Source organism: Protomyctophum parallelum (genome assembly GCF_964188405.1).
Source record: "Protomyctophum parallelum genome assembly, chromosome: 1".
Taxonomy (NCBI): Eukaryota; Metazoa; Chordata; class Actinopteri; order Myctophiformes; family Myctophidae; genus Protomyctophum; species Protomyctophum parallelum.
This window is the reverse complement of record NC_139697.1, coordinates 86,958,992-87,247,349: the sequence shown is the minus strand read 5'-3', so window position 1 is coordinate 87,247,349 and position 288,358 is coordinate 86,958,992. Positions and strand designations below refer to the sequence as shown.

The 288,358-nt window shown below is 42.8% G+C and overlaps 10 protein-coding genes across 19 annotated transcripts; 7 read left to right on the top strand and 3 right to left on the bottom strand.

Annotated features, from left to right (window-relative positions):
• Positions 1–12,391: 12,391 nt before the first annotated feature.
• nyap1 (neuronal tyrosine phosphorylated phosphoinositide-3-kinase adaptor 1) lies at positions 12,392–33,561 on the top strand (the record flags this gene model as incomplete). Its single annotated transcript, XM_083769645.1, has 7 exons — positions 12,392–12,600; positions 20,346–20,740; positions 23,169–24,381; positions 24,673–25,289; positions 25,515–25,751; positions 31,473–31,579; positions 33,127–33,561. Exons 1-7 carry the CDS (start codon positions 12,407–12,409, stop codon positions 33,559–33,561), a joined length of 3,198 nt encoding a protein of 1,065 aa, XP_083625771.1. The 5' UTR covers positions 12,392–12,406.
• A 33,614-nt stretch (positions 33,562–67,175) lies between these two features.
• On the top strand, positions 67,176–81,292 carry atp1b2b (ATPase Na+/K+ transporting subunit beta 2b; the record flags this gene model as incomplete). Its single annotated transcript, XM_083760283.1, has 8 exons — positions 67,176–67,415; positions 77,270–77,398; positions 78,609–78,713; positions 78,881–79,086; positions 79,732–79,791; positions 79,951–79,980; positions 80,892–80,987; positions 81,122–81,292. Exons 1-8 carry the CDS (start codon positions 67,322–67,324, stop codon positions 81,290–81,292), a joined length of 891 nt encoding a protein of 296 aa, XP_083616409.1. The 5' UTR covers positions 67,176–67,321.
• A 7,102-nt stretch (positions 81,293–88,394) lies between these two features.
• Positions 88,395–113,411, bottom strand: gltpd2b (glycolipid transfer protein domain containing 2b; the record flags this gene model as incomplete). 2 transcript variants are annotated; one of them, XM_083781295.1, is made up of 4 exons in its annotated part: positions 88,395–89,828; positions 91,659–91,849; positions 92,034–92,092; positions 113,345–113,411. In XM_083781295.1, the coding sequence occupies 3 exons, from the start codon at positions 92,058–92,060 to the stop codon at positions 89,243–89,245; spliced, it is 804 nt and encodes a 267-aa protein (XP_083637421.1). In that variant the 3' UTR covers positions 88,395–89,242. The 2 variants fall into 2 exon arrangements, with proteins under 2 accessions (XP_083637421.1, XP_083637420.1); XM_083781294.1 differs by lacking the exon at positions 113,345–113,411 and adding an exon at positions 95,731–95,800.
• Positions 102,943–115,080, top strand: chrne (cholinergic receptor, nicotinic, epsilon). Its single transcript, XM_083781284.1, has 12 exons — positions 102,943–103,112; positions 103,487–103,620; positions 103,894–103,938; positions 104,290–104,399; positions 104,787–104,942; positions 108,054–108,154; positions 110,587–110,787; positions 111,248–111,362; positions 111,928–112,042; positions 113,363–113,579; positions 114,054–114,187; positions 114,378–115,080. The coding sequence occupies exons 1-12, from the start codon at positions 103,049–103,051 to the stop codon at positions 114,546–114,548; spliced, it is 1,563 nt and encodes a 520-aa protein (XP_083637410.1). The 5' UTR covers positions 102,943–103,048; the 3' UTR covers positions 114,549–115,080.
• A 5,996-nt stretch (positions 115,081–121,076) lies between these two features.
• Positions 121,077–148,231, top strand: pld2 (phospholipase D2). 2 transcript variants are annotated; one of them, XM_083763499.1, is made up of 25 exons: positions 121,077–121,139; positions 121,631–121,696; positions 123,321–123,481; positions 124,107–124,234; positions 124,800–124,942; positions 125,121–125,214; positions 129,072–129,137; positions 130,343–130,401; positions 130,577–130,822; positions 132,953–133,096; positions 133,192–133,275; positions 133,447–133,525; positions 133,626–133,736; positions 134,501–134,716; positions 134,823–134,997; positions 135,197–135,315; positions 135,423–135,536; positions 139,336–139,440; positions 139,853–139,941; positions 140,972–141,085; positions 141,779–141,825; positions 142,107–142,241; positions 144,646–144,799; positions 145,930–146,047; positions 146,207–148,231. In XM_083763499.1, exons 3-25 carry the CDS (start codon positions 123,352–123,354, stop codon positions 146,429–146,431), a joined length of 2,895 nt encoding a protein of 964 aa, XP_083619625.1. In that variant the 5' UTR covers positions 121,077–121,139; positions 121,631–121,696; positions 123,321–123,351; the 3' UTR covers positions 146,432–148,231. The 2 variants fall into 2 exon arrangements, with proteins under 2 accessions (XP_083619625.1, XP_083619624.1); XM_083763498.1 differs by lacking the exon at positions 121,077–121,139 and having other exon boundaries at positions 121,542–121,696.
• Positions 148,232–150,416: 2,185 nt separating this feature from the next.
• On the top strand, positions 150,417–188,526 carry mink1 (misshapen-like kinase 1). 7 transcript variants are annotated; one of them, XM_083763441.1, is made up of 32 exons: positions 150,417–150,585; positions 157,564–157,629; positions 158,379–158,561; positions 159,137–159,247; positions 160,541–160,631; positions 161,134–161,264; positions 161,402–161,456; positions 162,631–162,709; positions 164,162–164,337; positions 164,453–164,522; positions 164,617–164,827; positions 166,017–166,124; positions 168,962–169,048; positions 169,720–169,896; positions 170,102–170,278; positions 172,272–172,538; positions 172,686–172,765; positions 172,852–172,955; positions 173,053–173,147; positions 173,454–173,477; positions 176,253–176,404; positions 177,257–177,374; positions 179,575–179,691; positions 180,539–180,653; positions 182,234–182,389; positions 182,970–183,113; positions 184,044–184,178; positions 185,049–185,149; positions 185,269–185,418; positions 185,703–185,862; positions 186,569–186,708; positions 186,900–188,526. In XM_083763441.1, exons 3-32 carry the CDS (start codon positions 158,421–158,423, stop codon positions 186,981–186,983), a joined length of 3,756 nt encoding a protein of 1,251 aa, XP_083619567.1. In that variant the 5' UTR covers positions 150,417–150,585; positions 157,564–157,629; positions 158,379–158,420; the 3' UTR covers positions 186,984–188,526. The 7 variants fall into 7 exon arrangements, with proteins under 7 accessions (XP_083619567.1, XP_083619566.1, XP_083619563.1 ...); XM_083763440.1 differs by having other exon boundaries at positions 150,417–151,750; positions 172,380–172,538; XM_083763437.1 differs by having other exon boundaries at positions 150,417–151,750.
• A 5,960-nt stretch (positions 188,527–194,486) lies between these two features.
• Positions 194,487–221,223, bottom strand: gnb2 (guanine nucleotide binding protein (G protein), beta polypeptide 2). 2 transcript variants are annotated; one of them, XM_083763539.1, is made up of 10 exons: positions 220,439–221,223; positions 215,726–215,829; positions 213,298–213,336; positions 211,524–211,630; positions 207,682–207,745; positions 207,321–207,483; positions 204,739–204,805; positions 203,722–203,923; positions 197,036–197,252; positions 194,487–196,539 (listed from the first exon to the last, which is right to left on the bottom strand). In XM_083763539.1, the coding sequence occupies exons 2-10, from the start codon at positions 215,780–215,782 to the stop codon at positions 196,433–196,435; spliced, it is 1,023 nt and encodes a 340-aa protein (XP_083619665.1). In that variant the 5' UTR covers positions 215,783–215,829; positions 220,439–221,223; the 3' UTR covers positions 194,487–196,432. The 2 variants fall into 2 exon arrangements, with proteins under 2 accessions (XP_083619665.1, XP_083619666.1); XM_083763540.1 differs by lacking the exons at positions 211,524–211,630; positions 213,298–213,336; positions 215,726–215,829; positions 220,439–221,223 and adding an exon at positions 211,302–211,331.
• Positions 221,224–229,755: 8,532 nt separating this feature from the next.
• On the top strand, positions 229,756–244,866 carry slc12a9 (solute carrier family 12 member 9). Its single transcript, XM_083783412.1, has 14 exons — positions 229,756–230,076; positions 230,866–231,115; positions 231,548–231,682; positions 231,814–231,951; positions 232,575–232,877; positions 233,358–233,465; positions 234,150–234,261; positions 235,062–235,219; positions 235,311–235,393; positions 235,499–235,623; positions 237,277–237,469; positions 237,735–237,909; positions 241,103–241,249; positions 242,330–244,866. Exons 2-14 carry the CDS (start codon positions 230,905–230,907, stop codon positions 243,193–243,195), a joined length of 2,754 nt encoding a protein of 917 aa, XP_083639538.1. The 5' UTR covers positions 229,756–230,076; positions 230,866–230,904; the 3' UTR covers positions 243,196–244,866.
• Positions 244,867–245,729: 863 nt separating this feature from the next.
• On the bottom strand, positions 245,730–252,672 carry hsd20b2 (hydroxysteroid (20-beta) dehydrogenase 2; the record flags this gene model as incomplete). Its single annotated transcript, XM_083760272.1, has 11 exons — positions 245,730–245,906; positions 246,983–247,132; positions 247,614–247,679; positions 247,798–247,879; positions 248,523–248,557; positions 249,529–249,573; positions 249,727–249,794; positions 249,901–250,011; positions 250,144–250,219; positions 250,496–250,542; positions 252,522–252,672. 11 exons carry the CDS (start codon positions 252,670–252,672, stop codon positions 245,730–245,732), a joined length of 1,008 nt encoding a protein of 335 aa, XP_083616398.1.
• A 6,843-nt stretch (positions 252,673–259,515) lies between these two features.
• Positions 259,516–283,064, top strand: gucy2d (guanylate cyclase 2D, retinal; the record flags this gene model as incomplete). The annotated part of the gene is made up of 18 exons (XM_083768609.1): positions 259,516–260,395; positions 260,892–261,193; positions 262,376–262,748; positions 263,172–263,256; positions 263,358–263,469; positions 264,976–265,104; positions 266,375–266,461; positions 267,062–267,238; positions 267,824–267,980; positions 268,203–268,352; positions 270,147–270,295; positions 273,303–273,466; positions 274,369–274,561; positions 276,114–276,288; positions 277,215–277,313; positions 278,260–278,354; positions 278,442–278,527; positions 282,882–283,064. The coding sequence occupies 18 exons, from the start codon at positions 259,516–259,518 to the stop codon at positions 282,961–282,963; spliced, it is 3,495 nt and encodes a 1,164-aa protein (XP_083624735.1). The 3' UTR covers positions 282,964–283,064.
• Positions 283,065–288,358: the final 5,294 nt, after the last annotated feature.

The following is a 288,358-nucleotide window of genomic DNA, read 5'->3' as shown; positions in this document are numbered from 1 at the left end:
CATTAAGCAGTTCCATACATTGTTTATACAATTCAAGTCTTCACCTCAGCAGAGCAGAGAGCGGCTAACCAGGGAGGTTTATTTGAAGTGTATTTTTGGTTCTAGTCTATGAAAGATTTATCTTCCATAGGAAGGGAAGCTGAAGAATGTGCGAGCGTGCTCGATCTGTGTATGTATACACACATAATATAATACTGGTATGTGTGTTTAGTTGACCTATTTTTTCCTTTATTGTTTGTCAATTTTGTTAATGGTGAGTGACAGTTAGAACTAAAATACATCGCATGGATGCACCTGGGACATATCCTCAGTGATGTATCCCAAGGTCATCGGGGTTTCGGGTCTGTCGAACATCATACCCCTCACTCAGCCAGGCGACCCAGTCGGGGTTGATCAAGTCCCGACTTACGTCCCAGTAGCTACCCTCGATCAGTCCCATTAGGGCAAGACCAGGGCCACACAATCCTTTGGAACTATTCCAAAACTACTCTGCCGGGACTGGGAGGTACGATTCTGGTGCGTGGAAGGACTATAGGCTCTGTGGGTTGACTCCTGTCCGGGCCCCTCCTGCGTCTCACCAGGTCCAATTCGTGCTCTCACCAGCTCCAGGACCTGTGCGTTGCACCAGAGTCCCAGCACCATGAGACACTTCATTCAGGAGTGGTGGATTCCGAGCCGCAATGGTTCCGCAGGCTCCACCTGAGCAACGGTGGTGCTGCAGGCTCCTCTTGTGGCTTGAATGGCCCTCCTAAAGGCCTCACAGAGGGTTTTGTTTTGTTTCCTCCTCACGCCAACCCATACTGCCGTCCCTACATTCCGGCTGTCACGCGTCTCTCCGGTGGTCACCAGACTATTCCTGGTTGTCACGTAGTCTATTAGTAGTATAATATCTCTTTGATTTGAGAAAAATATCGAATACTATATTTACCCCTCTACCGATCATCACATTGTGTTATTTATAGAGTTCAGATTTATTGCTCCTGTTGGATGCTACTGTACTGTACTGTACAACGGATTGTGACATATTGTTTTCTTGACACATTCCTTTAGTTATGGGTTTCAGTTATGTCTGCTGGAGAAGGGAAAACAATAGATTGTGTCTTTAACGTAATCACATGCCTGCCTGCTATAGTAGGAGAGCTATCAGTCATAACTCCATGCGTAAAGTACACCACACCACACACAGTGTGACCACAGTGTAAACATTATGACGTTGGTTATAATCTGAGCGGCTTCTGTAGAGAGACTGAGTTTAGATCTGGATCTTGTTGAATATGTCACGCTCTGTACCCAGAGTGTACCACGCCTGGGTCGCCTCCCTCATGTTTCCCCCCTTGTTCCCCTGTGATGTTTTCCCCTTTTCGCCGATTACATGATTGACAGTCTGGGCTCCACCCGGGTTCACAGGTGCGAATTGTTGGCCTAATACTTGTTGGCCAGATACTATTTTAGACTGTTGAGGTGGTTGAACACTGGACGTGTTTTTCGGAAAACCGACGCAGCTAAAAATCCCAAAACGCGTCCGGTGTGCAGGGACCTTTAGTTTTTGATCTCTGTGCTGGATCATTGTATGTTTCCGGGTCCTGTTTATTCGCCTAGTGAGGAGAGTGTACCTTGTTTTGTATTATGTTAAGTAAAGAAATTATTCTGTCCTCCTGGGTCTCCCGACTTTACTTCGATATGAGTTACTGCATTTTGGGTCCAAAACACATTCCGGGGTTCCTGACAGAATAATTGTTATTCTTCATGCATTTGACAGAGACATGATGCATTTAAGATATACCTGACATCAGGATAGGGGATTCCTTCTGCAACAACGGCTAGGCATGTGAGATTCAAGTGCAAAGCATGAAATCAATTTGAGAAAGGTGCAGGAAGCCCACTGAAAGAGACATTTGAGTGGGTATAATATTGTACCAGTTGAAAAGGAATTGTTATGCACATTCATATAGGTCGCTGGTGCAGCACGAGTAAAGACATAAAATAATTGTCCGCTCAGGCAGCTGCTGCTTCGAGAAGTCCTTAATGGTGCAAACAAGATAACGTTTTGGGGACCATTGTACTGGCACATATACACAAACACCACGTTGCTGTCGAAAACCTTTTGAGTTGTTTTGACAGTACTTTTGATTACCAATAAGCTGGCTGCCAGACTGGGGTTTTTTCTAGCTGTATTATAATGTGAGAATGCCCCGCCCCGCATTGTGCCCTATTACTTCCTACTAGTGGAAGGGGGGGGGGGGGGGGGGGCAATCAAGAGGTACAAGCGGGGGTGTGCCTTTGCGTAAGATAGTTACTGTGTGTAAACATGCGTGAAGGGGACAGGTACAAAAGAAAAGAAAGTAACAAACAGGAAGCTGCGTGTTGCTTTGAGGTTAAAGACATAGGGAAATTAAAAATAAGTTTTTCACACTTTTAGAGCATGCATATCTGTTTTCCGAAGTCTGACGTCACTTTCAGTAGAGGGCGTCAGTCCCCAGGTTCATGTATTTTTTTAGTTGCATTGAAATCGCCATAGGAGGATTTTTAGATTGCTTCATATAAGAACTGTGTTTGAAAAATAAACATGTCATCCCGGCTGCTTCACTCATATGGATATGAAGAATCAACTGACTCAGAGAAAACGCTAATGTTACCGCTACTGAATTAGTTACATTTTCGCTAGAAGCAGACTGTATCATATATGAGTGACTGACTGTTGCAAACGATACAGACACCTCCCTGACAATAACGCCGAGACAGCTTGTTTATTTTTGGACCACAACGCTTATAGTAGACGATATTAAGATCACCCCATGTTATTCTCCATAGAGAAATTACTTCCGCGAACCAGGGGAATCGAAGGGATGAGCGAGTTACGTCAGGACTTCGGTGCTCTATATGGGCATATACCTAACAATCTATGCCAAAACAATGGGTAAATTTCCATCTTTGTGTATTTTTATAGCAAAAGTCCCTAAAAATCTAAATTTATAATTTATTTGAACGGAAACGTGATGCACGATGACGTGTCGAGTCCTGCATGAATAAAAATGAATCTTGATTTCATTGATTTTATTCCCATCCCTGCTCGTTCCTCCAACACATTTTGATTACAGAACTACTCATCTCATTTAATCTCATCCAAGATGACGTCCAAACAGTATTACTTGTTTTAAACTTAATCATCACGCTAAAATATGTATCTGAAAACATTATAGGTTAGATTTCATGTCTCTGTGACATGAAAACAAAGAAACTCAACAAGCGGAGCTACGTCCAAGACATTCTGATTGGTTCATAAACACACAGCTTTCCGTTTCAGAGTGAAACTACTAAATAAAATGCTCCAAATAGCCATTGCACCCCGTCTTTAAAGGTGGGGTGAAATTATTAATTTCACCCCGAACGCGCCCAAAGTGACAGAGAGACATGCAGCTAAAAAAGAAAATTGCTTCGAATTTGGTCAGAATGCATTGAGAGGATAGCCCTTTGATGCAGCATCTTATTTTAGAGGGGGTCCCTATACACAGATACGATATACAGTACCAATACACAAACACTTTGCCCCCCCCCCCCCAGCCCTCAACTCATTTTAGACAAAGAAATGGAGAATAACAGTACAATAACTTGTATAAAAGTCAGAAATAAACAGTAGTATGATCAATATGAATACAATACAATACAAGGAAGTCCTGAAGCGGTCAAGTGAGGTTACAGATTTGAGAGAAAGAGGAAGATTGTTCAGTCATCTGTGGTGGAATATTCTTTTGGGAACAGTGAAGTAGGGATGTTGTGTATGTCTTAAGTGGATATGGGGATGTATGATTCCAGAGTCTGTTCAAATATGGAGGGCAGTTAAAGTTAAACACATTTATAAAGGAATAGGTACCAGTGAAGTTGCTTTCTTGCCAATGAAGTGAACTCGAGAACAGTGGTGTGTTAGCAATTTGCGAAACTAGCACTTCCTAATAGGGTGCTGTTGTTCCTAAAAAACAGTTGTTATAGTTTTTATGGTCAGTGCCAGGATGCAACAACTGCTGAATGTTTGATTTACAGTAAACTGTTTATTTTGATTTGTTTTTAGTGAATATTTTGTTATTCAAAGCGGTATTTTGTTTTTGGTTTAATTAAATTCAGCTAAACTGAGTCACTGCTTCTAGTAATTTATTCAGAACTGACCCGCCACCACCTCCCTCACTTTTGAGTGGTGCAGCCACTCCAAGGAACAGCAATGTCCGTCCCTCCCTATGTCCCTATATGTCTGTATGTCCCTATGTTTAGGGTACCAATAGGGGCAAAAGTGGCACTGTTGTGCTAAAAACAGAGAGAGAGATAGTGTTGCACTGTTGCCTGCTAATTACAATGTGGGGAGAGAGAGAGAGAGATTTTTTATTGATTGATTGATTGAAATGTTTATTTGAATAAAGAAAAAAAAGAATATAACAGAAACGTCAGAATAACAAGCAGTACAAAATCATTTAAAAAAGCTAATTCAAAAGGAGTGAGAAGACGCATATAGCTTATTGCTCCCACCCCCTTTCCATCAATACTAAATATCATTCAATAATCTATTCAATGCTTGTATAACTAAATCTGTGATATCTATGCATGCATGCAGAAAGAGAGAGAGAGTGTTGTCTGCTAATTCCACCACACAGTAACGTGGGGCGGCTCGCCGGAACCGGGCCGGCACTGGAAGCTGACCCCCACACGGAGTTGCACCACTCAGTTCACACGGGTGTGATTTTGCTATAATTGAATCAATTATTAGCCTTGCTACCGTCATAGCATAGCGGCCTGAACCTCTATCTTGACACTCCTTTCATATTCTGCAGCTTTATGCCTGTAACTTTAATAAAAATCACACTTTTGTGAAGTGAGGGGCGCTCTTATTATCATACATCATCATACATCAGCCAATCAAATCATCACATTCTGTGCTACAAACACATACACACACAAAGCTGTTTAAAACATTATGTAGCCTGTCCTGTCATTGCAGTATCAAATGCCTGTCCCTCAACAATTAAACCTAAAATTGGTGCTGCGTTCAAGCGGCACTATGTAACTTGTATGTATGAATTAATTGTAATTGTGTCCAATCTGGTAGAGTATGTTAATACAATATAACTTTTTTAAATTGGTGTGGTTGTACTTCATTCATCAGAGGGCTTTCGTGGGCCCCTCCTTTTTCCCCTCTAGACTTAATGAATATTGGCACACAACAACACATTGCATTGTGATCTTGTAAATCTGCGGTTTTCTCCAAATTCGGACTATGTCTGCCAAATGTTCCACTATTGTATGTCCAGAATAGGTCTCATGTGGTTAAAAATGTTATAGCCTACTTCTGAAATACTCATTCTCCGGAGACCAATCGTCGCAGTGCTGTTTTTATTTTATTTTTAATTGCCACATAATACAATTACTTGCATAGCGACTACATTATTGTTTCATTGTTGTTAATTTAATTTGGAATAGATGTATGGAATGGGAAGGTGACGTGTCATGAGGAAAGTGTGCATTGTAGCTCAGTATGCCGTGGATGCTATGGCTATGGCGTTTGTGGCTATAGCACTGTTTAGCGATGCCAATAGTAATTAAGATATAACGGCATGGTGAGTTCAAACACATGCTTAGAAGTGTTAAATCAGATCTGCAGCATGTTAACTTTTACACGGACGGAGATGATCATGAACGACAAGGCTAACATCTTGCTTTGTGCATATACTCAGTGGCTAGGAAGAGATGCATTGCTGACAGTGTTGCTAGGAGACCACACACAGTGACTAGTAGTGTGAGAGTCTTGGTTTCACATCCCTCCCCCATTCGCCTCGTCTAGCTCCCTCTCACCATTTCTCTATCTCGCTCTTCCTCTGCCTTGACTCCTTGCTTAATCTGCACACTCAAAATTTCTGTCTTAAGTATTGGCTTCTGCCTGTCTGTCTTGTCTGTCTTGTCTCGTCTGTCTGTCTTGTCTCGTCTGTCTGTCTGTCTGTCTGTCTGTCTGTCTGTCTGTCTGTCTGTCTGTCTGTCTGTCTGTCTGTCTGTCTGTCTGTCTGTCTGTCTGTCTGTCTGTCTGTCTGTCTGTCTGTCTGTCTGTCTGTCTGTCTGTCTGTCTGTCTGTCTGTCTGTCTGTCTGTCTGTCTGTCTGTCTGTCTGTCTGTCTGTCTGTCTGTCTGTCTCGGCTATGTTTTCAGACTAATCACATTTATCTCCTGCAGCCTGCATGGTTGCTCCCTCGATCGCCTATTTGCTGGCCTCCCCCATCTTCTCTTCTCCACTGCCCCCTTCCATCTCCCCCCTCTCCCCTCCTCTCCATCTATGTGTCTCCAGCTGCTCGTTCTTCTCTTCGATGTGCACCGCTCTGTTTTTGAACCTATAGCTCTCCTCTCTCTCTCCTGGTCCATTACTGTGGCTGAGTCTGAGTCGCAGGACCGTCGGGCTGTCTGACATCAGAGGTCCGTTTACAGAGTGGCCATGAGGTCATGTTATTATTATAATAGCACGCAGTGGTGTAAACACAAATACAATCAAATGGTATTGCACAATAGTATACTACTTCAACACATTTATACTGATAATAACTCTAACTAGTGACAGGGAGAGATGCTTATACAGTATATTGAATTTGAGCAAATGTAATATTTGTAAATGGCCCTATATGGCATGATATGGAAATATATATCCAGACAAAAAAAAAAGTATAGCCGTACAGGCGTACACTCGCAGCTGCCAATGCCAAATGTTTTATTGTGGACACAGAGACAAGACCAACGTTTCGGAGAGACAAGCTGCCTTCTTTTTAGTGTTTATATCTCGTTGGCTGGCACTCACCGGTGTGCTATGTTCTTGTATTAGTTTCACTGAGGTTAAGGTTAGGAATACGTTTAGGTCTAGGCATAGTTTTATTGAGGTTAAGCGAGGCGTTGTGAGCGTGTAGATTTGCTATTGTCACTATTTTCTCTGTGGAACAGACTCAAACCAAATTGAATGCCTCGACTCCTACAATTCCAAGTAATTGTCGGGGTGGGGGTCCATGGTTCAAATAATTATGATTATTTTGGGGGTCACAGAAAAGCTGCAACCTGAAAAGGTTGAGAGCCACTGCTGTACAGAGTATAGAGTACACTATACAGTCCTGAGTGTACTCTGAGAGCTCACGTGGAACCAAAATGTATAGGTTGCACTCAGAGTTAAATTTACGCTGATTAAATGTCTGTGTAGTAATACTGTAGATATCTTACAAACCAGATGCTGGTGAATGTGAAAGACAATCATTCATATTAATTATATTATTATAACCTTTTCACATGTAGTTAATGGTAATTAATTTCAATTAATATGATGTTATTACAATCAGTTATTTGCATTCAAGTCAACTACAGAGCATTTGTGATTATTCAGCTTGACTGTGTGTGTGTGTGTGTGTGTGTGTGTGTGTGTGTGTGTGTGTGTGTGTGTGCGTGTGCGTGTGTGTGCGTGTGCGTGTGCGTGCGAGATTTGTGTACTTACGTGCATGAATGGGTACTCTGCAGCCTTGCATTCAGATCCAGCGACATGAATCATGCCTCCATCTGCCCCATGATTCTAATGAGGGGGGTTTGAATGATTTCTGACCCTGAAAATGTCTCATGAGCTGTTTGTATTCACAATTTGTATTTTAAAGTAAAGGTTGGACACATACAGTACATACTGTACATGGTGTGTGTGTGTGTGTGTGTGTGTGTGTGTGTGTGTGTGTGTGTGTGTGTGTGTGTGTGTGTGTGTGTGTGTGTGTGTGTGTGTGTGTGTGTGTGTGTGTGTGTGTGTGTGTGTGTGTGTGTGTGTGTGTGTGTGTGTGTGTGTGTGTGTGTGTGTGTGTGTGTGTGTGCGCACGCCATGCGTGAAACACTACCCAAAGAAACCACTTTTACACTATATTATACTAACCTATACCACATGTTCTTGTAAGAGAAGCACTTTTACATGTTTGATGAGAAGAGCCTGTCTGCAGATGACAGCTCAAGATGAAGTGAAGATCTCTTCACTTCTTTTCAGCTACAACAACTTGGCTATAACATACATACACAGCAACATTCTCATGGTTAATTCAACTCTGAGAAATGGACCCAAATGGATTTACAATGTCAGAGTTTTAAAAAATGAACACTAAGGCCTTTACTGTGTATATACATTGTGACTGTGGCCCACTCAGCTGCTACTGTAGATTCTGGAAACCCAAATCAAAGCCCGATGTCTAACAAAAGCCCAACTTACAGTCCCGGCTCCCTAACCTAATTAACATTGAGTTAGCCAGCATGGAAGCCACAGCGGTGGGGGGTTGTAATGTGGTCAGGCCTGTGGAATACAGGAATAGCGGTAGTGGTCCAATCTGACATAGTAGATTACACACACGTTCATGTTGGAATCACACCGTTACACTTACACCTCCACATAATGCATATGGCCCAGTTCATGTGGTTGATTTAGCTCTTATCTAGTACTATGGCAAGAAGGCATGCATATAACAGACAATTTGAATTGGTGGCACCGCACAAGCATTAATATTGCATGCATGTTTTAAGAGTTATGTAATGGAATGTGTGTGTGTGGCAGAAAACTCTTTAACTCTAGAGTCATGTCTGACTCTGCTGTTATACTGTAAATTGTAATTACATTACATTGCCATATAATATAAAATCATTTGTGTTCATTCATTATAAAAAGTAATAATATTAATAATGTTTATGTTTTAAAGTTTTTCTGTTCTCTGATTCTGTAAAATCAGAGTGATACGTCATACGGCCAATTGTGTGAAACAAACACTATCAGCCATTTTTATTTTAAACCCATAAAGTTGTAAGTGCCTTAGTAGTGAAGCGTAGTCAGTTACAGTGCCAGGATACCCCGCAGAACACATTCAAAGTACTTGATCCAGTTTTGACAATGCAGTTCAACTCAAAACAAACTAATGCCAGGAGCACTAATTTTAGATATCCCAGCAAGTGCCCACCTCCGAAAAACACTTCAAACTCTCTGTTCCCATTTTAACATGGATGGAAAAATACTGGGAAACATGCATCAGCTGACAGCTGCTCTTTTCTTAGCCAATTGCATTGCACACTCACAATCTCCTGTCTCCAATACGAACACAACACAGTTGGGCCTTCAAATATCTGCCCCACAACAAGCCTGACTTCTCATGGGGTGAGTGTGTGTAGGAAGCTGTGCATGCACTACATATGACAAACCGCATTACTGTCTGGATGGCGGACAACCTTAGCTAGGCCACCCCAAGGCCTGCAGTCAGAGCTGCGCTGCAGCTGAGTTACTGTGCTTACTCAAATATTCATAAGTGGATAATGAAAATATAAATAGTTTGCATGTGATACACTGGAGGTTGGGATAAAATAAAAAATGCAACCTCTGTCAACTTGCATCACTGTAACTGTGCTTAGAAGCCGGCCTATATGAGTAATGGGCAGGCTTGTCTGCGATAACTGACACTAATGAGCTATGATTCTCCCACTGCTGTTAATAGTTTTGATGTCATGTTAAAATCAATTAGTCTCAGTCATGTCACCTGAACGCAGGTGATCTGGGATATGATGCAGACTCGCAGCGCCTGCCTGTACAGGACGTAGTGAAATGAAAATGTGTTTTTCACACTTTTACAGCATCATCATTCATCAGTCATCATATTGGCATACCTAACAATAGATAACAATGGGATTGGGCATTTTTGTCCATAAAAAGCCAATCTTAATTACTTCCTTTGAACGAAATGATGCGTGATGACGTGTCGAGGCCTGCATGAATACAAATGTACCTTGATTTCATTCACCTGTTTGATTCATTGCTGCACATTCATCCAAAGTCCAAACACAGCTGATTTTGATTACAGAACTACTCCGTTTTTAATCTCGGTCATTCAAGATGACAAGATGACAGTGTATTACTTATTTTAAACATAATCAGCAAGCTAAAATATGTATCTGAAAACATTATAGGTTAGAAATATAAGCCACGTAGTAGCAGACATGCTGAGCTTGCAGTCTGTCTCTCACTTGTAAAGTTTTTAAACAAATAGACGCCACGCGCGGATGTACCGTAGACCCTAACGTCCCATAGCCTGAACTTCCCTGAAAGCCCTGAAGGGATGCGACGCTCGGATTGGTTCAGAAATGTACAGTCTTCCGTTTCAGACTGAAACTTCAAAATAAAATGACCTAAAAAGCCAGTGCACCCCCACTTTAATCGTGCACTGAGAGGCAGGTTGGACAGTTGGATATGACATGGTTGAGATACTTGAGGTATATGCTGAAGAACATATTTTAAATGTTCCTGTGCCCCTTCCTGGGCACAGGTCTCCACCAGGATAGGAGCGTTTTTGGAAAAATGTCAAGTGGCATATACTGTACTTACTCAGCCTAGTGGGAATATGCGTGCACAGTTCCACTGCAATCGGACGCTGTGTTAATGATTTGCGGCATTTTGTACAAAACAGGCCACTCCTGAAAACTTTAGATGTCAATCGTAGCCAATCAGGATGGTATATGAAAAATCTAACAGATGCATGCCTTTAATGGGTTTTGGTAGGTCTTTCCACTTTTTTTTAACACTTAAAAAAAAAGAAAAATCTTAATAAACATTATGTAGGCTACATTTAGCTCCATCCGGCATGTTCTTTCTTGTGGCACCATAGAATGCATTTTTCCCCCATGTGTGAGCCGAGTTTTTGGGAAACGGCGCCAGATGTGCTCCTTCTGGTGTCATGCCCACGGGCATTGCACACTGTACCCTGTTAATGTTATATTAAAGCAACAAATCTGTGTTCAAATCATAGGAAAAAAACAACTGTTCAATGTTTACAATGACACTTCTTTATTGGAGCAAACAACGTGCATTGAACGCTCTTTGATACTACACTTTGTAGCAAGTGTCAGTGGTTTCCAAACCTTTTCACGTCAAGGTCCCCCAAATTGTCCCTGGCACAAGATATGCCAGGGACCCCCATAAGAGAAAAGTTTACTGCTCTAGCAGTGATTCTCAACCCGTTTAAGGACCCCCAGTTTGACATGCATTAGTCTATGGACCCCCATTGGCATTTCTATCTCTGAGACCCCAATTTATATTGTAAAATCAATGTTAATTTTAACTCTGAGAGTGTAACAAATGGAACCAAATGGTTCCATTTGTACACTCTCAGAGACAGTTACAGACCCACAAGGGTCCATTTGGTTCCAAACTATCATTTAGCTGGCGACCCCCTGGAACTCCCTCAAGGACCTCTGGGGTCCCCGGACCCCACTTTGGGATCAGACAGATTGATTCTGTCTGGTGTGACAACACCAACAACAAAGCATGATGGATTTGGACGGTACATTATTGCAAATTAACAGACATTTATTTGGCTGGTGGACAACAGAGTGATGCATTATTTTATCTGCATTATGTGCATCTCTTTCTATGCAAAGTATAAACAATAAACAAATATAGTCAGCAAATTGAAATATAATTTGGAGCTATATAGCTTAGTTTTCCTTTAACAAAAATGGCTGAGAATTGCGAAGGCAAATGTTTTGAACAACTATTTATATTTGTTTTATTCTATTCAATGCACTCACCACAAACAATATGCACAGTTAATAATTAATGCATTAAAGTACACACTACGCAGACTACTACAGTAACATGCATGCGTAAGCATGACATCAAATTGTCTGGTAGTGGTTAGAAATTGAGTTTTATTCCCACTAGACCAGGAAGAAAGGCCTCCGTGAAATAATATAATATTCATTGATTTAACCATGCAATGGTCTCAGAGAGCCTGTAAAACAACACAGGCTATTGTTTCAAAATCAATGTATTAATCAGAACACTTGAATGGTCAATATAAGCAGGGGGATGTAGAAACAGCTGCTTGCGTCTGTCTTCTTGCCCACATGATTTTAAAGAACATATCTCTGCTGTCATGAAGAAACCACCTAACTAAAATGTTTTTTTTTTTTAGGAAATTCTTTCGGGAAATTATGAAAACCTTTTATTTTGAAAACATAGCAATACTGCCTCATCAAAGTTGGTGTTGTGACTTTATATATTGTCAATTACTTCCATGAAAGCAGAAGTGGTGGTGATGTTAGCTGCTTTAGCAGACAACTTGAGGACCGATGGAGTTAAGAGGTTTTCTCCGAAGAGTTTCTTTTACTACTTTTCATTGGTTAAATATTTTCGAAACAACACACAGATGTAAAGGGTGTCCAATAGCACTGATTTATGAAGAAAAAAAAATGAAAACCTCAAAAATGGAGTTAGGTGGTTTCCTCCCGACAGCAACGATATATAACCATTTCTAACTAACGTTTCCTCTTATCTTCTCTAGGTGATTCGGAGGAGGCCGGCTGTGACATACATCCCCTTCTACCGACTGGTCTTCCATACCATGAACTCTGGCTCCTCCCAGGATGTGGCAGTCGAGCATTTCCTGCGTGACATAGAGAGGCGGAGCAAGCGGCTGCATTGTGCTGTGATAGGCTGCGAGGAAGAGCGCTCCTGTAGCGACATGAACCTGCTGTATCGTAAGAGTCGTTTGGACTGGAGGCACCAGGGAAGGGACCAAGAGGGCAGTAAAAAGAGGTGAGAAGCTCAGCCTGGAGTGGAATGACCATAGCCTGGTGTCCACCTATGCTTTCTATGGCATAGGCAGCTCAGGCTCGGCTCCAGGATGAAATGACTGAGGGGGCATTTGAAAATGGCGAGGGTGCACATCTAATTTTTATATAGTAAACCTATGCTGTATGTACATAAAAGTGAGGGTGCAGAATTTGGATAGGAGGGTGCTGGGCACCCTCTGGCACCCCCGTGGCACCGGGCCTGAGGCAGCTACCGGCAGGATCCGCCGGGAGAATCTAGACACAGCTGCGCGACATGAGACTGATTAATTAGAGTGACAGAGAGAGAGAGGAGTGTGTGTGTGTGTGTGTGTGTACATGTGTGCGTGTGTGCGTCAATTTAACAATGGTGCAGACGATCAGAAATCAGCAGAGAGTGGTCGACGTTTGCACTACTCTATGCCGAATTGAAGTGGAACCAGACTTTTTTTTCCTTCCCTGGAAATAAAAACGTCTGGGTTTCCGAGGCTAGAATGACCATGTCGTGACATAACGTACATATAAACCTAGTAATTCAATTCATTCTTTAAAAAACCTGGGGAGGGGCAGCGGACTGACTTCATGCTTCCTTCTACAGTATATGCATGAGGAGTCCAAGCTGCTTCTTTTCACCTGACAGGGGAGAGTTTCCCCGGGCCGAACGTAGCGTGTGCCAGAACACGTTATTCCGAGTCCGACCAGTTCCTTTCCCCATATAAAGTAAATTCAATTTCCCCTAATAAAGTAATTCAATTCCAGAAGCTCAAAGCCACGTTATATATATAACTTCTTTGGTGTGTGAATAAAATGTTATTTTGACCAATCTGTATGGTAGAATTTGTTAATGCAATATGCAATACAATATTTCTCCAATTGTAAAGTATGATTTTAAATGTATGTCTTTATCATTTGCTTATAGGCTGTATTTGTTAACACTTTTATTGGGTTGAAAAGGCCCCTTGATTCATAGGATCATCTAATCCCCATCAGGTGTGTCATTGTTGATGTGGCCTATATAAGAAGAGACCAGTGTGTGTCACACTGCCATTGGTTGATTCTGAGGAAGGCCAACAGGCGGAAACATCAATCAAATTAATCACTGCATGCATAAGTGCATATGGAGCCTTTTTTTCCTTCTTTTCAGACTGTGAGGCCGATTCTAAAAACGCCTTCTAAATCCTGACCTAAGTTTTTTTTAAACCCTTCATTTAAAACCCTTTACTGTAGAGTATGTACAGTATTCTGGACGGGGTTCCCGTCCAGAACGGTTAGAACACCTAAGGGTGTTCCTGCCCAGAATGGGTTAAGACCTGAAACCGATTCTACATATGCCTTCTCAACCAGTAGTTAAAAATAGCAGATGTTCAAGCTTGCAGTGCAGCACCGAAGTGACGCGCTGGGAGCTTGTATATCTGCTACTTTTGAGTAGCCAATGCAAAACTCTAAAATGACACAGATGCTTTCCCGTTTCTTTTTTATTTTATTTTATTTTTTCAGTCTCCCTGCTCTTCTATTGGTCTAAAATGTAGATCATGTGGTAGGGTGACCACTACTGAATGACAGGTGGTAATGTCTGAAGGTCCAAGTTGAATTCAATCCCGTTGAATTAGTCGTTTTATATACTCAGCACCTAAATAAAAGGCTCTAAATGTCCGTGCTGCTCCAGTCTCTTCTCCTTATGCAACTTTGAATTCAATCCCCTGACCAATCAGCTGTCCTGCTCTGACCTCATGAAGCACGGATCATGAAGACAAGAGAACCAATGCCCATGAACAACAGTCATTGGACAAATCATTACGCACAGACATACACAGAAATGAACAAAAAAAGAAGGAAAGAAAACCATATCCTTTCATCAGATCTCTGCTGAGCAGGTCATGCAGGTTTGTCTGTATAGCAATATTTCAACAAAAGGAAAATGTAGATAGCTTAAACTTAACACCTTTAAGTTAGGCTTTTCCAAATAAATGAAAAGATGGTATAATGAAAGATAAGCAGGACATGTCAGTGTGGTTGTTGTATCAATAGAGGATGAGAATTTGAGATGAAGCCATATCAGCATCATCCTGTTTCCGTTGGAAGCGAGTTATTCTTAAACATGCCGCATTGCTCCAAATCAGCCTAGCTTCACAACTACAGCTAATTGTTCTTCGCATTTTATATCATTAAAGGTATATTCAGTGGCCCAGGCCGTAGCGTAACGGTCTGGGCACCGGACTGGTAATCCAGTCGCAGTGTGCCGCGGGTTCGACTCCCGGACCCGACACGGCCTTTACTGCATGTCATCCCCCCATCTCTCTCCCGTTTCCTGTCAGCCTACTGTCTGTCCCTTCAAAAATCAATAAAAGGCGTAAGCCGCAAATCTTTAAAGGTATATTCAGTGATTTCACTTAATTCAAATATCACTTATTTTTTTGTTTTGTTGTGATAATCCTCCCTACTATAGAGTGTGCTGGCCATATAAGGAGTTCCTCCCTGTCCCCAGTTAACCCCTGGGGGTCAAAAAACCTTAGGTTTCGTTTTTGACTCTCTATCCTGATTGGACGAAAGGCTGGGTCCCACAGCCAAAAACGAAACCTAAGGTTTTTGAGTGAAATCACTGAATATACCTTTAAAAAGGACCTAAAGACGATACACGTGGTTTTAATTGAGAGGACGTGTATACACGTTATTAGCATCATGGGTGTAAAACATCAGAAATGCATTTATAGTATGTGCTGCTAATACATTCGTAGATTCATAGACAGTAGAAATTATCAAATTCTAGCCTCTACAGAAAGAGATGGAAACACTCGGTATGTTTGATTGATCGACTACTTTATTAGTCAGAAATATAAACAGCACAAGGTACAGTACAGTCAGACATTTAGGCTAAAAGGATAACACAAGAACTTTCTCATTTTGGAATCAAATGAGATTTGAAGACATTTGTCATAATAGCAACCTTTCTTCACGCAGTATAATTTTACACAGTGAATGAAATCCACAAAGGAAGAAAGCAAAGTGGTTATTGATGCAGCTGCAGGTTAGTAGGATGAATTGGGGGGTTTATATGGCTTGTTAAAAAGAGAAGGCCATGCAGTGCTGACAGATTCACTCAAACTGTAAAGTGTTATAGCACTTATGTTGGCAGTATAGTCAAACTTCAGGATGGCACTGAAGTGGATTGCAGAGCAGGGGTGTAGCAAGGCAGCACAGCATGAAGGACCAACCTATAAGCATGGACACATGGCGTTGGGGATGAGCCACGCAGGACAGGATAAGTGGTGGTCAGGAACAGTGCCGGGTCACCAAGGAAATTGCAGAATGCCTGGGAAACGGGCATTAGTCTTGGAACAGACGGGGAGGAGCAGCAATAGCTGCAGGGCCAGTGTACGTTTGGAGGAGGATGTATTATTGCACAGCAAGCGTTGTTTTTGGCAGCAATCTTTTATTTTATTTTTAGTCGTAGTCTCGTGAATATAGTTTTCATTTCGTTTTAGTCACATTTTAGTCACCTGGAATGTCTTAGTGTTAGTTTAGTTATGTTTTGGCGGTTCTTGGTGTCGTCGTAATGACTGTTTTTTACACTTGCTGAAAATAGCCGATCTACAAGCTCACAACGCGTTGCAGCGCGACACGTGAAGATTGAAGACCAGCTATTTTCCGCATGCAACCAATTGTAAAATGACTTGTATACTGGATCTCTTGTCCACTAGTCCCTTCCTAACATTTAATCTAGTTTTTATTTGTTGACAAAATTGTCAGTATATTTTAGTCTTAGTTTTAGTCACCATAGCTTAGTTTTCATTTACGTAGTTTCCATTTAGTTTTCGCCAGTGAAAAAAGTCGACGAGCAATTTTCGTTTTCGACGAAATCAACACTGGTGCACAGGCGGTTCGCTGAGATGTTTGGATGGCTTTTAGAAAGAGTTTCTGATGCACTAATAATATGAGCATCCAGTATGCCACAAGTTCCACAACATAGCGACGTTTCCCGGGAAAAGTTAGAACTTGTCTGCACTCAAGACATACCGGGATACTCTAAAATACTTTGCAGGCTTTAGGTTTGCACTCAAAAACATTACTAAAAGAAAGTCAAAAGACATTTAAATAGTTTTTATAAGGCCTTGATAAGAGCACAGACATTTTACACGGATGAGCCACGGGGCGTAAACATCTGTACTCTTGTCAGCCCCTCATAAAAACTGTTTTAAAGCCTTTTGTCATCTTCCTGAGTGCAAAGTGTTTGTGAGGTTGCCCTGGTGCATGTTGAGATGCTGCTGAATGCTGGACTGCACAGACGAGACTAATGATCTTATAGAGTTTAGTGTGTATGTACAGTATGTAGCATAATTTATATATATATACGTTCATGGCCGCGCTGTGATTCATAGGTTTGTGTGAGTTTGGTTAGTATTGGAGCGTTGTCATTTTCTGACAGCTACAGTAATGCTCTAAAGCCTTTTAAAGCTACCATCCATAACGTATGTCTTTCCTGACAGAGAGAGGTGATTATTTCCAGCTATGTTCACCCTATACATTACAGATGACAGCGCATGCAGTGTGCTGTCTGCTTCAAATACTTCTACTGGCATTGTCAACCAGTAGGTACTGTATAGTGTATACTACAGTACCCGACTCCTCCAGGGTCTACGTTTCTCAACGGAAGAGTAGGGAGATCACCTGCAACCACTGCAAACGTACTACAGAAGTTACTGTACAGTATGTTGTATTAACATACTATATCGTACAGATTGGTTAAAATTAGGTTTTATTCATTACAAATAAATCCTGGATTGTAGCTGAGGCTGTGTGAGGCATCAGTTCCAGATTTTACCATTACATTAATAAAGTCTTTGATGTAGTCAAATTGATCAGTTTCCCAGCAAAATGTGAAGGGCAGAGATTGAGTTTGATATGAAATGTACACCTGATTTATGCCTGTAAATGTAAGGTCTTTATTATAATCACTTGGGACAAAGCTGCATTCAACTGGATTAGGATATTGCGGTATTCACTACTCGTAAAACAAAATGTCAGCGTGTATATAAATTCAAGCTATTATTACTATGTGGGCCAGGAGGACTACTACAAAATAGAGTTTTCTGATTCATAGCATTAGCATCACAACCAAGTCGTCAGAGATTTGTAAAAATCTTATCACCACCTTTCCTTGAAATGCTGAGTTATAATGGATGAGCAGGCTGACTATTCATGTGACACTCATGCCTTTAATGTGGCCCACGGCACTTAACCATAATGTGGTTAACCAGTAGATTATCTATTAAATATGCAAAAGTCTGCATAAGAATTTCATTTGCCGTAATCTGCACTACTGGCCAGAATATTGCAATGGTAGCGTCACAAAAGTCACCACTGGTGGTGACTTTGCGCTACCACTCACAATTAATTTAAGTCACACACAAGCAAAGGCACTTTTAGATGTGGTTAAAACCTTTTCAACGGCTTTGAAAGATTTCTTTCACCTTCTGTCTCAGCACATGACAATAATCAGAGCAGCTGGAGGCAAAGGAATGCCTGGTTCAGCATACCTGATGTTTTGCCTCTGAAACCCTATAATAATGAATTCACCTCAATACACTAAACCTCTTGCACTTTATGAACTGGTATGTAGATCTGCTATTTCCACTGAACGTTCACCTGCTAAGACATGGCCAGCATAGGGATGCTAGGGTTTCATGTGGTTAATTGATTCTAAGTGCTACGTAAGAGCTTGGTTGGTGGGAGAGAATATGATAATATCATATTGCATATGCATCTGTATATTATACAGATGCAAAAAAGTAGAAACTAGAACCATACTGTAAGCTACAGTATAGCTACTGAGTGCCACGGCCTCTTTTGCTAAATATGGCCTTGTTGTATTTATGATGATTCATACTGTACACTCCATTCACATACATACACATGCTGTACACAAACCTTCTCCCATAATGTGTCCATGATGAGCAGCAGTGTCAGAGAGTGAATCTGAGTGAGTAGGCATATTGAAAGAACAGCACTGTTTGCCCTGAAATGTCCAATTGATCGCCATCCTTGCAGATAAGAACTGCTCTTCAACCTAACAGTGCCGTGGTAAATTGAGCTGAAGTGTTCATGTTGCATATTGTTGCATTCCCCTGGCACCAACCAAGCTACACACATCCAGCCCTAAAGTGTGTTTGCATGTAATAATAACCACATAAATGAAGGATTTGATTAGATGTCAAGAAAGGAAATATCGTATTTCACCCACACATGTACACACTGAAATAGAAATCTAGATTTCCCCCATCTCTCTGCTGAGGCAATAGATAATAATAGATCAATACATACCTTGAAATAATATCTGAGACACTGAGACAGCAGCGATTTCTTCCTGGATGGCAGCAGAAACCAGCAATAATGCTTTCAGTTTAGTGGAATGTGTTTGAGATGAGAGAAGATCAGAAAGGATATTACCAGTATTTGCTGGTTTTATGAATCTTTGTGTTTCCTTGAACCTTACACTGTGGATTAAGCCCTGGCTTCCCCAAATCCCAAATGCCAGAAGAAGTCTTAATTGACCTGGCTCATTTTGTTCTGCTACTGGAGGTTGTTGGTGTTATTGCTTATTCAGGAATGTGGCATTCTCATAAACAATAAATGTGTCTTATAAATGTTGAAAATAGGTGTTTGAACAGCTAATATTGCCCTGCCATAAACACTGAGTTGAGCATTTTTGTGATGAGTGGAGAAAGTCGAACCTGATAAACTCACCTGAACCCTCAGAGAGAGAGAGAGAGAGAGAGAGAGAGAGAGAGTGTATGTATGTGCGTGTGTGTGTGTGTGTGTGTGTGTGTGTGTGTGTGTGTGTGTGTGTGTGTGTGTGTGTGTGTGTGTGTGTGTGTGTGTGTGTGTGTGTGTGTGTGTGTGTGTGTGTGTGTGTGTTTTCTGCAGAACAGAGAGAGGCAGGAGGCAAGACACCCAATTAAATTACTCAAATATATATGTCTTAGCAGGGGAGAGGAGGGGACGAGGTCAACTAGGGTTTGTCTTAGCAGGGGAGAGGAGGGGACGAGGTCAACTAGGGTTTGTCTTAGCAGGGGAGAGGAGGGGACGAGGTCAACTAGGGTTTGTCTTAGCAGGGGAGAGGAAGTGACGAGGTCAACTAGGGTTTGTCTTAGCAGGGGAGAGGAGGGGACGAGGTCAACTAGGGTTTGTCTTAGCAGGGGAGAGGAGGGGACGAGGTCAACTAGGGTTTGTCTTAGCAGGGGAGAGGAGGGGACGAGGTCAACTAGGGTTTGTCTTAGCAGGGGAGAGGAGGGGACGAGGTCAACTAGGGTTTGTCTTAGCAGGGGAGAGGAAGGGACGAGGTCAACTAGGTTTTGTCTTAGCAGGGGAGAGGAAGGGACGAGGTCAACTAGGGTTTGTCTTAGCAGGGGAGAGGAAGGGACGAGGTCAACTAGGGTTTGTCTTAGCAGGGGAGAGGAGGGGACGAGGTCAACTAGGGTTTGTCTTAGCAGGGGAGAGGAGGGGACGAGGTCAACTAGGGTTTGTCTTAGCAGGGGAGAGGAGGGGACGAGGTCAACTAGGGTTTGTCTTAGCAGGGGAGAGGAAGGGACGAGGTCAACTAGGGTTTGAAAATGTGTTTTAGTTACTACTGTCACACTCGTCGTTTATAGTTTACTTTCAACCGCAACTGCTAAACGCTGGAATGCCTTTCTCTCCCCCCCCTGTGTGCCCCGAATTCCATCCCACTCTCTGCAGCTCCGCTCAGAATGACCCCTCGGCCACCGTGGGCAAAGCCCGCGACCTGGCCTCCTTCCGCCGGCACTTCCGCATGGGCTTCATGACCATGCCGGCCTCCCAGGACCTGTCCCCGCACTCCTGCGCCTCGGCCATGGCGCCGCGCTCGCAGTCCTGCCACGCCGTGGGCGCCGGAGGCGGGGACGCCGCCGCCGGCCTGGAGAACGGGGACGACGACGACTACTCCGACACGCAGTCGCAGCACGGAGGCCGCTGCCCCCCGGCCAAGCCCAAACGCCACCCCACCACCCGCCTCACCGCCTCCTCCTCGGACCACAGAGGAGACCGCCTGGAGACGGCCTCGTCGTCTGGCCCGCCCGCTCACTCGCAAGCCAAACATTCAGATAAGAAGAACGGTAAGTAAAGGCTTTTGGGTTTGGTGTTTATGATAATAATATCTCTGGATTTTATATGTTCTCTGTTCTCTGTTACAGATTTACAGACCTTTTTGTTAAATTAAATTGTTAAATTCCCTCTCAAAGTCCTACTACCTTGAAATAATATCCGAGACTGTTGCTAAATAAAATCACACTGTATTATGAGACAGCAGTGATTTCTTCCTGGATGGCAGCAGAAAACCGCAATAATGCTTTCAGTTTAGTGGAATGTGTTTGAGATGAGAGAAGATGAGAAAGGAAATGGGCAGATATTACCAGTATCTGCTCTTTGTGATTCCTTGAACCTTACACTGTGGATTAACTTCCCCAAATCCCAAATGCCAGAAGAAGTCTTAATTGACCTGGCTCTTTTTGTTCTGCTACTGGAGGTTGTTGGTGTTTATTGCTTATTCAGGAATGTGGCATTCTCATAAACAATAAATGTGTCTTATAAATGTTGAAAATAGGTGTTTGAATAGCTAATATTGCCCTGCCATAAACACTGAGTTGAGCATTTTTGTGATGAGTGGAGACAGTCCAACCTGGTAAACTCACCTGAACTCTCTGAGAGAGAGAGAGAGAGAGAGAGAGGGAGAGGGAGGGAGGGAGGGAGGGAGAGAGGGAGAGGGGGAGGGGGGGGGGGTGTCAGTTTTGACAGTTGGATTGGGTTAGAGGTGTAATCCCATATCTAAATGTTGACAGAACTGCCTAAATATTTCCTCCATGACAGAAGAGCGCCCTTATTGTGTGTGCGTGTGTGCGTGCGTGTGTGCGTGTGTGCGTGTGTGTGTGTGTGTGAGCGTGTGTGTGTGTGTGTGTGTGTGTGTGTGTGAGTGTGAGTGTGAGTGTGAGTGTGAGTGTGAGTGTGAGTGATTCTATGAGAATCCAGCCACCCAGGATCCTGGTGAATCATGACCATAACCTTTGATTCTGTGAAGAAAATGTTTGAATAATTCATTATATGATAATATATTACATTTAATAAATAGCCTTTGATTAGCAGTTTTCATCTTTCTTTCTTCACAGAATCAAGGGTTTTATGGTCATCATTCACCAGGATCCTGGATGGCTGGATTCTAGGTTTAAAATAATTGATATTGAATTGAATATTTGAATATTTTTGTAAATCTGTGAATGAAAATGAATGGCAGATAGCAGTAGAAAACCACTGCTATGCTCTTTAGACAAAGCACTGAGGGCAGAGATGGGGAAGCACCCATATATATATATATATATATATATATATATTTTTTTTAATGTTACATAGACTTTTGTTTCCATTTGGACTATTGCACAGTTTCTAAACCACTTTGTAACTTTGTGTTTTAAAAGTGCTTTTCATCATTATGACGATGAAGATTATTATATCTTTTGTTATCGTAAAAATTCCGCCGTTTTTGCAGTTTTGGCAGTTCTGAGATATCGTTTTTCCCTCAGGAATTGAATGAAGCTCACACTCATTTGTCCCCATTAGACCTCTGACCTTTAGATCTCGAGATGATTTATTTTTTAATGATTTGCTCGATCCATCTTTCGGCCTTTTTTTGACCAGGTCACAGCAATTGCATTTCCATACAGTATACATGCCAATGGAGTCTGACTCTGGTTATAGTCCACCTGACAGAATGTGAACCCAGGCATGTTGAGTACACCAAAGGATTATGTTAGAAATGTTGAGTATGTGGGTCCCCAGCATGTAGAAAGTGCCGGATGCTAAATTGCATATGTTGAGCAATTTTCACAATTGGCATACGCATAATATGTGACCATAAGAACAACCTATAATGAAAAGAATATATATCTAAATTTCATCATGCTTTAAGTAGCATGTGACGTGTCAAACTATAGGGGGTTTTCATGATGCTGAATCCATTCCAAGCATTAGTTTTCCACAAAACACACTCCTTGGGCTAAAAACGGTGTGATGATGTCAGCACATTTGGTTAAGTGGCTATGGCTGTTTTTAGCCCAACGAGTGTTTGTTTTTTACACACGGATGTGATTTTTATTTATTATAAGTCAAATAATTTCAGTTATCAATGTTTATATATAGCTCATTGTGTAATATGTTATGCGTTAGCTTTTATCTTTTTGGGCTTGACCCCCGTCTCATAGCTGCTTAGCTGCTTGCAGCTATATTTATTATTATTATCCCATTTGGGCGGGAACCCCTTTCTGGTGTTAGCATGTTATGCTTTAGCTATTGAAAAATAGCAGATCTACAAGCTCATAGCGCGCCACCGAGTGGCGCACTACAAGCTTGTAGGTCTGCTATTTTTGACAAATCTAAGGAACCACTGACACAGAAACATAGCTTTTTCAGAAAACTGTCAGGATGTAGAAGACATTTTTTTAATCTGATCTCAGGTCAGAATGGGTTATTAACCCATTGCTTCTCCCTGCACAGCCATGAAGAAATCCGAATCGGGAGACGTGGGAGGGAAGAAGGTACCTCCGCTGAAGCCCAAGAGGAGCCCCAGCACTCAGCTGTCGTTTGACGCGCCTCCTTCGCGGCCGACTCCCGCCTCCGCCACCACGTCGCTGCCTTTCCAGGCGGCGGACGGCGCGAAGCCTCAGCGGGGGGACGGCGGCGGCGGCGGCGGCGACGAGCCCGTCTACATAGAGATGGTGGGACAGGTGTTCACCAGAGAGAGCCAGACCGCCACGCCTCACCCCGTCACGCCCGTGGCCGCCGCCACCACGCCGGACTCGGACTCGGACCAGAGCGAGGCCATCTACGAGGAGATGAAGTACACGCAGTCACAGCACGACGACAGGGAGGCCCTGCACCGACGGCCCGCCGTCAAACACGACAAGCTGAAGTCCTCCAAACACTTCCATTCCGCGGCGGCGGCGTCTGGCAGCTCCTCCTCCCCGCTCCCGCGACCGTCCTCCTCCTCTCCCTCTTGCTCCAAGTCTAAGTCTGCGGCGTCCGCGTCCCACTCCTCCCCCCTGCCCTCCTCCGTGTCCTCCACCCCGGTGCCCCAGGCCCTGTCGTCGAGTCCGCACACTCCCCGGGCGCCCACTCCCTACCTGCTGCCTGGGACTAAGTCAGAGACGGAGCCCAGCAGCACTAAGATCCCCGCCCCCTTCCCCAACCTCCTGCAGCACCGCCCTCCGCTGCTGGCCTTCCCCCAGCCGGCAGCAGCCTCCAGCGGGGTCGGGGTCCAACACAAGGCCTCTGCCAAGCCAGGAACTCAAACCTCCGGTGTCACGACTCAAGCCAGCACCTCCTCCTCCTCCACCTCTGCTCTTTCCTCTCTCCCGGCGCTGCTGTCGGGCTCCAAGGAGTCCAAGGAGTCGTCTGGGGACAAACACAACAGAGAGAGCCAGTTGGGGCCCGCGCCGGGACTGAGGGCCCGGAGCCACTCTACGCCGCTGCCTCCCTCCTCCAAGTCCACCTCCCCGTTCTCCCATCACCACCACCACCACCCGCACCATCGGCCCTCGCACTACCATCACTACCGGAAGCCAGAGAGGGGTGACTCACCGGCCCCCACCAAGAGCAGCTCACAGGCAGCCATTCAGGCCACCACGCAGACGCAGACACAGGCCCCCGGGAAGTCGGTCAGCTTTCTTCTGAAGACAGATAAAGCGGAGAGGGAAAGAGACAGAGACAGAGACAGAGACAAAGATAGAGACCGCGATAGAGAGAGAGACAGGGACAGAGGGGACAGAGACCGCGATAGAGAGAGAGACAGGGACAGAGGGGACAGAGACCGCGATAGAGAGAGAGACAGGGACAGAGGGGACAGAGACCGCGATAGAGAGAGAGACAGGGACAGAGACCGTGATAGAGAGAGAGACAGGGACAGAGACCGTGATAGAGAGAGAGACAGGGACAGAGACCGTGATAGAGAGAGAGACAGGGACAGAGATAGAGACGGAGACCGGGACCGCGACCGCGACAGGGACAGAGACAGAGACAGAGATAGAGGTCGAAACAGGGACAAGGAGAGAGATAAAGACCGGGACAAGGACAGGGACAGAGAGAGGGACAAGGACAGAGACAGAGAGAGGGACAAGGACAGAGACAGAGAGAGGGAACGTGACAGGGACGGAGGAGGCCACTCCTCCCAGATGGACCACAGCGCCGCCGCCACCACCAGCAGCCAAACGTCTCAAAGCAGCGCCAGCTCCACCCCGACGCCGCTGTCCTCGTCGCAGCGGCCTCACTCCCGGCCACACCTCCGCTCTCACACCCCACACGGGCTGCCCGCCTACAAGCCCCCCTCCTCCGACAGCCCCCTGCTGTGGACCTACCCCTCGGGCGGCTTCCGGAGACCGCCGGCCTACGAGAGCCTGCGGGCGATCTCTCAGACGCCCTCTGCCCTGCACCAAGCCTCGGGTCTCTCCGGAGGTGGGGACGGTGGGGCGACTAAAAATAATGCAGGATCTAGTTCCATCCAGGCAAAGGCTGGCTTCATGCCATGGGACAGCAGCGCTGGTCTGGCCTTTGCGGATGATGGATCTTATTGGCCCATGCAGAGGAAACTGTCCTTTAGCCACGGGAGCAGAGAGAGAGAGAGTAAGTTGTTTCTGTTCAAACACGGGGTCTTTACGAGAGAACGCTACTATACTTCACTCTGTTACTCTAGTTCAACTTTTCAGAATGAAGAAAAGGGGAGAGTATGTGAGAGAGAATGAGTGAACATATTTTTGCACATAAAGGGGGGAAAATTAAGGCTTTATATGACATTGAGGAATAAAATATTCCCAGTTATTATTTGTAACTTTTTTTTGTCTCTCTCAGAAAATGATGGTCGGGCATGGAACGGCAGCGCTGATGCCCTGCTAAGGATGGATAAAGAAGAGCTTGGTATGGGGTCTGGAGGAGGCCACTCTGGCATCCCAGTGCATTTCGGTAGGGCCGGCGGCAGGGGCCACAGTGAGTCTCTTGCTGGCATGGACAGTATCCCGGGATTCAGAGCACTACCCAGAGCAGGGCTTCCTCTGCCATGTCAGACCTTCCCTGCCTGTCGCAATGGAGGTAGGCAAACACTGGTAGCCCTACAGTTAACCACTTAATCCCTCTATACTCAGTACTCACCCACTTTGAATGTGATCAACCGATAATCACCAGTAGGTTACTTATCAAGTCGATCTTATCGACCTACTGCATTTATATAGCGCCTTTATCCAAGGTGCTTTACGTAGATTGTGCATTACATTCACCCATTCACTCATTCACACACCGATGATGGAGGAAACCATGCAAGTCACCAACCTGCTCATCGGGAGCAATTAGGGGTTCAGCGTCTTGCTCAAGGACACTTCGACACTAAGTCTGGGGGAGCCCGGGTTCGAACTGGGAACCTAGCGGTTGCCATCCAGCCACTCTACCCTGCCCTGAGCCACTGCCGCCCCCTAGATAAAATAATCTATAATTAATTTATACAATTATGATAATGATATTCCGATATGTAATATAGAGGGACAAGTACAACAATAGTATTATGCCCTGGTATTGAGCTGTCTGAAATTTCCAGTACAATTTTATTAAAGTTAAACCATACTAACTAAACTAAAGCTAAATTACATTTTGAGAAATTGCAAGTGTAGTTTCCGTGACGCAAGTCAGTACCCAAGGAATCCACTAGGGAAAGAAATGTGTTAGAGGCTCCACAACATGCAATCCAAATTTGGGGCTGATTGGATGTTCATGATACAGTAATTTAGCAAAAGAATTACACTGACAGATATGACTCCAGATTGAGTCCTGAAATTATGTGTTACAATTTTGGATTGGTCCCGAAAATAAAACACCCTTAACAGTTAACACTCGTGAGTTTATTTGGAAAAAACTATGTGTGAACTTTTATTTGGAAAAAAATAAAGGGGCGCTCTAATCAACGTATCATCATCGTACATCATCATCAAGAATGGTGGTCCCTTATTGGCCAAGGGTTCCCGCCGACATACATATGCCGATTTGCGTTGTGTGTTTCTGGGACAGAGAAAGGTTGATAATAAAGCACATTTTCTTCTGTTTTGTCGAAAAAAAGCCATTTTAGTACGGAAATCTTGGGAATATTGTGCGGCTTGTGACGATCAGGTCCAATAGTTAGCTCAGTGACCAATGGGGATAAAGAATGGTTCAGAAGCTGTGTTCACATTCACTCTCTTGGAATGAATAGACTCCAACCTGCTTCCGGTGTCCATCTACTTTGCACAGATACGGGTAGTAAATCGGAGATGGCATGTCTTGCTATTTTTGTCTTGGATAGAAGTAAAAAAATATATTTAAAAAAAAGGAAACAAAAAACAAATACACAGACAGTCATACAGATACATGTGTGTTCACATACATGTGCATGTCGTGCGTGTGTGTGTGTGTGTGTGTGTGTGTGTGTGTGTGTGTGTTTGTTAGGCCCTATACATGTGTTGCGTATGTGTGTGTGTGGTGTGTGCATCTGTGTTTCTGTGTGAGTGGCTGTACAATGAAAGTAATGTGGGGAAAAAACACTGTTAGGCTCAATGTGTGTGTTTGTATTGTGATTTGTGAGAATGTATTTTGGGATTATTTTTTATTTTTTTTACAAAAAGACTGCGTAACTAACATTAGCATGTGCCCCTAATTAGACAGATTGCATAAAATTACATCAGCCAAAATGAGTCATCATATTTCTAACTATTAATATGGAAGTCAGTGCAAGGCGGTCGGTGCCTGTCTTGGAACAAAACCCTAGGCCTACAGTAGGCTATATCTCTGTATTGTTAGCTTCCCGTGGGATCGTGTGATTGTGCTGTTCCTACTATCAACTATGTGGTCAATAGAGTCACTTAAACATAACTATCTATCTGAGCAGTTGTTTTATTATCTTAAAGACTTTTTGGGGGCAATATACATAGAAGTGCATTCATCAAACTCCTGTCAGTCACAGGGTGATCTCATCATAGTTCTGTATGGCACTGTGTGCTTAGTTTGGTAGTCACATTGTGCAAAGAAATATATATATACGCCGCTGCCTATTGGGTAAGCATGCCCCTCTGGTTATAGAGCTTCACAGTGAGTTTATGGAAGTAAAAATCCCATTCCATTCCTCCGTTGAGGATTTTTGTTAATGTAATAACAATCCCTATTTACCACTATAGGCTCCTGGATGTAAAATGTCCAGGAAGAACCATTGCCACAAAATCTTCACATATATGGTGGCCGAGTTTTGCAAAAATTACTCCTACAGATTCTGTCATAAATTATATTTATGGTCACGTGATCAAGACATGGGCCTATCTGTCCGAATTCTCATATTTCATCCTGATTGGCTAAGATTGGCTTCCAAAGTTTGCCCATTTTGAACAAAATGCAAATCATGATCAGCGATTAGCAATCAGATGCCGGTTTGTGGTTTCCAATGTGTCAAATAATTAAAAAAAGACTTGTGTGCATGCAAATAACTCCATGCTCAAACAAAACAAAACCGGACTAGGAATATAGTCTATAGTATTGTAGGAGACTAAAAGTGAATGTGCAACTGCAAAGTGTTCCCTTTTGGTGTTAGCATTATGTTATGCTTTAGCTATTGAAAAATAGCAGATCTACAAGCTCATAGCGCGCCACCGAGTGGCGCGCTACGAGCTTGTAGGTCTGCTATTTTTGAAAAATCTAAAAACGACTGACATAGAAACTTTTTCAGAAAACTGTCAGGATGTAGAAGACATTTTTAGAATCTGATCTCAGGTCAAAATGGGTTTGCACAATTTAAGCCAGGGAACAGAGCGGCAGTGGTTCTGGAGGTAGAGCGGCCGCTTGGGAACCCGGAAGGTTCTGGGTTTGATACCAAGCTACTAACGTCTGCGTATATGAGTCGCATCAATACGATTCTGCACAAGCTCCAGTCCTATGCCACTAATAACTATCTAACTAACTAAGACATATTGTGGAATAAGAGACTTAATGAGTTTAAGGTTTTTATCAACCCTCTTCCTCCACTTCCTCCTTTTCCCACTTCCACTTACAATCGGCCCGGCCCTGACTGGACCATCGCTCTGCAGCAGCTATAATGTATCCATCTGTAACTCAGAGTGTACAAATCTAGCCGAATTTACCCGTACTGCGGGTTTTACTGCGCATGTCCTCGCACGCAATTTCTTTTTCGTTTTGACGATGCAGTAGATAATTTCCAACTCATGCCTCGAGTCAATCTTCCAGAGAGATGCTGCTCTTTCTTAGAAGAGCTTTGAAGCTCTGCATGTCTTATCAATCTTTAGGCTGAGATGGATCTGCATTCAACTCCTTCCTCCCTTGATATTGAAGTCTATACCCCCTTCACTCATGAATACATACAGGCCATATACAGTACTTGTTGAAGCATAGCCAAGATGTGAAGTTTTTCCATAAACGGTTTGACTAGTGTATCTGTATGCTCCTCACATGATGTGACATCCTTTGCAACAGTATTGGTTTTGGCTGTAGGTCATGGTTAGCTAGCTCCTAGTCCTTGTAGGGATCTGTCTGCCTCTGGAGGAACAGAAATAAAGTCCACTTCTCCACATGAAGGCTGACATTTTATGAAGCAGAGTCTTTGCATTGGTTCTGCTATGCAGTTAGTCTTTTAAAACACTGAATTGATGAGTCTGTGTCATTCTGTCAGACTCCCCCCAGCACAAAGAGATCTGAACTGTCCTTTGTTCCAGTTGTTATTAGGCTCCACACACACTGGAACCCTATATAGCCCAGCGAGTACCAAACCTTTTTGGCCGTGCACCCCCTGTTACCTCCCCCCCCCCCCCACATGGAAATATAAATTGCACAAGCTATATAGAGACATATATTTCCTTTTTATCCACATATATGCACATTATATGAACCTCAATGTGGCATAATATATGCAGCATCATAGGCTATATTCTGCATTACTTGCCATATATTGGCATAATATGTTAATATATTTAAAATAAAATCATAGCACCACCATTAGACTTTTCATGTCACACGCCCCTAGAAGGCGCTCGCGCACCACAAGGGGTGCACACACCACAGTTTGGGAACCACTGCTAGTATAGCCTGTGCTCTTTTCTGTTACTGATTACTGACTCCTTTGCACATGGATGCACATTACAGAACCATGATAGATTCCTGTTATGGATAATAGCTGTTGTACTGTAACTGTTTCATTGTCGAGAGATTGTATATACTCATCATCACTGTTGATAGACATACATCATATATTATCTGGATATCTACTATTGAAGGCTCAACAACACAGTATATCACTCTCATACTGTATATCCACTGTTGATAATCAATATGATAATATCCATTCATAGGTGATAGATTTATATTCATGTATACCGTATATTATTCACTGGTGAAGGTGATAGATTTGACATTAGGCTATAGCCTACTTGTACTTGTTGCGACCGCGTGAAGCATTTACTATGAAAACGTGCATTTCCCGCCCGTCCGTCCGTCCGTTAGTCACCCGCCACACGCCTCCATATATGGTCATGCCTCGTGACATCACGTGACATCGTCAGTGATCTCCATATATGGGAATATATGCAGTCCCGACGTAGACTGCATCGCCAGGTGCCCTTCCCCCATATATGGGAATGTCAATATATATCAAGCCATATCAAGCCTCCATATATGGTCACGCCTCGTAACATGCCTCCATATGTGGTCACGCCTCGTAACATCACGCCTCCATATATGGTCACGCCTCGTAACATCACGCCTCCATATGTGGTCACGCCTCGTAACATCATGCCTCCATATGTGGTCACGCCTCGTAACATCACGCCTCCATATGTGGTCACGCCTCGTAACATCACGCCTCCATATGTGGTCACGCCTCGTAACATCACGCCTCCATATGTGGTCACGCCTCGTGACATCACGCCTCCATATGTGGTCACGCCTCGTAACATCACGCCTCCATATGTGGTCACGCCTCGTAACATCACGCCTCCATATGTGGTCACGCCTCGTGACATCACGTGACATCACGTGAGTCCCTTAGATCTTATGCATTTTTTGGTCAAAGACACTGACCTCATCTAACCCTGGTTATCCATACATGGAGAAGACTGGATCATCTGCATACTGTATATGGAGCCGGCCAGCAACTCTACATCTGACCTCAAACCTAAAACCCTTATATCTCCATACCGGTATATGGAGCTAACCTGTTCTAAAATTCCATATGTTGATCTGACCTCATCAAACCCTGTACACTCAAGACACCCTCCATATATGGCCAGTACAGAATTCATTCCATATGTTGATCTGACCCCCCCCCCCCCCCCCCCATGCCAAAGCGCCAGCACTCACCCAGCAGTCTGCCGTCACCCAGGCAGATGCATGCACTTTATGGCAAGGTCGCTTCAAGCCCTCAGGGCGTCTTACTGGTTGATAGAATATACATTATGTTAACTCAGTCAGACCAAGTGCAGATGGCAAGGGTCACTACAACACCTTTATCTATCTATCTATCTATCTATCTATCTATCTATTGTATCTGTCTGTCTGTCTTGACGTGACATTTCTGCCAAAGATTAATTTATATCACAGATGAGCCTTGTCAGGTAAAATAGTAGCACAACAGCAGAGCATATAGAGCAGCAGTGTATTTGTAGCCTATAGTTAGACATACATACATTCAAAACTATGCCTACAGTAGTACACATATACGTATGCATTATGGTGCCACCCATGATGAATAAACGAGAACACAGGCTAACACTTGTTTCTCTCTCTCTCTCTCAGAAGTGGGGCGGCTGGGCCGTTCCTCTTCTACCTCTGGCGTGAGGCAGGCGGGGTCAGGGGACGTCCAGAGGCAGAACAGTCTACCGGCGTGGGAGGCCTTGACTCAGGTGAATATGCAGGGGTCATCTGGCCAGCATGGAGCAGCGGTTCCCAAACTGTGTCATGTCACGGACTCCCAAAATGACACTATTTTAGCCTGCGGACCCCCCGTTTAAAAACATATGCCAGGGACCCCATTTTTACGGCTCTAGCAGAGATTCTTAACCCGTTTAATTTCAAGGACCCCCCAGTTTGACATCCATTAGTCTATACGGAACCCCCAATTTAATGGCATTTATATCTCTGGGACCCCCAATTTATTTTGTGAAATCAATGTTACGGGTCCATTTGGTTCCATTTGTCCACTCTCAGAGTGACAGACACATAAGGGTCCATTTGGTTCCAAATTATCATTTAGCTGGGGACCCCCTGGAACTCCTGGGGGTCCTCGGACCCCACTTTGGGAACCACTGACCTACAGCATAAACACAATCATTATGATCACTGATGCTACATACAATTGAGAGCAGTAACACACACACTCACACACACACACACACACACACACACACACACACACACACACACACACACACACACACACACACCCGGGAGACAATGCTCCTGCAGATCTATTTATAGCTGGTTGATATGTCCACTGAGCAGAATAAGGTTGTGGCCATGCAGCCTTAAAAGAATATGGGAAGAAGATGCTATAATGTGACGTAAGCAGAGATAGGAACAGCAGATGTGAGTGAGGCTGAAGGAGTATATATGCCTGCCGTACTGTATTTTGGAGTGGCGAGCTGCAGTCCAATGGCAGCACATTTTTACCCAGAGTCCTGGCGGCGTAACAAATGCTGACGCAGTTTGCGTGTGCTGCAGAAGCTGTCTGCGTGTGCTTGGCCGACCCTCCCTCACATACCGTAGCACAGCCAGACAGTGCAGCACTGCCTCCTGGTGGCTGAGGCGGAGAACCACAGCTTATTATAACAGGTAGAGGTTCCACCTTTCAGGCCAGCTGGAGTGCATAATGGTTCATTCAGTCTGAAGTATTTTTTTGGTTTTGTTATTCATTTTCATATTCATAATATAATACCGTAGGCCACTGGTTCCCGAACTTTTTCATGTCAAGTACCCCCAAAATAATACTCACTATCCCGTGGACCCTCATTTGAAAATATATTCCAAGGACCCCCATAAGAGAAGATCTTTACGGTTGATTCTCAACCATTTTCATTTCAAGGACCCCCAGTTTGACATGCATTAGGCTACGGTCCCCCATTTAATGGCATTTCTATCTTCGGGACCCCAATCTATATTTATAGTTATAGTCAAATCAAAGTTAAGAGTGTACAATTGGAACCAAATGAACCAATGTGGTTCCATTTGTACACTCTCTGAGTTACAGACCCATAAGGGTCCATTTGGTCCCTAACTATCATTTATCTGGGGACCCCCTGGAACTCCCTCAAGGACCCCTGGGGGTCCCCGGACCCCACTTTGGGAACCACTGCCGTAGGCTATATTTATGTCATTTTGATTTTTTTTTAAAAATACCATAAAACTCAATGCTTCTTCCCACCCTGCTTGTCTTGTTGTATTGCCCACTCAGCTGCACGGTGGGCTGCAGCCACAGTCTCGAGCTCCCTGCAGTCCCAGCGTGTCTCGACAGCAGCAACAGCTACAGCTCCACCAGCAGCAGCTGCAGCTGAAGCAGCAGCTCCAGCAGCTGCAGCAACAGCACCACCTGCAGCTGCAGTTCCAGCACCTCGCCCAGTTGGCGTCGCAGGGACAGCCTCCCGTCGCCGGGGGCAACACCCCTTCGTCTGCAGCGCAGAGCCAGAGGGACGGCAAGCTGCTGGAGGTGATCGAGCGCAAGCGCTGCCTGTGCAAGGAGATCAAGGCCCACCGGCGACCCGACAGGAGTCTGTGCAAGCAGGACAGCATGCCAATCCTCCCTAGCTGGAGACGGACACCTGAGCCCGGAAAGACTGGCACGCCACCCTGCCAGAGGCCTCAGGCCGTGGTGTGGGACACCGCTATCTGAGGCGTATTAATGGCAGGCCAGATACTGTGAAGCATCAGTGTGGGGACACACAAGGACCAGAGAACGGTATAGTCGGTGAAGATGGTGGAACCAAAAACAAACCAGTGGAAAATGGCCGGAGAGATGGAGATATTGAGATTATATCTCAAGCGGAAGTCCCAGTGGTAACCATCACAGAGGAAGCACATCTATGATGAGGATGAGAAACACTCTATCTTATGCTATGGTAAACTCAGACCAGAGAACTATCATCAATGAAAGTTCCTAAAGACTTTCATGTTGTTTAGGCAAAAAATGCAGTGATTGATCAACGTTTTCTTGAGGAAAAAAAGGAATGAAGTAAAAAATAAGCATTACAATCAGACTAAGTCCATTTCTTATCCAGATGGGTTGACTTTGTATTTGCTATGTATGTCCTTCGTGACGTGTTCTAATTGCCAATGATTTCAATATTTATTGCCACAATATAAATCGACGGAATACAGATTTATTAACACAGATAATACAGATGTATTCTTTGATTGGTGTGTTGCCAAAATTCCCTCCTGATGACTTCAGGCATAAACGGAATCCTGTTTTCTCTCTCTGTATGAGGAGAGTATCTTGAAAGAATGCACACAATAATATTATGGCACACTTAAACCGCTGTCTGACAGAAAATACACGTATGTATTGTTCCCAGAAAAACGTGAAGGTCCCTGATGTGTCTTGGTACCATATAGGTTGTCGTTGTGGATGCCAATAATCATGACGGAGGAGTAAATGCTACCTAACTGTTTGCATATTTGTAATGTAAATATATTTACTTTCTCAATGTTTCTGCAATTTTATAGCAATATTACTCCCAATGTTGGAGCAACATAATTAAAACTTGTGTCAACTAGCCTAACATATCTAAGACTTGAAACAAGTCATATTTACTGTGTCATTCTCTGCATGTCACAATAGACATACAGTATTGTAAAAAAAAAAAAAAAAAAAAAAAAAAGTTTAGAGGATCATGTCAGAATTTTACATACACATCAGATTGTTAATATGATAATGAAATCATGTGGTTGTATTTAAAAAAAACTAAAAAAAACTATTGAGTTGGGTATAATTAGAGACGGTTTTATGACAGATAGCACATACTGTGCAGTCCAGCCAAATACAGACATAGCTTAATTGTACAAAAAACTTTCATAATATTGTCATGCTTATTTACAGTTGCACACACAGGTGATTGTTCCACCCCATGAGAAGTTAGCACTGAAACACCACAATCACCACAGACTGTAGAATAACTGGTGCAACTGATAGGACTGTGAATAATGATCACCTCAAAATGCTGGAACAATCTGCACAAAAACATGGCATAAATATACTTAGGAAAAACAGACACCCTAACGTACTTGTAAATAGATATGTAAAACTGTATTGAAAATGTAGCAATTATTTCCATTTTCATACTCGTAATCGATACATATTATGTAGCATTATATTGTTAACTTTTTTTCTTTTCTTTCTTTTCTAAAATGATTAGGTACTTTTTCTGCTGCAGGCAGTCCATTCGTCACTTAAAGATCTACCGATACACAGTAAGCCCTCTGAACAAAAGGTACAGTCCAACAGTTGTCCGATCATATTTATGCAAGACTCCCTTTAAGCGGTATACACTTGTTTTATCCTTTCCTTTTCTACATTCGATTTTTATTTGTGTACAGATTTCAACAACTGAGATTCGCTCATTGTCTGGACATTTTGCATACTTTGCTGCTATCTTGAACTACCGGTGTTCATTCAACTATACATGGAGTCACCATGATTAACATTATCCGTATAGTGAGTATTGTTACATATTTATATATTTGTTTTATTTCTGAAAGCCACGTGAGATGAGGTTTGTACCTTGAAGGGTGAAAGCCTCTGTACTAGTATTAAGGCACTTGAATGTCTCTTGGTCGTCGTCGTTTTGATATTTAGCACCAAGCTGTACAGTGAACACAGTGGAAAAGAGGTCAATGTTCGGATTAGTATAAAAACACACTGCTTCGCCTTTTTTTTCTTTTCTCCTTTTTTTCAATTTTCTTTTTAATACCACCTGTTTTTGTTGGGAGTCCAGGTTGATAAACGTATCAAGTCTTTTTTTTTCTTCTTCAAACAAACAAGGCTGGGGAAATGGGCAAGTGCAATGCATGCAAGAGATTCCTTCAACTGAAGCTGTTCTAACGATACTGACTATTGAGCCCACTCTATGGTAACCGATAAACAACTGATTATGATTTGTTTTTCAAACAACTGATATTGAACTATAGGCATCATTTCCAAAATAGTTTACAGAAGCTGTTGGTTTTGTGTGTCTACTAAAAACAGTGGCCATTATATGAGTGCCATACTATATTGATATGGTAAGATACGGTGTACCTTGGAAATCACTGTAGTGCTATATTTGCATTGATATTGTCATTAAATAAATTTTATATAATGAACTTTATACAACGAATAGAATTTCTACATGTACCTCTCTTTCATGTCATTTCACAGCATCTTTGGTTGAACTGCAACAATGCCTATCAGTCTGCCTTGGTGTTTCTCAACGGGGGCTGTACTATACCCCCAGGGGGTGTATAGAGAAGTTGGGGGGTCACTGGAAGCGATATTTTTTATTTAAAGGGAAAGGGTGCTGAGGGTCCTCTTAGGTGGGCACTAATTACTTGCGCAAGCAGAGCGCGCAAGTACTAGTTTCACCCAGGACGATATTCGATGCGTATGCACCGTCCCAGCAAATGACTACTTAATTGTGCCTGATACGGCAGTGGTGCCAGATTACATACATGTATACATAGGAGCATTACCTTTAATCCTCCCATCGTCATTACGTCACCATCGAAAACCAATTACACTCTGGCATTGGGTCCTTTAATACACATCTTTATTACGTCATCATTGAGAGCTAGTTATACCAGTTATACCCTGACGTCATATGCTGGGACGGTGCATACGCATCAAAAGTGGCGCAAAGTAACCACAGTATACCGCTAATCTTACAAATTTACATATACACAGAGGCATTTAGTATTAATATCACTATCGTCCAAGATTAAGTAAATTTAAAGCAATTGACAATTTAAAATAAATAATTAAATAAGTATACTGTATACGTGATAACATATTTTATTTCAGTTTATATACCTTTTTTTTCATCGGATATCGATGATTTATTTTTCTTTGAGAAACTAAAAAGGGATCCAGAATAATTCTAAATCGATAAAACTGTATTTCTTTTAGAAACTTGTACCATACTTCATAATGCTACTTTTTTACATGCATAAAGTAGGTAGGTAGCAAATGGCTAAACCTAATAATTCAACATTTCAAACGTTCCTTCACAGAGAAGCTGAGATTTGACAGTTTGTGCTCTGCTAAATGGCCTACTAGTGCGAGTAGGCACTCGACAGAGTGCAGTTCTACTTTAATATTATTATTCAAGTGCACATTTTCAAATGAGGCGTGGTTTCTGAATTGTGTGTGGTGTTTATTGGGATGATGATTGTCTAGATCTGTACAGTAAGTGTTGAATGGGGTTTGTACAGGTGGTGGAAGCATATCTGGACAGGCTGCTGAAGACACTGTTGCCATGGTAACATGATACTGACGTGATAATGGCCATGATTATATCATGATACTGACATGCTTATGACCATGATACTGACATATACTTATGACCATGATACTGACCATAATTCTGACCATGATACTGCCTGGCCATGATTCTGACCATAACTGACATCATACATGACATGACATGACATTGACCAATATATTGACATGATAGAGTCCTCTGACATGGCCTGTGACAGGGCCTGACATCCCTGTGACAGGGTTGTGACATGGACTGATATCCATAGGGCTGTGACAGGGCTGTGTCAGGGCCATGAGAGCCCTGTCATTCAGCGCTGTGAGAGGGGCCTGATCCATATACAATTATACTTATAATCTCATGCTTAAAAAAAAAAAAAAAAAACGTAGTATAATAGTGAATTACATAATAACAACATACTGTAACAGTCCAGTTTAATGTAAAATATGATATTGAAATCAATTAGATCAAGTATATAAGCAACACAATACGGAATAAAAGTAAAGCTTATGGCTATAGGTGTGGGGGTGTTAAGGGACCTGGGTATCGGATGGGGGCCGCTGGCCCAACAATGGTTGAGAGTCAGACATACAGACATAGGCCTTTCTGGGTTGAGACTGAGAGTCACATTGGTGATTAATACTGATTATGGATGGGCAGAGATACAATATAACACAGATTGCAATCTCGCCACATTCCACCTGGCGGCACTATCTCCACTCTTCAGTGCTAGGGTAACGCAGTCAACCTGCATGCACACACCCCATTTGCTGCTGGTGTAGCTATTTATGGTATATGCTATTATTAGGTGGTTGCTGCAGGTTAGTGCGTTAAAGGAGTGGTGGTGTGATGTGACTGACTTGTTAACTAGTTAAACCCTCTTGTTTTGGTCAAACGGCCTACAACTCACATTCCTGATCTATGGCTGGATGAAATGTATAGCCACCACCTCGTCCTATAGCCTCCCCATTGGCGTGGCACAATGTGGAACCTTTAGGGCCTACCAGGCACTTACCACACTAGAGCAATTCATTTAGACCGTGTGTTTGGATTTTTGGATTTTAATTTCCTTCGCAAGACTTGACTCAGTTCTAGGAGAATGTGCTTCTTTGGTGACTGTAAACATATATATAGGCTATACTCTTTCAAATCGATGGATTTAATAATGTCACTCATTTTATTAAAAAACCATGCACTACATGGATTACCCGTACCATGAGTGCAGGAACAAAATAAAATAAATATATATGAAAGTATCACTGCATAGCCTACTGTAGCCTATAATCCCTGAACTGTCAAGACACTGGCTGGCTGAAGAGGAGACCAGTGGTCTGAGTCACGCAATGCAGAGATAAACTTAGCCAAGCCATCGATTATTTTAAAAAGTAAAAAGCTTTGCAATCATCTGTTCTAGTTCACCTTAATGATTCTTCTATTCTATTCAGGACATTGGAAGTATATGATGCCTGGAATACAACAAATCTGCATAATTAGATTGCTATGTAATTCTGGAGACATGTGATCTTCTGATACTTTTTTATTTTCACTGAAATCACTGTATAGTGCTATATTTGCATTGATATTGTCATTAAATACATTTTATATAATGAACTTTATACAACGAATAGAATTACATGTACCTCTCTTTCATGTCATTTCACAGCATCTTTGGTTGAACTGCAACAATGCCTATCAGTCTGCCTTGGTGTTTCTCAACGGGGGCTGTACTATACCCCCAGGCTCCGTCTTTGGCAGCGTCTAGTGAACAGATCTAATGAACAGATTTAAGGCTTCCGGTGGACGATCTCTTCAAAATAAGAGTACCCTCTAGAGTATTGAAAAAAAGTTTAATTTGCACATTAAAACTACAAATTAAGCATTTAAATGATGCTATATGATGCTATAAGACACACATTATGTTTCTGTGTAAAAATAAGTAATTAAATCATTATAATAATAATAATAAAGTTATCTAAATGGATAAATGCTATTCACTGGAGTGCATGGACTTTATAAAGTGGACACTGGACAAAAGACGGCTCCGCGAGGCAACTATCTGGACATACCCACGCGTTCGGGGAGATGTCCTCTACCACACCCCACTCTCCGCTAAGCGGGAGAGGTGTAAAATTCACAGCAGCAGACCTTCTACTGTGGTCAATGCTGAAAAAAGTACCGTTTCCGGACCCAGAATGGACACTGGACAAAAGACGGCTCAGCGAGGCAACTATCTGGACATACCCACATGTTCGGGGAGATGTCCTCTACCACACCCCACTCTCCGCTAAGCGGGAGAGGTGTAAAATTCACAGCAGCAGACCTTCTACTGTGGTCAATGCTGAAAAAAGTACCGTTTCCGGACCCAGAATGGACACTGGACAAAAGACGGCTCCGCGAGGCAACTATCTGGACATACCCACACGTTCGGGGAGATGTCCTCTACCACACCCCACTCTCCGCTAAGCGGGAGAGGTGTAAAATTCACAGCAGCAGACCTTCTACTGTGGTCAATGCAGAAAAAAGTACCGTTTCCGGACCCAGAATGGACACTGGACAAAGAGGCCTCCGCGAGGCAACTATCTGGACATACCCACGCGTTCGGGGAGATGTCCTCTACCACACCCCACTCTCCGCTAAGCGGGAGAGGTGTAAAATTCACAGCAGCAGACCTTCTACTGTGGTCAATGCTGAAAAAAGTACCGTTTCCGGACCCAGAATGGACACTGGACAAAAGACGGCTCCGCGAGGCAACTATCTGGACATACCCACACGTTCGGGGAGATGTCCTCTACCACACCCCACTCTCCGCTAAGCGGGAGAGGTGTAAAATTCACAGCAGCAGACCTTCTACTGTGGTCAATGCTGAAAAAAGTACCGTTTCCGGACCCAGAATGGACACTGGACAAAAGACGGCTCAGCGAGGCAACTATCTGGACATACCCACATGTTCGGGGAGATGTCCTCTACCACACCCCACTCTCCGCTAAGCGGGAGAGGTGTAAAATTCACAGCAGCAGACCTTCTACTGTGGTCAATGCTGAAAAAAGTACCGTTTCCGGACCCAGAATGGACACTGGACAAAAGACGGCTCCGCGAGGCAACTATCTGGACATACCCACACGTTCGGGGAGATGTCCTCTACCACACCCCACTCTCCGCTAAGCGGGAGAGGTGTAAAATTCACAGCAGCAGACCTTCTACTGTGGTCAATGCTGAAAAAAGTACCGTTTCCGGACCCAGAATGGACACTGGACAAAGAGGCCTCCGCGAGGCAACTATCTGGACATACCCACGCGTTCGGGGAGATGTCCTCTACCACACCCCACTCTCCGCTAAGCGGGAGAGGTGTAAAATTCACAGCAGCAGACCTTCTACTGTGGTCAATGCTGAAAAAAGTACCGTTTCCGGACCCAGAATGGACACTGGACAAAAGACGGCTCCGCGAGGCAACTATCTGGACATACCCACACGTTCGGGGAGATGTCCTCTACCACACCCCACTCTCCGCTAAGCGGGAGAGGTGTAAAATTCACAGCAGCAGACCTTCTACTGTGGTCAATGCTGAAAAAAGTACCGTTTCCGGACCCAGAATGGACACTGGACAAAAGACGGCTCCGCGAGGCAACTATCTGGACATACCCACACGTTCGGGGAGATGTCCTCTACCACACCCCACTCTCCGCTAAGCGGGAGAGGTGTAAAATTCACAGCAGCAGACCTTCTACTGTGGTCAATGCTGAAAAAAGTACCGTTTCCGGACCCAGAATGGACACTGGACAAAAGACGGCTCCGCGAGGCAACTATCTGGACATACCCACACGTTCGGGGAGATGTCCTCTACCACACCCCACTCTCCGCTAAGCGGGAGAGGTGTAAAATTCACAGCAGCAGACCTTCTACTGAGGTCAATGCTCAAAAAAGTGCTGTGCCTTGGGGCATTGACATGAAATCACTGGCCTATAACATGCATTGCAAAGTAATACTAATTATTTTGGTAATTACTGGTGTTTGAACACTAATGTCTGCATCAATGACAATGGTAATGTCATTCACTATGTAGATGGGCCATTAACAGTAATAGTTTATTTTTACAGTGCTGTGTTTATACATTCCTCCAAACCCTCTTTCTGGCTGGGTTTATATATATAACGATCGTTATATATATAGTGGCCCTCTCCATAGCATTACATTTATAAAAGAATAAAAGAATACAGACAAGGCTTTGAAAGTTAGAAAGAAAATACCTTTTAATTAATCATGAATCATTTCTCATTCACTGTTACACAGAAGAAGAAGAAATCATATCAATAATGATCATCACAATCAGAAATAAAACGCTCATTTAAAAGTTTCCAAATCCCTACAATATTTGTACATCTGGTAGTATGCTGATGTCACCACAATAAAGACTCATTAACTGTTGGCTTACAAAAATGCTGGGACAAATATATGCCCTTTTGTCAACAACAACAGATAGTTGGACATACCTGCTGTAGAAGCTACTGTATGTCTCTGGTTGTCAGTGGTGGAATAATTACTCAAATGTAAGTACAAGTATGAATACTGCAGTGCAATGTCAATTTTATGGTGAATTCCTGTTCTGTTCTTTGGCTATATAGAAGTGTCTCTAAATGTTTTGATGAACTGAACAAGGTGGACCCTCTTGTAAACAAGTGTAATGCTTTATTGAGTCGTCCACTCACAGTAAACAGTCTTTGTATTGAGTTGTGCTTGAAATGTACTGTAATTATGCAAACTGTTAATACATATTTCAATCAAATCAATCAAAACATTTGGAAATATTTTGTTTAATACAAGTAAAAGTCCGGTATTAAATCATATCCGGTATCAAATTGACTAGAGTAATCCATACTGTATAATCAGTTTTGTTAATCACCACTTTTCTACCGCTGTCGTTAGAAAATCAATGGCGCCTGCCGGCATACTTCATGTGAGATGACCTTTAAAATTCATCTCCATTCATTCGAAGACGGCATATTTCATATAGCTTACACTGGCAACATATATCACACAAAGGACAAATTGAGAGGTAGATACATTAGAAGCACAGAGCGTGCAAACTTGGGTAGATCAATGATGAACCGATTTGCACATAATGCCTACATTGAGGCAGTGAACATTGCAGACCCAAGGTCTTTAATAGCTGGAAATCGTAGCGGAGTTGGCAAAGACACTTCTTTGTACAGGCAGGTCAAATATGAACAGCGGAAACAAGGATGGAAGGATAACAGTGAGATCAAAGCTTTGATGGACCTTAAAAAAGAATGGGAGGATAAAGACACAGACAGTGTTGTTGTAAAAGGATTCATTCAAGTTATTAAAGTTAGTCCCCTTAAGGTTATATGTTTTAGTGAAGCAGGAGTGAAACTGTGGCACAATGCGACAGCACAATGTGCGGCATCATGGGATGCCACAGGGGGGATCATTAAGACTAAACTAACAGAGAAAAGGATTTTGTATTATGAAATTATAGTAAGTTCATTTAATTAATCAACTCCTGTTGCATTCATGATCTCTGAAGAACATACTCAATCAGCTATAGAGGAACTACTCACACAATTGAGATGCAAAGAGAAGGAGATATTTGGTACAAACACAACACCGATTCAGATTAATAGTGACAGGTCCATAGTGCTTTTAAAAGCCAGTATGCATATCTTCAATCAAGATAGCATGAGTATGTACTTGTTACGCTGCTGGAGAATAGTGGTAGGAAAGGCAGATAACAAAGATTTAGATTTCTGTACCATAAGGGCATGTAAGAGTCATTTGATGAAACAGGCAAGTCACATTTGCAAACAACAGTACATACACAGAGATAAGAGGTATACTTTGGCTATGTACATCTTCAGCACTTTAGTTAATGCCAAAACACTACAACAAACAAGTACAATAGTACAAGCTGCTTGTATTGTACTTGGTAGTAAAAGGAACTCCAGCGTGGTGCAAGCCAGTCTTGACACCATCATGTCTGAGACACAGAATCTAGCGCCACAGAAAGAAAATGTTGATAAAAAGCATGATCAACAAGACACTGTGATTGATCATGACTTCTTTGGTGATTTTGAGGATGTCAGTGAAAGTACATCTCCTTTCAAAGAACATTTTGACACAGTAAGGACTGAAGCCAATAAAGCAATGAAAACCACCAATGACACAGGTGAAAATACCTACCATGGGGAACTGATTTTAAACAAGCTGTTCAAGATGTTCAATTCTTCTATTACTAATATTTTTGCATTACCGCTGCCACAGAAAAGAGAGTCCCTCAATTCTCTTTTCGAACACTCAATCATGGAAGGTGTAAGTCCAGACAAGTGTACAGCATGTGGTTGTGATATGAAGCGACAAATATGTTGGAATGACTCTCCTGATTTCATTACTCTTTCTCTGTCGCGTGTTACTGATCGTGGGTCGGTGAGCCGCAGGCATGTAGAACCATCTGGTGTAATCGAAATTCCTATTTGTGACGGCGGTAAAATTAAGTATAAGTTGGCCTCAATCATTTGTCATATAGGCGCTATGGCCAAAACTGGACACTTTTGGGCAGACTTGCTTTATGACAATGTTGTAATTAAAGCAAATGACACAATGATAGAAATATTACCAGCAGCAAATGCTGTGCGAGAGTCAAAAGTAAATGGGTGCTTATATTTCTATGTGAAATGTGGTGATGCTGGCATCACAATAGACAAGGATAATAATAGAACAATAACGGAGGACAATTTGGAAAAAGATGATGATGATGTGGTTTTATGCAATGAAAGTCTAAATGACAATATGTGTGAAGCCATACCATTACCAATTCTAACATTTCTACAACAGACATCTGCTTTCAAAAAATGTCACACACGGCTTGAAGAAGCAGCAGCGCAGGACTCAACATTTAGACGGAAACTTGAGAAATTCAATCTAGCCAACACATCAGTGTCATTAGTGTCTCAGACATTTTCTAGGACAGACGTATACACCATATTAAACAGCTTTGTAGAATACACACTTCAGTCTCCTTTCCTTGGAGATGACCTGCTTTGCCTGAAAAGTCTTAGTCTGTATAGTTGTACTCAATGTGGTGACAAGGCCTTACCATCTACAAAGAACATGTCACAATTTATAGTGCAGCCACTGGACGTGTCACAAAAAGGCATCTTAGACACAATTGCACAAGTATATAGATGTACCAAGAACATCACAGAATTGGTGGAGCTATGAGTTGGTAATATTGCCAGTCAACCTCCAAAAGACTCATTGGGGAGCAATTGTCGTAGATTTCTCTAAAAAGACAGTGGAGGGTGATAGCATAATCTTAGATGTTGTTCTAATGGATTCAGTCCATAGCTATGAACAAGACCTGGTTAATGTATTTGGTCCACTGCAAAAATACTTAGCCTTACAGTACTTTGCAATTCATGGTAGAGGTATGGCTATCACATTTAGATATGAGTGTTATGACAGTTGCCCTCATTTCATAACACAAACTGATACCAGTAGCTGTGGTCTCTACACTTGTTTGTTTTCCAAAGCTGTTCTGTTTGACGTGAGTCTCAACACTTACCAAACAGAGACTGAAAAGCGAGATTGTGTATTGTATGAGCTGACAGGAAAAAATGTATTGCTCTGAGTACATAGTTTAAGTACTGCACTGCACTAAAAGGCTCTGTTTTATCAGAAAGAGGGTTTGGAGGAATGTATAAACACAGCACTGTAAAAATAAACTATTACTGTTAATGGCCCATCTACATAGTGAATGACATTACCATTGTCATTGATGCAGACATTAGTGTTCAAACACCAGTAATTACCAAAATAATTAGTATTACTTTGCAATGCATGTTATAGGCCAGTGATTTTTTTACACCTCTCCCGCTTAGCGGAGAGTGGAGTGTGGTAGAGGACATCTCCCCGAACGTGTGGGTATGTCCAGATAGTTGCCTCGCGGAGCCGTCTTTTGTCCAGTGTCCATTCTGGGTCCGGAAACGGTACTTTTTTCAGCATTGACCACAGTAGAAGGTCTGCTGCTGTGAATTTTACACCTCTCCCGCTTAGCGGAGAGTGGGGTGTGGTAGAGGACATCTCCCCGAACGCGTGGGTATGTCCAGATAGTTGCCTCGCGGAGGCCTCTTTGTCCAGTGTCCATTCTGGGTCCGGAAACGGTACTTTTTTCAGCATTGACCACAGTAGAAGGTCTGCTGCTGTGAATTTTACACCTCTCCCGCTTAGCGGAGAGTGGGGTGTGGTAGAGGACATCTCCCCGAACATGTGGGTATGTCCAGATAGTTGCCTCGCGGAGCCGTCTTTTGTCCAGTGTCCATTCTGGGTCCGGAAACGGTACTTTTTTCAGCATTGACCACAGTAGAAGGTCTGCTGCTGTGAATTTTACACCTCTCCCGCTTAGCGGAGAGTGGGGTGTGGTAGAGGACATCTCCCCGAACGCGTGGGTATGTCCAGATAGTTGCCTCGCGGAGCCGTCTTTGTCCAGTGTCCATTCTGGGTCCGGAAATGGTACTTTTTTCAGCATTGACCCCAGTAGAAGGTCTGCTGCTGTGAATTTTACACCTCTCCCGCTTAGCGGAGAGTGGGGTGTGGTAGAGGACATCTCCCCGAACGCGTGGGTATGTCCAGATAGTTGCCTCGCGGAGGCCTCTTTGTCCAGTGTCCATTCTGGGTCCGGAAACGGTACTTTTTTCAGCATTGACCACAGTAGAAGGTCTGCTGCTGTGAATTTTACACCTCTCCCGCTTAGCGGAGAGTGGGGTGTGGTAGAGGACATCTCCCCGAACGCGTGGGTATGTCCAGATAGTTGCCTCGCGGAGGCCTCTTTTGTCCAGTGTCCACTTTATAAAGTCCATGCACTCCAGTGAATAGCATTTATCCATTTAGATAACTTTTATTATTATTTAATTACTTATTAGTAATTTAATTACTTATTTTTACACAGAAACATAATGTGTGTCTTTACAATAACTGTAATGTAATAATAATACTAATTGTTATAATAGGTGTATTATTGCTTGATGAAATAGGAACCTTTATTGCTTAGATAGGAACCTAGGAACCTTGCTTATACAGGTGCGTGACGCACGGTACGCACGGTACCTGTTGTTGGTTGCACTAGACTGAGCTGACAGGTTGTTTATTACTACTCTTAGCACGGGACTTTATAATAAACTATTGCCCGGCTGGGCTAAACTACAATCCTTTTTGGGTGATTCTTAACGAAAAGAACACACTTTTACACTAATAATGTAACGTAATAGTTATTTAATTAACGAATTAAAAATATTATTTTATTCTGAAGGCAACCGGATGTCTTAAATCTGCTAGCTCTCAGAGCGGAAGTCTTAAATTTGCTCATAAGACGGAGCCTCCGTCTTTTGAGCTAATTTAGAACTTCCTGTCTGAGAGCTAGCTAATTTAATTGCCTTCAGAATAAAATAAGGCTATTTAATTAATAATTAATTTAATTTATTTATTTATTTATTTATTTATTTATTTATTTATTTATTTATTTATTTATTTATTTATTTATTTATTTATTTATTTATTTATTTATTTATTTATTTATTTATTTATTTTATTTAATTAATAATTATTACATTACATTATTAGTATTATTATTACATTACAGTTATTGTAAAGACACACATTATGTTTCTGTGTAAAAATAAGTAATTAAATAACATCAAAAAGTTATCTAAATGGATAAATGCTATTCACTGGAGTGAATATTCTATTATATTCTAAAAACGACTTATAAATCCTAAAGCCTTGTTTATACTTCACTGTGCAACGGTCCTATGCTGGACAATAGCAGATATGCAAACTCACAGCACATCTCATTCAAGACACTGAACTTGCAGATCTGCCATTTTTGAACACACTATAAAGTTAACCATTTATCATGCTGCTCTACGTGGCACTGCATTCTGTGACATTAAACCAAATGGCATTTTCCACTCTATGACACTACTGTTCTACATTTTTGTCTAATAAAATAGGCTATTAATTTAATCAATCAAACTGCATTAACTAACAGAGATACTACTAACCAAGCTATCCATGTCAACATGCTCTATAGGAGTCTCAATAACAGGTATAAGTAACGTTTAATGTTTAGTAATTTTTAATGTAGCAGAAGAGGCCATTCATTGAACAGAGTTTTGCACAATTTTAACATCCCAGATCGATTGAAATATGAATCTACTGTGCTGTGCTACACCATGATATATTAAGAGTACAATAACATTCCATTGTGAATAAAAACGTATTAACCACAGTGTAATGCTAAAGGTTTCATCACAGGGCTGTCTGCTTCATGTAATATCATTAAAAGTGTTGTTGGTGACAGTTATATGAGTTGGAAGCATTAAGACCCATTTTAACCCTCAATGGCTTCCTTTCTGACAAATAACGTTATTGTAAAAAAAAAAAAAAAGATTCACGCGTTCATATGTAGCTATTTTGCATTAGAAGCGGATGGGACCAAGGGACCCGGATGTAACGTAGGAGGACTACAAATTATGACTACAATAGATTCCCGGTTAAATCTCGCGGGCGTGGCCTCACACCGGAAGGAAGTGCCGCCGTCCTCAAATACGGAAGAGACGCGTGGAGGTCGGCTTGGTCAGTGTTTGTTTGGAAGTGCCACGTCACCATCTTCCGGGTCCGTCTTCGGAGCAAGTAAGTGATTAAATGTTATTTAATACTTAACGCTGTTGTTGTTTTTGTGTTCAAACGTCTATCACTTGAAGTTACTTGTTATGATGTTTATATATGATGTTTGTACGAAACCGTAAAACAGTGTTTCAGTAGCCTTACTGTTGAAGGTTTATAAACAACGGCCCGTCGATGACCGAGTGTTTTTCCTTCTTACCAAACAAACACAATTGTTTTTCCATCTAGTCGAGGTCCATTATTCATTAAGTATTTGAGCCACGGACCACCATGTTACATTTATAGACTCACATTAGAAATGAGCGAGTTATGATTAAAAGAACGTATAAGACGTATGATCTTGGCTCTTTGCTCTTTAACACACGACACAGACGGCTAACTAGGCTAGCTAGCTTCTAGCCTGTTGTTTGTTGGTGAAAGACTCCAAGCTGGGAAGTGTATTTCAGCGAGTAGCTATACGTGGTTTTGTTTATTTTCTGTAAAGTATAACCCTCGCTGCTACTCGCTGAAATACACTTCCCAGCTTGGAGTAAATAAACAAAACCACGTATAGCTACTCGCTGAAATACACTTCCCAACTTGGAGTCTTTCACCAACAAACAACAGGGAACAGGCTAGAAGCTAGCTAGCCTAGTTAGCTAGCCGTCTGTGTCGCTCATTTCTTGCTCATTTAAAAAAAGGTTATATACTATGTAAACTATGAAATGCAGGCTTTCATTTGGTATATAGAACGTTTGTGTAGGCCGTCTCTATGAAACGGTATCAATTGAAAAGGAAATGTCGGGAAATCGCTTTATTTTTTCCCTCGCGCACCCAGCGCCAAGATCACGCGTCGTGTAGGCCGTCTCTACGAAACGGTATCAATTGACTAATGATCATTATGACTTGCTGTTTGCTGTATCTGTTTTTTTTAAATAGCAAAATACTGGGTCAATTGTCTGACTTTGATTGCTTAAAGTAGACCTGCATAAAATTCTGTACTGCAGCTATTTACAACCAGGTAGTGTATAAGTTAAATTGAATTGTTGTACTTTCAAAAGGGTTTATTGGGGCACCTAAGGTGTTAGATCTCATTCTTCTGCCCTTTGTTTCATTGCACACATGTTAAAGCATTGGTCTAAAACTACATAGCCTATATCCATTGAAAACTCTGTTAGCCTACTAGTTACTTTTTAGATTGTATTATTACAAAATATACACTAAACAACTTCAGTCCTATATTTCTTTACTTTTACTTACTTTTACTTTAACCTAGTGGGGGAGTGGTTAGTGGGTGGGGGAGTGATTATGCAAGAAATTAGGGTTGTGGACAAGTATCTATTGTCACACCCATTCAAGTGGTGCTAAAATTTCAGGATTCTTTGCATGGCTTATTCTCTGCTTTGGGGTTTCTGTTTCAACAAGTTTTAGATGGTCATATCTCCTTCAATTATTGTCCAATTTCATTGAATGATACATCATATGAAAGCTTACATTCTGTACTTTAATAATTTACTGTAATCTGTAAAAATCGAGTTGAGGCATATTCTGCTGGCACTGGTCACAGATTCTAAACACAACAAGTAACTTAAAAAGTGATAACATGTTTGAGCCACGGACCACCATTTCACATTAATAGACTCTCACAATGGTGGTCAGTGGCTCAAATGGGTCTGAGAGACTAGATGGCGTCAAATGTTGGTCCGTGGTTCAAACGCTGAATAAATAATCGACTAGAGGTGAGAAGAGTATTGTTTGGTAGGTAAAGGACACACATTCTGTGAAAATTGGCGCGAAGCAACAAACATTCTTTGAAATTGGTGGGAAACGATCCCGGGCACTCATGTTAACAAAGCTCAGTCACTAACCACTATGCTACAATCAGCATTATATAATTAAAGGATCAAAAGTAGCAATCTTCTACATTCTCTAATTGTGTAGTTTTTTGGAAATTAAGCAGATGCTTAACAACAATTGAACTATTGAGAGTGTAAAGATCTACTATTGGGGTCAATTTGGTTACCTAAATTAAATTGCTCTGTATTGTGACAGTAATCATTGCTATAGAGTGTGTGTTCAGTAACAGTGTTAAATAGCTCTATAGTGTGACAGAAATCATTGCTATAGTGTGTGTTCAGTAACAGTGTTAAATAGATATTGTGACAGTAATCATTGCTATAGTGTGTGTTCAGTAACAGTGTTAAATAGCTCTATATTGTGACAGTAATCATTGCTATAGTGTTTGTTCAGTAACAGAGGTCTCCCGGTCTCTCCAGCTTTTTGTTAAACACAGTCCCATAGTCACAGTACCTCCCATTCACTCCCACTCAGTCCCATTCACTCCCATTCACTTTTATTCACTCCCATTCAGTCACATAGTAACAGTACATCCCATTCAGTCCCATTCACTCCCATAGTATCAGTCACATAGTAACAATACCTCCCATTCACTCCCATCCACTCCCATGCACTCCCATAGTATCAGTCCCATAGTAACAGTACCTCCCTTTCACTCCCATTCAGTCCCATAGTATCAGTAACTCCCATTATCTTGCAACACAGCAGCCAAGTATATGCAGAACACGTATACACGCATTTGACATAACACAAACAACAAGACAATTTACATACATAAAGACATGAAGACAAGAGCAATATCCACCGCTTTGATTATCCTGTGGCTACTACAACTCCTGATTAAACCCTTTTCTATTTATTAAAGAGCTGGAGAGACAGGAATATTCCTGTTACTGAACACACACTATAGCAATTATTACTGTCACAATAACTTTGTACTTTTGCTACTGATGTTTGTGTGCAACATTTGAGCTGGTGTCAAGTCACCTTAATTCAAGTGATAGATTATATACAGGGGCATGCCATATGGTCTACCTGCACAGCCTTTGTGATTACTGGTAGATCACGATGTACCTTTTGGGCACCCCTGCAATACAGGATTCCTGTCCAGAATTGTTTTTTATTAAATATAGAGGGTTTAAGTGTAGGGTTTGTCATGTTGGTGTTCTCTATAACTTTTCGTCCTGGGCATGACGTTAAACTGTCCAGTGTAACTCCAAGTTACATGGGGTGGGTATGGTTTGAGAGTTTGTGATGCTCAGTTCTTTTTTTGCGTCTCGGTTCCTCAGGTGGAAGCTGCATAGTTGGGTTTTTGATGGGTTGGGTTTCAAGTGGCTGGTCGTTTGTTTAGATATTGAAAAGGAGGGGGGCGAGCGCGCTACCTTGTGGGAGGCCGTTCTTTTCGGCTTTCCATTTACTCCTCTGGTCATTTAACTGAACATAGAAGCGCCTGTTGTTGAGGAGGCTTTTCCTGACCATTGTGCGGTGTTGGACAGTGTCGTAGGCAGCAGAGAGATCTCTGAATGCTGCTCCAGTTATTTGTTTCCCCTCAAACCCATCCTCAATGTGTTGGGTGAGGTTGAGCTCTGTCCAGCACAGGAGCGGCTGGGACGGAAACCAGCTTGGTCTTTAGTCAGCTTGGTATCTATGAGTGGCAACAAGGCGTTGGAGTAGCAGCTTCTCATATAGCCTTGTAGGTGATGCAGAGGGAAATGGGTCGGTAGCTCTTTGTGGATAATGGGTCTATGCCAGGTTTAGGGATTGCAACCACGTTGGCCTTTTCCCAGACAGAAGGGATGGTTTTCTGTGCTATGCATGTGTTCAGCATCCCCACAAGCCAGGTCTTTGCGTTGGGTCCCAGGTGCTGTAACATTTCTGCCAGTAGGTCATCAATCCCTGCTGCTTTTCCGGGTTTCAACTTTCCCATTGCAGTTTCAAGTTCTTCTAGGTCGAAGGGTTTGGTTTGAGGGCTGGCTGATTGTGGTTGGTCTGATACCACTGTGCGATGGTATTCTCCTGTGGGTCGGTGGCGGTCTTGGTCACAACTGGTGGCCAACAGTTGTAACCAACACCGCCACCGACCCACATAGAATACCATCGCACAGTGGTATCAGACCAACCACAATCAGCCAGCCCTCAAACCAAACCCTTCGACTTAGAAGAACGTGAAACTGCAATGGGAAAGTTGAAACCCGGAAAAGCAGCAGGGATTGATGGCATACTGGCAGAAATGATACAGCACCTGGGACCTATCGCAAGGACCTGGCTTGTGGGGATGCTGAACACATGCATAGCACAGAAAACCATCCCTTCTGTTTGGAAAAAGGCTGGAGTAGTTGCAATCCCTAAACCTGGCAAAGACCCATTATCCCCGAAGAGCTACCGACCCATTTCCCTCCTCTGCATCACCTACAAGCTCTATGAGAGGCACTACAATTTCTGAACAGACTATATTTACATCAATATGTCTGGGTCCCCACCTACTCACTCAGGGTTGACGTGTCACACCTGCAGTGATGGGAGGGGCACCAAAATGTGGTATTTTGATTGTTTAATGGGGGCACTCCCTTAGTATAAAAGTGTATGTTTTGTGTACACATGACCTGATGAAGATCAAATGGATCGAAACGCTGTCAGTATTTCAACAAAGAACGTCTTTCTTATACCTGTGGTGTGCGGGCTCCATCCAATACCTACACCAGTTGTGATGCAACAGAGTTTGCTGTGACCGTTGTGAATTATGGGTGGTGTGGTTTTTGCCAAGACGGTGGATTGTGGCCCATGCCATCCTGCTGTTATTTGACATGTTGGTGTTCTCTATATCTTTTCGTCCTGGGCATGACGTTAAACTGTTCCGTTCGAGAGGACCAGCGACCCTCGAATGTAAACGGCCACGAAAGGAAATTATGTGTGTGTGAGGTGTTCTCTATAGGTTGGGTTTCAGGTGGTTGTATTGTAGTAGCTTGACATTTCTTGGAGGGCACTTTCAAGGACAGACTCAATCTTCTGGAAGTCTGCTTGTTGGGTCGTAATGCAGAGGTCGTCGGCATGGATGAAACGCTGGCATTGGGTAGTGGCTGGTCGTTTGTGTAGATATTGAAAAGGAGGGGGGCGAGCACGCTACCTTGTTGGAGGCCGTTCTTTTGGGCTTTCCATTTACTCCTCTGGTCATTTAACTGGACATAGAAGCGCCTGTTGTTGAGGAGGCTTTTCCTGACCATTGTGCGGTGTTGGACAGTGTCGTAGGCAGCAGAGAGATCTCTGAATGCTGCTCCAGTTATTTGTTTCCCCTCAAACCCATCCTCAATGTGTTGGGTGAGGTTGAGCTCTGTCCAGCACAGGAGCGGCTGGGACGGAAACCAGCTTGGTCTTTAGTCAGCTTGGTATCTATGAGTGGCAACAAGGCGTTGGAGTAGCAGCTTCTCATATAGCCTTGTAGGTGATGCAGAGGGAAATGGGTCGGTATCTCTTTGTGGATAATGGGTCTATGCCAGGTTTAGGGATTGCAACCACGTTGGCCTTTTCCCAGACAGAAGGGATGGTTTTCTGTGCTATGCATGTGTTCAGCATCCCCACAAGCCAGGTCTTTGCGTTGGGTCCCAGGTGCTGTAACATTTCTGCCAGTAGGTCATCAATCCCTGCTGCTTTTCCGGGTTTCAACTTTCCCATTGCAGTTTCAAGTTCTTCTAGGTCGAAGGGTTTGGTTTGAGGGCTGGCTGATTGTGGTTGGTCTGATACCACTGTGCGATGGTATTCTCCTGTGGGTCGGTGGCGGTCTTGGTCACAACTGGTGGCCAACAGTTGTAACCAACACCGCCACCGACCCACATAGAATACCATCGCACAGTGGTATCAGACCAACCACAATCAGCCAGCCCTCAAACCAAACCCTTCGACTTAGAAGAACGTGAAACTGCAATGGGAAAGTTGAAACCCGGAAAAGCAGCAGGGATTGATGGCATACTGGCAGAAATGATACAGCACCTGGGACCTATCGCAAGGACCTGGCTTGTGGGGATGCTGAACACATGCATAGCACAGAAAACCATCCCTTCTGTTTGGAAAAAGGCTGGAGTAGTTGCAATCCCTAAACCTGGCAAAGACCCATTATCCCCGAAGAGCTACCGACCCATTTCCCTCCTCTGCATCACGTCTTTCTTATACCTGTGGTGTGCGGGCTCCATCCAATACCTACACCAGTTGTGATGCAACAGAGTTTGCTGTGACCGTTGTGAATTATGGGTGGTGTGGTCTTTGCCAAGACGGTGGATTGTGGCCCATGCCTTCCTGCTGTTATTTGTCATTATGGTGTTCTCTATATCTTTTCGTCCTGGGCATGACGTTAAACTGTTCCGTTCGAGAGGACCGGCGACCCTCGAATGTAAACGGCCACGAAAGGAAACTGTGTGTGTGAGGTGTTCTCTATCATTTCATTCCAGACTTCACTGTCTATCTCCTGTGTTTTCCATTCATCTTGAGCGTTACACAGTCGTCTGATGTGCGGGGGGAGGTGCCGGCTAGCGCATAAAGGCACGGACGGGACAGGTGTTGTCTTGACCCATCCCGTGATGATGCGACAGGTGTCATTTAGGGCTGTGTCGACCAATTTGGTGTGACGTGATCGGCTCCAGCTTGAGCAGGCATACTCTGCTGTAGCGAAAGACAGGGCCATGGCAGTTGCACGGATTGTTTGTGGGTCTGCGCCCCACTTGGGAGTTCACTAGTTTTCACAGGATGTTATTGTGGGTGTTGACCGTGGCTTTTGTGTTCTCCAGGTGTTTTTTTGAAGAAGAGTGTCCTGTCCAGTGAGTGTAACTCCAAGATACATGGGGTGGGTATGGTTGGAGAGTTTGTGACCATCCCAAGTGACGCTCAGTTCTTTTCTCGCGTCTCGGTTCCTCAGGTGGAAGCTGCATAGTTGGGTTTGTGTGTCTTTCTTTTTCTGTCTTTCTTTCTTAGGACGGAGATCAAGGTAGACGCCATAGGAAGGCTCAACACTAGCCGATGCCCCTAGAGATCCATCCCAAAGCTTCCCTCAGGGAGCACAGCAAGCCAGCTAGCCAGCAAGCCTGCCCAGTCAGCCAACGCAGCCAGTCAGCTCCGCCAGTCAGCCAGTGTAGAAAGTCAGGCTGCCAAGCCAGAGCATATCAGCCCTTGCAGTCAGCCATTGCAGCCATACCAGCCTTGCTCAGTCAACTCAGCCAGGCCTCTCTTGAGGCCTGGCTCTCTGTCTGCCTGGCCCGGTCTGCCCTGCCCTGCCTTGCAGCAACAGAACCAGCCTTTCTGGAAAGCCAGCCAGCTCAGAATGCGAGCTGAGCAAGCCAGTGCAGCAGCAAGCCCAGACTAGGTTACCGCAGCCTTACTGTGCAGCCACAGCCACTCAGTCTAGACCAGCAGGAGCTGGCCAGGCTCCAACCCTTGCAGCGCAGCCTTAGGCCGGACAGTCCCCCTGCCTGCACTTTGTTGCCTTCCTGGCCTGTCTGCCTGCCTAGGCGCCTCGGTCTTCCTGTCTGTCTGCCTTGGCCTGCCAGTCTGAAACTGGTTTAGACTAACTGCGTGCTTGCCAGCTGCGCTGGCTTGCTGAGCTCGTATTCTGAGCTGGCTGGCTTGCCAGCAAGGCTGGTTCTGTTGCTGCAAGGCAGGGCGGGGCAGACCGGGCCAGGCAGACAGAGAGCCAGGCCTCGAGAGAGGCCTGGCTGAGCTGACTGAGCAAGGCTGGTATGGCTACAATGGTTGACTGCAAGGGCTGATGTGCGCTGGCTTGGCAGCCTGACTTTCTACACTGGCTGACTGGCGGAGCTGGCTGGCTGCGTTGGCTGACTGGGCGGGCTTGCTGGCTAGCTGGCTTGCTGGACTCCCTGAGGGAAGCTTTGGGATGGATCTCTAGGGGCATCGGCTTGTGTTGAGCTTTCCAACGGCGTCTACCTTGATCTTCGTCCTAAGAAAGAAAGACAGAAAAAGAAACACACACACAAACTCAACTATGCAGCTTCCACATGAGGAAGGCACGCAGGCAGGCACAAGCTGCCTGCGTGCTTGCTTCGCCCTCCAGTTGCTGCTCCAGTTATTTGTTTTCCCTCAAACCCATCCTCAATGTGTTGGGTGAGGTTGAGCTCTGTCCAGCACAGGACGGGACGGAAACCAGCTTGGTCTTTAGTCAGCTTGGTGTCTATGAGTGGTATGAGGCGTTGGAGTAGCAGCCTCTCTTGTAGGTGATGCAGAGGAGGGAAATGGGTCGGTAGCTCTTTGAGGATGATGGGTCTTTGCCAGGTTTGGGGATTGCAACCACTTTGGCTTTTCTCCAGACAGAAGGGATGGTTTTCTGTGCCATGCATGTGTTCAGCATCCCCACGAGCCAGGTCTTTGCGTTAGGTTCCAGGTGCTGTATAATTTCTGCCAGTATGTCATCAATCCCTGCTGCTTTTCCGGGTTTCAACTTTCCCATTGCAGTTTTGAGTTCTTCTAGGTCGAAGGGTTTGGTTTGAGGGCTGGCTGATTGTGGTTGGTCTGATACCACTGTGCGATGGTATTCTCCTGTGGGTCGTGGCGGTGTTGGTTACGACTGTTGGCCACCAGTTGTGATGCAACAGAGTTCGCTGTGACCGTTGTGAATTATGGGTGGCTCCCTGAGGTCCTTGATCGCCATTGGGTCCAACAGTGGTCATTGAAGCGTGCACACACATGCACACATGCACCTACACACACAGGGGCACATGCGTATGCACACCTGGACCTTTAAATGAACAACAACACAAAAACTACGGCACTGGTGTCGGACTTCTGGTTTACCGGAACGGGGTTCAACTCCCTGCAGTGCCCTGCTCAATGTGTTGTATTTCATTCATTGGTCCATGGTCTCAGGTCATTGAGCGGCGCGCTATAGTGTGCGATTCTTCATCATTGTTGAGGATTTTTTAAAGGTGAAAATCAAGGAAAAGCAAAAGGCTATAGTCCATGGTCACGGACCGCATACTGGTCAAGGTCATTTATACTGGTGAAGATCATTTACTAGTCTTCTAAAGGTCATTTATACTGGTGAAGATCATTTACTAGTCTTCTAAAGGTCATTTATACTGGTCAAGGTCAATTACTAGTCTCATGAAGGTAATTTATACTGGTCACAGTCATATACTGGTCACGGTCATTTCTACTGGTGAAGGTCATTTATACTGGTCAAGGTCATTTGTACTTGTCAAGGTCATTTATACTGGTCAAGGTCATTTACTAGTCTTATTGAAGGTAATTTATACTGCTCAAGGTCATTGATATTGGTCAAGGTCATTAAGTGGCACGCTATAGTGCGCGATTCTTCATCATTGTTGAGGATTTGAAAAAAGGTTAAATTGCAGAAAAGCGAAAGGCTAAAGTCCATGGTCACGGAGGGCATACTATAGTATGTTGTTTTTCTTTTTTTTGGTGGTGTGCGGGCTCCATCCAATAACTACACCAGTTGTGATGCAATAGAGTTTGCTGTGACCGTTGTGAATTATGGGTGGTGTGGTCTTTGCCAAGACGGTGGATTGTGTCCCATGCCTTCCTGCTGTTATTTGTCATGTTGGTGTTCTCTATATCTTTTCGTCCTGGGCATGACGTTAAACTGTTCCGTTCGAGAGGACCGGCGACCCTCGAATGTAAACAGGTGTTGGGACAGGGTCAGGTGTTGTCTTGATGCATCCTATGATGATGCCACAGGTGTCATTTAGGGCTGTGTCGACCAATTTGGTGTGACGGGATAGGCTTGTAGGTGATGCAGAGGAGGGAAATGGGTCGGTAGCTCTTTGGGGATAATGGGTCTTTGCCAGGTTTAGGGATTGCAACCACTTTGGCCTTTTTCCAGACAGAAGGGATGGTTTTCTGTGCTATGCATGTGTTCAGCATCCCCACAAGCCAGGTCTTTCCGTTAGGTCCCAGGTGCTGTATCATTTCTGCTAGTAGGTCATCAATCCCTGCTGCTTTTCCGGGTTTCAACTTTCCCATTGCAGTTTCACGTTCTTCTAGGTCGAAGGGTTTGGTTTGAAGGCTGGCTGATTGTGGTTGGTCTGATACCACTGTGCGATGGTATTCTCCTGTGGGTTGGTGGCGGTCTTGGTCACAACTGGTGGCCAACAGTTGTAACCAACACCGCCACCGACCCACATAGAATACCATCGCACAGTGGTATCAGACCAACCATAATCAGCCATCACTCAAACCAAACCCTTCGACCTAGAAGAACTTGAAACTGCAATGGGAAAGTTGAAACCCGGAAAAGCAGCAGGGATTGATGACCTACTGGCAGAAATGATACAGCACCTGGGACCTAACTCAAGGCCCTGGCTTGTGGGGATGCTGAACACATGCACAGCACAGAAAACCACCCCTTCTGTCTGGAAAAAGGCCAAAGTGGTTGCATTCCCTAAACCTGGCAAAGACCCATTATCCCCGAAGAGCTACCGACCCATTTCCCTCCTCTGCATCACGTCTTTCTTATACCTGTGGTGTGCGGGCTCCATCCAATACCTACACTAGTTGTGATGCAACAGAATTTGCTGTGACCGTTGTGAATTATGGGTGGTGTGGTCTTTGCCAAGACGGTGGATTGTGGCCCATGCCTTCCTGCTGTTATTTGTCATTTGTCATTATGGTGTTCTCTATATCTTTTCGTCCTGGGCATGACGTTAAACTGTTCCGTTTGAGAGGACCGGCGACCCTCGAATGTAAACAGCCACGAAAGGAAACTGTGTGTGTGAGGTGTTCTCTATCATTTCATTCCAGACTTCACTGTCTATCTCCTGTGTTTTCCATTCATCTTGAGCGTTACACAGTCGTCTGATGTGCGGGGGGAGGTGCCGGCTAGCGCATAAAGGCACGGACGGGACAGGTGTTTTCTTGACCAATCCCGTGATGATGCGACAGGTGTCATTTAGGGCTGTGTCGACCAATTTGGTGTGACGTGATCGGCTCCAGCTTGAGCAGGAATACTCTGCTGTAGAGAAAGACAGGGCCATGGCAGTTGCACAGATTGTTTGTGGGTCTGCGCCCCACTTGGGAGTTCACTAGTTTTCACAGGATGTTATTGTGGGTGTTGACCGTGGCTTTTGTGTTCTCCAGGTGTTTTTTTGAAGAAGAGTGTCCTGTCCAGTGTAACTCCAAGATACATGGGGTGGGTATGGTTGGAGAGTTTGTGACCATCCCAAGTGACGCTCAGTTCTTTTCTCGCGTCTCGGTTCCTCAGGTGGAAGCTGCATAGTTGGGTTTGTGTGTGTCTTTCTTTTTCTGTCTTTCTTTCTTAGGACGGAGATCAAGGTAGACGCCATAGGAAGGCTCAACACTAGCCGATGCCCCTAGAGATCCATCCCAAAGCTTCCCTCAGGGAGCACAGCAAGCCAGCTAGCCAGCAAGCCTGCCCAGTCAGCCAACGCAGCCAGTCAGCTCCGCCAGTCAGCCAGTGTAGAAAGTCAGGCTGCCAAGCCAGAGCATATCAGCCCTTGCAGTCAGCCATTGCAGCCATACCAGCCTTGCTCAGTCAGCTCAGCCAGGCCTCTCTTGAGGCCTGGCTCTCTGTCTGCCTGGCCCGGTCTGCCCTGCCCTGCCTTGCAGCAACAGAACCAGCCTTTCTGGAAAGCCAGCCAGCTCAGAATGCGAGCTGAGCAAGCCAGTGCAGCAGCAAGCCCAGACTAGGTTACCGCAGCCTTACTGTGCAGCCACAGCCACTCAGTCTAGACCAGCAGGAGCTGGCCAGGCTCCAACCCTTGCAGCGCAGCCGTAGGCCGGATAGTCCCCCTGCCTGCACTTTGTTGCCTTCCTGGCCTGTCTGCCTGCCTAGGCGCCTCGGTCTTCCTGTCTGTCTGCCTTGGCCTGCCAGTCTGAAACTGGTTTAGACTAACTGCGTGCTTGCCAGCTGCGCTGGCTTGCTGAGCTCGTATTCTGAGCTGGCTGGCTTGCCAGCAAGGCTGGTTCTGTTGCTGCAAGGCAGGGCGGGGCAGACCGGGCCAGGCAGACAGAGAGCCAGGCCTCGAGAGAGGCCTGGCTGAGCTGACTGAGCAAGGCTGGTATGGCTACAATGGTTGACTGCAAGGGCTGATGTGCGCTGGCTTGGCAGCCTGACTTTCTACACTGGCTGACTGGCGGAGCTGGCTGGCTGCGTTGGCTGACTGGGCGGGCTTGCTGGCTAGCTGGCTTGCTGGACTCCCTGAGGGAAGCTTTGGGATGGATCTCTAGGGGCATCGGCTTGTGTTGAGCCTTCCAACGGCGTCTACCTTGATCTTCGTCCTAAGAAAGAAAGACAGAAAAAGAAACACACACACAAACTCAACTATGCAGCTTCCACATGAGGAAGGCAGGCAGGCACACAGGCAGGCACAAGCTGCCTGCGTGCTTGCTTCGCCCTCCAGTTGCTGCTCCAGTTATTTGTTTTCCCTCAAACCCATCCTCAATGTGTTGGGTGAGGTTGAGCTCTGTCCAGCACAGGACAGGACGGAAACCAGCTTGGTCTTTAGTCAGCTTGGTGTCTATGAGTGGTATGAGGCGTTGGAGTAGCAGCCTATCTTGTAGGTGATGCAGAGGAGGGAAATGGGTCGGTAGCTCTTTGAGGATGATGGGTCTTTGCCAGGTTTGGGGATTGCAACCACTTTGGCCTTTCTCCAGACAGAAGGGATGGTTTTCTGTGCCATGCATGTGTTCAGCATCCCCACGAGCCAGGTCTTTGCGTTAGGTTCCAGGTGCTGTATAATTTCTGCCAGTATGTCATCAATCCCTGCTGCTTTTCCGGGTTTCAACTTTCCCATTGCAGTTTTGAGTTCTTCTAGGTCGAAGGGTTTGGTTTGAGGGCTGGCTGATTGTGGTTGGTCTGATACCACTGTGCGATGGTATTCTCCTGTGGGTCGTGGCGGTGTTGGTTACGACTGTTGGCCACCAGTTGTGATGCAACAGAGTTCGCTGTGACCGTTGTGAATTATGGGTGGCTCCCTGAGGTCCTTGATCCCCATGGGGTCCAACAGTGGTCATTGAAGCGTGCACACACATGCACAAATGCACCTACACACACACAGGCGCACATGTGTATGCACACCTGGACCTGTAAATGAACAACAACACAAAAACTACGGCACTGGTGTCGGACTTCTGGTTTACCGGAACGGGGTTCAACTCCCTGCAGTGCCCTGATCAATGTGTTGTATTTACATGGTTCATCGGTCCATGGTCTCAGGTCATTGAGCGGCGCGCTATTGTGTGCGATTCTTCATCATTGTTGAGGATTTTAAAAAAAAGGTGAAAATCAAGGAAAAGCAAAAGGCTATAATCCATGGTCACAGACTGCATACTGGTCAAGGTCATTTATACTGGTGAAGATCATTTACTAGTCTTATGAAGGTTATTTATACTGGTCAAGGTCATTTACTAGTCTCATGAAGGTAATTTATACTGGTCAGTCATATACTGGTCACGGTCATTCATACTGGTCAAGGTCATTTGTACTTGTCAAGGTCATTTATACTGGTCAAGGTCATTTACTAGTCTTATTGAAGGTCATTTATACTGCTCAAGGTCATTGATCAATATCAATGACCTTGATGACCCCAAGGTCATTAAGTGGCATGCTATAGTGCGCGATTCTTCATCATTGTTTACGATTTAAAAAAAGGTAAAATTGCGGAAAAGCGAAAGGCTATAGTCCATGGTCACGGAGGGCATACTATAGTATGTTGTCTTTCAAGATTTCGGAGGATTTGAAAAAAAGGTGAAAATCACGGAAAAGCTAAAGGCTATAGTCCATAGTCTCGGAAAGCATACAAAAATGTGTGGTGCTATACAGGCCGTCCTGGAAAATTTGGGACAGAGGTTCATCGTTGGCATCCAGGGAGTGTGTGTGCAAAATTTGGCATCGACCGGGTTAATGGTGCTGGAGATTAGCTGTTAACAAACTGACGGACACACACACACACACACACACACACACACACACACACACACTCTATCCCCATGGCTTTGGCCTGGTGCCATACCGTTATTAATTATTGCCTACAATGTCAATTGTGAAATTACTTTACCGTTGCAATGCAAAATTTACATTTCAACGAATGGACCTCGTAAAACAAAACAAAAACCAAGGCACTGGTTGTGGTACTTCTGGTTTACCGGAATGGGGTTCAACTCCCTGCAGTGCTCTGCTCAATTTGTTGTATTTACATGGTTCATTTTTATTTTCTGCTCATTGTGTTGCCTTTTCATAGATGATAACCCCCAGGTTCTTTAATGTGTTTGCACTCCCTACAGTTAGGTTACCAAGTCTATTTATTTATTATTTCTGTTCACTAGAACTAGAACCAATTACCAAAGTAGGCTTTCTAATGACACAACTCGCCTTTGTTTTTATGTGTAGCAAAAACGTTCTTTTTATTTACGCCAAAGAGTAGAGGCTGGTCTGCATTCATGCGAGCGGGGAAGTTTAGAGTAACATAGCTCTAAATGAAACGCATTAGAGCTATGGACCAGAGCTAGTAGTCATAGCACTTCATGGTATATGCATAGTTTATATAGTTTCATTATAGATATATTAAACAGAGAGGACTGGAGTCAATTGGGTTATATTATGTTTAACACTAATTTGAAGCTGTCAAAATCTGACAGACTTCTGGCGGCCATGGCCACGCCCACCTTTTGGTAACGCCCACTTTCGGCCAAGCCCACAAAAAGGACCCCCCATGTAATTTGCCAGGCAGGCTCCACTCTCAGACAGATATTTGGCTCCGTCTTATGAGCTAATTTAGAATTTCCTGTCTGAGAGCTAGCTAATTTAAGACATCCGGTTGCCTTCAGAATAAAATAAGGTTATTTAATTCGTTAATTAAATAATTGTCAATGCCCCAAGGCACAGCACTTTTTTGAGCGTTGACCTCAGTAGAAGGTCTGCTGCCGTGAATTTTACACCTCTCCCACTTAGCGGAGAGTGGGGTGTGGTACAGGACATCTCCCCGAACGCGTGGGTATACTGCATCTACAAGTAGTACAAGATAAATTGAAACCATTGACACCTACTTCGATGGTTCAGTTGTCATCTATGCCGGGGAATTTAGCAGCTCTCATTCAAGCGTTTTTTCAAAATCCAGGTCACACATTTGATTGCAAAACAATCTGTGGTGTCACTCAACAACTAGTGAATAGCATCTTACTTGGCCTTAGGAATGCACAATGACCCATTAGATTTTATACACAAACTAGTAGTTTGGTTGAGTATGTGTGGTGTCCACACAGTTGTTCAAGCAAAACATACAGACATCTGTACATTCTGTGCCTGGACAGTTGAAAGCAATTAACAGAACAATAACGGAGGACAATTTGGAAGAAGATGATGATGATGTGGTTTTATGCAATGAAAGTCTAAATGACAATATGTGTGAAGCTATACCATTACCAATTCTAACATTTCTACAACAGACATCTGCTATCAAAAAATGTCACACACGGCTTGAAGAAGCAGCAGCGCAGGACTCAACATTTAGACGGAAACTTGAGAAATTCAATCTAGCCAACACATCAGTGTCATTAGTGTCTCAGAAATGTTCTAGGACAGAAGAATGCACCATATTAAACAGCTTTGTAGAATACACACTTCGGTCTCCTTTCCTTGGAGATGACCTGCTTTGCCTGAAAAGTCTTAGTCTGTATAGTTGTACTCAATGTGGTGACAAGGCCTTACCATCTACAAAGAACATGTCACAATTCATAGTGCAGCCACTTGACGTGTCACAAAAAGGCATCTTAGACACTATTGCACAAATATTACCTGCTCAATCTGAACAATGTGAAACATGTCAGCAGGAAAAGAGCTTATCAACATATGAAGTAATTAACAGCCCACAGACCTTACTTCTCCTGTTAAGAGCTGGCACAAAAAATCCAAAAACGTTCAATTTATCCTGTCTGTACCACCAAAATGAGTATGCTTTGACCAGTATGTGTGTATTTTTCGACAGGCCACCATATGCGTCATTGTACATCCTTAAAGATCATAAATGGCATATCTGGACAAATGAATCGAATGACACAGCAGGCTATACCTTTGATGCAAAGAACATCCGCTCGACAGCACACAAAGACAGTAGTCACAAGTAGTTTCTATGTCGTGTCATACGAGAAAATAAACAGTCGAGAAATAATCAAGTTTCGTCAGGACAAACAAATGCATAAATGCACAGACAGATGCAATCAACGCACACAAGTGACACCCATTCCAAAGCTAGAGGTAACTCCTTGACCTGACTTAGCTTGCGTAGAGAAAGTGATTTCATGTCAATGCCCCAAGGCACAGCACTTTTTTGAGCTTTGACCCCAGTAGAAGGTCTGCTGCTGTGAATTTTACACCTCTCCCGCTTAGCGGAGAGTGTGGTGTGGTAGAGGACATCTCCCCGAACGCGTGGGTATGTCCAGATAGTTGCCTCGCGGAGGCCTCTTTGTCCAGTGTCCATTCTGGGTCCGGAAACGGTACTTTTTTCAGCGTTGACCACAGTAGAAGGTCTGCTGCTGTGAATTTTACACCTCTCCCGCTTAGCGGAGAGTGGGGTGTGGTACAGGACATCTCCCCGAACGCGTGGGTATGTCCAGATAGTTGCCTCGCGGAGCCGTCTTTTGTCCAGTGTCCATTCTGGGTCCGGAAACGGTACTTTTTGTCAGCCTTGACCCCAGTAGAAGGTCTGCTGCTGTGAATTTTACACCTCTCCCGCTTAGCGGAGAGTGTGGTGTGGTAGAGGACATCTCCCCGAACGTGTGGGTATGTCCAGATAGTTGCCTCGCGGAGGCCTCTTTGTCCAGTGTCCATTCTGGGTCCGGAAACGGTACTTTTTGTCAGCATTGACCCCAGTAGAAGGTCTGCTGCTGTGAATTTTACACCTCTCCCGCTTAGCGGAGAGTGTGGTGTGGTAGAGGACATCTCCCCGACGTGTGGGTATGTCCAGATAGTTGCCTCGCGGAGGCCTCTTTGTCCAGTGTCCATTCTGGGTCCGGAAACGGTACTTTTTGTCAGCCTTGACCCCAGTAGAAGGTCTGCTGCTGTGAATTTTACACCTCTCCCGCTTAGCGGAGAGTGGGGTGTGGTACAGGACATCTCCCCGAACGCGTGGGTATGTCCAGATAGTTGCCTCGCGGAGCCGTCTTTTGTCCAGTGTCCATTCTGGGTCCGGAAACGGTACTTTTTGTCAGCCTTGACCCCAGTAGAAGGTCTGCTGCTGTGAATTTTACACCTCTCCCGCTTAGCGGAGAGTGTGGTGTGGTAGAGGACATCTCCCCGAACGTGTGGGTATGTCCAGATAGTTGCCTCGCGGAGGCCTCTTTGTCCAGTGTCCATTCTGGGTCCGGAAACGGTACTTTTTGTCAGCATTGACCCCAGTAGAAGGTCTGCTGCTGTGAATTTTACACCTCTCCCGCTTAGCGGAGAGTGGGGTGTGGTACAGGACATCTCCCCGAACGCGTGGGTATGTCCAGATAGTTGCCTCGCGGAGCCGTCTTTTGTCCAGTGTCCATTCTGGGTCCGGAAACGGTACTTTTTGTCAGCCTTGACCCCAGTAGAAGGTCTGCTGCTGTGAATTTTACACCTCTCCCGCTTAGCGGAGAGTGTGGTGTGGTAGAGGACATCTCCCCGAACGTGTGGGTATGTCCAGATAGTTGCCTCGCGGAGGCCTCTTTGTCCAGTGTCCATTCTGGGTCCGGAAACGGTACTTTTTGTCAGCATTGACCCCAGTAGAAGGTCTGCTGCTGTGAATTTTACACCTCTCCCGCTTAGCGGAGAGTGTGGTGTGGTAGAGGACATCTCCCCGAACGTGTGCATGGGTATGTCCAGATAGTTGCCTCGCGGAGGCCTCTTTGTCCAGTGTCCATTCTGGGTCCGGAAACAGTACTTCTTTCAGCGTTGACCACAGTAGAAGGTCTGCTGCTGTGAATTTTACACCTCTCCCGCTTAGCGGAGAGTGGGGTGTGGTACAGGACATCTCCCCGAACGCGTGGGTATGTCCAGATAGTTGCCTCGCGGAGCCGTCTTTTGTCCAGTGTCCATTCTGGGTCCGGAAACGGTACTTTTTGTCAGCCTTGACCCCAGTAGAAGGTCTGCTGTTGTGAATTTTACACCTCTCCCGCTTAGCGGAGAGTGGGGTGTGGTATAGGACATCTCCCCGAACGCGTGGGTATGTCCAGATAGTTGCCTTGCGGAGCCGTCTTTTGTCCAGTGTCCACTTTATAAAGTCCATGCACTCCAGTGAATAGCATTTATCCATTTAGATAACTTTATTATTATTATTATAAGGATTTAATTACTTATTCTTACACAGAAACATAATGTGTGTCTTATAGCATCATATAGCATCATTTAAATGCTTAATTTGTAGTTTTAATGTGCAAATTAAACTTTTTTTCAATACTCTAGAGGGTACTCTTATTTTGAAGAGATCGTCCACCGGAAGTCTTAAATTAGCTCACTAGATTAGCTCACTAGACGCTGCCATACCCCCAGGGGGTGTATAGAGAAGTTGGGGGGTCACTGGAAGCGATATTTTTTATTTAAAGGGAGAGGGTGCTGAGGGTCCTCTTAGGTGGGCACTAATTACTTGCGCAAGCAGAGCGCGCAAGTACTAGTTTCACCCAGGTCGATATTCGATGCGTATGCACCGTCCCAGCAAATGACTACTTAATCATCTGTTCTAGTTCACCTTAATGATTCTTCTATTCTATTCAGGACATTGGAAGTATATGATGCCTGGAATACAACAAATCTGCATAATTAGATTGCTATGTAATTCTGGAGACATGTGATCTTCTGATACTTTTTTATTTTGAACTTGTAATTATGTTATTGTCGCTGGACACCTGGCCCATGGCAAAATGTCTATACCTAGCGATATATAGCAAGTGACAGTGGGTGATTGGCCTGCGTTGTTTCTTATACTACTTCAGCTATATAGCCTAGATAGTAGTGATATCTGTATAGCCATGCAGGCATGGCAGCAGGCCCATCATGTAGAGAGCATTTTGAAGATTGTGCATGCAATGCACTGCAGCAGATGATTGGCTAGTAACAGGACTCTGCGTTCTTGGTGATGAGACAGTATAGGAAGGAAGCAGGGGGGGAGGGGGGGGGGGGGGGGCTGGGCATGGGGTGAGTGAGTACTGAGTGAGTGGAGGAGGGAGGGGGGATGATGAGCGACTGACTGCATGCTGAACTGAAGGGAGAGAGAGAGAGAGAGAGAGAGGCGGAGGGAGGGAGGGAGAGACTGCTTTACCGCAGTATCACTAGATTTCTGCACCACTCATCAAATCGCTGCGGCATGCAGACACGAGCTGGGGGGGAGGGCTGATATTTAGGTCTGTACCGGTCTGTATACCGAGTGTATAGGATCACTAGCTCCGTCCATTTGTTTTACATTTTGTTATTAGATAGGCTGTAGCCTAGTAGGCACCACATCGCTGGACTTTTATTTCGTTTTCTTCGGAAACGTCCATTTATGCGCGTGTCTTCATTTTGACTAGATATATATATATATATAGACACACACATTTGATCTGATTATTGCTCAGTTGTCAGAGCAACGATCGTGTTTCTTTGTCCTATAATTATTATTATATCAAGTTTAGCATCAAATCAAAATGGCAAAGGATGGAGAAAAAGGTGGTGGATGGGGTGAATTTATATGGAACCCCCGAACGCGGGAATTTATGGGCAGGACGGCGTCCAGCTGGGGTAAGTCTACCATACAACTATACCGTGGAAATATTAATAATAATATGACTATTAACCTGTTATTGTTATTGTATTGTATTACTATAATTATTATCCTACAATAATGCAGCAAAAACTATACCGTAGATAGCCTCTATACGGTTACCTTTACAGCAATGCAGCAGAACCACCATATATGGGTTATTAGCCTATATGACATCAAATATAAGAGATAATGGTTACAGAGCAATGCAGCAAATATGGCTCTTCCCTATAACGTCCCTATAACGTCTCGGCCTCATATATATGCCGAACAAAAAAACATGCTTCATTAAGGAGGAGATTTAAGCAGAAATCTAAACATATAACATGTGTCTGGTGCGTCTGGCGTGTTAAAGCAATTCCTGCGTGCGTATATATATTTCAGTGTTGAACGCTATTGCATGGGTCGCTGTCCACTGCACCGTGGTGCTGACCATTAAATGCGGCATTGGTGCTGTTTGCCGGCGAAATGTAGTAGGCCTGGCTACCCTGCCGTGTTTTATTTATTAATTTATGTCACTGCATGGGTTTTCTGCGCAATGCGCTTAATATGGGGGTGGAGGCTATGCCTTATTTATTTTTAACCGCGGGAGTGCCCAAATATTACATTTTATATATTCAAATGGGCCTATATATAGCCGCTCTTTTATAGCCCATATAGGCTACTGTACTGTTCATCTCTTTTCTCTTTATCTGGCGTTCTGGTTCTGGTGAGGAGAGAAAAGGCTAATCACTTAAACGGGAGGAGGCAGCCATTATTATGTTGGCGTTAAACCATCGATCGCACAATGTAGGGGTTCCAACTGCATTCCATTCGTCATTTTGGCCTTATCTTGCAGAGGTTTGGAAACATATAGTGCGAGCCCAGACTCTTCGAATTAATTGTAACATTAACATTTTTTTCTTGCCACCACGCACACACACCCCTATATAGCTGATGATAAATCCATTTCAAATGTTCGTGGAGTGATTGAGCGCATATGGCGGCGTTCAAATGACATTGGAGCGTTTTAATCTGGCTAAATCCGAGGGCCACATTCTATTTGTATCGCCTCCTCCAACCCCACCCCACCCCTCCCAAGTGTGAGTACATCAGTGAGGGATTCTAATCCTAATCTAATGGCTTCATTGGCCGACAGGGAACGTATCGATTCAGGACGGCATGATGATGTAGCCCTACACTATACCTCCCGGAACCACTTTATCTGCATGTTCGTGAACATGATTTTAATGACAACCGCATTTACTCCATTTTATTTCTCCATGGCCTTGAATCAATAACTGGAAAGAATTTAGGTGTATAAAATGACATCCTGCTGATATATCCTCCTGCATGTCCCTGCATCACAAAAGGAAAAATAATCTTCCAGTGTAGGCTATAGCCTACTGTGTGTGCATCAGAACCATTGACTGGATCTACGGTATCTATGCAGGAATCCTCCCACAATGCATCGCTTAATCCAGCTCAGACCATAGGTGCTTTGAGGACTAGTGGCCTCTTTAAGCCGTGCTCTCTAACTAAGGCCTGTTAATTGGGATATTTCTGTAGTAAGCCACACTGTGGAGACCTTGGTCTTTCGACTTAACATTTCCTATGGCTTCCCCCTGCACTCCCAAAGGACAAACCTGCTGTGCCCATCTACAGCAGTACAGTGTTATTTACAGGTAGTCAAAGGCCATGTCATTCTTGGTCAGTGGCCTTGGCCCTTGTGGTTAGAGTGTCCGCCCTGAGACTGTGTCGCCTTGGCACTCAGTATCAAGGGTTGGATTTAGGGGGGTAAGTCCCTGCGACATAATATAGCGTCATGTCCAAGGGGTGTACTTGTACATCAAAGCTGCCTCACGCTACAGAAACATGGAGATAGGCTCCTGCCCATGGGCCTCAAGGCTACTTACTATACTATTTCATTCCTGGTACAAAATGTACAGGCATACTTTTTTAATTTTGTACAGGGCCTTTAGTGGTATATGGATTCTTTCCAGTGGTTATAAAATGCAGACTGACTCCACCAAAGCATACTGTATAGTATACTCTAGTCGTATAACGATTCCCTCCATTTGAGGGAGGCATAATCCATGTGGTTCCCAAACCACATTGTCATGCCCCAATTTGGGGCATGACAAAATGCCCCAAATTGACACGTATTATAGCCCGCGGACTCCCATTTAAAAACATATGTCATGGACCCCCATAAGAGATTTTTACGGCCCTATAGCAGAGATTCTCAACCTGTTTAATTTCAAGGACCCCCAGTTTGACATCCATTATTAGTCTACAGACCCCCCATTTAATGGCATTTATATCTCTGGGACCCACAATTTATTTTGTAAAATCAGAGTTACAGACCCATAAGGGTCCATTTGGTTCCATTTGTCCACTCTCAGAGTTACAGACCCATAAGGGTCCATTTGGTGACCGAAAGGTGATTCTCTTGTTAAGACGTGTATGCGATAGCACAGAAAGCGAGGAATGACGTTCTCAGGGCGGACCTCAGGTTATATACCCGGTGGGTGGGGTATACAACCACGCCATGAGCGACAGTTCACGACCCAATAGAATTTTCCGTGAGTGTATGTTAGGCTGTGTGCCTGCGCCATCTAGTGGCTTGGACCCATATGACTCTCTCTCTTGAGTCACTTATATAACTGAGGTTACTGAAGTAACCCGAAGTTACAGACCCATAAGGGTCCATTTGGTTCCATTTGTCCACTCTCAGAGTTACAGACCCATAAGGGTCCATTTGGTTACACTCTCAGAGTTACAGACCCATAAGGGTCCATTTGGTTCCATTTGTCCACTCTCAGAGTTACAGACCCATAAGGGTCCATTTGGTTCCATTTGTACACTCTCAGAGTTACAGGCCCATAAGGGTCCATTTTGTTCCATTTGTCCACTCTCAGAGTTACAGACCCATAAGGGTCCATTTGGTTCCATTTGTACACTCTTAGAGTTACAGACCCATAAGGGTCCATTTTGTTCCATTTGTCCACTCTCAGAGTTACAGACCCATAAGGGTTAATTTGGTTCCATTTGTCCACTCTCAGAGTTACAGACCCATAAGGGTCCATTTGATTCCATTTGTCCACTCTCAGAGTTACAGACCCATAAGGGTCCATTTGATTCCATTTGTACACTCTCAGAGTCACAGACCCATAAGCCATAAGGGTCCATTTGGTTCCATTTGTACACTCTCAGAGTTACAGACCCATAAGGGTCCATTTGATTCCATTTGTACACTCTCAGAGTTACAGACCCATAAGGGTCCATTTGGTTACACTCTCAGAGTTACAGACCCATAAGGGTCTATTTGGTTCCAAACTATCGTTTTGCTAAACTAATATCACTACCTAGATAATCTCCCCAGGGATTTCTTTTCCTGTGTCAGATTTGTCTGGTTTCCAAACTTCACAGTGCTTGCTGTAAATCAGTTATTTTCAGCAAGTGACAGTGTACAAATTAAGCTTAAATTCACATTAAAAAGTTAAAAGCCACAGATGAGTTTAGCATGCAGACAATGGGAAGCTAGATAATACACTTAACAGTACAGTAGGCTATGTTCATGTTCTGAGATTATACACACACCCACATGCAAAGCGGCATAAATATTCAAAGAGCCTATTCCTTTCATTTCCAGTTTCAAAGCTAGTTTTTTTTTAGCAACCATTCAAGGCCAAATGTGCGACCTGTCGTTCTAATCAGTTCTGAGAGAAGAAAAGAGCCCTTCTCCACCATTATTGTGCATGAAAGAACCGGATGCTGACTGCAAGGGCCCTCCCGGCCAGCCTTCATGTGTGGGTTTTTTTTTTTTCAACTAGTGCTGGGAGGAAAATGAAGATCAAAGCGAGATGTCCATCATCAGCCTGTGAACTGGACACCCAGTGTGTACTCTTTTTGACCCTATATGTGCACGTGTGCATATTTATTTTCATCACCGCTACACCCCTTATCCCTAAACTTCTTTGCCTTTTTGTTTTGTTTTACTATTTTGCTAAACATTTTTGAATAGTTAAAATGGCCAGTCTACAAGCTCACAACGTGTCAATGTAGATTGGCTAGTTGAACTATTCAAAAATGTTTTTCAAAATAGTAAAAAGAAAAGAAAAGGCAAAGAAGTTTATGGATAAGGCTTTTAGCGGTGACGAAAATGGAGCCCTTGGTATCTTCCCAAGACTGCGAGAGTATAGTTGAATTTTTGAGTTTCACAGTGTCCCATCTCATTGTATCTCATTTGTCTCCTATACATGGTGCCTATAGAGCACCGAAGTCCTGACGTAACTCGCTCATCCCTACGATTCCCCTGGTTCACGGAAGTAGTTTCTCTATGGAGAATAACATGGGGTGATCTTAATATCGTCTACTATAAGCGTTGTGGTCCAAAAATAAACAAGCTGTCTCGGCGTTATTGTCAGGGAGGTGTCTCTGTATCGTTTGCAACAGTCAGTCACTCATATATGATACAGTCTGCTTCTAGCGAAAATCTAACTAATTCAGCAGCAGTAACATTAGCGTTTTCTCTCAGTCAGTTGATTCTTCATATCCATGTGAGTGAAGCGGCCGGGATGACATGTTTATTTTTCAAACACAGTTCTTATATGAATCAATCTAAAACTCCTCCTATGGTGATTTCAATGCAACTAAACAAATACATGAACCTGGGGACTGACGCCCTCTACTGAAAGTGACGTCAGACTTCGGCGCTCTATGTCAGGAGTCAGCAGTGGCAGTGGTTCCCAAAGTGAGGTCCGGGGACCCCCAGGGGTCCTTGAGGGAGTTCCAGGGGGTCCCCAGCTAAACGATAGTCTGGAACCAAATGGACCCTTATGGGTCTGTAACTCTGAGAGTGTACAAATGGAACCAAATGGACGGATTGTACACTCTCAGAGTTTAATCAACATAGATTTTACAATATAAATTGGGGGTCCCAGAGATAGAAATGTCATTAAATGGGGGTCTGTAGCCTAATGCATGTCAAACTGGGGGTCCTTGAATCACTGCTAGAGCCGTAATAATCTTCTCTCATGGGGGGTGCCTGGCATGTCTTTTCAAATGGGGGTTTCTGCTACTGTAGCTAATTAGTGTCAATTTGGGGGTCCTTGACATGAAAAGGTTTGGGAACCATGCACTGGCCTACAGTATTATGTTGGCTGACTCATCAGGTTGTATTTCATTATTTGTTAGATGGACGAGACGTTTGCTGGCACCAGCTTTACATTAGGTGGTATTTGATTTACTTACTCTATACTGTTAAGAGCATGCAGACCGGAACACATGCACACGCACACGCACACGCACACGCACGCACACACACACACACACACACACACACACACACACACACACACACACACACACACACACACACACACACACACACACACACACACACACACACACACACACACACACACACACACACACACACACACGCTGATGGTTGGTTCTTCATGGCAAAGATAATTGGAGGCAGTGGCGTGCACAGACATTTAGAGGGGCAGGTGCTCAAGTGAAAAAAAGGGCATGACCTTGTGCAGCTCGTGGAACCGGACGGTTGCCTTAATAGTGTGAGATTTATAGATTTTGGGGCCTAAATAATATATTAGAAGCTTTTTTTATCAAGAATTGATCAATGTCCACATTGTACAGTGTACACTGTAAAAGAAAAACCAACCCCCCCCCCCCTTTTTCTCTCTTTTCTTTCAAAAGGGCACCTTTGTCCAGAGGGAAAAGGGCAGGGGAAAAGGGCAGGGGCTCTAGCACCCCCTAGTGTCTATCTGTGCACGCCACTGATTGGAGGAGTTAGAGTTTAGGGTCCTTTTGCTTTGAGGCGTGCTTGGGGCGGCAGTGGATCAGGGGTGGAGTGGCCACTTGGGAAGCGGAAGGTTCCCAGTTCCATCCGGGGCTCCACCAACTATGTTCTCTATAGTCTTGGGACTCAGGAGGAGAGGGGCTATGCTTCAGTTGTGTGAGTTCCTCGTTGGAGGCCTCCCTGTGAAGCCTCCCTGCAAAGCTATAGGCTCTATGTTGGGGGCCTCAGCAGAGCTCCAGGCCTAGACCACTGTGCTGCACTCGTGCATTGAGCTCATGGTGGAGGGAAATATTTACGAGAACATTTCATTTTGTTGGCATTGCACATTACATTTTCTCATATACACGTTGTGGCATCCCGAGGGGACAGGTGGTAAATGGGTACTATATTCCCATACACAAAATAGCTAATGGAACAACAACTACAACTCCCAGGGTGCCTCAGCACACACACACACACACACACACACACACACACACAGGTGTAGGTGTGTGAGGCACCTAATTGAGGCAGAGCTGAGAGACTACATGGGAGAGCAAACAAAAAGTACATGAGAGAGACAAAGGGCTGGACCCGAGGATGGAAAAGGACTGGGAAAAGGACTCTGTTAAGTAACAGTGTGGACATTCTTTTAACTTTTCTGTTTGGACAGTATTTGAATTTAAGAACATTATTCTTCCTTTGGGTTGTTTTTCATTGCCTTGGCAAATTGCCTCATGTTGGCCTATCTGAGTTATGAAAATAAACCTAATTTCATTATATCTTGGATTTTGTCTGTTTGATTCTGCACTGCCTCTCATGACATTACAACGTTAACGAATGCTCTGCAGTCAAAACGTGGTACAATAAATGCACCACGTCTCTCTGTGTGTGTACGTGTGTTTGTCTGTAATCCACGTAACTCGAGAACCCTTCTGCCCACCGACTTCAAATTTGACAAACGCGTTCCACACCACCACAGGGAGTGCAGTGCCCGGCCTTGAGTCTGTCGGATACACGGTTGTCCGGAACCGCCACAAAAGGCTCTGGCCAGGCTCTGCCAGTGGACCTAATGAGCCTAAGTCCCCACACCGGTAGAATTCCCAGCCTCTGCCTCTGCCAATTGATTGCCATGGCAACCCCAGACCTGAGTGGAATAGCGTCGACTCCCATTGTAACTACAGAATGCGGAAGTGAGTGCTCATTCTATCTCAATGGGATAGTTCCAATGTTTGGAACTATAGCCCATAGGCACCTGCTTTGCGACGAGATCAAAGCGTGTCGCCACTCTCTTACTTACTATTCCACTCGGCCCCAGACCTGCCATTTGATTACTTAATAGACTGTTAAAACGGGGGCTATGACAACGGGTATTGCATACTAGTCTTAGTAGTCTATCTATCAAGCACTACAGTATGCTAATGTGTACTACACTAAGTACTCTGGTTCTATGCCCTTATATGGAGAAGCTATATGATTACTCACATATATTATTAGACCTGTATATTTGAAGAGCTGTGTGTAGACTGGCTATACCTTTACCTCACTGTCTGGAGGACACTGTTCAACCTTAACTGACCACAGGACTGTTGGCCTCAGGCCATGGAATGTGTTTTGAGTGAGACGCCACGGGCGCTGTGGACAAGAGCTATAGGCACAAGCCATGGTCCTGATGCCACAGAGAGAGCATTCATGCAGTGTTCTATGTTTTGGTGACACTACGTATATCTCACAGAGACTCACGACCACCCTTCCATGGCGAGGGGCGTCTGGTGGTGAGCCATCTGCCTTAACCATGAGACAAAAGCGTGGACTGTTTAAAATGTCACCCATGGTTGTTATTGACATGTATGTGAGCTTCTATGGAATCTGTTCATCATCATCACCATCATTTCAACTCAGAGTTACAGTTGAGGGGCAGGCCTTCGTTTTCAATGTAGCCGAGATAGGGATGCCCCAATCATGTTTTTTTTGCTCCCGATCCGATTCCGATCAGTTGATTTTGAGCATCTGCCGTTTCCGATTTTTCCCCGATCCGATATTTATAATTTATGGAACACGTTTATTATGCCATATCACAATAGTACAATACCCCAAATCACAGACAATTTCCAGTCTAATATGGATATAATATTGATACTAGGGATGTCCCGATCACGTTTTTTGGCTCCCGATCCGATTCCGATCAGTTGAAAATGACGTGATCGGCCCCAATTTCCGATCACCCGATCCAATCGGAAACAACCCTAAGCCGAGATACAATAATAATAAACAGAAATGACATTCACATGTCATCACGCTGTATGTGAATGTACTGTTCTTATTTTGACGTCGCTGTATGTCATACAGAATAAGAACAGTACATGAATCAGAAAGACGGAAAACACACGAGAACTAAAACAGATAAACCAAAAATCAAATAATTAAATAAAGCAGTTACACAATCCTGAGCAGAAATGTTGGAAAGCATTGCCCTGAATTGAAATGATACAAGTAAATGATTGTCTTCATGTTACTGCAGTCTGCATTCTCCTTGAGTGAGACGATGGCGTAATATGTCATGCGGTTTTGTAATATGGTTGAGAGATGTCTTTGTGAAAGTCTTCTATAAGTTAAGTGCTAGCTAATGTGAAGGGGATAGATAGCGCCCCTCAAAAAAAGAGCAATTTTAATAAGTTACAAAAAACGTAATTGCATTCTATTGTATATTAATAATGACTTCATCTTCTAACTAGGGAACGAGAGCCTTTACAGTAATAGACAGTGTACACAGCCGGTAATTTCCGATTCGCCTGCATGTTATAGGCTAAAGCAACACCTTGTGCAGCCTAGATGACATAGAACTGTGCTGTGTCTGTTACTATGTCTGTTACTGTGTCTGTTACTATGTCTGCACTGCAGTGCTTACCAGGCACGTGCAGAGAGTGATCATTTTGAGAGGCAGGGGCTGTCGGCTGAAATCCCATAAGAGGGCAGTTTTGGCCCAAAATAGTGAAAACAACACATCGCGCTGCGACACGTTGAGAGCTTGTAGATCAGCTATTTTCGGGGCACAACCCTGCACTCAATATCTACTGGAGATGCGGTGTACGACATGGATTTAGAAACAAATGTGTTCAGGAAAAGGACGTGTGCACGTCCCTGGTGCTTACACTGCTAATATAGGTAATTCCCCTGAACCCTCTGCCCTAATCCCCAGGAGGTCTCCATTCACCCTCCCATTCTAACGCCGTCTGTCCTCCTTCCTCCCACTCTGCTGTCCTTCCATCATCAGTGCAATTTGATAATTAAATTGGACGAAGACCAATTCGTTGGCTTAGTTCATACTGTTTCAGATAATGATGGAGCTGCTGGGCACTGTTGGAGTGTTTATTAAAGCGTATTATACTGCAGTGCTGGTTGTGGATTGTGTGTGAGTGCATGCCAGAAGGCGTGGGAGGCCATGCATAGGGCAAGGGGTTCATGACGAGTGGGAATGCATGGGGAAGGTGCTGATGGAAAGAAGAGCCTAAATTTAAACTATAGGTTTATAAATGCACATTTTATGCGATTAACTGATCTCCTTCATACGTTTGCTGATTTATTACGTCCATCTCTCTCTCTCTCTCTCTCTCTCTCTCTCTCTCTCTCTCTCTCTCTCTCTCTCTCTCAGTCTCGCTCTTCGTGTTGGCCTTTAAAAATGATGGTTGAGCCCAGGCCGTAGCGTAACGGTCTGGGCACCGGACTGGTAATCCAGTCGCAGTGTGCCGCGGGTTCGACTCCCGGACCCGACACGGCCTTTACTGCATGTCATCCCCCCATCTCTCTCCCGTTTCCTGTCAGCCTACTGTCTGTCCCTTCAAAAATCAATAAAAAAAAAGGCGTAAGCCGCAAAAAAAATATCTTAAAAAAAATGATGGTTGAATTAAATTTTTATTGAACTCTTTTATGCTCTGTGATGAAAATGGAAAGAATGTATTTCTTATACAGTGTATACTTCTGTGATGAAACTCCATGTTTCTCCATTGGCGATGCAAGCAGTTGACATCCTTCTCTGTTTTCCCACAGGTCTCATCCTACTCTTCTACTTAGTATTCTACATCTTCCTAGCGGGCATGTTTGCCCTCACCATGTACGTTATGCTGCAAACCTTGGATGAACACAAACCAACTTGGCAAGACAGGCTCTCCACTCCAGGTGCAGTATAGCTATCTACAGTACAAGCCACTGTGTATATAAACCACATTACCCCATGGCGTCCCTATTATGTGCATTTTACAATAGGCAAACATTTGCAGCTATTTTTGGTGTAGAGGGGAAAAAGTAGGGCAACAAAAGACCCCTGGGGGATCAATAAAGTCTATATGGGTTAAGTTGTTAAAGTTATACCTCTGTAACTTTCCGGATTCAAACCCAGGTTTCTTGCAAGTGCTGACATTTCAACCACACTGAGCTAATAGCACCTGCCTGCTTTCTCAGGGGAGAAATTACATTTTCAACAACTTGTCAACCTGTTGTGATAAACCATACACAGGACCTAAATATCAATAAAAGAGCAAGGAGACCCAATATAGAACCACCCCAATTGTATAAATGCGATTGTAGGTCACAGATTACTATGAAACCTGAAAAACCTGTCTGTCGGTCAGGTCACGCCTCCATGTATTGCCAGTCCATCACGCCTTGTGACACGCTCCATATTATGGCCGTCTCCATATATGAAGATCACGATACTGACCTCATAAAACCCTGGATATCCATACAAAGAGAAAACGGGATCATCACCTAGATCTGGATATATGGACTGGAGCCGGCCAGCAACTCTACATCTGACCTCAAACCCTTAGACCTCAACATAATGGCCCTCATCAAACCCTGCACACTCAACACACTTCCCCCGCTGCCACCCTTAGATCTCCATATATGGAGCTGACCTGTTCTGACATTCCATAATGTTGATCTGACCACATCAAACCCTGTGCACACGCTCCATATATGGCCAGTACAGAATTCGTTCCATATGTTGATCTGTCCCCCCATGCCACAGTGCCAGTGCTCACCCAGCAGTCTGCCATCACCCAGGCGGATCGCTTCCCTCCCTCAGGGCGTCTTACTGGCGTTAACATAATCCACCATACAGATTCGACCAAATGACAATAGTACAGCTTTATTAAGTTAACTATATCCATAGCATTCTCATGGCATGTTTTTGCTGAACATGTTGGAATGCCACTGCCCATTGGCCATGGTTGTCCTTTAATGATAATCACCTGGGCTTTTGCTTATTATAATCATCTGCTATATGTTGAGTGCTATTTATTGGGCATACAGATCACCATAATCAATCAACAGTCATAAAACCTGGTTGTGTTTTTTTGTTTGCTTCCACCCACACTTCTTTCTGCAGGTCTCATGATCAGGCCCAAACCTGAAACCCTTGAGATTGTCTATAACATCCATAGAACTGAGAGCTGGGACATGCACACTACAGCCCTGGACAGGTTCCTTGCTGGTGAGTCTCTCTCTCTCTTCCACCTTCTCTGGCTTTTTTCAGATGAGCTTCACTTCAAATGGTGTACTGCTTTGAGTTAGCCAAGATTCTTAATTGAATTAGGGAGGCTTGATGATTCAACATTATAGTTTCATTGAATCATGCCTATATTACCCTCTTCCTTGCAGATTACAACAACTCGGTCCAGATGGAGAGGAGCGATGAGTGCGTACCGGACCAGTACTTTAAGCAGGACGACAGCGGCGATGTGAAGAACAACCCAAAACGCTCCTGTCAATTCAACCGCACCATCCTGGACTGGTGCTCTGGACTCGAAGATCGTTACTATGGATTCCAAGAAGGCAAACCATGCATCATCATCAAGCTGAATCGGGTATGGCGCGAAGCATGGCAAAGGGGATGGTGTTGCTAGGAGACTTGGAATTACTGAGATATCCATTTTTGGGGGGAATCTGGGATAAACAATAAATCACACTAGTGACAGCAATGAATGAGTCCAGTGACATCATCGATGGGGAATACAAGCTAATAAAAACTGCAGGCTTTCTAGTCCTGCAATGCGAAAATGGAAGCAATCTTGTTTAAAAAATAATCTGCCTAATGATGATGTCACTGGAAGACGGTTTCTAAACTGCCCAAAGCCCTCCTATGAGACACAGACTGAGTAGAGAAAAATCGTGCCATTTTATCATGATTATTAGTGAGGACCTATTATATGAAGATAGGTTGAAAAGTGGTGAAGTGGTCCTTTCACCACATGCACCCTATAGCATCCCTATTCTGGGGATGGTTAAAAAATAAATCATAGTCGTGTGAAGTGAGGGGTGCCCACTGTTAAAAGTCCATAGACTTTGCTGGCGGCTGCCACGCGACGTCACGAGTGAAAGCCGGACGTTGGAGGGGCGACCGCTATACTACTACTATACATGTTGCTAATAATTTTATAAAAAACATTACATCGCTAAAATGTTAATTTTAGCATATTATGTCATTATGCATTGTCTGTTTTTCTCACTAGGTGATTGGCATGCTGCCAGGGAGGGATGGACAGGCTCCATTTATAACCTGCGGGGCAAAGGTGACCATTTGATTTTTCACTCTCATTTGTGATCGCAGACACTACTTAAGGACAATACGTCGACATTATTTGGTCAAATGTATCATTTGGTTAACGGCTTAGTGATCTGTCTTGCATATGCTACCTTATCATTTAACATCACTGTGTATTCTCACTCAGAGATACAAAGTCAAAGATGGCAAAGATTGGGTAAGAACGGGATGGTATACACTGCCCTGTGCAATTATATGTTGTGGCCCTGTGCAATTATATGTTGTGAGATGCAGTAGCAGCACTGTACTGTACATTGTAGTTTTCCAACAACCTGGTTTATACTTCGTCATACAACAGTGTCTGTCGCAGAAAACAGACCATTTTAACTAAGAAATGGCAAAGCATCAGGTAGGACGAAATATAAATTACAGGCTCAATGCACCACAGGGTTTTGTGTGTAGACAAAAAAATAGAATGTGTGTTCTTTCTATGTTTAAAACAATAGAACATAGAAAGACTTATAAGTAGATTATCGGCATACTTATGTGAAGTGTGTGACATTAATCCATTCCAGATTTTTAACAAAATTCTGATTCCCACCTCCACTCCTATGAAAGCCTCCCCTTGCTGACAGGCATTTAAGGCTACCCGCAAAGGTATGGCACTCCCATATCTTGCAAGTCTGATTGAACGCTACGAACCCTCCCGCACGCTCAGATCATCCAACGCTGGGCTGGAAGTACCTTCACTAAAAATGCAGCTCCACACGTCCCAAACGCTTCTCCCTTCTGGCTCCGAAACTATGGAATGCACTTCCCATTGCAATCAGAACTGCAGACTCACCCCAATCTTCCGCCGTAGTCCCCTCTTCAGACTCCATCGTAGCCCGTAGCACTAGCCGTAGCACCCTGCCGACCTTACAGGCGTATGTATGCAAAGGCTCAATTTATGTAACTAGTTAGCATTTTATGTAGACATATAGCACTCATACAGTACGCATAGTTTCATTATATGCCTATAGATATTCCACTGTTAGATTCTTAGCTTATGTGTGATTCATGATGACTATTTTAAATGCCTATTGTAAAGGCCATAAATTAACTGACAAATTTGCCTTGCACCCACAGAAAGAAGACACTGAAAAGATTGGAGAGATGGTGTTCTTCCCACCCAATGGCACATTTAACTTGATGTACTACCCTTACTATGGCAAGAAAGCTCAGGTACTGAACGTTTATTCATCGAACTGAAATTAATATGAACATAATCAGTAAACCCCTCCCTCCCCCCCAAAAACCACACCACATTGATAATGTATCAAAAGATACAATGCATTGAAACAGTTCTTGTTCCCCAGGTGAACTACTCTCAGCCCTTGGTTGCCGTCAAGTTCCTTAACATCACCACCAACGAAGATATTAACATTGAGTGCAAGATCAATGCCAACAACATTCCCGTAGGAAGCGAAAGAGACAAGTTTGCTGGAAGAGTCTCCTTCAAGCTGAGGATCAACACTAACACTGACTAGGTTGATGCCGCGCCGTCCTGAAAATGCCCAACCACAGTACCAGTTTACTCTTCTTCATTCTCTGCAGCCACGTGCACCCACAGAAACAACATGACAGTATTTGCACCCTTGGTTCTTCCATGTAGAACCTGTTTACAGCCCCCAGAGCTTTTGGGGCACTGTTTGTCCCCATTGTGTGACGAGAGAAGGAAAGAATCAAGGGTGGTAAATCCTGTCATCATTTCTGTCTGAGCTTGGGAACAATTTATTTTCTGTAAATTAGTTTGAGGTGAAGTCTATTTATACTGCATGACATGCTAGGGGATTATACTAAAGGACATGAACATTTCATATAGTTTGTGAGGATCAGCAACATTAACACTGGTCTCTCTCTCTCGCCGACTCCCCTCTGAGTATCCCTCTAAATATTAATATGCACCAAATACAGTACAAAAAAAAAAGGTGTATGTCTATTTATATCATAACCTTATATCAGTATGTCTATTTTGTTGCACTTGAAAGAATAATCCAACAAACTGACGTATATAATATTATGTGATGATCGATGCAGAGATGGAGCCGTTTTGCATGTGTGTGTATTGTCTCATCTCTCTGCTATGTGTGAAGTGAGTTTATGTTCGACCACTGACCACCAGGAGGGACCACACTGCATTGCAGTGATCTTCTACAATCCACACAGGGGACTCTGCACAGTAAAATCTACAGTATATTAAATTATCACATAGGATTTTACTGTGTGTGAGTGTGTGTGTGTGTGTGTGTGTGTGTGTGTGCGCGTGTGTGCGTGTGTGTGCGTGTGTGCGCGCTCGCTTGTAATATGAAATAAGATAATCATCTTCATGAAGAGGAGTTTAAGTCTGTGTGTATGTGCATGGGGGGAGGGGGGTGTGTTTGTGTGTGTGTGTCTGTGTGTGCGTGTGTGTGTGTGTGTGTGTGTGTGTGTGTGTGTGTGTGTGTGTGTGTGTGTGTGTGTGTGTGTGTGTGTGTGTGTGTGTGTGTGTGTGTGTGTGTGTGTGTGTGTGTGTGTGTGTGTGTGTGTGTGTGTGTGTGTGTGTGCGTGCGTGCGTGTGTGTTTGCACGCGCCTGCACATGCATGTTTGTATGCAAAAATCTACGTGCACTGTACGTGTGTGATTGTTCCATTTACAAGTCAAATTTCATACGGTAGGTCGGGAAATTGCATGCATTGTGCAATATTCATTTAAGTGACGTTATGAAATGTCATATTCCAGTCACTATGTAATTCCATTCGGAAGAGGAGATGATTTGTATCCTATGAAAGGATGCTTAATTTATTCTTTCTTTCTTTACTTTTATCTTTTCATTTTAAGACATCCACGGTTCTTTGTCCTGAGAGTGGTAGTAGGATAGGCCTATATGTCATTTTATTCTCCGGCAATGCCACATAGCAGCAGTAATGTGAAATGGATGAAAATGTTTAAACTAGTTCTACTTGTACCAAAGTTTTTTGACATATTTCTGTGGCTGTTATGAGAGAATCGAGATAGGTATTCTCCACCTTTTTTATATTCTACTCCCAGCTTGAAGGACCCTTTGACAACAATTGAGAACCATTCATGTTATATTTCCTTTCAATAACATTTTATTTTATTCATAAAGCCAAGACATGTCATCTTGTGTCTCTAAGGCAAATATCTTTAGTCACCGATTCTTATTTTTCTTTGCATTCATTGCATCTGTTTCATATGTCTGATCATATCAGAAATAGATGTATTTTTTTAATTGTTTTTGCACTGGGAGTGCTTTTTGTGTGAAAATGAGTTCATTTGATTATTGTACAGTTCTGGGGATTGTGAAGTAGAAAGAAGTTTGTTCTGTTTTTTCTTTTTTTGTGGATCGTACTCATAATATTAACAAAACGCCTGGGTCCGCGAAGGCTATACTCATAATATCAACATTCAAAATATTTTCCAAGCATATCGGATTTGTACAAATACATTTTCTCTTTAATTAAGGTCATTAGGATTTTTGAGTTTGTGACGTGCTTAGTGCATCTGAGTTTTTAACCCCTGTTTTTAGAAGACCTGTATAGGAAATGAACAAAACTGGAGAGAAAGATTTCATTTAATTATTTTGTTTGTATATTCAACACACACTGACTGCTACATGGCTGAAATCAGGGTGAAAGAGAGCTGTCACAACAGGGCTATAGCTTTTCAGACCAACTCCCTGAGGACTGAAGCATGTAGATCTAAGCTTATGTTTGGCCAGTTTACTTAATATATTATACTGTACTATGGTGCTCATCTGGGCCAACAACAGAACACATCATAGTCAGAAATGTCTGTTTACATTAGTGGCAGAATATTTTGGATGCCGTTTAAAAGCACTGTTGAACTCAGGCATATATTACCTTGGCATGGTTGTGACATTGTGCCAATGTTACTGTGACCCAGCGCAGCCACGTCATTTAGAACAGAAACAGCATCTGTTCAAATTTAAGGATTGGCTTTCCGACATCCGATTTCTTAAATAGCACGTTTGTCAATATGCTTACATATTCCTCAATGTGGTCAAATAGGCGGCAGGTTGATTCTAATCCATACATTTTGGGCTATAATGGTCTAATGTAATGATGATAAATGCCATTGATCATGAAAGCTTACCTCCTTATAACAACAATGAGGGGGTTTATTTTGTCCTGTGCAGATAACCAATGGATTGACACTATACACATCGCTTCTGTGGCAATCCCACCACGCTTGGTTAATTTCACAGTAATCTCTTAATCTGTTAGCTAATCCAGAGAAGGCACATTGAAGTTTCTTTATCCTGTCTTTGGTGCTGGCTCCTTCTCCTAGTTTCAAACCCCTATTCTCCACTTGGCAGTTATAGAACTGATTCACACCACTGTAATAACACAACAAATAAACCCCAATTTAATTTTGAACAACTTGATTGGGTCCTTTTATTGTAGGCACTTTTGTGCATTTTCTTTTAATTATAATCCCAATTAACATCAACGCTCAACCAAAGATACCCATGACAATTAATTCAAACAATATCATTTGCATCTATTGTGCTGCATTTGCATATCACAAACCACAGATCAAAGCAAAGGATCTCATCTCAGGCAAACGCAGTTGACAGGTGGATGGCCTGCACGGTCCTGAGTTAATAAAAGGCCTACTCTTATGTAACCATACGCACAAAAAGAACAGGTTTCAGAAAAAAGTCAACAGTGCCTCCTGGTGGACAGATTGCATTGTTCCCCAGTGTCACAGAATGTTATTTATTATCTCCATTTTGTCATGTTTCTTCTGTGATCATTTGGAGATGTCTCCTAAAAGCAATATATTTATTTCCTGTGTGAATGTGTTGTGTGTTTATTGGAAAGGCTGTTTATCACAAGTCATCAAGAGAGAGGCAGAAGGGCAAGAGCACATAAATATTGCATTCACATATAGATACAGTATGTTTGCCATTGTGCATTGTCAAGATTGAACAGAAAAATATTGTTTTATTAAAAAAGAAGAGTATTTTCTATTGCTATTTTGTTGTAAGGGGGGGAAAAGAATGTATTAGCTTGGAACGTATAATTACAAGGGAGGTATAGCTGATTCATCATAAACATTCTGAATGACAAAACGTGACAACTTTAAGTTTAAGGCAAACCAGTCTTTATTTCATTTTAGCTCTCCCCATTATAATTTAAGTATTGCCATATAGGCTATCACTAACTCGAAGCTTACTGGCTGCTATTTCAGGCAAATACTGCATGTCTTCAGATGGACTTCATCGTATAAGAGTGAAGATGAGATAATTCACATTAACTGGATCACAACAACCCCATTTAAGGAATGGACAATGCTTTCACAGTACATTCGACACATTATAGAATTTACACAAATAACATCATTACAGCACAAAACCTTTATGGCACCACTGGCAGTGTGGACTGTATTTGTTTCAAATGATCAACTAATACAGTAAACCCCATCCACCCCATGCCCCCCAAAATATTGCCTATTTGTGGTGCACGCACAGATAACTAAAGACAACAATGAGGAGGAAATCAATGGAATTCGTTGGGGATACTCTTGTCCAAATGGCTGACGATTCTATTTTGTTTGGATCTTTATATTTTGCTGTTACTGTATGTATATTTTTGCTCATGTTTACTGCAAAAAGATAGAGAAATAAATACGTGTAATTTAAGGGAACTCAATGCCATTCTCTCTTCTTTCTCCTCCTCAGCAAGTCTTTCCTCTCAAACAGCAGTGAACAGTATAAGGATTCAGAGGGACATTAATTACCCTTTCATGATGATTTGTCATGAATTGGACATAGTCAATTTGGAGTGTTACATTACCCTCGTGGGTCCATTCGGATTTATTGGGAGTTTTCTGTGCACGTTTTAGCAAAGTCAAAAGTGCGGAATGACGAGGCAGATCAATGTAATAATGTAGGCTAATCTCATTCATCATGATCGCTACAGCGATATAATGGACCTCGTGCAATAATGGGAGATGATCAAATATCGATGACAAAGAAGAGAAAGTCGAACTTTAAAGTTGCATTTCTTAATATCTCTAATTGCCATTATTATAAAAAATAATCCAAGCCTCACTGATGAAAAAGTAGACATGTCTAGTAGTCAAGTATAATGCCGTCATTCCACACCCCATCAATGGCCTTAAAAAGTAATAAATTAAATAGTTAGTTAAAAAAAAAAAAAAAACACTACCCAAGTTCATTCCCATAGAAATGAATAAATACGGTACAGTATATTCATTTTGTTAGTTAGAGTGCATTTGACTCTGACAAATTGATTGAATTGAAGATTACAGCAGAGACATATTCACGTTTTCTGACCCTCACTCACTCAGCCCTCTGCCTCCGTTTGCCCTCTGCCCTCTGGCTCTAGTCTATACCATATCTCCCCTTTCTTCACTGACAGAGAATGAAGAGGGCCGGCCCTGCACTGCACTGCACTGCACTGCACTGCACTGCACTGCACTGCACTGAGATTGCATGGGGTGCACTGGCCTCATTGCACTGCACTGCACTGCATGCATGGGGTGCACTGCACTGCCTACACTGCTTGCATGGGGTGCACTGGCCTCATTGCACTGCACTGCACTGCCTGCACTGGCCTCATTGCACTGCACTGGCTTCACTGCACTGCCTGCACTGGCCTCATTGCACTGCACTGGCTTCACTGCACTGCCTGCACTCGCACTGCTCCGCCTGCACTGTCTATACACTGAGGATGGAGAGCGAGGATTACCCAGAATTAGTGGTATTTGTGGGTTTTAAATAGTTTGATAGAAGGCAGCACATGTAACTGATAACTGTACACACGCACACATTAAAGTCCTCAGTGTTCATTTAACTCTGAGAGAGTACGAATTGGTCCATTTGGTTCCGTTTGTACATGCTCAAAGTTACAAAATAAAGGATAAATTAACACAGAATTGTACTGTGCAGTTCTCAAGATATGGCGCGCGCGCACACACACACACACACACACACACACACACACACACACACACACACACACACACACACACACACACACACACACACACACACACACACACACACACACACACACACACACACACACACACTTTTTCTTACAATGCACTTCCACATCTCTGTGCAAATATATTGTCATACAATCTTTATCATTAAAGATTCTTAATGTTGGTTCATAATTCTGTATAACTTGTAAGGACATACTGTACATCAACACAGTAATGATTTCCTTACTGTAAACACTATCTTCACATTTCAATAAATTACAGAAGTTAGTTAATAATTATTTCTAAGATAACAATGAACTACAATAGTGCACTCATGATGGCAAATGAATCATCAATAATCAATACAGATAGTCTTTAAAAAATCTTTAAAATCTTAAACCCCCCCCCCAAAAAAACAGAGAACTGCATAGTGCGTACCTCATTGACCATATTCACATGGTGGCCATTTTGTGGCCTGTGAAGACATAAGAGTTGAAGCTGAAGTTTATTTTGCCATCTTTCCTCATGCTCAAGAGGTGCGGTTTCCCACCCATTGAGCATGAAGGAAGAGCAAAATGGCTGCCGTGTGAATATGGTCAATGGCAACACTGGAAGTTATGAAGAAACGTTATCTCAGTAGTAAAAGACTGTTATGGCCCTCGATAAAACTCCATATATAGTCTATTTTACAATAGGCTACTGGAAAGCTCCCCTCAAAACATAGTCACCTGGTATTCCTAAACGTAACCTAAGTAAACTATGCTTATTTCTAAACTTAACCCCAGTAAAAAGGTGCCAAAACCTAACCCTATTCCCAAACGTAACCTAAGTAAACTATGCTTATTTCTAAACTTAACCCCAGTAAAAAGGTGCCAAAACCTAACCCTATTCCCAAACGTAACCTAAGTAAACTATGCTTATTTCTAAACTTAACCCCAGTAAAAAGGTGCCAAAACCTAAACCTAACCCTATTCCTAAACTTAACCCCAGTAAAACTATACCTAACCCTAAACTTATTTCTAACCTTATTCTCAGTCAAACAAAGACAAGAATGCAAGAACCACCTAACCGAGCGGTCGGCGTGAGGTCGGTGGGAAAATACCCTGAGGGCGAGCAAGCGTGTTTTAAGGCGAGCATTCCTGATTCCTATTTTATTATCATATCCCATAATAATCATAATGTGGAATGGTCTGAGATCTAGCAGGTTCAGTGTAGCAAAAATAATCACTTGGAATTATTTTAAAAGGGTAAGTATTCCAAACGGGAAAACATTCATCGCTCCCATAGAACATTTACATTTGGTCAGCAGTCAATGTCAGTTCGTGGTCAGCAGTATTGGTGGCAGCCATAAAATAGGTCACTAACAATAGGCTTGACAAGGCGGGTGCAGCGGTCATCACCATGTTGGCTTGTGGTGGACATTTTTGTCAAAATTACATTTTTGCCACAGACATACAAAAAGAGTGGAATATCACAAGAAACACACGAACAGCTAGCCCTGAATGACCATAACAGGTCTGTAACTCTGAGAGTGTACCAAATGGAACCAAATGGACCTGTACGGGTCCATTTGGTTCCATTTGTACACTCTCAGAGTTAAGGGGGTCCTCGCAAATAAAACAATCTGAGAAGAACCACTAATAGCAGGACTCCTATAATGTGCCATAGGTAGTAGTAAATGAGTGTCATACACATTGCGAAGAAAACCTGGAGACTGACATTCAGAAATTTGGTCTTGTGATCAAAATAAGAACATTATAATGGTGTTTGTAAAAAAAAAGAAAATCAAACGTTCACCACAGACAAGAGCAAGTCTTTGCCAGGGACACATTTGTCCGTGTACGGACATGTTGGTGACCGCTGGCGGGGTGTGCATAGTGACGTTTGGTGTTTTCTTTGTGTGGACAGTGAGTCCATGTAGTACATACAGCCAGACTCATTAAAATAGTGTCACACTTTGTCTGCTCCACTAATACTGTAAGGACCAGACATTATCTCACAGGATATGGCGAGGAATGTCTATAGAGTAAACAGAGTTTCCATATCAAATGATTGTTCCCATCGCCCTTTGGTTGCAGGGAGCTAAACGTTGCCCTCATAAATAGTGAATGATTAAATAAAAATCACACCCAGTGTGAAGTGAGCGGTGCCTTTGATGAGTTAATGTCATTAAGGTCTGCATATGAACTAGATGAATAATGATGTAACGGTGAACTAATAGACACAGTAACCACAGTAACCGTGCTGAGATGGACTCATGCTACACACATAGTCAAGTGTCGGAGCGGTTAGCACCACTCAAAAAACATTCACATTTGCCTTGAGAAGTCCCGACAACCTTCTGTGGCAAGAAATCACTGTCCAGCCGGTATGAAGCGAATTATTCTGCACATTACCAATACAGTAACACTGTAAACAGTACTGGTAACGCTAGGGCTGTTACTGCCGTTTTCCTCACATTCTATGGCAGATCCAGCATATTATTATCCTCCAGGGCCACCTGAGTCCTGTCGTAAACGTCTCTGATGGCCTTCACCACCTTGCTGAGCAGCGCGCCGAACTCCTCTTGGTCTTGCACGCACACGAGCCTAAAGAAGAAGGCCCGCTCCGGCATGGCGATGAAGGCGAGCTCGGCGCCCTTGCGGACGAGCCACGTGTGGTGCTTGGCGAGGGTGCCTTGGTAGGCCTCGCGGCAGAGGTCCGAGGGGCTCCGGAGCCGGCCCGTGGCTGGGGTCTCGGCGAGCTTCTCCAGGAAGCTCTCCAGCCACACGAGAGCGCGGTGCAGACGGAGGAGAGTGCGGCACCCGGACTCCGTGAAGCGCTGGAAGTTCACCAGCCCCTGGCTGACTTCGGTTTGGATCATGCTGCGGACCGACTGGTAATCATCGACCTCAGCTGCGCTCAGTGAATTAATCGCGTCCTTGTTGGGCCCAAACTCTGAGTCTGGGCTCCGCTTTGACATCAAGGCCAGTTGGCGGATAATGTTGGTTTTGGTTTGTATCTCGTTAGATATCAGTCCGACCATTGGACCCAGAGCCTCCATGAACCTGCAAGGGCAGAAGCCAAAGCCATCAGGGGTCGGTAAATAGGTTTAACCCATTTAGGGCTGAGGTCGATTAAAACACCCATTTGAAAATATGTTGTTCCAGGGACCCCCCAGAAGCAAAGATTTTAGTTCAAAACGTTCGCTCTGAATTCTGAAAGAATATATATTCAAAGATTTTCACGATTTTTCAAAAATAGCAGATCTACAATCTCGTAGCGCGGCACTCTGCGTGTGTGTGTGTGTGTGTGTGTGTGTGTGTGTGTGTGTGTGTGTGTGTGTGTGTGTGTGTGTGTGTGTGTGTGTGTGTGTGTGTGTGTGTGTGTGTGTGTGTGTGTAATCAAATGTTACAAGTGCAGGCCACATTCTTAATTAAATGCACTTCAAGAATGTGAACAACATTTTATCTGGACACAAACAGTCATACTCCCTTTCGAACAGAGATAAACAATAGAAGCTCAAGGTCTGCTCTTAGATATGGGGAGAAACAATGTGAAACACCTAGCTGCCTTTTATCAACATGGATAAAAATATTCTTCAAAGTGGAGGTAGATTCTCTTTTTGGACATTATAGCCTACTGTATATGTGATGGGACAGTCCACATACTGTAAATTATTTACAAAATAAAAAGAACATTTTATCTGGACACCGTCATACTCTGTTTCGAACAGAGATAAAGTAGCTCTTTCATTATAGAGGCTCAAGGTCTCCACAGATATGGTGAGAAACAACATGATTTACAAAATAATTTACCGGGCCAGATATTATTGCCGCCTATTGCGGCAATAATAATGTTTCTGTAGCGTGAGGCAGCTTGATGTACACCCCTGGACATGGTGCTAGTATGTCGCAGGGACTTAACCCCAATCCTTGATGTCATTGCCGAGTGCCAAGCAGGGCCCCATTTGTAGAGTCTTTGGTATGGATCGAACCCCGACCTCCCAGTCCCAGGGTGGACACTATAACCACAATGTCACAGTACGCTCCTCTGCCCTTGGACTTTGTCTGTGTTTTGGGACTTTTTACTTCTACAGGTTCTGTACCTTATTTTATAGTAGTGTTCTGTGATTTCCTGTCTGCCTTGTTTGCTGTCTCCTGCCTTGTCTCACCTCCCTGTATTAGTGTAACCCTAGCCACCTGTGTTCTGTTGTCTGTTAGCCTATCCCAGTGTTGATTGTGTGTTTCAGTTCACCTGTGTCTAGTTAGTCTTCGTCTATAAATATGCCCCAGTGTTTTCAGTTCCTTGTCAGTTCGTCGTTGTAAGTGATGTGGTTATTTTCCTTGTTTAGTCCTAGTTTCTGTATTTCCAAGTATTTCTAGTCTTTGAGTATTTTGTTTGATTGATTGAAGTATTTATTAACAGTTTGCAGAATTACAGTACATTTCAAGCACAACTCGATACAAAAACTGTCAACTGTGAGTAAAGCGTTACGCTTGTTTACAAGAGGCTCCACCATGTTCAATTCATGGTTTCCCCAGTGTGGGTTTTTGTAAATAAAGACCCTTGCATCCTCACTGCTCTGCCTGCACCTGCATGAGTCCTACACCTCCAGAACCACATCGTGACACACAAGGCCACTGAACTGGTCTCATTTATTGTTAGCTGGGTGTCTGTGCACCAAAAATAGCTGAATCTACAAGCTTGCATTGTGTCTAACTTTAAGATGTGCTATTTTTGGTGCACAACACGGCATTCAATGAAGTAGAAAACGGGCATTAAACCCACAATGCAATTAACTCAAGTTGGATTTTGTTTTGAATAAACGAGTGAATGAATTCATGAATTAATGCATTACATTTTCTGGGCTTTCTGCCTCATTCTAGTGAGCTTACTTGACAAGCTCGTCCCAGCTGGCGAGATATGGCTGCAGCAGCACATCTGAGGGAGCTTCCTGTGCGTCCAGCAGGTGGGCGTGTAGCAGTGACACCTGGAAGTTCTGACCAGGACAATGTTGCAAGGCCAGCGACTCATCGTCCATGCCGCCACTCGCATTGCTATTGGACAGATGGTGGGGCTCGTGGAGCTGGAGGCGGGGCATGGGGATGACAAGGTACACACACACACGCACACGCACACGCACACACACAGAGAGAGAGAGAGAGATGCATGGGTGACAGGAAATGCATTGGATTCACTTAATCTAGTAAATCAGACTTTGAAATATGACTTTATCATGAATGACTTTATAATTTTCTCCCTCTTCTTACCTTGTTAAGCTGATTATAGCTTTTCATACAAGAATCCCAGTGGTAGTCCAAACCTCCCTCTGCGATTTAACATGAATGAGAGAGAGAGCAATGCAAATTCATTATTTTATAAAGAAACAAATCTAAAGAGACTTAAAAGAAAAGAAAACGCTATGGACACAAAATAATCCTCTATGGTTTGCTCTTTGGGATGCAATAATCATTACATTACAAAGTCAGATTAGATTTTTGAGTACCGGTAGATTATGATGTTATTCTTACAGAACTTTTGATATTGATGCTGTCGGGGGGGGGGGGGAAACCTTGTATATCCAAAACCAGAAATGGAAACAAACAAAAAACCTATGTTGCAATAAATTCAATGTATTGAATTATGCCCTGATGAAGACCGTATAGGTCGAAACATGTCGGTTGAATAAAGTTTTCCTCCTTTTTGTGTGCCCGGATCTCCGCTTTGTTCTAAATTCAATGTATTATTTAGTTCTTATTAATACTTTTCATTGGTTAGATAGTTATAAAATCCACAGACAGACACAACCACTTCCAACCTCGAATACCTATTTTGGTCATTATATATAGCAGGGTACCCCAATAGGCGGCCCGCGGGCCATTTGCGGCCCACAGAGCGCCCCCTTGTGGCCCATGAAAGAATTTCCAAAAAGAAAAAAAAGGAAAAAATCTTTTTTTTTTTTTTTTTAAGGGTCCCAGATATAAATGGCATTAAATGGGGGTCAGTAGCCTATGCATGTCAAACTGGGCATCCTTTTCAAATGGGGTCTTGCCCTGAAAATGAATTTTCAGGGCAAGACCTCGACCTCGCGCGTGCAGACTCGGCCCCCAGCCTGGTACGCTAGTCAAAATATGGCCCTTGAGGAAAATTAATTGGGGAACCCTGATATATAGACAATTAAGCTTTTCAAGTAGTAAAACAAAAAGCCTATTTTTGCATGACACTGGCATACAACAAATATGGAGATACAAGTTTTCTGCCCAACAGTGACGAGATGATGAAATAAGGTCATAATGTCAAAAATAATTTTGATTGATCGATTGAGTTAAGTTTTTTTTTAAGTGGAATGCTTCCAAGGAAGCCCAGCAGAACACTTAAAAAAAGGATTCTGCACAAATACTCGTTTGGTCAACCGTGGCATTCCTAGTAGCACCACAGAGTGATTTAGTGCCAGGCAGTCTGAAGTGCAAAAAGGTTTAAAATGATCCTGATAATAGCATACCCAAAGTCTTGTGAAATGTGTGGTTTCCAGACTCAGCGAATTCATTGTTAATCACAATACGTTGTGAATAGAACAACATGACTTTTCTATGGTTATTAGGGAAACAATACCATTCACAATACAATTATACCATCTCTAGATATACACACTTCTATATCAATTTTTTGTCTTTCTTGTCCCGTCTGTATCGTAATAGATGGTATGCGCGTGACATCATCATACCCGGAAGTTATGCAGGAACAAATTTTCTGGCCTTGACAGCCCACACATTCAAACAGAAAGGTCCTATCTGATTGCATTAAACAACATTAAACTCACTTTGCCACGTCACTTTGACACTCGATTTCCCATTCACTTTATGCATGCGCATACTCTCTATTTGTATTTCTTGAAGATTATTATGGCCCTATGGGGCTGGAGATTGGAGACGCACGTGGGCTTCATTTCTCAATTAACCAGCCAGCATACAAGGCTGGGAGAAGCTCCATTTTAATCCATCACCTCCATATGCCGAACCTTTTTTGTAGCTAGCGTTCATTCCACTTTGCTGTGTGTGTAGGCTGTGCACATGCTTACGGTAGCTCTAATACCGTTTAACTTTAAAGAAGAATTCCATGCTAGAAGGCTTTCTTACCTTTATTTGTAGTTGTTACGTCCCCACCAAAGAGGTCCAGGTGTTATTTTGTGCAAAAGTGCAATATTGGCTATTTCCCCTAATATAAGCCCTCAATGGGTTTTTGTGCTAATTTGCTTATTTCCATCGAAATAAGTAGTAAAGTGTGCCGCTTGGGATACTATTTACATTATGAAGAGAGGATTTCTGTTGAGAGCTGGAAATTAGTGAATTAGCACAACGCCCCATTCAATGCAATGCAATTCAATTCATTGAGGGCTTATGGTAGAGGAAATAGCCAATAATGCGCTTTTGCACAAAATGACACCTGGACCTCTTTAGTGGGGACGTAACAACTAAAAATAAAGGTAAGAAAGCCTTCTAGCATGGAATTCTTAAAGTAAGGTAGAAACAAAAATCAAACTCTAAGAAAAAAACAATCGCACATACAGCGTAAAGTCCATGTGTGTGGAGGGAACAATTACAATGTATAAAAGAAAAGATAAGTAAAGAAAAGGGGACCACAAAGGAAACGTATCCATGAGCCAAGATTTTGTTCAGTTTTTAAATACTTAACCCCTTTATACTTGGTAAACTGGACCAAGTCTGCTCTTTTTCCCCATCTATACAAAACCCCTCGTTGCAAATGTTCCCCCTAGAACAGGGATGCTATAGGGTTCAAGTGGTTCAACATTCTCATAAGCTTGGGAGGTACTTGGTTGTCTTGAGTTGTCCCTGTTTCTGTTTCCATGGATCATGGGACATTCCTTGTGACAGATAATCCTCTGCCTCACTATTCCAATATATCAAAATGTCTTTGAATATCTTCTTTCATAAATGACTGACTGTTGTAACATCTATGCACAAGCTTGACCCACATCCCAGTAAGTATCTGTACATAATCGTATATACTTCAATGGTGTAAGCCATATAGATACGCATGTGTTTCTGACAGTGTCCTTTATGAAGATACGGTAGGCCCAACTATCTATCTACTCTTATCCTATCTTGCCTATACTTCTACATCAGTCATGATGACATACATATCTTACGGCCATGTAAGATGGCTTGTGCAAATGCATACTGTATATTCTCTGCGTGTGTTTAATAAATAACATTTCGGAGAATGCTTACGTAGCCTATACTTTAGTAATATCTTAATGCCAAATGCTGACACAGAAGGCCATGTGACCTCGGTTGACCATCTCAAGCACTGGGTGTACTGTACGGTATGATGGCTATATAAATACACTTTATTTAACCAGTGGGGTTGCTATCTTTTGGCAACCAGATAATGGCTCTGGCCTAGGGTGTGCATAGTGCATGTCGATACCACTAGCATAGATCTCCGATCTTTGCAATGTAATCTATGGCTGAAATCACACAAGTGGAGCTGTAGTTCACCATCGCCAACACCGGCACTACTGGGCCTGCATTTCTATAGGCTAGTTCCAAGTCAACACAAGCAAAGTCACTGCTGAATCGACACACATGCACACGCACACACACATACGCACACACACACACACACACACACACACACACACACACACACACACTACAAAACAATAGGACATGGACATCCGTATAAAAGTGAAAAAAGGGAGTACCACCATGCTTGATTCTGCAGTACTTCACCATGTGACACATTCCTGACCTAAAGCCTATACATTCCAAACAAGGGAGGCTTGTGTGGATTATTAGTATCATAAAGCCTCTCACACACACACACACACACACACACACACACACACACACACACACACACACACACACACACACACACACACACACACACACACACACACACACACAGAGAGAAGAGTTTTTTTGGCAAGAAGTGAATACTCACGGAGCCACAATGAGCCAAGGAACAGCAGTAGAACTATGATGGCTACCACAGCCTTGCTCTTTACCCCCATGCTGAAGCCCAGTCCTTTTTCCTCCTGTATTATGTCAGCCAGCTTTGTATCTGTTGATCCCACTGTGTTTCACATGAATCCTTGTCCCCCCCCCTCGCCTCGCACCGGTCAATCACCACAATCACTCGTCTATTGGTCCCCTGCTTTCAACCCCCCTCCTGTCCCCTCAAGTCATTCATACCCCTCCCCAAAACCTCATCTAAAAAGTCGCTCTCCTCCCCTGCACCACCACAATGCTTCTGATTCAAGGAGCCAATGACGGGGTCGGTAGCGCTATCAATCCTTTACTTCTTTTTCCAATCGCTGTTTTATATAGTCTCTATCTCTCTCTCTCTCTTGCCAGTCTGTCACTTGCTTCTGTCGGTCCCCCTGCTCTGTCTCCCCAAACTTTCTGAATTGCCACTCTTGCTGCTGTTGCTCAATGTGAGAGAGTCCAGAGATCAGCAGTGTTCAGTGGCTGATAAAAACAAGTCTTTGCAGCACGTCCGCCAGTAACCCTGTACACACACAAACCCATCTCTTCTATATACAGTATGAGTTATACTCCTGTCTGGCTCAAGTAAACACTGGACCTATGCTCCCTCCTCCCACAGTCCCTCCCTTCTCTGTCTCACTCACTCACTCACTCACTCACTCACTCACTCACTCACTCACTCACTCACCATCACCAAACCCCACAACCCTAACCCTAACACCTATCTGACGCTAAATTCCTCAAGTTATTGAGGCATTTGAGAGCATAAAAGGAGATATTTTAAACCAACGGAAGCTGTAAAATCATCCTATATTTCAACAGATTAAATTAATGACCCGCTTTCTGTCACACATCATGTTTGTCATCCATGTCACGAGCCAAAGTGACAAAGTCACGGCGATCTAAACTTCTGTATTTATTTAAAAGTGGTCCAGAGAAAAACACACTGCCTCCATTCTCTACTTTGTCATTACTTTAAACAGAGATGTGATCTGAAAATTAAGACCAAGTGAACCATGCATGCCCTCTCATGGCTGTGATGGTTCAAGGATCAAAGATGACAGCTCTGTTTAATAAACATCACAATATACATATAACAAACCTATTTCTCCCTTCTTTTTTTGTGTGGCTATCGTGCTTTCGTTCCTAATATAGGAGTTTGCCTGTGTGGCAAGTCCTGGCAAAATGTGTCTGCCAGCCCAGACCTCAGTCTAAAGTCTGAAGTTTGCTAAGGCTGAAAGAATGACGTGGAGAATAAAGGGTGTTCCTCTATCGGACATTATCATGTCCAATAGAGTTTACTGCCAGGGCTGTGGGGGAGGGGAAGAGACATTGAACCCAACACTCTGTCTGGACATGTGCTCACCATGAGAGATCCAACAATGGCCATTCTCTCGGCGGGAAAATGAAAGCAAGGGAATTCATTAGGAAAGGAGGGGCTGGTCATGAGGCTCTTATTCAGTGCAACCAATGGACGGCAGCATTTGAAAATAGGCAGTGGCTGAGCTGGGGAGATAGATGGGAACCTTGTGAAAACATGTGACACTTTTTGGAATACTTGAAATGTCTGGCCCCAACAAAGCTCTATGAACTCCAACCCCACAAAAAAACTCTATGAACCCAAACCCTGTTTTTAATCCCTTACGATGTGTCGGTGTCACATAAACCAAATCATGTTAAAACCATGACATTTTGTATAGTGAGAGTATTTTAATTTTAATTTAAGCATCAAATCGTACTGTACATAGCAGCATGCATTTGGCAGTCCTGAGAAGAAGTAGCCTTACTACCACGCCAATTTTAAGTGAAACAGTTAGCTTCATGTATTGCACAATGAGATTAATGTGGTAATGCTGGTCAAATGTGTATTACAAGTGAAAGTTGTAAAACATTCATAAGTCTTATCTCAGCAGTGTCAGTAGCAGCACGCACAGTGGTTCCCACACTTTTCCATGCCAAGCCTCCCTATTGTGAAATGCTTGTAGATACCGGTAGGCTATTTGCCACTATTTCTTTATTGGAGTTTTGACAATAATGACGTGCACAAAAAATTAGGGATGCCATGTTAGCGTGGTTAAACAATAATTATATGAATTGTACTACCGTACCTACTGTTAAAGGACCACTTCACCACTTTTCAACCTGCCTTCATATAATTGGTCCTCACTAATGTTCACGATAAAATACCACGATTTCTTTCTACTCGGTCTGTGTCTCATAGGAGGGCTGTGGACAGTTCAGAAACCCGTCCACATGTGACATCATCAAATGGGAATCCAAGCTAATAGAAACTGCAGGCTTTCTATTCCTGAAAAGTTGCAATGCAAAAATGGAAGCCATCGTTCCCACGAAATAAAAATCTAAATATCTTTTCCAAAAAATCTTGTTTAAAAAAAAATCTGCCTAATGATGATGTCACTGGTGGATGGGTTTCTGAACTGTCCACAGCCCTCCTATGACACAGACAGAGTATTGTGGTATTTTATCATAAACATTACATTAGTGAGGACCACTTATATGAAGATAGGTTGAAAAGTGGCGACGTGGTCCTTTAACAATGGTGTTAATAAAGTATTAAATCAATCCGATTTTTTTAAAATGTGAATTGATTATAGTCATTTTATTTTTTACTCTCCTTTGCAATCCTCCCCCGGCTCACACTGACTGCCCCCACATTGAAAACCTGTGTTGTAGCACACAGCGTGGCTCACCCTGAAGGTCAATGGAACAGTTAGCACTACATGGAGTGTAACCACTTCAATGGAACAGTTAGTCCATTTGGAGTGTAACCACTTCAATGGAACAGTTAGCCCATTTGGAGTGTAACCACTTCAATGGAACAGTTAGTCCATTTGGAGTGTAACCACTTCAATGGAACAGTTAGTCCATTTGGAGTGTAACCACTTCAATGGAACAGTTAGTCCATTTGGAGTGTAACCACTTCAATGGAACAGTTAGTCCATTTGGAGTGTAACCACTTCAATGGAACAGTTAGTCCATTTGGAGTGTAACCACTTCAATGGAACAGTTAGTCCATTTGGAGTGTAACCACTTCAATGGAACAGTTAGACCAACTGGAGTGTAACCAGTTCAAACACCTGCACCCGCTGGCAATTCAACTCTGGGAAATCGAACGAGGTATGCCTTTCACTACAACATTCATTGAGGCAACCTCAAGAGAGGCATTCAGTATCTGCAATGTTAACTGCAATGTAGCTGCTCTATAGAGGAGTGTGGTAGTAGGCCTACTGGTAAGCTCCCTGGAGTGAACGTGTCGGTGTCCAACTGTATTTGTGAAGCGGGCGTTGCTACTAACAACACAATGTCCAGAGACTCTCTAAATGATTCATGATTGATAAAAGAGATATCCAGCTGCTTGCTCTTTGAACGTGTGCTCGTGAATTTTGAATGCATTAGTGGACTAAGAAAGTATTTTCTAGCTGGACAACAATCTGTACATTTTAAGAACATGTGAACATGTGACAAAACATGGCCAGAAGGTAGTGATATTGAGTAACAATTGACAATAATAACTGTGTAGATTATGTTTTCGCCCTAGTCAGTCTGTCTGTGTGTGTGTTGATGAAGAACGAATCACTGCTGGAACGATTACCGTGAAAATGTGCATGCACACTCCCACACATTTTACCATAACAGGCCACTTCATGCTTTGGCCAATTACTATTGACCATAGGTCATGCAATCTTACCCCCATGATGCAACTCCCCATAGAGGGAGAGCCCATTCCCACAGCTTCCTTGTGTTCTGATGGTTGTAACCCATGACTCGTCTCGCATATTAGCCAGACCCTTTCACAACTCCACCTACCTCCGCCTCTTCTCAGGCCGAGTAGGCGGAGCTGAGAAGGGTCTGGCATATGCGAGAGAGACTACCCCATGACTGACAAGACCTTGGGTAGATGAGCAGGCCTGGTGGAGATCTGTGCTCCGAGGAGTACTCTTTTAATGTTTGGTGTACAAATATAATGATATAAAACTCTTTTTCTTGGGTTTTGGCCCTGCTGGAAAGTGTCCCTGGAGCCGAATACTTGGCTGAGGCAGCTACAGGGTATTATGCATCTCTGATTTACATATGGATGGACTCGGCAGCCCAATTAACTTCTTGGACGCCCGTTCCCACAGGGGGCGGTAGGTGCCGCGGTAGGTGCCGCGGCCCACGTGCCAGCTAAATGTGCAAGATGAGCAAAAAGAAGAGCGGATCTTGTTGTTCTGTCTAAAACGAAAGTGGTCTACTGAGGCCCACAGAGGCCTGCTAGCGATGCGATCATTGTTTAGCGGGAGCTCTACTTAATGTTTTATTAGGCTCCGATCATGGTACTTCATCTCATTATGAGCCATAAAGTCATTAAAGACAGTGTGCACGTGTGCACAATGGGATTTGGGCTGTTTCTTACATGGGTGCAAGCGGTAGCGATACATTGTTAAATTAATCTCGGAATCTCGGTCTTGGCTAGAAAGGAGTTCATTGGTTTTAGGTGTGAATTTAATTACCCGCTACTTTTGAGTTAAACATTAGCTCGTCCATTATGACTAAATACATTTAGAACTATTAAATAAAATGCATTATTTGAATCTGCAATGTGTAACTTTTGTACCCTACTCAGGAGGATTCTAATAAGAGAATGCATTTCTTCCACTCATCCAAAAGGGGAGATATATATATATTATAGTACTACTGGTCAACCAGTAGGTGTCCTTCCCGACACCAGGGTCTACATTTCTCAATGAATGAGAAATGAGACCACCTACAACTACAGGACGGGAACCCCTTTTGGTGTTTTAAACATTATGTTATGAAAAATAGCCGATGTACAAGCTCATAGCGCTGCACCGAGTACGGCGCTACGAGCTTGTAGATCTGCTATTCTTTTTTAATCGTGAAAATGTGCCTCAAATCTTTGAATATATATTGTTACAGAGCGTTTTTAACTCAAATCTTTGCTTCTGGGGGGGGGGGGGGGTCCCTGGAACTACATATTTTTAGATGGGGATCGGCGGCCAATTACATTTATTTTTGGGGTCCTTGACATGAAATATTGAGTACCACTGATACATAAACATAAGGTTTTTCAGAAAACTGTCTGATTTAGAAGACATTTTTCTAATTTTGGAGGCCTAAATGGATTATCATTACAAAATAATGTTTTATTCATTAAAATAAAGTTACAGATTGCACCTTTAACCTACATACAGGAATGGGAGGTGACAGCTTTAATCTAGGGTTACAGTGCAAAATAATCCACAAAATAAAGATTACCCAATGAATAAAAACAATGTTGCCGTTAGTAATCCACAATGTTATCCAACGGTTTGCACTTGGGCAAAGGTCTGCAAAGATTTCAAGGTGGTAATTTAGATAAGATGCTCTTTGACATGTCATGACAACCTTTATATTGATTTGAGTGATTATTTACGGAAAAACATTTTCTCTGTTTTTTATGGTGTGTGCATATTATACGCTATCCTGGTTTCAAGCATTTAAGGGTTAACCAGGTAACATTACTTTTTTATAAAGGAAGCAAATTTATTATTTAATGCGTTACAATAATTAGATTCGAATTTTTCAATATTTCAAAATGTGTTTTTGAATTTTAAGCACACAGATGTTTCTGATCTATTGACAGTGCTCAAAGTACAGTACATACAGCACAATGCACAAAACACACTTCTAGAGTCCAACACAGTGACTGATTTTTATTTTTGTTTTAGTTTATCCTTTGAATAGCTTTCATTTATTTTTTGTCACATTTTAGTCACCTGGAATGTTTTAGTGTTAGTCTAGTTCTAGTCGACTAAATATCATAAGATTTTAGTCGACTAAATCTACAGTTGATTTAGTCGACTATTTAGTCGCACTGCGATGCGTTGTGAGCTTGTAGATCGGCTATTTTCAGCATGCAACCAAGTGTAAAATGACTTACTGGATCTCTTGTCCACTAGTCCTTTCCTAACATTTTAGTCTATACTTTTCATTTGTTGACGAAATTGTCAGCATATTTAGTCTCAGTCATCGTAGACGTAGCTTAGTTTTCATTTAGTTTTCGTCAGTGAAAAAAGGTAGTCGACGAACATTTTCCGCCTTTAGTTTTAGTCGACGGAATCAACACTGTTCCCACAAGTAGTGCCATTCGGATGTTTTCATGCGTTCAGCCTCATGCTAGACCCTGCTGGCGTTATTAGGCTGAGGCAATGAGGCACAGCGTAGAGGCCTTCTCTTGTTTCCTGTTACTAGGGGCTCATCTCTCGTTCACTATCTGTATATTTAGAAATGCACCACAGACTGTGGAACTCACACTGCACATTCCCAATGCTAGTCTGCTCCCCTCGGCCCATTGCTGTTGGCCGACATCACTTTATCAACCATTCCATTGACCAATATTACAAATACTGCTCGCTCGCACGCACGCGCACGCGCACACGCACACACACACACACACACACACACACACACACACACACACACACACACAGTGAATAAAACATTGTATAATCATGTTGTTGGTGTCTTTTAATCTCGCAAGTGATGGGTCTAAACACACTCACACGCACGTGCACACACGCACGCACTCGCGCACACACGCACTACCAAAAACCTCCAACCCCAATCGACTCGCTACTCACCCCGTCGCCGGAGACCTGCTGTGCAAGCAACAAGTGGCACTGATGAATGTAATAATAGGCCTACTCTGAGTCTGGACACATCGTAGGCTGTCACCTGTTCACCTTGTTCAGCTGCACTCAAAAGTATTCTCTCTCTCTCCCCCTCTCTCTCAGCTCACACGCGCGCACGCACGCACGCACGCACGCACGCACGCACGCACGCACGCACGCACGCACGCACACACACACACACACTTTGGAGAATGTATGGCCAAATGGTTTTTAGTGGGCCATAGTGACTTTCAACTTAAGACATTGATAGCTATAGTTCTCAGTTTGCATGTGATTCGAGTGCTTTTTGAGGCAAGAATTGACTTCATAGTCCAAGTAATTGCCAGTGCCTAATGATAATGATGATTCTTGTGAACGACCCGAGTGTGACTTTAAGATCAAGTTTAGCGCTTCCCGGCTGCTGTGTAATCCGAGCCATGGGGAACGACAGCTGGGGGAGCAGGTCGGGGGACAGTGGGGGTGGGGGGTGGGGGTCTTGGGGGCGACAAGCCATTCGGAAATAACCTCTGCCTTTCTTTCTTTCTTTCATATGTGCACAATCTAAAGGAATAACACAATCTGTAAACACAAGAGCGCACAGCAATGGCAAGCCGTTCCTTTTGGACATTTTTGGTTTTAAGTACTTTAGGGACGTTTGTTGTCCATGGTAAGTATAGGCCTACGCACTGGTTAGGAGCTGGAACCAAAGCTCTTTGCACGTCCTCCTATACAACGCTATGTTTATATAATCATGTGTTTTGTGTTTATACATCTATAACATGCACTTGTCAAACCCTTAAGATTTATGTACTGGAGCGATATTTCCACATTTACGCCTCCTCAGAAATGTCGACGCCGGCACCAAGAATGTAGCTTACATTGTTAGAATAATCATGGCATGATTTGTACTGGAGCGGTATAGCAGTGCTTTCTTCAAAGCACTGAGAGATATGACTATGTGGCTGTAGTTTTTCTTAACACCTGTATGCTGCATAATGCCGTTCAAGCATGAATCTTTCTCTCGTCTTATTCTCTATGCAGTGGGCTGTAATGAGGAATCAGAGTTGATCAGTCACCTGTTCAAGCGTTACAACAAGAATATTCGCCCGGTACAGCATCCCACCGAAAAGATTCAGGTCCAAATCAAAATGACCCTCACCAATCTAATCTCCCTGGTGAGAGAACCCACTTCTAATACTTCATTAGGTACAACATTGAGTTATAATGTAACTCTGGACTGGACTGGGTTATACTTAATGTCTCATGGGTGTAGTTGTTATTACTGAATGACTATACAATTCAAATACATATAGAATGCATTATGGAGCACATGCATTCCTATAGATCGATAGAATCAACAATCAAGTGCTGCAGTGGCATATAATGTCAGCATGACTCCAGTTCTGTTCTTTGTTTACGTTCATATATTCTTTCACATTATCCTACAGAACGAAAAGGAAGAGACTTTAACGACCAATGTCTGGATTGAGATTGTGAGTATTATATTCACACCTATTGCACCTCTCGCAACTCTCGTATTCCCCCCCCCCCAAAAAAACGTCTACACATTTATTTACCTCATATTATCTGACCATTTTGGGCGGGAACCCTTTTTGGTGTTTTACACCAAAAAGCTAATTTAGCTATTGAAAAATAGCAGATCTACAAGCTCATATCGCGCCACCGAGTGGCGTGCTACGAGCTTGTAGGTCTGCTATTTTTGAGAAATCGTAAAAATGTGGCGCAAATCTTTGAATATTCTTTCAAAGTGAATGTTTTTAACTCTCTAAATGGTTTATTCATCTCTCTGCATTGTCCCATTGACTCTTCTTCTCCACCCAAAGCAATGGACAGATTATCGTCTGACATGGAACAAAACGGAATATTATGGCATCGAAGTCATTCGCGTGCCTCCCAGCACCGTGTGGCTCCCTGACATTGTCCTTGAGAACAAGTAAGCCATTTCAGGAGGGGGGGGGGGGGGGGGTGATCCTGTCTCTTATACCCTTGCTTGCCATGTCTCCACATCAGCTGTCTCTTCGCTTCCTGTGTTAAGCCTCTGGGATCTTAAAACCCATTTTGACCTGAGATCAGATTCTAAAAATGTCTTCTACATCCTGACAGTTTTCTGAAAAAGCTATGTTTCTATGTCAGTCGTTCTTCGATAAAAAAAAAAATAGCAGACCTACAAGCTCGTAGCGCGCCACTCGGTGGCGCGATATGAGCTTGTAGATCTGCTATTTTTCAATAGCTAAAGCATAACGTAATGCTAACACCAAAAGGGGATCCCGCCCAAAATGGATCTCAACCATCTCTTCATCTCTTTGCCGTTTCTCTGCAGCATCGATGGTAAATTTGACGTGGCATACTATGCCAACGTGTTGATCACCAACGAGGGTTGGATGTACTGGCTGCCTCCTGCCATCTATCGCAGCACCTGTGCCATTGAAATCACCTTCTTCCCCTTTGATTGGCAAAACTGCACCATGCTATTCAGGTATGACATAATGATAACATAATCATTGAACATACTAGAAAGTTATAGAGATGTGCGATATAGTCAGTATAGCGTATCGAAATCGGCCATAAAAATGCCATATAGATATCGAATCGGGTCTAAAAAAAACAACACGATTTGTTTCACCGATATTTTGACGACGCAATAATAATGCGACTGTCAATGGCTTTTTTTACATCCAGTCTGCCTGTCTCTGTCTCTTTACGAGCGTCAGCTGTTACTAGTGGGGAGCGGGGGGGGGGCTTATCATCTACTTTGTTACTAGTGGGGAGGGGGGGGGGGGCTTGCCATCTACTTTGTTAGAATTGTTACTAGTGGGGAGGGGGGGGGCTTGCCATCTACTTTCACCAGCAAAACAAAAATGTAAAAATTCAGCAATGAGTTCAATATAAATAATAATGTAAAATATCGGTATCGGAATCGGCATATGCCGATATGACCCATATAAATGGTAAATGGTGCATTTATATAGCGCCTTTATCCAAGGCGCTTTACAGAGATTGTGCATTACATTCACCCATTCATACACCGATGGCAGCGGAAACCATGCAAGGCACCAACTAGCACATCAGGAGCAATTAGGGGTTCAGTGTCTTGCTCAAGGACACTTCGACAGTAACTCTGGGGGAGCCCGGGTTCGAACTGGCAACCTTACGGTTACCATCCTCTACCCCTGAGCCACCGCCGGATGTTGGCCATAAAAATGCCATATTGGTATCGGATCGGTCTAAAAAATATTCCAGATAATTTTCACAGATATTGATAATGACACAATAATTTGACCGTCAATGGCTTAGTTTGTACTAGAGCAGCCAGTCTGCTTGTCTCTTCTAGGAGCGTCAGCTGGGAGTGGGGGCTTACCATCTACTTTCACCAGCAATACAATAAAGTTCAATATAAATACAATAATGTAATATATCTGTATCAGATTCAGAATCAATATCGGTTGATATACCGCTGCAAACAATCGGAGATCGGATATTGGTCATAATTTCAATATTGTGCATCTCTATTCTAAAGGTTCTAAACTCTAAAGGTTTAAGGTTTTGAAGGTGTTAAAGGTTTTTAAAAGGTTTTTAAAAGTCTTAGTATTATTAAAATTGTTGACAGTGTTGAGCAGTTTTATTTGTAGGGTAAACATTGGTTGCTATGTTCTAATGGGTCGTTGCTAGGGTCTAATATGCAGTTGCTGGGGTAAAACAGTAGTTGCTAGGGTCTAATAGATGGTTGCTAGGGTCTAATAGGTGGTCACTAGGGTCTAATAGGCGGTCACTAAGTGACTAGGGTCTAATAGGCGGTTTCTAAAATCTAATAGGCGGTTGCTATGGTAAAACAGTTGTTGCTGGACTCTAATACATGTTTGATAAGGTCTAACATGCCATTTATGGTCTAATATGCGATTGTTAGGGCAAAACAGATGGTCACTTGTTACAGAGATGTCCCGATACTGTATCGGTATCGGAAAAGTATCGGTATTGGCCCTTATTTGTCATATCGGGTCATATCGGTATCGGCGAATATGCCAGTCTAACCACTGATCCGACAAAGGGGTAAGGGGTCTACAGTCTACACTATGGCAGGTAAATAAAATGTTGGGGCATGTGGAGTTTTCTTTCGAGTTGCACATTTGAGTGAGGAGTCTTCTAAACACAACACGAGATATATAGCTAGATAGCTATGAACACAACACGAGATCACAACACTGGTATCGGTATCAGTATCGGCTAACACAGAAATTGTGGTATCGGGAACGAAGAAAGTGTATCAGGACATCCCTATAGGTCTAAAGCCCAATCCACACCGGTAGGGACTCCTTGGGACAAAACCGTTGAGCTGTCCTTCTCACCCATTGAGATGCATGTTAAATTATGGGATTTCTCCATATAAAAATCATTTCAGAAGGAAAACCTTCAAAATGTCTTCTAAATCTAGTCAACCAGGCCTGCAGTAGGCTATCTACTGGACAAATGTGCATGACATTATGGCCTATGACAGAGGGAGAAATCAACTTTTAACGACCTCCCGACAGGAGTTCATGTTGCACGGTAAGACTACGGTCATTAGTATTATTGCCAACACCTGGGTGGGTGTCAGTCGTGTAACTTTCCCAACGTTAAGCTGTGTATGTGTTCAACAACACAGCCATGCAAAATAACACCGACAGCTATGAGGTGGCAAAAGCTTGACCTGCATAGCAACAGTTGCTAAACTATTTGGATTGGCATTGGACAATCACTTTTTGGGGTGGGATTTAGCGAAGAGCTAATTGCATTGGTGTGGTTGACCTTAAAAACGTCTCGTCCCGACCCGACCCTTTGGTGTGGTTTGGGCTTAAAGGGACACTTCACCCTTTTTGCAAAAAAATATATGTTAATGACGTTTAGAAGCTTTAGAACACTTTCCTGGGGTCTTTATGTGTGTAATATGTGGTTTTAGCTATTTTAGATTGTAGCAGTGAGCACAGTGTCTCTGATGTCATGGACACTGGTCTCACTACCTTCCTGGACTACAAATCCCATAATTATTTGGTGCACTGCTCCTCCTTGTGGATAGGGGGAGTGTCTTACTGAGACAACATGTAGTCCAGGAAGGTAGTGAGCCCAGTGTCCATGACATCAGAGACACTGTGCTCACTGCTACAATCTAAAATATCTAAAACCACATATTACATACATAAAGACCCCCAGGAAAGAGTTCTAAAGCTTCTAAACGTCATTAACATATCTTTTTTTGCAAAAAGGGTGAAGTGTCCCTTTAATATTCGGTTGCTATAGGGTGGTTTCTAGGGTCTAATGTGTTGTTGCTAGGGTCTAGTTGCTATGCTGCACTGCAGCTAAATGGCATTTCCCCATTGAAATGAATAGACATTTTTAAAGTGAAATATCTCTAAAAGTATTAATTATTTTAAAAGATTCAAATGGTAGCCAATATGTATAAGTAGGCGGAACGTTGTAGAGTTGGAACAGAGTTTCTAGCTAAAAGGACTAGTAGTTAGGTTAGGTGCCAAAACCATTGGCGTTGACAATAACATTATAGTGATCCCACAATTAAGGAATGCATTATGATATTATCCCATGTCTTCTAATCCAGGTCCCAGACATACAGCTTTAATGAAGTGGACCTCATCTTGGCTGTTAGTGAGGACGGAACAACGATAGAGTGGGTAGATATTGACCCTGCAGCCTTCACAGGTACTGTACACCCCTATGGGTCCATTTGGTTACATTTGTACACTCTCACATGTACAAAGTGAAATTCTTTGGTTAAAACTAAACACTTTTCATTAAACTGTTAAAGTGTTATAGTCCGATAGTAAGCATTGCTATTAATCGAGTGTTTGTTCAGTATCACAGGTCTCCGACTCTCTCTAACTCTTTAATGAACAGAAAATACATGTTCAGGTGGGTTGTCAATTTCAGACAATCGGGAGAGAAAGTACCCTTTTATCAACTTCTTTCTAGTGTTCCAGTTCCAATTCTGTCTGCTCCTTTCTTTGTCTCATCACTTTACCGATATAGAGTGGGTAATGAACATACATACTGTACTGTGCACATGAGTTAAGTGTAAACATTCCGGATTTAGCTAGATCAACTTTCCAACACTTCCAATTTCACTTGTTCCATCTGTATCCTGCATTTTGTGTTCATACGACGAATGGAGAAAAAAGGCCTACAAGATCTAAAAGGTCACAAGAGTAGATCTGCTCTTTTTGAAACCTCGGGAAACGTTCGCTGGCCATGCTCAAAATAGGGACGTCAGGTATAGTTAAAGATGGGCTGCCGTGATCCCCCCCCCCCCCCCCCCCCACACCCAAAAAAAGGATCATCAGGTATTACGATTATACTAGGAGGATTGTTTTTCTTCTTTTTTTTCCAAAAAGTGTACAGAAAGTGTTAAAATTATGTTTTTATGTGGCCACACCCACCAGTTCATTAAGTATACCTGGTTTTCACATTAGCACCACCTACTTGAACTTGAAGCCTCGCCCCACAGCTGTTGTGTGATAAAAAGGTGAGGGGATAATTTTAGTGTGTGAATATAGTGGTGTATTTCCATTGCGCCTTTTGACTCAAACGCTGAGTCAGCTGCCACTGAACCGAGTCCAATCTGGGTGAAATTCACATTGGAAAATGAATATAACGGCCCGGACAGAACACAGCCCGACCCGACTGGCTTTTAGCTCTGCATATATGGTTCACAGACGTGCTGGTCTGACAGACAGACAGCAGTCACTATAGGGCTAATTAGCCCTATATAAAAAAAATAGAAGACCACATTAGCCTATACTGAATGAATGGCATCAGCCAGATGGGCCAGTCATATCATAGTTTAAGCCAGCTCACCTCCACTCGCGCTTGTTCACAAACATGACGGACAGACAGACAGACAAGAAAGGCTGTTGATGATGATTATTATTACCACTGTAACTCGCTGATCAGCATATGTTGACAGAGATTCAGCCAATTAAAGTTTCACGTAGGCCTAAATGCCTTTGCTGCAAGCACCTATATCTGCCTCCATTTGCGTCGTGAAAAAAAAGAAAAAATATGTCCTGTGTCCATGCATGTCCATATATTTGCTTTCCAAATCCGACAGTGCAGGGCAGGGAATCAATTACCGCAGTAGGCTAATCAATAGGGCCTTTTATCATTGCTGAGTTGTAATATAGCATTTGGTCGTGTGGTGAACAGTAGCCTACAAATCAACTTCTTTCTCATTCTCATCAGTTAACTTATTAACGTCCTGACATTTAACAAGGAGTGAAGCAATGCATGCCAAGTTCACAAGTTTCGTTTATAATTATATACATATAACTCGTGCTGTTTGCTTGAAGATCTGTCCGTGCAGAGATCCGCCTGTCAAAATTAACTGCTCTACAAGCTCATCGCGGCTGTTGTATATAATTTAAATCTTGGGAATCCTCTGTGCAGGCTATGATGACGTATTTCGATATTTCCTGTTGCCTTATATGGTGTAGAATGGGCGTGGATGTTCCATCAAACCAGGCGACACCAGGCGAATCGCTTCGGAAATATGTGGTGTGGTGTACAGTATGTGTGGTGTATGTGTGGTGGTGTATGTATGGTGTATGTGTGGTGGTGTATGTGTGGTGGTGTATTTGTGGTGGTGTATGTGTGGTGTATGTGTGGTGGTGTATGTGTGGTGTATGTGTGGTGGTGTATTTGTGGTGGTGTATGTGTGGTGTATGTGTGGTGGTGTATGTGTGGTGGTGTATGTGTGGTGTATGTGTGGTGGTGTATGTGTGGTGTATGTGTGGTGGTGTATGTGTGGTGGTGTATGTGTGGTGTATGTGTGGTGGTGTATGTGTGGTGTATGTGTGGTGTATGTTTGGTGGTGTATGTATGGTGTATGTGTGGTGGTGTATGTGTGGTGGTTTAAGTGTGGTGTATGTGTGGTGGTGTATGTGTGGTGGTGTATGTGTGGTGTATGTGTGGTGTATGTTTGGTGGTGTATGTATGGTGTATGTGTGGTGGTGTATGTGTGGTGGTGTATGTGTGGCGTATGTGTGGTGGTGTATGTGTGGTGTATGTGTGGTGGTGTATGTGTGGTGTACAGTATGTGTCGCTCGTCTATAGACTGGTATTGTGTGGTGATCCCCTAGAGAACGGCGAGTGGGCCATCGTGCATCGTCCGGGGAGGAAGTTCGTCAACCCGCGCTACTCTCCTGATGACCTGGAGTACCAGTCCATCGCCTTCAACCTGATCATCCAGAGGAAGCCTCTCTTCTGGATCATCAACGTCATCCTTCCCTGCGTCCTCATGTCCTCCCTGGTCGTCCTGGCCTACTTCCTACCTGCTCAGGGTCTGTAGTGTCATCCCTCATAACAATAACGGCAGCATAATAATAATGTTAATAATAATAATGTTAATAATAATAATAATGTTAATATTATTAATAATAATAATGTTAATAATAATAGTAATAATAATAATAATAACTAATGAATGAATAATGACTCTTTATATTGTTGCTGTCGGGTGGAGACCTTGTATGTAACACGTCAAATCTTCTATTTTCACGACATTTGAGCGGCAATTCACATGATGAATTAGGGCGTTCATTTATGAAAAAACTAAAAGTTGAAACATTAAAGAAATAATAGCTATGAATCAACCGCAAAGCAAATTCTCCCAAAGTATATCAAAATAACTATTTCATTTTCATATGAACTTATCTGTACTGCAATGCATATATGTTTGGTCCCATAATTGAGAATGCATTAACTCTCTCAGTCCCTGTGACTCTATTGTGCCCTTCACAGCTGGGGGACAGAAGCTGACTGTGTCCATCTCTGTCTTGCTTGGTCAGACTGTCTTCCTGATTCTTGTCGCTGGGAAGGTTCCTGAGACGTCTCTCTCTGTGCCTCTCATTGGCAAGTGAGTCGTTGTGTGATCTTCACACATTACATATACTACTCACATCACATACATATACTACAAACATACTGTAATAATAACCAGGGACGTGCACACATAGACATCAAAGGGGGCTTCAGCCCCTGCCCTTTTACCCGTCTGTAAAACAAATGCGGCAAATGCCTTGTCCAGACCACAAATGCAGCATTTACTACAGTGAAAGACATGCAAATGCTACTCCTTTCCATGCCATACCGGAAGGCAGCATTCAGGAGAATTGCTTTTTTCCCCCAAAGTCTCCTGAACTTGAACACAGCATTTTGCGTTGAACAAATTTCTTTAGAAATCCATGTTGTACACCGCATCTCCACTAGCTAAAGAGTACCCCGAAAATAGCAGATCTACAAGCTCTGCTATTCAAAAGTGCCCTCTTATGGGATTTCAGCCCCTGTCTCTCCAACACTCTGTGCACGTCCCTGATAATAACCCCTTCTGTCTTTTTGTCCTCATCCCAGCTTTTCCAGTTCTCTGTGGTTATTTACCCCACATGACCTCATGCTACTCGATCCTTTAATATCTCCCTCAGGTACCTGATCTTCGTCATGTCTGTGACTACTCTTATCGCAACCAACCAAATTGTGGTGCTCAACTTCTCCCTGCGCAATCCCCGGACACACACCATGTCACAAAGCCTCAAACATGTACGTACGATGACACAACACCATGTCTATGATAACCCAAAACCCCATCCATCCCCTGCACCCCATACCACTTCTACTCAAGCCATGATTGCGATTGGGGCGGCGGCGGCTCAGGGCTAGAGTGGCTGGATGGTAACCGCAAGGTTGCCAGTTTGAACCCGGGCTCCCCCAGAGTTAGTGTCGAAGTGTCCTTGATCAAGACACTGAACCCCTAATTGCTCCTGATGTGCTGGTTGGTGCCTTGCATGGTTTCCGCCACCATCGGGGGGTGTGTGTGTGTGTGTGTGTGTGTGTGTGTGTGTGTGTGTGTGTGTGTGTGTGTGTGTGTGTGTGTGTGTGTGTGTGTGTGTGTGTGTGTGTGTGTGTGTGTGTGTGTGTGTGTGTGTGTGTGTGTGTGTGTGTGTGTGTGTGTGTGTGTGTGTGTGTGTGTGTGTGTGTGTGTGTGTGTAATGCACAATCTATGTAAAGCGCCTTGGATAAAGACGCTATATAAATGCACCATTTACCATTTATTGTACTAATGCTGTGATTCTCACCCTTTTCTTCTTCATTTTTTTATCTCTGGGATCCCAATCTACACTGTAAAGAGATAATTTAATTCTGAGAGTGTACAAAATGGAACCAAATGGCCCTTTCCTAACTTACAGTATGAATCATTTAGCTGGGGACCCCCTGGACCCTTCTCAAGGACCCCTGGGGTAAAAAGTCTACACATTTACAGAGAATGTAGAAGAATTGTTATTTTGGTCAACGTTTGCCTGTGTGGCACCACATCAATACAGCATGGAATTGTGGACAAAATCTTATCCAACGATAACAAAATTCTTTAGTTTTAGGTCTGAGAGGCTAAATGTCATCAAATGGTGGTCCGTGGCTCAACTGCTGAAAAAAATAATGGGCCTTGATATTAAAGGTATTTTCAGTGATTTCACTTAATTCAAATATCACTTCTTTTTTTCTTTTGTTGTGATAATCCTCCCTACTATAGAGTGTGCTGCCCATATAAGGAGTTCCTCCCTGTCCCCAGTTAACCCCTGTGGTAAAAAAAACATAGGTTTCGTTTTTGGCTATAGGTGACCCAGCCCTCATCCAATCAGGATAGAGAGGGGCCTTCCGCCAATCGTGATCGAGCGGGGGCAGGCCTTGGTGTGCGTGCTGTTGGCCTGTCGCGTGTCCCCCCACTGTAGAGCGTGTGCATGTGCACATCTTGTTACCGTGGCAGACCGGTTTTCCAAATCACCCAAATCACTGAATGCTCCTCTAAAGAGGTTGAAAACCAGTGGACTAATGGGCTGGTCGTACCTTTTGTGACTCACTCAGGTCTTCCTGCGGCTGGTGCCTCGCTACCTGGGCATGCCCCCTCTGGTGGAGGACGAGGGGGAAGAGAAGGGTCCAGAGGTTAACGGTGTTGTGAGGGAACGTCGGCGTAGCTCCTTTGGCCTGATGCAGAGAGCGGAGGAATACGTCCTGAAGCAGCCGCGCAGCGAGATGCTGTTTGATAAACAGAAAGAGAGGCATGGTTTCTCAGGAACATTTAGTAAGAACTCTAATCACCTCTAAACTACTTTTTTTTTTGTAAATCCCCATTCTGGTATTTTGTTATGCACCTACTCTTAACAACTTTTCTTATATAGAAAAAGAAATATATATATTTCAATCAGTAGGCCTAGGAATATGATCACAGACAGCATTGTATAATATGTCATGTTCATGATTACTACTGTTAGACTTTGAAAAGTATAAAGTATAACTGAAAGTTATGGACTCCCAAGAAATGTCTAAAAAAGACTATGGTCTGAAGTAGAAAGTATTTCAAGTTATGGACTCCAAGAAATGTCTAAAAAAGTAAAAATACCTTTTTTATGACAACAAGTAATCTAAACGTTGTCATAAAAATAGTGTTGCTCGACTATTGTTATTCGATTTTTGGTGAGCAAAACATTTGTATATAAATTTAGCTTAATGGTGTATGTATGGCTTTATCTAACTGTTGGTGTCTTACCCCCTCTAGTGGATGAAATAGATATCAGCACTACAGCCAATTTGTATAAGAGCTTGGCCAAAGCTGCGCCTGAGATAAAGGAGTGTGTGGATGCCTGTAACTTCATTGCTGAGAGCACAAGGAGCACAAACGATTTTGGATCTGTAAGTGTTTCTTTGGAATCATCTACTCTTTAACTTACATATTATTATTATCTAAAGTTAACTCCAAATTCAATAGATATAGCTACAATATTGTTGTTGTTTATTATTTTTAATCCAAATTCAATAGATTCAATATGGTTTTATTTTATTTTTAAAATATTTTCTCTTTCATCTTCTCTTTTTCAAATAGGAAGTTGAAAACTGGGTACTGATTGGAAAGATGGTTGACAAGGTGTGTTTCTGGGCTGCTATTCTGCTCTTCGTTCTGGGCACAGTCAGCATCTTCCTAACAGGACACTTCAACAGTGTGCCAGAATTTCCATTTGCCCATGAGATGAAAAAATATGTACCAGCTATGTAAATATAAATATAAATCAGAATCGTATCAGGGTTTCCGTGTACCTCAAGCTACTGTATCTATAGTAGCTATAGTATCTATAGCCCTCCTGTATTTTCCCTGTAATGCTACATTTCAGGATTGAGTGTGTGGAGCAGGGATTTATAAAAAAAAAAAAAAAAAAACATTTTTTCACATTCACATTTAGGATGATGGTGATATTAAGTACCGCTGAGGTTCCTGCTCAAACAGAAGCATATTGATTTTTGAGAGAATGTGCATGGAGTGCAATGATATGTTAAAGAATCAAGCCTATCTAAAATAATATATACTCCAGATACCCCTGCATATTTCTGTCTTATCTAACCCTAAGCATGTAACATCAGTCAGCCAACTCTGATTTGGAGCCATGTTGTACTCACTATTATCAGTATTATGTTCTACATCTTTATAGCAGTATAGGTGTTTTTCATTTGCTTAAACACTTCTCATTATGATGCTTGAATTAAGTATTTCTATTATAAATTATATTAGGACATGCATCATGAATCATGAATCTTAAAAATAAAATAATTAAAAGGAAAGAGATGTAACAACAATTTCAGTATCTTCCAGTGTGTGTCTACAGCTCAGATAAGATAGTGTATAATGTACTGGAGAATATTATCATAAACTAGCACCAGGTTGTCAGCTTGTTAACTATTATAAGCACAACTACACCATATGATTTGTTTTTTTCACTTTTCTTTTTCACTATGAGATGACCGATGAGTAATGTATTACTGTTCATCAGGATGTTTTATTGAGATCTGAATGTGGTCAACTTTAGAATGTCAAGCTGTTATTTTAAATAACTGGTTTTGTTGTACTTGGTTTAACATTTTAGATACATTTGATGGGTGGTGAATATTCAGTATTTGGTATTTATTTGAAATGTATGCAATGCTGATCCTGATCAGAATAAACCTTTTCTTTTTTTAAATAATCTGATTGAAGTACTTATGAAGTACTGCGGTACTGTGATTTCCTCCCTGGTTTACTTTCCTATCTTGAAGATAAAGTGAGCTAGATGAGACATTTCACCTCCTTACTAAAATAGAATCTAAGCCAAGTGAGCTAAATCAAAGATTATAGAAAATAATGTACAACTATTTCTAATTAATTCATTGAATAAATCTCATGTTACTTTAGGCATTATTTTAGGTGTGTAATAGCCTATCGAGGAGAGAATCTATACTTTGAATGAGTGGAGTAATTGTTTTGATACTATTTTGGTAGTCATATTTTCATTCAGAAATATCACAAACCAAGACAAATATGTTTGCAGTGGTGAGATAGATAGTATTTTATGTTTTGTGGATGTTTTGTCAAAACAGAAAATAATAATTGACTGGTGTCATATCATTTGTTTCCCCAAACCACTATGAGTGATCTGGAAATAATGGAAGAGAAGACCATGGGAGAAACATGAAAATATGTGACGAGACGAGAGTGATACGTAATATATAATGCGGTAGTAGCCTAATCCAGTACTTTTCGGTCTCCTCCACCTTGCTCTCTCTCCTCTCTATCTCCGTCACTCCCCCTCCCACACCTGTCTTACCCAATCGTTTGCTGCCATCTCCCTCTCTCGTCCTCCACTTCTTCAAATCCATCATCATCACCATCTCCTTGGCCTTCCCCTCCTTCCATACAGGCATCATTTGACCCCATCCTGGTCATTTTACATGACCAGGTCAACCAACGTGCTGTACAGGTTCAGAGACAAAAACAATACAATATAAACAGGCATTTAAAACATGAAAACAAACAGGCATTTAGAAGAAATTAAAGCAAAAATATACAATATAAGCAGACATTACAAAGGAGCAAACAAAGCAGACTATTGCACTAGTGAAGGGGGCTACTTCAACTGTCGTTAAAAGCCAGGGAGAAGAAGTGGATTTTAAGCAAAGATTTAAAAGCTGTGATGGACTGGGCAGCTCTGATGTGAAAAGGCAAAGTGTTCCAGAGCCTGGGGGCAGCCGCCGCGAAGGCTCCATCACCCTTGGATCGTTTGTTGGTCACTATCACATCTAATTTGAGCTGGTCGGCCGACCTCAAAGCCCTAGGTGGGTTGTAATTTGAAATAAGGTCTGCAAGGGATGAGGGTGCTAAAGCAGGTACAAGGTGCTTTGGATAAGGAGGTGGTGGGGTGGGGCTGATAAGTGGGAGTTCAGAATCACAGTAGATAAGACTATGTTCACATCTGTGTGTCAGGGAACATGCTGGGGGTGCTGATAGGAACACTTTGTTTGTGATAATGTTTCGGCGACTTCAACATGGTTGTAGAAGTTAGATGTGGTGCAAGCATTATTGTTGTGCTGTTGGGGGATTTCCACACCACCTCAATCCCAGTTTAAAAAATTGGGGAAGTGCTGCACCACTGAGTCTGCATAGAGTCAAATGAATGATGGACTATACTAGAATGAAGGTTGTTCCCACAAAGGGCCTACTGGATGAGCAGTGCAGGGGAGAATGAAGGGGGGAAAAGAGACTACTAACAAAATGACTGTGGGAGACTGGGAGTTTTCATATGTTGGACAATATTGCACCAGCCTGGCTGTAGCCAGAGGTCGAGGTGGATATGGGGGTCAAGGGATAATTAAGAGCTTGTCAAAGTGATCCAAAGTGAAGTGGAATGGCATATTATTGGAGCAGATAAATACTGCTTCAGGCTATATATAGGCTATATATTTTTTGAAAACTAAATGACCTGGTGACCACTTGAACCTGACCAATATATTGGTCAATGCTAGATTTTTCTGTATCTGTAATTATGCAGCGGATGTGAACCTTTTTTTTAGGCATCCCTATTTTTGCCAGTGTGACTGACCACAGTGCAGTGAGTGCACATGTACAGTATACAACTTGAGCACTAGCCCGGTTGTGTAACCAGCAGGCAGATTCAACTCACTGCAGCTGTAGGGCGGGGGTGGAGGCCGGGGTAGTACCTGTGGGACAGACACAGGAAACAAGACACAGCTGAATAAACCCTCTTGATTCTCAAAAAATTTGAACCATTTGACTTCTATTGAGAGATTTGCACCCAGAGTGTCCTGTGGGTCGGACACCGAATGGTCGACAACATCAAAGTTATTTGAAGTACTAGTGCACAGGGACGTGCAGAGGATGACTTTTGTATTTTTCTAGTTTTTCATGTGTCTATGAGGTGACAGTACTTCATTAGACATTTTTATGTGCAATGGTGTATTAACTTTGTATTCTGAACCCTTGACAGTCAAACGGGCCAATGAAATAAACAGTAATATAGTGTCATCACACTATCAGCCCCTCCCCCTTTATCATACAACTACAGCTGTGGGTGCGGCTTCAGTTCAGGTGGATCACCACCCAGGCACCCACCAAGCAAACCAGGCATACTTAATGAACTGGTGGGCGTGTCCACATGAAAACATGATTTTAACAAATACTGTACACTTTTTGGAAAAAGTTCCTCCTTATATTATAATAATACCTGATGATCATGTTTTAGGGTGGAAAAACATTGTGGCACTCCATCTTTAACAAATTTGTTCAACGCAAAATGCTGTGTTCAAGTTCAGGAGATTTCGGGGGAAAAAAGCAATTCTCCTGAATGCTGCCTTCCGGCATGGCATGGAAAGGAGTGGCATTTTCATTTCTTTCACCGTAGTAAATGCTATACATTCTTGGTCTGGAGAGGGCAGTTGTTTTACAGATGGATAAAAGGGCAGGGGCTGAAGCCCCCACTGATTGGACAGTATGCAGCGTTGCCATCTTTATTGTAGCTCAGAATCAGATATGATTGCAATTGCTGTCTCTGCCTTGTATTGAGAGACAATGATTACAGATCGTAGCTTTAAATACTTTTCTGGCTGGGGATCCTTTTTTCCGTAAGTATGTTTGTGTGTACTTTCATTTCCAGTCTCTGGAGCATGCTGGACTTTAGCCCGTCTCCAGCACAAACTGCAGCCTCCATTGAATTTAGGCACCCCACCAGGGCCACCCCACGCCTTCCTGAGCATCTGCACATAATCTCTCCACACACAGAAACTGTTTTCTGGGAGAGATGTCTGCCCAAACTCCCTTCACTGGAGCAGGAACCTCGACAGCATGGAGCCCAGCCGACATTTTATGTTTTTTTTAGATAACGTTCATGGCAGAGGGCTCATTTTGTTACCTTCATTTTGGCAACTCAGCTCCCTGTGTCTCAACAGGGCCCAAACAAGGAGGGCATTCATGATGGCCATCATAAGGGTCCATGCGGCGCCCCTGCCAAAAACAACTGCTTTGTCTTTTTCATGTGAACTGAAACTAAGCGGCATTACTCAACAGCTACAGAATAGCTGAACAATGTGAACCAGTAAAGCAGGTTGCTAAAAGCTGGCCACAAGAAGATTAAATAAATGTAATTATCCTGAAACTACCCACTGATGAAGGCTGTCTGTCTCTATGATATAGAAAATAAATATAATTGAAATGGACTCCTGCCATAACCTCTGTTTTCCCTGAAACCACCCGGGAGAACATCCAGGGGATGTAATAGAAATTGCAAATTAGCCCATGTAAATAAATATTAAGGAAAACACAGAAAGGAAAATTAACTACAAATGCAAACTTATACAAAAAGACCTCCAAAACAACTGAAATTCACCTTTTTAAAAAATAAGAAAAAATGCACACTAGACACATGGACAACACGACATAAACACCCTTCAAACTCATAGCCTGGTTGTTTAACCAGATTCAACCTGGATTGAACTCTGTCGATTGGCCCCACACTCACTGCAGCTGTACGGGAGGGGGAGGTGAGCAGGGACGTGCTGTGTTACAGAGGCAGGGGCTGAAATCCAGTAAGAGGGCACTTTCGAAAATAGCAGATCTACAAACTCACAACACGTTGCGCTGCGACGCGTTGAGAGCTTATAGATCAGCTATGTTCGGGTCGCAACCCAGCACTCTTTATCTACTGGAGACAGCATATCCAGTAGATAAAGAGTGGTGGGTTACGACATGGATTTCTAAACAAATTTGTTTAACGCAAAATGCTGTGTTCCAAGTTCAGGAGACTTCGGAAAAAAGCTATTCTCCTGAATGCTGCCTTCCGGAATGGCATGGAAAGAAGTGGCATTTTTGCATCTCTTTCACCGTAGTAAATGCTGCATTCATGGTTTGGAAAGGGCAGTTGTTTTACAGACTGGTAAAAGGGCAGGGGCTCAAGTCCCCTTTGATGTCTATGTGTGCACATCCCTGGAGGTGAGTACCTGGCTGGGGGAGAGAGTCGAGAGACACAGGAAAAAGACAAAAACAAAACAAAAAAACAGCTGTAATAATGGCAAAAGGATAAACAATCAGAATCCCATGCGACGGATGCAGGCCAAGGGCAATACGTACCAATCAGCATCTAACACAAATAATAACCAACTTAATCTCAGGAGGAGGAAGAAAGCAAATAATCCCAGCTGCTAAACACAGAGGTAAAATGGGTCATTGTGAATAGCTTTTAGTATATCGAAGCTGACCTCCGCATGAAGGAACTAGCCTTGGATCAAGACTACCATAGATATGTATTTTATCATTTAAATCAATCAAAAATATCCAAGCTATGCAACTCACAAAAATAAAATAAGACCCCTGCAGTACCCACTGCCAGCCCAGAGGTGGCAATTAAGTAGACTATAAAGCTATTTAACTCTCACTTTGTAGTCTACTTTTTATCTGTAGGCTTTGTTTTATGTGTGTAAATTTGTTATTGTATACTTCCACTGACATTTTTAAATACAATCCTCAGGGACACCCATAGAGTATTAAAAGGATGGGGACACCTGCTGCGTGAGATACAGATTATTGACAGAGAGGAGTCTTGAAACATAAATAACATACTAGCCTACAACTACACAATACATACCTGCCTGCAGCACAGAGGTCCCATGAGGCGAGAGAAGGAGGCGTGGTCAGGTGGATGGACGTCATGTGTAAATTGATATTGGTATGGATCATGGGATAGATCTGTGACGTGGTGTTGTAGGCTATGGTTGTAGGCTACTACTGTATTCTCTAGATTAGAAGGACTGGTACGCCATAATTCAGTACTGTGCGGTCAGCTGTGGTGACAGGCTGAGAGTGCGGTCGAAATATTCAATCAATACTATACGTATACGGAGTGTACGCAGCAGTGAAAGTGGTGATGACTGCCAACGCCTATCGCCTGCAAGCCGCTAGAGGTTACTATTTCGCAGGTATGATCCATGCAGATTCCAGTCATATTCTCTTCCTCCCATAATAACACGCACGCGGCCACACGGCAGCAGTAGGAGGATCGATCCAGGGGGTTGGTTACCTTTGATGTGCCTCGATCACAGTCACTCACGACAAAAAGGGGTTGAACTTGAAACCCGGGTACGCGAAAATCGAAGCTCGGTGCACCGGGTTGCTGGCCGGGGAATGCGGGGATGCAGGGGGGGAAATACGCGAAACCCCCCCCCCCCCCAAATACAATCGGAAATCAGTGACAGAGAGTCAGAGACCTGTCCTGTGTGAGTGTGACTGTGTGTGATTGTCCCCGAGCTGCACAACATCAACAACAGTGATCCGGTACTACCCAACCCCCTTCCCTTCCTCTCCATTTGCATTCCTGTCTCTTTTTTTCACTCTCACTCACTGTGTCCAGTTGAGACTTGTCCTCTTCTTTTGACTGCGTGAGCGCATGGTCCAGTCTAGAGTATAGTCCGTCTCTCTTTCTGTTTATACTGCTCACAGTCACACATCATCATGATCATCACACGTAAATATATTATTTATCAGCATAAAGGCAATTAAATGAAGTAATGAACTAAAAGGATCCAACAAAAAAAAAACCCTTTTCCATAAAGTTTTTGTCCCCGAAGAATTTATGCTCCCTAGTCCCTAGAGTTGCTGCAGAGCATACATAATTGGGCCAGGGTGCTGCCTGCTAGAGTCAGCAACAAGAGGGAGGGACTTGAGAATACACAGACATACTCCCATGTTCTAGGCATCGGGATAGAAATTTTACGAGACTGTTGTTTAACCGTCTTCGTTGTATTTTTTTTGTTTAATCAAAACAGGTCCGAAACGGAAGATGTTACTTCTGTCGGATGACTCGTCGGAGTAGCCACGCTTTGAAGTGAAAAGTAAGTATAGCCTATAGGCCTGAACAACTTCTATAGATAGATGTCAGCTCTTTTCTTTGCCTCGTTTTAGCCAGCCGCTATATGTAATGTTTCAATCTGGATAACTGCAGATTAATTGCACAGTAGGCTATTGATTAATGCACACAAAGTCATTATTACAGAATCGGGAATGTTGTAAAATGGGTTGCCAGAGTCACTATTTAAGACTTGCGTGGATTTGTAAATGTCGCTGCTGCTGCTGTGCTCTAATCTGTAATGGGTGGAGAGAGTCGAGGGACGACAAAACTGCGCATTGAAACTTTTAAAAGCCCAAAATTGTTTGACTCACTCACATTGTCAGTGACTGACAGTGTGAACTGTAAGAGTCATTTAGGCTACATTATTTGGTTTAGTATCCTTTTTGTCCTATTATCCTTTATGTAGGCTACATTTGGTTCTGAAAGGTAGGTTACAGAAGAAAATCATGTCCTAAAGGGCAAGCTAAATGTTCATCTTGATCAGTAGCCTACAGATAAGGACAAACTTACATTACTACTTTTTTAATGATTATAGCCTTATATATGTTAAACATGGACATCACATAGATTGGCTCTGATTAACACATTTACAGTATATTTTTTTACTTTGATGAGAATGTCATGAAATGGCTATAGTCTACCATCCAGGCCCAATCCAGATTCCAGATTTGATTCATTTTGAACAATAATAAATAACATCATGTATTTTTAACTCACACAGGGCATCTTTAAATTATAGGTCTTAATTATTTTTACATGTGACTTTTTTGTCACAGTTTTATTATCTATTTTCTTTTTTTATTCTTTTAATTTTTTTGTCCAAGGCAACAACGACAAAAAAGTAGGCCTACTTTGGGAAGTCTTTAGATGTGACTTTTTTTTAACCACGATTTAATCGTCTCTTTTCTATTCATCTCTCTGTCTCCGCCTCCCTCCGTTTCCCATATGGCCTGGTTGCCCTGGTAACAGACAAGTACATTCAGCCAGTAATATGTGCTTAGATAGAAAAGTTGTACCTTTGTACCTTTGCTCTTATTGATTGCTTAACATCTGCTACTTTTTATATTAAATGGATCAGTCAATACATTTTTGGATGGATTTTTAAAAATGTCATAAGGCCTGCTGAACATAAGGGTCTTTTTCTATCAACATAAAGAAGCCGTTCATTCTTCATCAAACACATTTTAATTTAGATCTAAATGAGTACATGGCTTAGAAATGAACGATGATGACAGTGTGTAGTGTAGTGTAGGGGTGAAGTACTGTACTGCACATTTAGAGATAAGTACTAAACCATTTCCTATTCTAGATTATTATCCTATTGTGCAATTTCATCACTAACAAGTAACAAACCTTCTGAGCTGCAACGTATGCTGTTGGTGGTGTGGTACTTGTGTTGCTGACGGGAAAATGTGGCATGGAATAATTACACTACACTGGAGTCTGGACTACACTAACTGCACCACCTAAATGTCTTTATGCTACGAGTCTACGACTTGCTGGAATAATTTTTGTTTCATTTAAAAGGAATCGAGAACCAGAAAAGGTTGAACAGTGCCTGAATTTCCACAAATGTACAACTTCCTGTTCTTTTGAATTTGTCCCAGGGCCAGCACAGCTGGCAGAGACGTCAGTGCGATGGCCGAAGTAGTGGAAGAAGTGATAATGGCCAGCAGCTCTGAGGGACAGGTTGTGAATCGAAGGCGCTTTACAAGGGACTACACTGATCTGAGCCCGGATGAGATAGATGGCTTCATGGTGAACAAGGGTGAGAATAATGCAATCATCATAATCACTGCATTTGATTGAAAATGTCTAATACTGTATGTTTAATATTCGCCTAAAATGTCCATCCAACCATCCATCTTCAACCGCTTATCCGTAGTCGGGTCGCAGGGGCAACAGCTCCACCAGAGAGCTCCAGACTTCCCTCTCCAGAGCAACATTAGTGACTTCCTCCTGGGAGATCCTGAGACGTTCCAAGGCCAGTGAGTCGATGTAAATCCCTCCATCTGCGCCTTGGTCTGCCCCGGGGTCTTCTCCCAGTGGGACGTGCCTCGAGGACCTCCCTTGGGAGACGCTCGAGAGCCATCCTAACCACATGCCCGAACCACCTAAACTGACTCATTTCCGGCTCTACTCCGAGTCTCTTCCGTGTGGCTGAACTTCTCACCCTATCTCTAGGTGGAGATGCCAGCCACCCGTCGGAGAAAACTAATTTCAGCCGCTTGTATTCGCGACCTTATTCTTTCGGTCATGACCCACACTTCATGACCATGGTCACTTCATGACCATTCGCCTTAATGTGTTTTAGCAGAAATTGCGTAGTTTTTGTCGAGCGACAATGTGTCGCCGAAGGGTAAATCTGCCTGTCTCCATTGTCCAATGCACAGATGGCAGAGCCTTTATGATGGTACATCAACTTTTAAAAATGAAGGAAGCGGGTATCCCTCCACTACTGCCTGACACCCCAATCACCTGCAGAGTGACCAACACAGAGAGATACACCACACGCTCCAAGGTCTGCAGCAGTTGTTTTCAACATACTGTATAACGGTGACCCATAAAAAGATGTATTTGCTGTAATTCATTGCCACTGTGACTGTTGAATTGTTACTACTTTCACTATAGTGTCATTTCAATGAATATCTGAAATAGATATCAAACGTTTTGTTTCTTACTAGTATATTTCTAATAGAACAATAAACAATTGTTAAAACAATAAACTTTTACTTAGCAAACACTCAATGATTATTATCTGACGTAGGGATTTTAACAGGATAAAAGCTTTTATTCAAAACATATAAATACTCACAGAACCTTACTACAATGTATCTATCCTATAGAACAATTTTGATCATATCAATGCTACAAGTTAATGTGTTAGTTAGTAATGGCTAACTATGATGACACTTCTGAAGTTTGAGTGTTACAATGATAAAGTTAATTAATGTACAGTATACACAGTATATTAATACAGTAAATGTACCGTATCAGCAATTTCCCCACAGTAAACTTCAACCCTTTCCATAGCAAACCAGTATGCTTGTACCACGTCATCGATGTCTGTTCATTATCTCTCCCAGGTCCGTGTCTGTACATTGTACACAGTGAAGCTCACACATGGCCACTTCACCTGGACAGTCAAACGGAAGTACAAACATTTCCAGGAGCTGCATCGTGACCTTTACAAGCATAAGATGATGCTCCACTTCCTGCCTCTGGGAAGGTCTGTGTACTGCTGTAGCATGCTACTTATCTTAGTGATGCAAAAGCAAACTCCGACTTTACAGAAGGATATTTGTTTAATGGGGAGTGGCGCTGCTGATATCGGGAGTGATGACTTGTTGTGATTTAGCATTTAGTTAATGGCGTGCGCATTCAGAATATTCAAATTCCACTTACAGATTTGCGAAAGAAAGGCAGCAGCTGAGGGCCATGTCTGAGGAAATGCCCAGCCTACATGGGAGCGAAAGGATGAGACGGACCTCTAGCAAACCGGTAAGATGCATACATACCCCTGGCCCTCCAACACAAACACAAACACGTCCTTGATAACAGAGATGGGCAGACATACATAGAGGTTACCTTACTATACATTATTACAAACATTAAAGTTTGAAGAGAAGGTCAATTGTAGTGGCAAGGAATGTTGTGTATTTAATTTCAAACACTCACACAAGATGTAGAAATATTTTTAAAACAGTGAAGTTTAAAAGCAGTTGATAGGTTTGAAGATTGTTACGGCATAAATATACAATATACGTGAGCGCTTTGGACATGATATCCACAGCTAAATATCCAATATTTGCTCGTAAAATGTTCGGTGGACACAACCCCTAATGCTGTCTGTCTAGGGGAGAGAGAGCGAAGTAACACAAGGCATTTTGGAGGAGCACAAAACGAAAGATAAATGTATTGCCAACAGCTCAAGTCAAGTTACAAATAGCCAAAAGTTTAGCACAAAGACGTCAGGGTGTCCTAGGCAAAAACAATAAACCAAACCCCATACTGCTTAAGAAATAAACAAATATAATAATAAATATAAAATAATAAAACACAGTAGAAGATGGAATAAAACAAATGGCAGCACAGCCCTACCACTGTACTCCAAACAGTAAACACACAGTGTACAGATATGTGTTGATATTGGAATGTAGAGGAGATCTTGAATAAACAAGAAGGTGGCCGCACACACCATTAGCCAGAGTACCAATATTTATTAGGACAGCAGGTAAGAGCGCTTAAGCCTTCATCAGGGAATTCCGTGTGATGTGAGAGGTAGGGATCATGGTCATGTGGTGTCTCAAGTTCACATACAAGAGTTTATCTCAATGACTATAAGGCCTCCTAAGAGGCTCTGGAAGGTGGGAAGGTGGCCATCACAGTTAGGGTTAAAAGAAGGGTTTACCAAAGATTAATTAAAAGGTTAAGTATAAAGGTACAAAAATATTTTAATTGCATTTTATTTTTTACAAAAAGGATTTGAGGTCAAAATCTACATTAAGGCCAAGGGGAGATAGTGTTTTTAAGGACTGAATCCAGAAAGCTTCGCGTTTAAGCAGAAGCTGATCAATCTGTCCTCTTCTAGATACAGACACTTTTTCTATGCCTATATAATGTAGAGAGGATACAGGGTGGTTGGCTTCCACAAAATGGGCGGCAACAGGATATATAATATTCTTGCACCGAATAGTGCTACGGATGCTTAAATTTATGACATTTGCGAGTGCTGTTGCATTGGGCGCAAAAGCTGCATTTATAGTTGCCGTTAGGAATAGGAGCCAATACACGTTGAGTGGGGGTTGGGACAGGGGGTAAATCGGACTTGACCAAGTGATTTCTAAGACTCTGACCACGAGAGAAAACAATCAGAGGAGGTTTGGAAAAGGTGTTATTAAATAATGAATCCGATTGTAAAATATGCCAGTGTTTTTTTATAATATGACTGAAATTTTCTGACATTTTAGAGTTGGTAGTAGAGAAGATCGTTGACTGAGTCTTGTTTTCTGACTGTCTGTGAAATAAATCAGTCCTGGGTTTATGATTGATTTTGTCCAGGGCGTTGTCAATCTGGGTATTGGAATAGCCCTGTTCTTTAAATTTAGCCTGCATATTTATCAAATGCCGGTTCAAATCCGTAGGTTTCTTGCAAATACGTTGCAAAAAAATTGGCTATACGGTAGGCTGTTTTTTAGATGTAGAGGCCTAGAGGGTGACAGCTGTCAGCTCTCAGTAGGCTGTTTCGGTCAGTTTGCTTGGTGTAGAGGTCACTATATAAAACACCATCTTCTCCCCTGCAGATCAGTAGATCCAGAACGTTCAAAGAATGAAAATCAAAAGACATGGTCAATTTCAGATGATCTGAACATGAGTTAACAAACAAAAAAAGTTATTAAGTTGTTCTCTTGTACCATTAAACAAAATGAAGACGTCATCTATATGTCTTTTCCAAAGAGTTATATTTGTAAAAAATGGGGTTTGAGCAGGATTGAGAATCTTTGATTTCTCTAGGTACCCAACATACAGGCCTGCATAATTAGGGGCCATAGGTGACCCCATCGCTACACCTCTCTTTTGTAGAAAATAGTCATCATGATATTGGAATGGACAAAAGAACAAGACTGTTGAGCTTCTCCCAGGCTTATACTGTACCTACGAGCTAACACAGGCTGGCTGATTGCCAGTAAGGTCAAGGGGCTGTCAACGCACAACACACACAAACTTGTGGCACTGAGTCACAACATGTGGCACTGAATTTCTTGACAGGAAGTAGTTCATAACATGTCTACACTGAGTCACAACCTGTGGTAGGCCTACTTAATTTCTTGAGAGGAAGTAGCTCATATCTAGCCTGGCTCCAGCCCTGAATCGCTAGCCATGTTCATTAAGAAAATATGTTCTGGCGATTCAGAATAATGAAGTGAAGCGAACTTTAAATTCAGAGTGTCATGCTAGCTGTCTCTAGACATGACTACAGTGGAAACGGTGAATATAAAGTGCTCACCTCCCCAGGCCACGGATGTTAGCATTTTGCATGGGTCGGTATTAGTCAGTGTCTATTTTCTCAAAAGGTTATAATGTATCAGAATGCAATACACCTCTCAGCCGAGCGGCACGTAGTTGAAAGCATTATGGTGAAAAACTGAGAAAATGGCCGACGGTCGGATTAAAATGCTTTTTATTGAACATTACGGAATGCACGATTGCTAATACCCACCCGAGCAAAATGCTAACATCTGTGGCCCCGGGGGTGAGCACTTTATATTTGAAATCTGAACATTTATGTAGAGACGTTGCGTTGTAAATGTAGCAAGGTGCCCAAAACAGAGTGAAGTAGCGTCATGGCAGTCAACAACACAGCCACGCAGCCTTGCCGTTTAAGTGCAGGTTTCAGCTTGTTAATGCACCCTCCAACAGTTTTCTGGGTATGTGGAATCGTGTCGCTGGTTTATAGACACCATCGCGTTATCCTGGTATGTCTATTCTTGCTAATAAACATATAACATTGGCATATATGGCAGGACACGGAAGCTTGTCTAACTATATGCTAGCTCAGCAACGGTTTCTAAGATGGCGTTGGACAATTGCTTTTGGGGCGGGATTTAGAGAAAGGTCTATTGCAAATTGCGGCTATTGCCACCCTGCCATTAACTTAAAGGCAAGATGGCCGCTGTGTGCATATGGTCTGTATATATATATATATTAACAGTCCCATCCTGTGCCATCCAGTTATCATTTTGTTCATAAAAATCACACCTGTGTGAACCGAGTGTTGCAACCCCCCCCCCCCCCCCTCTCTCTCATTAGTAGGCAACAGTGCAGCACTGTCTCTCTGTTTCTGGCAAACAGCGCCCCTACTGGTACTCATTATGGTGCTCATTAATACATACCGACACATAGGCGGACACGGACATTGCTGTTCCTTGGAGTGGTTGCACCACTCAAAAATACCTGCACTTGTCTTGAGTTTTTCTCTCACAAAAAGAATGAAGTAAATATACTGTATAATCTAGGGACATTTTGTCCGATATCCAACAATTACTGTCATTACAGTAGGCTAACTGAAAACTATGTATTCATTCATATTACTTGTTGACCCTTATGAAAGCTTCCCCAGAAAACACTGAAACACTGATTGAATCTCTCAGCATCACATTCAAGCATAAATATTTTAAAATAAAATATTTCAGATACATCATTCTGATATCGATATCTATACTGATGTTGCATTTTTACGGCTGATATTGCCGATGCAGTACCAATATGACGACCAATTAATTGTTCATCCCTAGTACAAGCCCTGCAGTGTGGGCATCAGCTTCAGCGTGTCCACCTTTCTGTTTTCACTCTTGCAGAAATACCTAGAGGAATATCTGAATGGCCTGTTGGAGAACGCATTCTGTAGGAACGACCGCAGCATGGTGAGCGTCATATTAATGCACACATAACCCTGTCCTCTTCGCCAAGCCACGCATGCACGCACGCACGCACTAGGGACGTGTAAAATTGTCAAATGAAAATCGATACTGCAATTCAATATGGCGAGGGTCACATTGTATATAATGCATACATACCCTGTCCTCTTCACCCACCCACGCACGCTCGATTACTATCATTAATTTTTTTTTGTCAAATATGTTTTTATTGAACAGATTATAAATTATTACAAACATTGATAATAAACTTTTTTTATGAAACAAAAATGAAAGAAAAAATAAACAAGACAAAAAAGAGAAAGAAATCCCTTAACCCTCCCACCCATACTGCTCAGTGACACTGCATACTATATAATAAGATGATATAGAAAGCTCATGGAAAACATCTGAAAAGAAAATGGCGTACAGTCAACCATATCAATGGTATCCTGTCTATTAATTGTTTCTACTCAGGTACTGGACAAGGGGCAGCCAAACCTTATCAAACACTATCATTCAATATTAACGATTAATCAATAGTCATAAAAAAAAGCATCAATTGTAATAAAATATATTCTGTTATCCATCCACATTCATTTTGCCTCAGTCAGGCTAATGATAGCCTGGGGTCCACCTATGCTTTCTATGGCATAGCTCCCGGCAGGATCCGCCGGGAGAATATAGACGCAGATGCGCGACATGAGACTAATTAATTAGAGCGACAGAGAGAGAGGAGTGTCAATCAGCAGAGAGTGATTGACGTTTGCGCTAAGAACGTCTGGGTTTCCGAGGCTAGGCTAATGATAACATATACCATTACCATCAATACCAATAGTGCAGGCACACTTTGGTAGGCCTGTAGCCCTGTACTCAACATTGCACCATATAGCATTCAAGTCACCTGCAGTAGGCCTAAGCCTAAGCTACCGAAATAAATGGTATCCTCTGAAATGTAGTTACTGTGGGCAGGGTTTGGATGACAATATAACCTTTTTGTATTAAACAATCGATTTTGATCCTATTAACCATTAGTCGATTAATTGGACCCATCCCTAGCACGCACACACATACTCAAGAGCGCATGCAGCATGCACACACACACGCACACACACACACACACACACACACACACACACACACACACACACACACACGCAGATTAATTGATTTTACAATCAGCAAGCTGATATGACCTTTTGTCTTTGTTTCAGCTGGAATTCCTTGATATCAGCGCACTCTCATTCATCACTGATCTTGGATCCAAAGGCTTGTAAGCACGATAAAACAAATATTTGTGTGTGCGTGCGTGCGTGCGTGTGTGCGCACGTGTGCGTACATGTGTGTGTGCGAGAAGGTATACAGTATATCCCAAATAAATACATTGAGAATCAAGCAATGAGTTATACTATGTGTTATACCGCTATGTATACGTCACTTTGTCTCAGGGAAGGGCCCATCTCCAAGAGGTCAGGGGGTCACCGTATCCAAGGTCTGAACTGCATCGGCCACCATCAGTTCTGCTTCCGTTGGTCACGACGCTGGCTGGTGGTCAAAGACTCCTTCCTGCTGTACATGAACCGTGACAACGCCGGCGTGGCCTTCGTCCTGCTCTTTGACCCAGAGTTCAAGGTTAAAGTGGGACGGGCTTTCACAGACACCAAGTATGGAGTCTGCTTCGAAAACTTTGCTCGGTAAGTAAGTTGTAATAATAATAATCTTTGTTGTCCCGAGGGATATTCGTCTTCACAGTCTGTTCAAACACCCACATCACAAACAACACGGAGCACATGACACCAAGACAATACAAAAACATCAGGTCCCCACAGTATACAGAACCATCCTATCGGCGGGGCAGTTTGTTTAATGGCGCGATGGCTGAGGGAACAAAACTCCTACTAAAACGGACCTTTTTCCATGGCAAGGTTCTGTATCTTTGTCCAGATGGCATGAGGTTAAAGAAGCGATACAGGGGATGTTATTGATGTTGTTTATACATACACCAAGAAGGGCTTTAGCTGGAATACCACCAGTTTAGTACTGATAACTCCAAGTGCATGTTTAGTTGTGTTGTGGAAGGACACATCTGTGAGTAGGAGGCTAAACTTAAATCGAACAATCATAGGGCAATCTGGCATAAAATGGAACATATGGAGACTCGGGGGGAATCTTACATAAAAGACAACATGCACAATATTCAGTACAGTCTGCCACAGGGTGTCAAAATGACAGTTTCATAATACGTTTTAGCTGACTGATTATCTATCTGGTTATTAATTAGGTATCGGCTCTAGACAGGCCATCCTGTTTTATGGATAGAGTTAGAGACTTGGGTCATCAGTCATTGGACAACCTACCGGTAATAGAAAATGTTTTACTTCTTGCAAGAGTTTTTATTGTATTTGTATGTGTAAGGGCATATGAAAAATAGATCTCAATTCAAATTTCAGTCAAATTCATAGTGCATGCAAATGTATGGCAATAAAAGTGATCTTTTATTGCCATACATTTGCATGCACTATGAATTTGACTTGGTACTGTATGAACAGAAGTCAACCCAATCATTATAAATAACCATGTCACACATGGATAGGGCCTTCCAAGTTCAGTTACAAGATGAAAGTCAAACATGTACTCTGTAATCAGGGTGGAGTGATAGTCCAGAAGTGTCCTGTCACAGAGACATGAGAGGAAGGGTGCAAAACATTTAAAGTGCTGCTATGGAACAGTAGGCAGTGCAATTGAAGTCATTGATGGATAGTCCAAAGATGGTTAACAAATTGGTTTGACAATTTAAAGTTTAAGGCAGCCATGGAGATGATAATCTAGCCAAGGTGTCCCGGAGACATGAGAGTTAATTGTGCAAAACACAGTGGTGCCACCTAGGCTCCTAGTGGCACCTAGGCTGCTAAGCCAGCCTGACGGCGTGTTAAAATTTGTGCAAAACATAGTACAGTAAGTACCATGTGCAGAGTGCAGACTTAACAAAGAATAGTGTACATACATACAACATTAGGATTACAGTAGCTTTCATGAATGGTTGGAATGCTACTTGGAACGGAAACAAATCACACAGGGTGAGGCCAAGTGAACACAAAGCAGTCTGTGGCATCATGGGGAATCTTCCTTGTCCGACAAATTCTTGGATCGAGTCTGCAGTGTCTAGACTAGAAAACAGGGAAACTCTTGGACTTACTTCAATACCTTTTATTGTTTAATAAAGGTAAATGTTGTAAATTAAATTAATATGAAGCCATACAGTACAAGAATAATGCAGACCAGTTTAGGTATTCCTCAGGGTGTGGCTACATTGATTTTGTGTGCACCTTGCAATCACCTGGACTGGAATTTACCTTATCTCAAACCACGATCACCCGGTATTTTTTGTTCTCGGAGTCTGCGGTGTGTTGTAATCAGGGTGCAGGATCTGTCAACTGTTTTCTTTAAATGTAATCTTGGTATTACTATTAACCCATTTTGGGCGGGAACCTCTTTAAATGTAATCTTGCTATTAATTCAACAAGGTATCCTGTAACAAACACAATATGTTTTCCAGAATTAATGTTATTCTGCAATTGTTTTACATGTTTTACAATGTTGTATAGTTTCATTATATAGATATTCCACTGTTACGTTATTAGCTTACGCATGTTTCATGATAAATGCTTTAGTTTTTATGTGATGTATTCCCATGCTTTTTTGTTCTTGCTTAATTCAACAAGGTATCCCGTAACAAACACAATATTTCCAGAATTAATGTTATTCTGCAATTGTTTTACATGTTTTACAACGTTGTTGGGTGTGTTTGTGTTTGTTTTGTTCAGAAGTCTGATCATCAAGTGCAACAGCTACAGACAGGCTCAATGGTGGAGTCATGAGATCAACAGGTTGGCAGATGCCTGTGATTTCTTCAAAGTGCAACGTTTCCAGGGGTTCGCGCCGCCACGGGAGGAAACCCTCACCAAATGGTTAGACCCATGTTGTACTCTGTGTGGTATTTGCTTTGCCTGCCATTCTCCAGCGTTCCTTACAGTCTTTCTTTTTTTTTATTGTGTGAGAACAGGTACGTGAACGGAAGTGGTTACTTTGAGGACCTGGCCAACGCCCTTGAACAAGCCAAGGAGGAGATCTTCATCACAGACTGGTGGTAATTGTCAGAGTGATCAGTGACCTAAGAAAGATACTTTGGTACACGTTGCATGGTAAACATAGGCTACATGTAGCATGTTGATCAGAACGTAGAGGGATGGTGTAAAGTAAACGTGTATGATGTATCAACTGATTGGCGAGTATTGTCTCCTCGTTTCTTTCCCTGTAGGCTCAGCCCTGAAGTCTTCCTGAAGAGACCAGCTACTGACACGAATTGGCGCCTGGATGAGATCCTCAAACGCAAAGCAGTACAGAATGATCTCTCTCTCTGAACCCTTTTATTCTTATTTTTAATTTGACAGAATTAGATTTTTCACCGTTTTTCTTTTCTTCCTGTCCACTCTGCAGGAACAAGGCGTGAAGGTGTGCATACTGCTTTACAAAGAGGTGGAGCTAGCACTGGGCATCAACAGTGGACACAGCAAGAGGACGTTGATGAATATGCACCCCAACATCAAGGTTCGTTTTGCGGTCTTACTGCCATATTATGTGTATGAGAAAATCTACTTGGGCTTGAATACAGAGAGTACAGAGCTGTCAGAGGCCTTCCCAAAGTCTCAGACCTCATTTTTCATTGTACATATTTAATATACAGGGAGTGAGAAACACCAGCCCGTCTTAAACTCTAAACCCCTGAGTTTGAATGTCAACATGTATATGAGCAAAATGGGGACGGTGGCACAGTCGGTAGTGCTGTCGCCTCACAGCTAGAAGGTCCTGGGGGTGCTGTGGGCGCTGGGGGCGTGTTCTCTCCTGTCTCCTCCACGTCATCGGTGCCCATACCTGAGGCGGGGTTGGTGAAAGGGCCTTTTTCTGTGTGGAGTTTGCATGTTCTCCCCGTGTCCCCTAGGTTAGGTTAGGTACCCACACAAAAAACATGCAGTAATCCTGGTCTCTAAACTGCCTCACCCTGGCCAGCCTGATGGAGGGGAAAGGAACTGGTTGGAATAACGTGTTCCTTCCACGGAATCCACGCGCTACATCCAACCAGGGAAACTCCCCCCTGTCGGGTGTAAAGGAGCAACTTGGACACTCATGCATGAAGGAAGCTTGTGAGTTCAAGTCCGTTGCTCTCCCCAGGTTGGCGGAGGGTGTGTAGAGCCCAGGATCACATTAGATAATTGACACAGGGGTGAATAATGGGTTACAAAATGGTGGGAGATATATATGAGCAAAATGTGAATGTGGTTACTGTCTTCTATCTCCTTTCTTATGTCCATTAGGTAATGCGCCATCCTGACCACGTATCATCCATTGTGTTCCTGTGGGCTCACCACGAGAAAATGGTGGCCATTGACCAATCGGTTGCCTTCGTTGGAGGCATTGACCTGGCGTTTGGGAGGTGGGACGACAGTCTGTACCGATTAACTGACCTTGGTGTTACGGAGACGGTTAACACTAACCATGTGTTGGAGGCAGAGGCAAAAGATGACACCGACGTAAGCGCTATTTACACAATTGTGTGTTACACTATGTTCTATTTGAGCCATATATCACAGTACTACAGTAGGAATACTCAATTTGACATTATCCCTTTTACTTAAGATGCTAAAAGATAAGCAGGATAATGGGTTGACGGAGGTTCCAAAGGCATCGGAGCCAGAGCAGCCAGTCGATGAGAACCCTGAGGATCTGACCGGCAACAGTAAACTGTGGCTGGGAAAGGATTACAGCAACTTCATTACAAAAGACTGGACCCAACTGGACCGACCATTTGAAGGTATTGTTTCTGTACCCTGTTTACATCCCAATGCATGCACAGGCCTTCCGCCTCTCATACTGTACACACAAATACACGTGTGCACGCACGCACGCACGCACGCACACACACACACACACACACACACACACACACACACACACACACACACACACACACTTGCCAAAGTGTGAGACTGTCATCTCTTTTTTTTTCTCAGATAACATAGACCGCACCCTGGTGCCTCGCATGCCCTGGCGAGACCTGTCGGCAGCTATGCATGGCAAAGCTGCCAGGGACGTAGCCCGCCATTTTATCCAGCGTTGGAACTTCACCAAGGTCATGGTTTTTTACGAACAAAAAAGTATATAGTTGTTTCTGTATTGGACATGCTAGCAGCTACATGGAAATATGTTGCTTTATCAAATTGGTTCTGTCTCCTCTAGATCTTTAAGAGCAAGTACAAGGACGACTTCTACCCCTGTCTTCTTCCCAAGTCTCAAACCACAGCTGACGTGATACCGATTACTGTGCCGGGATCAAGGAAAGCCAAAGTACAGGTATTTAATGCATTCTCACGCACGCACACACACACGCATGCATGCACGGCACGCACGCACGCACGCCACCACCACCACACACACACACACACACACACACACACACACTGACCAAAGTTAAGTGTGGGTAGGGTATTACATAATACTAGGGGCTCTAGAGGTACAGTGACTGCTTGTCATTGAGCAAGACACTGAACCCCCAGGTTGGTACCTTGCATGTTTAGCTCCACCATCAGTGTGTGATCGAATGGGCTTCACCATCGAATGTGGTGGACCAATGGGCTCCACCATCAGCATGTGGACATTCTAAAGCACGTTGAATACAGGCACTCTAGGCCTGGGCCGTGGCTCAGCGGTCCAGGCACCTTTGGCTGGTAATCCAGTCTGGCAGTGTGCCGTGGGCTCGACTCCCGATCCCGACGGCCTTTACTGCATGTCATCTCTCTCCTCATTTCCTGTCAGCCTACTGTCTGTCCCTCCATAAAAAATATAAAATAAAGGCGAAAGCCACACATTTAAAAAATAAATAAAGGCACTCTATAAATGCACTATTTACCATTAAATATGGTATGTCTGGTCTTGGGTTGGATTTAGCTGTTATGATGTTATTTAAGTGTTGGAAAAGTATGTAAATTGCTAAATTCACCTCATTGTGATGTCACACCGGGGACAATTTGCATAAGTCTGGCCATGCCAGGGTTATGTAAATTAAGCCTTTGCACACCTGTTAATTCTCTGAATAATGTAGCATGAACTGTCCTTAGGAAATCCATAATGGATGAATAAGTGTATGAGTCCAATGAGCCGGTGTACAAATGACTATGCAAATGTGTGTCATTTTAACCACTTAAATGCTCTGTTCTTACAGTTACAACTGTATTCAGACCGCTTTTTTCCATCTACACCAAATCTCTTCGCCAAAAATAGCCGATGCACAAGCTTGGCTATTTTTGGAGAATCTTCCCCTCAGAATAGGCATGCTGGGGTTTAAGAGGTTTATGCAAATGTTTTTATTATATTGGAACAGTCATAATCAAATCAGTTGACAGTCAGCTGATTTCCAATATTCTTCCTGTCTGAAGTAGCTTCTTTCTATTATAAAGCTGTATTCCGTAAGTTTTATGACCTCTCCCGATGGAGTGAGGTAATTGAGATCGTTGTTTTTGTCAGCGCGACCTCAAATTAATGTTTTATAAGGTTCCGAACATCGTACAAAATTACATCATTGCAGAGAAAACAGAGCAAATTCAATTGCCTTGCCAAAGTTCTTGCACCTCCAAGTTTTTCTAACTAGCCAAGAATGTTCCTTCAGAACACATGGTACACATGCTTAATGTTCCTTCAGAACACATGGTACACATGCTTAATGTTCCTTCAGAACACATGGTACACATGCTTTGTTATATCATTGTATTTCCCCAGCCAACATTCAAGCCAGTTTATGGTTTTAGTGGATGTGCTCAGCGTTTTCAGCACTCAAAGTAGAGCTCCATCAAGTATTAAAACTATTTTGGCCTCGGAGATCTTGTTTGGTTTCGGCAAGTACGCTGCCAGCTTTGCTGTCCATGTTTTGTACATTTGAAGCACTCAGGATTGTACTCTGTAGTCACTCTACATCGTACAGTAGCAGGTAGCTGAGAACAAACCATTTTGTTTGACTTGTCAGTATGTCATAACATAGTTTTCCTTGTACAGGTAATTTTCTAAAACTTTTAATGATATATCAGATGACAGTTCCTTGGAGTAAACACCAGTGATTGTGTTGCTCGAGTCATACTGAATAACATGAAGGCAGTTAAGCTAAATGCCTTTGTTGCAGGCAGTTAAATATGAAATATAGCACCCTTTAACTCCCATGAGCAGTTGTTCCCATGCCCTTTGACGTCATCATGCAACAAACTCTGTTCAATGTATGAACAACAATACCATCTTCACAGTCTGCAATGAGGACTTTATTAGACATTGGCTTACTCTCACTCACTCTGTCTGAAAGAAATGTACTGCGACAGCAAGTTTGATGCGGTGTTTTTCTTTCGGGGTCACGACAGCTATTGTTGTGTTTGTTTGTGTTCTTGTATTGTGGGTGTTGGCCTGTAACCCTAAACCCTACATTAGCTCTCTTTTGTGAGGTGGCTTAAGTGCTACCCTATTGTGCTGTGCTGCTTCCTTGTCGAGGTGTCCCGGCCATCTCTATGGACAATGTGAGAGAGCACGTGGTTCCATGTTAATGTTCTTCAGGAGTTTAGATGCATACATAGCCAATGCAGGAGTATCGACAAGTCAATTCGCCTACAAGTCAACGGTACTTAGTAGAAGTGAATAGGGATGTGACAATGCATCGTGAGACAGCTAAAACAAAAATCACACCCGTGTGAAGTGAGGGCGCTCTTGTCGTCATACGTCATCTCATTCCGGCCAATCACAATTTGCGTCCTCACCTTCGTCTTCAATGTTTGTGTTTACACAATGTTTGTGTTTGCACGAACACTCAACTAGTCATCGGTGGTGGTAGCAAAACAATGTTTGTCCTCAAAGCGGGACATAGGAGGGGCTTGCACCCCTCAAAAAGTTTTTTTGCGCTGTCGCCACCTCGCAGCTAGAAGGTCCAGGGTTTGATTCCCGCCGGGGACGCTGTGGGCATGTTCTCTCCTCTGCGTCATCAGTGCCCATACCCTAGGTTGGCAAAAGGGCCTTCCTGTGTGGAGTTTGCATTTCTCCCTGTGTTCTCTACCCCTAGGGGGGGGTGCAGTACTTAGTTCAGTACTTAGTTCAGACTAGTCATTGGTCCGACAAACGACAACCTACCTCAAACCCTTACCTAACCATAACCCATAACCGCATGTTCGAGCGGTTCCCGCATGTCGGACTAATGCTCCGTCAGAATTACGTGCAGATCCCCCCCCCCCCCCTAGGGTAGATACCCTCACAAACAAACATGCAGTAATCCTGGTCTCTATACTGTCTCCCCCTGGTCAGCATGATGGAGGGGAAAGGAACTGGTTGGAATAACATGTTCCTAACTCCCCTCTGTCAGGTGATAAGAAGCGGCCTGCTCACTCCTCAGTTCAGTTTGGGGCTCTCCCCAGGTTGGCAGAGAGAGAGTAGCGCCCAAGATTACACTTTAGGCAATTGGCACCGGTTGAAAAGAATGGGTTACAAAAATTGTGGGATTATATTAAATAAATAAATCAAATGTGTGATGATTTAAATCGGTGAATCAAAATATTTTATCACAATGCTCTTAGGAACTTTATCAAGTTTTTTGTTTGCTTGTTCTCTGCCTGAACTCGCTTATATACAGTAAGTATGTCATACTACGTCAGAGTATAAAGTAGTCTTTGTCAGTAAAGCTGAACCTCTGCAGTGAACTGTGTGTACAGTTTATATGACGGTGAACAAAATGCTCCTACTGTTGCATGTTTCTAATCTGGTGGAACGGTACAGTATGTCCGACTAGGACTGTCTCAAACCATGCTGTGTTTATTTTGGGGTGGCTTCCGTAACCATATAGCCTGACACTCGAATTTACATTTTGTTTCACTTACATTCTGTTTCACTTCATTAGAATTATTGTATCTTTAATGGCGGTGGCAAGCGATTCACAGGCTATAATATAACCATATCCTGACCTACACCTACACCATTCGTAGCCGATGTACAAGCTCCAATGAGTCGCAATTGAGGCTATTTTTGTTGAATCATGTATTGCCCCTGAATAGGGGCGCTAGGGTTCTTAAGAAAACAAAGTGTGTGTGTGTGTGTGTGTGTGTGTGTGTGTGTGTGTGCTCAATTCTGTCAGGTTTTGCGCTCTGTGGATCGTTGGTCTGCTGGAACCTGTGAGGACTCGATCCTCAGAGCCTACATTCACACAATTGAGACCAGTGAGCACTACATCTATATTGAGGTACTGTATTTTAATTCACTGTAAACATGACATTGTGGTAACAATAAGCACTAATGTTTCATTTGTCTATGCATTTCAGTGCTTACGGCACCTCAACAGTAGATTTGCTTGTGTTAGATGTTGGACTGCATTTGCCTTCATTTGCAATAGCATGTATTGACCTAGTCCTAGTGAATGCAAAGTGCATCCCTGACATCTCTGATTAATTGCATAGCATTGCACATGTGCAGCTTACATGACATTGAGAGAGACTGCTGCTAGCCATGCCTGTTTGTAATCATAAGGAAGCGGATGAGGTGTGAATGACATCACAATCACAGCTTGGTGCTTTCCTTGTCACCATTTCAGCTTCCCAGTCATTCCAGCTCTTCACCTCATACCGAGTGACCATCTGTTTCTCTTGTTTTTCCAGAACCAGTTCTTCATAAGCTGTGCTGATGGGAAGAGCATTCACAACGGGATCGGTGATGCAATTGTGGATCGAATCCTGCGTGCGCACAGGTGTGCAGCCAGTCCCTCTGTTTGTATTCACAAGTCTAGTGTGGTAGCGTTGCTTCAGATGGCTTATGGCTATTTTTGACTACAAGAACTACTGCAAACGACCTGCATTGTGACCTTACTTGGGCCTTGCTCAGGAGCTATAGTGTAGTTCTAACCCTGAGTTCTCAGAACTCGGAATTTATCATTTCAAAGGTTTTCAAAATGTCATGTTCGCAAATGCGACAATGTTTTTTGTTATTAGTATTTTTGAGATGTATACCTCTCCCCTCAGGGATGGTTCTAGTGGTTAGAATGGAAATGTCATAGAACTTCACAGATTCTGGAAGGTTTCACGTTATGGAAGGTTCTGGGTTACCCTTCAATGTAAAACAAATGCAACAATGTTTTTTATTATTGGTATTTTTAAGATGTACCTCTCCCCTTACCCTTTCCCTTCATTGTCAAAAAGAGCTATTAGTTATGTTTAGACTGTAGGCTGAGGTTATCATCTTAATCGGGCCCCTAGTGGGTGTATAGAGCGTCGCAGTCCCACCCCCTTTCATGACGACGCCAGGCCCAGGACATGATTCCCATTGCATTTTTCCCATAGACATTTGAAAAGGTATTTATTTAAAGACGGTTACACCGCGGACAAAGCCAACTCGAGGCGTGACAACTCATGACAACAAACACAATATTTTGGACCAAACAAATAATTACAAAGAAGAAAAACAACAAAAAAAGTGTTGTAACCTGCCGTTTGTTTTCTTCTTTCTAATTATTTGTTTGGCGCAAAAATGTGTGTTTGTTGTCATGATTTGTCACAACAAGAGTTGGCTTTGTCCGTGGCGTAAACGTCTTTAAATTAATACTTTTTGAAATGTCTATGAGGAAAATGAACGGAGAATCATTTCCTGGGCCCTGGTAGGGGGCGGGACTGCGACGCTCTATTCAAGTATATGTGTATTAAGTAACACTTAACAACAGATAACTAAACTGCTAACTAAAATAAAAGCAACAAGCCTTACTCCATTAATTATTGTTATTTCAGTGAGGAGAAGAAATACAGAGTGTTTGTGGTGGTTCCTCTTCTTCCTGGGTTCGAGGGAGACATCAGTGAAGGAGGTGGAAATGCCATTCAGGCTATACTTCACTTCACCTACAGGTGAGAGTTACTTTAGAAGCTACAACCTGTAAATACTTCTGGATGGTACACAATTTCTACAAGTGCTGAATTTGGGAATTTGAGGACAAACATTCTCATTGGCTATGCCTCATTGGTCCTCCCAGATCTTTTACCCTGATCATCTCTAGTCTCAGGTAGCCAGACAAGCTGAGATCAACGCCTGGGGAAATCTAATTTCAATGTATGAGCTTGAATGGCAGAGAAAACTATAGTGCTAGCAAACCTGGACTCATTGATTTGAAAACCAGTCCTGATAACTCCCCCGATAATTATGAACAACCACCCTGAAGTCTTTGCATTGGTTCTGCAATAGTTATTTCCCCCCCTGAGTTGTTTCCACCCAGTTAAAACAATGATAATCATTACATTTAGATGTTCTGGGAGATCTCTGATTGGCTATGTGAGACTACTTCATGCCTTAACACAACCACAGTACTTGAACCTAATTGGTACTAGGCTCTGGGTGTTGTAATCAGTGCATTGTGGGAAATACTTACCGTTTAGGAGCCATTACCTAACTTGTAATATCAAGTTAGTAGATTATTACATTTGCTCACTACCTTTGCCCCTCCATCATCTCTTTTACAAAGCCCAACATTGTGGCTTACTCTATATTAAGAAGTATTAATATCACATATTTGGTTTAGTTTATAATGGCTTTTAATGTTTTAGGACTATGTGCAGAGGAGAACATTCCATCCTGTCGAGACTGAGCCATGGTGAGTTTCCTGTTGTACCTGCTGACACATTCGACTCAAAATCCATCTTACATCAGAAAATGCCACCTAACGTGTGTCTCTTTCTTTCTTCTTGCGTTGCTCCTTTTAACTGAAGCTACTGTCAAACAGGTCTCAATTCCCATCCTTAACTAGCCCCTCTTCTTTTTACATTCATGTTTAAAGTCAATATTGTAATAACAACAATCCTTATGTTCCTCCAATTTAATCTTTATTTTCGAGCTGTCTAAAGCAGTCCAATGAATGTTTCTTGTCTCTCCCAGTCAAGGACCAGTGGACCGAGTACATCACACTGTGTGGACTGAGAACACATTCCCAACTCTCAGAGTCTCTTGTCACAGAGCTCATCTATGTCCACAGTAAGACCATCATTGCTGATGACCGTCGCTATATCATCGGTGAGTCACAAGTGGAACAAACCCATTCATAGGCAGGCAGGACATCACAGTAACGTTGAATCACGGAATCTCAAGATTAAGGTCCGATTCATACTCTTATTTTAGAGCCGAATAAATGTCGGTTCGGCTCTGTAGAGCCTACAATGTGACGTCATTTGACGTTCGGGGTGGCGGGTACCGTCCTAAAGTCGGCTCTTCGGTGCTACTGAAAATTTCTGACGAGCCGAAATCATTTCGGCACTACAGCGCCGAAACAGCGGTAAAATAGGAGTATGAATCAGCCCTAAGAATAGCTCAAGGGGGCACGGTGGCACAGTCGGTAGCTGTGTCGCCTGGAACCCACTGGTTCGATTCCCGCTGGGGATGCCGTGGACGCTGGGGCGTGTTCCCTCCTCCACGTCATCAGTGCCCATACCCGAGGTGGGGTTGGCGAATGGGTCTTTCTGTGTGGAGTTTGCATGTTCTCCCTGTGTCCCCTAGGGTAGGTACCCTCACAAAAGACATGCAGTAATCTTTCTTTCTTTCTTTCTTTCTTTCTTTCTTTCTTTCAACGTAGCCGAGGTTACAATACATAAAATACAGTCACAAGATAATACATCAAAAAACATTATAAATCAGGGTAAATTACGAAGGAACTTTATACAGAACAACCATCAGTAAAAAATAAATCAATTGAAGCAGGAGCAATCACGGTGAAAAATATTCTGGAGCATTCCTTTGAACTGACCGAATGATGGCAGGGAGCTCGGTTTTTAGGAGTTTTGGAGTTCATTCCATGAAGTTGGGCCATTGACAGAAAAAGCTGTCTTGCCCAACTCTGTATGGGCCTGAGGAACCTTGAGCCTTAAATCATTAGAGCGGGTCTGATAGGTGCTATTGTTCAGTTCCATCATGGAACAAATATAGTCAGGGAGCATCCCAGCAATGGCTTTATATAAAAATAGGTGCCAATGCTTATCTCGCCTCTCAGTCAGAGAGGATAAACCTGAGTTCTCATAAAGTGCACAGTGGTTGGTAACATAACTATCACTAGTAGTCCACCGCAAGGCGGAGTGGTAGACAGTGTCTAGCCGCTTTAAAATCCTGGTCTCTAAACTACCTCCCCTGGCCAGCCGGGGCGCCCAATGGAGGGGAAAGGATCTGGTTGGAATAACCTTAGAGGGAATAACTTGTTCCTTCCACACGCTATGTCCGGCCCGGGGAAACTCCCCCTTGTCAGGTGAAAAGAAGCAGCTTGGACTCCTCATGCATGGAATGAAGCATGAGGTCAGTCCGCTGCCCTCCCAGGTTGTCAGAGGAAGTGTAAATCGTGGGATAAAAAAACCCAAACTAAAAAGAGTAGCTCAAGTATAATAAAATATAATATAATAAAACCTTAAGGAAAACAATTGTTGTCAAAACATTGGTTATCCTTAAAACGTAATCAAATGTTTTTGCATCGTGGTTACGAGCTGTGGGACCTTCTCTTCTAAATAGGAGAATTAGTAATAAAACATTGATTCAGTCATGCTTGACAGGTAGGTGGCAGCTGTTGAGATTTAAAATGTGTTCCTACAGTGTACAGTTCTTATCTGTGCTATTTGCTTACACAGATTTAAGTGGAAGAAGGAACACGCGTAGATGAGAGAGATGGGACTTGTATTATGCAATAGTTAATGCAAATAGATTCAAGCGAAGAATAATAACAGTACTTACAGAGTGTTGCAAAGCCTTTTTTTGGTCTGGACAGAACAAACCCAGCATTAAGGCATGTCATTATTGGCAAAAGTGTTCAGAAATGTTTAAAGAAATAGCTAATCTACAACCTCACAACGGGTCTCATAGCAACATGTTGTGGGTTTATACTGTAGATCGCCTATTTTTGAACATTTTTGAATAGAGGATATGCACATGCATAAAGTGAGTGGCAAAGTGAGTTTAACGTAATGTCGTTTAATCTAATCAGACAGGACTTTTCTGTTTGGATGTATGGAAGGAAAGGCTGAGCAATACATACATGCTGGACTTTGTGGTAGTGGGTAAAGGTGAAAATGAGCGCTCATTTTCAAGAATAAATTGTAATAAATGGATTCCGTTTTGGAATACTGGTTCCCAATCCCAGAGCACCTGACTCTGTAATAAGGGCTGTTAACCCATTTTGGGCTGTTAACCCACTTGTAGGTCTGATATTTTTGATAAATTGTGAAAATATGCCTCAAATCTTTGAATATATATTATTACAGACTTACAGAGTGAACATTTTAACGGGGCGGAGGCATATTACATATAATTTTTGGGGTTCTTGACATGAAATATTGAGAACCTCTGATACAGAAACATAAGGTTTTTCAGAAAACATTTTTTAAACTTCGACGTCAGGCCTAAATGGATTAACGAGAGAACATTCCACTTTGTGTTTCTATAGGCTCGGCCAACATCAATGACCGCAGCATGTTGGGCAGCAGAGACAGTGAGCTGGCAGTGTTGGTGGAGGATGAAGAGAGGGTTGCCTCCACCATGGGAGGAGAGGAGTACCAGGCGGGACCCCTTACTCTTGCCCTGCGCAAAGAGTGCTTCCGGTGAGGACAAAATAGTAGTTGCGGATTTATTTTCTCTTGGAGTTTCAGCAAATGACGCGATTGTGCGACAAAGCATGAATTAGGCTTATCTGTATGCGTGACTGAAGGATTACAGGGAGGGGTAATCAGGACTTTAGTGTCACAGCTACACTTCTAACGGACAATGAGATTAGCAATAGGCTCCGTGCATAACCGTAGTTCCATCTCTTCAGAAGTCGGCAAGACATACCGTTTCGTGTTCCAGTTCATAGCTTCATAGCTTCATTTGATTCGCTCAGCAGCAGCTAAAGTGTGAAAGTGTCATTTGTGTCTCCAGTACAAACCTGCTGCCGGGCCAATCAAATGCAACTATATGGGCAAATTAAGTAGAACAGGAAACGGGAATCCTGGGACTACAGCAATGCACACATTGTTCACCGTGAGGCTGGATGATCAAAATATGCAGAGCCCAAGAGCTTTCTGTGTATGAGAACACACATCTACAGTACACTTCTGTACAACTGTAAACATGTGATGTGACAATAAGTCTCAAGTATATGTCCTCTGTTTTCTAAAGGAACTGTGCAAGAAGACTGTTTATAGCAAGCATTGTTTTCATCTGTTGTGGACCCAAATGTAATTTTGTAAACAACATGACATTTGCCCAACTTTGGTTGGGTATAGACATACCCTGATGTCTGAACCAAAAGATAGGCATATAGGCTCAATGAATAATTGTAGTCCCAGGTTTTCAGAAGGTGCCTGGTATTTCCTGTTTTAGTAACTTTTCTCACAGTTTTGTTAGATTGGCTCAGCAGCAGATTTGAATGCACACACATGAAGGTGGCATAATCATTTATTTTTGGTTCAAACCTACCTCCAAGCCAATCAAATGAAGCTATGGGAAAATGAAGTGGAACAGGAAACAGTCATGCCACCTTCCAGACACCTGGGACTACAGTTACGCTGCACAGATCTTATTGAATTAATTTAGTATTTGAGGGAAGCAAGTGGGTGGATAGCATTTTTCCTAGTGTAAACCACATGCTGTAAAAATGGACCCTGACATCCTTGTCTATTTATAGTTTCTTGTCATTGGCTATAGTTTGAACACACTATATTGAAATCTTTGATAATATTTACTGTATCAGGGTTCTCGTGGGAGCGGATTCAGACCCCAATATCAACATCGATGATCCAATAAGTGATGAGTTCTTCTTCTTGGGCTGGAATGCATCTGCTAAAGCTAACGCTGCAATTTATTACAAGGTAATCTAATAATGAAACATGAAGTGCTTACTGTGTGAATGTGTACTATTTTTACGTTTTATTTCCATGCAACCTCTATTTTTTTCTAAATCCTTCTCTGTCTGTCTGTCTGTCTGTCCTTTTTGTGGTTCACGGTCTTTCTCTGTGATCCTGATCCAGGTCTTCAACTCCCTGCCCTGTAAGACAGTTCACAACATGCGAGAGCTGAAAGAGCATTCCGTCAAAGAGCGTCTCTGTGACACGGACCCCGAGCAAGCAAAAGAGGAGCTGAAGGCCATCCGAGGTCTGCTGGTCCACTTTCCGCTCACGTTTCTGTGTGACGAGAACCTGCTGCCTCCACTGGGCAGTAAAGAGGGCATGGCCCCCATAGGACTGTGGACATAATGCTTGATTTATACTTGGAATGCACAGCATTCCGCACACCAAAAATGGCAGATCTACAAGTTGCGTTGCGACACATTGTGAGCTTGTAGAGTTATTTTTGGAGTATAAATCAACCACAGACAACACAAGGTCAATGTCAGTACTCTATCCAAGAGAGGGACTCCTAGATCCCAGTTACCTCACTAATCATTAAACTAAATAAAAATTATAGAAGCGACTACTATGACCAATATTATGAGGAAGGCTTAGATTTCAAGTGGTCTATAGATTATATTCCATAATACCTTTTACATAACATTTTAACACACTTTTTTGTAAAATCACATGTATTTTTTTTATTTTCCTATAAAACTAATGATGATACTCTAACATAACCACTGAAATGTGCATTTGACAATTGATCATTTGCTTTAACTGTAGATTATTTGTTTTAAAATAGGTGTTTATTATGGCAGTATCTGCTTTATAAATTCCACAATGCAGTCTGAACCGACTGGTTGTGGTGCAAAGGCCACATACGTGAATGTGTGAGTAAGAGGAAGGATTGGAAGGTTGGATTAGAAGTCAAGCATCTCAGATAACTGGGGAACATTGTGTACATTTATTGTGACAAGGTTTGGGGTGGGTGGATCTCTGTTATTTCTCTCTCTTTTTTCCCTCCTTCCATGTGCTTTCTTTCCCTCTTCCCCCATCTCTCTCTGCTTCTCCCCTCTCTCTCTCTCTCTCTCTCTAAACACACACACACACACACACACACACACACACACGCTTCATTTCTCACTGCAGTGCCAGCAGATCTGTCAGAACATTTGTGGTTGTTATGGTGATGAACAAAAAGCTGACAGGAGTGTAACTGAAATAAAGAGTAGATTGGACAGAAACAAACAGAAGGTTGATAAAGGTGACTTCCAAACCATGTATTGGAAGAGACTGCATATTGGAAGATACTGTGTTTGGTGAGTGACAGTTTCTATGGAAGCAATGTCCCTTTGAAAAGTATTTTTACTGTAGGGTAAATGACCACTTTAAAATCATTTAGAAAAAGATAATTTGGGGTTGTCAACATAGAAGTAGCATGCTCATTCCCAATGCCAAGGTCAAGCCATCGTGTTTATTGTCACGTACCGGTACTATACAGTTTGTAGCACATTCTTGTGCAGTACTTCAAGTAATAATAAGATGGAAAGGTAGAATAGTAGTAATAAAATGGCTATACTGCCAGGACCGAATGTTGAACCTGGGACGACAGGTCCTTTTCAGTCCACCTTGTCGTCATTCAAAAGGATCCTCAAACTCGGCACTTAAGACGACTCACATTCCCTATTATCATCTCTTGACACCATTTATTTTATTATTTTGCTTGGATTAAAAAACGAAGGCAAATAGTACATTAAAACACTATAGTTTTAATGTACTATTATTAACAGTGTTGTTGCTGCCCATAATCTTACTGTAAGGTTGTGTAGGACACTAAACACTTTTCTGGGGTTTTTGTGTGTAATGTGTTTTTAGATATTTTAGTATTTCAAAGTGCCAGTGATGTCATATGGTCTCACATCCTTCCTGGACATGTAGTCCAGGAAGGACAAACCCTAGTCAAACACACAGGCTACATTATTTTTCTGGCCATAGGGTGCAAATTTCAAATTGTGCTACTGTTATATACTACAAATACTAATAACATTGAGTGACTGCAGTTTCTTCCAGCGGTGAAATGTCCCTTTTACACTGTTAATGAGTACCAAGTTATTGTGTATTAAATTGAAGGTGGATTGACAATAAATTGACGACATAAAATAATGTCAGCAATCATATACTGTTGTATACACACTCAACTGAGAGTGAGATCATGGATGCTTCTGTTCTAATTGTCATGCTGTTTTAGACAGCAAAAAATAGGGATATTTGAGATGATGGTGTGGGTGTGGGGGGGGGGGCTGTTTTGCTAAATAGCCTATTTTTTCATATCTTAGGTAACACATTTTAACACATTTAAATGTTATGGAGGGCAGCCACTAGCTGTTACATTGTAGAAGCTGCTGTCTGATTTTCAGTATGCTTTAGGAACTATTTTATAATGTGTGTGTGTGTGTGTGTATACATTTCACACAAAAAGCCAGTAAAACCATTCGTTTCAGAAAAAATGCTGCATTGCTGACTTCATAAGCATTCACAATTTCCATGGGAAGTTTAGACAGCATCATGGAGATGGAGCCATTTGTTTATTTTATATACAGCACAAACTGGTGGCTTGATTGGTAGCTTACTGTAGGCCCATCCCTGTATTTGAGAACCTCTTCCCATGTATGTAACTACATTTTACATTGACTGTTTGACTGTATAGAGGCATGCGCATGCATAAAGTGGGTGGCAAATCAAGTGGCAAACGTTGTTTAACATCATTTAATGCAGTCAGATAGGACTTTTCTGTTTGTTGGATGTATGGGGTCGGGGTGTCAACCCCCCTTTTAATACTCTATGGGTGTCAAGGCCAGAAAGTAGTTTTTTTGCAACTCAGTAGGCGACTTCCGGGTATGATGATGATCATCATCATACCTGGAGGTCGTCAACATGTTCTGCCACCAAGAGCCAGAATTACCAATACCTCTTTATTATTACAGTACTAATAAACTATTACCATGACATTTTAAAGGGTTTCGTGTGGTGTGCATAGCTGACTGGATCGATTCCAGCTGGAGACCAGTATGTAGGCCTATTGTATTGTCTTTCACTATCTACCCTAGTTTCTTGTCTCCTATCCTATATGAAAATGAAGCAAAAACTGCCTAAAGTTGTATGCACTGCAATTCTAATAGGTATCTATAGCTAAGTGCTAATATTTTACCATAATGGAAATTTATGGAAAAATGTAATTAATACTCCGCCACCCCTTAACGCAAGTATTGGTAAAGTTTCTTGAATACATCTGATGAACCACATCATCATTGATGTTACCTGTGACTAACTATCAAAATCCATAACCCGACACTTAACTTGTAGAAGATTGTTTTTATTATACATACCTAAAACAAGCATAATATTTTATGAGCTCACATTCAGCCTCCAATAAACTGTCACTGTCATTTATTTTAAGTCATCCGGCAGTGTCATTACAGATTAATTATAAATACTAATTTTCTATGCTTGGTAGATAATTACGAATAGCCTATTTGATTTTGAACAGTTAAAATGTGGTCCAACTTTTTTGTATAGGGTAGCCCTAAATTACAGCTTGTGTAGTGTGTGTGTATTACCTGAAACGACACACACACACACACACACACACACACACACACACACACACACACACACACACACACACACACACACACACACACACTATTGTTGTTGTAGCTGAGTGAGTGTGTGCGTGCGTGTGTGTGTGTGTGTGTGTGTGTGTGTGTGTGTGTGTGTGTGTGCGTGTGTGTGTGTGTGTGTGTCATTAAGACATGCGAATCCCTTGACTCCTTCAAAACCGCTCTCAAAGGGCACCTACGGACGACTGCAATTCGAAACCGGCCCCCGTAAAATCTGAATCCCCCTCCCCCCACCCATTTCCCCCTCACTTTATATGTTTCTTTTCCCTTTTTACCCCCATTATGATGAATTCCTGTTCTGTTCTTTGGCTATATAGAAAAGTGTCTATTTGTAAATGTTTTGATGAATTGAACAAGGTCAAGGACCCTCTTGTAAACAAGTGTAATGCTTTATTGGGTCGTCCACTCATAGTTAACAGTCTTTGTATTGTAATTGAGTTGTGCTTGAAATGTACTGTAATTCTGCAAACTGTTAATACATATTTCAATCAATCAATCAATGTGTGTGTGTGTGTGTGTGTGCGCGCGCGCGCGTGTGTGTGTGTGCACTGTGCGCGAGTCTAGTTTCAGGTAATTTGTCCCTGCTGAAATACCGTAGTAGCAGTAACAGACTAGAGAGAGAGAGAGGGAGGGGGGGAGAAACACTTGAGGAGTGTTCAACGGATCGTCGTAACAACACAACACCACCTCACTCACACGACAGAATGGGAGGGAGCGTAGCAGGGCGACAGACATAACATAACATGGCGAAATAACAAGTTTCCTGCTCGCCGCAGTTTGTATGCGCCGCCCTGGCTGTGCCTGCCTGCTGCCCGTGGAGAAATACACCTTCTAAAAGTGCGTAAAACTTGGATGTCGCAGCTCGAAACAAGCAAGCGGCATCGCTGCTTATTATAATCTCCCAACCAGCGGAGAGGGAGAGAGGAGAGAGAGAGGGCCGCTTGCTGCTGCTGAACGACTGTCGTTCGTTTATACGGCTTGTGTTTTTGACGTTGAATCAACTGTGTGTGTGTGTGTGTGTGTTTTGGTCGCCTGCCTGGCTGGCTGGCGGTGCAAGGCGACGGACCGAGGGAGAGACTGTCACACGGAACATGGATGAAGACGGAAAGTTCCAGAGTTGGATGTTTGTTGTTGAAGCCCGTTTAGCTCGCTAGCGTTAGCAACGTAGCTGTGGTTTTTTTGGACGTATACCTCCGCACCTGACTTCGCTATAGCTCTTCATTAGCGTGCGCTCCTATTGATTTTAAGGCAAAACAAAAGTCACGTCCCGAAGTTTGAAAACGGTGTCAACAACACGAAAGAGGAATTATTATTTAGTGTATATATTTTTGTGTATTTCGGGCTTGATACGACGAATCCGATATACCTGGCTGCTGGGGAATGAACATGTTGTTAAAAAGATAGGCGGCCATCACATCAGACCAGAGTCTTTTAAGTGTCATTTGGTTGTGTGTGTGCGCTGCTCACTGGGTTGTTGCCATGCAGCAGTAAAGATCAACATGAACGCAGCAGCAGCAAGGTGTTCAACAACACTAGTGGAGGCGCAATATGCTGAAATCCTGCGACTTGACGCTTTAACACACTCGATAGCAACCTGAATCACAACGTAAAATAATCAGCAACGTGAAAACGAGTTTCGTTTTGAACGAATTGTCCCGGTTGACTTATGTGTTTTTTCTTTAAAAAAACAAACAACTGCAGATATCCAGCAGCTCTTTGCCAGGGCTAACGCGAGCTAGCCAGCTGGGCGCGTCTGTGTCGTGTGATCCACTGCACAGCCCCGGTGTGTGTGCGATGTGAAATCAAGTTGTTGTAATAGTTGGAGCACAGTCACCGACACAATCCCCCCTAAAGACAAGCGGCATCGAGCTTATACAGCCCTCCAGTTTTCGTATTTGCAATCAGCTGGCTAACTTGTTAGCCACCGTTCCAAGTTTTGCCAGCAATGACTGAAAACGCCCCCACACGAAGCCTGGATGAGATAGACCTCGCCGCTCTGAGGGTGAGTATTCCAATGAGATTCATTGATTCAAGTCTTTGAACATGGGTGGCCGTTTTGGTTTTTTAACGTGGTAGACCACTAGACCAACACCACACACACACAGTCACATATACTGCCACTGGCCTACTGCAACATCTACAATTCTACATGTACCTGTATGCTGAGTTGACATAATACTATGTGCTATGTGCATAGGCGGCGGGTGCGTTTTACCTTTGGGTAGGCTATAGAATTGCGTTGGGGGGGGATTCTCGCGGCCGAGCGGAGCGAGGCCGCCGCCGCGGATTTATTTATTTATTTATTTCCCAGATGGTCTAAAAATGAGTTATTTAGCATACTTTTACCAATGAATTAGCCTATACACAGACAACGACTTTTGGACGTCTTTTTCTCAAGTCTCGAGTCAGTCAGTCAGTGACAGTGTAGATTACCCGGCGGTGTTGGCGTGTTGCTGCCCCTCCGGGAGTCGCGGCTCATGGCTCTCCACAGACGGCACAGAGACAGCAGTCACTCCACTGAACGTGCCAGTGTTGCTGCAGTGGTGTGAACTGTGAACCGTGCGGGCACTGGCGCTGCTGAGTTCTGACACCTTCTATAATGCTGCGCACATATATTATATATATAAAAAAAATACCCAGCATAATTTTTGGGAAGGCTAAGCCTTCCCTAGCCTTATGCACCCGCCGCCTATGGCTATGTGGACACAAACAAGAATTACACAAACACAATCTTTTCCAAAGCATATTGGAGAACCATGCACTGTCTGCCGTCCGTGATCGATCCCCATCCCATTCTGCCAAACCACCCTGTCATTGTCAACCACAGTAAACACGTCTAACACACATAACAGGCCTCACTCACTCACACTTGCTTACATTTTTCCTTAGTTTTGTTGGAGCTTTCTGTGTTGGTGGTTCCAGTTCCACAACCACCACATTTGCACCAGGCACAGGCAAATGCTGGTAACATTTTGGCAGTGCTATGTAGAGCAGTGGTTCTCAAAGTGGGGTCCTGGGTCCTTGAGAAAGTTCCAGGGCGTCCCCAGCTAAATGAACCAAATGGACCCGTATGGGTCTGTAACTCAGAGTTAATTTAACATTGATTTAACGATACAAATTGGGGTCTCGGAGATAGAAATCAATTCCATTTAATGGGGGTCCGTAGCTTGTTGCATATGGTGGTTGAAATTAAAGCTGGTTGAGAATCACTGCTGGAAGTGAACCGTAAAAATGTTCTTATGGGGGTCCCTCCCTGGCGTGTCTTATGGGGGTCCCTCCCTGGCGTGTCTCTTCAAATGGGGGTCAGCGGGCCAATTACTGTCAATTTGGGGGTCCTTGATGTGAAAGAGTTTGGGAACCACCAATGTAGAAATCAGTCACAATCACAGATGCGGTGTTATCCAGTTTGAATCTCACACTGTATGAAAGACCTCAGTTTCACACATTTACATTTTTTTTGTTATGAATTGTCTGACAATTAACAGTGCATACATGTTGGATCCCCTTCCACACACTGTGGCTGTGCACTACAGTGCATCGCTCATCACAATTGTTGGCCACATTCGTGTTTGCTCGCTCTAATTTATTTAGTGACGATATCCCTTTGAGTGTTGATTGTGCTTGCCGAGCTTCTCTTTTGAAGGGGGCATCTCTTCTATCCTTACATACATTTTGGGCACTTTTAGTCAAATGTCCCACTCCACAACCCTGACTGCCGGATGTGCCCAATTTGTTATGCTGACCTCATCACATTTGTCATGAGGCCACTTTTAGCCCAAGGAGTGTTTTTTGTGCATAACTAATGCTTGGAGTGGATTCGGAATCATGAAAACCCCCATAGTTTGACATGTCACATCCTACTTAAAGCTTAAGGAAAGTTTGACATTTTTGCCTTATTGCGAGTCTGCGACCACAGGTCTCATTTACTATGAAAACGTGCAATTACCGTCAGTCAGTCAGTGTATCACTCAAAATCCCCACGAAAGCCCCCATATATGGTGTCCAGGTCTCGTGACATCACTATGACATCTGATGTCATAGTAAATGCAATCTGCTGTCGCAATTAAGCTCATATATCGAGACCCCAGATGTCATCAATCAATATTGGCCAGCAACTCCACATCTGACCTCAAACTCTTAGATCTCCATATATGGAGCTGACCTGTTATGACATTCCATATGTTGATCCTCCCCACCCGACCCGTCCTTCCTCTTCGATGTCTCCCTTTTGACTTATACCTGTCCATTCAAACTCTAGACGGGCCTGCCCCAAGTTATTAGTGCAGCCTCAAAATTGACAATATTTTAGGCCAATAAAAAAAGACCATATAACAAATTTTGCACTTTAACAAAAGAAGCCTGTTGGCTGCCGGACTAGAGTAGGTGACACACCTTATAGGCTACTGCCTCAGTCTCATCATGTCTGGATATCATCATGTACTGTGTATTATTACATGGAAATCTTTACGAAACAAATAATAGTTAAATCTGACTCAAAATCACTGTTGCATCTTTGGGCTAAGGAATGTGAGAATTCGTTTTGCTCATCCATGAGTGAGATGGACAAAATCAAATATGATTTGACTAAGTACCTCCTCGATTGATGTTGTGAGGATGAGGCTTTCGAAAGATTTTTACACTCATCATGCCTACAATTACTAGAACAGCTAGGACAGTCAAGTAAGTTCAGCAAATTAAATCACTACTTTGTAAAACCACAAATAGACAACACTTGTTTGTCACTATTGTGATATTCCAAATCCCAGAGGATATCTCTCATATCATGATATCTATTGATATAATATTTTGCACAGCCTTTTCCATCAGTGCTAAATCCATCACTTTAAAATCCTTGTTTAACAAGTCCACATTCATGAAGAGCAGTGGTTAGAGATTTTGGGAGCATAATGCATTTGCAGGGAACAGAGTGTTGCATTCGCTCAAAAACATTCTGGGATTTACTGTACAACTACAGTGCAATGAAGTTGTACAACACTACCATTTGACTTCTGCCACTCTCAAATCCATGCCATTATTGCTTAACAGCAGATGTGAGTAACCACTAAGGAAGTGACAATTGGATCAATGCATGAAAAAAGACTAGAGAACAACAACCATTAGACGAGGCATTTGGTAAAATTGGCATTGATATGTGCAAGGATTTGTATTTTGTATAATAAAGTGGAAAAAAAGTTTGTGAATAAACTAAAAACAACAATAGACAAAAGGGGTAGGTTCTAATGCACTGAACAAAAATGATTGCTTTGTTCCCTATGACTACAGTGTTACTATAGTATTACACAACAACCAGTCCATTGTGAACTCGGTACACAACAATACATTCATTGTACACAACTGTAAACTTTATTTAAATATAAATTGTACCTGTGGAAAGCCATTCCTCAAAATGTTTGAACTCATTCTCGTGGGAAGCAAGAAATGCCCTTTTCTGTTTTAAGTTTTAGTGTCCTATAGTATATTTGAAGCCCTGTGCAGCATTATATTCAAGTAAAGGCCTGTGCATGATGAATGACTTTTTATTCTTTTCTGGGATTTTTTCAAATGTTTCAGTAGAGATAATTAATTAATAAAATAGACAAACAAGTCACTAGCAATTACATACATGTACATATACCATTTTGGCGACAAAGTGTCTTTTCTGTGAAAAATATCTTATTGTCGCCATTGCGTAAAAAAAACACCACTTAACCTTCACAAGTTCAAACAGAGATAGACAGGCATAGAATAAATGGTAATGTTATGGATTACCTCAAACCACTCAAATCCTATATGGTTTTAGGGGGAGTAATTCAATCTCTAAATAGAAAAAGATAAGAAAAAACTGTTTTGTGATTCCTTACGTTCTAACCAGACAAAATCTAGTAAGAGAGTGGCGACACGCTTTGATCTCGGGCTATAGTTCCAAACATTGGAACTATCCTATTGAGATAGAACGAGCACTTCCGCATTCCATTGTTACAATGGGAGTCAACGCTTGTGTCGCCACCCTTTTTACTAGATTACTCTAGTCTAGTTCTAACTAAGTCATTTGAAACTTTACAGTGCAAGAAAAGTAACTTTCAGTTTCACTATCTGGTCAATGGACAACAAAACAAAGTCAGTTTATTTATTCTTATTGTGGTGGCCTGTTGCCAAATGTCACAGAGATTGCATCAATAACTGACGACAATATCATATATGTTTTATTTTAACTCTGTGAATTTGTATGGATGGTTGAGCATATGTGATACATACTTGGCATTTGTTGTTTAAAAGTTGCAACACATGATGATTCCAAGAAAAAAATAAATGCCTTTCTTAGTTTGGAAAAAATTAAGTTAACTATTTAATGACACTTATTTCAAGATGTATTTAAATTATGTAACACTAGATTGAGTCAAACATACATGGACTGTTTTTGCAAATTGTGTAACACTAGATGGAGGAAGCTATTGGACATCCACCAGTCCAGTCCATCCAAGCTGTGTCAGCTTGGATGTGAAGCAGCTATGTGAAGCATGTGGGCCCAGCTACCCTATGGAATGCTTTCAAGACCTTAGAGTCCATGCCCTGATGGGCTGTGGTTACTCTGAGGCTACAAATATCTTTATATTAGGCTAATCTCAGTATCACAGTTTGCACACTAGGTGTGATGTATAATAGTTTAGCATGACATGCATTGATAATATTATACAGTCTAGAGGCATTACATTCTCAGATTTGTTGAGCACACATGCTAATGTAAGAGTTGACTACTAGAGACTAGACTACACAGATGTATAAGAATGCTCATTTTGTCTGTTTGGTAGAGGGATTACAAAATTCTCTTTTTGCTCCGGACCCCAGCGGTTTTGCCACTTGCTTGTCTATGCACTTTTTGTGATCATTGTTGACGGACGGTGTGCTGCTGGTGCAATCCTCCATACTCCTTTAGCACAGCAGCTCTACCCTCCCCCCTCTATCACTTGATTCCCTCTCAGCCCACTCTCCGTTTTGGATGTGGGTGATGCTGCCGCCTCCGTCTTTCTACCCTCTGGATAATTGCATTATCCTCTTCCATACCTTCATTCTCTCACACCTTCCTTCCATCTCTTCTTTCCTCTTATACTTATACTTGTGCGTACATAGCTGTGCTCAACCCTATGGCTATTATTTGTCTTGTTGTTCTGAAAAGTGGGTTTGTTTCTGTGAACACACAAGTCTGGGGTTCCTTTCACCATTTAACTACCAAAGCTGTCTTAACGTATGTATTATAAACCCTCCTTCGAACGAGAGCCCTCTCCGTTGTCAAAATGAGGTTTGAAAAAAAAAAAAATTTAAGCGAGGATAGGATATGCCATACATACACAGTACATTGTAAACCCAGTGCAGTGATCCTGCCGCCCACACAGCATGAGAAATGGTGTGAAGGTGGAACTGTCTTTTTCATTCCCGATGGGGAGGGGGGCGATAGATTATGTACTCTGTAGCCAATCAACTATTTAGACCATTATTAGTGTCTCGTGAATGACATTTTCAGTGGTCGGAAAAATTAAATAAGCAACATACGCATCAGAAAGAGACCATACAGTCAAATCCCTATCTTGTGCTTGTCTTTGTGTCTGGTGTTGTATATCTTATTCTATAAAATTATTTTAAAGCATACAATTCAAATAAAAGGAATTGGATTTGAAATGCCACATAAGTTTCACTGACAGACATAAATTCTGCAATATTCTGTCTGGAGGTTTTTGTTGTCTGGGGCTCTGGGCTAATGATGTATAATATGTTTTAACCCCGTGTCTCTGTCTCTGTCCATCTGATTCTTTCCCTCAGGATCCAGCAGGAATATTTGAGCTGGTTGAGGTTGTTGGCAATGGGACCTATGGACAGGTGTACAAGGTGAGACATGACATGTTGGGAGTGGGGGGCAGTGTGGAACTCAAAGTATGTCAAGGAAGAATGAGGTGGCAGGCACTGAATATTGAGCATTCTGGAGCTCAGATTGATCCCAACCGGAGTTTGTACCCCTTATCAGATATTATCTACAATGCTGCCTTTTTGAGATTATAGCAATTCGGGTGACCTGATCGAGGTTTAGGGGGGGGGGGGGGGGGGGGTCTGATGCCTGACGCCTGACAGCGCGGCGTGCCCCGGTTCGAGTTCCGTTCCAGCCGGTCAATTTATCACCGCCTGTCTCTCCCGGACTCTCTCCCCGTTTCCTGTCTCTCAGACATTGACCTAAAGCAGAACGCAGAAGATTACAGCTGTTTAATCCACGTTTTAGCGAATAGTAGTGATGACAAGATAAGACGCTTTCTTCAGAAGCTGTGACACTGGGGAAGCAAAATGTAATGACATTATTATTATTACACATTATAGTAGTATGTGTATGTAGCTTGGACGAGCCATGCCCTCAGAAAAGTTAGATATTTATTATAGAAGATATTTATTCCATTTCCCTTGTTTGGCTGCTGTCTATTTTTCCTTTTTATTACAATTAATTCATTTTATTTTATTACACCACACCGTTGAGAAAGCTTGAAGTACAATAGTGACTATGTGACACTAAACGCCTTGATTTTTACACTCGTTTGCTTTTGATTGACCACATTAGCCTTCTCAAACACCCCCCCCCCCCTTTCAATCAGGGCCGTCATGTGAAGACGGGCCAGCTGGCGGCCATCAAGGTGATGGACGTCACGGAGGAAGAAGAGGAAGAGATCAAAGCGGAGATCAACATGCTGAAGAAATACAGCCACCATCGCAACATCGCCACCTATTACGGCGCCTTCGTCAAGAAGAGCCCACCGGGACACGACGACCAACTTTGGGTCTGTCAGCGTCTGTGTTCAATGAGGCCATGATGTTTTTAGTTTTGTCTTTATATGGCCGTACAACGCTCCATACGTCCCAAACTCTTCTCCCTTCTGGCTCCAAAACTATGGAATGCACTTCCCATTACAATCGGAACTACAGATTCACTCCCAGTCTTCCGCCGCAGTCTGACAACGCACATCTTCAGACTCTATCTTAACCCACAGCACTTGCCGTAGTACTTGCCCTAGCCTCGACAACCTACAGGCGTATGCAAAGGCTCAATTTATGTAACTTAGACAGCATTTTATGTAGACTTAAATGGCAGTTTATGTAGACTTATAGCATTTTATGTAAACATAGCACTATATAGTATATATATGCATAGTTTCATTAAATTTTTATAGATATTCCACTGTTACGTTCTTAGCTTACGTACGATTTATGATAACTATTTTGTATGTATGTGATGTATTGCCATGCTTTTTTGTTCTTGCTTAATGTAAATCGCTCTGGATTAAGAGCGTCTGCTAAATGCCTTAATTGAAATTGATTGTGCTCACCAAGTTTCCTTGCCCTTTTCTTCCTGAAGCTGGTGATGGAGTTCTGCGGGGCCGGCTCAGTGACTGACCTAGTTAAGAACACCAAGGGCAGCTCTCTGAAGGAGGACTGGATCGCTTACATCTGCAGAGAGATCCTCAGGGTGAGAACGCACACCGCCGTCGTCAGTGGGTTCTCAACCTTGGGGTTGAGAAGACAAATCATTTTGGGGGGGGTCCTCAGATTATATAAAAAAATCATTTTCACATACGTTGTAAATTCTCCTTTCATGTCAATGGCAAATGTGACGTGTTGTGACGAAAAGCTGTATATAGAAGGAAATTCAGAGTCACAGAGTACATGCATACACTTTCCTTTAAAGGTAGGGTAAGTGATATTGTTTTGAGTGGTGGGGGGAGAGAGGGGAGTTGCACCACTCAGTTCACATGGGTGTGATTTTTAGTTAAAATGTTAAATCACTATATTCTGATAGTAATCATTGCTATAGACTAGAGTGTTTGTTCAGTAACAGGGGTCTCCCTGTCTCCAGCTGATTACACCTGGTTTCAGTATTCATTCATTATGTATTTGATCTATTATTAAGGTTATTGTAGCGGCCAATTTGTATTGGGGGTGGGGAGGGGGTCGGGAGACGTGGCATTTCCTGGGATCCCTCGCCAAAAACGTTGAGAACCCCTGTTCTAACTGAGCACTTTGCAGTGTTGCAAGCCAGGCAAAGAATCGGAATTTTTTTGTCACCGTCAGGCGGAAACCATGTACGAAACTGTTTCTCTTCAGGAAAAAACAAAGTAGTCACAAGCCTGTAAATACTTTTCATTGGTTAAATATTTATATAATACCACATCCCTTTTGGGAAAGTCTTAAGTGATAGCTGCTGTTGGCTTTAGCGACTTTTGCGTGACCTAGTCATGATTGGCTGCCCGCATCTCACCCCATACTCTGTAACGGCGCCTAAGCCAATGGGAGTCTGACCCCATACGCTGAAACGCCGCGCGGAAGTCTCAACGAAGCCCCCAGACTTCCATTGAAGTGAATAGTGGGCGGGGGGCGGGCCTGTCGCTCCTCATCCACTCTCTAGATAAATCTATGGTACCCGTATTTTCGGAGTCTTTAAAATTTGTTGCAGATCTATGTGAGTTGTGAGCCTGTACATTGGCCATTGTGAAACACGGGTATACAACGAAGTATATGTCATTAAATTCTGAAACGATGTTAGGCATTATTGTTGCAGACCGCCTGCTGTCATTTTACCGTTTGATTTAGTCAGAAATCTTCCAACTGCGGTAATACTATTTTGACACTTCAGTCTCCCAGGTGCTATCAGCAGTCATCACATTGAACAATGTCCAAAATGTAAAACACAGTTTTTGAAATGGTCTGGTCTACAAACATTTATGGAATGGTTACCTGGGACATGGTGTCTCTCTCTCCTCAGGGTCTCGCTCACCTCCATGCCCATAAGGTCATCCACAGGGACATCAAGGGTCAGAATGTGCTGCTCACAGAAAATGCTGAGGTCAAACTTGGTAAGTTGATGGATTTGTTTCCAGTTTATAATCTATATTTTACAGTAAAATGTATATAAAATATATACGTGCCCCATTTATTTTTCAACCGAGGCAGCCCACATGCTTTCTCCGGGCCCCCATCCCTTCCGCTCCTCGCCCTGTTTTTCTCGATTTGACTGATTTCTCAATTCTACTGTTAAAAATCACCCCTGTGTGAAGTGAGGGGTGCTCTTATCATTATACATCATCTCGTGAAGAACTGAATTGATGTGATTGCTTAGCCAATTTGCTCGTCTACATATGACATCAAATTTCCCTTCATTGTCAATGGCATTTAATGTTTGTGTTGCCACAAATTTACGTCATATTTGGCGGACATTTGACCTAATTTCTCTCATTTTCAATGGCAAATGTGTGGACAAGAGCTGTAATGACAAATGTAATGGGACTTTGAGAGAGAAAGGCGTGGAACGTTGCTCCCTGAAGATTATCAACAGTTATATTTCCCATGTCTACACAGTGGACTTTGGGGTGAGCGCTCAGCTGGACCGCACTGTGGGACGTCGGAACACCTTCATAGGCACACCTTACTGGATGGCGCCCGAGGTCATCGCCTGTGACGAGAACCCAGACTCCACCTATGACTACAGGGTAACGGCCACATTGCATGTCTGGATGAGCGTGCGTGCGTGACTGCGTGTGTGTGTGTGTGTGTGTGTGTGTGTGTGTGTGTGTGCAGTGCACTGCGAGTTATAAGGATTAATCTAGTCTATTGTGTATCTCTTCAGAGCGATATATGGTCCCTGGGGATCACAGCCATTGAGATGGCAGAGGGAGCCCCCCGTAAGTGCAGACACTCACTCGGACACCTGACAGGACACATTCTAGCATGCTCGTGCTATTGTAGAACAGCGTGGAGATATTATTTGACTTGGCAGAACCTTGCGGACTGTACCGCATTGTAATCAAGATGGTATGGTGGTGACCCGACAGTTGGCTTGTGGGGTAAAACCTGTCCGACTGAATAAGACATTAGATCATTGCAGATAGATTTGTGGGGAGATCAGTAAGTGTATAGAGTTCTTGCAAGACCACTGCTGGTGCTGGTGGGCATGACATAAACGCCATGTGAAGCAAGTCATTTAACGGCTTAATTGAAGTCTCGGCAGATGTCAAAGTCATACGATTAGTCACACACGTTACCGCAGTGAAATTTGTTCCCCGCATTTGACCCATCTCTTGGAGCGGGAATCATTAGTTGATTTGACCCCCAATCCAACCCATTGATGCCGAGTGCCAAGCAGGGAGGCATTGGGTCCCATTTTTACAGTCTTTGGTATGACCCGGCCGGGGATCGTACCCCCAACCTCCCAGTTTCAGGGCGGACACTCTAACCACAAGGCCACTCACTGTCTGGTCACCAGATGATCATTGTTACAATTGAAAATGGACCAAACTTCACCAAAGCACAAAGCCGGCCTACTTAATCTTTGGGTTGTCTTTACATAGTTGGGTGGTTTTCATATCGTTTTTTTTTTATTATTTGAAGGTACCAATCATCTCCTCTCATATAAAGTAAATCTGGTTCTCCAGTTGTAATTTAGCCAAGAAATCAAGCCAATGGATTGCCTTTGGCTGTCTCAGTCACGTTTCATATGTCATCGAGACTGCCTAACAAAAGCCAGTTTACTGTAGAAACTCTTCAGCTAACCAGACAGGTTTAGCTACCTACGCTACGCTGGGAAAAACGGTGACTCATAGTCCCTGCTCTTATATCCAGTGTAACAAAAAGCCTGGGACAGCAGCAGTAAAGATTGAATAACAATAGCTATAGCCATGTACAGTATAAGGATATTCAAAATGTGTGTGATCATAGCTAGTATTATTTACACACTGTAATGTGTAGCGTATGAATTCAATCTCTGCCACTAAATTGATTCCCTTTGTGACTTTCTTACTCTTGTGTGCAGCTAAGCTACAATGATGGGTATTTTCTCTCCTGCTCCACTTTCTATAGCTCTGTGTGACATGCACCCTATGAGAGCCCTTTTCCTCATCCCCAGGAACCCCCCTCCTAAGCTTAAATCCAAGAAATGGTGAGTGAGTGAGTGCTATAGCTTCCTGCGGTTAGCTCTATGAATCCAAATTATATCTGACCACATTCTTTGTTATGCACTTTAAAGGATGTTTTGTAGCTTGGCCACACTTGATCTGTAATATTAAATGTCTGTCTGATTAGGTGGAGTATAGAATAGTGTCATCCTTTAGAAATCTGGATCTGCGCAGCTCGACTAAATGGTTAAACAGTGCTGCGTCCACTAACAGTTTACTAAATACTAGTTTAAACTATTATTTCTCATCCTAATTATATAGCTAAATGTGCTTTTATTATGCAAAAATACATCGTTTTGACCAACAGCAGTTATAAGACACAGCAGTCACAGCTCACAGTCAACTTCCTGACGTGTAAGCCGTCTTATTTCCCAGAGTGACTTTAAGACCGAACTGTGGTTTTTGCAATGCGGTCGCCACCTTGCGGGTAAAGTTATGGAAAAAACGTCCTTCCACAGTGTAAATACACCAATATGGTATGGCCGTCAGAATGTTCATTGAAGATCTATCTAATAATTTAGCGATCGCTCGCCCGTTGTCTATTTTTGCTCTGTCACTGTCCGTCTGTCTGCAGTCAGACTACTTCCTTAGAATGCATGTTGGGACGGCTTCCGGGTCACCAGTGAAATTGGGACCGACACAGATTAATACTGGGACACACTTTTCCGCGTAACTTCAGTTGTTTCGCCCACTGTCTATTTTGCTCGCAAAACAGACAGCGGGCGAGCGATCGCTAAATTATTAGATAGATTACCCACACTGAACATCGTTTGCTGTTCATATATTCAGAAAGGGACTAGTACTTTTAATTCAGCGAAGTCAACCATGGTTTTCCTCAACGTGAGAGACTTCTTAGTTGTTGTCTCCAACCAGCACATCGGGAGCAATTAGGGGTTCAGTGTCTTGCTCAAGGACACTTCGACACTAACTCTGGGGGGAGCCGGGTTCGAACTGGCAACCTTGCGGTTACCATCCAGCCCTGAGCCACCGCAGCCCCAATGTCAGTCATTGTAAAATACTACTAAAGAAAAGGACTTTTTTTATTCAAAGGCTAGGAGTAGGACCCGCCACAGTGTTGTGGGGGGTGATTATCTAACCCGTTTGGAATGTGGTTTAAGGAAGCTAATGGAGGTATCTGGGTTGGTTGTAAGGCCAGATTCCATGGGTATGAGTCGTATACTGTACAGAGGTATCTAAGACTGCATGTCATTTTATGCATAAAACTGCATAAAGTTTCCTCTGTGTTTAGGTTGAGTGTTAATGGGAGCATTATTTTGGGGTCGCAGGCTGAAAAGTTTGGGAACCCATGGTTTAATGCGAGCATAGATTAACCCTGGAGCACTTCCCTCTCTCTGTCTAATAACAGGCCAAATGTGCGCTCCACCTTCCTGTGCCTCAACGGTTTTCTTCCATTTATTTATATGCACTTCTCCCAGGTCGAAAAAATTCATTGACTTCATAGAAGGCTGCCTCGTCAAGACATACCCCAGCCGTCCATCGACAGAACAGCTCCTCAAGCATTCCTTCATCAGGGACCAGCCTACCGAGCGACAGGTCCGAATCCAGCTCAAAGACCACATCGATCGCACGCGCAAGAAACGGGGCGAGAAAGGTAAGGCCAATAACTCTCACCTCGTTGGGAGTAAACTGAAGGAACAAGGAATCAATAGAGGGTCACTCATCCCATGTTTTGACTTTTCTTTATTCTGTTATCTCTTCCCCCCCAGAGGAGACAGAGTACGAGTACAGTGGTAGCGACGAGGAAGACGAAAACCGCGGAGATGAGAGGGAGTCTAGGTAAAACGGCACTTTTAATTATTTTGTGTCCCAAGATGATCTTGCCTTTCTGCCGTAATAACTTTGTCCTCCATGAACGCTATCCTTCCTCTAGTTCGATCCTCAACGTGCCCGGTGAGTCCACCTTGAGGCGGGACTTTCTGCGCTTGCAACAGGAAAACAAAGAGCGCTCCGAGGCCCTGAAGAGACAGCAGGCTCAGCTGGCGGCCCAACGCAGGGATCCTGAGGAGCACAAGAGGCAGCTGCTACATGACCGGCAGAAACGCATCGAGGAGCAAAAGGAACAGCGCCGTCGCCTTGAGGAGGTAATACTGTAGCAGAAATATTGATCTCTTAACCCATTTAGGCCTAAGGCCGATTCTAAAAACGCCTTCTAAAGCCTGACCTAAGTTTTATGAAAAAATTCAAATATTTATATAGCAGCATCAATTCTTTGTATTTTTTTAATACTGAACATACTGTACAGAACCCAAAAATGGGTTCCCGGCCTGAGGGGGTAAAACACCAAAAGGGGTTCCCGCCCAGAATGGGAAGCCATTCTGACCCAAGATCAGATTCTAAAAATGTCTTCTACATCCTGACAGTTTTCTGAAAAAGCTATGTTTCTATGTCAGTTGTTCTTCGATTTTTCTAAAATAGCAGACCTACAAGTTGTAGATCTGCTATTTTTCAATAGCTAAAGCATGACATGATGCGAACACCAAAAAGGGGTTCTCGCCCAGAATGTGATATACTCTAGTGCAGGAGTCTTCAGCAAGGTATCTGGGGTTCTTTTAGGGGGTTGAGGAAGGCTTGACGCCGAAACGTCTCCATGTTTGCTGTGTCTGTCTGTCTGTCCATATGAATTAAAAGTACCAGAAGGCTGGCTATTACTTTCTTACCCTTTTGGGGAGTTCTCAGAGTTACTACAGGGGAGCCGCCAAATATACTTTTAACCACTTGAACCCCAACATCCCTATTCTGTGGGGGAAAGAGCAGACCAAGTACAGAGCCAAAGGTCTAGTAGTGAGTGTTAAATGTCTGTCTATGAAAATGGAAATAGTCCAGAAAAAGTTAAGGTCCATATTTCTTTTTTTTTTAGGCTAACCCATGAAAATCTTGATGGTCTTTTGCATTCTGCGTATCTTTAAAGCATGGAAAGTATAATTCTTTACCTCTGATCGGTCCCGAGATGAGTAGGGGACAAATTTCGCTTGTGTGTTTCATTAACTTCTGCAAGCTTCCCTTTGAATAGAGCAAGCATCTCAAAAATAGTTTTATCATATTTTCTTTTTAAGATGCAGGTGTGGCGTCCTTTAAAAGAAATCTGAATAAAATGGATTGTGTGTGATACTCGTCACCATTCCTACAGTATTCCATTCCATTTATACTTTTAGTTTTTCAGCTGTCTGCACAAAACCAAGAGGCTGTGCTCATGAGCCAAGCCATTATAACCTCCCTTAAAACATTGCCTCTGTGCTCATTTCTCTCTCTACTGTCACCCGTTTCTCATAGCAACAGAGAAAAGAGCGAGAGATGGCGAGGCAGCAGGAGAAGGGTCCCCATCGGAGGCTCGACGACATGAGGAGAGAGGAGGATCGGAGGCTGGCCGAGAGGGAACAGGTAAACCAACCGCAGGAGACGTGCACAAGTGCAAATCGGCCAATGAAAGTGGTGTGGGAGTGTCAGCCGGCCAATCGGTGAACAGTGTGGGAGTGTCAGTCGGCCAATCGGTTGAGCAGTGTGGGAGTGTCAATCGGCCAATCGGTTGCGACAATTCAGCCATCCTGTGTGATTTGTTCTCGTGGTGAAATTCCACGGGGTAGGTTGCCATAGCAGCAAGGATCTAAATTAGTGTATTTATTCAGAGATGGCTTTTCTGTGGGTGAGCTCTCCGCTTCTCCTCGTGCTCCCTTTTTTTTACTGTCTAACCCCTGGTAACGCAGTCTGGCATTATATCACAGTCACCGCTGTACAAACAGAAAAGACATTCGTCATCTCCATTTGATGATTTTGCCGTCTGTCTGTCTGTCTGCACTTCCACAGATATCGGAGAACCACAAATGTGTCTTCACACTCCTCCTGTGTGTTTTAAGATTTCCCAGCGTGGCCCAGGCCGTAGCGTAACGGTCTGGGCACCGGACTGGTGATCCAGTCGCGGTGTGCCGCGGGTTCGACTCCCGGACCAGACACGGCCTTTACCGCATGTCATCCCCCCATCTCTCTCCCGTTTCCTGTCAGCCTACTGTCTGTCCCTTAAAAAATCAATAAAAGGCGTAAGCCGCAAAAAAAATATCTAAAAAAAAAAAAAAAAAAAAAAGATTTCCCAGCGTGCTGTTAGATATAATTTTAACCATTGAGCCATGCTCTTTTAAATAAACATCTTTTAAATATATCATTTAAAAATAAACCCTTAATGAATAATAGGTGGCCACTACTGATTGGTCGACTTTGGAACACCCTACCTTGTGCAAAATCTGTGTCATCTTTTAAATCTCTTCTGAAAACCCACCTCTATGTTAAGGCCTTTCTTTTCTTTCCTCTTGCCATTTAGTTTTATTGATTTATATGTATGGTTTTTTTTTTACATTTTGTGGCTGCTACCTTATTCACTGATCTTTAGTCGTAATTTATCATGCTGCTTTCTTTTACCCCGTTCTGTAAAGCACTTTGTGAATACAGTATGTCTGGAAGTGGAAATGTACTACGGTAAATACATTATCATTATCACTACTGATTATATCACAGTCACCGCTGTACAAACAGAAAAGACATTCGTCATCTCCATTTGATGATTTTGCCGTCTGTCTGTCTGTCTGCACTTCCACAGATATCGGAGAACCACAAATGTGTCTTCACACTCCTCCTGTGTGTTTTAAGATTTCCCAGCGTGGCCCAGGCCGTAGCGTAACGGTCTGGGCACCGGACTGGTGATCCAGTCGCGGTGTGCCGCGGGTTCGACTCCCGGACCAGACACGGCCTTTACCGCATGTCATCCCCCCATCTCTCTCCCGTTTCCTGTCAGCCTACTGTCTGTCCCTTAAAAAATCAATAAAAGGCGTAAGCCGCAAAAAAAATATCTAAAAAAAAAATAAATAAAAAAATAAAAAAAAGATTTCCCAGCGTGCTGTTAGATATAATTTTAACCATTGAGTACCACTGTAACGGTCAGATATTTCTTTCACAGTTACTAAAATTTCACAGGGTATTAATGATACCTTTAAAGGATTAAATTCCTGTCTCAAACATGTAGCATCCAATGAGTGCTTTCCATATATAAACTACTGACACCCACACAGAAATAAGTCTCGGATAAATAGTTTATCTATATGCAATGAATCAAGAATGACACTCAAGTTTCAACGGAGTTCATCATGACAGGTTAAATAAATATTGACCGTATAATGTCGGAACGCACGCACCGTTCCGCGCCTCTCACGCTCGCACGATCGTTCCTTGATTTGTACACGCGTCTCCCTGACGCTCCAAATCAAAGTGCGTGGAGCCGGCGACTTCCGTGTGTTTAACCCATTCTGACCTGAGATCAGATTCTAAACATGTCTTCTACATCCCGACAGTTTTCTGAAAAAAGCTATGTTTCTATGTCAGTCGTTCTTCGATTTTTCAAAAATAGCAGACCTACAAGCTCGTAGCGCGCCACTCGGTGGCGCGCTATGAGCTTGTAGATCTGCTATTTTTCAATAGCTAAAGCATAACATTATGCTAACACCAAAAGTGGTTCCCGCCCAAAACGGGTTGATCACGGAAGCGTCACAGCCTGTCAATCAATCAATCAATCTCCATCCCGACATTGACTTTGACCCTCCAAAACATAAATAAATGTGTAAGATCCCCGCGCCACCTCTCACAGAAAATGGGTCATTACACATAAGGATGGATATAGTGTTGAGGGATATTTTGAGCCATGCTCTTTTAAATAAACATCTTTTAAATATATCATTTAAAAATAAACCCTTAATGAATAATAGGTGGCCACTACTGATTGGTCGACTTTGGAACACCCTATCTTGTGCAAAATCTGTGTCATCTTTTAAATCTCTTCTGAAAACCCACCTCTATGTTAAGGCCTTTCTTTTCTTTCCTCTTGCCATTTAGTTTTATTGATTTATATGTATGGTTTTTTTTTTACATTTTGTGGCTGCTACCTTATTCACTGATCTTTAGTCGTAATTTATCATGCTGCTTTCTTTTACCCCGTTCTGTAAAGCACTTTGTGAATACAGTATGTCTGGAAATGTACTACGGTAAATACATTATCATTATCACTACTGATAGTCACTGTGGTGAACAACAGTGCCACAGTTTTAACAGTTCAGTAGTAGAATGCCGTAACGTAATGGTTTCACTTATTTTATTGTACTTGGGTCTGTTTTCGTTCGACTCCTTTACGCTTCCATTTCCCCATTTTCCGTTCCTGCATCCTTTGACGTTGCCTTCAGGAGTTCATCAGACATAAGTTAGAAGAAGAACAGCGCCAGTTAGAAATCCTTCAACAGCAGCTGCTACAAGAGCAGGCACTGCTCATGGTAACTTCTCACTTCACTGCTCTGTCTGATTCCCTTTGCTTCTGCCTTCTGAAAACACACATACAACACACAAGCTTGTGTGTGTGTGTGTGTGTGTGTGTGTGTGTGTGTGTGTGTGTGACACACACGTCACACACTAATGCATGAAAGGTTTACGGCTAGCAATTTGAATGACTTGTGGTGTTTTTGTCTTGTACCTGGAATGGAACAGACTGTGCATGTTTTGTAATGCATGTGCAACCTTTAACCCTTTTAGGCCTGACGTCGAAATTAAATTAAAAAACTAAATCATGACAATTTTCTGAAAGATTTGAGGCGCATTTTAACGATAAAAAAAAAAAATAGCAGACCTACAAGTTCATAGCGCGCCACTCGGTGGCGCGCTATGAGCTTGTAGATCTGCTATTTTTCAATAGCTAAATTATAACGTAATGTATGTAACCACCAAAAGGGGTTAATGTGCTTCCCGTCCAAAGTCGGGGCAAAGCATAGTTGGCACACACTGTTGCGTTGCTTTGACCAAAAAAAAAGGAAAACCCCGTCTATGGGTGATTGTTCACCTCACGTCGCCACTCGTGCATGGATGTGCGTCTTCTTGGATCAATGACCCCTTGTGCCCCCTTGTCCTCTGTAGACCTCCTTTAACTGACTGAATCGCCATGTCTGTTCAGGAGTACAAGCGTAAACAGCTGGAGGAGCAGCGCCAGTCGGAGAGGCTCCAGAGGCAACTGCAGCAGGAGCACGCCTACCTGGTGTCCCTTCAGCAACAGCAGCAGGACAAGAAGCCCCAGCTGTACCACTACAACAAGAACCTGGAGCCCAATAACAAGCCCGCCTGGGCCCGTGAGGTACACCCGCGAACGACACACACACGCCGCCAGCCCCTTTTGCTCTCGCGTCATCTCTCTCTCAACGGTCATGACGCGAGAGCAAAATGGCCGACCGCGCGTATATACAATCCGTTATTGGACACGAAACTACACTATGAAGCTATACGCCTATGGCAGTTTTAAGGTTAATGCATGCTCCGTGTTGCTGTGGTTTTCTGTCTAGGTGGAGGAGCGCAGTAAACTCAACAACAGGCAGGGCTCGCCCAAAATCTGCACCACTGTCTCTGACACTGCCATACAATCACGCGCCGACTCCTCCGTCAGCCAATCGGGAGGCGGTCAGTCTGCTCAAACGCCACCGATGCAGCGTCCCGTTGAGCCTCAAGGGGGACAGGGAAAGGTGCGTGTTTGTATGAGCGTGATACGGCATTCTTTCAAAAACCAAAACTGGACGTTATGAACTACAGCACTGTTTTCTCAAGCCGGACCATAGCATGATTATTATAATAATAAAATCTAGGGATGTCCCGATACACCTTTTTCGTTTTTCCGATCCCGATACCACAATTTCTGTGTCAGCCGATACCGAATACAGATACCCGAGAATAATATTTATAATGATACAAAAAGAAAAAAATATATTATTTTGAAGTCCCAACGACCGGGGAATAGTGTTTATAGCTATCTATCTCGTGTTGTGTTGATGGCAGACTTCTCACTCAAATGTGCACTTGCAGTCCCCACTTGCAGCACCAACATTTTATTTACCTGTTATAGTTTCAACCCCTTACCCCTGTGTCGGATCTGTGGTTAGACTGGCATATTTGCCGATGCCGATATGACCGAATCAGGGCCGATCCGATACTTTTCCGATACAGTATCGGGACATCTCTAATAAAAACATGGATAGAGAGAGTGTGTGTGTGTGTGTGTGTGTGTGTGTGTGTGTGTGTGTGTGTGTGTGTGTGTGTGTATATACGGGTGTCACAATAGTTTTTGACGTTCGATACAGTGTATCGAAATTACAAGCCGTATCGCGATTCTCGTTGATTGTTACTCCAGTGCATGCACACGTCTCCGGGAGGCCGCGGGGCACTGTTGTTTTTCTGTGCGTTCCGCGTCTGCACAGACAAATGCACGCGTTTGCATGCATTTCCGGCGGGGAAAATGGAGCCGACAGACGAGTTGACGAGAGGGAGAGAGAGAAACAGCTGGTAGTGTTGCATTGTAGCGTCCAGTCTGCATTACATTTCATTTACCCATCTGTCAAGGTAAAAAGATGACGGCCAATAGTCCCAAACTCCCACATCATGCGACCCCCGCGGACTTAATAGCCTAGTCATTAAAGGGCCGCTGACACGCCCCGAAATTAATATGGGTGGTACAGCACATCACGTGGTCTGACTGAAAACAGTTTGAAACAGTTTGAAACAGGGCTACGGCGCGCCGCGCTAGCAACAAGTGGCTGCTAGCTCAGGCTAGCGTTTTTGACGGTACATTTAGGTCATATTTGCTATAAATGTAATTGAAAAAATTTATTTTTTCGCTCGAAAATCCTCGTTACAATGACATTGAGTTGACGTGTAAGTTTTAGGGTAAACTGTTGCATAATCGCAATTTCGCGTGACGAGTTCCATGCTCTCCGTCTCCCCCCGCTAGACAGACAGTGGTAACCTGTGAAGCTCCGTGCTGCGGAGCCCTGTTCAGCACTTAGCCGTGTTTGAGGCCATGTCAATTTGTATTTTTTCAAATACATTTATAGCAATTATGACTCTAAATGTGACACCAAAATAGTAGCATAAGTTGCTATGCTACTACGGCCACCAAGCCCGGCGAGCCCGCATAGAAGTCGATGGGGAAAGCTTGTCACACTCTGACGTCAGAATCATGATAGCATTGTTTGATAGCCGTTCTTATCTCCCGAGGGGCGTGTCAGCGGGCCTTTAATAATGATGGGCCTAACCATATTTGATATCGAATCGTCGTGAGCTAGGCTAATCGTGACACCACTAATACAGACACACATGCACACACTTGTTAAATGTTTTAAAACTTATTTTACTAACGGGTGAAAAATTGTTATGGAGATAGAGGAAGCTGATGATACACGAAACCATTCTCGTTTCCGTGTGGATCTGCATGAGCTAAAACTGTATTTGTCAGTATTATCTCTATGTATTTACGCCTTGATGTTCTTCTTTCTTCCCTTCCCTCTTCACTGACCTCTTCATGCATTCACCCCACACATCTGATCTTAATACATACAACCATACCACTTACATTGCCTCTCCACTGCTTCATTGTACCTTCCTGCCCCTTTTTCCCCCCCCTTCGACTCTGCCCCTCCACCCTTCCTGGGGTTTGCTGCTGTCGCTTGAACTGCCCCTCTGCAGTTCCAGATGGCCCACTTGGTCCCACTGAAGCCCTATGCTGCCCCTGTCCCTCGCTCCCAGTCGCTCTGTGATCAGCCCACTAAGACCATGTCCGCGTTCCCCACTCAGGATCCCTCCCTTAACCCCTCCCCCCGCCCCATCCACTCCCGGGAGCTGGTCCGCCAAAACTCTGACCCCACCTCTGAGATCCCCGCGCCACAGGCACACCCCGTCCGGGAGGACCGTGGCCCCTGGATCCGACTGCCAGAGTCAGAACTGCCACCCAAGGTGAGGCCATCTACTAGATATACAGTAGTTGAAAGAATGTGATTATCATCTACTAGAGAAAAAAAAAAAAACAATAATAAAGTTGTCCTGGGCCATCTCTAAAGTAGAATACAACTGATAAATGTTAGTCTCTCGTGTTTTTCTCAGATCCCCCAGAGGACTGCATCCATTGCCACAGCCCTCAACACCAACCTTACTTCTGGCATAAGGCATCCAGTGAGAGCCAGGTAATACATACAGATAAGTGGCTTGGTCAGATAAATTGTCTCAAGCTTAATACTTAAAGCGTTGGTATATCTGTTACCTGTGGCAGCAACCCAGATCTCAGCCGCAACGACCGCTGGGAGAGAGGAGACAACCTGAGCATTGTGTCTAATCTGCCTCAGACTGGCTCTCTGGAGAGACACCGCATCCCCAGTGAGTCCCTTTGTCCCTTTATGCTTCTGCACTGCCGAGTCTCTTGAAGTGAGGCACGTTTAATAAGCAACAACTGTTGTGGTGGTGTCATTTTCAGGTTCCTCTAAAATGGACTCTCCTCCAATCCTGTCCCACGATGGCCGTCACAAGGCAGGGGAGTCTCGCACTTCCTCTCGTCCCAGTCGTCCTGCTGTAAGTTTGTCATGTGTCTTTCTCATCCGTTTGCACTTTTTGGCAACTTTCAGAGTTGATAAACTCTCTGGAGTTTTCTATGGATCCAGCTTCTGTGTACTGTAGATATAATGTCCTTGCTTAATTGTGCAAATTATATACCTTGCTTTTCTTTGATAATTGACACAAGCATTAACTTAGATTTTCTCCTTTTCTCCTCAACATGTCTCCTCTTTTTTCACGTAACACTCTCTTTGTGCTTTTTTTTACTTTGCAAATTCCCTTAATGTTCTTGTCTTTCACAACACTGGCTCCTCTGATGCACAGAGTTACAAGAGAGCTATAGGAGAGGTTAGTACCAATGCTTATGTTTAGACTGGCAGTTCCAAATCCCATTTTTGGCCTATTCAGATTTTCTGAACACCAACAAAAACATGGAAACTGATTAGCATGTATCAGATTTGAACTACATACAGTTTGAAATGCGATTCATAATCTGATTTCTAAAGATGTCTCAGTCAGAAATTGCTGATCTACAAGCTTATCGTCGATGTATGACAGAGTGTAAGTTAAGCATTACTTAAGCCAACAGTATGACATTACCGCAGCAACCAATGCAGATAGGTCGACAACGTCTGAACACACAAATCTGATCACTAGCAAACGGTGTGGACAGTCAGTCCTAGAGATCGGATTTGAGAAACAAATGGGATTTCTCTGCAGTCTGAAAAAAGCCATAGTGTAACAATGTGTTGTGCCATGCCCTAGACACGTCGTACCAAACCCTACACAGGTTGTGCAAGGACACGCTGTTGATTGGCCAGTCGCTGTGATTGACAGCCTAACCCTAACCTCAGTAAAACTATACCTAACCCTAACCTCAGTAAAACTATACCTAACCCTAACCTCAGTAAAACTAAACTTAACTTGCCCGGCGGCGTGGTTATAAGCACAACCTGTGTAGGATTTAGTATGTCGCGCCCTAGGCCTGTCTGTGAGCAACGCTGCCTTGAACCTGTAGAAGTCAGCAGAAGGCCACGTGCATGCAGTGGGGTCTGCATGCTTTACGCCATCTCTCCCATCTTTTTGGGGAGGGCATCTTTTCTGTGCATTTGTCTGTTTTTGCCTCCATTTTCCAGCTTTCAAAGCACTCCATAGAACTCCATCCTAGAATAAATCTCCCCATCGTAACAGTTTAACCACGTAGTGCTCTAATGGCTAAATGTATACGTTTTCACATGACCGTTTGGACAAATGTCGGTGAACTAGAATGTGGCGTTTTCAGCTTAACCCATTTTGTGTGGAAACGTCATAGCATACCAACCGATGGATTTTCATTGATATCAAACAAGATGAAGGGGGGGGGGGGTGGTTGGCGGTTGGCCTCTCCTTCTGCACCATACTCCTTGCTGTTCGTGCATGCGTGTTGCCGTTCACTTCGCTGTTTACGGCTCAGAAAGAATGCCTCGCATCTCCTAATCTCGGGAGCTCTCCGTGGTTTTGACCAGATGGATATACTAAGCTCTTCATTTCTGACTTCAACATGCCTCTCGTTCAAAATATGAACGCGAGGGATCATTCAGCAACTTTATCGTAATCATAGCGAGGTAAGCAAGCGAAATTATTCCTCCCGGTTTTTGTACGGAATGGAAGGGGGTGCGGGCTTTCAGAGTAAAAGCTGCCTTATCTGCGCGGAACCCCGAGCTGCTATTTTGAAAGAAATCCAGACGCTGATTGTGTTAAAGATTAATAATGGTCGTGGGATGAAGTTATAAACTACGATCTCCGAGAACACAATATCCTCAAAGATCCTTTGATTTCATAGGGGATTCGCACTGAGACGGACTGAGTCCGTTTGATTTGAACCATTCCCGAACACGGTTGCCTGGTGCACCCGAGTACACTGGCATAACACACTTTGATCCTCCAGGTGGCGCTGTGCTTGATGGCTGACACTGACCATCAACTCTGCGCCATTCTCTCCTATAAACCCAAACACTGCATTGCCTCATTACTTCACTGTCAGCCTGCTATTCACTGTCAGTCAGTTCTGTGCTCCAGTGTCGTGTGATTAATTCGCCATGGATTCTACTTTGGCATTATTATTATTAGTTTTACTTTGGAGACTACAAGAGCCACATGTAGTCCGCAGAATAAGATCAGTGCGTACTGTGCGTACACACAGACTTAAGAGGAGATAGGTGGCCATTGAGAAATGCGCTAGTGTTACGCGTCGTGCAGCGTCTGTGTGTGTGTTTTATTTTTTTGTTGACGCTTGGCTCGTTGACTAGAGATTATGTCACATTCTTAAAAAAACAACCAGTCCACTTCCTCCTTTAGGTACGCATGCATTCACATTGGAACGAGCCAAATACCAGAGACCCGCCCCCCATGCGGTCCCGGGGACGGTTGGGCGACCCGGTCCCGGGAACGGTACGCATCGTTCACACTACCACAACATCTGCCAAGTGGTCCCGAGTGCGCACCCGGGAGTCGGGACCATAGTGTGAATCCCTTATCAGTCACAACACCTTGGTACAGGTTTATTGCCAATGTCCACAAAGAAAAATGGGCTACTTCTAGGTCATTCTTCCCATCATTTCCTCCCCTTTTTTGAGGGGCGCTAGCCCCTCCTATGCCCAGCTTTCCGGGTTTGTGTAAACGCAAACATTGAAGACAAAATGTGAAGATGGAAAAGTGACCACGCAAATTGTGATTGGCCCGCGTGATTGGGTGGTAGATGTGAGGACGCAAATTGTGATTGGCCAGAATGAGATGTACATTGTATATGAGCTGTTGTTACTGTGAAATATCACAGACTCGTTGGGCAACATTCTCATAGCAATAAGTGGTACAATGATATACACCCCTGAACAGGGGCGACAGTGGCTCAGGGGTAGAGTGGCCGAATGGGAACCGCAAGGTTCCCAGTTCAAACCCGGGCTCCCCCAGAGTCGGTGTCCTTGAGCAAGACTCTGAACCCCTAATTGCTCCCGATGTGCAGGTTGGTGCCTTGCATGGTTTCCTCTGGCATTGGTGTGTGTGCGACTGTGTGAATGTAATGCACAATCTATGTAAGGCGCTATATAAATGCACCATTTAACACACGTGCGTATGTGTGCTCAGGACCACGGCCTGTATGCCAAGGAGCGCATCGAGGAGCAGCCGAGACCCCCGGTGAAAGCCAACGACTACTCGTCCTCCTCAGACAGCAGTGAGAGCAGTGAGGAGAGCGAGAGTGGAGAAGGAGCCGAGGAGGAGGAGAGCCCCACGGACCGGTCAGTCTAACGCACTGGTTCACAAACCCTTTCATATCCAGGACCCCCACATTGACACTAATTGGCCCGCGGACCCCCATTTGAAAAGATATGCCAGGGACCCCCTCATAAGAGAAGATTTTGACTAGCAGTGATTCTCAAACGGTTTAATTTCAAGGTCCCCCAGTTTTACCTGCATTAGGCTACGGACCCACATTTAATGGCATTTCTATCTCTTGAACCCCAAATTATATTGCAAAATCAAACTTAATTTAACTCTTGACGGGTCCATTTGGTTCCAATTGTGCGCTCTCTGAGTTACACACCCATAAGGGTCCATCCTAATCATGGGGACCCCCTGGAACTCCCTCAAGGACCCCTGGGGGTCCCCGGACCCCACTTTGGGAACCACTGGTCTAACAAACTTAATCCGAAAAAGCCTGAAAAGAATCAATCACTGGTGTGTGTGTGGTCTCACGTAGCCAGACAACTATTCCACATTCTCCCAATGCTGTATAGTCTGGAACTACACCTTCCGAAATCAGAGCAAAGCTGGACTTTTTTTTCCTTCCATACCTGTATGCTTAGGACTGTAAAGGCCAAACGGAAGCGAGGTGAAGGCTTCACTTCCGCTTGCTTGGCTTGCTCATGATCAGAGCTTCCGTTCTCCAGGCTGTATAACGGAAATTGCGAGAGGCAACAGTCTGGCCACGTGAGACTAGTGTGTGTGTGTGTGTCTTCTCTCTTCTGGTATTACATTATGTCGCCCAGTCCTACTAGTAGTCTTGCATTACTCATTTACTCCGACATCCTTCCCCTCTTTTTGCCCCCCCCCCCCCCCCCCTCTTCATTTCCTGTCCTGTTTTATTTCAGTAACCGGGATGCAGACACAGACTCTGTCAACACCATGGTGGTTCACGAGGAGGAAGGCGAGGGGGAGGACGTGGAACAGGCAGGAGGCTACGGGGACCAGACCATGCTGGTACAGAGGGTTAGTCATGCTCGCAGACAATTGAAATGCATCCATTAGATCAGGGGTGGGCAATTATCTTTCCCCGAGTGGCCAAATGAGAAACTATTGTGGAGGGCCGGGCCCAAAAGGCTGAACTAAATTCTGAGTAATATACATTTTATTTCTATATAAAAAGCAGTATATGGCATTGTTTTGACAAGCTGGTAAGAGTAGAGGTTATTATTAGGCAGTGAAAATTTGATGTTGCCTTTCGGAAATTTAATTTATTCAATCAAAGCTTCCAAAACGATGACCAACAGGTTGTCAATCACACGCAATTCACGGCAGGAAAGTTGCGTGTACCTAAATAAACAAGCTTCAAAATAAAAGCAATGCCGTTTTAGTCCATGCATAAGGACAGGTAGAATTAGAAAGTACGTCTTATTTTTTTAACCGTCTTCCTGCCATTGCCGAAGCCCTTCGGCAATTGAAGCATTAATTTGATATTAACGCTTGCTGCCATTGCCGAAGCCCTTCGGCAATTGCTCTTTTATAGTGCTTATGATTGATCAAGCCATAATGCTACTCACGTTAGCCGGTTAGCTAGCAATGTTGTTAGCACTGCACTGGATCGTTCATATTAATTCACCGTCGCCATAAGAATCCATTCTATCCGTTTCTTTCAATCGCCTGTATCTCCTATTCCTTGTCCCAGATGGCATTTTTGGTCAAAACAGCGTTTCTTTGACGGCACGAGCCGACGTTGTGGAGTGCTAAAATGTACCGGCATGATTCGATAATGTAAACAAAGGTTGTCTTGGCAACGTAAAGCTGGCAGGGATAAGCTCACTTCCGGTTGAGGCAAAATGTGGCTTTTCAAAATAAGAGCTCAAATTAAAAAAATGCTGGCATGAATTAGGTCCTAATTTCTCAATAAATGGCAGCAGTAAAAGGGTTAAGTACTCTTTCACAGGCCGGTCATTTCACGGGCCGTATAATGCCCAGGTCTGCATTAGACCAGGGGTATACAAACCTTTTCAGCAATTGGCCAGAAATATCCATCCAAGCTTGTCGCAAACCCAACTCGATGTGGCATTTTACTATAATAAAAGAAGACTAAAGAAAGGAATATAACGCTAGATGCTCAAAAACACAAAACTCACTCAATTGATTCCACCCCAAGTCAAGACAAAAACGCAGCATAACAGTGTTTTTTCCACAACCTTCTTCAGGCAAACTAATGTTTGTGTAAAGGTTTTCCACTCGCACCAAAGCATGCAGCTTAAACAATTACATACCATCAGAGCCTTCTATTGGAGAGTTGCGTCAATGAGGGGGAAGAAAACGGCACCAGTCACGTGGTTCATATTACTCTAAATGGCGACAAACGCTCATAGACCTCCGGTTCAGAACTGTGCCACTATTCGCCAATAGAAGTCTCTGTAGAAGACTGGCTCTATAAAGTGAACAAAGGTGACACCACTATACAACATATGATATCGGCAAATTCTGATCAGTTTTGTTTTGGCTACATTCTCTGGTCTTTTTGTCAGTAAAATCTCTTTTTGTATTATAGGTAGTGGTTATTTTTATTATAAATTATTTTATAGCCGTATAGATTAGCCAATTTATTTTACTGGTTGGAGGATGCAGACTTTGTCAAGTTGTGCAGTTGAGTTACACTACCCTACTTGTAAGGTATTATATGATAAGGTGCTGACTGCATTGTAATGGATGCTATAGATCAGTAGATCAGGTAGTGCAGGTAAACCACGTGCCGTGCCCCTAAAAAAATGAAAACAAAAAAAGGACCCCTGCCAAAGTGACGGCTCGTCCATAATGTGTGGATGGGGTGACGCCCAAAATACTTAAAAAGCATCCAGACAGGTTGTCTCATTGATTTTTAATTAAGTCACCTTAAATTCATTGAATTAAGGTGACTTGATTGATTGATTGACATGAAGAATGGAATGCCGCATCGCTATTCCAAAGAAAGGAAACGTCGAGAGACATGTCGTGCCGTCAGAATATTTCAGAATAAAGGATTTAGATTAGTGCCAAGCAGACGAGGGAGATTTTACAACGAACAGAACCCAATAGTTCCGCCTTAGAGAGTTTTGGTTCCTACCTACAGTAAGCTACTACGCTGAAACTTGAAACGGACACAGATGCCGTTATAACGGACCCCCGCAGATAATAATAATAATGCAGCTGGTTGACTTGTTTCTTTTCGTGATAGACACCAGAGAAACGGAGTCACAATGGATACACAAACCTGCCTGATGTGGTACAGCCCTCCCACTCCCCAACTGACTCGGCTACACACTCCTCCCCTGGGAAAGACTCTGTGTATGATGTAAGTTCACAATCTGCCCTACATTTATCATAATTTTCTTTCTAAATGATTTGTTTTTGTGGCTTTCGCCTTTATTTTATGGAGGGATAGACAGTAGGCTGACAGGAAATGGGGAGAGAGATGGGGGGGGGGGGGGGGTGACAGGCAGTAAAGGCTGTCGGGAGCGGGAATCGAACCCGCGGCACACTGCCAGACTGGATTACCAGCCAAGGTGCCTGGACCGCTGAGCCACGGCCCAGGCCTACATTTTTCATTATTAATTAATCGTGGTGAGATTGGATGATTTCCATACAAGAAAGATCACCAAACCTTAAACGACAACTTTTTTTTTTTCTTAAAAAAAGAAAATGTTATTATATATGTTTTTAATGTGTTAATTATTTTTCATTTCTTGCTTTCTTTCGTTTTAACGATTTTATCTATTCGAACACGTGGCTAAATATGTCTTCTTTTGAATGTTACGGCGATTTCTTTATTATTTACTATAGTCTTACTAGAAGCCCAGGAGAATTACATCTGGTCACAAAAGATCACGGGATCTATTGAATGTGAAACGGGAGGTGACAAACTGACACCGCCCCCTAGTAGTCACATTGTTCATTCAAACACACAGAAAACAACTACTGTGGCCAAATGTACTTTACTGGGTCTAGTAGGTCTATAGCAAATAATAATAAAGAAATCACCATAACATTTTGTAAAAACAAAAATACATATTTAGCCACGTGTCCCCTGTCAAAAAAAAAAAAACGGCAAATGAAAAAGGTTTAACACTCAAGACTGGAATAATAAATTACACATTTTTCTCCCCCCCCCCCCCCCCCCCCCCCCCCCCTCACTCAACCAGTATCAGTCCAGAGGTTTGGTCAAGGCATCTTCTGGCAAGTCCTCCTTCACTACCTTTGTGGACCTTGGCATGTACCAATCACCTGGGGGCACAGGGGATAACATCAGTGTTGGTGGTGAGTTGATTAACATACCTAATCACCTGGGGGCACAGGGGATAACATCAGTGTTGGTGGTGAGTTGATTAACATACCTAATCACCTGGGGGCACAGGGGATAACATCAGTGTTGGTGGTGAGTTGATTAACATACCTAATCACCTGGGGGCACAGGGGATAACATCAGTGTTGGTGGTGAGTTGATTGGCATACCTAATCACCTGGGGGCACAGGGGATAACATCAGTGTTGGTGGTGAGTTGATTAACATACCTAATCACCTGGGGGCACAGGGGATAACATCAGTGTTGGTGGTGAGTTGATTAACATACCTAATCACCTGGGGGCACAGGGGATAACATCAGTGTTGGTGGTGAGTTGATTGGCATACCTAATCACCTGGGGGCACAGGGGATAACATCAGTGTTGGTGGTGAGTTGATTGGCATACCTAATCACCTGGGGGCACAGGGGATAACATCAGTGTTGGTGGTGAGTTGATTGGCATACCTAATCACCTGGGGGCACAGGGGATAACATCAGTGTTGGTGGTGAGTTGATTGGCATACATAATCACCTGGGGGCACAGGGGATAACATCAGTGTTGGTGGTGAGTTGTGGACCTTGGCATGTACTAATCACCTGGGGGCACAGGCAATAACATTAGTGTTGGTGGTGGGTTGTTTGAGATATTGTTGGGGAAACCAAAAGCAGAAAAGGGGATATTGTAATGAAAACGCAAGCAGAATTAAACTTAAAGTTGTAATAGTGATGCGCGAATCACCCTAATCCATGTGTACACGTTCATTATCCATCTGTCATCCAACCAAACCACTGTCGCCACAACTGTACTCTACATGATATCCTAACAAGACAACAGTCTTGTCAAAACTTGACTATTGTAACTCCCTCCTTACTGGCCTACCGGCATGTGCACTTAAGCCTCTCCAACTGATCCAAAATGCTGCAGCTCGCTTGGTCTTCAACCAGCCAAAATTCTCACATGTCTCCCCCCCTTCTCCGCTCCCTCCACTGGCTCCCAGTCGCTGCCCGCACAGAATACAAAACTCTGATGCTGGCATTCAAAGCAACCAAAGGTATGGCTCCCCCATATCTTGCAAGTATGATCAAACCCTCCCGCGCACTCAGATCAGCCAATGCAGGGAAGCTGGAAGTACCCTCACTTCCCATTACAATCAGCACTGCAGCCTCACTCCCAATCTTCCACCGTAGTCCACCTTTTCAGACTCCATCATGGCCCGTAGTACTTACCCTACCGCCTTAGATAGCACTTTTTGTAGACTTGGATAGCATTAGAACCGCATTGTATGTAGTCATAGCACTTCATAGTACATATGTATAGCATAGTATACTGTATATGTATAGTTTATATGTATAGTTTCATTATATAGATATTCCACTGTTATATGATGTATTGCCATGGTTTTTGTTCTTGCTTAATGTAAATCGCTCTGGATTAAGAGCGTCTGCTAAATGCCTAAATTGTAATCCATCAAGCCCTTCGTCACTCACAAGTTAATTAAAATTACGCTTGTCCAGTTCCTCTCTCTAATGTGTCCGTTAACATGGTACTCTGCAGGCTTGGGTTCCAGGTTTGACCAGCTGAAGATGGAGGTCAGAAAAGGCTCCATGGTTAACGTGAACCCCACTAACACGCGCCCCCACAGCGACACTCCCGAGATCCGCAAATACAAGAAGAGGTTCAACTCTGAAATCCTGTGCGCCGCTCTCTGGGGTGAGACTTTAAACCCATTCTGGGCGGGAACCCCTTTTGGTGTTGTAAGCATTATGTTATACTTTAGCTATTGAAAAATAGCAGATCTACAAGCAAATAGCGCTGAACCGCACTGTAGGTCTGCTATTTTTGAAAAATCGTGAAAATGTGGCGCAACTCTTTAAATATATATTCTTTCTCAGCAAAAGTTTTTAACTCAAATCTTTGCTTCTGGGGGGTCCCTAGAACAACGTATTTTCAGATGGTGGTCGGTGGTCAATTACATATAGTTTCTGGGGTCCTTGACATGAAATATTGAGCACCACTGATATAGAAACATATATTAGGTATTTCAGAAAACTGACAGGATTTAGAAGATTTATTTTTAATTTCAACGTCTGGCCTAAATGGGTTTATATCCCTTTACAACAACTCTCTTTTCTGAGCTGAAACACATTTCAATGTTATTGTACACTTCATATGCTACCGTCTGCAACCATATAAATTCTGTTTCATACGACGCCGTAGACGCAATGTTTAAAAACACTTTTTAAACGTCATTATGCAAGATTGTATGACATAAAATCCAAATGTTTTCCAGGTGTGAACCTGTTGGTGGGCACAGAGAACGGTTTGAAGCTACTGGACCGTAGTGGGCAGGGCAAGGTCTACCCTCTCATCAACTCCCGGCGGTTCCAACAGATGGACGTCCTGGAGGGTCTCAACCTGCTCATCACTATTTCAGGTCATTAGACTTGATTTATGCTTTTCGGCACACAGGAAATATCTGATCTACAAGTGGTACAAATGTCCCTCCCCTCTCACTGTCCTCAGTTTATCGTCTTTATCGCCATTCAAAATAAATGTACATAATGGGCATCTCCGTTCATGCTGTAGCAACACAAGAGGTTCTGTGTTGAGAATGGGCCCGAACTCTAGCCCATTTTGGGTGTTAGCATTATGTTAAGCTTTAGCTATTGAAAAATAGCAGATCTACAAGCTCATAGCACGCCACCGAGTGTCGCGCTACGAGCTTGTAGGTCTGCTATTTTTGAAAAATCAAAGAACGACTGACATAGAAACATAGCTTTTTCAGAAAACTGTCAGGATGTAGAAGAATTTTTTTTAATCTGATCTGTACACATTAGGTACATGTATGGATACCGGGTGCAGTACGACACGTGTTTTGGTCATTAGACCGACAACCTACCCCTAACCTAACCAACCTACCCCTAACCATAACCTACCCCTAACCATAACCTACCCCTAAACCATAACCTACCCCTAACCTAGCCATGACCGCAAGCACGGGATCGGTGCATGGTCGAGCGCTAGTCCGAGCGTCGTTCCCGCATGTCGGACTAATGCTCCCCGTCGGAATTTAACTGTTTTGTTTGAAAACCTGTAAAAGGGGTATACATATATATTTTCATTTTTATTATTTTAAGTTAACGGACAAAAGGGCAGTCTATTACTTTTTTTTTCCAGAAAAAAAAAGAAATGAACTAAGAATATTTTTTTGTATGGAGAAAAAAATAACTAATAAACTAATTGTGTCCGGATCCCTGGATAATTATCCTCAAGTTTGGCGGTTGTTTGTATTCCTTTTGTCTTGTTGCGTCTTGTTGTCCTCTGCCATCGACCTGCTAATGTGTTGTACGTGCATACTACACAGGTAAAAAGAACAAAGTACGTGTGTACTACCTGGCCTGGCTGAGGAACAAGATCCTGCACAATGATCCTGAGGTGGAGAAAAAGCAAGGCTGGACCACTGTGGGAGAGATGGAGGGCTGCGTGCACTACAAAGTGGGTGAGTCCAGTCCAATCCAATCCACTTTATTTATAAAGCACATTTTTATACACAACAAGGTTGAAACAAAGTGCTGTACACAAAGAAATACTAAAATATCAAAGAAAAAGAAAAACAACAATACATAAACAGGGCAACATAAGGACACAAAGCAGTGGAAGCAGCGACTCTTAATCAGTATGTTCAAATGCCAAGGAGTACAAGTGGCGAAAGGGCCTTTCTGTGTGGAGTTTGCATGTTCTCCCCGTGTCCCCTAGGGTAGGTTCCCTCACAAAAAACATGCAGTAATCCTGGTCTCTAAACTGCCTCCCCCTGGCCAGCCGGGGCGCCTGATGGAGGGGAAAGGAACTGGTTGGAATAACGTGTTCCTTCCATGTGCTACGTCCAACCAGGGAAACTCCCCCCTGTCAGGTGTAAAGGAGCAACTTGGACACTCGGGCATGAAGGAAGCATGAGTTCAAGTCCGTTGCTCTCCCCATGTCCCCCATATATGGGGACTAGGTTGGCGGAGGGTGTGTATGACTTAGAAAATCGTGGGATAAAAATTATATATAAAAAAAAAAGTACAAGTGAGTTTTCAGACGTGATTTAAACACAGACAAGGATTGAGAAGCTCTGACATGAGGTGGAAGTTCATTCCACAGTGTGGGTTCTACAACGGACAAATGACCTATCCCCCCCGGGATTTCAGCGACTGGTCAGTCGACCTCAGGGAGTGATTGGAAAACATTAGTAATTGTTATGCCCCCCTTCCCGCCGCCCACCTACTCCTCAATGAATTCTCATAAATGTGTTTGCCCCTTGTTGGCACGGTGAATTATTGATCGTGTGAGTATCGTATTTCAAATGGCTTACTTGTTGTCCGTCTAGTGAAATATGAGAGGATAAAGTTCCTGGTGATTGCTATGAAGAACGCAGTGGAAGTGTACGCCTGGGCTCCCAAGCCTTATCACAAATTCATGGCCTTCAAGGTAAGTCCCTCCAGTCCTCGTACCTACAAGCTGAATTAATTAGTGCCAGTCAACAAGCACAGAATTAGAGCTCTGTTCATATTCTGCCTCACGTCTCCACCATTCTTCTCTCCCACCAGTCTTTTGGGGATCTTCCCCACAGGCCTCTGTTGGTTGACCTGACGGTGGAGGAGGGTCAGAGGTTGAAGGTCATCTACGGCTCCAGCGCAGGCTTCCATGCCATCGACGTGGACTCTGGGAACAACTACGACATATACATCCCTGTTCACGTGAGTCATCATTATCTGGCCGGCAACCGACTAGATTTGAATAAATGGTGCATTTATATAGCGCCGTTATCCAAGGAGCTTTACATAGACTGTGCATTATATTCACACAACCATGCAAGGCACCAACCTGCACATCGGGAGCAGGGAGGGGTTCTTGCTCAAGGACACCTCGACACTAACTCTGGGGGGAGCCCGGGGTTCGAACATCCGGTCACTCTACCTCTGAGCCACTGCCACCCCAATAAACCAGCTCGCCCCTCTCTCTACTCCCTTCTCGTAAACAGATCCAGAGCCAAGTGATACCCCACGCAATCGTGTTCCTGCCCAGCTCGGATGGCATGGAGATGCTGCTGTGTTACGAGGACGAGGGCGTCTATGTCAACACCTACGGGCGCATCATTAAAGATGTGGTGTTGCAGTGGGGCGAGATGCCTACCTCTGTCGGTATGGGTTTGAACACACACACACATCTAACCCATTGTAGACGGTCTGATATGTTTGATCATATCTCAATTTCAATGTTTAATTGAAGATCAATGTTAACCATGTCACGCCTGGCTGGCATCCCTAGGCTATTTTGGGAAAACAGTTTGGTTATTTGTGCTATTTGTTATACAACGTATACATAACGGGGCTTAAGTGGTTAAGAAATTGTAGACATAAACTACACGGTCAAATTCTTCAATTCAGCTTTAGCTAAGCCCCGCCCTCTCCCACTTAGACACTCCCACTTGGACACTTTCCAGCCGGGCTCATTCATTCCAATGTAAAAGTCATGGATTTTACACATTAAATACTGGTTCATTTTTGGAAACATACCTTCGAAATCTCTTCCAAATCCGTCAAAGTCTGCCATATGCACTGGACAAATATGTGCGTGGCATTTCTTTTTTTAAACAATGTTTTATCATAATAGGACAACTATTGGTGGAGAGGTTTGTCTAACCCATGTTATGCTTAGCTGTGATTGCACAATAGCAGTTTGGAGAGGGGCTTAGCTATAGGTCAATTAGTACAACTTTCACAGGTCACTGAGGATTTTAATGTGTGTGTGTGTATATATATATTATGAATCTGCAACTATCGTTTACTCTGGGCTGTCGCTGTGCACTGATGTCACTGTGTGTGTGTGTGTGTGTGTGTTCTGCAGCCCATATCTGCTCCAATCAGATCATGGGCTGGGGTGAAAAGGCCATCGAGATCCGCTCCGTGGAGACGGGACACCTGGACGGGGTCTTCATGCACAAAAGAGCTCAGAGGCTCAAGTTCCTTTGTGAGAGAAACGACAAGGTAGTAGACACATGCATGCTCAAGTTAAAACCCATTTAGACCTGAGGTCGATTCTATGAATGTCTTCTAAATCATGGGTTTTCTGAAAAACCCAATGTTTCCGTCAGTTGTTCTTAAACATTTGAACTGGTTTTATGTACAAAACGGTGTTGACACTGCATGTCTTCTTGTATTTGCGACCATCCTCTCAGGTGTTCTTTGCGTCTGTGCGGTCTGGAGGCAGCAGTCAAGTCTACTTCATGACCCTGAACAGAAACTGCATCATGAACTGGTGAGGTAACCACAGCTGTCTGGATGCCACGTGGGGAAACCCAGGAATGTGTGGTGAAGAGAGAGAAGTACCCCCCCCCCCAAATAAATTCCTGTAAACACATGCACACAGATGCGCACGTATTCTCTCGGTTTGCTCTCTGCCTTTCTCTTGCCACATTCCCTCCATTTCTGCCCCTCGCCAACATGTACAAACGTTTAAAATCCATTCCAGCCTAAACTCCTGAAGACACACTTCATCAATCGGCGTCCTTCTCACTTCCCCCCCTGATAACATTCTCCTAGGAAATTGTCATGAAAAACTACCATTGAGCGTCGTGTCTAACGTCTCCAATTAATTTGTCCTGTATATACTTTCATCTTTTATTTACTTAACTCGGTGGACCTGTGTTCAGTCGTGACTGTTTAGTTTCAAGTTGTGGAGTTAAAACATTCCTTTGTGGCTACCATGTACATTTGGGGGAAGCGTTACTTATCATTATTATTGAGATGGAGCTGTAAATAAATAGCTTGACTCTTTTTCAGACCTGTTGATAAAGCCTCCGTCCTGTGTGTAGCCATAGGACAATATGTACTGTACATCATGAAACGGTACGATAGTGGTAGAGATGTCCCGATACTGTATCGGTCTCGGCCCTTTTTGGTCATATCGTTATCGGCGAATATGCCAGTCTAACCACCGATCCAGACACAGGGATAAGGGGTTGACACTATGGCAGGTAAATACAATGTTGGGGCATGTGGAGTTGGCTTTTGAGTTGCCCAAACTGAAAGTGCACATTTGAGTGAGGAGTCTGCTATTATCAACACGAGATAAAATAAGTTATTTTATTTTATTATTATAAATATTCTCTGGTATCGGTATTTGGTATCGGCTAACACAGAAATTGTGATATCGGGATCGTAAACGAAAAAAGTGTATCGGGACATCCCTAAATAGTGGCCACTGGCCAGCCCCTGGTGAAACGTTTCTAGGGCACTTTCTGGTATAGAGCTCCACACATGTCAGGAAGCATAAAGTAGAGGATTCATTAGAAAGGAGTCATGAACTCTGTCAAAATGTGTAGCCTGTCGCAAATCAGTCATTTTGAGTTATCTGTACTGAACACAAATCAAATGCCAATAAATATTACTTTCGTGTACAGTACCTTTATGGCAAATAGTGCGTGGTGCAACCCAACTATAAGCATTGAATAACCAAACGCCACAATAAAATTGTTTAAGAAAACAAACCATATGTCAAATGAATAAAGTGTGACGTTTCATAAAGAATATGCAGTATTGTATGTTCAAAATCAATACTGAGTTTTTGTCCCTTTTGCTTTTTACCCCTCTTTATTGGTGGCTTAGATGAAATCATCGTATGAATCATCTGGCTTGTATCTAAACTTTGTTCTCATATATTTACAAAATACCTACAAAGATTTGATATTTATATGTAGTGTTTTCTGTATTGATATTAGCCTCTTGGCATTCTTTACTGTAATGATCTTGGCGTTATATTGCAATATATATTATAATATATATTCAGTCTTTGTTTGACAAGGAGAGTTTGTGTGTTCAGTTTCATAAATATTCAGTTTCATAAAATGTGGTCGTGACGATTGTGATATTATCACACCTGTTGAGGACAAACTGGCATCTTGCTTGGAATGGAACTTGGTGCATGGTTAAGAATTTAACCGAGCGAGGATATCGCTGGAATTCTAGTGATTGATGTCCAAAATTCCCAATATTAGGTGGTCAAATCTTTACTGTGTTTTAGTTCTCACGGATTCATTCATCATTCGTATGTATGACTGGAGAGTTGTTGATGATAGAGTTGCTGTAATAATGGGATTACTGAAATAGTGGGATGACAGGAAATTGAGCCAGTATTAGTATTGGCAAATATCTAATGTTGTAGCTTTGGCTCTGCTGTACTGTAACAAAGGACAGGACTCGTCACAACAGGCACTTTTTAAGACTGGAACATGTGACTTATTTTATTTCCTGCCAGTGTTCACATTATTGCTTGCTAATGTGTGTACGATTAGTCCGTTTTGGGACTGATGAAGGGAAAAGCTCAAACACTTTTAACCCATTCTGACCTGAGATCAGATTTAAAAAAATGTCTTCTGCATCCTGACAGTTTTCCATTCTGACCTGAGATCAGATTCTAAAATGTCTATGTCAGTCACTCTTCGATTTTTCAAGAATAGCAGACCTACAAGCTCGTAGCGCGCCACTCAGTGGCGCGCTATGAGCTTGTAGATCTGCTATTTTTAAATAGCACGACATGATGCTAACACCAAAATGGGTTCCCGCCCAGAATGGGTTAATAGGGTGATTCTTTTTTATTTTTTAGAAGTCTTAACTTATTGATCACTAACCAAGACTCCTTTCATACTGTACAGACAGTTTGTGTGTTTTTAAATGATTATTTCTGCTTTTGTTTGATATATTTTCAAGAAGGTACGGAGGCTTAACGTGGGAAGGTACCTGGAACATGGCATGTGTAGAACCTGGAACAAAGCTCGTTAGTCAGATTTGAAGACTCATCACCTCACCAGTATGATGGTACTTATAGCACTTTAGCCCGTCTGAGCCACCGACCGTTTTTGTTTTTGAGAAATAATTGATTGTAGCTTTTCTTTTATATATAAGCAGTGCTGCTTCTGCTTACTACAATAGCATTTATCTACAATATTGTATACAAGGTTGACCCAACGGTTGTAACACAATTTTACTCTTGCTACATGAATATTACAAATGAATGCTAAAAGATTAACATAATGCTGTTTGAATTTCACCAAAAAACAACAAAACCTCCATTTTAGAACATTTCTGGACATTGTCAAAGGAACCTTGGTAAAGTCATCAAAAAGGGTAGACTTCCAAAATTATATATATATATATAAAATATCACAGGATCAATTTTCACATTTATTTATTCCCTATAGTAATTAATAGTGACTCTGTTTTGTCTGTAAAATATCTGTTTTGTGCCATGATCTACATCTCAAACATAACTAAGAATCCACTAGGAGCTCTGGCACTGGCAGTGATGGTTTTGTGGTTGTCATTAGTTATTAAACCAATCGAATCAGCCAAGTTTACAGTTGTGAAGTAGTGCCTTGGAGTTGGGAAGGGGCAAGGTTTTAAGACGGGTCAGTTAGTACACCCTTTGTGTGTCTTACTTGGAATGCGCTGAGGAAGAAGTGCAACAACGATTACTACCGCCCCTCTCGTTAAGAATGATGTCCTGTGCCAATTAAGTGCACTTAAATCGAATCCAGAACATCCGTAATATGGACTTTGATGTCGGTGACATTGTATGGAAACAAACCTTTCAGTTGGCTGGTTACACAAGGAAACGTTTGTGTTAGAATAACTAACAGCAAGCTGACGGATAAAAAAAAAGAGTATAAGATGGTCCATTTCAATAAGTGTAATATATATTGTATCCAGTCAAACGTGGCACTCAAACTGAAATTACTACATAGATACATAGATTTTTGACACTGATTTACAGAGAGAAGCCATAAATATTTCATGTTTTTTTTTTTTTTTTAGTAATTAGTCATAGTGTACAGATGAAATATAACCTGCTTAACCTATTTAACGCGTTTTATGGTTAGAAGATAGAGGCTCTGGAAAGATACAGAAGATAAATGTTACTCTTCAATGCCATTGAACTCAAGTGGGGGGGAAGTAGCTCATTATATTCTGTAATAACTATTTTATTAAAGGATATGTAAATTAGCCTATATTCAGAAATCAAAATGAATGTACATCTATAAAAACAGATTTGTATTTATATCTAGATTATTTACTCGTATTAATCTAAGCACAATGTATTTTACGGCACAGAGGGAGTTGGATTTTCTTTAGGTGTGGCTGTGGTGGACTCATTCGAGCAGTGGTCGGTCAAATACATTGGGTTGTTGTGCTGGAGCAAGTAGTCGGCTGCAACAGTGTGTGTAACTATGTGTTAAATTATTTGGAAAAATACAAAGAAAAAGAAAAAAAAATCATTACCAAGCAAGTTGCTAAAAAAAAGGCTGTGTTTCAGACGAGTTGGCTGCTTTAGCGTTCTCATGGCTTAATGTTCGGGCTCCCTTTGGTGTCAATGGTCCAACAGAGTCTGCCCGCTCTGTGAAAGGGTTATCAGGTGGTAAAGTGATGAAAAGGCTCATGGCATTGGTCAAGTGATTTGTGGCCTGTGCTTGGGTACTGCCTTCCCTTTGCATTTGTTTACAGTGTCCCAGTAACGCAACAGCAGCACAGAAGAAAAAGAGCATTTTCCAGCAAGTTAAGAGAATTTACATTGAGACAGTGGGAAGGAAGTTGACCAGATGGATGACAATTTGAGAATGCAAACCAAACCTGTTTTTTTTTTTTTTTTTTTTTTGCGGCTTACGCCTTTTATTGATTTTTTAAGGGACAGACAGACAGTAGGCTGACAGGAAACGGGAGAGAGATGGGGGGATGACATGCAGTAAAGGCCGTGTCGGGTTCGGGAGTCGAACCCGCGGCACACTGCGACTGGATTACCAGTCCGGTGCCCAGACCGTTACGCCACGGCCTGGGCCACCAAACCTGTTTGTCTGTGCATTTAGCCTTCCAATTATTTTAATTGTGCATTTTTGTCATCAGACGTCGGGCTTTTTCTAAATTAAAATTAAATACGCCGTGAGCGTTCATGTTTTGATGTAGATTGGCTCATTACATAATGACCCGTTTCACTATCTCATGGGAAGTCAGTTGGGAAGTTGGTGTGTAGAGGAGTATGAGGTCACATGAGACTGGAAAGTTGAAAGCTTTGCATTTTGATCTTTACTACATGCACTTGACTCAGAACTTGTGTGGCACATTATAAATATTTAAAAACAGACTACGTTTAGAACTTACCCAGTACTAATTTCATAAAGCATCTGAGAGAGTTTGATTTGTTTCACTGATTCCCTTAAGGTAGTACTTGAAACATGAATTCGACAAAATTCACACCCTCCCCAATTTTCCTTAGATAACATAACATTTACTTTTGGACAACTAACACTGCTTTTACAGATGTATCCATGTAAAATGTCCTTCATGTTCATTTGCAATGACATAACCCAAAGTGCTAACCTTCATATTCATTCCCATTGTCTCTCTTGCCTCATAGACAATCTCTTGTCTGAAAAGTTGTGTGTAGTATTGCCAACTTGCATAAATGAGACCTACTGTATGTAGAAATATACTGTATGAGACTATATTATGTCCTGTAAAGTGTAGAGGATCAACATCATAATGTGATGCGTGGTTTTTGAAGATTATTTGGTTGGCGGTGTTGATGAACTTGCAATTTCAATTATAGCCTGGTGTTCGCAACTCATTTAAGGTAAACGAATAAAAGTGGTATTTGCAGCTTTCTTCAAAAGTCTGTACTACAAGGTTTAAAATACACTTTCGAGCCTCGTTCTCATAAAGATTGTTCATGTGAATTTCACAAATCAAAGGATGGAATTCGATTTTTGGAAAAAACTATTATTCGCGAACGTATAACCTAAGAAGTGTTTGGTATCGACTAAAGTAATATCAAGTGTGAATGCTTTTGGTAGTCTATATAGTCCGTCTCATCTCCGAGTCTGAATTGGAAAGACGGTATGTAGGAAACGAGCCAAACAACGCAGGGATTTGTAGAATTGCAGATTAGGAGATGAAGAGAGAAAAATATATTTCTCATTCATATTAAAAGCAATATTAGTATTTGAAGTTGAGACTGTGGATGTCCATCTCGGTGTGGCTTGTAGAAAGTGCTCTTATTATTTCCTTTTTTTTCTGTGGCCTTTGGCAAACTGAATGTAAGTTGGTCTGTTTGTCTCGTTAAGAGAAATTGTACTGTACTTCTTTAATCAACATTTTAACTTGTACTGCTCAGTCAGCATATCTGTCACTTAACTGTAGAGATGCTAGTTTTGAGGCAGGTTAAACTAAAAAGCTGACTCTTTAGGCAGGATTGTCAATTTTATTCGTTTTCAATAGATTTGATTTTTGTTTATTTTTAAGCATCTTTGCAATGTTTCTTTACTGTGTGTTTGGGGGTCTTTCAACAAAACATTGTGTTGAACGAATTCTTGTCTTAACAGTTGTTTGAAAAATAAAACATATTGATCATGACTTTGCTTCAATTTCTGTACTTGCCAAAAGTTGTTTGACATTGACAGCGTTATAAAACATGGTTCAACTTTTTATTTAAATAATTAGTAACGCTCAAACTTTATTTGTAACAGATATGTACTAATATTTATTTAAAACTCAATGGCCATACTTTATTCAGCAGAAGCATGCAGAGTAAATGAGTCAGTGTCTTAGCTGTGCAAAAACTTTATCAACTGGACTATTTATTCCTGACATTTTGTGCAATAACTGTTACATTTTCCTAAAACAAATACTAAAATGCTCGGTGAGCATTGTGTTGAAAGGATGCGTTTTTAAATGATAAGGCAAGTACAGACATCCTTGACAACTACTGGAATTCTGAGAAATCTTGTACCGTCAAACCACAACAGCTGTGAGGAACTACTTTTCATAGGCATGGCTTTCCATCCTCAATTAAAATGTGGGCATAGTGTTACTGTAAGAAATTGTTCAATTTAGATTAGATACTGAAGCTGCATAAATGAGTTCACAAAAGTAAATGGAACCTGTTGGCGTGTCATGTTTGTTTTTATCTACAAACATGAAAGTGGTTTTGAATGTCTGGCATGATTCAATCTGACCCCAAATAAATATTTCATATATGTTGTTGTGAAAGACTCATTGTCTTAATACTTTATGGTTGGTTGTGAAATAAAATTCATAGCCCAAAAGAATGGCACTGCAGCACCCTCTAGTGGCTGTTCTATATGCATTAAAATGGATTGATCTGTAATTGTATAAGGTTCGTTAGTGCAGTGGTAATTACATTTCAGAATCTCACATTTATGGTTACGCTTCCTCAAAGTACCTCAAACTCAATAGCCTGTTTTCACAAAATGCCACATTACTAATCGTCAACCAACCCTCACTTTACTCATTTATTTTTTTATTTTTTAAGATTGAGTTTTTTCCAGTAACTAAAACCTAAATTGTGGTTCTTCAATGTGAACAGAAGTAGGAGGCAGTTTAGAAAATGTACAGTAATTGATTTGGTTTTGCCATCACACTGTAGACATAATTAAATATTTCACCATGCAGAAAAAGAGTGGCTTTAAAATAACAGCTTTAGAGGGGAAACAGAGAACACTGGCAAGGCTATGTGTATTTATTAATAGTATGTACAGATCTACCATCATAAAGTTGATATATTGACAAAGTCAAAGTATGAATATTGCCCCCCGCCCCCCCTCCCCCAACTTGTCTGATCATAATTTGTATCCCACTCACCTTATGAATCTTTAATTATTAATTTCATCGTTATTCCATTAATCAAAGTGTATCTGAGGCACAGGGAAAACATGAATAAGTGTAAACAAAGAAATGAAAAAGTAATACAACAAAACTTTCACAATTGAAACTTTTATGTGTACTTATGTGTGTGGGTGTACATGGCTATAAAAAAAAAGATAACTCATTGTGGTGTATGTTTAGTTTTATGTTAGACAAATATTGGATATTTTCCACGGACTGTTATCATAATGGTCCAGTCTGACTGCTCTCAGAAACTCTTGGTGGTCAGTAATCTGTTTAATATTAATGGATCACGTTACATATCCTGTAGCTTTCCTCGTTCCTTCAAACATTAGTTATTGACAAATGTGTAATTAATTACAGAAATTCAGTTTGAAGTGCATTTTGGATTTTTGACAATAACTTCCTCTGCACTGTTATGGAGGAGGTCAGAAAGTGTGAGTGTGTGTGTGTGATCATGTGAATGTACGTAGGCCTATAGCTTGAGAGCTGTAACTGGAAGACTCAAGTCTCAGTTATACTTAATTGCGTGCCAGTGTCGTGCTCAGCAGAGTAATCTAGTAAGAGGGTGGCGACACTAGCGTTGACTCCCATTGTAACAATGGAATGCGGAAGTACTCATTCTATCTCAATGGGATAGTTCCAATGTTTGGAACTATAGCCCATAGGCACCCGCTTTGCGGCGAGATCAAAGCGTGTCGCCACTCTTACTACATTACTCTGGTGCTCAGTACTGTATATAGCAGATCTACAAGCTCACCTCCATTTACTGCATGCAACACCAGCATGCAACCAAGTATAAATGACACTTTAGACACTTTACTACAGTGCAGTGCAGAGTCCTTGCAGGTGCTAACGAGAGATACCCGGGTATTATGAGTCAAATGCCTGATTCATGTAGTTACGCACCGGAAATAGCAGTTCTACAAGCTCATATCACATCACTGCACAATGTCTTATGAGCTTGTAGATCTGTTATTTATTTCTGGTGCGTGACACCCACACACAACTTGAAGTATAAAATGAAAGCTTGTTGCTTTGGATGTTACTGATGGGGGGGGGGGGGATGTGTCGGCAATATTTAGTTAACAAAGTGCAAGTTGAACTAATGACATCTAACTGGCTGACAAATAGTACCTCTTTTCCCTTTTTTTTGGAGAACCGCATACAAGATAAAATGTAATATAAGCCAGTGCTCTTGTGGTGGGTTTTCCCCCTTTTCATTGGGCCCACCCTTAGTAGTCACTGCCAGCTGTACCGATTATGCTCAAGTTATGCTTAGTTATACTCTTGTATCACTGTCGCGCGCCAAAAATAGCCGACCTACAAGCTTGGTGTGCTTTGGGGTACATTGGCTATTTTTGTCACACAATACTATTGTATGACGTCAGACCTTATTCTGCTGCGTGTCAAGCTCCCGAAGCCATCGATTGTGCTGCTGATAAAACGTTATTGTTACCACTCTCAAACTAGAGGCCGTGGACGATGTGTGAACGAATGTATGTTTTATGTCTCAAGAGGTTTCTGGCAACAAGTGGCATTTACTGTATATGCACCTCTGTCGGAGCAGCTGTAGAAATTCTATTGTATTTGGGCACGTTTTTAAATGGTACAAATGACGTGGTTTTGTCAACTGTAGCTTTGCTGTTGTGCACATAAATCAGTTGTGGGGTAGTGACACCATGTGTTTCCAACCCTTGTGTGTGGACTTTTCCTGCATACAATGTGATGTGCATCTGTGTAAACTCATACCTAATTTTTTTATCACATATATTATGTACAGTACAAGATTTCAGTCTGTATATGTTGCATACAGTGTGAATACTGTGTGCAAACAATGTGTCCCAAAAGTGTGTGTGTGTGTGTGTGTGTGTGTGTGTGTGTGTGTGTGTGTGTGTGTGTGTGTGTGTGTGTGTGTGTGTGTGTGTGTGTGTGTGTGTGTGTGTGTGTGTGTGTGTGTGTGTGTGTGTGTGTGTGTGTGTGTGTGTGTGTGTGTGTGTGTGTGTGTGTGTGTGTGGTGCATGTCTCATGAAACTTGTCAGTTCCAGATCTTAAGGAAGCTATCCCAGGACCCAGTGGATACCGCCATGCCGTCGTCTGTCACACCTAGACAGCTCACACGATTGTCGTGGCCAGCCAAGACTCCTGTCGAAAAAGGACAGGACATTTAGTAACCTACATATACAGTATAGATAGATTTTATAGACGGCATACTTAACACAACATCCTGTTAAATATTCTATATAGTGCTAAAATATTGCCATATGTTGCAGCCTGGTGAATTTGCTTTGGTAATACTGTAACTAAACACGTTGCTTTAATGAAATCTGTGAGAGACAAAGAAGGGACTCCTGCACATCCAAAAAGACCTGCAAGTCTAGTTAGCAGGCATTCAAAAAGGGAAAGAACCTTCCAAGGAAGGGACTGCACACTCCAGGGAACAGAGACGGACAACTTACTGCATCAACATATCTATTAGTACGACGCGTATTTGTTTGTGTTGATTCATTGATAAAAGACAAAACTCAAATGCAAAACCTTGCTTCTCAATTATTCGATGAGCCTACGGTTTTTGATTCTACATGTCGGTTATGATATATTTTACATTGATTGCCACCAAGCCCCTATAGTTCCACTGTACCTGCTCGATCTCCCTTCATGGCATCCCAGATGTTGCAGTTAAAGTCATCGTAGCCGGCTAACAGCAGACGTCCGGAGCGTGAGAAAGCCACAGAGGTGATGCCACAGATGATGTTGTCGTGGGAGTACAGGCTGAGCTCCTGGTCTGCACGCAGGTCAAACAGCCTGCAGGTGGCGTCGTCGGAGCCCGTGGCGAATGCGCTGCCGTTTGGAAAGAACTGAGGAGGAGAGGAGGAGCAAGCTCAGAACCGGTGTTGTTTTTGGCAGCAAATTTAGATTTTTAGTTTTTTGACATTTAGTCACCTGGAATGTTTTAGTGTTAGTCTAGTTTTTTTTTCTTTTTTTTTTTTAAGATTTTTTTTTTGCGGCTTACGCCTTTTTATTGATTTTTGAAGGGACAGACAGTAGGCTGACAGGAAACGGGAGAGAGATGGGGGGATGACATGCAGTAAAGGCCGTGTCGGGCTCGGGAGTCGAACCTGCGGCACACTGCGACTGGATTACCAGTCCGGTGCCCAGACCGTTACGCCACGGCCTGGGCCTGTTAGTCTAGTTTTGGTCGACTAAATATCATACGATTTTAGTAGACTAAATCTACAGTTGATTTAGTCGAACAAAATGTATTTTGGCGGGCCAAATTGTATTTTTTCACTTGCTGAAAATAGCCGAGCTCACAACGCGTCACAGCGCAATGCAACCAAGTGTAAAATCACATACTGGATCTCTTGTCCACTAGTCTATTTTAGTCTATTTTTTATTTGTTGACGAAATTGTCAGTATATTTAGTCTTAGTTAGTTAGTCATCATAGCTTAGTTTTCATTTCGTTTCCATTTAGTTTTCGTCAGTGGAAAAAGTCAACGAAATTTTTTTGTCATAGTTTTATAGGGGATTCACACTGAGACGGACTGAATCCGTTTCATTGGAACCGTTTCCGAATACGGTTGCCTGGTCCCCGATGGCCATGATTCACATTGCCCGAGATTCAACAGCGCACCGGGTACACTTGCATAACACACTTTAATCCTCCAGATGACGGTGTGCTTGATGGCTGGCGCGCCCGGACACTGACCATCAACTCTGCGACATTGTCTAAAATAAATCCAGACACACATTGCATTGCCTCTTTGGCTTTTTGCCGTTATACTACTTCACTGTCAGCCTGCCTGCTATTCACTGTGTCAGTCAGTTCTGTGCTCCAGTGTATTAGTTTGCTATGGATTCTACTTTAGCATTATTATTATTTTGTTTTACTTTGGAAACTGTGCCAAGCAAAGCCCAAGAGCCACGTGTAGTCCGCAGAATAAGATCACTGTGTACTGCGGTGCTGCGCGTATACGCAGATTCAACAGGACACGGGCGGCGTTGAGAAATGCGCTGGTGTTACGCGTCGTGCAGCGGCTGTGTTTTTTTTGTTGAGGCTTGGCTCGTCGACTAGAGATTAAGTCACGTTCTTTAAAAAAAAAACAGTCCACTTCCTTCTTTAGGTACGCATGCATTCACATTGGAACGATCCGTATCTGAATACACTTCAACGGTCCAGAGACCCTCCCCCCATGCGGTCCCGGGGACGGTTGGGCGATCCGCTCCCGGGAATGGTACGCATCATTCACACTACCACAACATCTGCCAAGTGGTCCCGAGTGCGCACAAGGGACCATAGTGTGAATCCCCTATTAGTCGACGAAAACAACACTGCTCAGAACATGATCTTTCCGCACAGATCCACACTTCTCAGGTCTGTCTTCAGACCTGCCTGCGAAGTGTGGATTTATTTTAAATAAACTGATCCAGGAAGAGGAGTCAAGGCCACTAAGGACATGATTTAATGTCCAACGAGTCTGAACGAATTGAACTATATTCTAGACCACTGTGATCAGAAAGGGTTCACTTTACATCAAGCAACAGAGCTAAGATATCTTATTGCAACCCATTTCTTTCACCCAGTGTCAAACTAATGTAATCCTGGGCGCTACACTTCCTCTGCCAATCTGGGGGGGGGGCAGCGGACTGACCTCATGCTTCTTTCTATGCATGAGGAGTCCAAGCTGCTTCTTTTCACCTGGCGGGAGAGTTTCCCCGGCCGGACGTAGCGCGGGAAGTAACACATTATTCCGACCAGTTCCTTTGCCCTCCATCAGGCGGAGGTAGTTTAGAGACCAGGATTACTGCATGTTTTTTGAGGGTACCACTACTTCCCTAGGGGACACGGGGAGAACATGCAAACTAGAGAAAGGCCCTTAGAGCCAAGATATCCTGATGTCATAGATGTTCTATTGACAGTGGCTGGCTGTTATACAGTTATTAACACCATGCTATACAGGTTGGCTGTGGAAGGGATATCTTTCTATAAATGCACATAATGTGTGTGTCAGTCTGCCCGTCGTTTAACCTGAGCACAGACCGACCAACTTCCAACTTGGCGTGTGTATCTGATCACGAGAATTTGCTTGTACATTTTACAGTGTAGGTTGGGGTATCCCAGAGATTAAAAATGGTTTATCAAATGTTGGTCCATGCATCAATCTTAGCCGGGAAGCCAGACGATTCTGCCACGGGAAAACAAAATGCCCTCGGCAGGTTGCGTCTGGCACGCCTCTCAGTCTGAATGATATTTTGCTCACCCCAGAGTTGTGGCTGACCAATCAGAGAACCACTATTCAAAGTGAGACTTTTTTTTGCTGTGACATAACCCATAGACATAAACGTAGACGCCCTATGTGGAGCGGCTCAAGGGAGGGCAAAACTTTCCTGAGATTCCTTGCGAGGCACCGCGGAAGCATGAGCGTGCATCACAGAGCGCATGTTCGGGTCTGATAAGTCCCGGAAAAGATGCGCTGTGATTGGCCAGTAATCACTTGAGTGGCAGCGTGACGTAACGTGCCTTCCACCCTTCCGGCGTATACTTCCTCCCCCAGTGTAAATTCGGTAGCACTTTACAATAATGACCCGTTATAAAGCATTTATAAACGTTTATAAGCAGTTTGTAGACTATTAACAAATCATTATTAACCTGTTTGTTGACATTCGTAAATGATTATTAAAACCGTTATAACTATGTTTACAAATCATTTATAAGGTATTAGTAAGTAGTAAACTATTCATTAATAAGCCATTTATATACATCTGTAAATGATTATTAAATCATTTGTAATGACCCCATGATAAAGCATTTATAAACGTTTATAAGCAGTTTGTAGACTATTAACAAATCATTAACAACCTGCTTGTTTACATTTGTAAATGATTACTAAAACCTTTATAACAAATTTACAAATAATTTATAAAGTATTAGTAAGTAGTAAAACTATTCATGAATAAGCCATGTATAATACATCTGTAAATGATTATTAAATCATTTGTAACTGATGTTATATAATATATACAAGCTATTTGTATATTTGGGAAATGTGTTTGTTCATGTTTAACATATACTTTGTAAAACATTCCTAAAATATCTATAAATCCTTAGTACATGTTATTAAGTGTAGGAGGACAGTCATACTCGGATACGAGTGACCACCGATGATGATGAAAGTGACGACAGTTCATAATTTACAACTGTCTGTTAATGTTTGTTCATGTTTAACATATGCTTTGTAAAACATTCCTAAAACATATATAAATCCTTAGTACATGTTATTAAGGTCCCTATAGTAAAGTGACGACAGTTCATAATTTACAACTGTCTGTTAATGTGTTTGTTCATGTTTAACCCTGCATCATTTTATGTTGAAGATGTTGTGTTGCATTGTGGGTAATCCTCAGTACAGAGGAACTCCATACTGAGGGTAAGATGGTCTCCTGTTTGCTCAGGAACAAACAAATTAATTACAAACATCTAAGCTTCATATAAGTGGCCAGATATGCACTCATGTTTACATAGTGTTATTCAGTAACATTCGTTTTTGTATGACATGGTATCATATGACATTGTTTATTTAATTGTTTGGAAAACGGTTAGCATGTTAGCTAGCTGTTAGCACAGCTGTTAGCTGTGCTGTGTAGCCTGTGTTACATGAGAATTCACTGACACTCCATGTAAGTGAATTCTCAAAAACGAATGTTACTGAATAACACTATGTAAACATGAGTGCATATCTGGCCACTTATATGAAGCATAGATGTTTGTAATTAATTTGTTTGTGCCTGAGCAAACAGGAGACCATCTTACCCTCAGTATGGAGTTCCTCTGTACTGAGGATTACCCACAATGCAACACAACATCTTCAACATAAAATTATGTAGGGTTAAACATGAACAAACATTAACAGACAGTTGTAAATTATGAACCCTACATAATTTTATGTTGAAGATGTTGTGTTGCATTGTGGGTAATCCTCAGTACAGAGGAACTCCATACTGAGGGTAAGATGGTCTCCTGTTTGCTCAGGAACAAACAAATTAATTACAAACATCTATGCTTCATATAAGTGGCCAGATATGCACTCATGTTTACATAGTGTTATTCAGTAACATTCGTTTTTGAAAATTCACTTACATGGAGTGTCAGTGAATTATCATGTAACACAGGCTACACAGCACAGCTAACAGCTGTGCTAACAGCTAGCTAACATGCTAACCGTTTTTCAAACAATTGAATAAACAATGTCATATGATACCATATCATACAAAAACAAATGTTACTGAATAACACTATGTAAACATGAGTGCATATCTGGCCACTTATATGAAGCTTAGATGTTTGTAATTAATTTGTTTGTGCCTGAGCAAACAGGAGACCATCTTACCCTCAGTATGGAGTTCCTCTGTACTGAGGATTACCCACAAAGCAACACAACATCTTCAACATAAAATGATGTAGGGTTAAACATGAACAAACATTAACAGACAGTTGTAAATGATGAACTGTCATCACTTTACTATAGGGACCTTAATAACATGTACTAAGGATTTATATATGTTTTAGGAATGTTTTACAAAGCATATGTTAAACATGAACAAACATTAACAGACAGTTGTAAATTATGAACTGTCGTCACTTTACTATAGGGACCTTAATAACATGTACTAAGGATTTATATATGTTTTAGGAATGTTTTACAAAGCATATGTTAAACATGAACAAACATTAACAGACAGTTGTAAATTATGAACTGTCGTCACTTTACTATAGGGACCTTAATAACATGTACTAAGGATTTATATATGTTTTAGGAATGTTTTACAAAGCATATGTTAAACATGAACAAACATTAACAGACAGTTGTAAATTATGAACTGTCGTCACTTTACTATAGGGACCTTAATAACATGTACTAAGGATTTATATATGTTTTAGGAATGTTTTACAAAGCATATGTTAAACATGAACAAACATTAACAGACAGTTGTAAATGATGAACTGTCGTCACTTTCATCATCATCGGCGGTCACTCGTATCCGAGTATGACTGTCCTCCTCCACTTAATAACATGTACTAAGGATTTATAGATATTTTAGGAATGTTTTACAAAGTATATGTTAAACATGAACAAACACATTTCCCAAATATACAAATAGCTTGTATATATTATATAACATCAGTTACAAATGATTTAATAATCATTTACAGATGTATTATACATGGCTTATTCATGAATAGTTTTACTAGGCTACTTACTAATACTTTATAAATTATTTGTAAATTTGTTATAAAGGTTTTAGTAATCATTTACAAATGTAAACAAGCAGGTTGTTAATGATTTGTTAATAGTCTACAAACTGCTTATAAACGTTTATAAATGCTTTATCATGGGGTCATTACAAATGATTTAATAATCATTTACAGATGTATATAAATGGCTTATTAATGAATAGTTTACTACTTACTAATACCTTATAAATGATTTGTAACCATAGTTATAACGGTTTTAATAATCATTTACGAATGTCAACAAACAGGTTAATAATGATTTGTTAATAGTCTACAAACTGCTTATAAACGTTTATAAATGCTTTATAACGGGTCATTATTGTAAAGTGCTACCGTAAATTCTTCCGCCCCTCCTTCAACACACATCGCTCCGACGAACTGCAGCGGCCAATGAGGCATCTATTTTTTTTATTTTATATCTATGACATCTCATTGGAAATAAATCTTCAACGTCGAAGTTCCAGGCTAATATCAGTGCTATAGAGCACCGAAGTCCTGACGTAACTCGCTCATCCCTTCGATTCCCCTGGTTCGCGGAAGTAATTTCTCTATGGAGAATAACATGGGGTGATCTTAATATCGTCTACTATAAGCGCTGTGGTCCAAAAATAAACAAGCTGTCTCTGCGTTATTGTCAGGGAGGTGTCTCTGTATCGTTTGCAACAGTCAGTCACTCATATATGATACAGTCTGCTTCTAGCGAAAATGTAACTAATTCAGTAGCGGTAACATTAGCGTTTTCTCTCTGTCAGTTGATCCTTCATAACCATATGAGTGAAGACATGTTTATTTTTCAAACACAGTTCTTATATGAGGCGATCTAAAATCCCCCTATGGGGATTATAATGCAAATAAAAAAGTACATGAACCTGTGGATTTGCGTCCTCTACAGATATCGACGTCAGACTTTGGCGCTCTATTAGTCTGGCCATGCCAGGCTTAATATCAAACCGGTGGGTCCTTGTAAAATGTAAAAGCTTGAGAAACCAGTGAACTAGGTCATTAATGACGTCGTCGACACAACACAACTCACACAGACGGCGTTGATGTCCGACTCGTGGCCCGTGAAGGTCTGCCGGCACATGCTGTCCCTGATGTCCCACAGCTTGATGGAGGCGTCGCAGGCTCCCGACACAAAGGTGCGGAGGTCGGGGGACAGGGACAGGCTCATGACGTCACCACTGTGGCCTGAGAACACCGTGGTCTGTTGACTCGTCTCGATGTCCCACAGTGCACTGGGGTAAAGAGCAAGCGAGTTAGAGAGTCCCATCCCTATGCAGTATATAAGATCCTCACTGTTCGTTTAAAGGACAACTTTAGTTTTTTTCCAACCATGGTTCATGTTACTTTTTTTTTTCATTTGCGGGATTTTAGCATGGGCTAAATATGTATTTACAAAAACAATTATAGCGATACATTTTTTTATTCTTTACTATAGTCCTACTAGACCCCAAGAAATTACATCTGGCCACAAAAGATCACGGGATCTACTGAATGTGTCAAACTGACATATTGAGCCTATGACACACAGTATAAGCCTTCCCCCAGTAGGCTACCTTCACATTCAGTAGATCCTGTGATCTTCTGTGGCCAGATGTAATTTCCTGGGGTATATTAGGACTATAGTAAATAATAATAATAAAAAATCGCCATGATATTTTTTTAAACAATACATATTTAGCCCCATGCTCGAATGCCCCCCCCCCCCCCTGTCAAAAACAGCTAAAATCCCTAAAACGAAAGAAAGCAGCAAATGAAAAAAACACTCATCTTTTACTTTCTCTCATAACAACCTAAAACATGAACCTTGGTTGAAAAAAACTAAAGTTGTCCTTTAACTCTGAGTGAGTATAGATGTAACCAAATGGACCCTCACCCTTTTTTGTTAATGACATTTCGTCATTTTGTCTGACTGGGTCCATTTGTTTACATTTGTACACTCAAGGGTTTAAAATGAACACATGATTTTACTGTCTATTGGTTTAAATAGTGATATGTGCAGTTACTTGTAAAGCGCGTGTTTGATCTTCATTTAAATAGGACTACTCACCATGTGGTGTCCCCCGAACTTGTGATTATTTGATTGTCATCAACGAAACGGCAACAAGACAGGTAACCTAGGAGGACATCGGAAACATATCACTCGTTTCTAGCATTGAAGTAAGAGCTATGTATCACAGATGCAAAGCTGTCTCTGGGGGGCCTTCTGTTTCCCCACTAGTCTCTAGGTAGGTAAGGTAGGTAAGGTAATTATATTTATAGAGCGCCTTTCAAAACAGTTGTTACAAGGTGCTGTACAATAAAATAAAAGGAATAAAACAAGAACATCTCAATCAAAAATAAACCAACAATGAAATAAGAAACAGAGCAGCAAAGACAGTACCTAGAAATAGATAAAATAGAACAGTACATAGAAATCAACAAAACATTGAAGCAATCACTGGAGCAAGCCAAAATGGTACAGATGAGTTTTTAGTAGCTTCTTAAAGATGTCAACAGACACAGCGTTTCTCAAGTAGAGTGGTAAGGGCCGATTCATACTCGCTGTTTCGGCGCTGTAGTGCCGAAATGATTTCGGCTCGTCAGACATTTTCAGTAGCACCGAAGAGCCGACTTTAGCACGGTACCCGCCCCCCCGAACCTCAAATGACGTCAAATTGTAGGCTCTACAGCGCCGAACCGACTTTTATTCGGCTCTAAAATAGGAGTATGAATCGGCCCTAAGTCATTCCACAGCGTAGGTGCAACGAATGCGTAAGCCCCATAGTCCTAGAGCAGTGGTTCCCAAAGTGGGGTCCGGGGACCCCCACGGATCCTTGAGGGAGTTCCAGGGGGTCCCCAGCTAAATGGAAGTTTTGAACCAAATGGACCCTTATGGGTCTGTAACTCTGAGAGTGTTAGGGTCCATTTGGTTCCATTTGTACACTCTCAGAGTTAAATTAACATTGATCGTACAATATAAATTGGGGTCTCAGAGATAGAAATGACATTAAATGGGGGTCTGTAGACAAATAGGCCTATGCATGTCATATGATGATATGCATGTCCTTGAAATTAAAACGGGTTGAGAATCTCTGCTAGAGCCGTGAAGATCTTCTCTTCCCCTGGCATATCTCTTGAAATGGGGGTCCGCGGGCTAATCAGTGTCAATTTGGGGGTCCTTGACATGAAAAAGTTTGGGAACCCCCTGTCCTTGAGAAGGTCGTGTTTCAGTGTTTCACCTAACATAACCAAAATCACCACCACCTTTTCAGACTCCATCATGGCCCATAGCACTTACCCTACCCCCTTAGATAGCATTTCCGTAGACTTAGATAGCATTTGATACAGACTTATAGCATGTTATGTAGACAGCACTATAATTGCATTGTATATAGTCATAGCATGCCATAGTACATATGTATAGCATAGTAGTATATATGTATAGTTTATATGTATAGTTTCATTATATAGATATTCCACTGTTACTTTCTTAGCTTACGCATGTTTCATGATAAATGCTTTTATGTGATGTATTCCCATGCTTTTTGTTCTTGCTTAATGTAAATCGCTCTGGATTAAGAGCGTCTGCTAAATGCCTAAATTGTAAATTGTAAATTGTAATAACCAGAATCACCACCACCTCCATATGCAACTGCTAAATCGAATCTGGGCAGTGTATGAGTTGTTTTCAGTGCATGTATGTATGAGTATGAGATGGCCATGTACAACCCAGATTCTGCACAAACAAGGGACTAAATTATTTTCGCTCCTATGCCACCAAAATGTGGAATGCCCTACCGACAGTCAACCGCTTGCCTGCTAGCATTTAATGAAAAATTAGGATCTAATTCACGCCAGCATTTTTATAAATTTGAGCTCTTATTTTGAAAAGCCGCCATTTCCGGTCAGTTAGCAGTAGACCTAAACTGGGAATCAACACGGAGCAGGCCTTGTTGACAATGTGAATCCAGACCGGAGCTCTGGGGAGCTCCACATTGTCGGATCTGTGCCGTCAAAGAAACGTTGTTTTGATACAGGAGGCGATTGAAAGAAATGGATAGAATGGATTATTATGGCGACGGCGATCTAAGATGGACGATCCAGTGTTGTGCTAACAACACAGCTAGCTAACCGGCTAACTTGAGTAGCATTATGGGTCACTCGATCGAATGCACTATAAAAGCGCAATTGTCGAAGATCGTCGCCAATGGCATTAAGCGTCAGTATCAAAATTAGACTTCAATTGACAAAGGTCTTCGCCAATGGCACTGAAAGTATTAAGACATGCGAATCCCTTGACTCCTTCAAAACCGCTCTCAAAGGGCACCTACGGTCGGCTGCAATTAGAAACTGGCCCCCGTAAAATCTGAATCTCCCCCCACCCATTTCCCCCCTAACTGGATACGTTTAGTTTTTTTTACCTCCTCTATGATGATTTCCTGTTTTTGGCTATATAGAAGAGTATATTAGTACGTCTCTAATTGTTATGATGAATTGAATATGGTCGACCCTATTGTAAACAAGTGTAATACTTTATGGTATTGTCCACAGTTAACAGTTTTGTATTGAGTTGTGCTTGAAATGTACTGTAATTCTCCAATCTGTTAATATATTCATCAATCAATCAATCAGTCGACAGTGCAGCTTTACCTGTGTGTCCAGGTAGTTCCCGGCTGACCCTGACGTTGCCCTCGCGGGTCTTCAAGCAGTAAATGGAGCAGATGTTGTCCAGACCTCCACAGGCCACATAGTTCCCAGAGGGAGCATATGCACACGTCATTACCCAAGAGGAGCGCAGGGGAATGGCATGCATCTACGAGATAAGATATACACCAGTGTCAGGCAGGGGAGATATATTTCCCTGGCTCCAAAGAGAAATGGTTATTCTTATGGTTAAAGGTTTGTAGAGCCAGGCTTACAATTAAGAAACATTTTCAAGGTTTTTTAAGTGAGCCTTGTTCCAGAAAAGGTTGAGAATCCACAGCATTAGACGATGTTACTTTGACTTTACCTTGTTAGTGGTGTAGCTGTCCCAGATGATTAGCTTTCCATCTTGAGAGGCACTGACCAGAAGTCTGTGGAGACAGATGCTTCAAACATTTTATACTATTCCTGTACAGATATTATAACCATGTGCATCAACACTAGATATATTCGCTATACTAGATACTAGCGATTATTTAGAACTTAATTTAAACACACCTCAATCATGTTCTCGATAGTGACTGGTCTACAAGGCAAAAGGTAAAAAAATCAGAAAATTGTGAAAACTGATGGCGTTATTCGTGTGTGCACTGTTGGGAGTTTGATAGTAAATACTGAATAACCAAAATAATTTCAAATGCATATTGTATTTTACAGTGTTCCAAGAAGGCTCTCTCCCATCCTGTGGGGGAGATGTATTTTCAGCGTCACCCAGCTGATGCTACGACGTTGGGTCATGAGGAGCGCTCAGGGGGGAGCAGACAGTTAGGGGTAAGTGTCTTGCTCAGCGACACTTTGACATAGACATTAGACATGGGCGGGGACCGCTTCTCTACCAAGACACAGCTGCCGCAGTATGTATGCTAGGCTTGCTAGCACAGCAGATCCCTTGGCAAGTGTGTTTTTTCTTTTCGCTGTTCTAGATACACTGCTTCCCAAACACTTTTTGATGGGTCGTGAATAAATATCCCTTCATTTCTTTGTATCCTACATTTTATTTGTATTTAAGCAAAAGCAAAAAATATTCATGAATTAAAAACAAACTCAAATGATTTTACTAAATCTAATAGATACATTTTTAAATCTAAGAAATGTAATTAATAAGAAAACAAATGTTTAAGAAGTAGGAAAATAGCCGATCTACAAGCTCGCAAGGCGGCGTTTCAAAGCTGGTAAGAGAAGGGCCTAATTAACCATATGAACCCCTATTCTGAGCGTGTCACAATAGGTTCAGGGTGGTCTTTGTTGTTACATTGTGTACAGTTACATAAAAGTAAAAATAGTTTTAGATCGCAGATAGCTTCTTCATAATAGGCAAACATCTTGCAAAATCACACCCATTTGAAATAAGTGGTGCAACTCCGTGTGAGGGTCCCCGGACGTTCCAGACCCACAGGGTGCCGGCCCGGTTCTGGCGAGCCTCCCCGCGTCCGCGTTCGAGAAATGACAGAGTTACCATGTGGGGGTCCCCGGGGGGTCCCCGGAACATCCCGTCCCCCCCAGGAAGGTACCCGGAGGGGGGGGGGGGGGGCATCCCGGTTCCGGCGACATAATTAATTCAAATGATCATAGTATAAGATCAGGCTGGCACAGCTGTCGCAGAGGTGACACCGTTCAGAGATGGGAAGTAACGAAGTACAAGTACTGATCATAGTGTAGGATTCAGCTGGCACGAAGTACAAGTACGATCGTTACTGTACTTAAGTACTTTTTACTTTTACTCGTTACATTTTAAACAGAAGTATCTGTACTTTCTACCTCTTACATATACCAAATCAGGCTTGCCGGCTCGTTACTTTAGTTCAATCGATTGACAACGAGATTACTGTGTTCTTCTGTCTTGGATGCATATCAATGGTGATGGTCCGTTGTGTCCTCCTGCCAAGTAGCCTAGCTACTACTGTAGGTGTCCTGTCTGAAGCAGTCTAAAGAGCTGGATAACAGTGGCCGATGGATTCATGCGAAATGTAATTACAGAGGTGATGTTTGCAAGGTAAAAATCCATAATTGTAAACAACAGTAAAGTTTGCTGATTATGCAAGTAAGTAGAATAACATTTGATACACTGGGTTAATAAATAGGTCTAGAGGTTATTTCAATCTGTGATCGGCTCGCTCGCGCGACAGCCGCGACATAGCCCCACTAGTTAGCCACAGCACATCCCTGATTAAATATATCGTGTCAGTACGAGCTAAAATACGCCAGAGACACTTTCAAATGAGAGGGCGATTCGATACACAAGCAAGATATTGAGTAAAGCTGCCAGGTTGTCATGGATGCCTCAGCAGAACACACTGCAAGCAACACATCGCATACACATACAGGTGAAAGAAACACAAGATAGATAAATCATAAATGTATGTTAAACGTTACCACTCAATGGAGGAGACATCTCCAAAAATGCAACTTTCTCAATAAGCTGTCCCTGGCCACCCAGCACACAGTCAAAGACAGTGCTAACACAGACGCCCACCAACACAGTATAATCTGTCATACCCATTGATTTGATTTGATTTACTGCCTCAACAGATCAGACGAGCCACGTTATGAAGGATTAGTCTGAACTCTGAATTGGTCAAGTAGTGGAAGTAGCCTGCACAGAATGCTCAAATTGTAACTTAGCTAATAAATCTATTTGTGTAACATGGCTCCATGCCATTGTGTGTGGATGTTTACACACTATTCCGATTAAAAACTCTGTTCCACCTGTAGCCAATGAAAGTATAATGTGAGTGTCATTTCTGCATCTTTTAAATTTAATAGCCTTCAAATTATCTAAGGTGAGGTTACAGTTAGCTTTGCACAGAAACATCTGGTAAAAGAATATTTTCTTCTACTCTAAAAGTACTTTTCTTAGCCTCTACTTTTACTTGAGTATTTTTAATAAGTACTTTTACTCTTTGTACTTTGTACTTCAACTAGAATACAGTACAGAATGAGTACTTTTCCCATCTCTGACCGTTTTTAAGGCGGAAAACCATGGCCTGTCTTGTTACAATGTAATGTCAGGTATTAATATGGGAATTAAGTTGCTCATATTTATTTGATACTGAACTGACTTCCTTTCCTGAAAGCAAAACAGAGCTGTTCATTCAGGTTGTGTTTTTCATACAACAGTATAGTTACAAATATTACTTTATCCATTTAGCCCCGGCTAACATAACCGACCAATGATGGCGTTACGTAAGTCCATTCTTGGCGGCATAGTGGAAGCGTCATTCCTCAAAATGATGCGGCTCTGGAGGCGATTGAACTAGAGAATGAATGCATTAACCACTTGAAGCCCAGCTGTTCTGGGGGGAACCTTCACCAGAAATGACCACTCATTGAACTACCAAATGTAGATTAGACTACAGGGTTTGTTTTGAGGCGTGACAGAGATGACATTTTCCTGGAGTTAAAGAAGGGAGATGTGATGATAGGTTGCATGCTAAAAATAAATAGGTGCCCCTGCTGAGTACTCATTTCTCATCATCAACACATCTTAGTTATTCGTGTTTTAAAATAATAAAACAATTGTAGCCTTGGTACACAGGTATAATTCAACAGTGGCGAAGAACGACTGACATAGAAACATAGCTTTTTCAGAAAACTGTCAGGATGTAGAAGACATTTTTAGAATCTGATCTCAGGTCAAAATGGGTTAAGCTTCAAACCAGCTGATGGCTGCTCAGATGGTCATGATGAGCGCTCTGCCCACCAAGCTACAGCCACCTCCAAAGTGCACCCATATAGATCTTACTACTAGTACTCAACCTACCTTGAGCCGGTGCCCCAGTGCATGGCATAGATCTTACTACTAGTACTCAACCCACCTTGTAGTCGGTGCCCCAGTGCATGGCATAGATCTTACTACTAGTACTCAACCCACCTTGTAGTCGGTGCCCCAGTGCATGGCATAGATCTTACTACTAGTACTCAACCCACCTTGAGTCGGTGCCCCAGTGCATGGCATAGATCTTACTACTAGTACTCAACCCACCTTGTAGTCGGTGCCCCAGTGCATGGCATAGATCTTACTACTAGTACTCAACCCACCTTGTAGTCGGTGCCCCAGTGCATGGCATAGATCTTACTACTAGTACTCAACCCACCTTGAGCCGGTGCCCCAGTGCATGGCATAGATCTTACTACTAGTACTCAACCCACCTTGAGTCGGTGCCCCAGTGCATGGCATAGATCTTAGCAAGGTGACCGCGAAGAGTGCGCCTTGTCCGCATCTGAATCCTCCCTACAGGATCCAGACCCGCAGTTATCTGTAAATCAAACAGACACGTTTATCAAAAACATTGCATTTGTTTCCGCAGTTACAACATGTTACTTACAAGCTCACAATGCGTCGCAAGAGTAGTGCGCTGTCCCCCCCCAAGCGTTGCAAGAGTAGTGCCCAGTCCCCGCCCCCAAACGTCGCAAGAGTAGTGCCCTGCCCCCCCCCAACTCGCAAGAGTAGTGCCCTGCCCCCCCCCCAACTCGCAAGAGTAGTGCCCTGCCCCCCCCTAAGCGTCGCAAGAGTAGTGCCCTGCCCCCCCCCCCCCAACTCGCAAGAGTAGTGCCCTGCCCCCCCCCCCAACTCGCAAGAGTAGTGCCCTGCCCCCCCCCCAACTCGCAAGAGTAGTGCCCTGCCCCCCCCCCCAACTCGCAAGAGTAGTGCCCTGCCCCCCCCCCCCAACTCGCAAGAGTAGTGCCCCCCCCCCAACTCGCAAGAGTAGTGCCCTGCCCCCCCCCCCAACTCGCAAGAGTAGTGCCCTGCCCCCCCCCCAACTCGCAAGAGTAGTGCCCTGCCCCCCCCTAAGCGTCGCAAGAGTAGTGCCCTGCCCCCCCCAACTCGCAAGAGTAGTGCCCTGCCCCTCCCCCCCCAACTCGCAAGAGTAGTGCCCTGCCCCCCCCCAAGCGTCGCAAGAGTAGTGCCCCCCCCCCCAAGCGTCGCAAGAGTAGTGCCCCCCCCCCAACTCGCAAGAGTAGTGCCCTGCCCCCCCCCCCCAACTCGCAAGAGTAGTGCCCTGCCCCCCCCCCCAACTCGCAAGAGTAGTGCCCTGCCCCCCCCCAAGCGTCGCAAGAGTAGTGCCCCCCCCCAAGCGTCGCAAGAGTAGTGCCCCCCCCCCAACTCGCAAGAGTAGTGCCCTGCCCCCCCCCCCCAACTCGCAAGAGTAGTGCCCTGCCCCCCCCCCCCAACTCGCAAGAGTAGTGCCCTGCCCCCCCCCAAGCGTCGCAAGAGTAGTGCCCCCCCCCCAAGCGTCGCAAGAGTAGTGCCCCCCCCCCCAACTCGCAAGAGTAGTGCCCTGCCCCCCCCCCAACTCGCAAGAGTAGTGCCCTGCCCCCCCCCCCAACTCGCAAGAGTAGTGCCCTGCCCCCCCCCCAAGCGTCGCAAGAGTAGTGCCCTGCCCCCCCCCCCCAACTCGCAAGAGTAATGCCCCCCCCCCAAGCGTCGCAAGAGTAGTGCCCTGCCCCCCCCCCCCCAACTCGCAAGAGTAGTGCCCTGCCCCCCCCCCAAGCGTCGCAAGAGTAGTGCCCCCCCCCCAACTCGCAAGAGTAGTGCCCTGCCCCCCCCCCCCCAACTCGCAAGAGTAGTGCCCTGCCCCCCCCCAAGCGTCGCAAGAGTAGTGCCCTGCCCCCCCCCCAAGCGTCGCAAGAGTAGTGCCCCCCCCCAACTCGCAAGAGTAGTGCCCTGCCCCCCCCCCCAAGAGTAGTGCCCCCCCCCCCAACTCGCAAGAGTAGTGCCCTGCCCCCCCCCCAAGAGTAGTGCCCTTACTTATTCCAAAAATGTCCCCCACTTATTCATGCATGAGCGTTATTAGTTAGTTAGCTATATGTATCAATAGTAATGCATTAATGATGGTTACTGAACGTAATTATGAAGTAATGATACTAATGCATTCAAATAAAACCACACAAGGCACCCAGGTATTGGGATATTGACACTGACCTGTGTCAACGTTGAATCCCCGCAGGCTTTCCTGGCATCCTAACAAACATGGAATCATTGCATTAATTAAAAGAAAATATCTCATCTCATCTCCTTTTTTTGTCTCTCTCTTACAACATTGGTTCCAAAGATGATGAGAATATGACATGAGATCCTCTCGACAAATAGGCTTACATTTTGTGGTGGTAAGGAGAGAAACATTCTTGAGATTTTAAAAGGAAATCAGTAATTAGAGGTGGAAATGAGATACATGTGACTTCACTAATAACTTGACGTTTCTATAATTATACTTTAAAATGTACTTTCACCTTTGTGTTCAGTCATATTCTACTCTATATCTATTTAATTTATAGATAATATAAGAGTAGTAGGTAAATGGGTATGTATCATTTTGGACTTGTTTTATAACCCAGAGGACCTTGAGATACATCACTGAGGAGTGAGGATACGTCCCAGGTGCATCCATGCAATGTTTTTTAGTTCTTAGTAGTTCTATTTATAGGGACTCATAGGAATAGACTATGTGACAACCGGGAATAGTCTGGTGACCACACGAGAGATGGTTGGCAGCCGGAATGTAGACGGCCCCTCGGGTAAGCAGGGTGGGTTAGCGCCCCAGCCTGTGTCCGCCGTGAGGATGAAGCCCAAAAAACCCGCGTGAGGCCTTTAGGAGGGCCATTCAAGCCGCAAGTGAAGCCTGCGGCACCACCGTTTCCCTGACGGTGGAGCCTGCAGAAACCACCACTACCGAATGAAGTGTCTGGTGCTGGGAATCTGGTGCAACACACAGGTCCTGGCTGCACCTGGTGAGAGCAGGAGTGGAGTGGACCTGGTGAGGAGTAGGAGGTGCCCGGCCAGGAGTCAACCCACAGTGCCTAGTCCCTCCACGCGCCGGATGGCTCGCCTGGTACCGGATGGCCCGCCCAGTACCGGCAGAGTAGTTCTGGAGCAGCGGATTGTGTGTCCCTGGTTTTTCCCAAATGGGACTGATCGAGGGTAGCTTCTGGGACGTAAGTCGGGACTTGATCACCCCGGCTGGGTCGCCTGAGTGAGGGGTATGATGTTCGAGAGACCTGAAACCCCGATGAACTTGGGATACATCACTGAGGATATGTCCCAGGTGCATCCCATCCATGCGATGTTTTATAGTTCTATAATGGCTGAAATACATGAGCTGAAAATGACCCCTCGTATGCAGGGTCGCACAAGAATGTGCCATTACAGCATTATACAGCTGTGGTACACAAATACGCTACAGTAGCAGTATCTTTTCATGAGTTACCCTTAAGTTGAACGTGTACTTGAGTCATTTTGTAAACAAATTAACTTTAGTTCATGCCGAGTTCACGCTGCAAGATTTTAGCGCTGATTATCCAATCACCTTTTTTTCCACCAACAAAGCCTCAGATCAAACTAATCAATGTAATCAAGATTGGACGCAAATCGGGGTTAGCTGATGCTATAATGTTATAATATAATTTTACATGAAGACAGTTATAAACAATCTGTATAGTAATGTCCAGTATGCCATCTCACAGATGCAGGGATGGAATTAGAATAGAAACAGTGAAATTGTATACCACGGTTGCTCAAGTAAAATAATCATAAAAAAACAGACGACTTTGAAAGGTGTGCAGTGTGTAGACTGAGGACATAACCCTGGCAAGTAAGGCTGCAACTATTGATTAGGCCTATTTTTCTTAGCTATTATTCTATTGATTATTTCTTCTATTAATCAAGTATGCGTGTTGTTTTTAGTATTATTTAAATATCACGGAATCGACACAAAAACATTGTATAGATTTTTCATACTATGGTGTCACACAAATAGCAGAAATCTGTATGTAGTTAACATAACAGGTTGTGAGCTTGTAGATCTGCTACTTTACTCTTACAGTTTTTTCACCCAGTGTCAATTGTCTAATGTAATCCTGGGTTTCCCCGGCGGTTGCACGTAGCGCGTGGAAAGAAAACGCTATTCCAACCGGTTCCTTGCAAACTCCACACAGAAAGTCCCTTTTGCCAACCCCAACTATAGGGTATGGGCACTGATGATACGGACGAGAGAACACACCCATACGCATACTTTAGCCATTTTTTTTTCAATCATCAGTCATTTGCATTGCTCCCCACAATTTTTATAACAAATTGATTACTTTGATGAACTGTTGCACACCTAATGACAAGCACATGTTAACTATGGTTGAGCGGAGTCCTTCAGAGCTCTGTATAGTGTATTTTCTGTTATATTGTGGGGATCGGCTGAAAATAGCCGATCGTCAAGCTCACAGCGCAACGGCGCGCGTTTGTGAGCATGTCGATCTGCTATCTGGAAAGCTTTCCCCACAATACAGATGCTGGCGTTTTTAAGTGGTTAAATTAGCTAAACGTAATATTGTTTGGTAGAAAAAGGCCAGCTCAGACTTACTCGTATCTGGTTCCGAAGTTGCTCGGCCTCCTGGCGTAGCTGCTCCAACTCACTCATGATGGATTTCTCCTGGGCCGTCGACCGCTGCGCAGGGTGTTGTAGGGCTGTCACGGTTACACATTTAAGTTGACCATTAATTCATTTGTCACACAATTAATTGCGATTAACGCAATTATCGGGATATGTGATGGTGATATATGGTTAGTCAGTTGGGGACCAATCAGAAGGCTGACAAATGAATGTCATCAGAATTATGACAAGAAAAAAATAACATTTCATCTACAAAACATTTAATCTACATGGTAGGTGGTTCTCAACCTTTTCTGGATCAGGGCTCACTTGAAAGTCTCAAAAGTATCCGTGGCCCACCCAAGGACAGCGGTCAGATGGGTGGGGCCCTTAGAGTATATATGAATAGAGACGGCACCCAGAGGAAACCCTGAGGCGAAATGGACATAGTGGCCTAATTTGGTATTGCAGCGTGGGCCCAAACACATGAACACACTGGTCCATTGACGATGGCAGCACTTTCGTGCGCGTTCGTGCACGTTCAACGGCAGAGCGTTCATGTGTTTGGGGCAAATCCATCCCAGAATGCACTCTGTTCCTACCCGGAAAGAGGAGTGAAATCGCCTCATGCGCTTTAGAGCAACTTAATGCAAGTGGATGGGAGGAGAACTCGGGTGCCATCTCTATTCATATATACTCTAAGGTGGGGCCACATGCATTTTCTGAGCTTGTTTATTTTTTTACTATTTTTTACTATATTTATCAATCTTTTTTTTGTTTTACATTTTTTACATCAATGTTATATTATCATTATATATTATCAATTATTGAGGGGCCCACATGTTGAGAACCACTGATGAACAGACAGGTGAATGAACGTTCCATTTGGTGCAGCAGATCAGTGCATTTCTGCTCTTTCAGAATGATCACATTGGTTCCATTTCAAACACATCCCATTCCATAATATAGCACTAAATTAAGCCAATTCTGTGACAGCTAATGCATTTTGACCCGGGCCCTGGGAAAAAATATTTTAATCTCTGGGCTTTACTGAATTCATACAGTGAGAAAAGCCCTGTAATCTGTTTATGACAGTGCAGCCATATCTGGTTTAACTGAGGAACATAATCTGTAATGACTAAGCTTCTATGGAGTATCGCAGTCAGGCATCATCTGAATGAATAGGCCTACTCCCTTTAAAAATTAATCACCACTGGTTCCCAAACAATAGGCCCAGAGTCAGTAGACCACAGAGCCCTTTCTATGGGTTGTGAGTAAATATCCCCCCCGTTTGAAGTGTTGTAAAGGGCTTCAAATAAATATACATATATTGAAAGAAATAATCCATGAATTAAAAGAAAAATGTGGAAATAGCATTGATGTAAATAGGTTTTCAATGTAGTGGGTCCTGGGACCCAGGGGTGGTCTTTTAGATGGGTCCCAGGGACATTTTATGAGTCCTACTTCAACGACGTTCGAGACGAGTACAGTATGCCGAGTACAGTATTGCATCCCAGGACCCCCGGGGGATGACACGATTCCGTCCTTTCTCAATTTTGTGAGTCTAATGGTGCAGATGAAATGATGCAAAGACACGTTGTGAGTTGATTTGGAGCAACTACATGCATCATTGGGTCTTTGCAACGTCACGACGCTGGCTTCCATTGACAATGAACGGTAGACTGCATCTATTACATTTGCCTGTGTGCATGCACCATATGGATGCAGGCTATTTGCATCACTGAAATAGAGCAATTTTTTACAATTAAATAGGGCTTAAGTTATTAATTCATCATGTGTTTTTGTAAGTCTGCTCAAACTGGACACAATGTAAAGTGTTCTATGTGGCTCCCTCCCCTCCCACACTATGATGGAGGCCACTGTGAAATCAAATAGTCACACGTTTAGGCTGATAAGTCTAAGTAACTAAACTGCGCCAAAGTTGTATCACCATGGCATGTTCCCAATAGGATGATCCTTGCTAGCCACAAAATGGTTGCACATCCAAAACTGTATCCCTAAATTCCTCGACACTCCAAAGGGTCGAGAGACGGTTTTAGCATTGTCCCAGCGGTGTGATATGTGTCCCGTTGCGCGTTGAACGCACGTCGTCCCACGTTGAACGCTAGTGATTCAACGCATGGTATTCAATGGTCCCAAACCACATGCACCAAAAGGGTCCCCATGCAACTCCACGCAACAGTTTGGACCCATGGTGACCCTTTGGTGTGGTTAGGGCTTAATGGGCACTTGCATTTGCATTTTGCGGGCCCATTCAAATTCACATGAAAACACTACACTGTGAACTGCAATGTGTAGATTTGCATGAACCGTCACTTTTATGCCACTCACTATGCAAACGTTGAGCGGGTAACAGAACAGTGGTTCCCAAACCTTTTATCTCGAGACCCAAAAGAGAAATGTGATGTATTGAGTCCCCCCCCCCCCGGACTCAAAACTAGTGAAATAGCAGATCTACTAGCTCACAATGTGTTGAATTTGTGACACGTTGTGAGCTTGTAGATCTATTTTCACTACCTTAATTTTTCTAATGTATGGAATTATTATATATGTATGTATGAATTTATTTTGAAGAATATTTGGCTTAAAGGGGGGAATTATTTACTGATGACCCATAATAAAAATGGGTCTGTGACCAAAACGTGGGTCCTCCTGACCTATTAATGTATAATAACCACCGTTCTAGAATCCAAATAGAATAAAACAGCACACATTGCAGAGCTTTCCATACTCTAAAAAACAGGAATATGCACACAGTAGGCCTAGTAGCTATACACAGTAGGAGGGAGAGCAATTAGCTAGGTCATTGTTCCCTGGGGGGGGGGGGGGGGGTGCTCTGACCAGATGGATCACACAGCACTAATGGAAGCCAATGGGGGTACATCAGTGGGTCCCAGTCTCCTGGCACAGCTGTTCATTTTTTACCCAGGAAAAGCACAGAGAGGGGTGGTGCATCACAGATTACAATTTGAGTGGGCTTGGCACACCACCATTGTCCAGTAGGATGATCAAACGAATAATTGTGTTGGTGTGTGTGTGTGTGTGTGTGTGTGTGTGTGTGTGTGTGTGTGTGTGTGTGTGTTTTCCCTTTTTACCTCCTTTATGATGAATTCCTGTTCTGTTCTTTGGCTATATAGAAGTGTCTATATTTGTACGTCTCTAAATGTTTTGATGAAATGAACAAGGTGGACCCTGTTGTAAACAAGTGTAATGCTTAATTGGGGTCGTCCACTCATACAGTTAACAGTCGTTGTATTGAATTTGTGCTTGAAATGTACTGTAATTCTACAAACTGTTAATAAATATTTCAATCAAAACCAAAGTGTGTGTGTGTGTGTGTGTGTGTGTGTGTGTGTGTGTGTGTGTGTGTGTGTGTGTGTGTGTGTGTGTGTGTGTGTGTGTGTGTGTGTGTGTGTGTGTGTGTGGAGGGAGGTATAGGGAGATGGTGACATCTTTGACAGATAAGTCAGACCTATAGTTTATGTCACATCACATCAAGCCTGTTTAAATCCACCAAGATGTTGTGATTTGTACAATATTTCACATCTCCCAGCTGGACGTGCAGAGGCATCCCAATACTGTCAAAAAGCAAAGTGCCATATGACAAAATACTTCATTATATTTGCCCGTGGACCCCCAAATATCTTGTGCCAGAGACCCTCACACAAGATGCATTTGTGTTAATTGTTAAAATGTTTCTAAAGTATAGGCTAAACGTTTCACATTTTTTTCTCCAATATATTTGGAAAATAGCATATCCACAAGCTCAGCACACTTCACATCATGATGCTTGTATCTGCTATTATCCCACCAGATATAGGATTAAACTGGTTTAATAGAATCTTATGCTATATTAACTGGACCCCCAGCGACCCCTGGGGGTGTGTGTCTCCCTCCCCCCCCCCCCCCCCCCCACACTTCGTTTTAACTGGTTTTATTTATATTATTGGCCTTGGAAGTCATCATGTAATGTAATGTAATGTAATGTAATGTAAGTGACAGTTAGTCCAAGAACATGCAAACTGACGGTACAGTCCCCACCCCTTGAATGTACAGCATTATGATAGGATGATATGTCCATGAGTTTACATATAGCATCCGTGGCCTGAAAATAAGACTGAAATGGCTATAAACGCATTGCCATAATATGCTGCATCTCATGTCAGAACAGCAGATATTGCTTTTGCCGAGCACTATATGGCTGGCTTTAATAATCCGTTATATATATCTGTTAAATGTATCTGTAAATTACAGCAGCACTAACTAAGCAAGCCCTATTAAGCACCAGTAAGGTTTACGGCGGTTCCTCCCATAGGTCTATAAATAATATCCGCAGTAAAAGGGAAATAGATTGTATTGTTAAAACACATTCCCACCGGGGGTTATACTGTAACGTATAGTTCACTGAATTTGGACTTTATTATGTCGTTTCGGTATCATCAAAAATGGCAAGACAGCCCTATTTAAGCTTCGTTATACTGTAGAGATCGCAGCAGCCATGGATGATGAAAGGCCTTGACCACATCTGTCTTAAAAATACGGATGTAAAATGTATGTGATCGAAATGATGATCCATGAATATAGGCCCATCACTGGGTTGGCACACCATCCAGCCATCTTACACCCAATAGCTGGCTATTATAGCCTACAATATAGTCTCAGGATTTGATAATAGATGACTACCTGTTAATGCTCCCGATGATGTTGCAGCTTTTCTGGCGTGGAAACAATGTTTCACAATGTGTCCCTTTTTCCTTTTTTTTAATTCACAATGAGGTTGCAGAGAAGATACTGTGCAAGTCCCACTTTGCTTCGTGTCACGATTCGGCTATTTCAAATCAAATGTACAGTGTTTCCAGAACGTTTAACAGGCCTATAGAGAATCCATATCTCCCGTTTTAATGGACCTCTTGAAAAGATGAAATCTGCTGTTGTGTTGCCGTTTCCTCTTCAGACTGCCTTGCCTTTTTACATCCGAGAACTTCGCAAAAACATACCCGTCTATGCGACATAAGCGCAACTATAAGCTCGTACTTCGTCCACAAATCGACGAATATCCATGAAATGCTGCGATGAATAAATACGATTCAATCGGGGTTTTTTTTACTCAGATTGTCGTTTTCGTGACGTTGTCCTCGTTTCCTTCCTCTTACTTTGCGAGGCTATTCTCCTCCCTCTCCCCTCACTGACACTTCATGATGACTGTCGCCTCCTCGTCCAAATATGATCCACTGGATCAATTGCAATGCGTTGCGGCTTAATGCGACTTTATAACGCGGTCAAAATGCGACTTGGAGCAGGAAAACCCACCCACCGACAATCTACACGGATTTCGCAAAGAACATTGTCGTGAAATGAGCAGTCCAAATAGGTTAGATGTCCGTATAGCTCCTTGTGTAGTCTAGTCTATGCTGTGCTGTAGCCTGTGTAAATATTTGGCCTACCAAAACGCGTAGGCTAATAGTAGAGCTCAATCACGCGATAAATGCTTGCAAAAGGATCTCATGAGCACAAATAAACCACACCCATCTCTCTTAAAGACCCCCAAATCCCTGTGCGACTCTGCAGCTTTCCACAGCACACTGCACCTTGGATTGGAAAGCCCTCTCTTTGAAATTGCAGCTAAATTTCAACAATGCGAGTTGTTTTATTCACGAAAAACAAAATCCAACAATTTAGGATAGGAGTTGTGAGGAATATCCTCAGATCCTTTTTTTGTTACATGCCTTGAAGAGTTGAAGTAGCACCTGAGACCTCATATTAATTACTGTAGCACTATAGCACATCATCATCATGATCCCTATGGAGATATACCCAGGCTGAACTTTTAATTATCCATGCCTTGATATGTGACTAATGTGACGGGTGAAGTTTAGCTGACTGACCCTTGAAGCAAAATTATATCTATCTATCTATCTATCTATCTATCTATCTATCTATCTATCTATCTATCTATCTATCTATCTATCTATCTATCTATCTATCTATCTATCTATCTATCTATCTATCTATCTATCTATCTATCTATCTATCTATCTATCGTATCTACTGTATCTACTGTATCTATATCTATATATGCACCAAGTCTCTGTCTGTGTGTAACTCGAGAACCGTTCGCCTCACCGACTTCAAATTCGATACATGCGTTCCACACCACCACAGGGGGTGCAGTGCCCGGTGTCGAGTCGGTCGGACCCACGGTTGCCCAAAACCGCCCCAAATAGGCCTCTGCTCCGGGCTCTGGATATGGCCCCTGCCCCCTTGATCATTCTGACATCTGCATATAGACTCAATATTTGGGCATGCCTGATAAAGAACTCCATATATGGGCATAAAAGGGACACATATACCCTGTGTCATATACCCTGAAGAAGGCAACTTGCTTGCCGAAATGTTGGTTTATTAAAAGGTTTCTAGCATCGAAACTACGAGCTGTGCGGCCTCTTTTCTTATGTCACAGTTTGTTTCTCCTGTGGTCAGCTGCACCTCGCCACTACTGGTGTGCGCTCCTCTCCGTTTGTCCATAAAAGGGACACTGACATAATATCTGGGTGGGGCATTAATTTCCAACTTGCATCGTTCCAAGTAGGCCAGTGTCCAACGGACACCGCTGTAGAGGCTCCAACGTATAATAACTGGGTGCGTGGGGCATGCATTTCCAACTTTCATCGTTCCAAGTAGAGGCCCCACAGGCACCTCTCTAGTAGGCCTATCTATAAATGAACCATGTCTGTCTGTCTGTCTGTCTGTCTGTCTGTCTGTCTGTTTGTTTAGGTTTATTTATTTAGCATGTAGTACAAAAAATAGACAATAACATATCAAAGAACAAAAATACAATGCAAGGAAGGGAAGTCTACAAGTTGGCAAAGGGGGGCAGCTGTGCAGTAAAGAAATAAAAACACAGACTGCACAAAAAACAGAAATAAACAATACAACAACAAACACACAAAAGAAAATATAACGCAATCAAGGTAAAACATGTAATCTACAGAGAGGAAGAAATAAGATATTTCTTTAGATTTCTTTTGAATATTGGCTTTAAGTGAAGCATCTAGGGAGTTCCATAGATGAGGGCCTCTAAATTTGATGAAAGATTGATGTTTTGAAGTGCGACAATAGGGTAATTCAAAATGATCTCTTTGCCGTGTGGGGTAGGAGTGAATGTCAGAAGTAACACGGAAGAAATTGTGAAAAGAAGACGGAATGTCTTGTATGCATTTTTTGGATTTAAACATAAATAAACAGGTCTGACAGGTCTGTCTGTCTGCCTGCCTGCCTGCCTGCCTGCCTGCCTGCCTGCCTGCCTGCCTGCCTGCCTGCCTGCCTGCCTGCCTGCCTGCCTGTCTGTCTGTCTCTCTGTCTGTCTCTCTGTCTGTATGTGTGTAATCCACGTAACTCGAGAACCATTCGCCCCACTGCCTTCAAATTCGACACATGCGTTCCACACCACCACAGGGGGTGCAGTGCCCGGTGTCGAGTCGGTCGGACCCACGGATGCCCTGAACCGCCCCCAAAAGGCCTCTGCCTGGGCTCTGGACAGGGCCCCGGCCCATGGTCCATGTATGGAGCTGGCCTGTTCTGACCACTCCATATTTGGGCATGCCTGACACAGAACTCCATACATAATACATAATAACTCCTCTAGCCTATTGGTTGATAGCCCAACAGATTGCATGCTAAAGAAAGAGAGGAATCACAATAAAAGCATGATGTGGAAATGTGGAAGGCCTTCACCCATACTGATGACTGAATGTGAAACTACTGCCCCCTCTTTAGGAAATAGGGCACTAGTTGCAGCAGTTAAGGTACTCCCAGACAGTCGTGTCACGAAGATAGATGCAAGATGCATAAGAGCAGGAGTCACTTCCTGGTTTTTAACCCATTTAGACCTGATTCTACAAATCTCTTTAATTTTAACTAAATCCTAAATTCTTTCTGAAAACTCAGACCCGTCTGAAGTGGTACTGTACTGTACTGTACTGTACTGTACTGTACTGTACTGTACTGTACTGTACTGTACTGTACTGTACTGTACTGTACTGTACTGTACTGTACTGTACTGTACTGTACTGTACTGTACTGTACTGTACTGTACTGTACTGTACAAGCTCTCCTCCCTGGCCTCTGTCTGTGTTAGGCTGCACAACAGTGACACTTGGTAGTGACAATATGCTACTTCCGTACTCGGACACAGGGACACAGGGACACACACACAGCTGTCTATAGGAGTGGTTGCACCACTCAAAAACGTATGTTTCTATATCAGTGGTTCTCAAACTATTTCATGCCAATGTATTTGGCCGCCGAACCCCATCTCAAAATATGTTGTTCCAGCCAGGGACCCCCCAGAAACAAAGATTTGAGCTAAAATTGTTTGCTCTGAAAGAATAAGATTTGTGCCACATTTTCATGACTTTCCAAAAATAGCAGATCTGCCGCGCTATGAGCTTGTAGATCTGCTATTTTTCAATAGCTAAAGTATAACATAATGATTAAAACACCTAAAGAATTCCCGTCCAGAAACAGCTGGTGCATGGAAAATGCAACTTGCAGTGTGCGTGGGCGGTAGCACTGCCCACGCTGTGTTGCAAAAATGATCTATTTGTGCAAATATACACTTACATTATTAGTAATAATGTAATAATACATTATTATTTCTCATTAATATTTAATTATTACTAATATTAACTTATACTAATTATAAGTATAAAATACACATAAAGGGACACTTCACCCCTTTTGCAACCAGATCTTATTTCAATGATGTGTGGGAGACAACAAACACTTTCCTGTGGTTTTTATGTGGGTAATATGTGTTTTTTTTTATATTTTAGTATTTCAAAGTGTCCATGATGTCATGGACACTGGGTTCACTTCCGTCCTGGACTACAATTACCATAATGTTTTGGTGCACTGCTCCTCTTTGTGAATAGGGGGATGGCTGTCTTACTGAGACAACATGTAGTCCAGGAAGTAAGTGAGCCCAGTGTCCATCCGGACCAGACTGCAAAAGAACAAGGAGGCGCAGCCTTTGCGCTTAGAGGCAGGCCCCACGGCCATCTTGAGTGACAGGCTGACAGCCATGCAGGCAGGCAGGGCTGTTAATAACATTACACAAGCGATTTTGTAACCCATTTTCCCACCCCTGTGTCAATTATCTAATGTGATCCTGGGCTCTACACATCACCCTCCGCCAACCTGGGGAGAGCAACGGACTTGAACTCATGCTTCCTTCATGCATGAGTGTCCAAGTCGCTCCTTTACACCTGACAGGGGGGAGTTTCCCTGGTTGGACATAGCGCGTGGAAGGAACACGTTATTCCAACCAGCGATCCGGTTTTTAACATAATAGAGTAGAGTTGTTCCGGCATTGCCCCCCCCCCTTTTCCCTCACTGTATATGTTTATTTTCCCTTTTTACCTCCATTATGATGAATTCCTGTTCTGTTCTTTTATTGAAGTGTCTATTTGTACGTCTCTAAATGTTTTGATGAATTGAACATGGTGGACCCTCTTGTAAACAAGTGTAATGATTAATTGGGTCGTCCACTCACAGTTAACAGTCTTTGTATTGACTTTGTGCTTGAAATGTACTGTAATTCTGCAAACGGTTAATAAATATTTCAATCAATCAATCAATCAAACCTTGTACTTTAAATCAAACCCTCGCATGAATGACATTACACAAGCGAACAGTTTTTAACATAACAGTTGTTCAGGCATCAACGCGGGTCGCGGCTCAGATTTGCGCACGCCCTGATTGGATCTCATCGATCTGTCACCCCCGGCCCCTCCTCTCCCCCCTAGTGCAGCGCTACGTCACATCATTTGGAGCGACGCCCACCCGGAAGGGTTGAATCCCACTTTTAGACCAGAGCGGCCAATGCGTTCCTCCAGGCTTTCAATTTTTGCACCAACAAAAATGAAAGCCTGGTACCGAGGCTAGTTGTAACGCTATGTTAAGAGCAAGGCAAGCAGATCACACAAGCGACATTGTGCGATCGAGGTGGCTCAGGGGTAGAGTGGCCGGACGGTCACGGTTGCCAGTTCGAACCCGGGCTTCCCCAGAGTTAGTGTGGAAGTGTCCTTGAGCAAGACTCTGAACCCCTGGTTTCTGCTGCCATTATGGTCTATGAATGTGTGTGTGAATGGGTGAATGTAATGCACAACCTGTGTAAAGCGCTATAGAAATGCACCATTTACCATTTTACATTACACAAGCTTCCATTTTTAACATGTATTAGTTTTAATAGTTATATTAGTTAACTCTTCCATTGGACCCCAATGGAAATATTTCAATGCTGCTAAGGGTACCATATGTTTATGGGTGGATAGATACATTTTCGAGATAGCAGATATAATAGATCATAGTATAGATCAGTGGTTTTCAACCCATTTCATATCAAGGCCCATTATTTATTCAGAAATTGAGCCACGCTCCACCATTTGGGGGGCGACTGTGGCTCAAGAGGTAGAGCAGGTCGTCCAATGATCCATGGGTCGGCGGTTCGAATCCCGGCTCCTCCTGTCTACATGTCGAAGTGTCCTTGGGCAAGACACTGAACCCCAAATTGCTCCCGATGTGCTGGTTGGTACCTTGCATGGCTTCTGCCGCAATCGGTGTATGAATGTGTGTGTGAATGGGTGAATGTAATGCACAATCTATGTAAAGCGCTTTGGATAAAGGCGCTATATAAATGCAGCATTTACCATTTATTTGATGAGATTTGATGAGATAATAACAATTATATACATTCTCTAACTAAGTGTACACTTCTGGTGAATTAAGTAATGCAGATGTTTTAACAATATGTAACTCTTGAGAGCGTAAAATGAAACCAAATGGACCCGTAAGGGTTCATATGGTTTCATTTCAACGCTCTCAAGAGTTAAAGATCTATATATAAGGGTCCATTTGGTTACCAACTCTCCATCATTTAGCTATGTTAAAAACAGATTGCTTGTGTAATGTCATTCATACGAGGGCCTCGCGTTAAAATACCAAGTAAGTCCTGAACAACTGTATTATGGTATGTTAAAAACATTGGTGCCTGGCTGTCAGCCTGTCACTCAAGACGGCCGTGGGGCCTGCCTCTAAGCGCAAAGGCCACGCCTCCTTGTTCTTTTGCGGTCTTGTCCGTAAGCAGACGTCCATGACATCATGGACACTTGGAAATACTAAAATATCTAAAGACACATATTAGCCACATAAAAGCCCCAGGAAAGTGTTTCTTCTTGTCTCCCAAAAATCATTAAAATAAGATCTGGTTGCAAAAGGGGTGAAGTGGCCTTTTAACGATCTTCCTCCATCTGTCTAACCATGCACGTGCGGGGACACACAACACACATGTATAAACACTTGTGTGGTTATGTTATATTATGTTATAACCACTTGTTATTATGTTATAACCACTTGTTATATTATGTTATAACCACTTGTTATATGTTATAACCACTTGTGTGGTTAGACAAGACACACTCTGTCTTGTGCTGCATGTTGTGTCTCGCCCCATGTCAGGTTCATCTCCTTCAGCTCAGCTACCGCAGTTAGACGACAGGTTATTTTGGGCCGACCTTTCTTCCTTTTCCCTACAGGAGTCCATCCTAGAGGTATACGCTCCTGTGCCATCCTGAACACTGCATGCCCCAGCCATCTTCTCCTTGTGCTGCTTTACCGTGTCGTGGTGGGGAAGCTTGTGTGTCTCCGTGACCCGGGTATACCGACGGGGGCTTAGCTCCCTGCAGGTTCAACCACGTCGGGCAGGTATTCCGGGTAGAGTCCAGACAAACCTGCATGGCCCTCCAGGTTGGGGGTTGGGCATGGGGCCAACGACCCCACCCCGTAAAAACATCCTTGCTATGGAAACTTTAACGATATAAGTATATAGCACACAACAAATGGTAAAACAGTTAACAGTTAACCACAAACACATGCAGTCTTGTTTACAATTGTTGCCCCCTGCCTAATCTAGTTGAATACCCCTGGTATAGTTGGTCAAATATATATTAACTGCCTTCCCCATTCTCTGCCATAATAGTTTCTATTCTGGTAATATTATTGACCACTTATATTGTAGTATGTCCGTGGCAACTGGTAAACATCAAATTTTGACAAAATATCCACCACAAGATTGAATGGTGGTGAGTGGTGGTGACCCCTGAGAATGACACCTAATGTCTCTATAGAGATTCAGCCTATACAATTATAATAAAAAGACAAAGTATACTAACTTGCCAGCACTGCACATACATGTCCTTTTCACATGATTTATTTACCTCTGCCAAGCAAACAGCGATTTCGGCCTAGTGGGCCAGCTGGGCCTTCCTCAGCGTACAGTATATGTAAATTGAATTCGCACAGGTTCTAAAAGACTTCCCTAAAGCTTTAAAGACCTGTTTGTTCTCTGAGATGAATGAATTTGCAAACACACACACAATGTGCAAACACAGCAGAAAGATTTCTTAGATTTGTGAGCTGCTGTGAAGGATATCAAATGGAACACATACCCTAAAGACTAATCATTGTGTGTATTCCTGCACTATCTGCATCGAGTGATCTTAATAGAAATGAAGACTCTGACTTTCAAATGTACATACATTTTGTTTTGATTGTATTGCTGTATTGCTCCTTTTTATTTGCTTTGGCAATGTAAACGTATGTTTTCTCATGCTAATAAAGCCAATTGAATTGAATTGAATTGAATTGAATTGAATTGAATTGAATTGAATTGAATTGAATTGAATTGAATTGTCTGGCCGTTGTAATGACATCTTGTGTGGAGGAAGAATAATCATCAAGTAGGCTACAGACAAATATAAATAATAAGCACCCAGCACAAAAAAAAAAATAATAATTAAAAAAAGAATTCCGGTAAGTAACAAAATGAATAAATACATTGAAACGAAATTAATACTAAGCTATGATGACTAAAACTAAGACTGCATACTGTATATTGACAAAAAAAGAAAGATGATTGGCTGCCTCGTTTCTAGGCTGCCTCTAAGCCAATGGGAGACTTACCATAAAACCCATAGTCTGAAGGGTTAGTTGCACTAATACACTAATACTTGTGGGACTGATATCATTTGTCATTTGCATTCCATTATGATCTTCATGCATTAATGCAGGCATCAATGGAATGAAGATATAAACATTTTATTTATTACTAATGTGCCTTGAAATCCATTAACATTAACAATACCTTGGTTTGGCAGATCCTGTTGCCCATGTGCCATAATTCCAGCTCTTATAGATGTCTCAGTTCAGTTCCATTTAGGTAAAAAGGCAGAAGATAACATTAACAGATACAGTACATTAACAGAATTGTGCACTGCAGTTCAGACCCTGAGAGAGTAACTGTCAAATTGTCTTGCACTAGAAATTGACGTTTAGCCATTAAAGGGAAATCTGACGACTTTCAAGAAATAAGTGGAAAATAAATAATAATAAATAATACGTTTTATGAAAAGCAATCCATTAGGACCTGTATTAGATAATTCACAGTAATGTGGGGAGGAAAATGGGGACCATATTAGATCTGTTTTATTTGTTTTCCCTTTTCTTTTTGATTGTTGAGTTGTGTTTGTTATGATCGTCTTTTTTTGTTTGTTTTGTTATTGTATCTGCGTATCTGTTTGTGTTTTTTCTGGACATTTTATTAACAAGAGAGCTATAACCGTAATGTTTTATATAATTGGAAAAAAAAGTCAATAAATATATTGTTTAAAAGAAATGTGCTGAAAGTAAACTTCTGGTAGTGTGGTCTACAGGGGGCGTGTTAATGTTTAGCTACACCTTCGCTCGTCAACATGTCTGTGTGGTATTAAAAGAGTCGATATACAGGCTCACAGTGCGCGGCGAACTTAACGCGCTGTGAGCTTGTAGATCGTCTCTTTTATAGGCACGCCGCGACACCATCGCACGGCGTGTTACAAATCGGTCTTTTTTAGCACGCCCCCTCCCATTTTTGGCAGGGAGTCACATGAACGAAGACACTGGCCTCCCGTGACATCTTTTGAACAAATAATAGCCAAGTAGAGGAGGCTCGTCATGTACAGTCAGTGTAATGTTATTGGGGTAGACAGCTAAGGCAGCATCAGTGCCCCTTCCTTCCCTCCGTTATGCATTAACTCTACCATACCATGTTGCGCGCTTCTGTTGGAGATCTTTACTTAGATCATACTCGGATCACACATACATTAATGACAACAATATTATTTATTTGGACGGTCTGTCTGCCTGCAGCTATAGTCGACGTTGAGAGAGTTTTTTTGGGTGAGGCGGAAGTGGATGCAGAGCATTGAGAAGCTGAGGAGGTTCGGGTGAGTTCAGTTGTTGTCAGACAGTGTGAAGTCAGAGCTGCTGCTTTGAGGTTTAATAATAATGATGCGTCATGCTTCAATGTTTCATTTAATAATGATATCTGCATGCAAGAAGAGAGCACTTTTAATAGTGTAATGTCACCCGGGCTTTTCAGAATAGCGCTCATCCCTAAAACAAAACAACACTACGACTTGTATAGACGTGTGGCACTATTATACAAATGCATGTTTTTGTGTGGTGCCACCTATTATTTGCCAGGCTTTTCAATATCACCATCCTTGTTTTTATACGTAGGTATAGCCGCTGCTGCCCGCTGACGCAAAGTTTTTTTTTTATTCGCTCCACCCAACACGTGACGTGGTGGTGTGGTGGGTGCTGCTATAGTGTGCATGGTGTTCAAATAAAACTAGGGTCTGGACTCTCTCTGTCAGATCCTCCATATTCGATCAGTTCAAAAACAAACATTATTAAACTTTGATAAGTAAGACAGATGTGAAATTGATTAATTGAACAAGGTGGACCGGACCCTCTTGTAAACAAATGTAGTGCTTTATTGGGTCGTCCACTCACAGTTAACAGTTTTTGTATTGAGTTGTGCTTGGATTGTACTGTAATTCTGCAAACTGTTAATATACATCAATCAATCAATCAATCAATCAAATGCCTTATTATCCCAGTCCCAGAGAGGCTGTCATCTGTTGAAAAGTCTGATATGCTATATTATTTTATGTTTGAGGTTTGAGCCCTAAGTTCCTCACGGTCTGGTGACTCTGGTTCCCTTTTCACAGGTCAAAGGAGAATCAAGAAGTGACCGTCTCCGACTCACTATGTCAAACGAACACACACCCCTGCTTTCGGCTGGGGTGTGTGGTCTGACCCCATGCCAGGTAGTTTGTGGCATGGGGTCCGAGGCAACCCCTGAGTCGGGGTCTGGGACTCAGACTCCAGCCGAAGGACCCCGCAAACTGAACACCTTCTTTGGGGTGATGGTCCCGACCATTCTGTCCATGTTCAGCATTGTACTCTTTCTGAGAACTGGTGAGTAAGTAAGGAACATTAAAGCAGTGGTTCTCGAAGTAGAGTCCAGCGACCCCAGGGGTCCTTGAGGGGGTTCCAGCAGGGTCCCCCAGATAAATTAGTTAATTAAAATGTGGGGGAAAAATAATAATATATATATTCTTTTTAAATGTGAAAATGTTTGAATATAATTTGAAAGACCCCCAAATCTTGTATGGGACTTCCTGGCACAAATATTTTCAGATGGGGGTCTGGTCTGTCCGTGGTCAAATACACATTGATGTGGGTGGTCCTTGACATGGAAAAATATTGAAAACCACTTCATTAAAGGACCTTTTATAATATGCAAATACTGGGTTGATCCACTGACAAAAAGTATTATGTCTATCTGAAAAAACAACAACAGTGTTATTATGCTCTCAGACAAGTCCTAACACAATCTCTCTCTTCTAGGGTTTGTAGTCGGTCACGCAGGCCTTCTCCAGGGCCTTTTAATGTTGCTCGTCGCCTATACCATTGTTTCTCTCACCATACTGTCCATCTGCGCTATTTCAACTAACGGTGCTGTGCAAGGAGGCGGAGCGTACTGTATCCTTCCTTAGAGAGCACTACGATATGAGTCATTATCATATGACTATGGTGGTGATGCAATTGGAACAGATCATGTACAGAACATCTATTGTATTGACTCATCATGTCCCTTAACAAATCTTCATCAGTTATGATCAGTCGGTCATTGGGTCCCGAGTTTGGCGGAAGCATCGGTTTGATGTTCTTCTTGGCCAAAGTGTGTGCATGTGGAGTGTATGTACTCGGTCTTGTGGAGGCCATACTTGACATTTTTGGTGTGGATCCCGGTAAGTCGTGAAACATGCAATTCCATTGAATACTGGACAACTCACCCCGGTGCTTGCCCGTTTTTCCTCCCGGAATTTTCCCTAGTGAGGGGGATAACTTGTAATATGCTATTGGCCGTTTGTATTATTTTTGGAAAAATATAAAAGATTGCTCCTATCATTTATCATTTTGACCCTATAAACAATTTAGTATAATTTAGTATAATGTAAGGTTTTGCCCACTCAAATGGTACCTCGTCAGATAATCCCCACATAGCCTACAACAACTTCCGTGAACCGACTTCACTGTAGTAGCCTTTTCATAAATTATATTTGTACTTGGGCTGTCTGCTGTGCTGTCGTGTAAGTTTATAGTTAGAGATATTCAAAGTCCAGCTGTCTGCCATCCAGCCTCTCCCACCCCTCACTGGGGAAGATTCCGGGAGGAAAACAGAAAAGGGGTGAGTTGTCCCGTTACCATTCCGTTGACTGTCGATTATCGCCTTCTTTTTGAACCTTTTGAAATCTTTTTTCTTCTTTTCTCCCATAACCCAAGAGTGTTCATTTCCACCATCTACATAATAATTTAATAGTGGTTAATATGACAGTATAATAGTTTTGTTTTTCCTTTTCCTCTACTCTAGAGTCGTCTGTGTCAGAGGGGGTCCGTGTTCTCCCCCAGGGATACTGGTACACGGTGCTATACGCCTCTGTCATCCTGCAGCTCTGTCTGCTGGTGTGCCTGGTGGGGGCGCACATATTCTCCCGCACAGCCCTGTTCATCCTGGTGGTTGTCACCGTCAGCGTGCTGACTATCTTCATCAGTCCCCTGGCGGTCGGCCACCTGGACTTCGTCATCACCCACATGGGACCGGGCAACCAGACCCACCATTACAATGTGAGCTACACCGGCTTCAGTGTTTCCACTCTGAGGAAAAACCTAGGCCGTGAGTACCTGGTGACATTTGGGTTGGTGAGCAGATATTAACATTAGGACCTAATGTTATTATTATTATTATTATTATTATTGAGTGGTGCAACCACTCCTATAGAAAGCTTTGTGTGTGGCTGTGTCCCTGCCTGCCTGTCCGAGCACGAAAATAGCTTTTGTTCACCACCAAGTGTCACTGTTGCACAGCCTAAGACACAGACAGACACACACAGGCCAGGGAGGAGGGCTAGTACAGTACAATACAGCACAAGTACAGTATAGCACCACTCACATCAGACGGGTCAGATTTTTTTATTTTAGTACAAAAATAGCAGATGTAAAAGCTTGCAGGGCCGCATGAAGCGACACGCTGCCATCTTGTATTTCTGTCATTTCTTTAATAGCCAACGCAAAAAACTACACCTACCTACTACATACATTTAGGACGATCAATACAAGCCTAGGCTAAGACTAACTTCCTCATTTCTCTCCACAGCTGAGTACTCTATGGACTACAGTACCAACACGGTCATGTCATTCGCCACTGTGTTCGCCGTCATGTTCACCAGCTGCACTGGAATCATGGCTGGGGCCAATATGTCAGGTTGAAACTCTCATTAACCCTGATCTACTTGGTTGTACTTAAACTGTGTGCAGTAAAATGATGAATGAATGAATCTAGCTTGTAGATCCGATATTTTCAATGTGCAACATTGACACATAATTGGCTAATCTTTCTTTTTGGGGTGGGGGAGATAAAGAAGTGTGTAATTAGCAGTATGAGTGATCAGAACCAATGACGGGTGTTTTCGATTATTCTGGTTTAATTTTGTTTTATTTATATATTGATAAAATGAATATCCTATATATAAATAGTGAATCAAGAAACTCAAAAACTGTCGGGTGCTGCTCCCCAAAAGCCCCAGTAGATGATAAAATTACCCCCCCCATTTTTTTAAAGTGAAATATCCCTCAAGTATAAATATCAGACTTTACTCTGTAAGGTTGAAATATTGTCTCTTTACTCTATAAGTAGCTGTATTGAAGAGTAATCATGTGCCAACCTGCACCTGTTGCTAGCAGAGAATAACTGCTTTTCCGCTATCGATACTATATACTATTCGATTGTTATGAAATGATAAGCTTAGCTGATTCACAAATATGTTGTGTTCTGTTAAAAGGTAACATAATAATGCAAAAATCTAAAATGTAAAGCTAAAATAATTTCCTTCACAACAAAGGAGCTAAACACACCCTGCTATGTTGTCTTATTTCCGTGTCTCTGAAGGGGAACTGAGGACCCCTAGTGTTTCCATTCCTAAAGGCACCATCATAGCAGTGGTCTACACCTTCACCGTCTATGCTCTGCTCTTCATCCTCGTCAGCTGCATCTGTGACAGGTCTGAAAGCACAGCAGTGTTGATTTTGACAGCAAATTTTGTCATAGTGGCTGCGGTTACATGAGGGCTTTTTCATTCAGAATGAAAACTTCAGAATGAATTAATTCAGAAGTAATGTTTTTTGCTGCGTGTTTACATGGGAAAGGTCATTCCGAATGAGTGTTTACATGGACAATACTTTTAAATCCCATTATTTCATTCCACATTTCACATTTACTTTAGTACTAAAGTACAAGTATTTCTACTTTACTTTCCAATTTTTGTTTACTTTTACTACACTACATTTCAGTAAAACAAAATAATAATAATAAAAAAACACTTTTATGCCGTATTACTTTATATTTGATGTATCCTGTAGCCTATGAGAGGTTTCTCTCAGAGATGTGAAATTAAACATGTCTAATTTCTTAATATAATTAATCGCAAAACAAGAGCATAATATAGCCATACCAATTACATGGAAACAAGCATGCACAGAAAGACCAGAATGAACTTCAATCCGAATGAGTGTTTACATGAGTCCACAATTGTTTCAATAGGATTTAAAAATGGAATAAACCAGTCAGTTACATGAATGAAAAGGGGATTTAACTGTCCATGTAAACGTAGCCAGTCTCTTGAATAGTTCTCATTTAGCTTTAGTCACATTTTAGTCCCCTGGAATGTTTTAGTGTTAGTGCATGATAAACATCATTTATCGTGATAAACATGATATGTCATGAAAGGTGCTATATAAATTAAGTTTATTATTATTATTAATATTCTACACAAATCTGTTTTTTCCCTCCTTTTTTCCAAAGGGGCCTTTTAACTCAGGACTATGGGTTCTTCCAGAGGATCAATGTATGGTCACCGTTCGTCACCATTGGGGTTTACTGTGCCTCCTTGTCGGCCGCCATGTGCTCCATGATCGGGGCGTCGCGTATTCTCCACGCTCTGGCGTTGGATCATCTCTTTGGTAAACGATTGAGGTAGCCATTTATTAGATATTCTCTCCTCCCCTGTAACGATACATTATTTTAAAGGGAAACCCTTTGCTTTGGTCACAGGTTTGCCGTTAGCCCCCGCTGCCATCAAATCAAACTCAGGAAACCCGTGGGTGGCCGTCCTGTATACGTGGGGCATGGTCCAGGTATGGAGAACCGTTGGAACTGTTGCAGAAACGCCTTTTCAATTGTTTTAGCATTACAAAAGGGATTCGATTATGTGTGTTTTTTGGTTATTGTCTCTGTTACAGTGTGTAGTGTTTGCTGGCCAGCTCAATGCTATAGCTGGACTGGTTACCGTTTTCTACTTGCTTGCCTATGCTGCTGTTGACCTGGCCTGTCTGGCACTCGAGTGGGCATCTGCACCAAACTTCAGGTAATGAATTAACGAAGACTACTTTCTTAACGAATGAATAAAGACCTGCTGTCTTGTATAATGTAATGGGGAAGTGGGATTCTGCTTTCTTGGTTAAAGTAATGGGGAAGTTAAATTCCATACCCACCAACATACGTACAGAGTACAGTCAAACGCTTAGTCTAAACTCTAAAAGAACCGGGGGGGGGGGGGGGGGGGAAACCTTGCATTCTTGTTTCCATCCAGGTCCTGGTTATTCAATTCATATTCATGACATGAAAAATAACAACACATTTCAAATCATCACAAAATTGATATGAGTGAGTATGTGACTCCAGGGTACGACATGAATGAAACGTATTGGATTCCTGCTTGGCCATGGAACTTATGAGCTTCAGGCATTACTATGTGTAGGACGGTATCCTACCTACCTGACAACATGGTCTAAATTCAATTATAAGAGTAGAGTAGAGTTCATTCAAATAATCCTAGATTGCAGCTTTAAAATCAGCCTCGGGGAGTGCCATGGACTTGTTTTAAATCCTTGGGTCCGAACGGTTGCAAGGAGTTAAAACCGCCTCGACCTTTTGGTGTGGTTTGGGCCATTGAATTCCATGCGTTGAATCACTAGGGTCAACGTGGGTGCAACAGGACATATCACACCGCAGGGACAACGCTAAAACCGTCTCGACCCTTTGGTGTGGTTAGGGCTTTAGGCTTTGTCACCTAACCGTGTTGCTCCGCCATTTTAAAAAGACTATGTTGGTGCAACTAAAAGTCATTCTACAAAAAATGTTACATGTATACTATAGATTTTAAACTGCGACCCAATTTTCACACTCTTCACAGGTTCCAGCTGTGATTGGTCTACTTTTGAGGGGACAGACATACACATACTAACTGTACGCATACAGTCACAACTCACAACCCCTGTTAGTCTACAACTACGTCATGAAAAGATGAATTTTCAACTTAACCACTTGAACCTCCAGCATCCATATTGTGGAGGGACCATTAGGCAAAAATAGCAGATTTACAAGCTCGCAACGCGTTCCAACAAGATTTGGGCGTAGAGGGGAAAAGAGCACCAAGTATGGAGGCAACTCATGTCCACTTTACAAGTATTGAGGGTTTAACCCATTTAGACCTGAGGCCGCATCGGTCTCGCCTTAACCTTAACCACTTTAACCATGATTTAAAACTTTAGCCTGAAGAAGGTCGCAAGACCGAAACGTTGCAAGTGGCGTGTGTGGGTGTCCCTCCTTTCTTCTACGTTGTATGCCTCGTCACCATCGCAAAGTGCTCCAAATTGTCTACCGGCTGTGCGCAAGCCTTCTCTCCATAAACTTTAGCTGTTGAAAAATTGCATATCTACAAGTAAGCTCCTACGAGCTTGTAGATATGCTATTTTTGAAATATCGTGAAAATGTGGCGCAAATCTTTGAATATATATATTCTTTCAGAGCAAACGTTTTTAACTGAAATCTTTGCTTCTGGGAGGGGGGGGGGGGGGGGGGGGAAGGTTGAGCACCACTGATTATAAACATAGGTTTTTCAGAAAACTGTGATTTAGAAGAGATTTGTAGGATCTGCTCTCAGGTCTACATGGGTTTAAGTGTCGACCGAAGCATGTATAAACGTACCACTGTTCTTCGCTGTCTTTTCTTTGCACAGACCCACCTTCCAAGTGTTCTCCTGGCACACCTGTTTGTTGGGCATCGTTAGCTGCTTGGTCATGATGTTTGTGATTAACCCAGTCTACTCATCGGCCAGTATCGTCCTCCTGCTGCTGTTACTTCTGTTCCTTCACTACAGAGTTCCCACCAGCAGCTGGGGTTACATCAGCCAGGCCCTCATTTTCCACCAAGTATACAGTCAATCCTAAACGTTAACTGAAAGTGTAAATATAAACACTGTTTTACACTCTGAGTAAACTCGGAGGATCGGCCACACACACACACACACACACACACACACACACACACACACACACACACACACACACACACACTTCATTTTATGAGTTTTTATAGTTCATAGGGTTTATTATATTGGTTTATACAGTTTAATTACATTATAAATGCAACTCATTGCAATGATTTCGTCCTTTTCTTCCCACCGCTGTTGTCCAGGTGCGTAAATATCTCTTGATGCTGGATGTGAGAAAAGACCACGTCAAGTTCTGGAGGCCCCAGGTGCTGTTAATGGTGGCCAACCCCCGATCCTCCTGTCAACTCATCCACTTTGTTAACCAGCTGAAGAAGGGAGGGCTGTTCGTGCTGGGCCACGTCCAGCTGGGGGATCTGGGTAATGTTTGGAAAATAGTCCCCATCCCCCCCCCCCCCCCCCCCCCCCCCCTTAGGCAATATCTAGCCAATAATGCTTTGTTGTGATTCTTATCTGTGAGCCACTCATGTGTGATTGCAATGGCCTGTAAGGCGCAAAATGGCCATCTGCTATCGGTTTAGAATTCTATTTAATTATTTTTTTATTTTTGAATGTCCCTTTGAAACACCTTTTTGAAATACTTAGTCCAAGTGTGATGACCGGCGTGTTAGTGTTGAATGTCTCTTGGGTCACACAAGAAAGCTTTACATTTGCATAGGTTAAGCAAATACACTGTGTTTAGGGGGGGGGGGGGGGTATTATACTCTGTTAACATGGATCTTTCTTTTCCTGATTTGTTCAAGGTCTTTTTTGATTTGCTGTCAAATCTAATCTATTGCTACAAGCCATGCAGCCTTGGTATTGTGGGGAAAGCTTCCGCTGAAAATTGCAGATCGGCAAGCTCATAATGTGACATGTTGCGTCGTCGTAAGCGCTTGTCGATCGCCTATTTGTATTGAGTCCTGAGGGACTCCGGTTACTTATATACCCATTAACCCATTTTGACCTGAGCTCGATTCTACAAAATGTCTTCTAAATCATGACAGTTTTCTGAAAAACCTATGTTTCTATAACGGGCGTTCTCATACTATTTAATGTAAAGGACCTGTAGAATTATGTATGTATTTGGCCTCCCCATCTCAAAATAAAGCAGCAAAAAGCAGCAAAAAAAGAAGCAAAGATTTGAGATAAAAACGTTCGCTCTGAAAGAATATCGTGATGTCTCGGCCTAGGGGAACCGAAACAACAAGTGTGGAAAACCGACCTTCCCAGCTCCCAAGAAAACCGCCGTCCAAACAATTGACTTTTCAATGTTTTCTTTTTATTTGTTCTTCACTTCAGGCAATGGTTACAAAATCTCCAAGGGCGGAGGACTGAACATCAAAACAAAACTAGAAATAAAAAGTGAATGCTTGCCTCAATGAACCCAACCAAAATACAAGCGCTAACCTCCCTGTCAGAAAACAATATATAACGGAAAACAAAAGATCAGCCCCCCCTCCCTTATCGTTAGCTGAGCACCCTAACCTGGCGGAGTAGAACTCGGCAGGAGGCCGTTCAAGTCGGACTGTTATCGGTTAGCTACATATTCTGGATCAAGCGATGCAAAGTTACATTTAGCTACATGTCTGTTCAGGCTTCACAATGCACAAATGGCTACAGAGCTAACAGCGGAGCGGACAGGTTGGGAGTCAGGAAGGTATGGGTTTGCTGTCGCCGGCTCTCTGACAGCCTTTTAAACCTGCCGTCGTCCTCTGTGCACCAATCCGGCGAGGCTGCGTCCTCTGTGCACCAATCCGGCGAGGCTGCGTCAGTTCCTGGTACTCCCCCTGTCACAATCACCCACTCACACCACGACGAGCCTGCACACACAGGCCCGCGGAAGTCCTGTAGTAACAAGGACCACCGCATCAGGCGTTGATTTTTATTGCGCATTTGGGACAAAAAGGTTAGCGGGCTATGATCTGTATACACAGTGACAGGCAGCGCACTAGACCCAACATATACTTCAAAATGTTGCAACGCCAACAACATAGCGAGTAACTCTTTTTCAACAGTGCTGTAATTCACTTGGTGTTTCATGAATTTCTTTGAGAAATAACAAACCGGGTGATCAATGCCCTCAACATCCTCCTGCACCAGCACGGCCCCCGTCCCCCTGTCACTCGCGTCGACCTCCAGTTTGAACGGCCGTGAAAAACCAGGGGCTGTAAGGACAGGCGCGCTGCAGAGAAGAGCCTTAGCAGACTCGAATGCCACCTGACAATACGTAGATCACTTAAACGGGACTTTAGGGCTAACCATACTTGTCTGTGGCGCTACCACCTCAGCAAAATTCCTACAGAACCCACGATAGTAACCTGCCATCCCTAGAAACCGGCGAAGCTCACGCTTACTCTGTGGCACTGGGAATTCACTAATAGTCTGCACTTTTGACGCAATGGTGCGTACATGACCCTGGCCCACCTCCTTCCCCAGATAGGTAACCGTAGCCTTCCCCAATTCACATTTTGCGAGGTTAACTGTCAAATTAGCCTCTCGCAGCCGACCGAATATCTCATATAGTGTCTGGATATGCTCCGCCCACGTGGAGGAATACGCCACAACGTAATTTAAGTACGCATCACAGTTTTTAATACCAGCCAGTGTTTTATATTCAAAGATTTGCATCACATTTTCGAGATTTTTCAAAAATAGCAGACCTACAAGCTAAGAGCTTGTAGCTATGAGCTTGTAGATAGCTAAAGCATAACATAATGCTAGGGTTCCCGCCCAATAGTAATGCCATGCAAAACATGGAACTGTTCTGTGCTGCCTGCTTTGGCCCCACATCTCCACACGGTGGTGACAAAGCAATGTATAAGAAGCATGTAACATTGTGACAGTTCAATGTTAACAGAGCCAGCCCTCTGTTTTTACTGGAAGGTTACATTTCGTCCACCTACCAAATACCACTGCTAATGTATAAATGAGTTATACTTAGTTAGCAGATCTACAAGATCACAGACTGTACAGCGCATTGTGCACTTGTAGAGCTGCTATATTGGCTTTCTTCAACCTTTTGTGAGACCTCTGCATTAATAGTTTAGTTTAGCCAACTTATTAGCAACTTTAGCAACATGTTCAGTGTCTTTTTCGTCTCCTCAAATCCAAACTGGTAGTTTATGTTGTTTATGTCATTCAATGGTTTTCAAAGTGGTTCAAGGAGCCGCAGCCGTTCCAGGGATCCCTATCTTATACTTGGGATATTAGAAAACAGCTGATCTATTCATTTAGCAATTACAAAAGCTGTGGCTATTCATTAGTTTAAAAGAAAGGTGGAATTTCTAACTCAAATCTTCTCATATGGGGATTTGGGCGTCCTTGACAATAAAATGTTTGGGTTTGTAGTACACTGGTTTAAACAGTGCCTCCCTTTACTGTGTTCCAGTCACCCTGCCATCAGACCCAGTCCTTTACTGTTCTTTATACTGTCCTTTACTGTGTTCCAGACACCCTGCCATCAGACCCAGTCCTTTACTGTCCTTTATACTGTCCCTTACTGTGTTCCAGACACCCTGCCATCAGACCCAGTCCTTTACTGTCCTTTATACTGTCCCTTACTGTGTTCCAGACACCCTGCCATCAGACCCAGTCCAGCAGCAGTATAACTTCTGGTTGACTCTAGTAGATAAACTGGGAGTGAAGGCCTTTGTGGACCTGACTCTTTCTCCCTCTGTCAGGCAGGGGACACAACATCTGCTGCGCATCACAGGACTGGGTGAGCACATGGGTTCTCTTCCCTCCTATGCTTTACTGTGTACTCCAATGCTTACTCCTATACTGTATGCCTACTCCTATATGCCACCAAAATGTGGAACGCCCTACCAACAGTCATTAAGACATGCGAATCCGGGGGAACGCTGGCACAGTTGGTAGTGCTGTCGCCTCACAGCTAGAAGGTCCTGGGTTCGATTCCCGCTCGGGACGCTGTGGGTGCTGGCGGCGTGTTTCCTCCGCGTCATCAGTGCCCATACCCGAAGGCGGGGTTGGCGAAAGGGCCTTTCTGTGTGGAGTTTGCATGTTCTCCCCGTGTCCCCTAGGGTAGGTACCCTCACAAAAAACATGCAGTAATCCTGGTCACTAAACTGCCTCCCCCTGGCCAACCGGGGCGCCTGATGGAGGGGAAAGGAACTGGTTGGAATAACGTGTTCCTTCCACGCGCTATGTCCAACCAGGGAAACTCCCCCCTGTCAGGTGTAAAGGAGCAACTTGGACACTCGGGCATGAAGGAAGCATGAGTTCAAGTCCGTTGCTCTCCCCTTGTCCCCCACATATGGGGACTAGGTTGGTGGAGGGTGTGTAGAGCCCAGGATCACATTAGATGATTGACACAGGGGTGAAAAATGGGTTACAAAATCGTGGGATAAAAAATATATATTAAAAAATAAAGACATGCGAATCCCTTGACTCCTTCAAAACCGCTCTCAAAGGGCACCTACGGACGGCTGCAATTCGAAACTGGCCCCTGTAAAATCAGAATCCCACCCCCCCCTTTTCCCCCTCACTGTATATGTTTATTTTCCCTTTTTACCTCCTTTTATGATGAATTCCTGATATGTTCTTTGGCTATATAGAAGTGTCTTATTTGTACGTCTCTAAATGTTTTGATGAATTGAACATGGTGGACCTAGTTGTGCTTGAAATGTACTGTAATTCTGCAAACTGTTAATAAATATTTCAATCAATCAATCAATTAATATGTGTGCTGCACCTCCAGTACTGTCGAGACCAAGAGGAATAAACCAGAGTCAGCCATATCGCTTTCTTTATTATCATGTGATTATTTCATCCTTTCCAGGTGGAATGAAGCCCAACACCCTTGTCTTGGGTTTCTATGATAACTGCACTCCCGAAGACTACTTTTTACAAGATACTGCATTTTGCGACTTATCAGTGGGAACGGGAAGTGACGGGGACTACAATTTTGGGGTTGACCTGCCTTCGTTGCAGGCTCATTTCGCCCCCGTCCGGCACGTGGAGAGCCCTCGTTGGCTAACTCCAGAGGAGTATGTGGGAATCATATCCGACGCCATCAAGATGAGCAAAAATGTCTGCCTGGGCCGTTACTTCTTTCAGCTGGAGGGCGAGGGCAGGGACAGCAAGGTCGACGGGACGGACAGAACCATCGACGTTTGGCCGCTGAACCTGCTGCAGCCAGGGAGCCGCGACTGCGTGGACGTGTGCAGCCTGTTCCTTCTCCAGATGGCGTGCGTGCTGAACATGTCCAGCCGATGGCGCCATGCGAGGATGAGGATCTTTCTCAACGTGGAGAGCGACTCCAGTGACCAGGGCTGGGTGGTCGACGAGGAGACCTTTCGCGAGCTGTTACGGAAGCTTCGAATTAGAGCGTCTATAAAAATAGTCCCCTGGGACAAGGCGGTAGAGCACTACGGAGCGAGACCGGGTGGTCAGGCCGGGGACGACGGCTCCACCACCACCACGACGCCCAACCACGCTCTCTCCGAGGAGTTCCTCTTCGCGGTGAACTCTCTGCTGACGGAGCACAGCTCTCAGGCCGCCGTCCGCTTCCTGTACCTGCCCCGCCCCCCCGCTCACGCCACGCTGTCGCAGCAGTACTTGGCTCAGCTGGAGGCGCTGACCCACAGTCTGGGCCCCACGCTCCTGATTCACGGTGTCACCCGAGTCACATGCACTGAACTTTGAACATAGACTAGTGCTGTTTCTGTAGCCGTTGTTACTGATTTATTTTCTTTCTTTTTTTTATGCTATGGGTAGATAATATATTTGCAGAGCCATCCAAGTATAGCATACTGTGTGCAGGTATGCTTTTTGGGTTCATTGGGAAATTATTAATGAAATAGATTTATAAATAAGTATGCAGTAGTACTAATATCTGTATACACAGCCTGGACGTATTATTACAGTAAGAATAGGGAAAAAGCGCTGTGAAGCACATTATGTTGGCAATGTCTGTGGTGGTAATTCATGTATATGGAATATTTCTGTATGCCCGTGTTAGCCTAAACAGCTGTCTCTTCACTCAAAACACAAATATCGATCACTCATATGCACTTATGCAGGACTAGCGGGACATTTATGTATAGATTTGTGTTGGAAAGGGGATTTCATTTGAACTTTTGAGTTTTGTGACTGGTACCGTGTTAAGTTATTTTTTTTATCTAATCAGTGTTTTCCTCATTTCTGGCATCATTGCAGGTTGCCAGATCCGAATGTTTAATTTTTAATTGTTTTCTGTTCCTGTATTTTCTGTACAGTAATTTGACATTTTCTTTTTATGTTGAATGTATTTACATGTAGGCCTGTCTGTTTTCTATACACTGCACAGTGAACTGTTCTTTTGTTTTGTATAGAACACCTGTTTGGTAGAATACCAACTATTTGTGCGTGTATGTGTTTTGTGCTTCAAGTTAGAATACCAAATATTTGTTCCGGGTGTATGTGTTATACCTCTGATGTCGGGCAGAAACCAGCTAACACCAAAATGTTCATTTTTGAGGAAATGAAATGTAGTTATTTTCACAAAATTAAGAAAACCTCATCAAAGTTGGCAGTGTAACTTTATAGTATCAATTACTTACTGCATGAGAGAGGGAGAGGTGGTGGAGTTGCTTTAGCACACAGTTTCAGGGTCCATTGGAGTTTTGTCAGAAGCACTTTTAATACTTCACATTCACTGCCTGCCAGCTACAGTATTCATTCCATAATTCTCTCTTGACAGAATTGTCTGTAATCCCCTTATTTTGAAGGATCCCAAAAAATACATTGTGTGGTCCCCATCGTTAGTTCTTTGGTTATAATGGGCCGTCGAATGTTTTTGTCGTGTTTTGACCCTAGGGGTGCAATCTGGGTGAGGAATCCGAGATAAAGGCATTTGAAAAGAAGACGAGTAGACGGCCGTGGACAAACAAGATGGCCGGTTCATTTTCTCTTTACTGCATCACCTATAGCAACCCAATGCTAATGTAAGTAGCATGTGACCACGATCAACCACTATAAAGACCTATTTGACATAAATGTACGTCATTGGCGGGACATTCGCGGGAATACTTTTCATTGGTTCAACTATGGTTAACCAACACACAGACGTAAAGGATATTCAATAGAATTGACCAAAGTTTAATAGCTGGTTTCTGCCCGGACAGCGACAATTTGTACTGTTTTGTGCTTTAAGGCAGTCTCAGAGATAACTGCAGTATACATCTTAGGATTTAGCAAGACTGCAGTCTGCACACAATTGATGTTAGCCACGCTACTGCATGGTAGTCTGGCACTTTGGGACATCCAGCCTTTAAGCAATGACCGCCTGACTGTTAACCTTAGTGGTGGGAATGATATTTTAATAAACCAATCTTAACTGGACAAGTCTTATTTTTTATATACGATCGGCTATTTTAACAATATTTATCTGTGGAACCGAGTCAAAATGTTATGGCTGAAATCCTACAATTCCAAGTGCTTGACAGGGAGAGGGGTCCCCCGTTCAAATATGATTATTTTGGGGGTCACGGCCTGAAAAGGTTGAGAACCACTGGGTTAGGCAGGCTTACATACATGGTATACATATAATAATATTAATAATAATTATTATTATTACATGGTATACATATGTACCCCTTGTGTAGTCCCAGGTGAAAAAACCCAATTGCTCATATTAACAACATTCAACTACATTCTAGCTTTTGCTGGTGTTTTGATTCAAAATAGTTTCAAATACAGTGACAACCACGGCATGAACTTACTGTCCATAATACTAAAATGATTGTCTGGATCATAAAAGATACATACTGTAGATGGGGCCTAGATAACGGGTACTGGCAGTAAGTACTCTGGTCATATACAACGGGTACTAGAGCAGATACAATCTCTGAGCAAATTAGCACATACAGACAGTGCACACTACACTCACACACACACACACACACTTTGACCTCAAGGAAATGTAATTAATATAGATCACCAAAATGAACTTCTATCAGAAAACTTGTTCAACATAACAATATACAATAATGATAGAGAGAACAAAGTTGCTTACTGGAGACGTAGAAGTCAACAGAGTTAAAATAGTAAAAGGTGCTCCTAGATCAGACGGGATAAATCACCATATACAAAAAATGGGAGACACTCCACACACACACACACACACAAAATAGCAAAGTCTAGGTGTTTAATATAGTTTAAAACTGTAAACGTATTACATTATCAGGTGTTACACATCATTAACCGGACATCTTGGAAACGGTGTGCAGCTGTTCCTTTGGAGTTCCGTCCTCCTTTCCTTCGGACGTAGTAGCGTTATCACCCTCCACGGATTCTTGTTTGATGTTATCTAGTTTGTTGACGAAGAAGGACGAAAGACGAATCCAGTTCGGCAATAATATCGACAGTGCAAAGTGCTGTAGGGGTGATGAGGAGACATACTGTAAGACAATTGATAATTTACCACTTTTACTTTGGTCGTACACATGGTAAAAATAGTAGTATAGTATCTATGAACTCACACCAGAGCTGGTAAGATTTTCTATTTTCGCCCAAAATATATTTTTGGAAAGTGTATTTTAACCAATTGAATGAACCCTAGTGCCCATATTCTGGGGGAACAAACAAACATCTACTGGCCTACAAGCTGGTAGGCCAGTAGATGTTCGGCTACTTTGTGGGAGTGGTTTATGGAAATGAAGGGGTGTGGTTTCAGCATTTCATGGGCGTGGTTTCGGCTACTTTGTGAGAGTGATTTATGGAAATGAAGGGGCGTGGTTTCATCATTTCATGGGCGTGGTTTCGGCTACTTTGTGGGAGTGGTTTATGCAAATGAGGGGGTGTGGTTTCGGCTACTTTGTGGGAGTGGTTTATGGAAATGAAGGGGCGTGGTTTCGACTACTTTGTGGGAGTGGTTTATGGAAATGAAGGGGCGTGGTTTCGGCTACTTTGTGGGAGTGTTTTATGGAAATGAAGGGGCGTGGTTTCGGCTACTTTGTGGGAGTGATTTATGGAAATGAAGGGGCGAACATGCTAATGCTAACATGCTAACAAGCTCATGCTAACATGCTAATGCTAATATGCTAGCATGCTAACTTGCTAATGCTAACATGCGAACATGCTAACAAGCTAATGCCATAACATAACATGCTGATTCTAACATGCTAGCATGCTAACATGATAACATGCTGATTCTAACATGCTAGCATGCTAACATGCTAACAAGCTAATGCTAGCATGATAACATGCTAACATGCTAATGCTAACAAGCTAATGCTAACATGATAACATGCTGATTCTAACATGCTAGCATGCTAACATGATAACATGCTGATGCTAACATGCGAACATGCTAATGCTAACATGCTAACAAGCTAATGCTAACATGCTAACATAGCTGCTTATTGGAGCGACTAGGCACCGCTCAAAAACAGCCTATAAAAACATGGCCAAATAGGGATGCCGTAAGTCAAATAAAAGATGCTCCTCTGACCTGAAGTGTATGAGAGAGACAGCCACAGGTATGGGTGGAGTAGCCCACAGTGTTCAAGGCCTCACGGGCAAAGGCCGGAGCAGTCTTGATGAGGAGATTGGATGCCAGGTTTCTCGTCATGTTGGTAGACACCACTAAGGGAGATACACACTGCAGGAACACAGTGTTAGGACATTCATTACATTGTGTTTTCAATCTTCTGACCATCTAAATATCACAGAGTCAAGATTCCATAACACAGGCCTGATGGCAATTGTTTACAGTACAGCTTGTTTACGGTACTCGGAATAAGTGATATTGCTCTAATTATCTGTTTGTGAGGTTATTGTTTAACCCCAATATCAGGAAGGCTTATTTGAACTTTGAGACAAATAAATAAGTAAATGTACAAAAACACTCACTTGTGAGGGGCTGACAAGAGTCCAGATCTACACTGTCCATAGTTGCCATAACTTCATGTTGAGCTGTCTTGTGGCATTGCGGGTCAAGTTACTAAGCAGGTTCTCTCTATGCAATAGGCCTATACTGTATACTTTAAGAGATTGAGTTACTGTGGGTCACTTTCTGTACATTACTAATTTTACTTTTGAACATAAAATGTACTCAGGCAAGACACAGAAAGGTAAATTACCTGAACTGTAATTCCCTTAGACTTGTACTCTGAATGCAGACTCTGTGAGAGATATGTAACGAAAACCTGCAAGATGAAAGGCTGTCACAATCAAGTTACACTGAAGAGTGACTTGTTTTTGTTATTAGTTAACAGTATGTACAGTATTTGAGTGTGTAAAACAATTCTGATTAATAGGCAGTACCTTAGAGGCAGAATAAAGAGAGAGCAAAGGCTGTGGCTGGCTTCCTGCCTCAGAGGAAATATTTATTATCAGCCCTGTACCTCTGGAAACAAGAAGGGGGAATAATGAGCACACGCCCAGGTTGCTTTTTCAGTACAGTAGTGAGTACACTATTACATTCTCAAGACAGTTACGACAACTCCGTTCACTTCATGGGGCTTCAGTCCAATGGTGGCTCTTCTACATGTATAGACTTCTATTGGCGAATAGGGACACCGGACATTTACGGAATGCATTGGAGTCTGTGGGCTCGCGCAAGTACATGAGCCACGGACCACCCTTTGATGACATTTAGCCTCTCAGACACAAAACTAAATAATATTTTGTAATTGTTGGATTCCCCCCCCCCCCCACAATTCCATGCTGTATTGATAGTACTATAGGAGAGATAACAGGCAAATCAAAATAACAATTATTTTACATTATCTAATTGTGTAGACTTCTTGTAAATTAAGTAATGTAGATGTTTAGCAATAATGTAAGAGTGAAAAATGAAACCAAACAGACATTTTACTTGAGAGTGTAAATTGTCTAAGGGACCATTTGGTACCAACTCTCCATCATTTAGCTGGAGACCACCTGGAACCCCCTCAAGGACCACTGGTTGAAATCCACTGCGGTAGTAGAACATCAGTAACTTAACCATTCATGCATTATCGCATTCACTGTAAACAATATGACAGTACCTTTCAACCATTCCTGGGAGAACCAATCTTGTCATCTAAGAAGCAACGACAACAATGGCATTATCGTCTTTATCATGAACAAAAGCATGATTGTGCAGGTACAGAAGAACCATGCACCTAACCATTGTTGTTTTTGTCAGAACATTTTGATTTTAGTTTTAGTCATAGTCTCCTGAATAGTTTTCATTTCGTTTTAGTCACATTTTAGTCACCTGGAATGTTTCAATGTTAGTCGGGTTTTAGTCGACTAAATGTCATAAGATTTTAGTCGACTAAATCTACAGTTGATTTAGTCGACTAAAATGTTTTTTGGCGGGCCTTGATGTTGTCGTAATGACTGATTTGACTGAAAATAGCAGATCTACAAGCTCACAACACGTTGTGAGCTTGTAGATCTGCTATTTTCAGCATGCAACCAAGTGTAAAATGACTTGTAATTGTTAATACATTTAGTCATCATAGCTTAGTTTTCATTTAGTTTCCATTTAGTTTTCGTCAGTGAAAAAAGGTATAGTCGACGAACATCTTTCGTCTTAGTCGACAAAAACAACACTGCACCTAACGCAGTTCTACTCGATACACAGGGCTGGACTGGCCACAGGTCATACCGGGCATATTCCCGGTGGGCCGCGACCGTAGGGGGCCGCCATGATTTTTCTTTTTAAAGTTTTTTGGACAGGCAGCAGGCCAATAGGCAGCAGGCCATTCTGCCAGTGCCATCATGATAATGTCACTGTACCTGTATCAGTGAGTGACAAATAAACCCTCTACAAAGGGTTGTGTAGTTGTCTGTTGGTTTGTATCATTTATGTTGTTCTGTTAAAGTGGTGGTATTAGGGCTTGTTTGTTTATGTGTGCCTCGACGGAGCGGGCGGTAGTGTTTCTGCTACGGTATCTGCACGCTGGTTGTGGTGGGCCGGTCTGGGCCAAATTCACGCGAAAATGACCAGGCCGAATTGTTGTCCCAGTCCAGCCCTGTCGATAGCAGTAAACTAAACATACTTACCTGGGAGACAGACAGTGTGTTACAGTTGATCAGCTGAGTGATTTTCTAGAGTCAGTGTGAATAATAATATTGTCATTATGGGACATTTGAGACCGCTTACAAAGTAGTATATCACATTTGCATAATTCTTGATAGTCGGCTATTGATGAATACTATTTTAGAGTCAGACATCATTTATAAAAAGGCATTGAATCCTACCTGTTCGGGATGGGGTATGTCAAGGAAATATGCAAAGTTGTCAGCATATATCATTCCCACATTGTTAACTGTGTATGAGTAAAAAAAGAAGAAAAAGACAACATAATTAAATGTAATAACATATAGATCAATGTTGATGAGGTCTATAAGCTTTATATATATATTTATTTTTACCTAGGATTCCAATGTCTATGCCTTGAAGTCCGTCGGCTATAGCCGGGTAGATACCATGGCCCTCTGTAAAGTCTGCCTGGATGATTCTGGTTCTCCGGCCATATTTAACCTCTGAAACCGATAAAGCATACAGTACATACAGTACATACAGTACATGTGTTATATGTTCTCATGTTGCACCAACCACTGTATTGAAAGAGGATAGAAAATGACCCCCCACCATAAATTACTCTCTTTACTTACCAATCTCCTTAGCAACCATGTGAAGCTTATTTGTTGATCTGCTTATCAAAACGACATCCAATCCTCTTCTGGCTAACTGTGACAACACATGTTGAAACAGCTGTTTGTGATGCAGATTACAGATACAGATGTGTGTGTGTGTGTGTGTGTGTGTGTGTGTGTGTGTGTGTGTGTGTGTGTGTGTGTGTGTGTGTGTGTGTGTGTGTGTGTGTGCGTGTGCGCGTGTGCGTGCGCGCGAGCGTGCGTGCGTGCGTGTTTAGATGGTTTTGGTTTTAGAACTGTGGACAAATTCATCACTGCATGCCATCTGGGTTTTGCAGTCACCTCTAGAAGAGAGAGTTCAGACCCTCACCTCAATGGCGTAGGCTTTACCAATCCCAGCGGTAGCACCTGTTACAACTGTACAAAGGAGATGAGATGAGATGAGATATACTTTATTAATTGTCCCACGAGGGGAAATTTGTCTTGGGCAAAAGTGCATTAGTACATCAACGCTTTTTAAAACAGACAATACACAAAAGACAATACACAGTAGCAGCAAAGTACAAGTCACAAGAGTATCACAAGAGATCAGTGCAAATTGCAATCAGAGAAGGTATATAATATAAAAAGGTGCTAGAGTATTCACAGTTTATAGTACCACAGAGTAAAGTGCAATAAATAACTGATGAAGGTCAAGAAGTCCCTTCCCCACTAAGAACTATGAACTATATGTGGCGGTTGTTTAGTAGAACAATTGAAGTGGGAAGGAAATAAAGTTTGAAGCGGTTGCTCTTGCAACGACACGCTCTGTAGCGTCTACCAGAGGGTAACAGCTCATACTCTGAACATAATATATGTGAAGGATCAGACAACACTCTATTTGACAGACCGAGCACCGTTTTCTCAAAGATTGTCTGCAGAGATGGAGAATCTTTCCTTCCAATTACCTTCATGGCTGTTTTTTTCTCTCCATTTGAGCTATTCTACATTTGAGCTGGACAGAGAGTGTCCCAAACCAAGCTGACATGCCATATCTAATAATGCTACCTAGCACTGCATCATAGAAGGTTGACATATGACTCCCTTGCTCACACCATAAGAGCCTGAGCCTGTGGAGAAAGTGCAAGCGTTGTGCCAATTTGGCACACAGATAGTCCACATGGACATTCCATTTGAGCTGGTTGTCCATTTTGATCCCCAAGTACTTGTATGATACGACCTGCTCAATGTGCGTGCCCCCCATGACCACTGGGTCATGGATGTGGACACCTTTTGGATCAAAGATCATCTCTTTGGTTTTTGTGGTGTTTAACACACCAGTCTTTAAAGTTATTGATCTCACTGATATAACCCACAGGGTGTTCAACGCCCCTCAACAGGCTGACTATTACAGTGACATCAAAACATTTCAAGATTTAGTTGTTTGGCTGACTGCTTCTGCAGTCATTATTTTGTGTAGGCAGTGAAAAGAAATGGTGAACTCACCCCCCCTTGTGGCACACCTGTGCTACACAATTTAGAGCTTGAGAGTACTGAGTTCACCTTTAGCTGTTGAGATCTGTTTGTATGGAGTAGAAGAACCATCTAATGATGAATGGATTTACATTCATGTTATTTAGCTTTTGGACAAGTAACAGAGGGCTTACAGTATCAAAAGCAGAACTGAAGTCTGCAAAAAGGACACGAGCATACGCCTTTGGCTCCTCCAAGTGCTTGCTAATTAAATGGGTTATACCGCCCAGCCCTGTAAGCGAATTGTAAAGGATCCATAAAGGAAGCCACCTGAGACTTAAGTGAGTTCACTATGATTCTCTCAAAACATTTCATAACCCCACAAGTTAAAGCAATAGGTAATCTTTGTTCAATCTTTGTCTTCAAATCAGTTTTTTCAGAATAACAAGTAAGGACAATAACGACATGTTATGGAAAACAACTAAGCTAGCTTAATTTATGCTTGTGTGTTTCACTGAACAGTTTCACTGACAACAACATTAAAGCATGTTTTGGATGTAACCTCCAAGTAACATGTAATTTATGCATTTACATAAATCCTGTGTACGTCGTACACCAGATGATATCTTTCGCAGGCTAAAATAAATTAAGGTCATATTTTATTGAATAGGAATGTGAACTGCCTGTCCCTGATCAACTGGCATGAGTTACCATTATTTTGATAATGTGAGAGAGTAGTTTAATTTAAGTCTAAGGAATTTGCGGTCATTTCTAAATCTGTTCATCGTCATTTCTTCAGTAACATGAAGAACTTTAAAGACCCTTTTTTAAATAATTATAACTTGAGTAGAAATTAGTTAAAATCGTGCACACTTTCCACACACACACACACACACACACACACACACACACACACACACACACACATTTCAATCTTCCTTTACCTGCCCATTTTCCATACTTCTTTAAATCCACTCGCCAGATCTCTGATAGCAAGAAGGGTCTCAGTCCACGCCAACATCTCCAGGTCAGTTTCAGAACGTAGTAAAAAGTTATAATGCCACCAATAGTAGCCAGCAACCCATAACAAGACATATTACAGTCTGTGAGGTACTACTGGTGACAGTGGTCCCTTGCAGTGCATTTGACAAAGACATTAAACATGTTTTTTAAATGTTTTTATGCCAGATGAATGATGCCCAGTGCTCCTCCCATGTTACTCCACTCCCAAGTCACTCCTCTTCTCAATGTATAGTGTGTGCGTGTGTGCACGTGTGTGTGTGTTAATTTGAATGTGAACACATCAACTTCACACATTAACAGGCTTAAAGGAGAATTCCATGCTAGAATGCTTTCTTATCTTTCTTACCTTTCTTTGTAGTTGTTACGTCCCCACCAAAGAGGTCCAGGTGTTTTTTTTGTGCAAAAACTCCTTATTGGCTATTTCCCCTACCATAAGCCCTCAATGAATTGCATTGCATTGAATGGGAATTGAATGGGGCTATGGGGTGTTATGCTAATTCACTTATTTCCATCGAAAGAAGTAGTAAAGTGTGGCACTTGGGATATTATTTACATTATGAAGAGAGGATATATACAAAGAAATTATAATTTTGAGCGATGGAAATAAGCGAATTAGCACAACACCCCATAGCCCCATTCAATTCCCATTCAATTCAATGCAATTCATGTAGGGCTTATGGTAGGGGAAATAGCCAATAAGCTTTTGCACAAAATAACACTTGGACCTCTTTGGTGGGGACGTAACAACTACAAAGAAAGGTAAGAAAGCCTTTTAGTATGGAATTCTCCTTTAATGAACACAGAGGGGCATCATAACATAACTATATGTAATTTGTAAACCAAACCACGTGAAAATCAGTTGAGAATTCAGCGAGTTATGACGATTTTAAAAGTGGAGAGACGTTATCATTATCACATTTTATCACTTTGTGACGGCAAAGACGTTATCCTCAAAGTCCTTAGATGAACACGTACATCTAATCAAAAAAACAAAACTGATGCAAAAAGAACAAGCATTGGAGATGGCACTCGTAATGTAGATAACCGTTTGCTATATTGATAAAGCAATCAAATGTGTGTTTACGGAGTGATAACCTAAACATTCTTGTCATATATTAAAGGAAAATTATTTAGATTGGTCAAGCATGTTGCCTATCTTCATTTCTATAATCCTTGGGTTGTCTTTGAGTAAAAAATAACAGCAGAAGTATAAGTAGCCTTGATGAGCAATATGTCAGGAGCCTATCTCCTATTTCTGTAGTGTGAGGTAGTTTGATGTACAAGTATATCCCCCTGGACATGACTTACACCCCATTCAACCCATAATGATGATTGCCAAGCAGGGAATCATCTTACCATGAAGGTTTCATTACACAATTCTAATTTGCAGTAGTCCAAAATAGACTTTCCCTGTTAGAGGAAACTAATTGGCATTTTACTGACTGTAAAACGTAAAGTAGGCACTGGATGGAACCAGTGAGCATTGACCAAACAATATATGCCGGTCAGATGCCTTGACCAATGCACTAGCTAGCCTTTAGAGCTGGTTCCTGGACGCTGCCTATAGTGGCTGCCAAATAGTTAATGTTCATGTTCCAAATATGGAAAAACCTGGGTTTTGACCCTGTCCCCTGACCTCAATTGTGAAAAACATATCTTCAATAAATGGTAAATGGTGCATTTATATTTTTTTATCCAAAGCCCTTTACATCAATCAATCAGATTTATTGTAACTTCCACAATATACACTGGGCATACAGGGGAGCAAAATACCGTTCTCCACATCTCATGATGCTTCACATTTAAAAGAAATACACACATTAAAAAGAGGCAAAGCCTTGTAAAAACATTAAAAAGTAAAGAGAGTAGACAAACATTGGCAGGAGAAAGTGCTGATGCATTCAAGGTACAATATAGATAAAGTGCTATTCATCTCTCAGGATGTTTGTCTAGGCCAGGGGGCAATATATGGCGAGTATTCAGTGTCCTGTTTCGGTGCCCATTGCCTAAGCTGCAATCCTGGGTGCTACTCTCTCTCTGCCAACCTGGGGAGAGCCCCGAACTGAGTTCATGCTTGCTTCAATGCATGAGGAGTGTAGCCTGAATGTCGGACTCTGAGCTTCCAGCTCTTGAATCAGTGAGCTCAGTGGAGTGGGCGGGGTCTATGGGCTGGAAACCAGGCTATGAGGAGTGAGAAGGCCGCTTCTTCTGACAGGGGGGAGTTTCCCCATTAGGACCTACCGCGTGGAAGGAACACGTTATTTACACCTTTCCCATCCATTAGGCGCCCCGGGCTGACCAGCGGGAGGCAGTATCTATAGGCTACTGCCTCCCGCTGGTCAGCCCGGTAGTCTTTTGTCTTTCGGCGCTAGGTACCCTCTGTGTGTACCCTTACAAAAAACATGCAGTAGGCCTGGACATGCAAACTCCACATAGAAAAGGCCCTTTCGCCAACCCCACCCCATGTATTTGCCACAGTTTGCATTTTTGCCATGAAAATAATTGTGTAAGTGTTGTTACTGTTGTTGTTGCTGTTTGTTTTTTACTGTTGTTGAGACCGAAGACAAATTTACACACGTGGACAATAAATTAAACTAACAAACTAACTAACTAGGGTATGGGCGCTGCCGCTGATAACAAGGAGCAGGACAGGGAACACGCCCCAGCGCCCACAGCGTCCCGGTGGGAATTGAAGCTGAGACCTACTAGCTGACTGCGGCTACAGCACTACCAAGCTGTGCCACTGTACAAGGTATTCCTAGCTGTACTTCTGATTATGTGAACATAAATACATATTGTGCGTGCGTGCATGCGTGCATGTACTGTATATATACATCATTTTCTCACCTCTGTTCTAGGATTCAGATTGAGGACAGGTTTAGGTTAGACATAATAATTAGTCTTAATAATTATGCTGACTGAAGTCAGAGGTCAAAAGTGCTGCATGCTGTCCTCCTGCCCAGCAGGGCAAGCAGTCCTTACTTACATTACGTAGTAGGGCAGTTGTATTTCCAAGTATGACCTTGCGAGGTGATCTCTGCCTGCAGGCCATGCCTGGCCATGACACTAAGAGGCTTCTAGGTAGCAGATCAATTTAGCTAATCTGATTACTTCAACGGGGCTATCAGTGTGCGAGACAGAACAGCCAAGCCGTAGTTTGTACTGAGATGAGAGCACCCATCGTTGGTAACATTACATACAGTATATCTTTTCTGTTTGGTTTGCATTTGTTTTCTTCCATTAAATACCGTTTTTTAAGTATGGGGTCTCCACCACACACTCTAGTTGTAGTAGTTTTGTACTGTACCAGTTCTCTGCATACACTCCCCCGTCTACTTTGTCAGGTCAAGAGGGCAATAGAAGACTTGCCAAAGCTTAGGGTGAGATATTTTCAGCCCTCGGGTCACATGGTTGTACTATTTGCTTATCTCTCTCTCTCCATAGGTCACATACTAACTTTGCCATTTGTGTTGGAATATCCTTTGACTCCAGTCTGCCGTTTGACCTGTAGCCTCGTGGGGGAAGGGCAGATGGTGGACATTGTCGGGTGGTTGTCGCTGAGAGACTTTGAAGACAAGGTGTCTGCTTTTGCATACAGCTAAATCATGAGTGCTAATTTATCGATTGATCAAAAAAGTACGATGATTAGAGTTTTTAACACTCAGGATTTTAGTCTAGATATACCAACCCTGGGCACTATAGTCATCACACATGATTTCAAGTAGTACAAGCTGATGAGATACTGAACTGTTCTTTAATAATATTAGTTAACTTCTTTAAGAATTCCTGTCGCCATTCTGTAAACAAGGCATTGACTATGATTTCTAATTTGGTGTCATCGTCAGTACACTGAACCTTTTTTGAACCACCACTGAACCTTTTCACAGAAGGATTTTGGTTTGTCCAAGTGGAACTTGGATGTTTTCCAATACGTGGTAAAGTTGCCCTAGCCTGGTAAACCACACGGTCGCGTTGCCCTGCCCCGTCTGTCTTGTTCCGTTCTTGTACAGTACAGGCTCAAAATCCCGACGCCAGACTTCTCCAGATCAAGCTAGACATAATACAGTATTGCCAAATCTGACTCCATCGAATTACCTGTAGTTGGTTACAACTGTGTGTGCATTTTAAATTACTATACTGTGCTGATAAATGCATCCACTTTCACCTTCTTTCTCATACTGCTCCTCCCCCCACACTCCTCGACTCAAGCTTCCCACAGTGTTCGCATGGATTAAAAGCTAAAGAGGGCTGAGAAGTCAAAGCTTGGCTGCCCGGCGCACCTTCCCTCTGCTTTTACCTGTTCTCTGGATGAGTACATTTGTTCCTCTGCACATTGCTCCTGGACCTTGACCCTTGCTCTGTGGTTTGGGGCAGGTCCCAGTCCAAAACAGGGCCTGCAGTCAAGGCTTCCTGGGAATATGGATTTGATTTTTTTATATTTTCACACAGGATGCTGGATATAAGAGAAGATCATTTTGAAATGGTCTATATTTCAATTCTTTCATTTGGAATATCCGGGATACATTTTCATTGCAACCAATAGACCACAGGAAAGGACATCTGGAATACATTACTTTCTCTTAATTCCTTCTGAAGTCATGGACCTTTCTTTTCAAAGACAGGAGACAGCATGACGGCTCTCATGTAGACAAACTACCACTCCTGGTCTGTATGACTCATTTTGTTTATATTTTTGTAAACCAACAACTGTTCATTATTTTATTTTGTGAAAGTTTATGCAATAAATGTTTAATTTGAGCATTTCAGGTTAAAAATACTAAAAACGACATGATCCGCGAGCTATTATTCATTGGACTGAGATGTTAAAACAAACCATGATTAAGACATTCAGAAATTTTGTACAGATTTCCAGAGAAATCCAGTTAAATTGAAACGAAAATGGACCCATTTCCTTCAGGTAACACTTAATTGCGACTGGAGGTCTATAACTATGAAACCTTGCGTTTTTGTCACTCACAATCCCCTTCACTCTGACACGTGACGTCACCTAACTCAAATCCCCGTAGCTCGCCCCCAGGCAAGCCCCCAGGTCATCGTGACATCACGTGACATATCAGTCCCCTGGTCACCCCAGGAAAGCCCCCGGGTCATCGTGACATATCAGTCCCCTGGTCACCCCAGGAAATCTCCCGGGTCATCGTGACATATCAGTCCCCTAGTGACCCCAGGAAAGCCCCCGGGGTCATCGTGACATATCAGTCCCCTAGTGACCCCAGGAAAGCCCCCGGGGTCATCGTGACATATCAGTCCCCTGGTCACCCCAGGAAAGCCCCCGGGTCATCGTGACATATCAGTCCCCTGGTCACTCCAGGAAAGCCCCCGGGTCATCGTGACATATCAGTCCCCTAGTGACCCCAGGAAAGCCCCCGGGGTCATCGTGACATATCAGTCCCCTGGTCACCCCAGGAAAGCCCCCGGGGTCATCGTGACATATCAGTCCCCTGGTCACCCCAGGAAAGCCCCCGGGTCATCGTGACATATCAGTCCCCTGGTCACTCCAGGAAAGCCCCCAGGTGCACTGCCCAGGTCAACATCATCGTGACATTCATGGGCATTCCCAGCTGATATATTGACATTTAATTTAATTTAGAGGATAGCCCCTTGAGATGCGTCATCTGATCCCTGACTGTGATCAATATTAAGCCCATATATGGGAATGCCAATATTTGATCATATCGTGATTCGTGACAGTCTCATGATAACCACTGTGGTTGCCACAAAGGTCACAGTTAACTATGGAATCATGCATTTCCCGTCAGTCAGTCAGTGTAGTCAGTGTAAGTATATAGGACTTATGAACAAGCAAGCCCCATGTCAGTTCCGTGCATAAAGTGTGATGTGATCCCTCCTGGAACTATGACTGGTGGCCTTCTGTTGGCATTGTTTCTTTATTGTCAAATGTACTGTGTGATCTGTTTGTTTCCATATGTTTTATGTATATCCTGATGACTGCTGTGCACAAAACAAATTTCCGAAAGGACAAATAAAGTACCTATAACTCAAAATCCCCATACATGGGGAAAGCCCCACATATGGGGCCCAGGTCTGGTGACATTGCATGACATCATCACGGATGGAGATCCCTGCTTGTCATAGTAAATGCGACCTGCTGTCACAATTAAGCCCATATACGGAGAGCCATCAATGGATAAATGTCAGAACCTGTTCTGACATAACAAATTAAGGCCTTAATAGGCCCTATTCAATACACTGTCCCCGCTGCTCCCTTAGATCTCCACATATGGAGCTGAACTGTTCTGACATTCCATATTTTGATCCCCCTTTAGGGCGAGGTCGCTTCTCGCCCCCCCCCCCCAGGCGTCTTACTGGTAATAGCAACTGAATGCTCCACTCTCTGGTACTCTTAGCCTATTAGCAACTGATAAGCTACTGCCAGTATTAAGGCCTATTCATAGTCTGGATTTTCGGTGGTGAGCTGACCACCGCGACCACCGCTGACCACCGAAAATGGCACGATCGGCCCCCAATTTCCGATCGCGTGATCGGATCGGGACAACCCTAATTTAAACCATGCACATATTTAAGCTCTGACCTCAGAATGTGATTTTAGTTTGGTTGCTGTGATAAGGGTTAGGGGTTAGGGACCGGGTTATAAATACAGTGGGTGCCCCTCACTTCACAAAATGTGATGTTTATTACAGTATACGTATTTCACTGTATTCGGCAGTTGTGTCATTAAGGAAGAACTTCCTAACTTCTGTTTTTCATATACCATTTTCTAGCTGTTCCGTGAAGACAGTGATGGCTTGGAGTCTTGCAATCACCTGTCCTTCAAGTGCCAAGGGACATACAGTCTCATGAGACACACCAGCTGAGTGTCAACTCTCTGCTCCTCTCCTGCATCTGAGCCAGGACGCATCGACCTGTGGGACGATGACGAGTCACAGAGACCCTTGTGTTCTCCACAACCTCTCATACCACCCTCGATGGCAAAGGCAATCGTTCAAAATGGACAAACGGAAACACAGGAGAACAAATGCAACAGACTCGATAAACAATTGTTGGCATTGTACGTCATTATCATCATCATCACCACCACCACCATCATCACCAATACCATCGTTATTAGCATCGATAACATCGTCCCCTGTCCTACACCAGAAACACTGGTGGAGGTATTGTTTTCTGCTCCCCCTCCTGATGTCTGCTTATCTCCCCCGTGGAACCTGGGCAACCACTTTCAAGGTGGCCCTCGTTGGCCCCTGGACATGTGACCCCATGTACTCCAAGGCCCTCCCTGACCTGGCAGCCCGCCTTGCCACCAGCCGCATCAACAAGAACCCCTACCTCAAAAAAGGCTACTGGTACGACTACACGCTGGTCAACGAGGACTGCAAGTCTTCACGGGCACTCGCCCGCTTCTCCGGATTGGACGGCTACGCCGCCGCTCTCCTGGGCCCCGCAAACCCGGGCTATTGCTCCTCGGCGGCTCTGATGACAAAAGAGTGGAATATAGGAATGCTTTCCTGGGGCTGTCTGAAACCGGACATGGAGGACGGAGGGATGTATCCTACCTTCCTCCGTCCATTGCCTCTCTCCTCCCGCGTCCTTTTCTCGGTGTTGCGTTATTTCCGCTGGGCTCACGTCGCCGTCATCTCGGCGGAGGGGGACCTGTGGGAAGCCACTGGACGTGAGCTGGCCTCGTCGCTGCGGCTCCTCGGCCTTCCGGTCAGCACCGTGGTCACCATGGAGGCCGACAGGGACGGCCCACAGAGAGCTCTGGAGAAAGTGCGGGAGGCGGATCGGGTTCGAGGTACTGTGTGTGCTTGTATTTTGTGAGTGTGCTGTGTGTGTGTGTGTGTGTGTGTGTGTGTGTGTGTGTGTGTGTGTGTGTGTGTGTGTGTGTGTGTGTGTGTGTGTGTGTGTGTGTGTGTGTGTGTGTGTGTGTGTGTGTGTGTGTGTGTGCTTTTGATGTCAGGAGTCAAGAAAACTTAAGGTTTTTAAGGTTGAGGAGACAATGGGCTGTATTTTGCGTGTCTTAAGTACCAGGTCTTATTCCCTAACTTGAGTAAACTAAAGACCTGGAGGTGTGATCAATGCCATTTGGCTATTCTGAGTGGCCAAAGAGCATTGATCACGCCTCCAGGTCTTTAGTTTACTCAAGTTAGGGAATAAGACCTGGTACTAAATACAGCCCATTCTGTTCAACATTAATCAACATGCAGCATTTGGTTTCACCCCACTTTTATGTCTCCTACTTGCGTACTCTCTGTCACTCTCACTCTCACACTCCTTCACTCTCTGTGCAGTGGTCATCATGAGCATGCCGTCCGTACTGATCGGTGGTGAGGCCCAACGCCAGCTTCTGACCAAAGCCTTGGAGATGCGTATGATCGGCCGTGGCTATGTGTTCATCCCCTACGACACCCTCCTCTACGCATTGCCTTACAACAACGCACACTACGACGTGCTACGCAATGACAGCCAGGTTCGCAGGGCCTACGACGGGGTCCTCACCGTCACAATGGACTCTGGAGAGCGCAACTTCTACGAGGCCTATAGAGATGCTCAGGATACCCATGAGATCCGCTGCCAAACGCCACCGGAGCAGGTGAAACCCAACACGCATGAATTACATGACACACAAGATTAAACGAGATACTAGCATTAGTAATACATTTACATGTCGATTCTTGTGCTTTTACCCTGTACGAATAAACTCATAAATACACGTATGCATGCACGCACGCACACACACACAAACATTCTGATTCAGGATATAAATGTGGGTGTGCAAGAGCTGACACGATAGTGTCTGACTGTCTGCATATTAGTAGGATCCTAATTGCGTTTCCGTCAGAAGACGTGTCCCATGTCCTTCCCATGTCTTCTATGTCGATCCTATCTGACTGCAGCAATAAAATTACTAAAGAAAAATATTACAGATTTTGACGGCCCCGTGCATAGAATTTCATAGTATGTGTATCGTACACTTTTGTTAAAGATGGAGTGCCACATTCTTTGTATTTTTCCAGTTTTTCATGTGTATATGAGCTGACAGTATACTTCATTAGACACCCTGGAGTCGTTTTTATGTACAATGGTGTATTAACTTTGTATTTAGGGTTTCTTCCTGGAGGCTGAACCCTTGACAGTCAAACGGGCCAATGAAATAAACAGTAATATAGTGACATCACACTATCAGTCCCTCCCCTAACCCCTCCCCCTTTATCATACTGTGGGTGCGGCTTCAGTTCAGGTGGATCACCACCCACCAGGCAAACCAGGCATACTTAATGTTAATGGCATGTCCACATAAAAGCATGATTTTAACAAATACTGTACACTTTTTGGAAAAAGTTCTTCCGCCTTATATTATAATAATACCTGATGATCATGTTTTAGGGTGGAAAAAAATCGTGGCACTCCATCTTTAAGTTTAGCTTTTAATTTGAAATGCAATGCAGAAACCACTCTGGGACAGCTGTAAAATCATCATCATAGATCATCTCATTCCGGCCAATCAGAATGTTGATTGGCCTTGATGTTGATCACCTTCGTCTTCAATGTTTGTGGCTACGCGAACGCTCAAAACTGTCCATTCATTGTCAACGGCATTTAATGTTTGTGTTAGGACAAGGTTTGTGCACATACACCAAAAGCTGGACATAAGAGGGGCCCTCAAAAAAAAAAAAAAAAAAAGTAGGCTATAAATGTATTCAGTTACAATAATAAAGATTGGCTGGCTTGGTTTTGGTAGCTCATCGCCTCTGTCGTTTCCTCCTCCTCCTAGGTATCTCCATTCTTCGGCACCATCTACAACATGCTGTATTTCACAGCCATGGCCGCCGAGCAGGCCCGCCTGAGAGGGGTGCGCTGGGTGACGGGCGACAGGCTACCCACGGGCGAGGGAGGCTTCGAGTTCCAAGGCTTCAACCAGCCCTTGCGGGCGGGGAGAAACAGAGAGGGCATGCTGGGTCGCTACGTGGTGCTGGACCACAGCGGCAGCGGCTCCGGCCTCTACTCCACGCACGCTCTGGAGGCCGCCCACGTCACCGGAAGGATCGGTGGGTTGAAATACCTGGGCCGTTCCATCCACTTCGCTGGCAGCACGCCCTACACTGACTCCAGCTGTTGGTTCAGCTCAGACTTTATCTGCACCGGTGGTAAGTCCTGCTCCTGTCTTTTTTTCCCCCACAAGGTTCCATTCTGGACGGGAACCCCTTTTGGTGTTTTACTTTAGCTATTGAAAAATAGCAGATCTACAAGCTCATAGCGCGGCACCAAGTGGGGGGGGAGGGGTGGTCCAGATGGGGGTCGGTGACCAATTACATAATAGTTCTTGGGGTCCTTGACATGAAATACCACTGACATAGAAACATAGGTTTTACTGAAAACTGTCATGATTTAGAAGACATTTTGTAGAATCGTCCTCTAAATGGGTTAATAATAATAATAATAATAATAATAATAATAATTATTATTATTATTATTATTATTATAATAATACAAAGAAACATTTATATATTGCCTTGTATATGTGACTCAGACTTATTCCATCTCTATCTGTGTTCTCTTCATCCTTCCAGGACTGGACTGGGCCACTCTCTTGTTTCTATTCCTTCTGTTTATACTACTTTCTGCATGCGGAGCATACGTCTACTTCCGTGTTAAGTATGTTTTCATCCAAACCCTATCACTCACTTACAAGCACTTATGCATGTAAAGATGCTGATGTATATTTATGTATTTCTTTCTTTATTTGCTCTGTCCAGGAGAGGTGGAAAGATTGGAATCGGTGGCTTCAACATTGGCAATGATGGCCCGACGAAGGTGGTGCTAACGTTGGATGACCTGATTTTCATCAACACTCAAATGAGCAACCGGGTCAGTTTTTATCCTCCTTTTGTCCTTCATGCCAACTGATTCATCCCCAGTGCCCATGCACACATATATCTGGCTTTTTTTTGTATAATCTTTATCTCACGATTTTGTAACCCATTTTACACCCCTGTGTCAATTATCTAATGTGATCCTGGGGACATGGGGAGAGCAACGGACTTGAACTCATATGCTTCCTTAATGCCTGAGTGTCCAAGTTGCTCCTTTGCACCTGACAGGGGCGAGTTTCCCTGGTTGGACGTAGCGCGAACAAACTTGATAAAAATGTATTGAGTACATACAAAAAAAAAACATTATCGAGCCCAAAGCTTGATAAGCTTTAATTATCAAGTCTGTTATTGAGCATAGCGGTCCATGACGTCATGTTTCAAGACAAGAGAGGCGATCAAGAAATAAATCTAATCACCCATGCTGGCACAAAGATGTCGATGTAAGAGCCATATGAATATGATCCATGGCTTGTACTAATTGATGGGCATGGCCAAGGTTGCCTGGGTATTCAATGCGTCCCCAATCAAGCAGCAGGTGTTGCTGATTGGCAGAGGCAATGTAGGAGTATGTGCACGTGCAGTTACAAATATCACTCACCCTCATGGGGTCATCGCTTGGGCTGTGATGGACATTTTTGTCAAAATTACATTTTTGCCACGGACATACAAAAAGATTGGACAATAATATCAACAGCTAGCCCTGAATGACCATAACAGGTCTGTAACTCTGAGAGTGTATACAAATGGTTTGTGTACACTCTCAGAGTTAAGGGGGTTGCAAATAAAACAATCTGAGAAGAACCACTAATAGTTGTATGGCACCTATAATGTGCCATACATAGTAGTAAATGAGTGTCTTACACATTCTGAAGAAAACCTGGAGACTGACATTCAGAAATTGGGTCTTATGATCAAAATAAGAACATTATAATGAATACACATAAATAAGGGTCCTAATGCATAAAAAAGATTAAGAACCACTGGCAGCTAGAGCAGTAATACATATCTTCTCTCATGGGGGTCCCTGGCACATCTTTTCAAATGGGGGTCCGCAGACGTCAGTATACCTGAGTACTGTACTTTAGTATTTCAGTAAAATATCCTAAAAAGTGAAAATAGCAGATCTACAAGGCAACAATGTGTCGCGATTCAATTGTCACTAATTTCGATTTATCGTTATTTTTTATTTCTGGAAAACCTTTTCAATTTAAATACAGCAATAGAGAATGAAATAAATAAAGTCTTGCACTTGTAAATACTTGAGCACTCCACTAATTTTAACTTAATATTTTTTTTGACAGGGCAACTTTCACTTGTATTTTAGTATTTACAACGTGACTTCTTGGGGTTGTGTCCACCACCGTGTGCATACAGTACAAGAAGAAGAAGAAGTTCACCTATTACCTACACTGTACAAAGGATTATCTATTCTGAGCTGACCCCCCTCCCCTGAGCTGACCCCCACTCCTTCTCCTCTAACTCATTATGGTCCTTTGAGCAGAAGCTAACTGAGGACAGCGTGATGCAAAGCCAGGCCCAGGAAGACACCAAGATGCCCACTCGCCACTCCGTGTCTGGACGCAGCTACTTCACCTCCACCCCTGACAACTCAAACATTGCTGTCTATGAGGTGAGCCATTTTGTCAAGCCCCCCCCCCCCCCCCCGGAAGCTATGCAGTGTTGTTTTCGTTGACTAAACCTATGACAAAAAATGTTTGTCGACTACCTTTTTTCACTGACGAAAACTAAATGGAAACTAAATGAAAACTAAGCTACGATGACTAAACTGAGACTAAATATAGTGCCAACTTTGTCAACAAATGAAAACTAGACTAACATGTTAGGAGGGGACTAGTGGACAAGAGATCCAGTATAAGTCATTTTACACTTGGTTGCATGCTGAAAATAGCAGATCTTCAAGGCCCACTAAGTCGACTAAATCAACTGTAGATTTAGTCGACTAAAATCTTATGATATTTAGTCGACCAACCAAAACTAGACTAAACATTCCAGGTGACTAAAATGTGACTAAAACTAAATGAAAGCTATTCAAGAGACTATGACTAAAACTAAAATCAAAATGTGCCACAACACTGAAGCTATGTATGCCTACTGAACTGAACTATGAGGAATCCAAACAAACAATGAGAGGCCATATATTATGAGTTCATATATAGCATCAAAATCTATCTGCTATTTTGAAAACAATTTGGAAAAATGTGGAATAACAACACAAATATTGTATGTTTGTCCTCGGCCATATACATGTTGGGGGTCCTTGACATGTAAACCACAGTACAGTAAAAAAATATATATATTTATGTACATTCCAGAGTATCCTGGTGGCTCAGTAAGCTATAGTGCTTTGTTTCTCAAACTATTTTGGTTTCAGTAACCTCTTTCCCTGCTCAAGTACCCCCTTAATGTACATTTAAAACAAATTGCAAGGGAAAGCCATGACTGTCTAGTATATGATGCTATGAATGAATTGATGGATGGATGGATGGATGGATGGATGGATGAATGGATGGATGGATGGATGGATGGATGGATGGATGGATGGATGGATGGATGGATTGGTGGGTGGATGGATGGATGGGTGGGTGGGTGGTATGCTCAATACTGTATGCACAAGGAATGTGCAAATATATATTGACTTCTATATTCAATAACAGTTGTAGGGCCGTTTTTTATATAATTTGGTTTAACAATAGGGTTACACAAAATGTGTAAATGTGCATCAAATCATTAGACGCCAACTTTAACTCACTGACCCCCCACCCATACACCTCACGGGACCTAAATATTTAACATGATAAAACTCTGTATATTGGTGCTAATGATAATGTGTATGTCGTGTATACAGCCGGATAAATATTGTCATGTCCTGCATCTTTTAGGGAGACTGGGTCTTTCTGAAGAAATGCCCCGGTGGAAATGCCCGAGTGGAAAGTGTCAGTGGAAGTACTGAGAATACCTTCATCATGGTAAAAGTGGACCAAGAGCACTGAATTCCAGCATTCATTTATGTTTAACCTGTAGGGCAGTCCATTCTGTATTAACCCATTCTGACCTGAGATCAGATTCTAAAAATGTCTTCTACATCCTGACAGTTTTCTGAAAAAGCTATGACTTCTATGTAAGTCGTTCTTAAAAAAAGAAAATAGCAGACCTACAAGCTCGTAGCGCGCCACTCGGTGGCGCGCTATGAGCTTGTAGATCTGCTATTTTTCAATACCTAAAGCATAACATAATGCTAACACAAAAAGGCGTTCCTGGCTACCCGCCCAAAATGAAACTATTGTTTATGTCTACGAGCAGTGGCGGAAAAAGTACTCACATTTTTGAGTGGCGCTAGCCCCTCCGATGCCCACAATACTGTCTCTGTACCCACAAATAGCATGTTAACGCTTACATTTTAGTAAATAAAATCAAGTGAGGGGCGCTCTAAATTCTCCATTCATTGTCAAATGTTTGTGTTCATACAGAATCTACACTATAGCTGTTTATAGCTGGGGCTAGCGCCCCTAAAAAAAAAGGCCATCATTTCAACTACCGTATAATTTACTTGTTCTATTTGGTTTCAGCTCAGGGACATGCGGCATGAGAACCTCAATCTGGTTCTGGGTCTGTTCTGTGACGCCGGGGTCTTTGGCGTTGTCACTGAACACTGCATAAGGGGCAGCTTGGAGGATCTCCTCAACAATGAGGAAATGCGTCTTGATTGGATGTTCAAGTGCTCTTTGTTAACAGATCTGATTCGGGTAAGGGGGAAAAAAACAACATCTCATCCTGGCCTCTTAATATAACTCACTGTCCTAATCATCACACATTTCATAACTATTGGAGCCTTAGGGCTGATTCATACTCCTATTTTACCGCTTTTTCGGCGCTGTAGTGCCGAAATGATTTCGGCTCCCCCCGAACCTCAAATGACGTCACATTGTAGGCTCTACAGAGCCAAACCGACTTTTATCCGGCTCTAAAATAGAAGTATGAATCGGCCCTTACACCACTGAGATCAGCAAACTAGCTGCTGTTGGAGACTCCCAAGACTGACTTGAGGAGTAGGTGCTGCTGTTGCTCCTATAGGCTCTCTTGCGTAAAAAAAAAAGTTATTTTTAATCACTTCTTAAAACACACTTTTATTCTTTGGCTTTTAACCACACTTGATGTTTGTGTCTTGATCTTGTTCTGTAATTGTATGTAATGTGTTGCACTTTTGTTGTTGTTGCACTGATTGTTGATGTTTTTGTTCTCACACTGTGCAGCACTTTGGCCAATTCTGATTACTGTAAAATGTATAAATAACGTTTGACTTGATTTTCACACAAAACTTTATTTTGCAGGGAATGAAATACCTGCACAATCGTCACGTTATCCACGGGAGGCTCAAATCTCGCAACTGTGTGGTGGACGGTCGCTTTGTCCTGAAGGTGACTGATTATGGCTTCAATGACATCATGCTATGCCAGAACATATGTCTGCAGATGGAGAACCCAGAGGGTGAGTTCATGTACACATGTTGAAACTATAATCTCCCCTTTGATTCAGATTGGGAGCTTGTAGATGATGATGATGATGATCAACATTTCAAAGATCTTTTGATTTTTTTTTTTAATAAATCCCCAACATAGGGACTCTGGGGTTCTTGTTGTTAATTGTTATTTTGTATTTGTGTTATATTATTTACTTATTGTAGATATGATGTGTTTCTCACTCACCCAGATCTGTTGTGGACAGCTCCAGAGCTTCTGAGAGACTCTAGTATTTTGCAGAAGGGAACTTTCCAAGGAGATGTGTACAGTTTCTCTATCATCATGCAGGAAATCATCTCTCGCTGTGCTCCTTTCTGCATGCTTGACATGCCTCCCAAGGGTGAGACAGGATTCATTAAATAAAATGAATGGCGTATAAAAAGGAAATAAGAGTGTGTGTGCAAAATTTGGCATCGACCGGGTTAACGGTGTTGGAGATTAGCAGACGGACACACACACACACACACACACACACACACACACACACACACACACACACACACACACACACACACACACACACACACACACACACACACACACACACACACACACACACAACAAAAATGCCCACACGATTTGAGTCTGGCTTATTAGCCAGGCTAGGAGACAATGACTAGATTGTTTCAGTAGGAACAGTGACTAAAGAGACATCTGCATTTTGATCGATGGGAAAGACATTGTGAACATGGCCAGAAACTGTGGTTGACATTCAAGCACATTCATTTGTATTGTGATATGTAAGGAAAAGCAGAAGAGCAACACTGTGACTGTGAATATCAATGCAGGACATGATAACGACAACTACATTTTATCAAGGGATATTAACCCATTTTGTGTTTTAAGCATTCTGTTATACTTTAGCTATTGAAAAATAGCAGATCTACAAGCTCATAGAGTGCCACCGAGTGGCGCACTACGAGCTTGTAGGTCTGCTATTTTTGAAAAATCGTGAAAATGTGGCACAAATCTTTGAATATATATTTAAGAGCGAACATTTTTAATTAAAATATTGGCTTCTGGGGGGGGTCCCTGGAACTACATATTTTTAGATGGGGGTCCGTGGCCCAATAGAGATAATTCTGGGGGTCCTTGACATGAAAAAGGTTGAGCACCACTGACATAGAAACATGTTTTTTTCAGAAAAATGTTAGGATCTATTATTATTTTTATCAACCTCAGTCCAAAATGGGTTAAAGTATATTCCAGTGCATAAAACCCCTCATGCAGGCCCAGGCCGTAGCGTAACGGTCTGGGCACCGGACTGGTAATCCAGTCGCAGTGTGCCGCGGGTTCGACTCCCGGACCCGACACGGCCTTTACTGCATGTCATCCCCCCATCTCTCTCCCGTTTCCTGTCAGCCTACTGTCTGTCCCTTCAAAAATCAATAAAAGGCGTAAGCCGCAAAAAAAAACAAAAAAAAACCCTCATGCAAAAACTAAAGGGTTCTGATTAATGTGACTGACCATCACAGTGACCAGAACTCAACCCACTTGAACAAAATATTGGAGACCCAATGGGTTTCGCTGCACTCTCCACTATATTGAGTAAGAATGTTGGTATATCCTTCCAGTAGGGTTCCAGAAACTTGTACAATCTATATGCCGAGGTGCACTGATGCTGTTCTTGCGTTTTCTGGTGGCTCAACACCACCTGTCACTGGTCTATATGCATACCAGTAAGTAGCACGCGTCCGCCTGGGTGACGGGTGGCAGACTGCTGGGCGAGCGCTGGCGCTTTGGCATGGGGGGGGGGATCAGATCAACATATGATGGAATGAATTCTGTAATGGCCGTACTGTATATGGAGCGTGTCTTGAGTTTATAGGGTTTGATGAGGTCCGATCAACACATGGAATGCCAGAACAGGTCAGCTCCATATATGGAGATCTACGGGGCATGGCCGCAGGGGGCAGTGTCTTGAGTGTACAGGTTTCGATGAGGGCCCAGGTAGAGCCGGGCCGTAGTTTCCGGGCCAGTTGAGACTCTAGTTTTCGCGGGCTGTCTGCCATCTCTCCATTAATGTGTGTGTGTGTGTGTGTGTGTGTGTGTGTGTGTGTGTGTGTGTGTGTGTGTGTGTGTGTGTGTGTGTGTGTGTGTGTGCGTGTGCGTGTGCGTGCACGTCGGTTGACAGAGATCATAAACAAGGTCAGATCACCTCCACCCTTGTGCCGCCCTGATGTGTCCCCTGATGAGGCCCCGATGGAAGTGATCCAGGTGATGAAACAGTGCTGGAGTGAAGACCCTCAACAGAGACCCACCTTTGAGGACATATTCAAACAGGTAGGAAAGCACCGCATGCAGTGCTTGATGATCCAGTGCAGCCCCACTCTGTCCGCACAGTGTTTCACAAATGTTTTTTCTGCTAGAGAACCAAAAGATAAGATTTGGTGGTCTTCCCGGCCGGGACCCAAATGTACTATAAAAAACACACACACACACACACACACACACACACACACACACACACACACACACACACACACACACACACACACACACACACACACACACACCTTAGAGTATATTAATAGAGACGGCACCCGGAGGAAACCCTGAGCTAAATCGACATAGTGGCCGAATTTGGTATTGCAGCTCGAGCCAGCGCTGGTCCGTTGACTATCATTGCGCACGTTCATGTTATTGGGGCAATGACACGTGAACACTCATTCGTGAACGCGTGCAATGATAGTCAACGGTCAGCGTGTTCACATTTGGCCCAATCCATCCTAGATGATTTCAAAATGGCAATGGTAACAACCGAGGAGGTACTTAAAAAACTGAGTGCCCTCCAACCCCACAAGGCCACTGGCCATGACAATATCCCCTCCAAATTTCTCAGAGACTCAGCCTTTTCCATAGCTCCAGTCATCACCCACATAGTTAACCTCTCCATCAAACAGGGACAGGTCCCCCAAGATTTTAAACTGGCCAAAGTAACCCCCTTGTACAAAAAAGGGAGTAAATTAGAACCCGGCAACTACCGCCCTATTTCTATTCTAAGCTCCATCTCGAAAGTGATGGAAAAAATAGTCTATGAACAGGTTGAAAAGTATCTTGCCACTAATAAATTGCTGTACGAGTTCCAATCTGGTTTCAGAACATCCCACTCCACTGACACATGCCTCCTCTATTTGAGCGACCACATCAAACACGAGGTGGACGCTGGAAAATACTGCGGCATGGTCATGCTGGACCTCCAAAAGGCTTTTGACACCGTGAACCACTCCATACTGGTTAACAAGCTTAAAGCTATTGGTTTTGATAGCACATCAGTGAGCTGGATGCAATCCTACCTGGAGGGGAGAGAACAGATGGTGGAGGTGAACGGAACACTGTCCCCTCCCCTCCCAGTGAGCTGTGGCGTCCCACAAGGAAGCATACTAGGGCCTTTACTGTTCCTAATATATGTTAACGACATGACTTCAGCTTGTGACTGCAGCTTGTTCCTGTTCGCAGATGACTCAGCACTGCTGGTCTCGGACAGGAACAAACTGCAGGTTGAAAAGACCCTCAGCTCTGAACTCGGTAGAATCTGCACCTGGCTCGCTGATAACAAACTATCCTTACACCTGGGAAAAACTGAATCCATCCTCTTCGGATCAAATAGTAATCTCAGCAAGGCAGATGGCTTCTTGGTTAGAGTGGGTGACAATATTATCACACGAAAAGATCAAATTACCTACCTAGGTTCCATCCTGGAGGCCAATCTTTCCGGTGATAAGATGGCCACCAACGTAATCAAAAAAGTCAATCAAAGAACAAGATTCCTTTACAGGATCTCCTCACTGGTCAGCAAAAACACCTTGAAGACCTTAACAGGAGCCCTCGTACAAGGTTTCTTTGACTATGCATCCACCTCTTGGTACCACAGCACCTCAAAGGCCCTTAAAACAAGGCTCCAGACCTCCCAAAACAAACTGGTCAGGCTCCTACTTGGCCTCACCCCCCGAACCCACCTCACCCCTGCCCACTTTGACTGGCTGGGATGGCTTAGGGTCGACGACAGAGTACAGCATCTTGCAATGGGTCTGGTCCACAAGATTCGATACACCACCAAGATACCCATGTACCTGTCTAAATACTTCCTTAATGTAAACGAAGTCCACACCCACAACACCAGAGGGAGTGCAACAAACCATGTACAACCCAGATTCGGCACAAACAAGGGACTAAATTCTTTTCGCTCCTATGCCACCAAAATGTGGAACGCCCTACCAACAGTCATTAAGACATGTGAATCCCTTGACTCCTTCAAAACCGCTCTCAAAGGGCACCTACGGATGGCTGCAATTCGAAACTGGCCTCTGTAAAATCTGAATCCCCCCCACCCCCCACCCCATTTTCCCTCACTGTATATTGTATCTTTTCCCTTTTTTGCTTCCCATATGATGAATTTAGCTACATAGAAATGTCTATTTGTATGTCTCTAAATGTTTGTATGTCTTTAAATGTTTTGATGAATTGAACAATGTGGACCCTGTTGTAAACAAGTGTAATGCTTAATTGGGTCGTCCACTCACAGTTGACAGTCTTTGTATTGAGTTTGTGCTTAAAATGTACTGTAAATTCTACAAACTGTTAATAAATATTTCAATCAATCAATCAAAAGAATGCACTCTGTTCCTACCCGGAAGGAGGAGTGAAATCACCTCATGCGCTTTTGAGCAACTTAATGCAAGTGGGTGGGAGGAGAAATCCGGTGCCGTCTCTATTAATATATATACTTTAAGACAAACACGCATGCACAGACACACACACACACACACACACACACACACACACACACACACACACACACACACACACACACACACACACACTACAGAGAGAGAGAGAGAAACAGCGCGTCGCGCTGTTTAGCCAATGAGAAAGCCAACTGGACATCATCTTATTTCGGCCAATCGGAATGTGCGTCCTCTTTGTCTTCAATGTTTGTGTTTACACGAACACTCCAAATTGTCCATTCATTGTCAATGGGATTTAATGTTTGTTCGGACATAGGAGGGACCCTCAAAGAAAAGAAGCCATGTACAGTATGGCACCAACATTGGTGCTGTTCTTGGCTAGCTACGCTGTGTACAAAATTGGTGCCGGGCTTGGCCGCTGTGATTGGCTGGCAGGTGTGCCATTATACACTGTGTACAAAATTGTTGTACTGTCAAAAAATGGGTCTTGGCTCCCGACCCGTTATTTGGGAAACACTGGTCTACAGAGTTCTTAACATTCTTCTTTGATCAATAAATGAATGATTCGTGTCCTCCTCCCTCCCTGATGTAACCCTCTGTAGTTCAAGAGCATCACCAAGGGCAAGAAGACCAACATCATTGACTCCATGCTGCGCATGTTGGAGCAATATTCTTCTAACCTGGAGGACCTGATCAGAGAGAGAACAGAGGAGCTGGAGGTGGAGAAACTGAAGACAGAGGCTCTGGTGGCACAGATGTTGCCCAAGTAAGATTCACATGCTGTTGCAAATCAAAATAGCTCATTATAGCAACCTCACATGTCCACATACAGCAGGGTTCCCCAATTCATTTTCCTCAAGGGCCATATTTTGACTAGGGTACCAGGCTGGGGACCGAGTCGGCACACGCGAGGTCGAGGTCTTGCACTGAAAATATTTTCAGGGCAAGACCCCATTTGAAAAGGAACCCAGTTTGACATGCAGAGGCTACGGACCTTTTAATTCTTCCAGGGGCCACAAAGGGGCGCTCCGCGGGCCGCAGATGGCCCGCGGGCGGATAATTGGGGAACCCTGACATACAGTATAGTACTAAATGAGGAGATTGTCACTATTATAGATATATCCTCCAAAACCTCGTAAGGCCAAACCGTACGGGTACCAATGAATGCAACTAGTCGCAACTCGCCACAACTGCCATTGGGGATAATGGTTGCAAGTAGTTGCATGTTGCATAATGGTGAATAATTTGTGTGGTTTGGGCTTTAGGCCTTATCCGTAATCTTCTTGCATTTTTCAAACATCTTAAATAGAGAAGCTACCCGTTGTGAGCTTGTAGATTAGCTATTTTCACTATTTTAAAAGGTTTTTACGTATTAAAACATGCCTAAGAAGATTAAGGATAAAGCGCTGCGTAAGATATGGCCCCAAAATCTAATATATCTACAACGAAGGGAGAATATATTCAAGTGCTGTTTGTTTCAGTAGGTGTCTAGTTGATACTGTATTTAAAGAACATAATGCATATCATCAATAATAAAAAATAAAAGTTGGTCATCATACTGACTTCAATGCTAAGGTGAAATCCAAATGAATTCTGCCATAGTGAAATATTGCTGTATGTTGTGAGATGTGTGTCCATTCTGTTCTCTATTCATTGTGTCTCCATCAGGTCTGTGGCTCAGGCACTGAAGTTGGGCAAACCCGTCAAACCAGAGTTTTTCGACCAGGTCACCCTCTACTTCAGTGACATCATGGGATTCACTACCATCTCGGCTATCAGTCAGCCCACCGAGGTGGTAGAGTTTCTCAATGACATGTACTCAACGTTCGATGGCATCATTTCCACACATGATGTGTACAAGGTAAGTGATTTAAGAGACTTTATCAGAGAATGAAATTTGCTCAGCGAGTCAGCGTAGAAATATGTATTTCATGCAGAATTATGAACTTAAAAATTAATTAGTGTAGAATTATATTTTAGCAAGAAGCAGAGCTCTAAGCCAGGGGTTCTCAACCCGTTGGTCGCGACACCTCTGGGGGGTCGCCAAATTATTTTGGGGGGTCCCCAAATTATTAAAAAAGAAAAAAAACTTTTTCTTTTGCAACTGAATGGCTGGAAAGTGGAAATGAAGAGTTTACATATAGTACACATAGTACATGCATACACCTTCCCTAATGATTATATCTGGTTTCAGTATTTATTTATGGTGTATTGTCTCACAGACACACAGACACACAGACAGTTTAGGCCAGCTTCTATAGTTAGTGCTCACTGCGTTCGGAATTAAGGTTATTGTAGCAGTCAATCTATATTGGGGGTCGGGAGGGGGCGGGGCGGGGTCCCGAGACATTGCCAAAGCATTTCCGGGGGTCCCCGGCCAATAGAGGGTATGCGTGTGACATCATCATCAAACCAGGAAGTTATGCGGGAACGCCTACTGAGTGGCAAAAAACTACTTTCTGGCCTTGACAGCTAGCCCATACATCCAAACTGAAAAGTCCTATCTGATTGCATTAAATAACATTAAACAATGTTAAACTCACTTTGCATGTTGCTTTGCCACTCGATTTGCCACTCAATGTGCCATTCACTTTAAGCATGCGCATACCCTCTATAACGTTGAGAACCCCTGCTCTATGCATAGTGATGTTGGTTCGTTGGTTGGTCAGCCCATATCCCAAACTTTAATCCTGCTGATTTTGGTGACCCCCGGCCTGGCCTTTCCTCTCATGCCACCCTTATAGGCAACACTTGAATGCTGAGGGCATTAATATTCCCTGGAGAATTAACCCAATTGTGGCTCAGGGGTAGAATTGCCGGATGGTAACCGCAAGGTTGCCAGTTTGAACACGGGCTCCCCCAGAGTTAGCGAAGTGTCCTTGATCAAGACACTGAACCCCTAATTGCTCCTGATGTGCTGGTTGGTGCCTTGCATGGTTTCCGCCGTCATCGGCGTATGAATGTGTGTGTGTGAATGGGTGAATGTAATGCACAATCTATGTAAAGTGCCTTGGATAAAGGTGCTATATAAATGCACCATTTACCATAATTGTATATGTATGAGCATATGCGGGAAGCAGCATGTAGGGAGTAACACAGGGAAATATTATCTTGCATCTCATTGCCTTCTAAGGAGCTGAAAGCAATTAAACCATACAAGACAATGTAACCTACTGTATACCTGCTTTTCACTGTGTCTTTTATTTTGAGTATTACCAACACATTGAAGCTTTTATTATCCACTTATCAAGCTATGAGTGGGCCTACACAGTAAAACCTAAGTGTAAATTGACTATTACAGGTCCATTGGCTCGGAAGATGACCGACCACTGTATGGGTCACTTTTACACACTCAGACATGAATGAACAGTCCGGTTGTGTGTGATGATGACCTCTCTTTGTATGTTATTTAGGTTGAAACTATTGCTGACTCCTACATGGTGGCCTCCGGGTGCCCAAACCGAAATGGCAACCGCCACGCAGCCGAGTTGGCAAACCTGTGTCTTGATATTCTCCACATTATGGGGACGTTCAGAATGAGGCACATGCCTGACGTGAAAATCAGGATTCGTATGGGCCTTCACTCTGGTGAGCAGAGAAAGTCTTGTTCTTTGTATGTATGAAGAGTTAGTGAATGTACATCCGCTTAAAATTCTCAAATAAAGTTCAACATCAAGAAGAAAAAAAAGCACACTGGTAAAGAAATAAGCTCCACTGTTTTTACTGCGCTCTCAACGTTTCCATCAGTCATATCTGACTGATGGAAACGTTGATCAGTTTTTTATATTTTCTTTGTGCCATGGTGACACGACGTCACATCGACCTTCACTCACGCCAGAGTCATATTTCATTCACAACATTTGAAAAGTATTAGGGAAACTGTATGCACAGCAGACTGTTTTTTACAGACACGCACACAAGCCACACATTCTCGGGGCATTACATGACAGATTTAAAAAACGCAGCAAAGATAAGTTCCAAACCAAACAGGGCGTTAAGGTGAAAACAAGGGAATTTAGTGAATGCATGAGAATAATGTCGATGCAGGATTCTAACGGCAAGGAGGTATTTTGATCTAATCCTTCTCTAGAACATATTCTATCCTCTTAGACTCTGTCATCCAATTAGACACCGCTTTACTCCATTCTATAAATGAATAAAAATCATTACACAGAAACGACAAGTACATGCTTTAATTATCAGTCAGTTAAAAAGGTTGATATAATGTATGACCAAAACTGAGTTGAATAGTACATCTCTTCAAACTCAGTCTGATAAGCCTAAATAGACCTGACATTATAAGGGATTATAAACAACATGACAACTGTGAGTTAACACTTGCCAATCAGTGACCTCCTAGTCAAACGTGTGTGTGTGTGTGTGTGTGTGTGTGTGTGTGTGTGTGTGTGTGTGTGTGTGTGTGTGTGTGTGTGTGTGTGTGTGTGTGTGTGTGTGTGTGTGTGTGTGTGTGTGTGTGTGTGTGTGTGTGTGTGCGTGTGTGTGTTGTTTTCCAGGCTCAGTGGTAGCTGGAGTAGTAGGTCTGACAATGCCTCGGTATTGTCTGTTCGGAGACACTGTGAACACAGCATCTCGAATGGAGACCACGTCGACGCGTGAGAACCCTTTATTTGTATTGTTTTTTGCCAGAGCACCAACTTGAAAGAAAGCACAGGCATTTGGCTGTTTGTGGCCACGCAAACTGCAGGCTAAAGAGGGTTTACAGTGACAAGTCCTTTGTAATCCTTTAAGACTATCAGTAGCCTTGTATTAGCGGCCAAAATCAAGGTTTAATGTAAATGTCCTCCATGAACAAGTTTGCCTCAGACACCCCTTTTCTAATTTATAAATAGAAGTATAATAATATTTGAGAAGTGTAGACAAATTTTCTTTTTTATTAAACAGTCAAATGTGTTGCAACTCCCAAGTGATGATACCATACCACAGAAACTATCTAGCATAGTTGTTGTTGAAGAGCAACAGCAGGGAAATTAATTGCAGAGCTATAACGATGTCTATACTGCCACCAAGTGGTTTGTATTTGCACTTATATGATTTGCAAATCAGCCAAATGCTTCATTTCTACTACTCTAACAACATTCCTGGTAGAATATTGTTAAGAGTTAATAGCCATTTTAAGCTAGAATTGTCAAATATCCTAAAGCAGTGGTTTTCAACCCTTTTCATAACAAGGCCCATTATTTATTGGGTATGTGAGCCATGCACGGACCACCATTTGACATTTAGCCTCTCAGATCCAAAACAAAAAAATATTTTGTTGTCATTGGACAAGATTTTGCTGACAATTCCATTCTGTATATTGATGTTGGTATACCATTCAGGAGAGATAACAGGCAAACGTTGAATTGTGTAGACTTCTTGTAAATTAAGCAATGCAGATGTGTAACAATAATTTAACTCTTGAGAGAGTGTAAAATGAAACATTTTACACTCTCTCAAGAGATAAAGATCTATAAAAGGGCCCATTTGGTTATGATTAATTTATGGTGATTCACTGTGGAATGTTTCCGTATTTTCTTTTCTTTTTCTCCTTTGCCACAGCTTACAGAGTTCATGTCAACCAAAGCACAGTCAAACTCCTGAACGAGTTGAACATGGGCTATAAATTAGAGCTCAGAGGCCTCACAGAGCTCAAGGTACATATCACATATACTGTAATACTGTACAGTGAACCGCATAAGGATGTATCTTTAAAATAAAATAAAATTTGAATTGTCTTTCAGGGGAAGGGAATTGAGAACACATATTGGTTAGTTGGGAAAGATGACTACCACAAACCTCTGCCCGCACCACTACAACTAAAACCTGGGTAAGAGAACACTATCTTGTGCTTTTACAGCTTAGATTTCTGAACGTTTGCAGTGGCGTGCACACATAGGGGTCGATTTAGGACTTCTATTTTACTTACTTCTATATTACTAATCTAATTACAGTATTATGATCTGGGGGCGTGTAGTATGTCATATTGCAATTTTGGGCATGTTAAGAAGCGCTTTTGACACCCCGCGGAGTGCGCAAAACGGCCTTGAATTAGTCATGGGTGTGTTTAAGGCGTGTTTGAGACGTACCCAATCAACATGTCCGTACTATTCTCTTTACCAGTCAGCTGATGTCACATACGGAATGCGCACTTTGGGGATCGTGGTATGACATTTCTTCAGGCTGGCACCATAGAAGACATGACATGCCTTTGTCACATTTGGGTTAATTATTCCTATTGCACTGCATGCTGTCACCTTTATGCCTCAAAAGAACAGACCCATCTTTCAGATCGGAATGGAATTGCGAGTAGATAGCAGCATATTGGCAAATTGGCAATTAATTAATTAATTCGATAACGATAGAACCATGTACCATACAGCGAATGAAAGCAAGATTCCTAAGGAATATGGAGATTTTTACATTTAATAAAACGGTTGAGAAATGAGAGAACCATGAGTGTTTATAGGCTAATATCAACGTTTTTTTATGAAAGACCAAACGGGCTGTGAACTTGAAGAGCTCAATCACCATCCCGACACGGAAGAAATATAGCCTAGTGCATGCATGTATATGCACTGTTGCACTTGCACACAGTAGCCTACACACGCTCTTTATTTGTTTCTATTGAAAAACACCAGTAAAATAACGTTTATTATATTTTATTTCATTCAAGTCACGACGAAGGAATGAGTTGAATGCGTGCTGCGTAATGCTGTGGCCCCGATGGTATGGTCTTCGCTGAGTTCGCTCGTAGCATTTTATTGAAGGAGACTTGAATCGGGTGTGATACAGCATATGAAAGCACATTTCCCACGGATTATGGAGATGTTTTTATTTATTTTTAAGGTTGAGAAATGAAAGAATTATGGCCGTTTCTAATCTCAACATTTTTTAAAAAAAGACGCAAAACTGCCATGTCTCATAGAAACAAGTAAATAGGTCTATAAAAATAAGCGCATATAACAGGGGTCTGTAAACTATTTTAAATGAAGTGCCATGTTTTTATTTTCTAAATAGTGAGTCTGCCATATCCAGATTAATTTGAATGACACCACATTAAAATAAAAAAACATATTTTGATTGTCCACAAATATAAAGTTCTTCCTTCTTTTTAAATATGTTCTTGCACATTGTTATAATGATCATTATATATCCCCCTGCAGTCAGAGTTCATAGTTTTAATAAATGAATGTGATGCATTGTGAGCTGGTATAGATCTGCTATTTTCAAAAGTAATCTTTTTATTTAATTTTTGGATTAGCTGTCCTTAGTTGGGCAAATGCATTAATCTGGGGATCCTTGACATGGGAATGTGCTGTGTGAGGATCACTGGTTTAAACAACATTAGGAGAAAAACCCAAATAACCACTTTAGAAACAAGAAAAATAACCACACAGAAAGCAACTTTACAGAAAAATAAGCCGCTTATAATAAACAGACATGGCAACACTCTACCAGCCTTCCAGAGCCGCTCAAGTGTCAAATCAAACAGTGCTTTTTGCGTTTATGAGGTGGTCAGACCCACGTCTAATCGTTATGCGCTGATGGGTAGATTTTGAAGGTGCGTTTTACCAATGGAAATACATAAATTGGCCTCGCTCTGCGCACATTCGTATTATGAAAGGCATATCGGCCCGTGTTGAACGCACTCGGCCGTGTTGAACGCACACACATTATGGCTTACCGCGTTGCTGAATATTTTAGCATTGTGGGAGTGTCCATATGTTAATTATTTTCGCTTTGCGCAATTTGCTATTAAGCCCCTTGACCTAAAGACACTCAGCGCATAACGATTAGACGTGGGTCTGACCACCTCATAAACGCAAAAAGCACTGTTTGATTTGACACTTGAGCGGCTCCGAGAGGCTGCTAGAGTGTTGCCATGTCTGTTTATTATAAGCGGCTTATTTTTCTGTAAAGTTGCTTTCTGTGCATGCTTTTCTTGTTTCTAAAGTGGTTATTTGGGCTTTTCTCCTAATGTTGTTTAAACCAGTGATCCTCACACAGCACATTCCCATGTCAAGGATCCCCAGATGAATGCATTTGCCCAACTAAGGACGGCTAATCCAAAAATTAAATAAAATGATTACTTTTGAAAATAGCAGATCTATACCAGCTCACAATGCATCACATTCATTCATTAAAACTATGAACTCTGACTGCAGGGGGATATATAATGATCAGTATAACAATGTGCAAGAACATATTTAAAAAGAAGGAAGAACTTTATATTTGTGGACAATCAAAATATGTTTTTTTATTTTAATGTGGTGTCATTCAAATTAATCTGGATATGGCAGACTCACTATTTAGAAAATAAAAACATGGCACTTCATTTAAAATAGGTTACAGACCCCTGTTATATGCGCTTATTTTTATAGACCTATTTACTTGTTTCTATGAGACATGGCAGTTTTGCGTCTTTTTAAAAAAAATGTTGAGATTAGAAACGGACATAATTCTTTCATTTCTCAACCTTAAAAATAAATAAAAACATCTCCATAATCCGTGGGAAATGTGCTTTCATATGCTGTATCACACCCGATTCAAGTCTTCTTCAATAAAATGCTACGAGCGAACTCAGCGAAGACCATACCATCGGGGCCACAGCATTACGCAGCACGCATTCAACTCATTCCTTCGTCGTGACTTGAATGAAATAAAATATAATAAACGTTATTTTACTGGTGTTTTTCAATAGAAACAAATAAAGAGCGTGTGTAGGCTACTGTGTGCAAGTGCAACAGTGCATATACATGCATGCACTAGGCTATATTTCTTCCGTGTCGGGATGGTGATTGAGCTCTTCAAGTTCACAGCCCGTTTGGTCTTTCATAAAAAAACGTTGATATTAGCCTATAAACACTCATGGTTCTCTCATTTCTCAACCGTTTTATTAAATGTAAAAATCTCCATATTCCTTAGGAATCTTGCTTTCATTCGCTGTATGGTACATGGTTCTATCGTTATCTAATTAATTAATTACGCATGGATTGGCAATTTGCCAATATGCTGCTATCTACTCGCAATTCCATTCCGATCTGAAAGGTGGGTCTGTTCTTTTGAGGCATAAAGGTGACAGCATGCAGTGCAATAGGAATAATTAACCCAAATGTGACAAAGGCATGTCATGTCTTCTATGGTGCCAGCCTGAAGAAATGTCATACCACGACCCCCAAAGTGCGCATTCCGTATGTGACATCAGCTGACTGGTAAAGAGAATAGTACGGACATGTTGATTGGCTACGTCTCAAACACGCCTTAAACACACCCATGACTAATTCAAGGCCGTTTTGCGCACTCCGCGGGGTGTCAAAAGCGCTTCTTAACATGCCCAAAATTGCAATATGACATACTACACGCCCCCAGATCATAATACTGTAATTAGATTAGTAATATAGAAGTAAGTAACATAGAAGTCCTAAATCGACCCCTGAGTGTCTTTAGGTCAAGGGGCTTAATAGCAAATTGCGCAAAGCGAAAATAATTAACATATGGACACTCCCACAATGCTAAAATATTCAGGACCGCGGTAAGCCATAATGTGTGTGCGTTCAACACGGGTCAGTGCGTTCAACACGGGCCGATATGCCTTTCATAATACGAATGTGCGCAGAGCGAGGCCAATTTATGTATTTCCATTGGTAAAACGCACCTTCAAAATCTACCCAATGGACTTCAAAGGGGGCTTCAGCCCCTGCCCTTGTACCCGTCTTTAAAACAACTGCCCTTTCCAGACATTGAATGCAGAATTTACTATGGTGAAAGAAATGCACATGCCCCTCCTTTCCATGCCATGGCGGAAGGCAGCATTCAGGAGAATTGCTTTTTTTCCCGAAGTCTCCTCGACTTGAAAGCAGCATTTTGTGTTGAACAAATTTGTTTCGAAATCCATGTCGTACACCGCAGCTCCACTAGCTACAGAGTGCTGGGTTGCACCCCGAAAATAGCTCAATCTACAAGCTCACAACACGCCACAGCGCGACGCGTTGAGAACTTGTAGATCAGCTATTTTTGTCCAAAAGTGCCCTCTTATGGGATTTCAGCCCCTGCCTCTCTAACACTCTCTGCACGTCCCTGCCACTTTGACCTAAATTATGTATGAGCTAATGTTTCACAACAACACCTGAACCATGTTTATGCTAGCTGTATAATACGTAACATTTATGTTGTTATTACAGGGAAACGAATCATGGCATCAGTTTGGAAGAGATACCTCCTGACAGAAGACAAATATTTCTAGAACGACAAAAGAAGAAGTAAAGCTTTGAAAATATTACGTCTGTATTTTTACTGAAAATAAAAATGCACTTAACCTTAGGCCACTAAGGTTAGAGGAGAGTTTACTGCCTGCTAAATGGGGAAAAAAACTATTGAAGGCCTATACTGTACAAGAGGTGGATTGGAGACAATTAAGGGAGAGCTTGTTTTTCTTCATGTGATGCCCACCACGGATGGCCAACCGAGACGGCGCACTACCCATGTGGTGTTTTACCTTTGGTGTGTAGCGAAACACATTCTGCCAGTGCCATCATGATATGTGTGCCTCGACGGAGCGGGCGGTAGAGTTTCTGCTACGGTATCTGCGCGCTGGTTGTGGTGGGCCGGTCTGGGCCAAATTCACGCGAAAATGACCGGGCCGAATTTTTGTCCCAGTCTAGCCCTGCCTCCCTAACTTTGACTTCACTTTACAAAACTAAGCCAAACTCAAAAAGACACAAATTTGAGTTGGAATGGATATGTTGAAATTAGGGTAATCATATGGTATAAAAGGTCAGATCGTGGGTCATGTTACCTGATTGAGTTAGAGAAGTGATCGTAGGTTTCTCTCCCTGCACCTGCAGTACAGTACAGTACAGTACAGTACAGTACAGTACAGTACAGTACAGTACAGTACAGTACAGTACAGTACAGTACAGTACAGTACAGTACAGTACAGTACAGTACAGTACAGTGTTTCTATGTCAGTGGTTCTCAAACATTTTCATGTGAAGGACCCCCAAAAATGTATGGCTCTGATTTAAGGCACATTTTCACGATTTTTCAAAAATAGCAGACCTACAAGCTCGTAGCGAGGCACTCTGTGCCACGCTATGAGCTTGTAGATCTGCTATTTTTCAACAGCTAAAGCATAACATAATGCTTAAAACACCAAAAGGGGTTCCCGCCCAGAATGGGTTAAAACTGTACGTGTCAATTTAGGGGTCCTTGACCTGAAAATGTTTGAGAACGATGCACTGATTTAGAGGTCATCGAGAGCAACTGTAACTTGCATGATGGACGGTGCTGGGCTTAATAATGGAATACATATCAGAATAACGTGTGTGTAATACTGAATGTATTTATACGGTCCTTTGGTTCTTTGTAGAAATATTGGCGATTTTATCATTACACCCCAAGGGTGTTAGTTATTATTTTTCAATGTTTTAGTATAGTATAGTGAAGTAGAATGTATTTTGTTTTTCAATAAATTGTGAGTTTAAGAGTTTAATACTCCAAATCCGTGGCTAATCCTGACTTTTAACATTTCTGATTTTGCAAATCATATATCAGAACACTAATTCATGCATCTGTAACTGGCTAAGAAATGAGAAATGGCAATCTAATAGTATGCACAAATGTCAACTTTAATGTCACAACATTTATTCTAACCACGCAGCTATGCATATGTTTGTATATAATTCACTCTAGTCATATCAGGAATATTTGAATATCTGACCTGTTATCCTTGTTCTTTCTTTGAGTTCTCTATTCTTACCTTTCCCGTTCAAACTACAAACGGGAGATTGTACAAAAAAGCATTTCACCCACTTTTTTTTTTCTTCTTTTTTTTTTACACATGTAAACCTGTGACAATAAAGTGGAAGTTGATGTTGACATTTTGTGAATTGTTTAATTATGTAATAAACGGATAGTTGGGACTTCCGGTTGCTTTTCCCAAAACTGTTTTTTTTTTTAATACCTAGAAAAATCTAAATTAGCATAAATGTTAAATGTTAATAATCTTGAAGAAACTTTAAAACATTAAACATTAAAACATTAAAATATTTGTAGGGTAGGGTACTACTGGCTAATCTGGACTGGATGGGCATAAAGTCCAATATGGGGGGGGCACAAAACTTGTACTATAATATGTCCGAAACCATGTAGTATGTTGTTTTTCGTGATTTTCGTATAGGGTTGAAGTGGTTAATGTATGTTTTCTAATCAAAATTAAAATCGACAAAGTAACTATAGTAACTACATTTTTCAAATAATTGTAGTGAAGTAAAAGTAAAAGTTTTGGCTCCGAGATGTAGTGGAGTAGAAGTAAAAGTACTAGAAATTGGAAATACTCAAGTAAAGTACAAATACCTCAAAATTGGACATGGCATTTTAGCATAGGCCTACCTCTACTCAAATCAAAAAGGGATTATTTAATATTTATTTCACCCTCCCTGAGGTATAAATCATTGTGTTGTGTAGATATAGGCTTTAATAGGGTAACAAGAAGACTCGCCCCGTTTCTGTTTTCCTCCCAGAATTTTCCCCAATGTGAGGGGTGGGAGAGGCTGGACAGCAGACGGCTGGACTTTGAATTTCTCTAACTATAAACTTTCATAGTATAAGATAAGCTTTTTAGGAATTCGTGTTTTTGCTTATTTCACACAAGATATGCTGTATTATGTCATGGGGGCACAGATGGCACAGGATACTAGGAATGACCCTAATTAAATGAATACAATATAATTAAGTGATATAATGCAGTGGTTCCCAAAAGTGGGGTCTGGGGACCCCCAGGGGTCCTTGAGGGAGTTCCAGGGGGTCCCCAGCTAAATGATAGTTTTGAACCAAATGGACCCCTATGGGTCTGTAACTCAGAGAGTGTACATTTTTACACTTTCAGAGTTACATTAACATAGATTTTACAATATAAATTGGGGGTCCCAGAGATAGAAATGCCTTTGGGGGTCCGTAGTAGTGCATGTCAAACTGGGGGGGTCCTTGAAATTAAACACGTTGAGAATCACTGCTAGAGCTGTAAAAATCTTCTCTTATGGGGGGTCCCTGGAATATATTTTCAAATAAGTGTCCATTTGGGGGTCCTTGAAGAAATGTGGGAACCACTGGGCTATTGCAGCTTTGTCCCCGTCTGTCGCTCATGCAGTATGAAAAGACAAATTAAAGAAAAAGTGCCCTTCTGGGCACAGGTCTCCACCAGGATAGGAATGTAGGACATTGCAGCTTGCCTTCATCTGGTGGTTGGATAAAAGGGCAACAAAAGTAAACTAGGGAGTTGGCATACAAAGTTATCCACAGATCCGTGCAGTTAGAGGTAAAAACACTTTTCGGCCAGTTATAGCGCCACCTTGAGGCTGAGTTGAAATTGTTCATGTGGCATTTCTTCCTCGGCCTAGTGGGAATGTGCGTGCACAATTTCACGGAAATCACGCGATGTGTTCATGATTTGCAGCATTTTGTTTGAAACTGAGCACTCCTGTGAACTTTGGAAGCCAATCTTAACCAATCAGGATGGAGTCTGAGAAATCTGAAAGACCCGTTTCGTTGAATGGCTCTAGAGAGACTGTGTACCAATTTGCGCGATGTTTGGACAAAATCTGTAGGTGTACTGTGCAAAAACTTGTTTTGCACAAAGCGGCCTCCTGGTGGCGCTATAACAGGCCGTTCTGGAAAGTTTGGGGCAGAGGTTCATCGTTGGCATCCAGGGAGTGTGTGTGTGCAAAATTTGGCATCGACCGGGTTAACGGTGGCCGAGATTAGCTGCTCACGGACACACACACGGACGGACACACTGACGGACACACGGACGGACGGACGGAGTGCAAAACATAATCTCCCCCCATGCCTTCGGCCTGGTGGAGACAATAACAATAGGCCTATAGCCTGCAATAGCACAGTGAGTCACAGACTGGGGGGTCCGGGGAACCCATGCAGTACCTACCTGTCAGTTGCTGCAGGTGTCCGGGGACCCCCCAGTAGGCCTACCTACCTGTCAGTTGCTGGGGTCCGGGGACCCCCGTTAGGCTACTGGCTGGGGGTCCCAGAGATAGAAATGCCACTAAATGGGGGTCCGCAGTCTAATGCATGTCAAAGTAGCCCTAACCATAACCTCACAAAAACAAGTGGTCCGTGTTGTAGGAAAATTACCAACGGGGTTTGAACAGGCAAAGTTACGACGTTAGGACTCCAAGTCTGATGACTATCCCACTAGACCACCGGGAACGCTGCCTAGTTAGAGATTGAGCTCTGTGTTGTGTATTTAAGCTTGACGTCAGCCACTTCCGGGGTTCTACTCCAGGAAGTTCCACGTCATCTATTTTCTTTATCGTGGACACTTTACAGTTACATTAATAATTCTACTCGAGTTGGAAGCATTAAGACCCATTGTAACCCTCAATGGCTTCCTTTCTGACAAATAACGTTATTGTAAAAAAATAAAAAATAAAAGATTCACGCGTTCATATGTAGCTATTTTGTATTTACAGTGAGACGCGGATGGGACCCGGATGTAACGTAAGAGGACTACAATATGACTACAAGAAATTCGCGGTTAAAATCTCGCGGGCGTGGCCTCACCCCGGAAGGAAGTGACGGCCGGCACCCTTAAATACGGAAGAGACGCGTGGAGCCGAGTTCGGTCAGTGTTTGTTTGGAAGTGCCACGTCACCATCGCGGGTCCCTCTTCGGAGCAGGTATGTTATTTAATACTTAACGCTGTTGTTGTTTTTGTGTTCAAACGTCGACCACTTATGAAGTTACTTGTTATGATGTTTATAGGCTATATGATGATTTTACAGAACTGTAAAACAGTGTTTCAGTGGCCGAATGGTTAGTGAAGGTTTATAAACAGCGGGCCCGAGTTCACTTCCCCGTCGAGGACCGAGAGTGTTTTTCCTTTTTACCAAACAAACCAAACAAAGTATTTGAGCCACGGACCACCATGTTACATTTATAGACTCACAATGGTGGTCAGTGGCTCAGATATTGAATGGACCTCGACTAGATGCAAAAACAATTTTGCTTTGTAAGAAGAAAACACACTCTCAGTCCTGGACGGGGAGGAGATCCCCGGCCTCAATGTTTACTAACCGTCGACAGTACCCACTCGACTACTGAAACACGGCTTAAAGGAGTAGTATTTACATATATAAACAGTACATCAAGGCTCAAATGCTGAATAGATAATCGACTAGCGATGAAAAGAGTTAACGTGAGTGCCCGGGGTGGCCTCACGTTAACAAAGCTCAGTCACTAACCACTATGGCTATGCTACAATCAGCATTATATAATCGAAGGATCAAAAGTAGCAATCTTCTACATTCTCTAATTGTGTAGTTTTTTGGAAATTAAGCAGATGCTTAACAACAATTGAACTATTGAGAGTGTAAAGATCTACTATTGGGGTCCATTTGGTTACCTAAATTAAATTGCTCTGTATTGTGACAGTAATCATTGCTATAGAGTGTGTGTTCAGTAACAGTGTTAAATAGCTCTATAGTGTGACAGACTGTCACACTATAGAGCAATGATTACTGTCACTGACAGTAATCATTGCTATAGTGTGTGTTCACTAGATATTGTGACAGTAATCATTGCTATAGTAGTGTGTGTTCAGTAACAGTGTTAAATAGCTCTATATTGTGACAGTAATCATTGC

Excerpts from the sequence above, each read along its gene's own strand:
- slc12a9 (XM_083783412.1), top strand. The coding sequence starts at position 230,905 with ATGTCAAACGAACACACACCCCTGCTTTCGGCTGGGGTGTGTGGTCTG. Across the intron at positions 233,466-234,149 it reads GGCTGGGGCCAATATGTCAG|GGGAACTGAGGACCCCTAGT; the intron begins GTTGAAACTCTC and ends GTGTCTCTGAAG. Across the intron at positions 234,262-235,061 it reads GTCAGCTGCATCTGTGACAG|GGGCCTTTTAACTCAGGACT; the intron begins GTCTGAAAGCAC and ends TTTTTTCCAAAG.
- pld2 (XM_083763499.1), top strand. The coding sequence starts at position 123,352 with ATGGCCGAAGTAGTGGAAGAAGTGATAATGGCCAGCAGCTCTGAGGGA. Across the intron at positions 129,138-130,342 it reads GTAGGAACGACCGCAGCATG|CTGGAATTCCTTGATATCAG; the intron begins GTGAGCGTCATA and ends TCTTTGTTTCAG. Across the intron at positions 135,537-139,335 it reads CAAGGAAAGCCAAAGTACAG|GTTTTGCGCTCTGTGGATCG; the intron begins GTATTTAATGCA and ends CAATTCTGTCAG.
- mink1 (XM_083763437.1), top strand. The coding sequence starts at position 151,694 with ATGACTGAAAACGCCCCCACACGAAGCCTGGATGAGATAGACCTCGCC. Across the intron at positions 158,562-159,136 it reads GACACGACGACCAACTTTGG|CTGGTGATGGAGTTCTGCGG; the intron begins GTCTGTCAGCGT and ends TTCTTCCTGAAG. Across the intron at positions 169,897-170,101 it reads AGCCCGCCTGGGCCCGTGAG|GTGGAGGAGCGCAGTAAACT; the intron begins GTACACCCGCGA and ends TTTTCTGTCTAG.
- chrne (XM_083781284.1), top strand. The coding sequence starts at position 103,049 with ATGGCAAGCCGTTCCTTTTGGACATTTTTGGTTTTAAGTACTTTAGGG. Across the intron at positions 104,400-104,786 it reads GACATTGTCCTTGAGAACAA|CATCGATGGTAAATTTGACG; the intron begins GTAAGCCATTTC and ends GTTTCTCTGCAG. Across the intron at positions 111,363-111,927 it reads TCTGTGCCTCTCATTGGCAA|GTACCTGATCTTCGTCATGT; the intron begins GTGAGTCGTTGT and ends TATCTCCCTCAG.
- gnb2 (XM_083763539.1), bottom strand. The coding sequence starts at position 215,782 with ATGAGTGAGTTGGAGCAGCTACGCCAGGAGGCCGAGCAACTTCGGAAC. Across the intron at positions 211,631-213,297 it reads GGGATTCAACGTTGACACAG|ATAACTGCGGGTCTGGATCC; the intron begins GTCAGTGTCAAT and ends TTTGATTTACAG. Across the intron at positions 196,540-197,035 it reads CATGAAGGGAGATCGAGCAG|GAGTCTTGGCTGGCCACGAC; the intron begins GTACAGTGGAAC and ends CTTTTTCGACAG.